General features: G+C 33.2%; 6 protein-coding genes and 2 long non-coding RNA genes across 17 annotated transcripts; 3 read left to right on the plus strand and 5 right to left on the minus strand.

Annotated features, from left to right (window-relative positions):
• Positions 1–11443: 11443 nt before the first annotated feature.
• LOC143064444 (uncharacterized) lies at positions 11444–22631 on the plus strand. Its single transcript, XM_076237271.1, has 3 exons — positions 11444–12049; positions 13408–13614; positions 20439–22631. The coding sequence occupies exons 1-3, from the start codon at positions 11449–11451 to the stop codon at positions 21668–21670; spliced, it is 2040 nt and encodes a 679-aa protein (XP_076093386.1). The 5' UTR covers positions 11444–11448; the 3' UTR covers positions 21671–22631.
• A 33529-nt stretch (positions 22632–56160) lies between these two features.
• On the plus strand, positions 56161–116919 carry LOC143064446 (protein white-like). Of its 2 annotated transcripts, none has more exons than XM_076237274.1 (19): positions 56161–56231; positions 61794–62158; positions 62942–62990; positions 65470–65656; positions 66704–66775; positions 67954–68052; positions 69072–69238; positions 70694–70765; positions 71455–71557; positions 74675–74776; positions 94984–95003; positions 95504–95609; positions 99852–99989; positions 102440–102590; positions 106031–106108; positions 108058–108163; positions 112979–113079; positions 114107–114207; positions 115042–116919. In XM_076237274.1, exons 2-19 carry the CDS (start codon positions 61846–61848, stop codon positions 115144–115146), a joined length of 2070 nt encoding a protein of 689 aa, XP_076093389.1. In that variant the 5' UTR covers positions 56161–56231; positions 61794–61845; the 3' UTR covers positions 115147–116919. The 2 variants fall into 2 exon arrangements, with proteins under 2 accessions (XP_076093389.1, XP_076093388.1); XM_076237273.1 differs by lacking the exon at positions 56161–56231 and adding an exon at positions 58957–59061.
• LOC143064447 (neuropeptide FF receptor 2-like) lies at positions 82441–83882 on the minus strand. The gene has a single exon (XM_076237275.1). The coding sequence runs from the start codon at positions 83672–83674 to the stop codon at positions 82559–82561; it is 1116 nt and encodes a 371-aa protein (XP_076093390.1). The 5' UTR covers positions 83675–83882; the 3' UTR covers positions 82441–82558.
• An 11330-nt stretch (positions 116920–128249) lies between the features above and the next one.
• Positions 128250–130852, minus strand: LOC143064450 (uncharacterized). Of its 3 annotated transcripts, none has more exons than XR_012975251.1 (2): positions 130737–130852; positions 128250–129457 (listed from the first exon to the last, which is right to left on the minus strand). It is a non-coding gene; the product is annotated as an uncharacterized LOC143064450 (long non-coding RNA). The 3 variants fall into 3 exon arrangements; XR_012975253.1 differs by lacking the exon at positions 130737–130852 and adding an exon at positions 130397–130472; XR_012975252.1 differs by lacking the exon at positions 130737–130852 and adding an exon at positions 129658–129803.
• A 5414-nt stretch (positions 130853–136266) lies between these two features.
• On the minus strand, positions 136267–150313 carry LOC143064452 (uracil-DNA glycosylase-like). Of its 3 annotated transcripts, none has more exons than XM_076237279.1 (6): positions 149808–150313; positions 146972–147269; positions 145978–146171; positions 145331–145378; positions 142743–142924; positions 136267–141311 (listed from the first exon to the last, which is right to left on the minus strand). In XM_076237279.1, exons 1-6 carry the CDS (start codon positions 149826–149828, stop codon positions 141032–141034), a joined length of 1023 nt encoding a protein of 340 aa, XP_076093394.1. In that variant the 5' UTR covers positions 149829–150313; the 3' UTR covers positions 136267–141031. The 3 variants fall into 3 exon arrangements, with proteins under 3 accessions (XP_076093394.1, XP_076093395.1, XP_076093396.1); XM_076237280.1 differs by having other exon boundaries at positions 149791–149872; XM_076237281.1 differs by lacking the exon at positions 149808–150313 and adding an exon at positions 149141–149246.
• Positions 149434–188567, plus strand: LOC143064451 (uncharacterized). The gene is made up of 8 exons (XM_076237278.1): positions 149434–149545; positions 168527–168707; positions 169529–169688; positions 170167–170289; positions 171271–171432; positions 172504–172674; positions 185116–185376; positions 185761–188567. Exons 2-8 carry the CDS (start codon positions 168528–168530, stop codon positions 186000–186002), a joined length of 1299 nt encoding a protein of 432 aa, XP_076093393.1. The 5' UTR covers positions 149434–149545; position 168527; the 3' UTR covers positions 186003–188567.
• Positions 176695–181710, minus strand: LOC143064453 (uncharacterized). Of its 2 annotated transcripts, none has more exons than XR_012975254.1 (5): positions 181014–181710; positions 180203–180271; positions 178817–179440; positions 178006–178074; positions 176695–177243 (listed from the first exon to the last, which is right to left on the minus strand). It is a non-coding gene; the product is annotated as an uncharacterized LOC143064453 (long non-coding RNA). The 2 variants fall into 2 exon arrangements; XR_012975255.1 differs by lacking the exon at positions 181014–181710 and adding an exon at positions 180785–180971.
• Positions 188568–197723: 9156 nt separating the features above from the next.
• Positions 197724–211606, minus strand: LOC143064454 (cyclic AMP-responsive element-binding protein 1-like). Of its 4 annotated transcripts, none has more exons than XM_076237282.1 (7): positions 211453–211606; positions 208583–208771; positions 208033–208115; positions 203797–203930; positions 202786–202956; positions 202078–202219; positions 197724–201435 (listed from the first exon to the last, which is right to left on the minus strand). In XM_076237282.1, exons 2-7 carry the CDS (start codon positions 208757–208759, stop codon positions 201291–201293), a joined length of 852 nt encoding a protein of 283 aa, XP_076093397.1. In that variant the 5' UTR covers positions 208760–208771; positions 211453–211606; the 3' UTR covers positions 197724–201290. The 4 variants fall into 4 exon arrangements, with proteins under 4 accessions (XP_076093397.1, XP_076093399.1, XP_076093398.1 ...); XM_076237284.1 differs by having other exon boundaries at positions 211464–211592; XM_076237283.1 differs by lacking the exon at positions 211453–211606 and adding an exon at positions 211192–211446.
• Positions 211607–219817: the final 8211 nt, after the last annotated feature.

The following is a 219817-nucleotide window of genomic DNA, read 5'->3' on the forward strand; positions in this document are numbered from 1 at the left end:
GTAATACCCCTCTCTAGGAGTGAACATTTATTGTATTCACCTTGTCTTTCAATCCTATTAGTTTAACAATTTTTTTTGTCTCACCTTTCTGAGGTTCAACTGAACAGAATGGCTTTATATTGGGTCAGCAGCTTGACATTGATAAGTTATAATGTTTGAGCACTTTTAAACACAACAGGCTTAAAGACCATGTGAGCTTTTTTCATATCTTGGCTTTCATTGTCTTAAAAAAAAAATCTTCTCATCATAGACTACTGGGCCACATGTTACTAAACTTTTATAAAATGTTCTTTAGAGTACCTAAGGGTATCCAGGGATTTTATTCATCAACAAACATATTGTACTGTCACACCACTGTCTCAGGTTAGGAAAAGTGTTTATACCCACCACATTCTATATGTAAAATTGAAAATGGAAATGGGAAATGTGTCAAAGCAACAACAACCCAACCATAGAGCAGACAACAGCCGAAGGCCACCAATGGGTCTTCAATGTAGCGAAAAACTCCCGCACCCAGAGACGTCCTTCAGCTGGCCCCTAAACAAATATGTATACTAGTTCAGTGATAATGGACGTCATACTAAACCCCGAAACTATACACAAGAAACAAAAATTAAAAATAGTGCCTGTCCAAAGTCCGAAGCCTGTAGTTCAGTAGTTGTTGTTGGTTCATGTCTGTTATACTTGTTTTTCCTAAATAGTTTTGTTATAAATAAGACTCAGTTGAATTGTTTGCTTTTGTACAGAATGGGTATTGTCATTGTTGAAGGCCATACAGATGCATATGCTTACATCCACTTCATTTGAACTTTGGTGGATAGTTGTCTCACTTGCAATCATACCAAATCTCCTTATTTTTATATGGCTGATGTTACTAAAAATAAAATATGGGTAAAATGCAGTTTTGGGCTACTAAAAATAAAACATGGGTAAAATGCAGTTTTGGGCTTCTATCTCAAAACTAAAGCAGTTATACAGCAAATATGACACAGAGTAGAAATGTCCAAAATGTCAATCTCAATCAAAATGTTCAGAAAAAATATGGAAACCCCGTTCTGGAGTTATTTCACTTAAAATGTCACTTGTTAGTAGACTTCTAATTTCTAATATACAAACAGTTATCTAAATGGTACACTTTGTAAGTTATTTAACAAACAACAACGGGATAGTTTTACTGGTAAGCTTGGCAAGCCATTCACCAAGCAACAACAGCATTATTTAACCAGTAAGCTATTCAACAGACAACAACAAAGTTATCTTACTTTTGAACTTGGTAAGCTAGACAACAGACAACAACATTGTTATATAGGGACGACATCAAAAGATCAATGTAGGATAAATAACTAAAATCAAATAGTTGGGTGGGGTTAAAATCGCTGTAAGTTTTGTTTATTCGAATTTTTTTTTTACATATAACCATATTGGTCAATCAATTTTTCCAAAATTAAGTTAAGAGGGGGTGGGGTCAGTTAAATAAAAACTGAATTAAGTTTTTTATCCTACATTGAACTTTTGATGTCGTCCCTTAAATTTTTAACTCTTTAAGACATTCTACAGACAACAAACAACATGATTATCTAACTTGTTAACTCGATAAGCTATTCAACAGGAAAAAAACGCTTATCTAACTGATCAACACGGTAAGCAGCTATTCAACAGACATCGACAGAATTATCTAACTGGTGAAATCGATAAACTAGCCAACGGGCAATACCATGCAGGGCTATTTAACTGGTAAACTCGATAGGCTATTCAACAGAAAATAACAAGGTTTCTTACTGGTAACCTTTGGAAGTAATCTAACAGACAACTACATGCTAATCATGTTAAACTTGTAAGCTCGGTCGGTGATCTATTCAACAGACAACAACATGGTTTTCCAACTGGTAAACTCTGTAATCAATTCAACAGAAAACAGCAGGATTGTTTTAATACTGGACATGTACAGTTATATTAAATTAGTAAGTTATTCAACAGACAAAAAGTGTTATTTAACTGGTAAACTCGGTAAGTTATTCATCAGACAACAGCTTAGTAACTTATTCTTGTACTCTGTAATATATTCAACAGACAGGTTATCTAACTTGTTAACCCGATAAGCTTTTCAGCAGGGAAAAAAACGGTTATCTAACCACTGGTAAGCTATTCAACAGGGAAAAAATAGGTTATCTAACTGATAAGCTATTCAACAGACAAAACAGGATTATCTAACTGGTAAACTCGGTAATCCATCCAACGGGCAACATCACGGCTATTTAACAGGTAAACTCGGTAATCCATCCAACGGGCAACATCACGGCTATTTAACAGGTAAACTCGGTAATCCATCCAACGGGCAACATCACGGCTATTTAACAGGTAAACTCGGTAATCCATCCAACGGGCAACATCACGGCTATTTCACAGGTAAACTCGGTAATCCATCCAATGGGCAACATCACGGCTATTTCACAGGTAAACTCGGTAATCCATCCAACGGGCAACATCACGGCTATTTAACAGGTAAACTCGGTAATCCATCCAACGGGCAACATCACGGCTATTTAACAGGTAAACTCGGTAATCCATCCAACGGGCAACATCACGGCTATTTAACAGGTAAACTCGGTAATCCATCCAACGGGCAACATCACGGCTATTTAACAGGTAAACTCAATAGGCTACCCAACCGACAATTACAGGGTATCGAACTGGTAAACATTGCAAGTAACCCGTTATTGAGACAACTACATGATTATATAAATGTTAAACTCGGTAAGCTATTCATCACCAAAAAAAAGTGCTATTTTATTATTTATCTGGTGAACTCAAAAAACTATTCAACAGACAATGACGGAGTTATTCCATATTGATAAAATTTTAGTGGGGAATGGGATTTTGAATAAATATGCATATTCACCTGCGGAAAAAGTATATTCACTGCGCAAAACGTCGCGTGCTTTTACGTGCATAATTTTGCTAAAAAAACGTTTGATGTACAATTGGTTTTGGTAAATAATTGCCATCACATACATTACTCTCGGAATAGGTGATAAAACAATTACTGTCTTTTGTTTCGGTAAATACGTGGTTTAAGTGACTTTTGAAAAACTACATATTTACCTCATCAAAAGACAGTAATTGTATAAGGGGACTTTCTAAACTATTTCTTTAGTATAGAAAGTCCCTGTTGTATAATATCACCGGTAAACCTGGCAAGCTATTCAACAGACAACAACAGAGTCATCTTATTGTTAAACTCGGTAAGCTACTAGTAATCAACAGACAGCAACATGGTTGTCTAACTGGTAAACTGTGGAAACTGTTTAATAGATAAAAACAACTGGTAAACTGAAGTAAGTTGTTCAACGGCCAATACCAGGGCTACTTATAACAGGTAACAACAACATGGTTACGCTAACTGGTATAATCGGTAAGTTATTCAACAGACAACAACAACATGGTCATGCTAACTGGTATAATCGGTAAGCTATTCAACAGACAACAACAACATGGTTATGCTGACTGGTAAACCCGGTAGGCTATTTAACAGGTAACAACAACATGGTTATGCTAACTGGTATATCGGTAAACTATTCACAGACAACAACAGCATGGTTATGCTAGCTGGTAAACTCGGTAAGCTATTCACAGACAACAACAATATGGTTATGCTAACTGGTAAACTCGGTAAGCTATTCAACAGGCAACAACAACATGGTTATGCTAACTGGTATAATCGGTAAACTATTCACAGACAACAACAGCATGGTTATGCTAGCTGGTAAACTCGGTAAGCTATTCACAGACAACAACAATATGGTTATGCTAACTGGTAAACTCGGTAAGCTATTCAACAGACAACAACAACATGGTTATGATAACTGGTAAACTCGGTAAGCTATTCAACAGACAACAACAACATGGTTATGCTAACTGGTAAAATCGGTAAGCTATTCAACAGACAACAACAACATGGTTATGATAACTGGTATAATCGGTAAACTATTCACAGACAACAACAGCATGGTTATGCTAGCTGGTAAACTCGGTAAGCTATTCACAGACAACAACAATATAATTATGCTAACTGGTAAACTCGGTAAGCTATTCAACAGACAACAACATGGTTATTCTAACTTGTATAATCGGTAAGCTATTCAACAGACAACAACATCATGGTTATGCTAACTGGTAAACTCGGTAAGCTCTTCAACAGACAACAACAACATGGTTATGCTAACTGGTAAACTCGGTAAGCTATTCAACCGACAACAACAACATGGTTATGCTAACTGGTAAAATCGGTAAGCTATTCAACAGACAACAACAACATGGTTATGATAACTGGTATAATCGGTAAACTATTCACAGACAACAACAGCATGGTTATGCTAGCTGGTAAACTCGGTAAGCTATTCACAGACAACAACAATATAATTATGCTAACTGGTAAACTCGGTAAGCTATTCAACAGACAACAACATGGTTATTCTAACTTGTATAATCGGTAAGCTATTCAACAGACAACAACATCATGGTTATGCTAACTGGTAAACTCGGTAAGCTCTTCAACAGACAACAACAACATGGTTATGCTAACTGGTAAACTCGGTAAGCTATTCAACCGACAACAACAACATGGTTATGCTAACTGGTAAAATCGGTAAGCTATTCAACAGACAACAACAACATGGTTATGATAACTGGTATAATCGGTAAGCTATTCAACAGATAACAACAACATGGTTATGCTTACTGGTAAACTCGGTAAGCTATTCAACAGACAACAACATGGTTATTCTAACTTGTATAATCGGTAAGCTATTCAACAGACAACAACATCATGGTTATGCTAACTGGTAAACTCGGTAAGCTATTCAACAGATAACAACAACATAATTATGCTAACTGGTAAACTCGGTAAGCTATTCAACAGACAACAACAACATGGTTATGCTAACTGGTATAATCGGTAAGCTATTCAACCGGAAACAACAGCATGGTTATTGTAACTGGTATAATCGGTAAGCTATTCAACAGACAACAACAACATGGTTATGCTAGCTGGTAAACCCGCGGTAAGTCATTCAACAGATAACAACAACATGGTTATGCTAACTGGTATAATCGGTAAGCTATTCAACAGACAACAAAAATATGGTTATGCTAACTGGTATAATCGGTAAGCTATTCAACAGACAACAACAACATGGTTATGCTAACTTATATAATCGGTAAGATATTCAACAGACAACAACATCATGGTTATGCGAACTGGTAAACTCGGTAAGCTATTCAACAGACAACAACAACATGGTTATGCTAACTGGTATTACCTGTAAGCTATTCAACAGATAACAACAACATGGTTATGCTAACTGGTAAACTCGGTAAGCTATTCAACAGACAACAACAACATGGTGATGCTAACTGGTAAAATCGGTAAGCTATTCAACAGACAACAACAACATGGTTATGATAACTGGTATAATCGGTAAGCTATTCAACAGATAACAACATGGTTATGCTTACTGGTAAACTCGGTAAGCTATTCAACAGACAACAACATGGTTATTCTAACTTGTATAATCGGTAATCTATTCAACAGACAACACCATCATGGTTATGCTAACTGGTAAACTCGGTAAGCTATTCAACAGATAACAACAACATAATTATGCTAACTGGTAAACTCGGTAAGCTATTCAACAGTCAGCAACAACAACATGGTTATGCTAACTAGTATAATCGGTAAGCTATTCAACCGGAAACAACAGCATGGTTATGCTAACTGGTATAATCGGTAAGCTATTCAACAGACAACAAAAATATGGTTATGCTAACTGGTAAACTCGGTAAGCTATTCAACAGACAACAACATGGTTATGCTAACTTGTATAATCGGTAAGCTATTCACAACAGACAACAACATCATAGTTATGCTAACTGGTAAACTCGGTAAGCTATTCAACAGATAACGACAACATAATTATGCTAACTGGTAAACTCGGTAAGCTATTCAACAGTCAGACAACAACAACATGGTTATGCTAACTAGTATAATCGGTAAGCTATTCAACCGGAAACAACAGCATGGTTATGCTAACTGGTATAATCGGTAAGCTATTCAACAGACAACAAAAATATGGTTATGCTAACTCGTAAACTCGGTAAGCTATTCAACAGACAACAACAACATAGTTATGCTAACTGGTATAATCGGTAAGGTATTCAACCGGAAACAAGAGCATGGTTATGCTAACTGGTATAATCGGTAAGCTATTCAACAGACAACAACAACATGGTTATGCTAGATGGTAAAACCCGCGGTAAGTCATTCAACAGATAACAACAACATGGTTATGCTAACTGGTATAATCGGTAAGCTATTCAACAGACAACAACAACATGGTTATGATAACTGGTATAATCGGTAAGCTATTCAACAGATAACAACATGGTTATGCTTACTGGTAAACTCGGTAAGCTATTCAACAGACAACAACATGGTTATTCTAACTTGTATAATCGGTAATCTATTCAACAGACAACAACATCATGGTTATGCTAACTGGTAAACTCGGTAAGCTATTCAACAGATAACAACAACATAATTATGCTAACTGGTAAACTCGGTAAGCTATTCAACAGTCAGACAACAACAACATGGTTATGCTAACTGGTATAATCGGTAAGCTATTCACAACAGACAACAACATCATAGTTATGCTAACTGGTAAACTCGGTAAGCTATTCAACAGATAACAACAACATAATTATGCTAACTGGTAAACTCGGTAAGCTATTCAACAGTCAGACAACAACAACATGGTTATGCTAACTAGTATAATCGGTAAGCTATTCAACCGGAAACAACAGCATGGTTATGCTAACTGGTATAATCGGTAAGCTATTCAACAGACAACAAAAATATGGTTATGCTAACTCGTAAACTCGGTAAGCTATTCAACAGACAACAACAACATAGTTATGCTAACTGGTATAATCGGTAAGGTATTCAACCGGAAACTAGAGCATGGTTATGCTAACTGGTATAATCGGTAAGCTATTCAACAGACAACAACAACATGGTTATGCTAGCTGGTAAAACCCGCGGTAAGTCATTCAACAGATAACAACAACATGGTTATGCTAACTGGTATAATCGGTAAGCTATTCAACAGACAACAACAACATGGTTATGCTAACTGGTAAACCCGGTTTAGCTATTCAACAGACAATAACAGTGTTATCTAACTGGTAAACTCTAAGCTTTTCAACAGAACAACAGGGTTGTCTTACTTTTTAGATAACTCTGTATATTCAGTTCTTCAGCTAGTAGTAGATATAGGATATACGAAACCTTCCGAAATGAAGAAAATAGTCAATGATATCTTATTTGTCCCGTGTCTTCAATAAAAGATTTTTTTATATATAAGTCACAATCTGTCAATCTCTTTGACTGAATTGTCATCTTATGAATGAATGAATCTTACAAATGACTATAGTTACTTATAAAAAGTTACAGTCCCGTGTTCACTGTAAAATAGCAAAATTTATAAATCATTGTCATAATAAATGCACAAAAAAGCAACATGGTCTAGGCAATGTCATTAAGTTAATTTATATGCAGATTTTTTTTAATTTGTTTTCAAGATCAGTTATAGGTGTCAGACCACCAAATCACTACCTCCCGCCAATTTAGAATGTATTTAAAAGTAGCCCTACTCTGACACAAAATAAGTGATTTTGATTTCATTGTTTACTAATAAGGTTCGTCACAACAAATGGACAAAAATGGTTGTATGAACACTTCAAAAACTAGTCTGTATAGAGACTAACATGCGCAGTTTGAAAGTTTTAAGGTATGACATCCACTAGCTATATAAAAGTTGAATGCATTTTGTGTTTCAGAAAGATAAAACATTTTTTTGAATTTTGAAGGGTATTTTTTTCTATTCCTTTAGAAGGTGTAAAAAGAAACAAAGTAGTGTAAGTCTTTGAGATGCTCCCTCTGAAGTAGCAACTTTCCCACTGTAGTGATTGTCCTTGTTTTGCAATGACAATAGGACAATAGATATCTACACAACTATAGGTGAGTTAAAAATGAAAATGAGTGGACAGAATCAAAATATAGGTAAATGCTCAATCTACATATGAGATATGAGATATGTAGTATAACGTAATCAGAGATCAATATTTTGATTAGATTGGGTAAATGCTTATTTTTACACCAACAGCTGGAATCACTTACATTTTTTTAATTTTTCATCAACACGTATTACCATATTTTTTGGGTGAGATGTATATGTTTCAGCAGACAGTCGGTATTCCAGTGGGTACCAATTGCGTATCACTGCTGGCCGATTTGATATTGTGCTGGGATTGTGCATAATTATAGTATTAATGAATGGGTGTTTTTATAATGGCCCTGTTATATGTCCAAGGTCTGTAATAATGGTCGAGGAAGTCTGTAATGGCCCGAGGCAACGCCGAGGGCTATAACAGACATCCGAGGCCATTATTACTGACCGAGGACATATAACAGGGCCATTATAAAAACACCCATTTTTTAATACATTTATTAACCAACTGAACAAAAGTGTATGTGTTGCTGCTTAATTGATGTACTGTCTTACTCTTTTAATGACAGTTTAGTTTGAACAAAATAATTTGTACTTCACCATTATACAGCTTAAATATACCAAATATCCAAGATATTAAGTCTGGCGTACTAAATTATAATCCTGGTACTTTTGATAACTATTGAAAGAGATATGTGTTAAAAAACAGGATGAACAGTGATCCCTTTATATGGTTCTTTAATGTTGGTTGCTGGTTACTAAATTGAATAAAATACAAAAAGGTATCATACTCTTTACAACTTAGTTTTATTAACTCTATTAAAAACCCTAACAGGGCTTAATACAGACAAACTGGGCATTAATACAGGGCCATTACAGAAAAAACAGGGCCATTACAGAAAAACAGGGCCATTACAGAAAAAACAGGGCCATTACAGAAAAACAGGGCCATTACAGAAAAACAGGGCCATTACAGAAAAAAACAGGGCCATTACAGAAAAACAGGGCCATTACAGAAAATATGTAATTTTTAATAAACGTCACTTTTGGCAATAATGCACTTAGTTGGTTAATAATTATGTAGAATCTTCTTAAAGATAACGAAAAAGCATCTATCTTTTCTTTAATTCAACTTTTAGCTATATTGAATTTGTCACCTTATAACTGCCAACACTTTCAATGAGTGCTGGCTTATATCCCATATGTCCCAGTGAACTTGATATTGCAGATGCTACCGAAATAAGAAGATCTGCTTCGTATCCTTTTCGTCAATATATTCACAGATGGACTACTTCAAACTAGAATTTTGCTATTTCAAACCCTGTCATTAGAAAGGAAATACGAAAAATAAATAAAAGTGCAATGATTAAAAAATGTATTTTCTTACAAACCAGTAAACGGATATTATCATTATTATGTGTAAGTTTAAATTACCCAAGGATTTGTATAGTTAGATACAAATCCTTGGTTTACCTATATACGCTTTCGGTTTCAGGGGAGACCAAAGGGGAGATAACTTGGTCAATATAAAGCGGGAAATCCGAACACAGAGGTCTGGATGTAAGGTAATTATGAATTTAAATGGCATTCAGTGGTGATAAATAAAGAAATCAATGTGTGTATATTTTGCATTGTATTTGACTACTTCAAGTATATATATATATATATAAAAGTCACAACTATTGCCATATTTTAATCATTAAAGTACTTTATTTGATTGATAAAAACTGAAATTATATGTAATTATAATTTATTGTAAGGGAGCTACCATTTGATTTTTATGGGGGGGGGGGGGGGGGGGGGGCAGGATGAGCAACTTGGTAAAAAAAAAAGGCAGGATGACAATTTGTGTAAAAAAAGTCAGGATAAACTAGTAAAAAAAAAGGCAGGACCAAATAGAGTAAAAAAAAAAAAGGCAGGACAGGGATTACAACTAAAAAAAAAAGCAGGACAAAATTTTTCATCCTAGCCCCCCCCCATAAAAATCAAATGGTAGCTCCCTAAGTACGTTACTTGTACAATGTATTTTAAAGTTTAAGATGGTATTACTAAATATGTTTATAAAAAATACTTGTATTTAACAAAATATTTTCATTTACAAATACAAAATGTCATTGGCGGATCCAAGGGGGGGGGGGGGGGTTTCCGGGGTTGGAACCCCCCCCTTTTTTTTGGACGATCAATGCATTTGAATGAGAGCATATAGTTGGAACCCCCCCCCCCCCCCTTTACTCTGGGTTGGAAACCCTCCTTTTTAAAATGGTTGGATCCGCCCCTGAATGTGCATGCTTTATGCTGGTGTACAATTTTGAATCTTTTTTTGAAACATTTTTCTTTAAAAATTAAGTACTATTGTATTATATCTCTCTCACAATTTATGAAATAGGTCTCACGGCATTGGCCGATCCAGGGGGGTCCAGGGGTTGGAACCTACCTTTTTTTGGATGATCAATGCATTTGAATGGGAGCATATAGTTGGAACCCCCCCTTTTACTGTGGGTTGTGGCTGGATCCGCCCCTGTACGGGCACTTGTCTCAGAAAAAAATTCAGACAAGTTCCTGTGAAATAGGTCCTAAAATATATTACAAATTATACAGTACTCGGATATTATAAGGTCATTTTAACATATAGTGTCCAAAATTGGAAAGGTTGGAACCCCCCTTTATTTTGAACAATCAATACATTTGAATGGGGACATGTAGTTGGAAACCCACCCCCCCCCCCCCTTGTCCTGGGTTAAGACCCCCCCCCCCTTTTTAAAATGTCTGGATCCACCCCTACCAATGCAATAAAAACATTTATAAGCAGAATTTTGTTTCCATTTGGAACTTATATTATGAAGGAACTTCTATTCTGTGACACAATACTATATATATATTCAATAAACAAATTTAAGAATAACTAATATAGAAATTCAAAAATTGTTAATACATAAAATTAACCCTTAAACCAGTAGAGAAAATAACAAAATACTCATAATATGAATTAAATAAAAAGAGGCACGGTTAGGCGGCATAAAAAATGTTCTCAAGACTATTAAAAAATTATTGATCAACACTTCAACTCAAATTTAGAAAATAATATAATAATAAGAACTAAGTGTTTTATTACTGTGTAAAAACAAAAAAAAGTAAAAAGGTATGTAATTTAACCGGTAAACAAAAGTGAGTAGAATTCAACTGATAATCCAATAAGAAAAGTTATGACAAAATCAGGATGACGAAAAGAATGTAGCATTTAAATAAATTAATTTGTTAAGAACAGAAAATCTAGTAATTAATCATTTTTAATAAAATAAAAAATTTCCAAATTGAGCCAATTAAATATAAGGGAAATTCAATTCAGTTAACATAACTTTTTTTTTTATGATGGTCGTAAAGCATGGAGAAAAGAGAGCAAAGTGAACTTGAGAAACAGCTTTCTGATGTCTGTAGAAGGATCTTGTGCTGGCAGTTCAGAAAAAAGCTGCGTTCAAAATTGAACTATGAGATAATTCCACAGGCTTTACATCAGTACAAATACCATAGTGAATGCTTATACAAATTTCTAAGCTCAAGGATTTGGGAATGCACTTACAGAGTACAAGATGTAGATATAGGCATTGGCACAGGTCATACCCAATCACAGTCCAGAAAAGCAGCACTAGAGGAGGCCTATCACAAACTAGTGAAATCTTACTGTAAAGTTGTATTGTCTGATAGTGGTATTCTGTGTTTGAAAACATCTGATACCCCATTTCCTGACATCTTAAATCCTCTCAATGCAATGGCAGAATTTATGACTGCAGAAGATTGTCACGAAGACAACAGAGATAATATAAAGAAAACCAGAAAATATCCACCAGAGACAGACCTTTCAAACTTTATCATAGTCAAGTTCATTGGAGCCAACAAAGAAGAAATAATACCCATGTATGTCCTGAAATATAGTGCTTACTTCAGTGGCATGCTGTATAATATGGATTTTCACTTTGACAATGGAGGTATATTTTGCAGAGATTTGATTAATTAAGCACCAACCTAGGATTAATGTATATAGCTTTTAATACTAGTCCAGTCAATGTAGCATAAACTTGACACTAAACTTAAAGTAATTGCAACAGAAGGTTTTTTAAGTTTTAATCTTTAGCATTATACCCCAAATATACATTGTACACAGAAAAAAGTCTATCTAACTTGAGGAAGACTAAAAAATCCTGATTTTAAAATTCCTATGGAGATTTGCATTGAAAATGGGAGATAACTCTGCAAAATAGGCAGAAATATCAATAAAAAATTATACAAAATTATAACTTTACTACTTCTATTCAACAGAATGTATTGATTCTTGATATTATAGCCATCTTTATAGTATAATTAAAAACTCTAAAGGTGTTTTCATATCTTTTATCAAGCTGCAACCTAGATTACGTTATTCATAAGTTGACCATTTATTACATTTTTCAACATGTCAAGGTAAAGAATCTCAAATTTAATAAAAATAATTAAGCATATATTCTTCTTTTTTGTGGTTTAAAGTTTCTTTAAAAAAGGTAGATGCTGAACAAAGATAATATACAGATATAAACAATACTGAAATTTATACAATTTTTTTCAGAATGGTCTCAAAGCCACAAATTTGCAATTTCTATAATGAAAAATGTGCCAAAAAAAATAAAATACCCATACCACTTTGGCTTTGTATATTTCATGAGCAGAAGGTTATATAATATAGTCAAATACAAACTTATTTCCCCATCAAAGTATTATATTTTACATGAATTTTAAGAAATCAACCAAAAGGAAAAAAACAAATTTCTCCCCTTTCCAATGTTAATTTTCATAGGAAATTAAAAATGCTGATATTGAGTTTTCCTCAAGTTAGATTTTATGGGACTTATTCTGTGTATATTTGGGGCTGAATGCTGTAGATTAGAACCAAATTATTTTCTGTTGCAATTAGTTTGAGGTTAAAACTTAGTTTGACTGGATTATAATATTGATTTTAATGCCACAGCCATAAATGTTATATTAAAATTATATATGTCCATCCTTGTGTTTTTATACAATGATAATGTAATTTAATGTTTTTATATGGTTCATTGTAGTCTCTGTTGAATTCATTCTCCATTTGCATTTAAAAAGCTTGACATAAATATTATGAATATGATCTTTGAGACCATATGTTGACCTGCAAACGTCTTTTTTTTTTTATTTTTCAAATGTTTGATGCTGAACTCTTGAAAGGATTGTTTTACAAAAATATTTTCAAACCATATTCTATTTTACAGAGTTCACTTGCACTGCAGCTATAGAAGGTAAAAAAATAGCCAATATTTTCAAACCATATTTTATTTTACAGAGTTCACTTGCACTGTAGCTATAGAAGGTAAAAAAATAGCCATAGCAACAACTGACAAAAAGATAACTGTGAGAAACCTGGCTGCAGAGATGACATTAGAGTATCTAGCAGACAAATGTTGGACTTTGTACATCAACAGAGAAGTCAAAGATCTTGGAGGTGTGAAAATGACCAAAGACATGGTACTCTGGGAAATAAGAAAATTAAGTATGTAATCTTCTTATAAAAACTCAGCCTTTAGTTTAGGATGTCAGATGCTCATTACGTCTTCATAAGACTCGATCAGTTAATAGTGCTTCAAATATTAACAATCTTACAAAACTACGAAGTGGTACATTGAAACTTAATGTTGAAGTTGGTCGCTTCTCTGATATACCAAGAGAAATGCGTCTTTGTGTATGTTGTAACATGCAATGTGTTGAGAATGAATTCCATTTTGTATTGGTATGTCCAGCATATAGGGCAATTAGAATATTGTTTTTGCCACGCTATTATTGTTCATGGCCTACTATTTTTAAACTATCTTGTTTGTTGAAAGCTAATTCTAGATCTCTAACAATTAAGCTCTGTAACTATTTGAAGAGTGCATGGAAAGCTAGATCTGATATTATTGGTTAGCTACAACATGTATGTTATTGTTGTATTGTTCTCCGTTACCAGTCTTTTGTCACATTATGTATATATTATGTATTGCCATAGCATGTTCTATATGCTTTTGCAAATAAAATATTCATTCATTCAATCACAATGAAGTTCCAAATCATGTACCAAGTTGAAGAGCATTTAAAAAAGACAATTATTTTTTTTTGTCCAAAAAATTAACTATGTGTCTAGACATGGGGTTCAATGCAGGAAAAACCCTGTAAAAAATTAGGAAAGGTATGTTCCCACTAGATACAGAGTCACACATCAAAATTTTATTTTAGTTCAATTTTCCTCATGTTATTGTCACCCTTCAATGATATTGTCATATAGTAATTGTAACCCTTCAATGATATTGTCATATAGTAATTGTCACTCTTCAATGATATTGTCATATAGTAAAGATTTGGTACAATTTATCTTCAAAGATTTTGGACAATTATCCTTCAATGATTTGGAACAATTAATATTTCAATGGTTTTGTACTATAATCAGTCAATGATTTCGTACTCTTGTCCTTCAATGATATGGTGCTATTACAATATAATAGTTAAGTGGTATTTTCCCCTTCAATGGTTCAGTTCTATCATATCTTTAAAAAAAATGAAGGTATATTTTGCTTGAATTATTACTAAAATATTTAATAACCACCCCAATTAAAATAGATAAAAATGTTCTGGTGATAAAATATTAAGATGAATATTATAAGTAAATAAAGGAAATTAATTGACACCATCCTGCTCTTCCATCACCTTGAGAACTGCTGTAACTTACATGTTAGATGTTTATTCAAAATAATTTGATGATCCTCAATATATCATCTGAATTCATCTTTTATATACTTGCCAAAATTAGAAATGCTTTATATTCCCTTTTTAGCTCACCTGGCCCGAAGGGCCAAGTGAGCTTTTCTCGTCCGTCGTCGTCGTCGTTAACAATTTACATTTTGAACTTCTTCTAGAGAACCACTGAATGGAATGGAACCAAACATGGCATGAATGTTCCTTATGAGGTGCTGACCAAGTGTTGTTACTTTGTAGCCGATCCATCATCCAAGATGGCCGCCAGCGGGGGACTTAGTTTAACATAGGACGCTATGGGAAATGCATACAAATGACTTCTTTTAGAGAACCATTGAATGGAATGAAACCAAATATGGCATGAATGTTCCTTATGAGGTGCTGACCAAGTGTTGTTACTTTGTTGCCGATCCATCATCCAAGATGGCCGCCAGCCGGGGACTTAGTTTAACATAGGACCCTATGGGAAATGCATACAAATGACTTCTTTTAGAGAACCACTGAATGGAATAAAACCAAACATAGCATGAATTATCCTTATGGGGTGCTGACCAAGTGTTGTTACTTTGTAGCCGATCCATCATCCAAGATGGCCGCCAGCGGGGGACTTAGTTTAACATAGGACCCTATGGGAAATGCATACAAATGACTTCTTCTAGAGAACCACTAAATGGAATGAAACCAAACATAGCATGAATGTTCCTTATGGAGTGCTGACCAAGTGTTGTTACTTTGTAGCCGATCCATTATCCAAGATGGCCACCAGCGGGGACTTAGTTTAACATAGGACCCTATTGGAAATGCATACAAATGACTTCTTCTAGTGAACCACTGAATGGAATGAAACCAAACATGGCATGAATGTTCCTTATGTGGTGCTGACCAAGTGTTGTTACTTTGTAGCCGATCCATCATCAAAGATGGCCGCCAGCAGGGGACTTAGTTTAACATGGGACCCTATGGGAAATGCATACAAATGACTTCTTTTAGAGAACCACTGAATGGAATAAAACCAAACATAGCATGAATGTTCCTTATGGGGTGCTGACCAAATGTTGTTACTTTGTAGCCGATCCATCATCCAAGATGGCCGCCAGCGGGGGACTTAGTTTAACATAGGACCCTATGGGAAATGCATACAAATGACTTCTTTTAGAGAACCACTGAATGGAATGAAACCAAACATGGCATGAATGTTCCTTATGAGGTGTTGACCAAGTGTTGTTACTTTGTTGCTGATCCATCACCCAAGATGGCCGCCAGCCGGGGACTTAGTTTAACATAGGACCCTATGGGAAATGCATACAAATGACTTCTTTTAGAGAACCACTGAATGGAATAAAACCAAACATAGCATGAATGTTCCTTATGGGATGCTGACCAAGTGTTGTTACTTTGTAGCCGATCCATCATCCAAGATGGCCGCCAGCGGGGGACTTAGTTTAACATAGGACGCTATGGGAAATGCATACAAATGACTTCTTCTAGAGAACCACTAAATGGAATGAAACCAAACATAGCATGAATGTTCCTTATGGAGTGCTGACCAAGTGTTGTTACTTTGTAGCCGATCCATCATCCAAGATGGCCGCCAGCAGGGGACTTAGTTTAACATAGGACCCTATGGGAAATGCATACAAATGACTTCTTTTAGAGAACCACTGAATGGAATGAAATCAAACATGGCATGAATGTTCCTAATGTGGTGCTGACCAAGTGTTGTTACTTTGTAGCCGATCCATTATCCAAGATTGCCGCCAGCGGGGGACTTAGTTTAACATAGGACCCTATGGGAAATGCATACAAATGACTTCTTTTAGAGAACCACTGAATGGAATAAAACCAAACATGGCATGAATGTTCCTTATGAGGTGCTGACCAAGTGTTGTTACTTTGTAGCCGATCCATCATCCAAGATGGCCGCCAGCAGGGGACTTAGTTTAACATAGGACCCTATGGGAAATGCATACAAATGACTTCTTTTAGAGAACCACTGAATGGAATAAAACCAAACATGGCATGAATGTTCCTTATGAGGTGCTGACCATGTGTTGTTACTTTGTAGCCGATCCATCATCCAAGATGGCCGCCAGCGGGGGACTTAGTTTAACATAGGACGCTATGGGAAATGCATACAAATGACTTCTTTTAGAGAACCATTGAATGGAATGAAACCAAATATGGCATGAATGTTCCTTATGAGGTGCTGACCAAGTGTTGTTACTTTGTTGCCGATCCATCATCCAAGATGGCCGCCAGCCGGGGACTTAGTTTAACATAGGACCCTATGGGAAATGCATACAAATGACTTCTTTTAGAGAACCACTGAATGGAATAAAACCAAACATAGCATGAATTATCCTTATGGGGTGCTGACCAAGTGTTGTTACTTTGTAGCCGATCCATCATCCAAGATGGCCGCCAGCGGGGGACTTAGTTTAACATAGGACCCTATGGGAAATGCATACAAATGACTTCTTCTAGAGAACCACTAAATGGAATGAAACCAAACATAGCATGAATGTTCCTTATGGAGTGCTGACCAAGTGTTGTTACTTTGTAGCCGATCCATTATCCAAGATGGCCACCAGCGGGGACTTAGTTTAACATAGGACCCTATTGGAAATGCATACAAATGACTTCTTCTAGTGAACCACTGAATGGAATGAAACCAAACATGGCATGAATGTTCCTTATGTGGTGCTGACCAAGTGTTGTTACTTTGTAGCCGATCCATCATCAAAGATGGCCGCCAGCAGGGGACTTAGTTTAACATGGGACCCTATGGGAAATGCATACAAATGACTTCTTTTAGAGAACCACTGAATGGAATAAAACCAAACATAGCATGAATGTTCCTTATGGGGTGCTGACCAAATGTTGTTACTTTGTAGCCGATCCATCATCCAAGATGGCCGCCAGCGGGGGACTTAGTTTAACATAGGACCCTATGGGAAATGCATACAAATGACTTCTTTTAGAGAACCACTGAATGGAATGAAACCAAACATGGCATGAATGTTCCTTATGAGGTGTTGACCAAGTGTTGTTACTTTGTTGCTGATCCATCACCCAAGATGGCCGCCAGCCGGGGACTTAGTTTAACATAGGACCCTATGGGAAATGCATACAAATGACTTCTTTTAGAGAACCACTGAATGGAATAAAACCAAACATAGCATGAATGTTCCTTATGGGATGCTGACCAAGTGTTGTTACTTTGTAGCCGATCCATCATCCAAGATGGCCGCCAGCGGGGGACTTAGTTTAACATAGGACGCTATGGGAAATGCATACAAATGACTTCTTCTAGAGAACCACTAAATGGAATGAAACCAAACATAGCATGAATGTTCCTTATGGAGTGCTGACCAAGTGTTGTTACTTTGTAGCCGATCCATCATCCAAGATGGCCGCCAGCAGGGGACTTAGTTTAACATAGGACCCTATGGGAAATGCATACAAATGACTTCTTTTAGAGAACCACTGAATGGAATGAAATCAAACATGGCATGAATGTTCCTAATGTGGTGCTGACCAAGTGTTGTTACTTTGTAGCCGATCCATTATCCAAGATTGCCGCCAGCGGGGGACTTAGTTTAACATAGGACCCTATGGGAAATGCATACAAATGACTTCTTTTAGAGAACCACTGAATGGAATAAAACCAAACATGGCATGAATGTTCCTTATGAGGTGCTGACCAAGTGTTGTTACTTTGTAGCCGATCCATCATCCAAGATGGCCGCCAGCAGGGGACTTAGTTTAACATAGGACCCTATGGGAAATGCATACAAATGACTTCTTTTAGAGAACCACTGAATGGAATAAAACCAAACATGGCATGAATGTTCCTTATGAGGTGCTGACCATGTGTTGTTACTTTGTAGCCGATCCATCATCCAAGATGGCCGCCAGTGGGGGACTTTTGAATGAAATTAAACATGTTCCTTTCCTTATAAATGAGGTTGTGTTGTCACTTTTAGCCAAATTTTATATTTTTTTATATGATTTCAAAAACCCAAGTAGAATCAGGTGAGCGATACAGGCTCTTGAGAGCCTCTAGTTTTTTTCCAGTGAGCTTTTTGCTTAATATGGATTATATCCAAATTTGTCTGCATCATATTCAGAGTTTCTAATATTTGATCAGGTTGTTGGTAGGGGTCAAACTACAGTGTTGGCTCATATTTCTAGAACTATATAGAAGTCAGTGGAAAATTTACATTGTAAAAATGGTCAGCACAACAAGTTCTATCTACCATGAAAATTTTGTAGATGCCCACCTATTTTGGAGTTATTGCCCCTGAAATGTAGATTTTATAAACTTTTTTGGAAAATTCCTTTCCATTGTTTCAAAAACAACAAGAGCTAGTTTAAAAGCGTTAATTTCAACAGTTATCAACATGACAAATTGTATTCACCTTGAAAATTGTAGAAAAATTTATTCTCCTGATTTGGGTTATACAATTTATTTTCTGAAGTTTTTGGCTTTTATTGTGAAAATTGCAAAAAGGACCAGGATGACAAAATTGTCCACCTGTTTTTGAATTATTGCTCCTGAAAATCCATTTTTGGCTGTAACCATAGAAAGAATATGATCTAGCCTGACAAGATCTATCTACTCTGACATGTTCACAACCTTTTTTTGTGTTATTGCCTCATAAATGTTAATTTTGTTTCCTTCTGTTTTTTGCACTTTTGGCTGTTATCTAACTCTAGGCCCTGGGCAGTTTTCTGCTGTTTAGATGGGTTTTTGTCTCTTTGGCACATTCCCTATTTCCATTCTCAATTCTAATAAGGGGTTAATTAAACATCTAAATTAAAAAAAATATCAGCAACAGAGCAATTGTGTAACTATAGAATGTGCATATAAAAATATGAATTAGCTAATTGGCGATACTTTTTGGGTGAAGATTGCATTTCGCAATCAAAACCCTATGTTACTGACTTGATATCTAAATCTTCCAAGTTATCACTAACTTTTTGATACACAAAATATAGTGTATCGATCATTATAACATTCTACACATCCTATCCATCCTATCCATGAACATTTACAGTAATCTATCGAATGTAAATATATGCTCAGAAATTCAAGTCGCAAAACCATGTTACACCTGTCAATAAAATTACATAACTTTTGCAAGGTGCAGGAATCATATAATTATCTGTTTTAAAAATATAAATGATGTCATTGTAAAAGTCATCTTTAAAAATTGGAGTTATCTCCCATTGTTCAGAATTGTGATTGAATCAACTACAACCAATGCTTTATTGACAATGCAATATTGAATTTTACTTCCCACTGATAAACCAACGCAATCATCAACATTCAGGGCTTACATGCACTTTGATTTTACAAAGTGAGTGATGCAGGCTCATGAGTATCACTTGTTCTCATTTCTATTAAAACCATGATATTTACATTTGCCGTAAATATTTTGTATATTATTTTTGACTAGAAAATATACATTTAGTCAAACACGAACGAAAATCATATAAAGCAGGACAAAAAACATCTTTCTTATATTTCTGTCAGATATGCCAGATACTAAAAGATTCAGCCATAAAATATACTTATTTTTTCAGGTCCAAAAGAAACCCAGCCTGAGACAGGAAAGGAAATTTTGAAATATATAAAACGAGATGGATTTACTCTTCAGCCAAATGGGGAAAACAAGAAACTTGAGAAAGCTATTAATCAGGCATTGAATGAACACATGTTTGGAGATGAAATTTACTTGGTATTTGAATCAAAATTTTCTGACCTTGAGAAAGAAAAAATCAGACAAATAGCACAAAATCACCATGTCACTGTCGATGATCAAGTTATAAATAATCAAGTGTTTGTTGTCATAGAGAAGATGACAGATGACAACTATGTTTCATGCAAAAGGCTCGATCTAGGGAATTCTGGGAAATATTTTATTAAACCTCCAAGAACCGAAAAGTTGTCCACATCAACCCTTCCTCAAGTTCAAACATCAATGGTTTTCCCAAAACAACCAGCCATTCCTAAATGTAGTACATTTTTCACTTTGGATGACCATTGTGACAAAGAAAGTAAAATTGAACGTGATTTAAGTGAAAATTGTTTAAAAAGACCAATCCCTATCACTGATGACATAAACCAAATATGTACCAAAACAATGAGACCACCAGAAAGCACAAATGTCTCTGGTGGTACTTTTGTGTCTTTCAATAGCAATCTGATATCACAAAACACTCTAAATCAATCGATAGCTGCTTGCACCACCAAACCAGAATTGTTATCATTCTGTTCCACCAAATCAGAATTTTCTCCAAATCTGGCTTATCCTACCAAGTCTCAAATTTCACCAATTGCTGCCTGTCCTATAAAATCAGAATTTCCTCCTTGTGTTTATGTTCCTGTTCCATTCCAATATCTACAGTTCCCAATCCACCAACAGGCAACTCACTGCCATCAACATGGGGAAAGAATTGGAAATCAATGTTATCATCACCAACAGAATACACAGTGTACACATCATCAACATGAAACACAATCTTCAAATAAAATAGAAGAAGCAACAGGGCATTTTAATAACCAGTTTGGATTTTTGAATCAACAAGAAAAAACTCCATACATAAACTTTGAGGAGAGAATTCTGCATATGAATGATCAACTTGAAACAAGATATTCAAATTCTCAGAGGGAAGCACCTATAAACCTAGACAAACCAACTGCTACACATTCATCAGATGACCAACATGAAGCACCTTTGTACCATTCTCAGGGGAAAGTAGATCAAGATCAGTATTCATTACCATTATACAGTTATCTTAAGTTAATGTCTTGACAATGCATACAGTTCAAGATTACTATTTTAACACCATTATTGATTTAGCTTAGAACACTAGTTTACAAGATCACTCACCATAAAACTTTAGCTTGGATGGATATCTTGACATAAGTGTACAGTTCAAGATCACCATTCCGCACTATAAAACACTAAGATTTGATTGATTTCCAGAAATTCATATACAGTTCAAGATTACTATTCAGCACTTTTCCTGGAATTAGTGTACAGTTCAAGGTCACTATTCAACACCATAAAACACTTAGCTGAGTCAAATTTTATGTTAAACTTTTTGTCTTTATTTTATACATCTCCTTGTATTAAGCTACCCAGTTTAGCTTTATTGATGATGATTATACAACATGTGAAATTATACATTTATAGCTTGATTTAATAATAATATTGTTGTTAAGTTTCTTCTTGTTTGTTATCAGCAATACTTTTATTTATTGTACATATAAAGATTTATGTATTCATCTTTTTAAAAGAGAACTGTTATAATTTTATTCAAATGATTGTTTTGATGAGCTAAGAATACTCATGTTTAGCCTCATTTTATAGTCTTTATTATAAAATGCAATCACCTTACTCATCCCTTAGTTTGTGTTTGTCAAACAAATGTTTTTATCCACTTTTCTCAGAATTGTAAAGTATGATCAGGTTTTGTATCTGTCAGAAAGATATTTCCTGTTTGCCGATACTATGCATTTTTTAATTCTATTAAATGAACTTAAAAATATTGTGTCAGACTTATTCCGAATTATGTTTAACAAAATGACTTGAAATTTGAACTTTAGCCTTACAGTGATAAATTTTCAGATCTGTCGAGCACCTACTTCATGTTTTCTTTTACTTTAAATTAGGAGTGGGGTTATGCTCAGCACGACAACACATACAATCTTGAAAGTTTTGATTAAACATGTATATATCAGGCATTATATTTTATTAAACATGTATTATAGCTTTGTTTTATTTAATATGATTATGAAAAACAGCAAACTAACATGATCACCAAGACTACAAATACTAAACAAAGGGGGGAATGCAAGTATTGTCTATCATGTTATAACAATATAACAGATAGAAAAGATCTGATGGGTCATAGCTGTGCAGCATTTCAAGATCTACATACTGTCTGTTTTGACCAAATCTGCCAAACTATTTCTAATATAGGAATAATTGCCCTTAATTGATGGTTTATTTCATTTTTTTCCCATTTTTAGCTCACCTGGCCCGAAGTCGTTAACAATTTACATTTTGAACTTCTTCTAGAGAACCACTGAATGGAATGGAACCAAACATGGCATGAATGTTCCTTATGAGGTGCTGACCAAGAGTTGTTACTTTGTAGCCGATCCATCATCCAAGATGGCCGCCAGCGGGGGACTTAGTTTAACATAGGACCCTATGGGAAATGCATACAAATGACTTCTTTTAGAGAACCACTGAATGGAATGAAACCAAACATGGCATGAATGTTCCTTATGAGGTGCTGACCAAGTGTTGTTACTTTGTTGCCGATCCATCATCCAAGATGGCCGCCAGCCGGGGACTTAGTTTAACATAGGACCCTATGGGAAATGCATACAAATGACTTCTTTTAGAGAACCACTGAATGGAATAAAACGAAACATAGCATGAATTATCCTTATGGGGTGCTGAATAAGTGTTGTTACTTTGTAGCCGATCCATCATCCAAGATGGCCGCCAGCGGGGGACTTAGTTTAACATAGGACCCTATGGGAAATGCATACAAATGACTTCTTCTAGAGAACCACTAAATGGAATGAAACCAAACATTGCATGAATGTTCCTTATGGAGTTCTGACCAATTGTTGTTACTTTGTAGCCGATCCATTATCCAAGATGGCCGCCAGCGGGGACTTAGTTTAACATAGGACCCTATTAGAAATGCATACAAATGACTTCTTTTAGAGAACCACTGAATGGAATGATATCAAACATGGCATGAATGTTCCTAATGTGGTGCTGACCAAGTGTTGTTACTTTGTAGCCGATCCATCATCCAAGATGGCCACCAGCCGGGGACTTAGTTTAACATAGGACCCTATGGGAAATGCATACAAATGACTTCTTCTAGAGAACCACTAAATGGAATTAAACCAAACATAGCATGAATGTTCCTTATGGAGTGCTGACCAAGTGTTGTTACTTTGTAGCTGATCCATTATCCAAGATGGCCGCCAGCGGGGGACTTAGTTTAACATAGGACCCTATTGGAAATGCATACAAATCACTTCTTCTAGTGAACCACTGAATGGAATGAAACCAAACATGGCATGAATGTTCCTTATGTGGTGCTGACCAAGTGTTGTTACTTTGTAGCCAATCCATCATCCAAGATGGCCGCCAGCATGGGACTTAGTTTAATATAGGACCCTATGGGAAATGCATACAAATGACTTCTTTTAGAGAACCACTGAATGGAATGAAATCAAACATGGCATGAATGTTCCTAATGTGGTGCTGACCAAGTGTTGTTACTTTGTAGCCGATCCATTATCCAAGATTGCCGCCAGCGGGGGACTTAGTTTAACATAGGACCCTATGGGAAATGCATACAAATGACTTCTTTTAGAGAACCACTGAATGGAATAAAACCAAACATTGCATGAATGTTCCTTATGAGGTGCTGACCAAGTGTTGTTACTTTGTAGCCGATCCATCATCCAAGATGGCCGCCAGCAGGGGACTTAGTTTAACATAGGACCCTATGGGAAATGCATACAAATGACTTCTTATAGAGAACCACTGAATGGAATAAAACCAAACATGGCATGAATGTTCCTTATGAGGTGCTGACCAAGTGTTGTTACTTTGTAGCCGATCCGTCATCCAAGATGGCCGCCAGTGGGGGACTTTTGAATGAAATTAAACATGTTCCTTTCCTTATAAATGAGGTTGTGTTGTCACTTTTAGCCAAATTTTATATTTTTTTATATGATTTCAAAAACCCAAGTAGAATCAGGTGAGCGATACAGGCTCTTGAGAGCCTCTAGTTTCTATTATCTTGAAAACTATATTAGAAAAAGAGAACCTGGTAATAGCAAAATTATTAAGTGGACAAATCTAACTTGTCATCATGGCCAAAATCCTTCAAATGATGTTTCTGATTTTTGCACTTATATTTGTAGACTGAGACTGTGAATTGCAAAAATAATCAACAGGAAAAAATGTACTAATTAGTTAACATGGCTGAAATCATTAGTTGAACCTTGCACATTTTTGTTTTTTTAGAAACTATAATTAATAGATAAAGAGTAACTCTAAAATAGCCTAAAAGACCATCAGAAATAGTTTTTTAAATGAGATACATGGCGACTGAAATCTTCAAAAGCAATGAATCTACAATCAATGTCTGGTCAATAGCCTCAACTAGAAACTTAAACAATAACGCGTCCAAACATGTGTCGCTGTAGTCTTCAACCAGTGACAGAAACAATACCACAATTAAATTTCTGGTCATTGTAGTCTTCAACTAGAAATAAAGAAACAAAAACACATCAAATCATGTCTGATTGTTTTAGTCTTCATCTAGAAATAATGAAACAAAAACACATCAAATCATGTCTGGTCGCTGTAGTCTTCATATAGAAATAATGAAACAAAAACACATCAAATCATGTCTAGTCGTAGTCTTCAACTAGAAATAATGAAACAAAAACACATCAAATCATGTCTGGTCGCTGTAGTCTTCAAATAGAAATAATGAAACAAAAACACATCAAATCATGTCTAGTCGTAGTCAACTAGAAATAATGAAACAAAAACACATCAAATTATGTCTGGTCGCTGTAGTCTTCAAATAGAAATAATGAAACAAAAACACATCAAATCATGTCTAGTCGTAGTCTTCAACTAGAAATAATGAAACAAAAACACATCAAATCATGTCTGGTTGCTGTAGTTTTCAAATAGAAATAATGAAACAAAAACACATCAAATCATGTCTGGTCGCTGTAGTTTTCAACTAGAAACAATGAAACAAAAACACATCAAATCATGTCTGGTCGCTGTAGTCTTCATCTGGAAATAATGAAACAAAAACACATCAAATCATGTCTGGTCGCTGTAGTCTTCAAATAGAAATAATGAAACAAAAACACATCAAATCATGTCTGGTCACTGTAGTCTTCAAATAGAAATAATGAAACAAAAACACATCAAATCATGTCTGGTCGCTGTAGTTTTCAACTAGAAACAATGAAACAAAAACACATCAAATCATGTCTGGTCGTTGTAGTCTTCATCTAGAAATAATGAAACAAAAACAAATCAAATCATGTCTGGTCGCTGTAGTCTTCATCTAGAAATAATGAAACAAAAACTAATCAAATCAAGTCTGGTCGCTGTAGTCTTCAACTAGAAATAATGAAACAAAAACAAATCAAATCATGTCTGGTCGTTGTAGTCTTCATCTAGAAATAATGAAACAAAAACAAATCAAATCATGTCTGGTCGCTGTAGTCTTCATCTAGAAATAATGAAACAAAAACACATCAAATCAAGTCTGGTCGCTGTAGTCTTCATCTAGAAATAATGAAACAAAAACACATCAAATCATGTCTGGTCGTTGTAGTCTTCATCTAGAAATAATGAAACAAAAACACATCAAATCATATCTGGTCTCTGTAGTCTTCATCTAGAAATAATGAACCAAAACACATCAAATCATGTCTGGTCGCTGTAGTCTTCATCTAGAAATAATGAAACAAAAAAAATCAAATCATGTCTGGTCGCTGTAGTTTTCAACTAGAAACAATGAAACAAAAACACATCAAATCATGTCTGGTCGCGGTAGTCTTCATGAAACCAAAACACATCAAATTATGTCTAGTTGTTGTAGACTTCAACTAGAAATAATGAAACAAAAACACATCAAATCATGTCTGATTGTTTTAGTCTTCAACTAGAAATAATGAAACGAAAACACATCAAATCATGCCTGGTCGTTGTAGTCTTCAACTAGAATTAAAGAAACAAAAACACATCAAATCATGTATGGTCGCTGTAGTCTTCAACTAGAAATAATGAAACAAAAACACATCAAATCATGTCTAGTCGCTGTAGTCTTCATCAAGAAATAATGAAACGAAAACACATCAAATCAAGTCTGGTCGCTGTAGTTTTCAACTAGTAACAATGAAACGAAAACACATCAAATCATGTCTGGTCGCTGTAGTCTTCATCTGGAAATAATGAAACAAAAACACATCAAATCATGTCTAGTCGTAGTCTTCAACTAGAAATAATGAAACAAAAACACATCAAATCATATCTGGTCGCTGTAGTCTTCATCTAGAAATAATGAAACAAAAACACATCAAATCATGTCTGGTCGCTGTAGTCTTCAACTAGAAATAACGAAACAAAAGCACATCAAATTATGTCTGGTCGCTGTAGTCTTCATGAAACTAAAACACATCAAATAATGTCTAGTTGTTGTAGTCTTCAACTAGAAATAATGAAACAAAAACACATCAAATCATGTCTGATTGTTTTAGTCTTCAACTAGAAATAATGAAACGAAAACACATCAAATCATGCCTGGTCGTTGTAGTCTTCAACTAGAATTAAAGAAACAAAAACACATCAAATCATGTCTGGTCGCTGTAGTCTTCAACTAGAAATAATGAAACAAAAACACATCAAATCATGTCTGGTCGCTGTAGTCTTCAAATAGAAATAATGAAACAAAAACACATCAAATCATGTCTAGTCGTAGTCTTCAACTAGAAATAATGAAACAAAAACACATCAAATCATGTCTGGTCGCTGTAGTCTTCATCTAGAAATAATGAAACATAAACACATGAAATCATGTTTAGTCGTAGTCTTCAACTAGAAATAATGAAACAAAAACACATCAAATCATGCCTGGTCGCTGTAGTCTTCAACTAGAAATAATGAAACAAAAACACATCAAATCATGTCTAGTCGCTGTAGTTTTCAACTAGAAATAATGAAACTAAAACACATCAAATCATGTCTGGTCGGTGTAGTCTTCAGCTAGAAATAATGAAACATAAACACATGAAATCATGTCTAGTCGTAGTCTTCAACTAGAAATAATGAAACAAAAACACATCAAATCATGCCTGGTCGCTGTAGTCTTCAACTAGAACTATTGAAACAAAAACACATCGAATCATGTCTAGTCGTTGTAGTCTTCAACTAGAAATAATGAAACAAAAACACATCAAATCATGTCTGGTCGCTGTAGTCTTCATCTAGAAATAATGAAACATAAACACATGAAATCATGTCTAGTCGTTGTAGTCTTCAACTAGAAATAATTAAACAAAAACACATCAAATCATGTCTGGTCGCTGTAGTCTTCATCTAGAAATAATGAAACAAAAACATATCAAATCATGCCTGGTCGCTGTAGTCTTCAACTAGAACTATTGAAACAAAAACACATCGAATCATGTCTAGTCGTTGTAGTCTTCAACTAGAAATAATGAAACAAAAACATATCAAATCATGTCTAGTCGTTGTAGTCTTCAACTAGAAATAAAGAAACAAAAACACATCAAATCATGTCTGGTCGTTGTAGTCTTCAACTAGAAATAAAGAAACAAATACACAACCAAACATGTCTAACCTCTCAAATATTGAACTAAAAACCGAAGCAAACACACAACCAAACATGTCTGGTTTTTGTAGTTATCAGCAAGACAAACACAAAAAACAATCAAACATGTCTTGTCGGTGTAGTCTTCAAGTAGAAACAAACAAAAACACATTCAAACATGTCTGATTGGTGTAGTCTTCAACAACAACCCAACTAAGCAGGTTTTGTTGCTGAAATCCTAAACGAGAAACATGCATGATTGCAGAAGTCTAAAAACTAGAAACAGAAATAAAAACGACCGAACATGTCTGGTTGCTGTAGTCTTAAAAAACAACACAATTTAACGGGTTTGTTAGCTGAAATCCTCAACTAGAAGGAAAATACAACCAAACATGTGTTGTTGCTATAATCTTCAAATAGACACAGAAGAAAAAACACAACCAAACGTGTATGGTCTTCAAGTAGACTCAGACACACAAAAACACAACAAAACATATCTGGTCGTTGTAGTCTTCAAGTAGACGCAGAAACAAAAACACAACCAAACATGTGTTGTTGTAGTCTTTCAGTAGACAAAGAAACAAAAACACAACTAAACATGTGTTGTCGTTTGTAGTCTTCAAGAAGACAAAGGAACAAAAAACAACCAAACGTATGTGGTCGTGGAATTCTTCCAGTAGACGCATAAAAAACCAACAACTAAACATGTGTGGTCGTTGTAGTCTTCCAGTAGACACAGAAAAAAAAACCAACAACCAAACATGTGTTGTCGTTGTAGTCTTCCAGTAGACGCAAAAAACAAAACCACAACCAAACATGTGTTGTCGTTGTAGTCTTCCAGTAGACACAGAAACAAAACCACAACAAAACATGTGTTGTTGTGGTCTTCCGGTAGACAAAGAAACAAAAACACAACCAAACATGTGTGGTCGTTGAAGTCTTCCAGTAGATGCAGAAAAAAAACACAACCTAACATGTGTTGTCGTTGTAGTCTTCCAGTAGACGCAGAAAGAAAACACAACCAAACATGGGTTGTCGTTGTAGTCTTCCAGTAGACGCAGAGAAAAAAAACAACAACCAAACATGTGTTTTCGTTGTAGTCTTCCAGTAGACGCAGAAAAAACCCACACCAAACATGTGTTGTCGTTGTAGTCTTCCAGTAGACGCAGAAAGAAAAACACCAAACATGTGTTGTCGTTGTAGTCTTCCAATAGACGCAGAAAAAAATCACAACCAAACATGTCTGGTCGTTGTAGTCTTCAAGTAGAAATAGTAACAAAAACAACCAAAAATTTAGTCTTAGATGCATGATTTGTGTCGAGGATGCAACATAGGGATAGTGATCCGGCGTTATCTTACTTCTTAATAGCTTTGTTTTTTAGAAAGTGCACTGAGACCCCCTGGGTGCTTCATACTTTGTATATAGATGCCTTATGTTATGAAGTTTCCGTCTGTCATATGTCCATCGTCCTTGACCTCATTTTCATGGTTCAGTGACTACTTGAAAAGTTCAGATTTTTTTGTAATGTTAATTTCTTTCTTATTATGAGTAATAGGATAACTATATTTGGTATGTGCTTAACTTGCAAGGTTCTCATGTCTGTCTTACAGTTTTCATTTGACCTCAATTCATGGATCAGTGAACAAGGTAAAGTTTTCATGTTCAAGTCCATATACCAGGTACTATAAGCAATATGTTTCCTATATTTGGTGTATGGAATGGTTGTAAGGTGTACATGTTCAACTTAAAGGTGTCATCTAACCTTGACCTCATTTCAGTGTTTAAGTTAATTTTTTGTGTTTAAGTGATCTTTTTTCTAATACTTTATTTGATGTATGGAAATATTTTGTCATGTACATGTCAGTCACATAGGTTTTCTTTGACCGTGACCTCATTTTCACGGTTCATTACTCAGTGTTAAGTTTTTGTGTTTTGGTCTGTTTTTCTTAACTTTAGGCAAAAAGGTCAACTATATTTGTTGTATTGAAGGATTGTAAGCCTTACGTGATAAGGGTTTTCTGGCAGTTATCATCTGACCTTGACCTCATTTTCATCATTTAATGGTTCATTGGTTAATGTTAAAAGTTTTCATAGTTAAGTTTATTTCTCAGATACTATAAACAATAGATCAAATATAATTAATGCATATATTGATTGTAAGGTGTACATGTCTGTATGGCATCGTTCATTTTACCAGGACCACTTTTTCGTGGTGCATTGGTCAATGTTTTCAGATTTCTTGGTTAAATCTGATTCTTAGAAGATATAAAGCAATAGGTCAACTTATTTGGGGTATTGAATGATTTCAAGATGTACATATATTTCTCTCTTGGTTTATCTCACTTTGACCTCATGTTCTTAGATCATGTTAAGTCTATGTGATATAGGACTATCAACATAAAATCAATTAATGGTTAGTGAAGAATGCAAGATATTTCAGCGTGTGTACTCATGTTTTTATTAGTTGTTATTGGCTTTAAACTAGCTGTCAGTAATTGTGAGTACTCTCATATCTGTTTGTTGTTGTGATGTACAAGTACTCGGCCACATCCACTCTGTATTTTTGTTTGATGTATTTCTATTCGTATGCATTTTTAGTTCGAGATTACTCTGACGTTCAACTGTTGTTTTGACAGAAAAGCTGGGGCCGTGGAACTTGTCTGGCAAAACAGCCGTTGGACGTCAGAGTAATCTCAGACTAATGCATCTCATGCGTCAAGCCTTTTTCGGCTGATTCTTATCATGAGTTCGTTCTTATGTTGTACTATAACACCACTGACCCAGGTAAGGGGAGGGTCGGGATCCCGCTAACATGTTGAACACCGCCACGTTCTGTATGTATGTGCCCGTTCCAAGTAAGGATTCTGTAATTTATGCAGTTGTTGTCGTTTGTTGATGTGTTACATAATTGTTTTCGGTCATTTTATGTACATTAATTAGGCCGTTAGTTTTCTCGTTTGAATTGTTTGCATTTGTTATTTCTGGCCTTTTATAGCTGACCGTCTATGCGGTAAAGGCTTTGCTTATTGTTGAAGGCCGTACAATGACCTATAGATGTTAATTTCTGAGTCATTTGTTCCCTTGTGAAGAGTTATTTCATTGGCAATCATAGCACATCTTTTTCTTTTATAATTGATTACTGTAGTTTTCAACTAGAAACAGAAACAAACAAACATGCCTGATTGCTGTAGTCTGCAACAACAACAACAGCACACCTAAGCTGGTTTGGTTGTTGAAGTCCTCGACTAGAAACAAAAACCGTAAAACAATGATAAGACTACCAACATTAATCAATACACAACATAGAAAAACTAAAGACCGACCAACAAGAACACATCCAAAAACTGGAGTGATATCAGGTACTCTGGAAGGGAAAGTAGATCCTGCTCCACGAGGGACACCCGTCGTGTTGCTTATGTAAGTACAAACCTGGTAGGGCATATGCGAGTGTAGGGTTGTGGTTACGACAACTGGAACATTTTGTTGTCATCTGTGAACCTGATATGCATAACAGTCAACCTATACTCGTGATGTCGTCTGACAATTTTTTCGAATGATTTCAACTTCACCACTTGAAACTACTGGTTCAATCGCTTCGTTGTATGTATTAATCAACCCTCTATCATGGAAATCATGATAGGAAAAACGATCTATGGAATATCGATATAGATATCATATCAACTGGCAGGTATGTACTCCATAGAAATGGAAAGTTCACAATTGGGAAGCTGTAATCATTTCTTTTTCTCAATTAAAACTTATATCTTGAAAAATACTGTCCAAAAAGTATTGTATGCTTTTATGTGATTATGAAGTAGATGGTTAAACTACTTAATTTTATTCAAATTAGCCAATTCAAAATTCGACATTTATTTTTAGATACATTTTAAATACCAACATTGAGTACGTTAAATCAGAGACATATAATGTATTATATGCCTCCGGTTAAATGATGTATCTTCTCAGCTTCATTTTCTTATATTTTACAATTGTTTCAACATAAACATCAATAGGCGGACTTTCCCCCAAAATTGCTTATATGTATTGTTATCTAATTATATTTGTGTATTGATGAAAATGAGATATCTACACGGTGTAGAATGGTAACGACTTATCTGGTTTTTGTCGGCGTTTACGCACTAATCGGGTTCGGCAACGGACTTATCGCGTTTTGTTTCTAGACAGTGTGACACAAAATGAGCCATATAGACAAAAAGAAGTCGTTAGTGTTTATGTTTATATGATCACGGAAGGCAAACTTTGATTAAATGTTACCTTTTTTCGGAACATTTACATATTTCTCAGATACATGAACCATAATTTTAATAAAAAGAGTTGATCACATTTTTCGATCAAACTGACTTTTGAGTAACGGGCGAACCACAGAATAAACATGTTAAATGTGAATTGAAAAATAAATTATACGAGTTTCTTATATACTATGTTCCTAATTTTGTCATTTTTTTTTTTTAAAGGGAGATGGATTTATGTAAGTTTTTCTTGTTTCCGAATCCCTGTATTTATATTGTATAATTATATTTCATGCACTTTTTGAATAAAATATTGTTTAAACTAAACTAAAGCTTTTTTCAAAATTGCTTGGCAGCGGACTAATCGGATTTCCCTAAAATGACGTGTTTTTTGGCATCGAACTGTTGAGGTTTATTGAGCACAGGACTTAAAAAATAATGTTTTCGTATTTTTTGTTTGTTTGGGAAATGAAAAAAATTAATTAAAAACCCCATTTGACATCGTGTGCTAGAATATACAAGTCTAGAATTTCTCACAGACAAGTGTGTTTTTTTCCAATCTTCATTCTTGATTTTTACATTATGATAGAAAATAAAGGGACACTGAGTAAAATACGGTATGGGGCAATATTACAAGCAATGCCTAACAAAACACAAATGGTTAAGGAATAAGGCTTTTATTTCTGCTCCATCCAAGATTAACATGTGCAGGTCTATTGTCGGATGTTTCGAAAAGACTCGCATCTTCCGGCGTAATAGAAATATTCATAATGATGCATGTATGAGTGAAGCTTTATGATCCTTTATGTGTCCGTCCTGAAAAACAATTGTTGATGGAGCCGGTGAATAACTATGACAACCGAAATTATGAATCCATTTAGTCTTAGATGCATGATTTTTTTAATTCGTTGAAAGTGGCTTTGAACAAGTTGTCAGTTAACTGTGAGTACTCGCAGATCTATTCCCAGTGTCATTTTGTTGTTGGGATGTACAAGTACCCAGCCACGTCCACTTGTATTTTTGTTCATCTGGTGAGTTAAACCTTTTAAACTGATTTATATAGTTCGTTCTTATGTTGTACTGTTATACCATTGTCCCAGGTTGATCTTTGACGGGCTATACAAGTTATGTAACATGATTTTTGCTGCAGTGTATAATTATAACAGTTATATCTATTGACTTCTTGATGTTTCACCCAGTTGTTAATCTTATCTGATTAACATTACTTATATATGTGCTGGACTCGCGGTTATATACTAGTATATTATGTAATCATTAATCACGGAGCAAGCAAGTAGATAAATAGGTAAGTAGATACTTTATTTAAAGATGGTTGTACATTTATAGCAGCAATAAACCAATAATTCAAAAATTTATAATATACGTTTCTCGTTTCTCGTTTTTGTCTCGCCTTGACTGTGACGGCGGTGTCAAAAAGCGAGACATAGGTATTTTGATTTATAAAACTTGAAAGGGCTAATATATTTTCACTGTTTTACGATCAATCACTATATAGATGTTCCAGACCATATAAGTATTTGGACCGTACGCGTACGGTCCGGACCGTATACGTATACTCGTACGGTCCGACCATACGCGTACGGTCGGACCGTATGAGTATACGCGTATGGTCCAGAACGAGCTGACCATACATGCTATTGGTTATTGGTTATTGGATCACATGGGTTAAATTTAAACAAACATTTATCACAATCTTTATTCTTATTTTTACAAATTGTTATTATTACAATTAGATGGATAGAATGAACAAACGAACAATTGAAGTTAAATATTTGTTTAATTGTATATCTGAATCCTATTTTGGCACTCTCGCCCAAGGTGACACTTGCTACCACAAGTAACGTAATACATTTACATGTTTGCAGTTCATGCATACTCCTTATTTTTTTTGTAAAGTTGCTAAATATTCTAAAACAATTGTCCTCCCACATTATGTTTACTTCCGAAATCTTCAATTTCAGTGATCATAATTCAATTAATGATCATTAATGTATTACTGATCGACATGCTAAATACAAGAGATAAACAGATTTAATTAGCCGGTGAATTTTTTAAATTGTTAGAATATAAAGTGTTTATCTCAATTATAATTCAATTTGTATCTAATAAACTTGACCTACTTCTTAATATTAGTCAGACCGTATGAGTATTTTGAAAAAGTACGCATACGGTCCAGACCGTACGCATACGGTCCAAATACTCATACGGTCTGGAACATATATAAAAGTCCTTGATTGCCACAATGAATAAAAAAATGAGATTTTATGGGAAAACCCATGGGCATGGTATCTTCCGCGCTTCATACAATGTACACTGAAAATGTGCTTCGGCCAACGTGTGTGCTCCCCAATGAATTTATAAATGAGGGTCGTGTGAATGGGGTTACAGAATAGAGAATAACGGGTAAAAAAGTAAAAAATCAAGAAAAATGAAAGAAGAGCAAACAAAAATAAGGATATAGAGAATAATAGAGTGCTAAAATATAAACAGGGGTACTTTATAGGCACTGGCTACGGTTACATGGAAATGTAACAATAATAAAAATATTATTGTTACATTGGGGTCTAAATGCCGGAATGCATGGTTGGATAAGGAACCGATTAATTACGAATGTAACAATAATTATTGAGGCTACGGTTACATTGCGTTATTGTTACATGAAAAACAGCAATGTTCAATGGGACTAGTAACATGTACTAAATAATAAAAGTTGAAGACATTATTTTTTATTTGCAATAAATACAAGTATAACATACAATTTTTTGATTTTTTTATAGTACGTCCTACGTGGATCCTGAAATCGGACTCGGACATCTCTTAAACTGAGTTTTACTATGCGTAGTGTTGTGCGTTTGTTTTTTCTACATTGACTAGAGGTATAGGGGAGGGTTGAGATCTCATGAACATGTTTAACCCCGCCGCAATTTTGCGCCTATCTCAAGTCAGGAGCCTTTGCATGGCCTTTGTTAGTCTTGTATGATTTTTTAATGTTAGTTTCTTGTGTATAATTCGGAGTTTAGTATGACGTCCATTATCACTGAACTAGTATACATATTTGTTTTGGGGCCAGCTGAAGGACGCCTCCGGGTGCGGGAGTTTCTCGCTACATTGAAGACCCATTGGTGACCTTCGGCTGTTGTCTGCTCTATGTTTGGGTTGTTGTCGCTTTGACACATTCCCCATTTCCATTCTCAATTTTATACATGTATACAGACGGAAGTTCACAGTTAGCAAACTTTGCTTTTGATGTATCAATTCAGTTTAGTAAGTGCGTTTGAATAGCTGTATGGAATTTGTGTCTTGATATTGTTTCAGTTTCGTTTCAAACGCATCCCATGCAAGTTTTAAATTTTTCACCCAAACAAAATTGGTAATAGGAATCTCTTCATCCATTGTTCAAAGTATAATGACAGTAATACGAGTAGGTGTGCAGTTAAATACTTAAAAGTGACCAGTTTTCTCTGTCCGAGTTTTCAACAACAAACCATTGAACTATATTTTTCACCTTTGGCACTACTAATTTGGAGTAGTAAAAACTGTATCTTTAAGAACATCAAAACCATTCATACCTAAAACTATTTAAACACCATTTGTTGAATAATACTATTTATTACTTATTATTATAACACGTATTATTTAGACGACATGAATGAATTAAGCAACACAACTATATAGAAGATTTAAGTTTAATAAATCTAGCGTACATTACTGTTTTTCATGTAACAATAACGCAATGTAACCGTAGCCTCAATAATTATTGTTACATTCGTAAGTAATCGGTTCCTTACCCAACTTTGCATTCCGGCAATTAGTCTCCAATGTAACAATAATATTTTAATTATTGTTACATTTCCATGTAACCGTAGCCAGTGCAGGGCCGTAACTACCTATGAGGCAGGAGAGGCAGTTGCCTCCCCTAAATTTTCTACACCAAGATTTATTTTTAAGTAATAAATTGAAATGTTGACACTATCATATGTACACGAAGAACTTGAATTTATATTATTAACAACACAAGTTTACAGTTTTAACAGTGTTATCATGATACGTGATATATTAGTCCGAGATTACTCTGACGTCCAACGGCTGTTTTGCCAGACAAGCTGGGGCCGTAGCTTGTCTGGCAAAACAGCCGTTGGATGTCAGAGTAATCTCGGACTAGTGATATATCTGTAATTTTCCGGATTTTTGATCGAAAGTGAACCGTTTATGTTTTTCTCTTTTGGTTTTTTTTTTTCGTGGGTAAGCGGAAGAAGGGATCCCGTAGACCGCCCTACGTCACGATTCATGAATTATGCATATTCTATTTATAGGCTATTTATAAACGATTCTGAAAATACTTATTCTAAAAATAGAATATTCTCAACATGTACAACTATTAAAAAAAAAACAATTCAAAATCATTAACTTTTATGAAACACGGTGAATTTGCTTTATTTATATCACATGAAAAAAAAGGAAAATGTACCGCATTACAGTAGCATATCATGCATATATCATTGTGCAAATATATATACAGATTCCTTTTTAAAATACACATGATACATTTCATATAGATATGATCAACAGTAGTATTTGTGCCTTAATTATGTTGTAAAGACCTGCAAATGTCACATGCACGTGGTCCCATGGCTTTGGATATACTATGGAGTTACTAATATTTTTATTATCCGTTTAAAAGAGTATTTTTATGTAGGCAAAATGAAAAAAAATGTAGCTTACACGTGTTAAACATGTTACACGTACTAAGGCTTTACAGGAGTGTGAGAGGGTGTTTAAACTGTCTGCGTTTAAAGAAACGAATCTGTAATCTGACCCCCTGTTGTCTGACCATTCTTCTATAGCTGGACGTTCTATAGGAACCATTGTTACTTGTTTACAATAAAGCTACTGTTAGCATGGTTAGGGCGTTCTACAGGATCCCCTGGTCGTTCTACATGATCCCCTGTAGTCTGAACCTCATATATCTACTACAGAACGTTCTATAGGATCCCTTATATTGTTTGTTTATCATGTATACACTAAAGGACGTTCTCATGGTTCTACAGGATCCCTTGTTGTCTGAATATTATATATCTACTATAGTATAGAACGTTCTCTATAGGAACAAGTTTTTTGTCAGGATTCTTCTGAAAAAGCTCATACCAAATTTATGAAATATATTTTTGGTGTAAACAGAAAGTCAAGTAATATAGCTGTAATGTCAGAGATTGGTAGATATCCTATGTATTTTACTATAATTTTATCAATGTTAAAATATTGTCATAGACTGGAACGTTTGAAAGAAGGATTATTATTTGATGCATTTATATGTTGTAAACATACAGTTACATAGTTCTTATGTAAATACATGGTATTCTATAGTATAGATTATATTCAGAAAGAGATTGAATTACCAAATTTTGACCAATCAATTGTTTTTTATGTCAGTATGTTAAAAATAAACTATGTAAAAGTTCTGTCATATTTTGGAATAAACTGAAGCATCAAACCATTAACTCCGAAAAAGGGAAAAAATTGTTTTAAGAAAGAAAAATATTTAGAATTACAGGACTTCAAAAAAAAGACAGTCAATTTGTAAATTAAGAATAAGCGCTCATTTTAAAATTGAGACAAACAGATATTCAAAAAAACATATAGAAAGATCTGAGCGTCTTTGTTCTAATTGCTCATTCGGTAAAGTTGAAGATGAGCTTCATGTTTTATTAGAATGCCCTCTTTATGATATTCAAAGGGACGATTTTTTCCAAGACATTTCTAACAATTGTTATTATTTTATAAATTTAAATAAATCTTCTAAATTTTTATGGCTCTTGACCCAAGAAAATGTTACTCTATGGAAAAACTGGGCTGTTATATTGGTGACTGTTTTGAATTAAGGAGATCAGGTATGAACACTGACACTAAGTCAAGTAAACAATTTGAGAATAAATACATATATAATGTAATTTTATTATTCTTTTATTCACAATATATATGTGGTTTTTGGCTTGATTCTGACCAATGCTTATATTCCAAATATATATGTATATGCCTCTATAATTGTTGTTGTTACCAATTATGTAAATCAATTGCATCTGATTTTATACCCTTTATGGGCCCTGTAATTTTGGGAAAAAAATATATATAGGATCCCATATTGTTTGTTTATAATGTATATACTAAAGGGCGTGTTCTCCAGATCCCCTGTTGTCTGAAAATTATATATATAAACTATAGAACGTTCTATAGGATACACTATTGTTTGTTTTTGATGTATCTACCAATCTAAGAGAACGTTCTATAGAATCCCCTGTTGTTTGTTGTTCAGGTTTATGGTATAGGGCGTTCTACAGTATCCCCATGGCGTTCTGCAGGATCCCCTGTTTTCTCAACATTATTTATCTACTATAAGACGTTCTATAGGATCCCCTGTTGTTTGTTTTTCAAGTGTATACTATAGGGCTTTCTACAGGATCCCTTAGGCGGTCTACATGATCCCCTGTTTTCTCAACATTATATATCGACTATATGACGTTCTATAGGGCCCCCTGTTGTTTGTTGTTCATGTTTATACTATAGGGCGTTCTACAGTAACCCCTGTTGTTTGTTTATCATGTGTATACTAGAGGACTCTCTACTGGATCCCTTGGTCAGTCTGTGGGATCCCCTGTTTTCTCAACATTATATATAAACTATAGAACGTTCTATAGGATACCCTATTGTTTGTTTTTGATGTATCTACCAATCTAAGAGAACGTTCTATAGAGTCCCCTGTTGTTTGTTTATCATGTGTATACTAGAGGACTCTCTACTGGATCCCTTGGTCGGTCTGTGGGATCCCCTGTTTTCTCAACATTATATATAAACTATAGAACGTTCTATAGGATACCCTATTGTTTGTTTTTGATGTATCTACTAGGCTAAGAGAACGTTCTACCGGATCCCCTGTTGTTTGTTTTTCAAGTGTATACTATAGGGCGTTCTACAGGATCCCATAGGCGGTCTACAGGATCCCTTGTTTCTCAACATTATATATCTACTATATGACGTTCTATATGATCCCCTGTTGTTTGTTGTTCAGGTTTATAGTATAGGGCGTTCTACAGTATCCCCTGGGCAGTCTGCAGGATCCCCTGTTTTCTCAACATTATTTATCTACTATAAGACGTTCTATAGGATCCCCTGTTGTTTATTTTTCAAGTCTATACTATAGGGCGTTCTACATGATCCCCTGGACGGTCTACAGGGTGCCCTGTTGCTTATGAAAATTATGCATTTAAGATAGGACCTTCTAAAGGTTCCCCTGTTGGTTTTTTTTTCAAGTATATACTATAGGGCGTTCTACAGAATACCTGAGCGATCGATCAACAGGATACCCTGTTTATAAAAATTATGCATTTAAGATAATACTTTCAATAGGTTCCCCTGTTGTTTGTTTATCATGTATATACTATAAGGCTTTCTATAGGATCCCTTGGTTGGTCTAAAGGATCTTCTCTTTTCTCGACATTATTTATCTACTATAAGACGTTCTATAGGGTCCCCTGTTGTTTGTTTTTCAAGTGTATACTATAGGGCGTTTTACAGGATCCCCTAGGCGGTCTACAAGATACCCTGTTTTCTCAACATTATTTATCTACTATAAGACGTTCTATAGTATCCCCTGTTGTTTATTTTTCAATTATGCATTTAAGATAGCACCTTCTAAAGGTTCCCCTGTTGTTTATTTTTCAAGTATATACTATAGGGCGTTCTACAGAATACCTGAGCGATCGATCTACAGGATACCCTGTTTATAAAAATTATGCATTTAAGATGATACTTTCAATAGGTTCCCCTGTTGTTTGTTTATCATGTATATACTATAAGGCTTTCTATAGGATCCCTTGGTTGGTCTAAAGGATCTTCTCTTTTCTCGACATTATTTATCTACTATAAGACGTTCTATAGGGTCCCCTGTTGTTTGTTGTTCATGTTTATACTATAGGGCGTTCTACAGGATCCCCTAGGCGGTCTACAGGATCCCCTGTTTTCTCAACACAATATATCTACTATAGGACGTTCTATAGGGTCCCCTGTTGTTTGTTGTTCATGTTTATACTATAGGGCGTTCTACAGTATCCCCTGGGCGGTCTACAGGATCCCCTGTTTTCTCAACATTATATATCCACTATAAGACGTTCTATAGGATCCCCTGTTGTTTGTTGTTCATTCACTGGACGGTCTACACGATCCCCTGTTGTCTGGACATTATATATATACTAAAGGACGTTCTATAAGACCCCCTATTGATTGTTTTGAATGTTTATACTATAGGTCGTTCTACAGGATCCCCAGGGCGGTCTACAGGATCCTCTTTTGTTAAAAATTATGCATCTGAGAAAGGAAATTCTATAAGTCCCCCTGTAGTTTGTTTTTCATGTATATACTATAAGGCTTTTATGATCCCTTGGGCGGTCTTCAGGATCTCCTGTTTTCTCAACATTATATATCTACTATATGACGTTCTATAGGGCCCCCTGTTGTTTGTTGTTTGTTGTTCATGTTTATACTATAGGGCGTTCTACAGGATCCCCTAGGCGGTCTACAGGATCCCCTGTTTTCTCAACACAATATATCTACTATAGGACGTTCTATAGGGTCCCCTGTTGTTTGTTGTTCATGTTTATACTATAGGGCGTTCTACAGTATCCCCTGGGCGGTCTACAGGATCCCCTGTTTTCTCAACATTATATATCCACTATAAGACGTTCTATAGGATCCCCTGTTGTTTGTTGTTCATTCACTGGTCGGTCTACACGATCCCCTGTTGTCTGGACATTATATATATACTAAAGGACGTTCTATAAGACCCCCTATTGATTGTTTTGAATGTTTATACTATAGGTCGTTCTACAGGATCCCCAGGGCGGTCTACAGGATCCTCTTTTGTTAAAAATTATGCATCTGAGAAAGGAAATTCTATAAGTCCCCCTGTAGTTTGTTTTTCATGTATATACTATAAGGCTTTTATGATCCCTTGGGCGGTCTTCAGGATTTCCTGTTTTCTCAACATTATATATCTACTATATGACGTTCTATAGGGCCCCCTGTTGTTTGTTGTTTGTTGTTCATGTTTATACTATAGGTTGTTCTGCAGGATTCCCTGGACGGTCTGCAGGATCCCTAGTTTTCTCAACATTATTTATTTACTATAAGACGTTCTACAGGATCCCCTGTTGTTTGTTTTTCAAGTGTATACTATAGGGCGTTCTACAGGATCCCTTAGGCGGTCTACAGGATCCCCTGTTTTCTCAACATAATATATCTACTATAGGACGTTCTATAGGGTCCCCTGTTGTTTGTTGTTCATGTTTATACTATAGGGCGTTCTACAGTATCCCCTGGGCGGTCTGCAGGATCCCCAGTTTTCTCAACATTATTCATTTACTATAAGACGTTCTACAGGATCCCCTGTTGTTTGTTTTTCAAGTGTATACTATAGGGCGTTCTACATGATCCCTTAGGCGGTCTACAGGATCCCCTGTTTTCCCAACATAATATATCTACTATAGGACGTTCTATAGGGTCCCCTGTTGTTTGTTGTTCATGTTTATACTATAGGGCGTTCTACAGTATCCCCTGGGCGGTCTGCAGGATCCCCAGTTTTCTCAACATTATTCATTTACTATTAGACGTTCTACAGGATCTCCTGTTGTTTGTTTTTTTAAGTGTATACTATAGGGCGTTCTACAGGATCCCCTAGGCGGTCTACAGGATCCCCTGTTTTCTCAACATAATATATCTACTATAGGACGTTCTATAGGGTCCCCTGTTGTTTGTTGTTCATGTTTATACTTTAGGGCGTTCTACAGTATCCCCCGGGCGGTCTACAGGATCCCCTGTTTTTCAACATTATATATCCACTATAAGATGTTCTATAGGATCCCCTGTTGTTTGTTGTTCATTCACTGGGCGGTCTATACGATCCCCTGTTGTCTGGACATTATATATATACTAAAGGACGTTCTATAAGACCCCCTATTGATTGTTTTGAATGTTTATACTATAGGTCGTTCTACAGGATCCCCAGGGCGGTCTAGAGGATCCTCTTTTGTTAAAAATTATGCATCTGAGAAAGAAAATTCTATAAGTCCCCCTGTAGTTTGTTTTTCATGTATATACTATAAGGCTTTTATGATCCCTTGGGCGGTCTTTAGGATCTCCTGTTTTCTCAACGTTATTTATCTAAAAAAAGGACGTTCTATAGGGTCCCCTGTTGGTGTTGTTCGTGTTTATTTTATAGGTCGTTCTACAGTATCCTCTTTTGTCTGAACATTATATATCTACTATAGAACGTTTTATAGGATCCCATATATTGTTTGTTTATTATGTATAAACTAAAGGGCGTTCTACAGGATCCCCTGTTGTTTGAACATTATATACTTGCTATAGAACGTTCTATATGATCCCCTATTGTTTGTTTATCGTGTATATACTAAGGGTCGTTCTACAGGATCCCCTGGGCGGTCTACAGGATCCCCTGTTGTTTGAATATTATATATCTACTATGGGACGTTCTATAGGTTAGACTGTTTGTTTTTTATGTATATATTAGAGGGAGTTATATATATGCGCCCATAGGCGGTCGATATGATCCCCTGTGGTTTAATAGTTTTGTATCTATATAGGGCGTTCTATAGGATCCCCGGGCGGTCCAAATGCTCCCATTGTTTGGTTATCATGTATTCACTAGATTTATCTACTAGAGAACGTTCTATGGGATCCCTTGTTGGGTCTATAGGATCACCTGTTGTGTTATAATCGTGTATCTGCTATAGGACGTTCTATAGTATCCCCTGGGCGGTCTATAGGACCCCGTATTGTTTAATAATCGCATATTTGCAATAGGGAATTCTTTGGGATTCCCGGGTCGGTCCATAGGATCCTCTGTTGTTTGTTCAACATGTTTCTTCTAGAGGGTGTTCCATAAAATCCCAGGGTCGGTCTATAGGAGCCCTGTAGTTTTTTGATAATGTATCTATTTGAGGGCGTTATATATATATGCTCCCATAGGCGTTCTTTATGATCCCTTGTTGTTTAATAATTGTGCATCTGCTATAGGGCGTTCTAAAGGATCGCCAGGGCGGTCTATAGGATCCCCTGTTGTTTGTTCATAATATATCTATAACAGGTTGTTCTATACGATCCCCTGGGCTGTCTATACGATACCCTGTTGGTTGTTCATCATGTATCTATAACAGGTTGTTCTATACGATCCCCTGGGCGGTCTATAAGATCCCCTTTTGTTTAATAATCCCGCATATTCTATAGTGCGTTCTATAGGATCCCCGGGTCTGTCTATAGGATCCCCTATTGTTTATACCTTGGCGGTCTATATGATCCCCTTTTGTTTAATAATCGCGCATATTCTATAGTGCGTTCTATAGGATCCCTGTGTCTGTCTATAGGATCCCCTATTGTTTAATAACCTTGCATCTGCTATAGGGCGTTCTATGTTATCCCTTTCAAAGGTCGAGGTTGCATATTGTTATTGGTTGTTTTTTTTCTTTTTCTTTTCTTTTTCCCCATAATTTTATTGTCCTGACAAATTCTTGGAAAAGGATAGACACATTCATCTTTATGGAATTATGGCATAATGTAAACCATTATATAAAGTTGTGCTTTTTAATAAGGGGATGGTCCAAGATGGTCTCGATTACTATAAATGTGCTGAGCCCGACTCAGCTAGTATAACCATGGGACTGTATCGCAATCTCGGCAAATTATAAAGAATAACAACTTGTGTTTGAAGATTGTAGATTATAATTCCACCGGAAATGACACAGGAGTTTTTACAGAGCGTGTATTGTTTGGTAAACTGAAAGAAATAAAAATACAATATTTTACAATATGTACGAAAGAAATATATGAATGTTCAATGCAATAATAATATCAAGTCAAAAACGAAAGTAGAATTCTCAGGTCAATTCATAGAAATAAACAATTACAGTTCGTATTTGTTGAATAAACGTGGAATTCAAGTTAACGGAATTAACGGTATATATATTTAACAGTTTATAATCGATTTGAAACGTACTTGACGGTGATTTGTCACAATATCCACAGGAGCAGATTTGTCGTGGCATCTATTGCAATAGACAGGTGAGGAAGAGAAAGTAAACGGTAGTGAAAATACGGATAAGTCCAGATTATTTCCGGAAAATATGAATGTCTGAAAATTCAATCCAATAGACTTTATAGTAAATACAGTTGCGTATGTGATCCAGAATACTCCCCGTCTGAAATCTACCTGATATCACTATTCCAGAAAGTTTAATTCCAAATGTGAATGTCACTATATTAATCCAAAATATATACATATAATTACACGGGTTTGTTCTCTATGAGAAGAATCATGTCCACGATAGGGCGTGTGTAGGTTGTGGCTTTTCCATTAACGATTACTCGCACTTCTGCTTTTCGGACATGTTCGTCTGAACTTTTAAAAGAGTTCACTATAATTCCAACGGGCCATTGGGTACGGCAAATGTTTTTGTCCTTTAGAAGAATGACGTCTCCTTCGATGAGATCACGGCGATCTTCGGTCCATTTTCGTCGTTGTTGTAGTAACGGCAGGTACTCCTTCCTCCAACGGGACCCGAAAACACTGGCTAGAGCCTGTACTCGTCTCCATTCGGCAAGACAGAGATCTCGTTTGTCGAATTCCCCAAGATGGTCTGAAGTGAAAATGTAGTCGGTTTTCTGCGTCAATAACATAGCCGGAGTTAATATTAACGGATTCTCTGGATCTGTTGATACCGGTACCAGAGGTCTAGAGTTCACTATTGCTGAAACTTCTGCCATTAGTGTGTTGAGCACGTCATGTGTTAGGCTTCTTCCGGCTGCGTTAAGAAGCATAGAATCAAGAATTCTCCTAGTGATACCAATCATTCTTTCCCAGGCTCCACCCATGTGGGACAAATGCGGCGGATTGAAGATCCAAGTTGTACCAGAATTATACAGAAAGTTATTGAAGGGTCCATCTTCAACGTTGATTGAGTCGATCTTTAAATCGTCGATTGCGCCGATAAAGTTCGTTCCACGGTCAGATCGGAAAATCTTAACTTGGCCTCTTATAGCGGTGAATCTCCTGACAGCGTTTATGAAGGCTGAAGAACTCATTTCCTCGATTAATTCGATGTGAATAGCTCTTGTCACTAAGCATGTGAATAAAATTGCCCAACGCTTTGAGTTGGCGTATCCACCACGTGTTTTACGTGAAACAATTGTCCAGGGTCCAAAAGTGTCTATTCCAACGTTAGTAAACGGAGGTGAAGGTTCAAGACGGTCCTCTGGCAAATCAGACATGATTTGATACTCGGTTTTTCCTCTGAGTTTGCGGCATGTCACACATTTGTGAATAATAGATGAGATTAAGCGTTTTGCTCCTACGATCCAAAATCCTGCTGATCGAATCGCTCCATCTGTGAAATGGCGACCTTGATGTTTTATCTTGTTGTGGTAGTGTCGAACTAATAATGTCGCTATATGATGGCGTCCAGGGACGATCAATGGTTTCTTTTCACGGAGGTTTAAGTCAGATTTGGCGATACGGCCTCCTACTCGTAATAGTCCTCGTTCGTCCAAAAACGGATTAAGGTTAGCTATCGGACTCCGCTTATGAATCTGTTCCTGACGTTTAATGCAATCTATTTCATCTCCGTAAACTTCATATTGAGCAGATATTAAGATGAAATTTTCGGCATTCGAAAAGCCTTCCAGAGAAGTCACTGGTGATGTCTGTTTTGACCCGTGTAAACGGGAGAAACGTTCCAAAAAGGCTATCGCTCGCACAAGTGATGTCCAGTTGGAGAATCTGTTGAATCTATCAGTTCCGATACCTTTTTGCTCAAGTGTGGCAAATGTTTTTGCAACATTAACAGTTGCACGTATTTCTCCATCTTCCTCTGGGTCTATTAGCTGATATATGTCCTCAGAATTCTTTTGTTCTGAGAAAAGAAATTGTCTTGGTCCTAATAACCATTCGCTGCCATGAATTTCGTGAGCAGGTACGGACCTTGTTCCCGAGTCTGCGGGATTACGGTTAGTTGGTACATAATTCCATTGACTTGGAGAGCTAAATTTTCTTATTTTCTCTACTCTATTGGCGACATAGATAAAGAACCTTCTTGTCTCGTTACTGATGTAGCCTAGGACTACTTTACTGTCTGTGTAGAATTTTACGGTGTCTATATGTAAATCTAAATTATCCATGATGGTCTGTGTTATCTCGACTGCTAATACTGCAGCAGATAGTTCAAGGCGTGGAATAGTATGACCACTTGTTGGTGCAACTTTAGCTTTCCCAAGAATGAAACCTATGTTTGGTTCACCACTACTGTCGGTCGTGCGTAGATATGCAACAGCTGCTATGGCTTTTTCTGAGACCAAGACTACGTTGCAGGGGTTTGCTGTCGCATTCTAAGTCTAGATCTTTAAGATTTGAAGCCAAATCACTGACATGAAATGCAGACATAACTTCCGCACAATTAGAGGCAAACTTGTGAAGGCGTAAGTTTCCATATTTTGCTAATGCTTGCTGTGTGTCCTTCATGAGCTTAACAGCTTCCTCTTTAGTAGGACATGACGTTAGACCGTCGTCGACATAGAAGTCTCTTGTAACAAAGCTAGTCACGTGACTGCCAAACTCTTGTTCTGATGCTTGAGCTGCTTTTCTGAGTCCAAGCGTAGCAACGGCAGGTGACGGACTATTTCCGAAAACATGAACTCTCATGCGGTACTCGACAAGGTTCTTCTGTAGGTCATTGTCTTTATGCCATAAAAATCTCAGATAATTTCGGTGGTCTTTTCTGACAACAAAGCAGTGAAACATATGTTGAACGTCTGCAGTAACTGCGACCATTTCTTTCCTGAAACGCAGCAATACTCCCAAGAGATCATTGGTCAAGTCTGGACCTGTAAGCAGGACGCTGTTAAGTGAAACTCCGTTACATTTGGCGGAAGAATCAAACACACCTCTTATCTGATCGGGTTTCTTCGGATGATAAACACCAAACAATGGCAAATACCAGCACTCCTCATGTTCGTGCAATGGTGGAGCGAGCTCTGCATGATTATTATCTAAGATTTTACTCATAAATGTAAGAAAATGTTCCCGCTTCACTGAGTTTCTATTCAGACTGGCGTCTAACATGTTAGCACGGTGAAGAGCCTGTGGTCTGTTGCTAGGCAATGGCTGTCTTGGCACTCGGAACGGTAACGGTGCTACCCAACTTCCTTTCGAGTCTCTGACAAATTCGTTGTCCATCTGTTTCATGAACATTTTGTCCTCATATGACTGTCCAGGCTTATCATAGTCCCTTGTTTTTTCAAAGAGTGGCGATTGTAAATCTTTCGTTACAGGGTCTGTGTAGTTTTCCCGGATGTCAAACTTGCTTGTGCATGGTTGAAAAGTTGAAGGTTGTCCTGTAGGTAAAATGTTGGTTATTTTAACATTTAACTCAAGAGGCACATGTTGCTTGTTAATGCAAGTTTCTCCTATCACTACCCAACCAAGTTTCAATTGTTGTGCGTATGGAGTTCTGGATGGTCCTATGGGCTGGTCAAGAACATGGTGTGCCTCTATAAGGTCTCTGCCTATTAAGAGAAGTATTTGGCAATTTTCCTCTATTGGTGGAATGCTGCCCCTAAGTTCTTTCAAATGAGGGTGATGCATTGTTACTTCAGGAGTAGGTATTTCGTCCCTATTATTTGGGATATGATCACATTCAATCAGTACAGGAAGGTCAAATTTGTCATTACCATTGATTGATTCCATGACGAAACCTCTTCCTCTTTTCCCGGAAGTGACTACTTTGCCGGAGCATGTTGATAAAGTATAGTTCTCCGGTTTATCTTTGACGTCGAAAAGATTAAAGAATTCGGGCGATGCTAGTGACCGGTTGCTTTGGTCATCAATGATGGCGTACATGCGAATAACTTTGTCCTGGTTATCTTTGTGATAAACATTCACAGGAAGTATTTTAGCACAAGATTTCCCGCTATATGCATCTTTGCAGATCTCAGTACAGGTAGAGTTAACTGAGGTTGCCTTAGTTTCAGCCGATTCTATAGGCTCCCCGCCGTAGGCTTGCTTAGGCGGGCTAGATTGAGAACTTGCAGGTTGCTGTGGTCTAGTGATGTGAAGTGCGGTAGTGTGTTGTTTACTTCCACATTCTTTACAACTTATGCGTGCATTGCATTCCCGGCTCCTGTGTGTGGTAGAATCACAACACTTGTAACATACATTGTTTTCTTTTAAAAGACCTTTGCGCTCCTCTATTGACTTGGCTCGGAACGCTCGACATTCATTTAAGGAATGCTTTGTATTGTGCAGAATACAAAGACCTTGTTTGCTGGCATCTCCAGATTGCTGCTCAACTGCTGTTTTATGAGCACCAACTTTAGTCTTAGGGTAAGACGTAGACCTTGGCGCAGCACCTTTTGTATTTGGTGTGACTCTTGACCCAAAGATGAACCCAGGATCGTTCTTTGTTTTGCTTATTTCCCTGATGAAGGCAGAGAATTCTGTGAAAGGTGGAAAAGCAACTTCATATTTAGACTTGTATCTTGTAGCCCTCGTTGTCCACTTTTCTTGGAGTCCGTACGGTAATTTTTCAACAATTGGATTTATCCCGGACGAAGAGTCAAAGTATGCTAGCAAACATCCCAGCTTGGGATTTTCCTTGTGATATTCTATTTCTGATAGAATGTCAGACAGTTCGTAGAGACGTGCGTTGTCCTTATTCGTCAATGTAGGGAATTTGGCAAGTTTACTCATGAGAGAGGCTTCCAACATTTCTGGAGCACCATACCGCTCGTCAAGCCTCTTCCATAATCTCTGTATACCTATGGAAGGATTGTTGGCGTTCGACGCTCTTATGCTAATGGCGTGTTTAGCAGACTCTGGACCGAGCCACTTGATCAGTAAATCGATCTGTTCTGAGTCAGAGACTTGTAACTCATCAGTCACGTTCTTGAAGCTTGCTTTCCAAGTATGAAAGGATTCTGCCCGATCGTTAAAGCTTGTTAATCGGGAGAAAAGCAGGTCCTTGCGTAAGAGGAATCTAGTTATCTCTGATGTAAGGTTGATTTGTTGCTGGTGTGCAACAGGGATCTCTTCTATTACGTCTTGTTTTGTGCGTAAGACAGGGATCGCTTCTTTAACACCCTGTTTTTGGTGTTCGGTAGGGCTCTCATCTGAAAGACCTAGTTTTTGTATGCCGGTTACTAATCCCAGATCTGGGATAAAGGTAACTTCCGGTGACTTATTATCGGAAGGCAAGACGGCAGATGTCTGTGACAGCAAGTTCGATGCCACGGGTGGCACGAACGCTGGTGCCTCGTGACTCAGTTCGATCTCAACAGGAATTTGCTTTTTCTTTTGAGGTCCTGTTACTTCCTTAACAACAGTTGATACAGGAAGTTTATTGACGAAATCTTGCACACGCTGGAGCGGGTCTTCCTTTTCGTCAGGGAGATCGCTATACGCTTGGCTATCATCGTATTCCAGGATACGAGCCTCGGCCTCTGCGGCTGCAGCTTCTCTCTGTGCTTCAAGAAGGTTAAATTTGGCTTTAAGCTCGGCCTTTTCCCGGCTTACTCGTGCAGCTTCTTGTTGCATTTGAGCCTTCCTGCGCATAGCCTCTTGTTCTAATTGCGTTTTTCTGTGAGCGGCCTCCTGTTCTAGCTGAACTGTTCTCTGTGCGGCCTCATGTTTACGTTGAGCGACTTCTTGCTCCATTTCTGCCTTTTTACGACTGGCTTCCTGTTCCATTTCAGCTTTTTTGCGTGCTGCTTCCTGTTCCATTTCATTTTGTCTGAACAGGGCTTGTTCTTCTAACATTGCTTCCTGTTGTAGGATAAGGGCATGTTTTTCGACAAATGCTATCTTAGACTTTGCAGCCTCTGCCTTGGCTCGCTTTCTCCGTGCCAGGCTTGACATGTCTGACACGTTAGAGCTACCGCTGTGCGACGTCTTCTTACCCCTTGAGGTCTTTGTTTTAGTGGATTTGGCCTTTGTTAGAGCGAGGCGATGCTCGTGTAGTTTTTCCATAACTAGCTCCACTTTGGACAGACGTAAATCCAAAGAGAGTTTACATGCATCAATTTCTTTTTGACTCTCCAATGTTCGGGTCCTTTTCAGAAAGTCTAGGTATTCATCTGTAAGCCTACGATAATTATTACAGGCTTTAACAAGTTTGTCCTGGACTGTTAGGAGTTGCTGGAGATCGTTAGGAGGCGTTGTTACTTCCAATAACTGGGATTCAATGTCTGCCCAGAGAGCCTCTAGTTCCTGACAGAACTTGTCACGTTTTTCAGTGAAAGCTCCTTGTCCTTTTTCCGTGAGGTCACGTACTCGCCTAGCCTCGGGAGTTTCATCTGACTGTGATGTATTAGACGGATTTTCTAATAGTTCAGGGACATCTCCTTCTTGGGGCTGAATCTCTTCTTGTTGTTCCACATGACTGGGATCCATGTTGACTCAACGTTGTTAGGTTGCTGTCCAGTATACACAAGATATGTAGTCCACTGTCAGTGTGAAGGTATGTACGTTGCTACGTTGTCGTTCCTTGTCTGGATATGTAAAGACAGGTTGTCGTCAATTTACTGTGCTGAGCCCGACTCAGCTAGTATAACCATGGGACTGTATCGCAATCTCGGCAAATTATAAAGAATAACAACTTGTGTTTGAAGATTGTAGATTATAATTCCACCGGAAATGACACAGGAGTTTTTACAGAGCGTGTATTGTTTGGTAAACTGAAAGAAATAAAAATACAATATTTTACAATATGTACGAAAGAAATATATGAATGTTCAATGCAATAATAATATCAAGTCAAAAACGAAAGTAGAATTCTCAGGTCAATTCATAGAAATAAACAATTACAGTTCGTATTTGTTGAATAAACGTGGAATTCAAGTTAACGGAATTAACGGTATATATATTTAACAGTTTATAATCGATTTGAAACGTACTTGACGGTGATTTGTCACAATATCCACAGGAGCAGATTTGTCGTGGCATCTATTGCAATAGACAGGTGAGGAAGAGAAAGTAAACGGTAGTGAAAATACGGATAAGTCCAGATTATTTCCGGAAAATATGAATGTCTGAAAATTCAATCCAATAGACTTTATAGTAAATACAGTTGCGTATGTGATCCAGAATAATAAACACTGGTCAACAGTATTTTTTTTAATGTTTTTTGTATATATTTCTAGTATTCCTGAGCATAGAACCATGATATTCAATATACAAAGTAGGTGTCAACAATTTGTATGATCCTCAGAACTACATATACCTAGCAGTAGGTAGTTGTGTTTTTTTAGTATAAATTTTATTTCAAAATTGCTGACGGTAACCTAGCAATGGCAAGGTCGTCTGGCAACTTGACAACAGTATGACATCCGCCTTTGCTCGCAATGGCAATTCTATTTGTTTGCGTATTCTTATGGATTTGTACAGACAGGAGAAAAGAAATTGACCCGTCTTTTAATATCCCTTTCCGATATATTGATGATGTACTGTCTATTAATGATAATAGATTCAATGAGTATATATGGCAAGCCGTTTTACTATTTATGCTAACTTCAAGATAGCTCATATAATATATCAGATATTTCAAATGATATATAAAATATCTCTCCCATATATAATATACAAGATATCTCATATAATATATAATATATAAGATATTTTATATAATTTACTCTTTACAAGATATCTTATCAACTTTAAAAGATAGCTTTTATACTTTATAAGATATCTTATTAATTCAATAAGATATATTATACACTTAAGAAGATATATTATAAACGAAATGAAAAAAAAAAGAAACGAACAATAACAATATAATATGCCCCCTTTGAAAGGGACAACAAAGTACGTCCTATAGCAGATGCACGACTATTAAACAAGAGGGGATCCTAAGACCGACCCGGGGATCCTATAAACCGCCCAGGGTATCGTATAGAACACCCTGATATAGATACATGAACAACGAACAGGGGATCCTATAGACCGCCCTGGGGATCCTATAAAACGCCCTATAGCAGATACATGAATATTGCACAACAGGTGATCCTATAGACCCAACAGGGGATCCCATAGAACGCTCCCTATTAGATACATGATTACTTAACAACGGGATCCTATAGAACACCCTATAGCAGATACACAATTATAAATTAAACCACAGGGAATCCTATAGACCGCCCAGGGGATCCTGTAGAACGCCCTTCAATAGATACATTATGAACAAACAACAGGGCTCCTATAGACCAACCTAGAGATTCTATGGACCGACCCGGGGATCTTAAGGAACGCCCTATAGCAGATGCACGATTATCAAACAATACCAACCAACAGGGGAACATATAAACGGCCCAGAGGATCTTACAGAACGTCGTATACTAGAAACATAATGAACAAACAGCAGGTTATTCTAAAGACCGCCCCGGAGATCCTATAGAACGCCCTTCAGCATGCAAATACACGACTATTACACAACAGGGGATCCTATAAAACGCCCTCTAGTATATACGTAAAGTAGATACATGTTTAAAAAAACAGGGGAACCTATAGAAGGTTCTATCCTAGATGCATACAAATCAAACAGGGGATCCTGAAGAATATATAATGCTCAGACAACAGGAGATCATGTAGATGGGCCTATAGTATAAACATGAAAAACAATCAACAGGGGATCCTATAGAACGTCCTATGATTGATATATAATGTTGAGAAAACAGGGCATTCTGCAGACCGCCCAAGGGATCATAAACGCCCTATTATATATACATAATAAACAAAGAACAGGGGAGCCTATAGAATTTCCTATCTCAGATGCATATTTTTTTTAACAAAAGGGGATTCTGTAGACCGCCCTATAGTAAAAATATGAAAAACAAAGACCAGTGGAACCTATCTCAGATGCATATTTTTTTAACAAAAGGGGATTCTGTAGACCGCCCAGGGAATCCTGTAGAACGCCCGATAGTATAAACATAAAAAAAAACAATCAACAGGGCCTCCTGTAGACCGCCCCAGGGGATCCGGTAGAACGCCCTTTAGTATATAAATAACAAACAATCAATATAGGGGATCCTATAGAACGTCCTATAGTAGATATATAATGTAGAGACAAAAGGGGATCCTGTAGACCGCCCAGGGGATCCTATTGAACGCCCTTTAGTAAATACATGATAAACAATCAAAAGGGGATCATGTAGAACGTTCCATAGTAAATATATAATGTTCAGACAAAAGGGGATCCTGTAGACTGCCTAGGGGATCCTATTGAACGCCCTTTAGTATATAAATGATTAACAAACAACATAGGATCCTATAGAACGTCTTATAGTTGATATATTATGTTGAGAAAACAGGGGATCCTGTAGACCGCCCAGGGGATCCAGTAGAACGCCCTTTAGTATATAAATAATAAACAAACAATATAGGGATCCTATAGAACGTCCTATAGTACATATATAATGTAAAGACAACAGGGTATCCTTTAGACCGCCCAAGGGATCCTTTAGAATGCCCTTTAGTGTATACTTGATTAACAAACAATAGGGGATCCTATAGAACGTCTTATAGTAGATATATTATGTTGAGAAAACAGGGAATCCTGTAGACCGCCCAGGGGATCCTGTAGAACGCCCTATAGTATATAAATGAAAAACAAACAACGGGGGATACTTTAGAACGTTTTATAGCAGATATAGATTTTTAAACAAATGGGCATCCTGTAGACCGCCCAGTGGATCCTGTAGAAAGCCCTATAATATAAACATAAAAAAACAATCAACAGGGCATCCTGTAGACCGCCCAGGGGGTCCAGTAGAACGCCCTTTAGTATATTAATAATAAACAAACAATATAGGGATCCTATAGAACGTCCTATAGTAGATATATAATGTAAAGACAACAGGGGATCCTGTAGACCGCCCATGGTATCCTGTAGAACGCCCTTTAGTATAAACATGATAAACAAACAACTGGGGATCCTGTAGAATGTTCTATAGTAAATATATAATGTTCAGACAAAAGGGGATCCTGTAGACTGCCTAGGGGATCCTATTGAACGCCCTTTAGTATATAAATGATTAACAAACAACATGGGATCCTATAGAACGTCTCATAGCAGAAAAATAATGTTGAGAAAACAGGTGATCCTTTAGAACGCCGTATAGTATAAACATGAAAAAACAATCAACAGGGGGTCTTATAGAACGCCATTTAGTACATATATAATGTAAAGACAACAGGGTATCCTTTAGACCGCCCAAGGGATCCTTTAGAACGCCCTTTAGTATATACTTGATTAACAAACAATAGGGGATCCTATAGAACGTCTTATAGTAGATATATTATGTTGAGAAAACAGGAAATCCTGTAGACCGCCCAGGGGATCCTGTAGAACGCCCTATAGTATATAAATGAAAAACAAACAACGGGGGATACTTTAGAACGTCTTATAGTAGATATAGATTTTTAAACAAATGGGCATCCTGTAGACCGCCCAGTGGATCCTGTAGAAAGCCCTATAATATAAACATAAAAAAACAATCAACAGGGCATTCTGTAGACCACCCAGGGGATCCAGTAGAACGCCCTTTAGTATATTAATAATAAACAAACAATAAAGGGATCCTATAGAACGTCCTATAGTAGATATATAATGTTAAGACAACAGGGGATCCTGTAGAACGCCCTATAGTATAAACATGAAAAACCATCAATAGGGGGTCTTATAGAACGACCTTTAGTAGATATTTAATGTTCAGACAACAAGGGATCCTGAAGACCGCCCAGGGGATCCCGTAGAACGCCCTTTAGTATATACTTGATTAACAAACAATAGGGGATCCTATAGAACGTCTTATAGTAGATATATTATGTTGAGAAAACAGGGGATCCCGTAGACCGACCAGGGGATCGTGTAGAACGCCCTATAGTATATACTTGAAAAACAAACAACGGGGGATACTTTAGAACGTCTTGTAGTAGATACATAATGTTGAGAAAGCAGGGGATCACACAGACCGGCCAAGGGATCTCGTAAGAATTCCTCTATTAGATACTTCAAAAACAAACAATAGAGTATCCTATAGAACGTTCTATACTTTATATCTAATGTAAAGACAACAGGGGATCCTGTAGACCGCCCATGGTATCCTGTAGAACGCCCTTTAGTATATTAATAATAAACAAACAATAAAGGGATCCTATAGAACGTCCTATAGTAGATATATAATGTTAAGACAACAGGGGATCCTGTAGACCGCCCAGGGGATCCTGTAGAACGCCCTATAGTATAAACATGAAAAACCATCAATAGGGGGTCTTATAGAACGACCTTTAGTAGATATATAATGTTCAGACAACAAGGGATCCTGAAGACCGCCCAGGGGATCCCGTAGAACGCCCTTTAGTATATACTTGATTAACAAACAATAGGGGATCCTATAGAACGTCTTATAGTAGATATATTATGTTGAGAAAACAGGGGATCCCGTAGACCGACCAGGGGATCGTGTAGAACGCCCTATAGTATATACTTGAAAAACAAACAACGGGGGATACTTTAGAACGTCTTGTAGTAGATACATAATGTTGAGAAAGCAGGGGATCACACAGACCGGCCAAGGGATCTCGTAAGAATTCCTCTATTAGATACTTCAAAAACAAACAATAGAGTATCCTATAGAACGTTCTATACTTTATATATAATGTTCAGACAACAGGGGATCCTGTAGAACGTCCTTTGCTATATACATGATAAACAAACAATATAGGAGATCCTATAGAACGTTCTATAACTATAAATATAAGGTTCAGACAACAGGGGATCATGTACACCGACCAGAAGATCCCGTAGAACGCCCTAATAGAACATGTAGCTTCATTATAAACAAATAACAGGGGAAACGAAGACCAGCACCCCCTTCCCCACCGCCACTATCACCCCCCCCCCTCACACCCTGTAAAGGTAATGTCTCGTTTCTAAGAACGTGTTAGCTACATGTTTTTTTTTTTATCAATTTGCCTACATCAAAGTACTCTATTAAGCAGATAATAAAAATATTATTAACTCCATAGTATATTCAAAGCCATGGGATCACGTGCATGGGACATTTGCAAGTCTTTACAACATAATTAAGGCACCAATACTGTGTGTCATATATACTAGTATGTGAAATATCATATATATCTCAAAAAGGAATATGTATTTGCTTAATGAGGGCACAATGATATATGCTACTGTAATGCGGAACATTTTCCTATTTAAGTTCACGTTGAACGTGAAATAATTTCTGTCATGAACGTTGCACGAAAAATAAAGACTTTAAGGTGAACCTTTTGTGACTGAGTCACTGTCCTCTTGTATATATGAAGTCTTTGTTTTACTTAATATTCCCTATTTAGTGTGTACACATTTATGATATAAATAATTTACAGCTTTTAGAAAAGTATATATAAAGATATCCTGAACTTTAAAAATGCAAATAAAGGAACAACATCATTGGTCTTACCGCCTTATCATTTCTTATCACGGAAACAAAATTATATCAATTTCGTTCTTGTCCATGTTGACGATCCCTGTCTAGTGTTTTTTTTTTTTTTTTGAAAAATACTGAGCACGCAAAATAAGCATTTGAATCACGAAGCACGTATAAAATTTACATAAGCAGAACATATTGAACACCTCGCTGTTTTGCACGACTGAACGTTAAATAAAAAAGTAAAAACACGTTGAACGTGAAATAAAAAAAAAACCAATCACGTACCACGAAAATAACCCTCTACCACTCTCCATGAAAGTTAATGATTTTGCATCGTTTTTTTAAGATAGTTTTACATGTTAAGAAAATTCTATTTTTAGCATTAGTATTTTCCGAATCGTTTAAAAATAGCCTATAAATAGAATATGCATAATTCATGAATCGTGACGTAGGGCGGTCTACGGGATCCCTTCTTCCGCTTACCTTTTTCGTGTGGCCGTCCGTCTGTTGGTATTCAGTATTAATACGAGAACACGTATGAAACTTTGCTTTCGTCAATTTTGAATAAAACTTAACTATTCACATTTATTTAGGGGCTCAATTAAGCAGAGGAAGTTCCCTTTCTATTTTGAATCTTTTAAGAGATCGGAAATTCGTTACCGGCTGAATCAGCTGTTGGGTCATTTCAGTTTTAACGTCTCCCGATCGTTCGGGAAAATTATGGTCCATGCCTTAGTAGTTAAACACTCCCATTCGTTGTAGCAGGGACTTTCTATACTAAGTATATACTGGTATAGAAAGTCCCTGGTTGTGGTTGTCTGTTTAGCTTTCAACAATATTGAAATTATCTTGTGTTCTATGATCTTGCTTTATATGTTTTTTTACCAGTTTGATTTCTAACAAAAATATCTTTAAATACAGATAATAATTGTTTGCATAAAAATTGCTTCCAGGATCCAGCAATACTGATGTTTCTTTAAGTAAGGAAATTGAAGGAAAACAGGTCACTTTTAGCCATATTGAGAAAAAATCCGCGGTCATATTGTATCTAATGTTAATAATTATAGATCAAAGTACGGCCTTCAAGACGTAGCCTTGGCTCACCCGATCAGCAATCTCAGATTGTCTAGTTTTGCATAAAAATTGCTTCCAGGTTCAAGCAATACTGATGTTTCTTAAAGTAAGGAAATCGAAGCCATTTCAGTACTGAAAGAAAAAAATCGGCGGGGGACTCTGCCCCCAACCCTCCTCTCTTGGTGGCCTCAATCGGCGGCCCCCAAACCCCTGCCTCTCCTGAATTCGAACCCTAGTTACGGCCCTGCAGTGCCTACTTTATATGTCACGGTTATAAAGGATAAATGCAAAAGTTAAAGACCAGAATAAACACTAGGAATTGGATAAACATATGACTCATTACAGAAACTGTGAAAAACGGTCCTAAATACAGTTTAGCCATTATTTTAAAGATTTTTTTTTTATATCAAACACTATAAGCAAGGAATTGTGTATTTAATCTGGGAACAGTATATCTCTATATGTTCCTGATTTAATATACAATTCCTTGACCAGAACATCTTTTTCACCAAATTAGGGAGCAGAATATTTTTTAAAAGAAAAAAACACAACCCTTCCTCTTTTGAAGTTAAATGGTCGTTCCCTAATCACATTTTTTTTTTGCCAATATAATGACATAATAAAAAATACAGCACTAGATTATCTAAAAACCAAATTATCATTTTTAATATTTGGTCTGGTAATCACTATAAAACCGTCCAAGTAATCACATAATCAGAAACTCCATGAGTAGCCCGAGGCTCATAAAATAGAATCATTCCCCGTTCAGGCGAAACCATTTGCATTTTCGGCGGGAGATATACTCAACAGAACACGTGATATCAGTACAAAGGTTGACCCTAAACTAAAGTTCACTGATCCAGTATAAAAACATATTATTTACAACAAGTAAAAGACTGTAAAAAAGGTAATGTTTGTAATATTTGATAAGTTCCATGATTGAATATAGACAGGAATATTATAAATCCATCGCAAATTGTGAAAGAAAATGCACAAATAACAAAACAACAACTCACAAACAGTATAAATGAGGGTTTGGATGGGGTTAAATGATTAAAGAATAATGCCCTTAAAAAATGAAGATTAGAGAATAACGGGCCAAAAAAATGAAGATTAGAGAAAAAAGGGGTTAATTTTTTGAAGATTAGAGAAAAAAGGGGTTATTTTTTTTAAAGATTAGAGAAAAGAGGCGTGAATATTAAATGTTTACAGAATAACAGAACCCCCCATCCAGACCCTCATAAATTAAATTGTTGACACACGCATGAGTGCATGTTGTTAACATATTATATAACACGTGAAAGTTGCTTGAGCTTAATAAAAAAATGAAGTAGTCATATTTGTAAATATTTGACCAGTTTAAAATAATAGCTAAATTAAAAACTGTTTAAAAACATCTCTCTGTTTTTCTTCAGCCACTGAATCCCAATATAGGTATACTCAGGACACAGGCACTTGTTTCTATCCATTGGAAGACCCATACCCCGCCCACTATCAACTATATTTAGGAGAAGGTACCCAACTACTTTTTTCACTCTCGTAAATATACGTTGATAGTGGGTCTTCCAATGGATAGAAACAAGTGCCTGTGACTCAGGAACATGTTAGACCATTCAGATATCGCAGATCTAATTTATTCGTTCATAGTGTGTTAATTGATATTTTGATTGCCAATTGATATTTTATCGTGTGTGTTTTTTTATGTTGTGATGTTATGCTATTGTTTCAGAAAAAAGGGAGAAGGTTTGGTACCATTAAAATGTTTAATCCCGCTGCAAATGTTTGCACCTGTCCTAAGTCAGGAATCTGATGTACAGTAGTTGTCGTTTGTTTATGTAATTTATACATGTTTCTTGTTTCTCGTTTTTTTATATAGATTAGACCGTTGGTTTTCCCGTTTGAATAGTTTTACACCATTTGTACACTAGTAATTTTGGGGCCCTTTATAGCTTGTTGTTCGGTGTGAGCCAAGTCTCCGAGTTGAAGGCCGTACATTGCCTTTTTTTTTTACCTTTAATGGTTTACTTTTATAAATTGATATATTGATATTTGGATGGAGAGTTTTCTCATTGGCACTCACACCACATCTTCCTATATCTAGATATACTGTTCCCAGGTATACTGAAATGAATTATTTGGGACTTGTGTAATAGTTTTTGTCTGTGACTGTTTAATAAACAATTATAGCCTTTTTATGAAATCCATACAAGGATATATTCAATAATTGACCTGAAAGAAGTATATTGACTGAGGACGAAGTCCATGGTCCATATACTTCTTTAGATAGACATATATATCCTGTATTAACCTCATACAAAGGCTATAATTGTTATATTATTAATTTTCGACAAGATTTGTTTCAAAGTTGGTGCATTATATTCTCTTTTTTCAATCATTTGATTTTATTGGAATATTATACAGTTATAGGTATCATATTGTCTTTGACAATAACAACATATTAGTTGTTATTTCAAATATTTATATAGGTAAGTTTTTTGTGTATATCTTTAATATGTATTAGAAGAGTTTTTTTCCAAATGGTAGCTAGATCATTAAAATACACTTTTTGAAAACTTTTAACAATATCGTGAAATTTATTAGATGACATCACAAAGTATATCAATTTTGAGACATTTTACAAATAACCGTGCAATATCACTTTTGCAATCAGCCGTCCTCTATCTACCTTCAAAAATAAAGTTTAACATGTGAATATCCCTGAACGAATGAAATAAGTTAATTTTAAATATACAAATCAATAATAATATTGCGTATAAAGTATTTGCTTGAATAGACCCTCAAAGGGTGGGACACTTCAATACTTAATTGATAAAAGATATAGCTGGGGTTCATTATCCCATCCTTTTCATATAATTTAGATTAAAAATGTATACCTTTTCAGATCTTGTCTAGAAAATGTGACCCATTCAAAGGGCACACATCCTATCACCTTGTAATATATATAAAAGGAAGTGTCCCCCCTCAATAATAGATCAGCTTTATAGGAAATTTTCATTTATAATCTAAATATATTTGGGCGGGAGAGCTTTACTTTTTTCGAGAATTAAAGATTGGAATCCAATTCTACAATAGTTCAGATGGGAGAAATAATTTTTTTTTTACAAAAATTGAGCAATTCATTATATATATATATATCTCAATTTGGCAAAGATGCAAAATGATAATTTATTTGATTCAAATACACTGTCACAGTTTCTAATTATTCAACAGTTCCATATATTACAATGATTAAGATACTGACTACTGAGTCTATATCTGTTTGTCAAGGTTTTGTTTTAAAACTTCATTTCAAATCTTAAATTTTCAGTCTTATAACCCTAAAGAAATCTAATGTAATGACTAGAAAAACAATTCACTTTAAAAGGTGGAGTCAACTCAAATAAAAAATCAGGTATTAAAGCAAGAATGTCTAATGATCAGCCAAAGGGGAGTAACTACTCTCCTTTGACAGTGACCAAAAATGTTGATAAAATGTGTTAGGGTAGGCTTAAATAGTACTTATTGTAGGGAGACAGAGAACAGAACAGGATTTTTTTGCCTTATTAATCACAATAACATTTATATTGTATTGAATAGATATATGCACATTTAATGACATTATTTGTTATTGCTTTTCAGATCATAGAATGCATTGACTGATTGCCCTTGAATACAAAAGCAAAACTTTAGGATGGAGTCTGAGAAAACTCCACTACTGTCTGCTGATAGCAACTCTCATACGTATGTAAATATTGATCAAAACAGTCGATCTGTAAAAGAAACAATCTATGTAGACAATGATTTATACCAACCGTATGATGGATCTCAACCACCCAAAAATATGCGGGAAACTTACCTTCAGAAGCCAAGGACCAGCGTTGTTGACCCTGTTGACCCAATAACACTTTCTTGGAAGGATGTCAATGTGTACTCTATACCTGAAGACAAGAAATGTTGTCGTGGAAGTAATCCTGCAGCTATACCAAAGCGTATTCTTAGGAATGGTAGGTAGTTCTCAAGAGAGAAATTTTAATAGGCATACCCAAACTTATTTTTAGGAACAGTAGATACTTATAGAGTAAACGCTACAGATGTACAGCAATTATGACATAATGTTTTGAACAGAAGGTATTTAACAGAAAAAAAATCAAGACAAACAATAGATACCAAAGTACATTTTAAAGAAATTGTGGATATATATTATATATGTTTATGCACCAAAAACACACAATACTTTCTTAGGAATGGTGAGTACGACAAATGGAATACATTACCCTACATCAATACTCAAACATTTTCCTGAATTTTCTGGAAACATGGAATACATTATATTAAATCAATACTGGAAAAGATTCCTGCGAATGACAAGACTTTTTTAGTATTAAACATGGAATACATAAATCCAACATCAATATTCAAAATCTTTCCTGAAAATAGTGGATATAACACAAAGAATGAATATTAACCCTACATCAATGCTTGACCACTTTCTTAGGAATGGTGGTCGGTCATTTCATTTGAATACTGTAAATTCTGAAAGGTTTGCATGCAATTATTATTGTGATTGTTGAGCAATGGACAAAAAAGTGGATTGATTATTACCATTTTATGAAATACTGCATATATTTTTAATAATACTATACATGTATCAAAATTTAAATCAGGATTTTTTGTGAAAACTATCTGTTCTCAATACATGTATTCACAATGATAAAACCATAGCAGAAATTTCTGAATAAACAAGTATCACAAATTACTATTTAAATTTGTTGATGTTTCTCTTTAAGTAAATGGAATTTTGAAACCAGGAACATTAATGGCTTGTATGGGTGCAAGGTAAGAATTATATATTTATTCTTTTAAAAAGCCAAACTTCAAGTTTGAAATACCTGGAGAACATATTGGTCAATTAATTACGGCTGTTAAAAGCATGAGCAGCACATAAAGATATATTGTAATTTTTAAAAGAAATTGTGTAGATGAAATTAAAAAGTAGTTTAAAAAAGAAAATAAGATAGGACTCAAAAAAGATTTAACATTTTTTGCTGCCACAGAAAAAGATTTATTGAGTTGATTTTCCACTAATGATTACACCCCTTTCACTCAAAGTGGTCTTCTGATCTTTACCTTTAAGGGACACTAGCTGTCAAATTCATGTTTATATTCTCATTTGATTTATAACATACTAAAACATATATTCCATTTGCAATAAGTCTGATAACAGTTAACACTGCAGGTACTCAATTATCAATATCAGAATTTCGTGTGTATTCTAGCCTAGACACTATCAACTTAACTTTCGAGATGACCACCAGAGACCTCTGAGTTTCATATAATCCGATATAAACATAAATATAAACAAAAAACGACCTCATGAAGTTGGAGTTTTCTAGGTCTGTTTGATTTCGAGTGATTGAATATAATGTTATTTATTGTTTTTACCTGTATACAAATGATTATTTTGTGGATCGAATCAGTCAATGAAATGGTACACCTTTGTTTCACTTTCAATGTTGTCATTCTTTTCCTTTTACTGGATGACCATGATTTATACATGTGTAATGGTGTGATCAATCTTAAGCTATTGGGTAAAATTGAAGGTCACATGAATACGGATTCAATGAGGTCGAATTATTCACTTGTAAGTGAATAATTCATCAGCAATGTTTCTTTGCCTATTTTGACAAAATTGAACCAAATTGGTTGCTAAATTCTTTTATTATTTCATCATTTCACTTATATTTTAAAACATGATTACTGATTGAACCAAACAAACTCATATTCTTTTTTCATATCTCGTAGCTAGTGCCTCTTTAAACTAAATGTATAAGATCTTGCCTACCACAAAATTTTAAAGACCAATATAGTAATGAGTCCATCTTGTTAATCAAACTAAAATTATTACTTGAGTATAATTGATGATCTATTGGTACTGTAAATGGGAAATTTTCGCGCCGTCTTTATTTCGCGATTTTATAACACAATCTTAATTCGCATTGTTTTAAATTCACAATTTTCCCGTGACCTATATAAATATGTTCATAAATCATTGGGATCGTATAATCATGATAATGGTATGATGTCGTCGTCGTCCGAAGATACATTGGTTTCCGGATAATAACTTTAGTTTAAGTGAATAGATCTTCATGAAATTTTTTCAGAAGGTTCAATACCACAAAAGGAAGGTTGGGATTAATTTTGGGGATGATGGTCCCAACCAATTAGGAATTAGGGGCCCAAAAGGGGCCCAAAACAAGCATTTTTCTAGTTTCAGGATAATAACTTGTGTAGAAGTATTTCAATTGCTCTGAAATCATACCGCAATGTTAAAAACCACAAGTAGAAGGTTTGGATTCATTTTAGGGGTTATGGGGCCAAAGTTTAGGAATTAAGCCCAAAAAGGGGTCAAAACAAGCATTTTTCTACTTTCAAGACAATCACTTATGTGTAATTGTATGGATCTCTCTAAAATTGTACCACAATGTACCATCTAACAGAGGGGAGGCTGGGATTAAGTTTTGGGTTAATTGCCCAAAATATGTAGGAATTAGGGGCCAAAAAAGGGCCAAAAAGAAGCATGTTTCTATTTTCCAAACAATCACGACAATAACTTGTGTTTAAGTGTATGAATCTTTCTAAAATTGTACTACAAGGTTCAATACTGCAATGGAAAGCATTGGATTGAGTTTAAGGGTTATTGCTCCAAGGGGGTTTCAAAAAGTTGGGGGGGAGGGATTTTTTGTTTACAATTTTTTGAAGGGCTTCCTTTTTTTTCAAAATTTTTCAAATTTCGAATTTTGAAAAGTTTCAAGAAGAAATCTTCAATTGCACAGTTGCGCAATAAATTTGTTAGATCTTTGACCACATTAATTTTGTGACAAAAACCTATATTATGTCAAAAATTTGATCACAATCCAAATTCAGACAGAATCAAGCTTGAATATTGTGACCAAATTTGCCCCAACTGTTCAGGGTTCAACCACTGGGGTCGTATAAAGCTGCGCCCTGCAGAGCACCTGGTTATCATTGCTTATCGTTTAGAGGCACACTTATGATTTAATGTATAAATCTATCGTCTGCAAAATCGGTGTTATGCAGTGGTTCACTACATATACTATCAGATACGTATAATTATGTTTCATGTATGGTCTATTAATTATCTTATAAGTAGAGTTTCCTTTAAATTTTCACGGTCGTTTTACTTTTCGCGTTTCACTTCTTATCACTAAGATAGCGAAAATAAAACTGCCGCGAAAATTTCCTTGTTTACAGTATTGGACACACATACACATGAAATATACTTGATGTTTTTCAGTGGTGCTGGAAAGTCAACACTTATGAACATCTTAACATTCAGAAATTGTGGGAAACTTGTTGTTCAAGGGGATGTGAGGGTCAACGGGATAGAAATTGGACGTAGTATCAGGAATGTCTCTGCATATGTCCAACAAGATGATCTATTTATAGGTGCCTTAACAGTCAGGGAACACTTACAATTCAGGGTTTGTAGTTAAAACAAGAAACAATGTTTTTAAAATCTTCTCATGCATACTCTGGACTGGTAAAACCACTGATTTTTGTGAGCAACCTATTAACACAATCTAATGTCGCATGACTTGACAAATATGAAAATAAAACAAATGTAAAATTAAGAAAAATGGGCTAGACAATGCATAGGTAGTGAAAAAGTATCTGCATAATTAAGATGGTTGCTAGTGATTACAGATGGATACTATAAATTCAGTAATAATTGCAGGCATTTATTATTGCCATTTTTAAGAATTGACAAAAATGTGAGATTAATTATTGCCATGTCAGGAAGTTCTTATAGGTATACTCATCCAGTAGCATTATTCATATATAAAACACACCTCACAATAATTATACCCCCGCTTTAAAAAGGGGGGTATACTGTTTTACCTCTGTCTGTCCTTCCGTCAGTCAGTCCGTCCATCCCATGAATATTTTTCGTCTCATTTTTCTCAGGAACTACAATATAAGGATTTCTGAAATTTGGTTTCAGGGTTTATCTAAGTCAGCTATACCGTGTGATGCGTTTTCAGATTGATCACTTGACAACTTCCTGTTTACCAAACACTTGTATGATTTTACACATGATAGCCAAGTTGAAAATTTTCGTCACATTTTTCTCAGGAACTACAATACAAGGATTTCTGAAATTTGGTTTCAGGATTTATATAAGTCAGCTATACCGTGTGATGCGTTTTCAGATTCATCACTCGACAACTTCCTGTTTACCGAACACTTGCATATTTTTACACTATTAATATTATCCACTTGCAGCGGGGGTATCATCAGTGAGCAGTAGCTCGCAGTTTCACTTGTTTTTGAAGTTTTATTAAGTTGAAGCTTTATAATGAAATGTTTCAAGATCATCATTTTTTACTTCAATGACATTAGTTAATCAATAATTTTTTTTCTAAGGACAGATCTGATATTTTACAGTCAATACATTTTCAGCTATACAGATTTAGGGAATTGTAATAATTTTACTTCTTTTGGTATTGACCTTTTCAATTTATTTTTAGGCCATTTTAAGGATGAATAAAAGTATAAGAAAAAGTAAAAGATTGGAAAGAGTGGAGGAGGTTATACATGAGGTAAAGGATACAAGACAGAAAATTGTATATATTTAACTCTCACCATGCCATACTGAATCACTTTACCAAGATTTATAAAATTTTATTCTTTTTCAGTGGAGTTGCCTGTTTTGCCACGTTAATGAAATCATATTATTCCCTGACCCAGTTATTTGTTTCTGTTATTGAAATAAATGTTTCAATTTTTAAATCTCAATTGAATATGATATTTTCCCAAGAGTCTTAAATGATGAAGAAAATTAAATGAATTTGGATATAGATCCCTTATGTTTACCTCATTGTCATAATTCAGTAACTGCTTAAAAACCTGTAGAGTTCCTTTGTTATGTGAATTTTTCACTTATAATGAGTAATGAGATTGTTGTATTTGGTATATGAAATATGCCAGGTCTACATTTGTACCAAGTTGTATGCTGTTCTTAAAGTTCAGTTTTATGTTAAAAGATTACAAAAGAACCCAATTGATAAAATATACCTAACTGAATAAACAACAAGTAAGCCTCCATGTGGAATTCAAATGCTCTAAAAAGGTCAGTGAATTATAGCTGTGCTTACAGTTATTGTTTAAACAAACTTGTTTCGACATCCACTTTTACAAAGAATATTTTCAAAAAAAGAAAAAGTGTTTAATGTATCAAGGAATTTTACTTCATTTCTTTAGAAATATTATGTTAACCAGTGACAAAAGTAGTGGCAACAAACGTAGCAATCAACCAAATCAGAGTAGCCCGGGTAATTAACTTTGAATTTCAGTCTGTGGATTAAGATGTTTAAACATTGATGACTTTGTCAAGCCTTCATGAAATGTTTTGAATGCTTCTTCATGGTCAAGCAAATTTTTTTTTACTCCCATATTTACTTGCTAAATGTACTTAATTTTTGGCTATCATAAACCTTACACTTTTATATTGAAAACAGGTATTGCAGGTAAGATTCTTTTTTCTCACTGAAATTAAAAAAAAAGAAAAATTTCAAAGGGTTTCATGGACCTTTTCCATCTAGCCTACAATCCCTGCTTTTTTTTTTTTTTTTAAATTTAATTACTTTTTGAGGGGTTGGTGAGTTGGAGGAGTAATATATCAGAATTAACATTACAAGCAGAGATAAATATAAACAGCAGAAGAGTATTTTAAAAGTTTTACATTACAATAGTATGAAATGTATGTTATTTATTGCAGCTTGGTCTGTCAAAGTGTGCTAATACATTGATCGGTACACCAGGACGGATAAAAGGTATATCAGGCGGGGAAATGAAAAGACTCTCTTTCGCTTCAGAGGTAAAAACATTTATATTCTAAAAAGTATGTTGTAGATTTGAATGTTTGATAGTTTGTAATTTGATGATGTTTGATAGTTTGTAATTTGATGATGTTTATGTACAGAAAATATGATAAGACATACACATGAACTAACAATGTGGTGTTAATTAAAATAAGAATTTTGTATTCTGTATTGTATATAAAGATATTATACTGATGCACATGAGACAATGATGTGAAAATAAGAAGTGGTATGATTGCCAATGAGACAACTTTCCACCAAAGTTCAAATAAAATGAATGTAAGCAATTATAGGCAAAGGTACAACCTTTAACAATGAAAAAAGCGGACAGCTATCAAGACTGTGACATGAAAAATATGAAACAATTCAGTTGAGAAAACTAACATATCTGGTTCAAAAGGTCATACTATATTTTGTACTACAATGTATATATCAGCCATCTTCAGAGGTCTACAATATGTTTGATCTGTAAGTAATTAAAAAAGGATTGTGTTTATCTCCCTTTGAATTTTTTAGAACAGTGATATGTTTGATCAGTAATTAATCAAAAATAACGTGATTATCTCCCTTGTCATGTTTTAGAAGAATGATCTAGATCAGTAAGTAATTAAAAAAATAATGTGATTATATCCCTTGTTATGTTGTAGAACTATGATCTGTTAGATCAGTAAGTTATTAAAAAAGAATGAGATTATCTCCCTTGTCATGTTTTAGAATAATGATATGTTTGATCAATAATTAATTAAAAAAGAATATGATTATCTCCCTTGTCATATTTTAATTTATTGATATGTTGACAGTTTCTCTAATTTTTTTCATGTGGAACACTCAAAACACAAAGGTCTGAAACCCCTTAGTAGAAAGAAAAAAAGGGGTTTAAAAACAGAACCGCCAAAGTATTTAAGATTAACTTTCTGTCTTTTCCAAAGAAGTTTCAAATATGCAATTTTATTGAAATGAATAATTATGGCAAATGTTATTATGAAAACTAATTAAAAGAGTATTTATATTTCAGATACTAACAAACCCACCATTATTATTTTGTGATGAGCCTACCTCAGGATTAGATTCCTATATGGCTATGAATATTGTAGATATGTTAAAAAACCTGGCAGCCAAAGGCCATACAATATTGTGTACCATACATCAGCCATCTTCTGAGGTCTATGATATGTTTGATCAGTAAGTAAATAAAAAAAGAATGTAATTATCTCCCTTGTAATGTGAAAAAAACAATTGATTGATTAGTTTAGCATTCAAAACCTATGCCTTGTTAAACATAGTTATATTTTATTCTACCATTACAGGGGAAAACAATTTTAGCTTAAAACTGTTGATATCACAAGAGAAAATTATTTTTACTACTCTGCAAATGGGATTGTTGTATGATGCCAGTAGGTCAAGATGTTAAAAATCTCTTGTCAAATGTGGTACAATTCCAAACAGCAAAATAGTATAGTGGAAACAAATTGATTACTCAGTCATGGTCTATTGACAATGAAGCTTTGCATAGTTTACATGATAAAGTTTGTGATTATATCAGCTTTAGCTGAACCACTTATGTTAAGTCAATGATATTTGGTAAATAGATGTATTTGCATTTGCAAGTCTCGTTTCCAAAGAAATAATATGGCCCTATCCCCAATTTTATAGCCAACTATATGGTACCTGTTTTTTCTCATTGTTGAAGGCTGTATGGTGCCTACAATTACTTACATCTATATATAGCTACTTCATTTCAACTTTGATGCATAGTCATCTCACTGGCAATCATACCGCATCCCTATATTTTAATATCAAAATACACAAACCCTTAAATATTATTTTTGGGATGATGAGTGTGCTCTATTATATATCTTAGCATGCACATTTAAAAGTCAAATAGATATTAAGATTTTGTATAATTTTCACCACTTTATTGAATTTACTGTCAATTCATGACTGTATAACTGATGAAAAGGGTATATTTTTAACGAAAACAAGAATTGGTTTTATTACAGTTCCTATATTTAACATTTAATTATCAGAATACAAGAAAGTTTAAAAAATAATTGATTTTAGGGCTGATTTGGACCAAATTGTATATTTTCTTTTGTTTCTAGCATTTAGTTACTAATATATTTATAAAAAAATGTGTCCGAAGTACATGGATGCCCATCCGCACTATCATTTTCTATGTTCAATGGAACGTGAAAATGTGGAAAAATCTCTAATTTGGCATTAAAATCAGAAAGATCATATCATAGGGAACATGTGTTCTAAGTTTGAATTAGATTGGACTTCAACTTCATCAAAAACTACCTCGACCAAAAACTTTAACCTGAAGCGAGACAGACGGAGGGAAAAACGAACGAACGGAAGAACGTAAGAACGAACTGACGAACAGACGGACGCACAGACCAGAAAACATAATGCCCATAAATGGGGAATAAAAAAAAGCAACATGCAATAAGATATAGGCATTGGTCAACCCATGACTAACTTGGACAAATTCAGAATGGTTTTCTCAATATTTTATTTTTGTGTTCAATGTTTCAAAACTGATGAAGACTCTATTTTACTTTACAATGTAATTATTTAAAAAATTATGTGAGTTATAAATTAGAAGTTTATAAGTTGTCTTCCTTTGGCTTACAGGTTATTATTGCTAGCAGAGGGAAGAACAGCTTATATGGGACCTGCCAAGGAAGGCTTAGATTTCTTCAAAGAGTAAGTAGGAAATAATAGAGAAAGTAAAAACTAGGTTTTATATTTTGAGATTGTTGATACAATACACATTTATGCCAATTGATGCAAAAGTTGTATCATGTTGAATTTCAAAATTAGAAATTTTTCAAGGTGTAGATAAACCCTTTCCTCCATTGATTTTTTTGTTTTGCATACTTGATTCGCATAGGATTTTTCAATAAAATCCTGAAAATATGCTTTAAAGTATTAATGCATTGCGAAAAACAAATATTTCATCAAATAAATTTAAGTCAGATATTCCTATGATATTCCTTTTCATATTGGATACAAATTTTATTAAGTCTACTGCAGACACTTTGTAGTCAAAGCTTTTCAACAGATGTACTACACAGGCGTCAAAAGGCGTCATTATGGAGTAAAGGGGGTGGCGTCAAAAGGGGTCACTATGGAGGAAAGGGTTAACATGGGCCCTACAATACATTTAAATGTTTCAGTGTGATGAAGTAAAAAAGTAAGTAGTTCTAGAAAAAAAAATAGAAGGAAAATCTCATGATTAATTGTGTTTGTATTTTTAAAGTATTTAAATTCATTCTCTTTTTATTCAAGACTTGAATTAACTACCTAGAAAAGCTTTTTATAAGAACACATTTTACAAGTAGTTGATAACGAAAGTTGGTTAAACATGTTATAAATGATAATTTCCATTGCAGGCAGGGTTACCCCTGTCCAGTGAACTACAATCCTGCCGACTACTTCATTATGACAATGGCCATATTACCTGATCAACTAGATAGTTGTAGGAAGAGAGTAGAGGTAAGGTATTCAAAAAACAACTTTTCAGCCAATACCAAATATTTTCCATTGACTTAACATGCTTAAGGAGGCTTGAGGGTACACAAATTTTGGCAATTTAACTTTTTCAGCAAAAATTAAACATTTTTTATTTTCATTACAAACTTTATTTATTAAACTATTAGTTGTTACTTTATGATATGGTACAAAAATCAACCAAAAAAATCAATAAGTTTTGACCCCAGATGAAAAAGCTCCAAATTATCTCCCTTTGGTACAAAAATGCAATGTTTTTGCGTTAAAATTAGACAGTCATTGGTCAAATTAAATATACCTTATTTACATTGACAGATATGTTTACATAATAATTTTTGTCGAGCCTGCAACTTTTGTTGCAGAAAGCTCGACATAGGGATAGTGATCCGTCGGCGGCGGCGTTAGCTAACTTTTTAAAAGCTTTATATTTTAGAGGGTGGAAGACCTGGATGCTTCATACTTTGTATATAGATGCCTCATGTTACGAAGTTTCCGTCAGTCACATGTCAAATGTCCTTGACCTCATTTTCATGGTTCAGAGACCACTTGAAAAAAAAGTTCAGATTTTTTGTAATGTTGAATTCTCTCTTATTATAAGTAATAGGATAATTATATTTGGTATGTGCGTACCTTGCAAGGTCCTCATGCCCATCAGACAGTTTTCACTTGACCTCGACCTCATTTCATGGATCAGTGAACAAGGTTAAGTTTTGGTGGTCAAGTCCATATCTCAGATACTATAAGCAATAGGTCTAGTATATTCGGTGTATGGAAGGACTGTAAGGTGTACATGTCCAACTGGCAGGTGTCATCTGACCTTGACCTCATTTTCATGGTTCAGTGATTATAGTTAAAGTTTTTGTGTTTTGGTCTGTTTTTCTCATACTTTATGCAATAGATCTACTATATGTGTTGTATGGAATGATTGTAAGATGTACATGTCTAGCGGGCAGATGTCATCTGACCTTGACCTCATTTTCATGGTTGAGTGGTCAAAGTTAAGTTTTTGAGTTTTGGTCTTTTTATCTAATACTATATGCCATAGGTCAACTATATTTGGTGTATGGAAATATTTTATGATCTATATGTCAGTCCCGCAGGTTTTATTTGACCTCGACCTCATTTTCACGGTTCATTGCTCAGTGTTAAGTTTTTGTGTTTTGGTCTATTTTTCTTAAACTATAAGTAATAGGTCAACTATATTTGTTGTATGGAAGCATTGTTAGCTGTACATGTCTGCCTGGCATGGTTCATCTGACCTTGACCTCATTTTCATGGTTCATTGGTCTTTGTTTAGTTATCTTGGTTAATGCTAAGTTTATGTGACAGTTTTTAATAAAGCTTTATACTTAGGACTATCAACATAATATCAATAATTAGTAAAGAAGGCGAGACATTTCAGCGTGTGCACTCTTGTTAATATTATAGTCAGTGTCAAAACATAACCCATCCTTGTTTGCTTGGTTAATTAACATAGTCAAAATCATGGTTTTGTTATATTTCATGGTATTATTTCAATAACACCATAACAAGGGTTAACCTTTCATTACATTGTAAACATCATCGCCATTGTGATGTCACAAAAATGTTTTGAATATTGTGTCATCACCGGTCAAACTTAACTTAATAAGCATCATTGACATCATTTGTCATTTTAATATTGTCTTTCCTATACCTTGTTTACATCCTAGTTATAGGGATGTTTACCTTCAACACAGTGTCAACATCAATATAACCTTTATATTATGCTGGAGTGAAATATTCAGGCTAGTAATGCATTTGATAGGTTAACTCGACAGAGAAAATAATCCCTTTTACCCTGTGAAAAAAATTGAAGGTCAGAATTGTAATTAATTTGAGATCAGGACACTCCAGTATAGTATAAGGGTTATTCTGGCTTCACAGGAGATCATACCCCCTGTCAGAGCTCTTTATTCTCTTCTTCAGGTGGCTCAGTAAATATCAAATACTAACAGAAATATGAACCCATATCGCTAGCAAAGATTCAGTATAACATATACTATGATAATAGATTGACAAAGGATATGAAGTATTCATTCATGACACATTATCAGTACATACACAGCAAAAAAAAACACAAACAATTAAGCAAAGGAACAGTGCTTTTATTGCTGTTTTTCATCTTAAAGTGTCACAGTGAGTTTCACACTCTGGACATAGAGATGTATGGAGGACAATTGTAATGTAGTACCCTAGTTTAATTCTATTCAGCTGTTTTAAGAAGTTGCCTACTAATTTACAATTATAGCCTTTGTATGAGGTCGATACAAGGATATATTGACCTGAAATAAGTATATTGACTGAGGATGAAGTCAGAGGTTGAGCTACTTCTTTGGGTCAATATGTCCTGTATTGACCTCAAACATAGGCTATAATTGTTATATTATTAATTTCCAACCTTATTTGTATCAAAATCGTCATTTCATTTTGTTGGAATTTTATAGATATCGTATTGTCTCCTAGACAATAACAACATATTAGTTGTTATTTCATTTACTTTTTTTGTTATTTTTTTTTTACATCCTATGTTTTTGAAGATTTTTTTATCTTCAAATAATCGATCATAGATATTTTTTATAAAACTTTCAACAATATCATGAAATTCATAACATGACATCACAAAGTATATTGGTTTTTAGATATTCTAAAAATAACCGTGCAATATACTTTTTGCTGTGCAATATGTTTTTTGCTATCCGTGATTTTCTCTCTACCTTTGAAAATATAGTTTAACATGTGACTATTCCTGAATGAATCAAATTTGTTAAAATATACGAATTAATAATATCATAGAGTATAACATGGACTGATCTAAGAAAGTGTCCCTTTATGTTGCTTTTGCTTACTTGACAGGCAACACAACAATGTAAGCAAGGTTATAGCAAAATAACTAGTACTGAAAAAAAAAAATGAACCATATTGCCAAAATAGCAATGCTACTGTATGTAAAATAGATATAGAAAAGTATACATATTAATGCTGACACCATGTTGAAGACCATACATCATTATGACCAGGGTGTAAAACTCACTGTGATTTGGAGATGAAAAACAGATATCAGTAGTCATCTTTATATTGCAGAAAATTTGTGATGCATTTTCCAAAAGTAAACATGCAGTTGAGTTAACCAAGGAAACAGATATCGTTTGCAATGGTACCAATCCTGTAACCACGACAAACTTGGTAAGTTAATCATTATCGTGATATAGCCATTCTGAGCTGATGTGGCATCAAGAAACAAAATAGTCTTAAAAAACAACTGGCTTGGTAACAAATTTATCCTTTGAAAATTTATACCCTTTGAAAAAAGACTTGATTTTATTCTAAGTGAGTATAATTGGTGTAAATATGGATTTCTATAAGTGACCTTATAAACTGCTTTTGTTGGACAGATAAAAAAAAAGCATCACTTTTTGTCGAGCCTGCAACTTTTGTTGCAGAAAGCTCGACATAGGGATAGTGATCCGGCGGCGGCGGCGGCGGCGGCGGTGTTAGCTCACTTCTTAAAAGCTTTATATTTTAGAAGGTGGAAGACCTGGATGCTTCATACTTTGTATATAGATGCTTCATGTTACGAAGTTTCCGTCAGTCACATGTCCAATAACCTTGACCTCATTTTCATGGTTCAGTGACTACTTGAAAAAAAAGTTCAAATTTTTTGTAATGTTGAATTCTCTCTTATTATAAGTAATAGGATAACTATATTTGATATGTGCGTACCTTGCAAGGTCCTCATGTCTGTCAGACAGTTTTCACTTGACCTCGACCTCATTTCATGGATCAGTGAACAAGGTTAAGTTTTGGTGGTCAAGTCCATATCTCAGATACTATAAGCAATAGGGCTAGTATATTCAGTGTATGGAAGGACTGTAAGGTGTACATGTCCAACTGGCAGGTGTCATCTGACCTTGACCTCATTTTCATGGTTCAGTGGTTATAGTTAAATTTTTGTGTTTTGGTGTGTTTTTCTCATACTATATGCAATAGGTCTACTATATTTGTTGTATGGAATGATTGTATGGTGTACATGTCTAGCGGGCAGATGTCATGTGACCTTGACCTCATTTTCATGGTTCAGTGGTCAAAGTTAAGTTTGTGAGTTTTGGTCTTTTTACCTAATACTATATGCCAAAGGTCAACTATATTTGGTGTATGGAAATATTTTATGATCTTTATGTCAGTCGCGAAGGTTTTATTTGACCGTGACCTCATTTTCACAGTTCATTGCACAGTGTTCAGTTTTTGTGTTTTGGTCTATTTTTCTTAAACTATAAGTAATGGGTCAACTATATATGTTGTATAGAAGCATTGCTAGCTGTACATGTCTGCCAGGCATGGTTCATCTGACTTTGACCTCATTTTCAAGGTTCATTGGTCTTTGTTGAGTTATCTTGGTTTATGTTAAGTTTATGTGACAGTTGTAATAAAGCTTAGCTTTATACTCAGGACTATCAACATAATATCAATGATTAGTATAGAAGGCGAGACATTTCAGCGTGTGCACTCTTGTTTTTTTTATCAGCAACTTATTTTAGACTGAAGACAACTTAAAGTGTGACATATAATATAAACACATGTTAAAACTATCACATTAGAAGGATGCAGTATTGTTTATACATCGGATGTATTGTACAACCTTTTCCTGAAGTAATAAGTTCATACTGGTTCATGTTATCATCCTTTAAGGAAGCTATACTTCCCTGTACAGATTTGGCTATCCTTAAGGTCCTTTGTTAATTTAGTTATCTCTTCAAATACCCTATATTTTATGTTTTTTCAGGTGCAGTTACATTGGTTCCGTTAATGTAATTATTTATTATATGATATTTATAAGCCATTATTACGGCAGTACAAATGTATTTTAAAACTGTCAGAAATTGCATTATTATATGCCATGATTATGATTTATCAATTATCATAGTCATATTGGCAAATGCCACAGGCAAATGGAAAGTGCAAATTGTTTGGGTTTTTTCCCAAATTTTCACAATAATATCTATCAAAATGAAAAATGTATACAATTCACCAGTTAGGCATAATTTAGGCAGTAAATCACCTTTTATTGGTTCTTTGAAAATTGGTAATTTTTCTAATCTAAAGAATGGAAATGGGGAATGTTTCAAAAAGACAACAACCCAACCAAAGAGCAGACAACAGACAAAGGCTTCCATGAATTTTTTTATTGCAGGACTTTCAAATTTGAAACAAATAATATATAAAAAAAACTTGTTAAAAGGATTAAATTGTATATTAAATATAATTTACTACGGTAAACTATTGTTGTCCTTTCTGTATTCAGAAACAATTTGTATTAACCACACTCTAAAATTATATCCCTACTCTGGGGATATTGCATATACCCTGTCTGTCTGTCTGTTTCTCCAAGATATATTTCCATTACATGTTTCTCATGTTTTGGTGAACAAATAGACTCCATACTTGGCCATCAGCTTAGGAGTGATGAGTTTTGATGTGTGAGTTTTTTTTTAGAATCTGTAAGACACCTAGTTCATGTTTCCCAAAACTTTTTTCAAATGTTAAGACTTAAGTACCCTTAAAAGTTTCCATTTTCTATAGTTCATCTCAATTAAGGATAATAAGCTTAACATATAAGTTTTCATCCTACTGTCCTTTTGACTCTAGTGAATAGTTTTTTTTGGCCATCATAACACATCTCCTTATTTTTAAAAATTCCTTTTGTTGAAAACAATATGTTTAAGGTGGCTCGGGCGTATTCGAAGTTTCTATCAGAAGTGCCGTATTTTTGGATATTTTATTCTTTAAAGAAAATGAATCAAATTGGTCGAAAAAAAATAGGGGGTCACGGACCATTCAAGCCCAAAATTTTACTTTTAAACAGGTATGTAAAAGGGACCATTTTTCAATGAAATGATAGGGGAAATAGAGGTGTTGACATATTTTTTTCGGAATATCAAAAAAACGTTCTATGACAATTGTTCAAAATCTGTAATATGAAAAGCTGGAATACAGCTTCAAAGAATGAGCCAATAAAAAACATAGGTCACCGATAAGGAAAAAAAAATGTTTTGCCTTACAACCCAAATTTTGGCGGGAAAATGGTAAAAATGGGTGAAATGTCATTTTGACCCTTTAAAAAATACCGATAATAACGAAAATATTCTATTAGTCACATAACTACAATGATTTAATATTTCTAATCAATCAAAATATGAAAAAAAATTACGACAAATACTTCTGTAATTCATGCGTGAAATTATGCGCAGTCGAATAGTCCCGAGCCACCTTAAGTTGACCTCTAGAGAGTTTTTAGTGTTATTTGGATGCAGTCTCACTAAGCATATATATCCAATATTTTCTTCTGAAAAGTCATTACTATGGATTCATTTATTTTCATTGGTACCAATTTTCTTGGATTAAGGAAAACTTGCATGTTTGTTAATATTTAATTTGGCAAAGTCTACATACGTTCCTTTAGACAATTCATTACATTGTATTTGTTGAACATTTAAATTTGTGGTTCCCCTGTCCCCATGAAATCCACTAAAATTGATATCCAAGGAATATTAATGAATCCACAGTTCATGATGAAGTAACTTCTAAACTTTATCTCCTGTCAGGTGTGGTTCAATATACATTGGTTTCAAAAAGAATGAAATCTTGAAGTCACAAAAAACATTGAATAGATTAAAACTGCCTTTGACACAGCTTCCACAGTTTAATTTATTAACGTTTAAAAAGGTTATAATGTCTTTCTGCCATGAATATCTTTAACTTCAAAAACAAGGTTGTCAGCTATCCAAACTTTATGAAGTTGAGCCATTATTGCTAAGTTTATATAGCTTCAGCACTTGCTTGGAAGTTGAAATAACACAAGGTTTCATCATCAACTGGTTTTCATAATACCATTCATCAAAATAGTAAGATGCAAAACTTTGAAATTTCTTGTTTAGAAAAGAGGGTAAAATAAATTTCTTGTTTGGAAAAGAGAGTAAAATAAATCCTGTCTTCATCTTCAAATTATACAAACAATATTTAAAGATTAAGATGGACACTGATGTCAACCTTGACCATATATATGGCATCATGCTTAAACTGTTGTTTAATAAAAATAGAAAACAAAAATAATTTTTACACTCTATTTACTAGTTAAATTGAGTTTCTTGACTGTTACAAGTAAATATATTTATTAGACATCTTTTGAATTTGGGATCAAACATGGCATAAAGGAAAGGATTGACAATGTTATTTACAATATAAAACCTATTTAGAAATTTCAAGAAAGGAAACAAAGTTAAATTACTAGTAGACTTAAACCAAAATTTTCTATCTGCTGATTCAATAATCATGAGAGTTAGACGTGGTGTATATGTTACAATACATATAACAGATATTGCAATGAAGATAAAGGTGTACTTGTGTTTCCTATTGAATTTCTCCTTTTTGCGTTTTATCCTTTTGGATGCTGTTTGTGCTGTGTTATTAGATGAGTTTGATGGCTTATTTTCATGTATTTCAACACTTAATTGAGAATCTATAGAGGCAACTGAGTCCCGACTATGTTCTTCATTTTCTATGTTTGATGCCTTTAAACTGTTCAAATTCCTACTCGTCTGTTTAAAATGATGAAAAAGTTTTAAACCTACTTTGGTATAGCAAATGGTCATCAATGTAGCAATGGTTATGACAACTAAAGCTTCAAACACTGTATACCCTATAGCAATGTTAAATTTCATCCCATCGATATAGTCACCACTGATTCTTTCACAAGTTTGAAACGTATTGTTGCCTCTGGTAAATGTTGTCACACCTGATGTGAAAATAAGTGGACTCGAAATGACAAAAGAAGTAACGTACAAGCAAATCACAATAGTTATTTTCTTTTCCATTAGATTTGTATGATTGTATGGTCTACAAATTTTAGTATAACGGTGATAAGCAATGAACACCAAGATCATTGCAGCTCCGCTTGTAATGGCAGTCATTAAATACCATATCATTTTACATCCTAAATCATTGTTAAAATCCACAATGTGATTTGACATTAAAATACCACAAAATCCTCCAATTGTACAAGCCAAAATATCAGCAATTGCAAGGCACGGTACGAAAAAGCGGCTGTCTGTTGACTCTCTCATCTTATAAAGATAGACATGTATAACTGTACTATTACCAATTATTCCTATCAGTATATAAAGTCCAAGGATGACAATATGGGGAATAAGAGCAGATGATAATTTCTTGTTTATATCATCTGCCGATGGATAAATCATAATCCAATCTGATGAATTTGTGTCCATTTTGAACAAAGTTAAATTGTTAAAGGAATTGTTTATTGCCTTAGTTTTGTCCTGCTCAATGATTGAACTCAAAGTGTACATACTTTCAGTCTTACTAAATGTGATATATGATGGTTGATAGTCCAATTATGAGTGAATCTGTTTTGTCCAATTATGAGATAATCAACCTAGTCCAATTATGAAAGAATTTATTTAGTCCATGTTAGAGATTAACTAACTAGTCCATGTTAGAGATTAACTAACTAGTCCAATTATGAGAGAATCTATTTAGTCCAATTATGAGAGAATCTATTTAGTCCAATTATGAAGAAATCTAATTAGTCCAATTATGAGAGAATTTATTCAGAATTCACTGATTCACAGTTATTTCAAATTTTATGTCTAATGTTCTCCATTATTGATAGTTTTCACAAAATGTCAACCACTTAATGATCGTTGATAATTAATTATACAGCATCTTTAATGTGAAACAATTAACACTTGACACCAATATAACTTTTGATTTTATGAGTGACGCATATACAATAATTGTTTCCTTCCTATTTTATTCAACTTATAATAATCTTAGGCGACAAATATGTAATTCTTAAATCATCACTTGCCGTCCAGCGTCCGGCGTCGTGCGTCGTCCGTCGTCGTTAACTTTTACAAAAATCTCCTCTGAAACTGCTGGGCCAAATTTAACCAAACATTGCCAAAATCATTATTAGGGTATCTAGTTTAAAAATTGTGTCCAGTGACCCGCGCCATGGCTAGAAATAGAACATAGGGGTAAAATGCAGTTTTTGGCTTATATCTCTGAAACCAAAGCATTTAGAGCAAATCTGACATGAGGTAAAATTATTCATCAGGTCAAGATCTATCTGCCCTGAAATTATTCAGATGAATCGGACAACCCGTTGTTGGGTTACTGCCCTCAGTTGACCCCTTAAGGAGTTATTGCCCTTTATAGTCAATTTTTGTCAATTTTTCGTAACTTTTTGTTATCTTGTACAAAAATCTTCTTCTCTGAAACTACTGAGACAAATTTAACCAAACTGATCCACAATCATCATTAGGGTATGTAGTTTGAAAAATGTGTCCGATGACCCTGCCTGCGAACCAATATGGCTAAAAATAGTACATAGGGTAAAATGCAGTTTTTGGCTAAAATCTCAGAAACCAAAGCATTTAAAGCAAATCTGACGAGATTGATTTGTTCGTTAGGTCAAAGTCTATCTGCCCTGAAAATTTCAAACTAATCAGGCATCCCGTTGTTGGGTTGCTGCCCCAGAATTGGTAATTTTCAGAAAATTTTGCAGCTTTTGGTTATTATCTTGAATATTATTATAGATACAGATAAACTGTAAACAGCAATAATGTACAGCAAAGTAAGACCTACAAATAAGTCAACTTGATCAAAATGGTCAGTTGACTCTTTAAGGAGTTATTGCCCTTTATAGTCAATTTTAAACATTTTTCGTAAATTTTGTAATTTTTGTAAAAAAAATTTCGTTTATGACATGCCCATAGACCAAGGTGAGCGACCCGGGCTGTTTAGAGCCTCTAGTTATAACTATTTGTTAATTTAAAGTTTGTAATTGTTTTATGAAAGGTATGAGGCAATAGATCTGATTACTAGCATATTTAGTTTTATTTACTGTTTAAATTTTGGACTCTTTTTTGGTGCTTCTGTAGCATATCACTTGTAATAATCTTTGTTAATACAATGACTTTTATGTATCATTATATTAGAAAAATGATGATGTATATACTTAAAACAAGCAAATGTTTTACAACCCTGACAATCGGATGTAAACACTTTATATACATAGCCCTAGAATGCAGGTTGTAAGATCCCAACCGTCACCTCTGCTGTATTCTGTCACCTGGGGTTTGTTAGTTATTTGAAAGGTTTTCTTCAAGCATGAATTTTATGTGCTGGTCAATTGATTATCACAAATTTGTGCCATATCAGTGGGCAATAGATTTCAAAAATGACTTACAAGAGTGTTCCAATATTTAGGAAAGAGCATTAAAATCTCAATAAAGTCATAATGAAAAGAATTATTTCATTTAATTTTCGTGGATTGCTGTAAACTTGCATATATATGCGTGGATATTTGACTTCGTGGTTTTGCCAATCTCTGTATACAAAGCCTATTGAAATATGTTATTCTTTGAACATTTGAATTCATGGTTCACCTTTACCCACGAAACCCACGAAACTTTGTATCCAATGAATTATAATGAATCCACAATATAAATAAATATGTTTAAGTTAAACTAAAGGTTGAGGGTGAACACAGATGTGGCCACTTTCATTTAGACAAAAACAATCTGAAAAAGTCTGACATATTATGGCATAATTGATAGATTTTTCATATTTAAGCTTGAATATGAGCGTCTGAAATGACTAAATCAGTTCAAATATTTCACATAAACTATTTGAATCGACTGAAGTAGACACTTAAGTGTTTTAAAAGTGTTCAAAATCTTTCTTCAGATGGACCTGAAATTTGAGGCCAAAAAAAGACCTACTCCTTTGGAAATTTCAGATCAGTATTGAAAAAGATAAAATAAAATAAATTATTTGTAAAAGTTTTTATTGTAAAAATGTTTGCTTAAGTACCATGGAATTATATTTTCATGTCTGATAAAAGTAACAATATGACAATAGTTCTTAGGATTTCTGAAGTGCTTTTGATCATTTGCACTGTAGAATCTGTAAGAGTTGTGCTTTAAATTTTTTGTCAAACATTGCATAAAGAAATGGATTAGCTATGTTATTAATAATATGGAACCTGTTTAAGAGCTTCAGAAATCTAAGTAAAGATTTGTTCTTATAGAAACTTAACCAGAAATTTTCTTTAATAGATTCTAAAATCATCAACAGTAACCTGGGAGAGTATGTAACAATACAGACACCAGATATAGCTATGAATATATATGTGTAATGGTGTTCCTGGTTAAACTTTTCTCTTTTGTGTCTAAAACTTTTGTATGCCCCTTTCTTTCTCATGGATTTTGATTGGCCTGGTTTGATAGTGCTGACCTCAGAACTTGATTCTGTTTCTTGCGTGTTGCCATTACTTCCCTCCTTCCTTTTCTTGCCCATTGTCTTCAAATGTTTAGCAAGCCTCAATCCGACTTTTAAATACAGTGTTGTTAAAATTGATGCAACACTCAACACTATAAAAGCTTCCAATCCTGTAAAGGCTAATGCTATATTGATACTCCAGTCTTCCCTCAAGTCCTGCCTGATTCTCTCACAAATATGTAAAGTTATTGTTTCGTTTCCCTGCTCTAATGTCAGATGACTTAATCCAGAGGTATAAAGCAACGGACTTGATACAAAAGTAGATGAAACATAAAGGCATATTACAATTGTAAGTTTTCTATCCATTAGAGTAGAGGGTTTAAAAGGTTGGCATATTTTCTTGTAGCGCTGAAAAGCTATAAAGACGAGAATTAAAGCGGCACCACTGGCACTCCATGTCATTGAGTACCACATTATTTTACATGTGACTTCATGTGTGAAATTAGTATGATAAAAAAACATGACGATGGCGGCAGTGCTACAAACTGTACATGCCAACATGTCCCCAACTGCCAAACATGGAATGAAAAAGTGGTTATCTGTAGTTTTCTCCATTTTACGTAGATAAATATATATCACTAAACTGTTCCCAACTATTCCAATGAGAATATATATTGCCAGGAAAGCAATGTTTGGAATGAAAATATGAATAAAATGTTTGTTTATATCACTAACAGATGAATTAGCAAATTTGATGTTTTCTAATATGTTAGCCATTGCCATTATCTTCTATAGATAATTCTAACAGGTAATATATTAAATCCAAGTCTCTAATAAACTTCACTGAATTTCAAAATTAAAATGTTGACGATTTCATATATACAATGTAGTTATTTCCTGTATTATGTTGAATGAAAATGAATTATGGAACCAATTTCGTTTTTTTTACAATTAAGATGTTTGATAGTTTCCTTATGAAAGAAGTTAAAACACCTACGAAACTTTTTAGTCTAACCTTTAATGTTTTCAGTTAAGTATTATTTCCTCATTCTTTTTTTTAATTTAAAGGTTAACAATGAACTATTGTTTTTCAGAAAACGTACACTTTTAGTATATATTTAGATGTAGGAATCCAATACAGCAGACTTTTAAGTTGAATACAATATGTATACTTAAGATAGCAGTAGTTATTATGTAATTTTCCATCAAAATATATAGTTTGTAATAGAAAGATTTGTAACATTTTAAAATTATAAAAGATTAGAATAGAGATAATTATTTTATATATTTAGAATTTTATTGTGAATAAAAAATGTATATAAATTAAGTAATTTTATTTTTATTTTCATGTGATATATATGTTAAAAAAAAGTAGGTTTTGTAATGAAATAAAACAGGTTATCTTTATAAAATTATCAAGGAATATGGGTCATGAAAATGAAACAACATATTAGGAAATTAACAGTAAACACAAGACTATAAAAGTTATTATAACATTGTAGTGAAAGCATTAATCTTTCTTGAGGAAGTCAATAAAGCATAAAGAGTTCCTCCCACCAGAAAAATATTGTCATATCTGTGTATAGGGGAAATTGAATCTAGCTTGGATTTTTATGTCCCATTATGTTTTTATACGACCGCAAAATTTGAAAATTTTTTCGTCGTATATTGCTATCACGTTGGCGTCGTCGTCTGCGTCGTCGTCGTCGTCCGAATACTTTTAGTTTTCGCACTCTAACTTTAGTAAAAGTGAATGGAAATCTATGAAATTTTAACACAAGGTTTATGACCACAAAAGGAAGGTTGGTATTGATTTTGGGAGTTTTGGTCCCAACATTTTAGGAATTAGGGGCCAAAAAGGGCCCAAATAAGCATTTTCTTGGTTTTCGCACTATAACTTTAGTTTAAGTAAATAGAAATCTATGAAATTTTGACACAAGGTTTATGACCACAAAAGAACGGTTGGGATTGATTTTGGGAGTTTTGGTTTCAACAGTTTAGGAATTAGGGGCCAAAAAAGGGCCTAAATAAGCATTATTCTTGGTTTTCGCACAATAACTTTAGTTTAAGTAAATAGAAATCAATGAAATTTAAACACAATGTTAATGACTACAAAAGGAAGGTTGGTATTGATTTTGGGAGTTTAGGTCCCAACAGTTTAGGAATTAGGGGCCAAAAAGGGACCCAAATAAGCATTTTTCTTGGTTTTCGCACCATAACGTTAGTATAAGTAAATAGAAATCTATGAAATTTAAACACAAGGTTTATGACCATAAAAGGAAGGTTGGTATTGATTTTGGGAGTTTTGGTCCCAACAGAATAAGGGACCCAAAGGGTCCAAAATTAAACTTTGTTTGATTTCATCAAAATTGAATAATTGGGGTTCTTTGATATGCCGAATCTAACTGTCATGACTGTGTATGTAGATTCTTAACTTTTGGTCCCGTTTTCAAATTGGTCTACATTAAGGTCCAAAGGGTCCAAAATTAAACTTAGTTTGATTTTGACAAAAAATGAATCAGTTAGGTTCTTTGATATTGCTGAATCTAAAAATGTACTTAGATTCTTGATTATTGGCCCAGTTTTCAAGTTGGTCCAAATCGGGGTCCAAAATTAAACTTTGTTTGATTTCATCAAAAATTGAATAAATGGGGTTCTTTGATATACCAAATCTAACTGTGTATGTAGATTCTTCATTTTTGGTCCTGTTTTCAAATTGGTCTACACTAAAGTCCAAAGGGTCCAAAATTAAACTTAGTCTGATTTTAACAAAAATTGAAATCTTGGGGTTCTTTGATATGCTGAATCCAAAAATGTACTTAGATTTTTTATTATGGGCCCAGTTTTCAAGTTGGTCCAAATCAGGATCTAAAATTATTATATTAAGTATTGTGCAATAGCAAGTCTTTTCAATTGCACAGTATTGCTCAATGGCAAGAAATATCTAATTGCACAATATTGTGAAATAGCAAATTTTTTTTTAATTAGAGTTATCTTTCTTTGTCCAGAATAGTAAGCAAGAAATATCTAATTGCAAAATATTGTGCAATAGCAAGATTTTTTTTTAATTGGAGTTATCTTTCTTTGTCCAGAATCAACTTAAATCTTTGTTATATACAATATACAATGTATATTCACTTTTTACTACCAACTGATAAATTAAAATAATCTTTACCATTCAGTGATAACAAGCAGTTTTTTTACATCTTAATATTTTATGATGTATTTAAATGAGTAGTTATTGTTGCAAACTCAATTAGAAATTTTAATTGAGATTAGTTTTGGAATAAGGGAAAGGGGGATGTGATTAAAAAAATTGGGTTCAATTTTTATACGACCGCAAAAATTTTAATTTTTTGGTTGTATATTGCTATCACATTGGCGTCGTCGTCGTGGTCGTCCGAATACTTTTAGTTTTCGCACTCTAACTTTAGTAAAAGTGAATGGAAATCTATGAAATTTTAACACAAGGTTTATGACCACAAAAGGAAGGTTGGGATTGATTTTGGGAGTTTTGGTCCCAACATTTTAGGAATTAAGGGCCAAAAAGGGCCCAAATAAGCATTTTCTTGGTTTTCCCACTATAACTTTAGTTTAAGTGAATAGAAATCTATGAAATTTTGACACAAGGTTTATGACCACAAAAGGAAGGTTGGGATTGATTTTGGGAGTTTTGGTCCCAACATTTTAGGAATTAAGGGCCAAAAAAGGGCCCAAATAAGCATTATTCTTGGTTTTCGCACAATAACTTAAATATAAGTAAATAGAAATCAATGAAATTTTAACACAAGGTTTATGACCACAAACGGAAGGTTGGGATTGATTTTTGGAGTTGAGGTCACAACAGTTTATGAATTAGGGGCCAAAAAGGGGCCCAAATAAGCATTATTTTTGGTTTTTGCACCATAACTTTAGTATAAGTAAATAGAAATCTATGAAATTTAAACACAAGGTTTATGACCGTAAAAGGAAGGTTGGGTTTGATTTTGGGGTTTTGGTCCTAACAGTTTAGGAATAAGGGGCCCAAAGGGTCCAAAATTGAACTTTGTGTGATTTCATCAAAAATTGAATAATTGGGGTTCTTTGATATGCCGAATCTAACTATGTATGTAGATTCTTAATTTTTGGTCCCATTTTCAAATTGGTCTACATTAAGGTCCAAAGGGTCCAAAATTAAACTTAGTTTGATTTGAACAAAAATTGAATTCTTGGGCTTATTTGATATGCTTTATCTAAATATGTACTTTGATTTTTGATTATGGGCCCAGTTTTCAAGTTGGTCCAAATCAGGATTCCATATCAAGTATTGTGCAATAGCAAGAAATTTTCAATTGCACAGTATTGCACAATAGCAAGAAATATCTAATTGCACAATATTGTGCAATAGCAATTAATTTTCAATTGAAGTTATCTTTCTTTGTATAGAATAGTAGTTGATAATATATGTTGGAAATTTGCCAGACATGGCTATGATGTCATTTTCTATTTTTATTTGCCAAAAACTTTATGTAAATAACTTCATTGGAAATTTGCCAATATAAAATGTTGCTGATGAAGCTTTTTTTCCTTATCTTATCTAAAATGTTTTTAGATAATGTATGTTGGACATTTGCCAGACATGACTATGATGTCATTTTCTATTTTTATTTGCCAATAACTTTATGTAAATAACTTCATTGGAAATTTGCCAATATAAAATGTTGCTGATGAAGTTTTTTTTATTGTTTTATACAATAAACAATGTATATTCACTTTTACTACCAACCAATCTTTACCATTCAGTGATAACAAGCACTTTATTTTACATTTTAATATTTTATGATGTATATTTAAAAGAGTAGTTATTGTTGCAAACTCCATTAGAAATTTGAATTGATATCAGTTTTGGAAAAAGGGAAACAGGGATGTGAAAAAAAGGGGGGGGGGGGTTAAATTTTTCTCATTTCAGATTTCATAAATAAAAAGAAAATTTCTTCAAACATTTTTTTGAGAGGATTAATATTCAACAGCATAGTGAATTGCTCAAAGGCAAAAAAAAACTTTTAAGTTCATTAGACCACATTCATTCTGTGTCAGAAACCTATGCTGTGTCAACTATTTAATTTTAGATTTAAAAAGTTTGAAGAAGAAAACTTTAATTGATTTGTAAAATCTTGACATTTGTTTTGTGTAAAAAAAAACCATGTAATGTCAAAAATTTGATCACAATCCAAATTCAGAGCTGTATCACGCTTGAATATTTTGTCCATACTTGCCCCAACTGTTCAGGGTTCGACCTCTGCGGTCGTATAAAGCTGCACCCTGCGGAGCACCTGGTTGGGTATGTGCGTCAGTTCATCTGTCTGTGTCCTGCTTCAGGTTAACGTTTTTGGTCAAGGTAGTTTTTGATGAAGTTGAAGTCTAATCAACTAATCAACTTGAATCTTAGTACACGTACATGTTCCTTATGATAAGATCTTTCTAATTTTCATGCCAAATTAGAGTTTTAACCAAAATTTCATGGTCCACTGAACAAAGAAAATGATAGTGTACTATGGACGCATTCTTGTTAAAAACTCCTTTAACAGCTATAATAAAGTAGTGAAAAGAAACATATATTTAAAAAAAAAGATAGGATTGGAATGATTTCTAATGAGACAACTATCTACCAGAGACCACTGATTGACAAATGTTAGTCCAGTCAATCTAGCCCAAAAAATCAACCAACCTCAAACAAATTGCAACAAAAGGTTTCTTGATATAGTTCGATCTATTGACATATCCTATTGAACATATAAAAAATCGACAGAAATCTATCGGCTAATTTTCGGGATTTTTTGGGTCAAAATATAGGTTTTTGCACAAAAATCACTGAAAACTGGAAAATTTCTTATATTTTATTATTATGACAAAACGATAAGAAATGAGTTTAAAAATAAGATAACAGTTATGAGAACTTCCTATAATAGTGGCAAAATTGCAGAAAAAAAGTTTTGAAAAAGAGTAATTTTGGGTTAAAAACTGCATTTTTGTGACAAAAATCGGCAAAAACTGATTGTTTTCTATTAATGATAGTAAATATATAAATAAATCGGTTTTTCACTTTATTTTAGACAGTATATAAAATATTATTATAAATAATACCGCATGTTTTTTAATAATATACGAATTGTGGGGTGAAATAGCTACGTTTTAGTGAAAAATCGAGGAAAACTGAAATTTAAGATAATCACTTTATCAAAATGTACCATAATAACTAATTCATTTATCTTGACTAAATAAATAACTAATTCGAACGTTATGGAAAAACTATAAAGAGCTTATGTCAAAGAAACAATTTTACATCTTCATATTAAGAAAAAAAGGATTTCTTTAGGTAGTTGCCTTCTTGAAATCTAGAAAATATGACTGACAATAATATTTAATATTTGTTTCAACTTGAGTCAAACATAAGTTCATCAGCTGCTAAATCTATAATGTCACCATGCATTGAATTCATACAGCTCTGACCACGACATTCGCCACACGAAATGTTACATTCTAAACCATGTTTTCTACATGTGCAGCGACGAGTATCACAATTAGTCTTGCAGTTGCAACGTATTTATAATTGAAAGGAGCGGGTTGCTTTTTTGTCTTGATAGGCATAAGTCTTCCATTTACAAGTAACCAACCAAAGTCACAAGGATCTATCTCTTCTCCTTCGATCCATGTCTGAACTTGTAAATAAGTCCTTAAGCTATGATATGTAGCAGTCTCGGTAGTTGGCGGAAGAGTGTGTATTTGGATCACTTCTTTGCAAGTTAGAACTCTGTTTGCAAATTTTTTGTACCTGAGAACGTCAAGTCCTTTGATCGGAGCACCTCTGTACAAAAACGTAATTATTTTTTCCCCGGCATTTATAATGTCTTCAACAAGAGACCCTTTTAGAAATATCTCAGCAAGATCTTTCAATATTTGACTGTCGATAAATTTCTTTAATGTAGCTACCTTTCCTACACCATACAGCTTTGTTGTCGTGTCACAACCGCTTATTGCGTGAATGATCGGAAGGACTTTACACATGTCTTGTCCAAGAACGCCTTTCGTTTTATTTATGTCCCATATTTTTGACTTTGTCTTCTTATCATGAATTGGTTTAAAGATCAGATTCATAGATCCAAAATTGTTATAGTACAATAGAAGTACCAACAGGTCAGTATCTTCACCAAGGAGTATTGTTGGGTGCGAAATGGCAGATTCTACTGCAGTTTTAGCGATCAGAACGTCTAGCTGCATCTGCTGAAGCATGCTTTGTTTCAATTCCGTTTGAATGCATATGTCTGGTCAACATTTCAATAAAGTTCTGTTTATTTTCATTATTAGCCAAAAATAATTCCTTTTTTGACCTAAAAGGCGTTGTCTCCGTAAATGTTACTTTTGTACCAAATATTCCTTTGGTTCGCTTAAGATGCATTGCATCTTTCGTATCAGGATCGGACACGTATCCATCAAATACTACAACAATCGAGCCATAACACTTTATGGAATCAATATACCTTTTACAAATTTCTCCAAATGTCAACCCACTTTTCCACGGTATTTTATGCATAAGTGATCCGCCATCAACAACATAACTGTAGACAGTATCTGTATATTCTGTACTGCAGTCTCCAAGATTCCAAATCGCATCCGCTAGAGTTGACTTTGATGCTGGCCTCATAAATCCGGATGAATCAAACATAGAACTTGGTTGACTAGACAGTTCATAAGCAAATATTTCAGATTTGTCTTCATATATACTGTCTGCAGCTACGATAAATCTTTGAAATAAAAGTTGTGGGTCGATTGATGCCATTTCAGGTTCCGAATGTACGCAAATAGGTTTGTCTTGAAGTGTGATAACCTGGTATTTTCTTTTGAAAGTAAACTCTGATACGCATTTACCTTCCATTGATTTTAATATACTGAGTCCAATATCTTTAGCTCTATCTTCATTCACATCTGATGTTGCTGATACACCCGTCTCTATGTTTCTCATACCCTCTTCCTCAACAAATGGGTTTCTCTCTTGAAGAAAGGAAGCAAATATCATCGTATCTTTAGTATCCCGTTTTTGGCGACTAATGCCATCTTCTTTATGTTGATCTGAGGAACAGAATTTTGTTCCGGTAAATGACATCATTGCATTATTTACCTCAGCACAATCAGACATAGATAAAATCCAGAGTGCTCTCTGGCTTTCACTCATACCTAGTCCTCTTGTAAGCCCTCCTGATGTCTTAATGCTTTGCATTAAAGCTTGCTCAATAGCCAAATCAGACGAAATACCTGCCCAATATTGATCTGTTCGTCTGATTACATGGTATCCTCTTTCAAATAGACCTGCTACTTTTGCATTTTTTTCCTTTAGACATTCCATTTGGTTTAGATAAATCCATGCAGACTATTTGCATACAGATTGTGGCCAGAAGCTGTAAAGTATGGTAGCATAGCCTTCAGGGATTCCAAATGTAAGTGCCAATTGCCAGTCCTCTCTGCCTTTATAAAATCTCGGAGGATGCATATCATGTCCATATACTGAAACCAAAGCTTTGCTGTTCTATGCTTCGTTCGCGACTGTTGAAATTCATCTATTTTATCTCTTATAATGTTTAATGCGTTACTTTGATTAATGTCTGTCAGAGTCACATCTCCTTTCAAAAATAAATGTAATAGATCAGTGGCATTCGAAAATTCTTCCGTATAGCATGTATCGTGAATTTGAAGTATCATAAGTTTGAGTACAGTCTTCATCTTCATTTTCCTCTGAGCTTACGTCTATTTTCGGAACTGGAATCCCATAAATATCTGAGAGTATCAATGCAGTGAGAGCAGTGTCTAATAAGAAGTGGCCCCTTACAGCCCTAGCAATTGCCTTTCCACTCAACATATGTGATACCGCGGTGGATGCATATACAGTTTCAAAGATATTCATCAATCCTGATCCAGACATAAGGTATCCAATGCTCCCGACAAAACTCATCTCTGCATGGAATCCTCCAAGTTTCAGTACAACAGATTTAAGTGAGCTGGTTGTAGGTTCGTTTTGAAGTATCGTCATTGCCTTCCAGTATAAAGGCTGATCAAAAGTTAATATAGGAGTGCATTTGTTTTTCTTAGCCTCTTTACAGACAAAATGGAGTGTTGTATATAGATGCAGGACTCGTCCCTAGGATTAAGATCGATCATAGGAAGAAATGTAATATTTGACTGTCTGGGATAACATCCACTAGTTTTATGCATTATAGCTGACCAACTTGCACTTAACTTTAGAGGCCAACAAATTTTGGATAATAGATCAAGCTTCCAAGTCTCATTTCCCATCTCTCTTTTCTTGAGTACTTCATATCTTAATTGCCTGAACGAGTTGGATTGTTCTTTGCAGAATTTAATGTTTATTTTTGCTAATGCAGTTATTTCTTTTATGCTTGGGTTCGTACGAGGTACAGCTCTTGCTGTCTTGATGCCAGGAGTGGAGGCTGATATAATACCCATCCCATGAAAAGTTCCAAACCCATGTAAAGATCGTATGTTGTGGTCTACATTATCTGCTATGAACTGTACAAATGATTGACTGTCATTTTCATTTTCTGTGCTTCTTGACGCAGCAGCGTTCATCTCAAATTTCTGTACCTCACTGTAGGATGAACAAAACCCAAGATTGTACAGTGTGTCGACAAGGAAACGGGAACCAAAGTGATGGTGCATTTGAATACCTAAGCCAATCTGCAATGGTGCTATTACACTTCGTGGCCTTGTTGCCTGTATGATTGCATGTCCAATTGCTGAAATTTTGGTGATACAATCTGCTTCGCTAAATAATGAGTTCAAAAATATTCTTAGTGAACGAGGGACATAGTCAGCATTTGAGGTCTCTGACTTCATTTCTTCTGCAGACGGATAATAAATGTCTTTAGATGTTATTAGCTTTATGTCTTCTTTTATAAGTTGTGCTGCAGTTGATATGATAGATTTTTTTCTTCTTCCTTATTTTCTTTTCCTCTACGATTATAAAAAGTATGCAATATCGATGAAATTTTGTCTCGAAACGTCAGAATACTTGGTTTTCCTTCTTCTTCTGTAAACATTACTGATTTACCAAAATAATCCAAGATTTTTTTCTTCATGTGGACAATTGAATACGTATTCTCTATGCCACATATTTTTTCCATCTCATGTACTACATCGGCGATAGATATTTGCTCCCGATTCATTTCTATTTTCAACATAATTTCCTGGAAACCATTTTCTGCAGTATCATTCTTTGGTCTACCTGCATAGGATGTTTTTCTTTTTTTCAAATTGTCCTCCGGTGTTGTAGCTATAGTTTGTGGCATTTGCTTCCCAGTTCTAAAGTTAGAATTGCATTGAGCATGATAAACTGCATCTGCCGCATGCAAATCAGAATGAGCCATCTGTATTCTATTGAAAACTTCTTCTCCCCATTTGTCATTTCTCTCTCTACATGCAGTTTCAACCGATGACTGAAAATCTAAAGTTCTGACACAAACAACGTCATATCCTCTTTTTCTTTTGTAATTCTTTGCTGTTTGCCCACAGAACAAGCAGTTATCTTTAAATTTGAAAAGTGGTTTGCTGGACCTTAAATCTCTTTCTCAACATGGAGCAAAACCCTTACCATATGGAAGGCATTGGGATAAAAAAAATGTGTAACAAATTTGTAACTATTTGTAATATGAATATTTTCTTGGTAATCCTACTGTATATTGGGTCTTGTATGCATTCAACACAAGTGACAACACTTGAATTGCTCAAGACTTTCTGGAGTATTCTATTCCAACAAAAATACTTAACTAACACTTAGATTTTTTGTATTCAATTGGTAAGATAGAGGAAAATTCAGAGTTAATATTTTAGAGAATTTTTTTTACAGATAATTGAAATTCAATGTTATGTGGATTCACAATTTTTTTGTAAGTACCAATTTTCGTGGATGAAGGAAAACTTACATGTTCGTGGATATTTAATTTCCTGGTTTTGCTGAAGTCTGCATATTAAGTCTTAAGAAAATATGTCATTCTTTGAACTTTTTATTTCTTATTTTGTGGTTCAATTGTACCCACGAAAGCCACAAAAATTTGTATCCAAAGAATAGTAAAGTCAGTGAAATATAAGTAAACATCTTGATGAGAGATAGTTGAAAAAGTATGTAATTTTTTTCGCTGTTATAAGAACGATATGTATGCAATTTAATATTTAAGTAGATATAATTCATGAAGCTTTTAACTATGTAATTAATTAAAGCTGCATGCTTTGATCTATATGAAAACTTTAGCTCATGAGAGCATTGATTTCATATCCAAGTCAGCCTAAATCCGTATTTGATTGAAAGCTAGAAGAAGAAAAAAGATTAGATGCAATTACTGCATTTTAATGATTTTTATGAAGATTTGTGGTGTTAACTTTTTGTTTATGTCCCACATATTTCAGCTAAGACTTTATTGTTAGGCATGATATAAACATGTATATGAAGGATTTGGATAGTTTCAGGATTTTAATTTTCTTTAAATTTTCCACAAATGACAGGATGTTGAACTTTATTAATTTTGTTGAAATTCTGTTGGGTACATGATTTGTTTGGCTTACTCCTCCTACAGGTTTCAGTCTAGAACTCTTGTATTATACAGGATATTTGATAATATATTTAGAATGTGTAAATGTACTGGATTTGTTTTAACTTTTAATTTTCCATAAATGGCAGGATATTGATTGTAGTTATTTTTATTCCCCTTTAAAAAACAATTTAACAATTTTCTTCTAACAAATAGAGAGAGTATAGGGTCACAGAGGCCTTAATTAGGCCTGTAAAAATCAAAATCTGAAAAATTTTATGTAAATTTTATCTTTTTTAATCTGTTGAATGAACCCCTTTTCTATATCTTGTTCATTTGAAAAATGTTACTTTATCTTCAATCAAAAACATCTCATCAAAGTTGTTTGTTGATTGACTATCTCGGATTTCTCTTACAGTATTTCAGGATACAACCAGGGCAGTTTTACGTGTTGTTTTTCATGTACATGTATTGCAGCTATTTGTCCATATTGACAATTTATTATTTTCTATTTTGTAGGTTGTTGACAGAGAATCAAGGTAAGATTATATTTCATAAAGTTCTTGAAATACATAAAAGAATAAATTATAAAAAGAATTAAATAGCTAAAATAAGCACAACAGACCATTATCACCAAACACAAGCAATACAAGCATACATGTGTTCTTCTGTTGTATTGTTATAGAGGCTAGGGGAGTGTTGGTGCCTTCATACTTATGTTGTATTGTTATGCAGCTGTCAGAGGCTAGGGAAGTGTTGGTGCCTTCATACTGGTTTAACCAACTATAAAAAGCTAATGGAATCATTTTAAGGTGTGCATGTCATCTGCATGGTTCATTGATCAATGTAAAGATTTTATAATTCAATCACTCATTCAAGAAAAACTAGTTTTGAACTTTGATTATTTTGTTTCTATTGACTATAAAACTGTGATTGTATATAGGATAGGTGCAGATCTGTCTTTACAAATAATGGCTTTTTTTATGAATTTATACTTTTTCAGCAAGATAAATTAAGACTAGCTTTTCTGGTTTTTTAGCTATGGGGCAAATTGGTTCCAACAGTTTGGAAGCCTAACATGGAGAGCCTGGGCACAAAACGTCAGAGATCCATTGATTCTGAAAGTCAAAATCTTTCAAACAATTGTAAGCAGGTGCTATCTTTAGAATAAGATTGCTTTATTATAGTAATTGATTTATTTTACCTCACTGTATGGAAAGATATTGTGGTTTATCTGATCTTATGTTTGTTTCCAACTAAATTTAGTTAGATATTAAAATAAAAATATGGCTCAGTCTATATATATATATATATTTATTGTCGAAATCCGGATCTGGTGTACTGTAAAAATATTGACACCGTATGTTTGTGGCATTACATCGTGGCCACAAGTTAAAAAATGTTTTTCTGTTTAGTATTAAATTTATATTAAGATCCATTTTGTTACATCTTGTGATCAATTTTATTTGGCAATCGCCAATGGCAGTCAGCAGGGTTAAAGAACATCAGTTGTTCGACCTGTTAGTCAAATGTGTTTTGTTTAAATATACTTTTTCACTTTTTTGGTCTTTTGGAAAATGTTGTTTGTGCTGTTTTTAGACCCTTCTACAACGAAATTTGTTTTACATGCACACGTATAAAAATTGCGGTTTTTTTTCAATTTAGACTCGTTTATATATATATAATTTATAAAGCTAACTAAAATTGCTGCATTGTAATTTAAATGAGTGGTACTGGATTTATCTGCAATATGTACATTATAGTTTTAAGATCATGGAAAGGATACTATATTCTAAAATATAAGTCAATGATGCCAATGCAGCAGTGTCACACTTTTACGTCCATTTGGAAAGGATACTATATTCTAAAATATAAGTCAATGATGCCAATGCAGCAGTGTCACACTTTTACGTCCATTTGCATCAATTTTTGTCGAGCCTGCAACTTTTGTTGCAGAAAGCTCGACATAGGGATAGTGATCCGGCGGCAGCGGTGTTAGCTCACTTTTTAAAAGCTATATATTTTAGAAGGTGGATGACCTGGATGCTTCATATTTTGTATATAGATGCCTCATGTTACGAAGTTTCCGTCAGTCACATGTCCATTGTCCTTGACCTCATTTTCATGGTTCAGTGACCACTTGAAAAAAAGTTCAGATTTTTTGTAATGTTAAATTCTCTCTTACTGTAAGTAATAGGATAACTATATTTAGTATGTGCGTACCTTGCAAGGTCCTCATGGCCGTCAGACAGTTTTCACTTGACCTCGACCTCATTTCATGGATCAGTGAACAAGGTTAAGTTTTGGTGGTCAAGTCCATATCTCAGATAAAATTGAGAATGGAAATGGGGAATGTGTCAAAGAGACAACAACCCGACCAAATAAAAAACAACAGCAGAAGGTCACCAACAGGTCTTCAATGTAGCGAGAAATTCCCGCACCCGGAGGCGTCCTTCAGCTGGCCCCTAAACAAATATATATACTAGTTCAGTGATAATGAACGCCATACTAATTTCCAAATTAAACACCTCGAGGTGAACCAACGCCTGTGTGAATCATTTCGATAGAGTCCCTGAAGTGGATACCTTGGTATGCAGGGTTGTCAAATTATGCAAATGAATGCAACATTAAAATAATACTCCAAATTGACAACAACACTTCAATTGGTCTGCAATTTTATTTGCTATGGTCTACATGTTTCGCCTGCAAGGCAGGCTTCATCAGGACAATTTTTATACAGAAATTGAGCCCCTGAAGTACTCAAAGTGGTGCATTGAATTTGACGTCGTCATGGTGAGAGAAACAATGAAAAGTGAAAGTAGCAATACAGAGTTATAAATAGATAAGATAAATATAGAAAATTAAAGTTTGTATACAATGTAACTTGAGTTCGTTTTACTATTATATGATACATTAAATTGTTCTAAAGGCTTGGCATCTAATAGGACGAACTTCCCATGGTTCCTACCACTTCGCAAGGCTTCTCTTCCAACCTGGCCATAGTTGGAGGTTACTACTTCCCGGCGCGTCGGCAACAATAGGAAGATTATGATCGCCGCTGTGGATAATAAAATTTGTCAAAAACTGTTCCTTTGTTAATTATTTATTTGGTGACTCTATATAATTTTTGGATCGTCTGCAGTAGTTGGTCTGTATAATGGCATAGTTGTGAATTCCTAGTTTATTTAGGACCGGCGCCCGTGGTACGTATCTTCTGCAATCATTTATATCTGTTATCATTTATAGATGTATAGGTGGTATCGGACATCTTGGTCATCTTGATTCAGTTGTTATTTCGTCGTAAGTATGGAATATTCCTTGGTCCATGTATATGCTGGTGGCCTGTAGATCGGAGCGTGTAGCAAGGCGGTTCCTTTCGGATGCAGGGGTTCACGCATAAATAATATTAAATTAAACACCTCGAGGTGAACCAACGCCTGTGTGAATCATTTCGATAGAGTCCCTGAAGTGGATACCTTGGTATGCAGGGTTGTCAAATTATGCAAATGAATGCAACATTAAAATAATACTCCAAATTGACAACAACACTTCAATTGGTCTGCAATTTTATTTGCTATGGTCTACATGTTTCGCCTGCAAGGCAGGCCTCATCAGGACAATTTTTATACAGAAATTGAGCCCCTGAAGTACTCAAAGTGGTGCATTGAATTTTTTGACAAATTTTATTATCCACAGCGGCGATCATAATCTTCCTATTGTTGCCGACGCGCCGGGAAGTAGTAACCTCCAACTATGGCCAGGTTGGAAGAGAAGCCTTGCGAAGTGGTAGGAACCATGGGAAGTTCGTCCTATTAGATGCCAAGCCTTTAGAACAATTTAATGTATCATATAATAGTAAAACGAACTCAAGTTACATTGTATACAAACTTTAATTTTCTATATTTATCTTATCTATTTATAACTCTGTATTGCTACTTTCACTTTTCATTGTTTCTCTCACCATGACGACGTCAAACTCAATGCACCACTTTGAGTACTTCAGGGGCTCAATTTCTGTATAAAAATTGTCCTGATGAAGCCTGCCTGCAGGCGAAACATGTAGACCATAGCAAATAAAATTGCAGACCAATTGAAGTGTTGTTGTCAATTTGGAGTATTAGTATAATTTCCAAATTGTACACAAGAAACTAAAATTAAAATAATACAAGACTAACAAAGGCCAGAGGCTCCTGACTTGGGACAGGCGCAAAAATGCGGCGGGGTTAAACATGTTTGTGAGATCTCAACCCTCCCCCTATACCTCTAACCAATGTAGAAATACTATAGCAATAGGTCTAGTATATTCGGTGTATGGAAGGACTGTAAGGTGTACATGTCCAACTGGCAGGTGTCATCTGACCTTGACCTCATTTTCATGGTTCAGTGGTTATAGTTAAGTTTTTGTGTTTTGGTCTGTTTTTCTCATAATTTATGCAATAGGTTTACTGTATTTGTTATATGGAATGATTGTAAGGTGTACATGTCTAGCGGGCAGATGTCATCTGACCTTGACCTCATTTTCATGGTTCAGTGGTTATAGTTAAGTTTTTGTGTTTTGGTCTGTTTTTCTCATACTTTATGCAATAGGTTTACTATATTTGTTGTATGGAATGATTGTAAGGTGTACATGTCTAGCGGGTAGATGTCATCTGACCTTGACCTCATTTTCATGGTTCAGTGGTTAAAGTTAAGTTTTTGAGTTTTGGTCTTCTTATCTAATACCATATGTCATAGGTCAACTATATTTGGTGTATGGAAATATTTTATGATCTATATGTCAGTCGTGCAGGTTTTATTTGACCTTGACCTGGTTTTCACGGTTCATTGCTCAGTGTTAAGTTTTTGTGTTTTGGTCTATTTTCTTAAACTATAAGCAATAGGTCAACTATATTTGTTGTATGGAAGCATTGTTAGCTGTACATGTCTGCCTGGCATATGGTTCAACTGACCTTGACCTCATTTTCATGGTTCATGTTAAGTTTATGTGACAGTCTTAATAAAGCTTAATATTTAGGAGTATCAACATAATATCAATGATTAGTAAAGAAGGTGAGACATTTCAGTGTGTGCACTCTTGTTAAACTTAATATATACAACCAACCAACCATTTTTTAACATAAAAAAGTTTTGCTGACTTTATTAAGTTTTGTTATTTAAAAAAAAGCCCCCCAAAAACACAACATATTGTTCAGACAAAATGCTGATATAAAGAATAACATAATTGCATTTTATTTGTTATACAGACTTCATCATCTGGAAAAAAATCAACTCTATCTCATTTTACTGCTGTAATATTCTTGCTGATGATGTCATAATCAAAAATTAAAATGCAATTAGTCTGTTAATCTGTCTGTATATGGAATGAGTGATGTTTTTTTATTTTACAGTTTATAGGAGTTGTACTTGGTCTGATATATCTCCATGACAACAACAATTATGATCAGAAACAGGTACTCAACGTCAATGGAGTGCTTTTCTTATTGCTGACCAACATGAGTTTCTCAAACATGTTTGCTATCTTGAATGTAAGTTTAAATATTTTTACAGATAATAGCCAGTCTTGTTGGTTTAATCTTCTTAGATACAGACAACGATTATAACCAAGAACGCCTGATCAACATAAGTGGTGTTATCTTTTTACTTCTCGTGGAAATCACAGCAAATACCTTGTTTGGTGTCCTTCTTGTGAGTTTTAAGTCTCTTCAAACCATTGCAAATACCTAGCTTGGTTATTTTCCTGTGAGTCCAGTAATGTAGCTAGTTTTCTTATAGATGTAGGGAAGTAAAAATCAAATCACCATTCCTTTTCATCATTGTTTTGTTCGACCTTTTTTTCATTATAAATATGCTCCCCTAAAAAATAAAATACATTTTGGAAGAATATATACTAGGCTTTATTTGAAACAAATTCTTTCTTGGTGGAATCTTGTTGACCATGCTAAATTATAATGGAACTAAATTTAAAGTTAAACCTTTGAGAGTGGAAATTTTGGAGTCAGTAGGTAAAAATTCAAGGTCACTGTTACTCAAATAGACGCCAATAAAATATTTGAGTGCCCTCGCTAAAATTAAATGAAACATAACAATGGAAGATAGGGGGGGTTGATCCTATTGGTCAATTCTTCAATATAGACTAATCCAAGTCTTCCATATACACTGATCAAATCTGCCATATACACTGATCAAGTATTCCATACATGCTGATACAACAGGGGCGGATCCAACCATTTTAAAAAGGGGGGTTCCCAACCCAGGATAAAGGGGGGTTCCAACTATATGTCCCCATTCAAATGCATTGATCGGCAAAAAAAAAGGGGGGTTCCAACCCCCGGAACCCCCCCTCTGGATCCGCCACTGTACAAGTCTGTATATATTCACTGATTCGTATCTTCTTATATATTCACTGATCCAAATCTTCCATATGCACGTATCAAGTCTTCTATATACAGTAATCAAGTCTTCTATATACACTGAAAAAGTTTTCCATATACACCGATTTAGTCTTTCATATACACTGATCAAGTCTTCTATATACACTGATCTATTCTTCTGTATACACTGATTAAGTCTTCCATATACACTGATTTAGTCATCCATATACACTGATTAGGTCTTCCATATACACTGACTTAGTCATCCATATACACTGCTTTAGTCTTCCATATACACTGCTAAAATTAAATGAAACATAACAATGGAAGATATAGGGGGGTCCTATTGATCAATTCTTCTCTATACACTGATCAAGTCTTCCATATATACTGTTACAGTCTTCCATATACACTAATTTAGTCTTCCATATACACTAATCAAGTCTACCAAATTTAGTCCTCCATTTACATCTAGTCTTCAATATATACTGATTAAGTTATGCACTGATAAAAAAAAAACCAAATGACATGTATACTGATTTAAAATTAGTGTTTACTCAACCTCTTTTGTCTTTGACACATTTAGTAAATGGTCACATATTTCAAAATGGTTAAATATATATATGAAATAAGGAGACATGATTCCCAATGAGACAGCTATCCATAGAAAAAGGACATTAAAGTTGTGAACAAATATAATATTAATTTATATTTGCTGTTATTGACTCTATATATTTATTCGATCATATGGTTTTTATGTACATAAGCTGTAATTGCCAGTGTTGTTGGCCTAAAATAAAATATTATTTGTATTCCCAATCGCTACCGACCCTGCAAAAACGGTCCGACTAATAAAATTTTATTATCAAAACTAAGTCAATATTATTTTAATCAGTTTCAATTTTCAGACTTGCCAGATCGACCAATATTGTTCCAGCTTTTTGGAAAAAATAAAATTATTTCCATATCTCCTCACACCTGGCTTGGCAGGGTCAGGATTGGGGAAACAAACAATATATTAATTTAGGCCTTATATGTGTTGCATATATAAAGGGTTAAACACCTGTTCAGTTTTCTCCAACAATCATCTGTACTGCAAGTACACTTACTGTGCTTATGGAAGGAAAATACTCACTGGATTTTTCCTTATTTGGCATTGCATTATATTAGTACCAGTCCAATAAATCTGATTCACTCAAAATGGGATTCATGTGTTGAAATACTAGGCATTAAAATATTTTCATATCTTATTTAAGGTGTATATATACAGATGTAGAAATTCCTATTTAATTTTTCAAAATACTTTTACCAGTTCAATTATGCCATATCAGTTCTAATGAATACATTTAAGCTCATGCAAGGGAGATAACTCCAATATTTCTTTAAAAATCTATTGGAAAATTCATGACATTTATCTAACCTTGTATTAAATGCAGTTAATAAAAGATGTTACTCATTTCTTTCATCTGCGCTGATATTGGACCCTTATCCTTTGATAGGGAATGTTTGCAATGTACAATTGCATGGTTATCACAAGTTATTTCTTATTCACTGTATAATTATAACTTTAAAGTAAACTTTATGAATATAATTGTACATTGCAGACATTCCCTACAGAATTACCTATTTTCTTACGAGAACATGGCAGTGGTTTATACAGAGTAGATACATATTACTTGAGTAAATCTATTACAGAACTACCATCATTGATCATCCTTCCTACATTGTTTGTATCTATACTCTACTGGATGGCAGGTTGGTATTTTTAAACCAATGCTTCTGCAAATGTTGTTTTGTAAACCAAATTTTGACATATTTATATTTTTAGTCATATGTATGATTTTACAGAACTAAACATTTTCTATCAAAACACTGTAAGTAAATATTAGGTTGAGATAGTCGATGTGACTTACAGAGCCAAATTTTTAAAGAAGGGATTTAAAAACTATCAAAAAAAAACCACAAATATAATTGATATTAAAATAATGAACCTCATTTTAAATCAGTTTATACAAAGCCACCTATTTTTAGTATATTTTTAGTATGTGATCATTGTAATGTGTTTGCATTAACCATAATATTTTAATTGTTCATTTCATTTACTAAGTTTAGTTTTGCATTGAGATTTATTTTCCTTAAAATTTGAATACAGTCATCCTAATTTTAGCTCACCTGGCCCAAAGGGCCAAGTGAGCTTTTCTCATCACTTGGCGTCTGTCGTCCGTCGTCGTCGTTAACTTTTACAAAAATATTCTCCCCCCCCCCAACTAACCAAGATGGCCGCCATGGCTAAAAATAGAACATAGGGGTAAAATGTAGATTTTGGCTTATAACTCTGAAACCAAAGCATTTAGAGTAAATCTGACAGGGGTAAAATTGTTTATCAAGTGAATATCTATCTGCTCTGAAATTTTCAGATGAATCGGACAACCGGTTGTTGGATTGCTGCCCCTGAATTGCTAATTTTAAGGAAATTTTGCTGATTTTGGTTATTATCTTGAATATTATTATAGATAGAGATAAACTGTAAACAGCAATAATGTTCAGCTAAGTTAGATCTACAAATAAGTCAACATGACCAAAATGGTCAGTTGACCCCTTAAGGAGTAATTGCCCTTTACAGTAAATTTTTAACCATTTTTCTAAAATTTTAGTAATCTTTTACAAAAATCTTCTTCTCTGAAGTTACTTGGCCAAATTTAACCAAACTTGGCCACAATCATCATTAGGGTATGTAGTTTAAAAAATGTGTGCGGTGACCCTGCCAACCAACTAAGATGGCCGCTATGGCTAAAAATAGAACATAGGGGTAAAATGTAGATTTTGGCTTATAACTCTGAAACCAAAGAATTTAGAGCAAATCTGACGAGAGGATAAGTTAATTGCTTATGAAGACAATATCTATCTTCCTGAAATTTTCCGATGAATCAGTCAATTGGTTGTTGGCTTGCTGCCCCTGAATTGATAATTTTAAGGAAATTTTGCATTTTTTTGGTTATTATCTTGAATACTATTATAGATAGAGATAAACTGTAAACAGCAATAGTGTTCAGCAAAGTAAGATCTACAAATAAGTCAGCCATTACCAAAATGATCAGTTGACCCCTTAAGGAGTTATTGCCCTTTATAGTCAATTTTTAACAATATGTATAAGTTTTGTAAGTTTTGGTAATTTTTAACCGGATTTTTGTGACAAAAATGTCGGTTATTAATTTGGGGATGTACGGCGGGCGGGCGGGCGGCAATCAAATGTTGTCTGTGCATTAACTCATGAACCATTCAACCAAAGCTTTTAAAATTTTAATATGTTGTTACTGACAACTAAATGAAGGTCACGTTCAATAATGGCGATTTTGACTTTTACCGTTCAGGAGTTATGGTTCTTGAAAGATTGAAAAATGGAGTTTCCAGTCATGTCCGTGCATTTACGCATGAACTGTTCTTCCAAAGCTTCCCAAATTTTAATATGTTGTTACTGATGACAAAATGGAGGTCAAGTTCAATTATGACGATTTTGACTTTTACCGTTCAGGAGTTATGGTTCTTGAAAGATTGAAAAATGGTGTTTCCAGTCGTGTCCGTGCATTTTCTCATGAACCATTCAACCAAAGCTTTTGAAATTTTTATATGTTGTTACTGATGACAAAATAGAGGTCAAGTTCAATTATGACGATTTTGTCTTTTACCGTTCAGGAGTTATGGTTCTTGAAAGATTGAAAAATGGTGTTTCCAGTCGTGTCCGTGCATTTTCTCATGAACCATTCAACCAAAGCTTTTGAAATTTTTATATGTTGTTACTGATGACAAAATAGAGGTCAAATTCAATAATGACGATTTTGACTTTTACCGTTCAGGAGTTATGGTTCTTGAAAGATCGTAAAATGGTGTTTCCATTCACGTTGTTACATTTACTCATAAACCATTCAATTTAAGCTTTTCAAATTTTAATATGTTGATACTGATGACAAAATGGACGTCAAACTTGATATTGACGATTTTCACTTTCATCATTCATCAGTAATGGTTCTTGTGATATTGCCAGGACACAAATAAATGTTATTAAATCCGGTTTGCTGTCGTTGTGACAGCCTCTTGTTACAAAATATTTTAAATATTGGGATAGATTCATAGGTTTATTATAGATAGAGATAGTTGTAAGCAGCAAGAATGTTCAGTAAAGTTAGTTGAAGATCTACAAACACATCACCATCACCAAAAAACAATTTTGTCATGAATCCATCCGTGTCCTTTGTTTATGATATGCACATAGACCAAGGTGAGCGACACAGGCTCTTTAGAGCCTCTAGTTAGCTCACCTGGCCCAAAGGGCCATGTGAGCTTTTCTCATCACTTGGCGTCCGTCGTCTGTAAACTTTTACAAAAATCTTCTCCTCTGAAACTACTGGGCCAAATTAAACAAAACTTGGTCACAATCATCATTGGGGTATATAATTTAAAAAATGTGTCCGATGACCTGGCCAATCAACCAAGATGGCCGCCATGGCTAAAAATAGAACATAGGGGTAAAATGTACATTTTTGGCTTATATCTCTGAAACCAAAGCATTTAGAGCAAATCTAACAATAGTAAAATTGTGTAATAGGTCAAGATTTATCTGCCCTGAAATTTTCAGACAAATCTGACAAACCGTTGTTGGATTGCTGCCCCTGAAGTAGTAATTTTAAGGAAATTTTGCAGTTTTTGGTTATTATCTTCAACATGTTCAATATCATCTTAGATAGAGATAAACTGTTAACAGCAATTATGTATAGCAAAGTAAGATCTACAAATAAGTTAACTTTACCAAAATGGTCAATTGACCCCTTAAGGAGTTATTTCCCTGTATAGTAAATTTTAAACAATTTTCGTAAATTATGTAATTTTTTGTAAACTTTTACAAAATGTCACTTTTGAAACTTATGAGCCAAGTTTATTATAAAAAGAGAACATTGTAAACAGAATGTTCAGTAAAGTGAGATTGACAAACATGATCATCATCACTAAAACACAATTTTATCATGAATTCTATTCTGGTCCATAATTTGTGTCCTTTGTTTAATATGCTGCTTGCACATATACCAAGGTGAGCGACACAGGCTCTTTAGAGCCTCTAGTTTAGAGTATCAAATTGACTTCTATAACATTAAAATACAGCCTTGACAAGATAATAAAAAAGAATTATTTGTCCATTTCAGGTTTATATTATAATGTTGAATCTTTCCTGATTTGTTGTGGCATTTCTATACTTGTGGCTAATACAGCAGCATCATTTGGTATGTAAATAGATATGAAAGTCAGAGGTTATATATCAGGATTTACTTTCTTATAAGCAATTCTAAGTAAATTACATAGAGAATACCTGAATAGGCTATCCTGTTATTGGCCTAAATAAATATATGTTCACCTCAATAAAATTTTAAAAGTAAACATGCATGCCTTAAAAAATCCTGGATCTGATTCTTTTCATTCATCAGAATGCCTGGTAAGATCGTACAGAGATAATAAACAAAAACCTGTCCATCTAACTGTTTATCCCATTCAAAAACCAACTAAAGGTACAAGTAAAACTCATTGTCTTTTTACTAGAATGAATTTTAAGCTTCTCATACCATAATTGGTGTTTTAATTACATCAATATACAGAATAGTTTATCAATAGATATTCTCCTTCATGAAGGAGATAAAAAAAAAAGCATGATCTGTTTTAAACAAAAACTTGTATTATTAAAAAAATTGTTCATAGAATCATTGAAAATTGACCTAGCTCACATTGAATATACTGCGGATTCATTATTATTTGTGGGATACCTATTTTCGTTGATTTCGTTGGCACAAGTAAACCTCTTAATAAAATGTTCAACTAATTACAAATTTCCCATAGGCTTGTATGCAGACTTCGGCAAAACCACAAAATTACATATCCACGAACATGTAAAATTTCCTTAACCGACGAAAAAATTGGTACCCATCAAAATAAATGAATCCACAGTATTTGAATACATTTTTAACCGGATTTTTGTGACAAAAATGTCGGTTATTGATTTGGGGATGTACGGCGGGCGGGCGGTCGGGCGGGCGGTCGGTCGGGCGGGCGGGAATCAAATGTTGTCCGTGCATTAACTCATGAACCGTTCAACCAAAGCTTTTAAAATTTTAATATGTTGTTACTGACAACTAAATGAAGGTCAAGTTCAATAATGGCGTTTTTGACTTTTACCGTTCAGGAGTTATGGTTCTTGAAAGATTGAAAAATGGAGTTTACAGTCGTGTCCGTGCATTTACGCATGAACTGTTCTACCTAAGCTTCCCAAATTTTAATATGTTGTTACTGATGACAAAATGGAGGTCAAATTCAATAATGGCGATTTTGACTTTTACCGTTCAGGAGTTATGGTTCTTGAAAGATTGAAAAATGGAGTTTCCAGTCGTGTCCGGGCATTTACGCATGAACTGTTCTACCTAAGCTTCCCAAATTTTAATATGTTGTTACTGATGACAAAATGGAGGTCAAGTTCAATAATGACGATTTTGACTTTTACCGTTCAGGAGTTATGGTTCTTGAAAGATTGAAAAATGGTGTTTCCAGTTGTGTCCGTGCATTTTCTCATGAACCATTCAACCAAAGCTTTTGAAATTTTTATATGTTGTTACTGATGGCAAATTAAAAGTCAAGTTCAATTATGACGATTTTGACTTTTACTGTTCAGGAGTTATGGTTCTTGAAAGATTGTGAAATGGCGTTTCCATTCACGTTGTTGCATTTACTCATGAACCATTCAATCTAAGCTTTTCAAATTTTAAGATGTTGATACTGATGACAAAATGGAGGTCAAATTTGATATTGACGATTTTCACTTTCACTATTCATCAGTAATGGTTCTTGTGATATTGCCAGGACACAAATAAATATTAATAAATCCGGTTTGCTGTCGTTGTGACAGCCTCTTGTTATAGATAAATTATAATTACCATAAGCCTAATCCAACATCACCAGACATCTTTATCAGTTTCAGCCTTGGTTAAGTCACATTTATGTTCCCTTCTTGTGCTAAATTTTGAAAATCAAATTGTTAATGTTAGGTTTTGTATCAGTTTCTTATTTTGTTTGTGTATTTGTAGCTCAGTGTCTCTCTATATATATTTGGTGTACTTGTAGCTAGTATCTCTCTATATATATGTTGTTTGTGTACTTGTAGCTAGTTGTTATTTATATATATTTGTAGGAATGATAATATCAACACTGTCTAGTTCAGCCACCATGGCTTTAGCAGTAGCACCTCCATTATTGATACCATTGATGTTGTTTGGGGGATTTTTTGTACAAAATGAGTAAGTCAGAGTATTCCTTTACTATTGCATAAGTCTATATTGATTTGAAACCAAGTTGCTTGACTTTTATCGTTGGGTAATTTGTCTTGGAAATTCTTGCAACAAAATTTATTTGACTCTTTTCCAAAAAAGGGTAGTATATATAATCCTTTGTATATATGTCTGACAACAACCCATTTCTGTTTTCTAAGCTACTACAAGTCATAGCTTGTTAATATGATGCACCAAGCTTCATATTGTTATTTGATATCATTTGGCATGTTTTCAGTTCCTTCAAAGCTCTACATGCTGTTGCCTGAACATTGCATTTTTATACGACCGCAAAAATCCAAATAAAAAATGGTCGTATAATGCCATCACGTTGTCGTCGTTGTTTTTCCGGGTATCAACAACTTTATTATCAGTAAATAGAAATCAACAAAAATTTAACACAAGGTTTATTACCATTAAAGGAAGGGTTGGGATTGATTTTGGGGTTTGTGGTCCCAACTGTTTAAGAATTAGAAAGGGGCCCAAATAAGCATTTTTGTAGTTTCCAGAAAATAACTTGTGTTAAAGTGTATCAATCTCTCTGAAACTATACCACAAGTTTCCATACTACAAAGGGATGGTCAGAATTGACTTTGGGGGTTATGGCTCAAACCATTTCTGAAATAGGGGCAAAAAAAAGGTAAAGACAAGTTTTTTTCTGGTTATAAGACAATTGAGACAATTTAAAAGCAGTGTAAGGGAGGCAATCCAAATCAATTTAAAAAAATAATGTTTTATTACCTCCCTTACACTGCTTGTAAATTATGTATTAAGAAATGAGGTGGTTAACTGTCAATTTATTTAAGCAGTTACTATTAACACATTTTAATTTAAGCCATGACTATGTATGTATTTTTATATTTATGGCCCCGCAACGAAGTTGTCGGTGCCACATAGTTTTACCCTTGTCCGAAATTCTGTAATTTCGAAATTCCGTAATTCCTTCATTCCGTCATTCCGCAACAAACCATTATACTGAGTTTATTTCTAAATGCCTAGATATTGGGCTGATTTTTGGTATGTGAGTTATTCTTGATGAGTTACAGATCAAGTTTAAGGTCCACTCCACTAATTTTTACCAAAATTAAGGGCTTTGAACTTTGATAAATTGTTGAAAAGCACAGTTATACAGACTTTTTTCTAAACGCTTTCAGATATTGTGATGATTTTTGGCATGTGAGTTAACCAAGATGAGTTACAGATCAAGTTTAAGTTTTGTTTTGCCCAGCTAATTTTTGCCAAAATTACGGGCTATGGACTTTGATAAATTGTTGAATATCACAGTTATACAGACGTTTTTTTCTAAACACTTTCTGATATTGGGCTTATTTTTGGATGTGAGTTCCCCATGATGAGTTACAGATCAAGTTTAATTTTCGTTTTGTTTCACTAATTTTTGCCAAAATTAAGGGTTTACAACTTTGAAAATTGTTGAAAATCACAGTTATACAGACTTTTTTTCTATACGCCTCCAGGTATTGAGCTGATTTTTGTCGAGCCTGCAACTTTTGTTGCAGAAAGCTCGATATAGGGATAGTGATCCGGCGGCGGCGGCGGCGGCTACGGCGGCGGCGTTGGCTAACTTCTTAAAAGCTTTATATTTTAGAAGGTGGAAGACCTGGATGCTTCATACTTTGTATATAGATGCCTCATGTTACGAAGTTTCTGTCAGTCACATGTCCAATGTCCTTGACCTCATTTTCATGGTTCAGTGACCACTTGAAAAAAAAGTTCATATTTTTTGTAATGTTGAATTCTCTCTTATTATAAGTAATAGGATAACTATATTTGATATGTGCGTATCTTGCAAGGTTCTCATGTCTGTCAGACAGTTTTCACTTGACCTCGACCTCATTTCATGGATCAGTGAACAAGGTTAAGTTTTGGTGGTCAAGTCCATATCTCAGATACTATAAGCAATAGGGCTAGTATATTCAGTGTATGGAAGGACTGTAAGGTGTACATGTCCAACTGGCAGGTGTCATCTGACCTTGACCTCATTTTCATGGTTCAGTGGTTATAGTTAAATTTTCGTGTTTTGGTCTGTTTTTCTCATACTATATGCAATAGGTCTACTATATTTGTTGTATGGAACGATTGTAAGGTGTACATGTCTAGCGGGCAGATGTCATGTGACCTTGACCTCATTTTCATGGTTCAGTGGTCAAAGTTAAATTTTTGTGTTTTGGTCTGTTTTTCTCATACTATATGCAATAGGTCTACTATATTTGTTGTATGGAACGATTGTAAGGTGTACATGTCTAGCGGGCAGATGTCATGTGACCTTGACCTCATTTTCATGGTTCAGTGGTCAAAGTTAAATTTTTGTGTTTTGGTCTGTTTTTCTCATACTATATGCAATAGGTCTACTATATTTGTTGTATGGAACGATTGTAAGGTGTACATGTCTAGCGGGCAGATGTCATGTGACCTTGACCTCATTTTCATGGTTCAGTGGTCAAGTTTCTATCTAATACTATATGCCATAGGTCAACTATATTTGGTGTATGGAAATATTTTATGATCTTTATGTCAGTCGCACAGGTTTTATTTGATCGTGACCTCATTTTCACGGTTCATTGCACAGTGTTAAGTTTTTGTGTTTTGGTCTATTTTTCTTAAACTATATAAGTAATAAGTCAACTATATATGTTGTATAGAAGCATTGTTAGCTGTACATGTCTGCCTGGCATGGTTCATCTGACCTTGACCTCATTTTCAGGGTTCATTGGTCTATGTTTAGTTATCTTGGTTAATGTTAAGTTTATGTGACAGTTGTTATAAAGCTTAGCTTTATACTAAGGACTATCAACATAATATCAGTGATTAGTATAGAAGGCGAGACATTTCAGCATGTGCACTCTTGTTGATATTTTAGACTACCATCATGTTTGTGTCCACATGTGATATTGAAATTGCAGACAGGGCCATTTGTGTCGCTTTGACACATCTAGTTTTTTTTTTTTTTTTTTTTGGGGGGGGGGGGGGGGGGGTTGAGGTGTTATTATTCAACAGCATAGTGTATTGCACAAAAGAAAAGAAAAACAAGGGTAATTTTTTTTTAGTTTTTTTTTTTTTTTGGGGGGGGGGGGGGGGGTCAATTCTCAACATCATAGTGTATTGCACAAAAGTAAAAAATTAAACATAATTTCAAATCATATAACCAATTTGAAGTTCTTTGACTACAGTAATTCTGTGTCAGAAACCTATTATGTGTCAAAAATTTAATTACAATCCAAATTTCCAAATTCAGACCTGTATCAAGTGTGAATATTGTGTTCATTTTATATCAATATAAAGGTTTAAAAGCAAATGCAATGTTATTTCCATCATTATTAATATTTCCGAGGGGCATAAGTTGTTGAAGATATTTGATCATAACTTACTTTAGAAATTGCCAAACACATTGCTGATATAACCTATGGAATCAGTCTCATAAAATTCAGACAAGAATTGAACACATGAGAGGTTGGACATCTGCAGTCGTATCCAGCTGAGCTCAGCAAAGCAATTTATGTAAAAACATTATGGACTTATAGAAATTTAAAATTTTGGCTGACAGTGTAAAATATTTGTTTCAAGATTATATTTCATATGGTAGAAGACTTGGAACCTAGGGTTCATAATTTTATTATTTACTCTTTATAGGAAATCTGTATTTTGTATATTATTAGAATCATTTTAAAAAAAGCATGTTGGACAGGGATCACCCGATCTTTATCTGATTCAACATTTAATGTTTTTGAGATAAGGTCAGTTTACTGGTCAATATTAACATTTATGACCCTTTTTTTTGGAGGCCTGTGTATTACAAAATTATCAGTGTGCAATAATATCAAAACAGCAGAGATACTGAACAAGGGACATTCATTTGCACATGTATCTGTATCAAGGGGGTACAGCCATAACATTTATTTTTTTCATTGCAATCAATGGAACAAGAAACTTTGTGGCACTTCAAACCTAGTTTTGTTACAAAATAATCTAGATTGAAATTATTCACAGAGATTTTTGTTCAATCATTTTAAACATGTATTACACACTTGTTTGCCCTTTAAATGCTACCATTTATTGTTTACATTAATTTTTCAATTATAAGACTCCAAAGGGAAAAACTGGGTTTTTATTTTATAAAATTTCTATATATTTAGAAATAAAAAGGAACATTAGACTTAAATTTTTATGTTATAAAAAAGCAGTAAAATTATGATACCAAAATGAGTGAATTTAGAAGTTAAATGCAACATTGACTTTCTAATAATTTACATTTTTGTCAAGCCTTAAACTTTTGTAGAAAAAGCGATACATAGTGATCCTACATTCCGTCAGCTTTGTTGTCAGCGGTGTCCACAAATATTCACTCTGTGGTTAAGTTTTTGAAATTTTAATAACTTTCTTAAACTATCCTGGATTTCTACCAAACTTGGACAGAGGCTTGTTTATGATCAAAAGCTAGTATCTAGAAGAAAATTTTGTAAAAATATATTTCTTGTTTTTCCGTATGTTACTTTATTATGTACATAGTTTTCTTCCAGTTCACATTACATACAATCTGCAGTTAAAGTTCCTAAAACATTTATTAGCTTCATAAAGTAGGTGAGACACTGGGTTCTTCAGAACCCATACACATTTTATTCAACAAAAGACAAAAACTTAAAGTGACTGTATTTGTACTTTTTAGTGTGTGCATTTATTTCAAGAATTAGGTATTTCTAATAGATTCATGTGTATTTAATTTGGCTTCTGGTTTCAGAAAAAATATGTTTGTTTTTACCTTATTTTCAGTACCATTCCAGACTGGTTACTTTGGTTGAAGTATTTGTCCTGGTTCCAGTACAGCAATGAAGTTTTAAACATAAACCAGTGGAGCGATATAGATCATATAGGTATAATATTTTGATGTATCCTGAATGAAATAGTTTAATTATGTGTATGTATAAAGATATCTTTATTGTCCGTATTGTGTTCCAAAAGAATGTTGAAAAAGACTTTTGGGAGTACCTTTCTGGGTTTATACACAGGCTGTGGTAGTGTTGTGATGTAATAAATATTTATCTAGGTTTTATTGCAAGCGAAGACAGGCATTATAGCCACTACTTGTGGTGACAAGTTAGTGATATCACCAGTGACATTGCACCACTGTTACACCTGGACTCAGCATTTCCAAGAAAGATTCTAGCTGTAAAATGAAAAAAAAGGCTAAGGTGTATGAGAGACACTTATGTTTGCAGCCTTGCTCAGATCACAGAGTTTTTGCTGATCTATAGTTTCAAGACTATTAAAAACTTTTTCACATTGTAAGGTAAATTAAGATACAGTGGATTCATTATTATTCATTGTATACCAATTTTCGTGGGATTCGTTGATACTGGTGAACCACAAATTCAAATGTTCAATGAACTACAAATTTTCCAAAGGCTTTGTATGGAAAGATTGGGAAAACCATGAAATTAAATATCCACGAAAATGCAAGTTTTTCTCAATCTACGAAAATTGATACCCACGAAAATAATTGAGACCACAGTAGTGAAATATAAAAAACAGGAAATCAGTCTATACCTTATAATCAGATCTCTGTGTAGTGATTGTTGACATCATAATCTGTCTGTATTCAAGTTAATAAATTAATTATCAGGAGTATTGTTTAAAAAAAATCTACATGAAAGACAACATAATTTGAGACCTACAATATAACAAATGTATAGTATGATGGGGTCTGTTGTCAGTCTAACATTTGGAAGAAGATATAATGCACATTGATACTAATTCAAGGAAGGATTATTTTGTAATTTCCTAATTGGACCTGTTGTTATTTCATACACAATACCTCTTATTTCATCTAAGGTGAATATTCCAGTGATTTTTTTTAATGAATGAACCACATTATACTGAAGGGTGAGTTTTTATTTGCAGATTGTAAAAATGTGACTGTGGCGCTGAACTCAACAGTAGGCACTCCTTCAAGGTGCTTTACTACAGGGAGTCAAGTTTTAGAGTCTCTTAGTTTTGATGAGGTTTGTATACCTTGTTACAGTGAATCTTAGATGCAACTATAAAATATCATTCATCAATTTAATATTCAATTTAATATTTTCAACTGAACCTTGAAACAGAAATCTTAATGAATAAACCTGAAAATTGTTGAACTGAGTTTACCTAATTAGATATACTCAACCTCATGTATAAAAGTTGTCCTATGTACTCTTTGGCATATATCCATGTAAGTGGGGTAAAAAATGTTTCCTGAAGCCAAACCCTCTCCCTAACCTAGGCCTAGAACAGTGGTGTAAAAGTAAGACATAAGAACAAATTATAAAAAATCAGTTGAAAAGGGCTGAACTCATCAGATGGAAATAAAGCACAAAATAAAAACCCCCAAAAATATAGACACAAATCATAAGACTTTAAGAGTACTTGCAGTTACTGAAAGCTAGTTCAAGGCCTATAACAACTTATAAAGAATCATGTTTCTAAGCCTAAACTGTCAATCAGTACACATCTAACCTCCAATTGATTTAGTGTACAGACATCATTGTCAGTCAGAGAAAACATGACCTTGTGTAATGCCAAACTTTCGGTTAAATCGACAGATTGTAGAACAGTGAGTGTACATGTGTGTATAACAATGATAAGCTTTGAATGGTTTTACACAAGTAATTTTTGGGGCCCTTTATAGCTTCCGGTTTGGTGTGAGCCAAAGCTCCCTGTTGAAGGCCGTACCTTGACCAATAATGGTTTACTTTTATAAATTGTTATTTGGATGGAGAGTTGTCTGATTGGCACTCATACCACATCTTCCTATGTCTAATTATAAGAATAAAAACCTAAGTAATATTTTGTCTCCACAGGACAACTGGTATTTAGACTTTGGACTGATTTCAGCATTGTTTGTTGGATTTAGGATTGTTTCCTTCATCATTCTTGTTATACGAGCCAAAAGATCTAGTGCTTAAGTATTAAAACAATTCCTGTTTGAGATGGTTGTGTGCCTGAGTGTTAGAAATAACATATGCGATTGGAGAAAATTTCCTGAAATTCCTGAATTTATATACTTAGATAGTACATTTTCCATGAGGAGCAAATTCACAGATTTTGTAATTCATTAGTACCATCAATACTAATACTCAACAAGAGGCATGTACTTCATTGACTTGATTAATGTCCGAGACTAGAGATTGAAAAATCTTGTTTTGTATTGTTTGTTCTGTAACTGTAATGATTGTTTGCACAATCTCTTAAAGAAATTAAATGTACTATAAAGCTATGATGTAAAGAATTTAACCGATTTACAGATTAATGTGTTACTATGATAAAACTTTTTGTAAGTGATATAAATACTCATATTAAATTTGATTTCTACAATTTACCTCCAAATGAATAGGTCAGTTTTAATGAGATGAAACCATTAGATGGTTTCCTGTTTATTATTTTACATCATATTTTAACATTTTATTGTGTTGATATGAAGTTATAGATATTTTAGAAATCAAATCTATTTTATTTGTCGACTGTCAGCTTTTGTATGTGATATTTATATGGCTCTGACACATATTTAATTTTATGAAAATCAATAGTTTATAATCTTGTAATTTTCTGTACTATTTTATTAATTGAAGAAAATTGTGCAATATTTTTGTCCATATTATATTAATGGATTTTATTTTTTCTTTGTAATACTCAAGTAAAAGTGAATATTTTAAATATAAATAAAATTTGGGGATGTGATTATTTTAGAAGTTTCATAATTTTAATTCAAATACTGAAATTATTTTCAGTCTTGTCTATGCTATACCAGCATGTTAATTTATGGTTGTCTTTTATTTTGCAGCAGCTTTTATACAATAATGTAAGAAATCATTTTTTGAAAGTTTAGTATTTATTCAAAGTTACAAGCAGAGGTCAGGTTGTTATATGCATTGTTGAATTATCTCCCTTTATACAAGGAGAATATCAGCTGAATGTTAGTTATAATTAGACAAATTACTGTGTAAAGTACAAAGTCAGCCAGATAACTCAGACTAAATGAAACACAGATTAATACTTTATTATACCATGTAAAAAATCATTTTAACACTTTACTGTTAGAATATAAAATAAGTTTAATACACAAATATAACATGTAAATCAGTTATATTTGTAAGTTAGTATTCCTCATGCATCTTTATAATGATAATATAAATTTTCTGTGTATTAAAGTACACAACTTTCTGTAAAATTGTAAAATTAATTGGATTTAGGGGTTTATATCATCATAACTCAACCTGATTGTATTCAAATATGTCTCATCCATCTCTTTAAAGTATAATCATGATAAATATGTTAATCTTATGAAATGTTATGGAAGGAAGTAGGGGAAAAAAAGACGAGGCCTATCATGTAATTAATGACTTCTTGATGTCTGGCATCAAACTTCTGTTTATTTATGTAAAACAATACATTTTATCATCTGATGTACTCTTAATTACTCTTCAAAGTAATGTCAGCATTTAAATTCTTCATTGATTTTTAATTTACATTTATATGTATCATTTTGTAAATATTGACCAATGACTTTTAGTATGATATTGTTGATGTCAACTTTGACCCAAGAAAATTGTTTTATGGATCATTATTTTTATAAGAATGTATATTTATCTGTGATATTATTAAGTCTTATTCCAGTTTAACATACTCATTTTGGTTTTTGATATTGTAGAAATATTTTATGATTAAAAATTATAATTTTATTGTTTTTCTTTGATATAAGAACAATGTTATGAATGTTGAGCTGTTCAAATATTTAATTTTACACCACCTTGCAAAAGGACAAGTGAGAAGCATTATTTAGCTTTCTTTCTTTGCAAGTCTTTCTATCCATCTATTTAAAAGCTGACCTTCAGAAAGTACTGAGCAAATGGAACAAAACTCAGTCACCTTGATCTTGGTTTGTGAAAATAAATGCAAACATATGCATAGAAACGCAAGCAAATAAACAAGCCTATTGAAATGAAGGTACAAATGTAGTAACTCTCATAAGAAAGTGAATTGAACTATGTGATCTTGAGACACTTAACCCATCCTTCCTTTAGTGAGGCCAAAGAATAAATCCTTAGCTTGCTCAAATCAAAATTGGTGATTACTTTTTCTCCACCAGGCATACCACAATATGATTACATATTCTAACTGCTGAGGAATCAAATATATGTGTATGAGTTAGGGGAAAGGTCACTTCACTGCTTAACTGAGGGTAGTAAAACCCTTTCCCGTCAGGAGACAAACAGTAATGTTGGGCTACCGTTAAATCAAATTGATTTAAATTTTATAGTGATTTGTCAAAATATCCTTGTTATGATTCATCAGAGGTCTCAAATAATTATCGTTACCGTTATGTTGTCGGAAAAAATTTAACATGATTCGTCAAAGTCATTCAATTTTTTATCCTCTAAAAGAAGTGCATATTTTATCGTCATGCACCAAAAATTACTGTTAATGTCATTTGGCGATAATTTTTACCATTATTTGTCATGAATGTACCCCATTACTACCCTCTTAACTGTGAGTTATCATTGTCATGGTGTATCTAGAATAAAGCAGTATATTTAACCCCGCCACATTATTTATGTATGTGCCTGTCCCAAGTCAGGAGCCTGTAATTCAGTGGTTGTCGTTTGTTTATGTGTTACATATTTGTTTTTCGTTCATTTTTTATATAAATAAGGCTGTTAGTTTTCTCGTTTTAATTGTTTTACATTGTCTTATCCGGGCCTTTTATAGCTGACTATGCGGTATGGGCTTTGCTCATTGTTGAAGGCCATACAGTGACCTATAGTTGTTAATGTCTGTGTAATTTTGGTCTCTTGTGGACAGTTGTATTATTGGCAATCATACCACATCTTCTTTTTTATATACTCATATCTCATTTACATGTTATTATACTAAATACACTTGAACATTTGCCTCTTGAAGTAAAGCCGCCATTGATCGATCAGTCATCCCAATAACATACAGATATAATAAATACCTTACAAAATTGTTGTTTGATGTTAATAAACGAAAAAATGAGCAACATCCAAAAAAAATACAAACTTTGAAATGCATGAGTAGAGTAACATACTTCTATCAAGCCCACTGTGGATTCATTAATTTTCATGGGTACGATTTTTCGTGGATTGAAGAAACTTTGTATTTTCATGGATATATAATTTCGTGGTTTGCATACATGCAAACAAAATTTGTACTTTTTTATCATTTACATTCATGTTTCATCTGTAACCAGGAAATCAACGAAAATTGGCATCCCACGAATTATAATGAATCATCTGTATTCACAACAAAAGTAATAAGTCACAAGGAGGATGAAAGAAAGGCAGCAACATATGTTACAGAAAGCAATGACCTGGAAAAAGTTTAACGTGTTGTTTATTGTTGTACATGTACAAACTTTTATCAGTCACCAATACGGTATGCTGAGCAGTCCTCACATTAAAAGCAATTATTTAATTTGATGTTTGCAGACATTTCAAAGTGATATGGTTAAAAGAACGATTAGAAATGGTATTAAGATTGTCTGTAAACATAATAATAATCAGTTTTATTTTTTCTCTGCATAATTCAGGTACTTTATTTGCTTCGATGTAGAGATTATATCTTTATTTAGAATAAAACTATATTGATTGTTAGGGAAGCACCCTGACTATCAAGGGTTAACTCTATTTCAAAGCAGGTTAATTTGACTATAATAGAACAGAATCATAAAACTATGGATTGAATATAAACGTTCCTGTACTATATCACTGTTATATTAGTTTGTTTTATTCTACGTTGATTCCCTCTCCATTATATTTCTTCCAACTTTTTGACAGTTGTCGGAGTATGATATTGCACACTATAAGGCAAATATTAATTGTCGAATTATCCGTTTAGTTTTAAAGCCACTAAAAGAACCATCACAGCACACACTGTAGAAATGTGGTGTATTTGTGAGGCAGCGTTATGACTTTGGTTGGGGTATTCTACTGTTTCTCCCGGCATGATAGGTTCATCTAACAAGGACATCTGACAACTTGGTATCCGTTTTTCATATGTTCCGTCACCACATGTAGGAACTTCGTCTGTCTTACAGAAAAGGTTTTTGTCAATAGATAAAACTTCTTTACTGGCTAACTGTGAAGGTGAGTTCAATGAGCAAGTGTTATTCACTAGTTCAAAATCTTTTGCACTTCGTCCAGCTTCAAAAATCCATGTTGTATTACAGGAACAGTCAATTGCATTTTGATGTAACTTAATTTTCTTTACAGATTGATTTTGAAGTATGTCTTTAAGTCCGCACATTGATGACGGAAATGTACATCTGATAATGTCAAACTGGTCGATAGCATCAAACTTTTGGAAGAGTTTTGGTTTCATATTTAATACTTGCACTGATCTGAGCTGCACCAGTCTCATATTTGACCAGTCATGGAATACAAAGTTCTCCATATTAGCAGCAATGAAATCTTCCATCACAAACTTGTCCACGTGTTTGATATCATTGAAAGCGTATTCATGCAATTTTTGGACAGTCACTTTTCTCATGACTATTTCCTTTACATGTGAAAGGTGGGAAAATCCATTTGTGACAATTTGACCAATTCTCACATTTGAAAGTTCTAGTTTTGTCAGATTACTCAAGTCTGATACTGAACATGTGTGAATAAATGTAAAATTGGAATTAATAAAACTTATCGTTTTCAAATTTTTGAACGTTTGTAAAGTATTTTTCCCGAAGTTGTTGAACGATGAAACATCAAAAACAATATCTTTCATATCGTCTGGCAAACCTATGGGAAATCTATCTAATCCTTTACAAATCACTTTTTTGTCTTGGGTGCATGTGCACATAAATGGACACTCATCTGGATTTTGACTTCCAACTGTTGCTATGGTGATGAGGAAAAGGAGGAGTTTCATTCTGAAAAAGCACATGAAATAAAGAGTCTTTTGTATGTATTTAAAGACCTCTTATCTTAGCATGTTAAAAATATATACTCTCTCTCTCTCTCTCTCTCTCTCTCTCTCTCTCTCATGTTTAGATAATGTAGCCCTCCCATTGAATATCTAAATATTGCGATCTTCTCTTTTTCTTCTCTAATGAGAATAGTATAAGCATATTCAAAAACCGTAGGAATATTTTGTATCATATATATGATGCTACATACTTTAAGTAAAGTTGATTTCATTTTGTCAAGCTTTCATTAATGAAATGCGGCTCCGGGCGACACGAAAAGTGAACTGTACTTCAATCAGTTACAATTTACTCCTTCAAAATGACATTAAGTACCGATGCATAATTGAACACGAAATAATTTAGTTAGAAAGTCATATCTCCACGAGTTGTCTACAATTTCTAACTTTTGTGCATTATTTGTTCTGTATTTTTGTCACTGAAAGGAATTGTAGTACTTTTATATAAATCCAGTCAAGTCCATTATTCAATATACAAAACTGTATAATAGGTGCTAGAATGTGTGTATGATTGTAAATAGCAGAGGTTTATATTTTTCAATATTGATCTTAAAAGTTATTATATATTATCAAGCAAATATAGCTACCGTATCTTTTTGACATATACAATTCACATGGATATTTTTTAAACACAGAATTTATTTTCTGTAGTTAGATTGCTTGCTACATTGTACAAAATGCGGTTTTTTTGTTCCACTCTTTTTAACGGATTAAATATTTAAAAAAAACTTACCTGTTATTTTTGGCTTCTTCAGAAGAAGTCAGGAAATGAGATGCATTTGAAAAAAAGATCGCATTATATTAAAATTAGATTGTGAATTACAACAATTATCCAACAAGCAATTTCCTGTGACACACAAAGTAATGACAGGAAATACTAAGTACAGGGTGATAGGTCGACGGTCGCAAAAAAATAAGAATTATTATCAAATATTTCACATTGTTCGGAATAGTGTATTAAAACAAATTTAGAATTATATGAATTTTTAAGTAGGTTAATTTCAATGCTTAAAGTTAACATATTTTTTGTTATATTGAATTAGAAAACATTAGTCGTAGTTATTACTGCCAGTCAGGGAAAGGGGAATGTATAATACAGTTGACTGGAAAGAAAACATTTTTCCAGTTTCGATATTTGCTTTGAATTCGTAAGGTGATTTTCAAGACTGTTCACAAAGAATATAAGCAGACATGCAGAAGCGATTTGAACATGCCAATACAATTAATGAATTTTAATAGGATCGAGAAAATGTATAAAAAAGAAAAGCACATTAGAGGGGGGTTGGGGGAATCCTCGTTTAAGGGTTATCACTGCTACAATAAATGCCAGTCTTGTCTTTTTTGTAGATTATTCCTTGCTTTTTTATTTAAAGTTTCTATCTATCTCTTATGATTTTTATGATATCAGTTAAACGCAAAAAAAGGTAAAAATCGTCATTTGAGGGCAACAATTTCAATGAGGACATTTTCCTCCATACTGTCTTGCTTGTTGATCTTGTCTTGCTGATGATTTGCATGTTTAAGTTCCTATCTATTTAGTTAATTTTTTAAGATGAAATGCCTACACGCAAAATAAAGTGATAAAAATCGTCTTCAAAGGGCAATATCGCAAATAAGAAGTCGCCTGATAGTTCTAACCTATATAGACAATTGGTAGTTGTCTACATTTTGAACATGTGTGCTTCTGTCAAGAAAGATTTCGAAATGAATACCATGATCTTTAAAAGCTGGAAATAGCCAACATAGAAATTAATATTCTGCAACACGAAATGCAGGAAATAACTTTGTACCTTGTAAAATTTAAAACAATTCGCAAGACCGGGGAAAAAATTAAAACAAATAAGCACAAAGAAGATATTTAGTCCACATTGATCAACTTCCCCGACACGAATATAAATTATCCGCCCTTTTACTGACACCCTAGGTGGATGAATTGTAAATTAGCCTATTTGTTGTGGAATTATGGTACATAAGAATGCATGCCCTTACATGTAAGGTACATACCTATTTACTGTTCAGTTTTGGAGTTTGCGTTCGTTAAATAAATTTCATTACTTTTCACTGAGAATATGAACATTTTCCCTAAGTTTGCGGTTTGAGGCAATCTTTACACAACTGGGTCGATGCCACTGCTGGTGGACGTTTCGTCCCCGAGGGTATCACCTGCCGAGTAGTCAGCACTTTGATGTTGACATGAATATCAATTATATGTATTTTTTTTTGTTTGCAAAAGTATGAATTATTTTAAAAACTAAGGATTGTCTCATTCCAGACATAGATAATCTGAACCATATTTGGCACAACTTTTGGGAATTTTGGGTCCTCAATGCTCTTCAACTTTATACTTTTTTACTTTTTAACTATTTTGATCTGAGACTTACGAGTATTATGAAGACGCGCGTCCGACGTATCAAATTGTAAGCCTGGTACCTTTGATAACTATTTAAAAACGTTTATAATTTTATGAACTGTTTAGAAATATGCAATACTGTTGTAAGTACCGTAAAGTATATTATACTGGAATTTAAGTCAAGGGAAAGATGCAATGACCCTTTTTTAAATGGCCCTGGTGTGTGATAAATTTAAGGGATATTAGTCATAATCCTTTCGTTCATATGCAAATGCATTACTGCAGAAATTTTGTCCAAATTGTTGCCCTTTCCATAAATCTTACGCTGTCCATGTTGAAACCATATGAATCTTTATCGATAACTTAAAATTAAGACAATCACAACAGGCGAGATTAAGACAAGGTTTAGCTGACATTTGAAAGCTATTTTGCCCACTTTCTTAGTCAAGATTTTAAAAAGAAACTTTATAGTTCATGTTTTTTTAAGAATTGAATGCTTCTTTACAATTTTTTTTTCAAAGCGTTTACTGTGTACACATTTTGCATGAATCATACAAAAACATGTGCACATTTTCAACGCTTTATAACTCTGTAAAGGTACGTAAGCATTTATTCTATTATAACACTTTTTGCTTTTCGTCTGTTTTCCAAACATTTATGCAATGTTATCATGATATGCACTTGCAGCGACCATTGATGTTGAATTTCATTGGGATATGAATTATGACTTAGGAATGGATTCTGTGAAAAGCTCATTCAAGATTATGCTTAAATGTATGTCAATATGCGGAATCAAAATAAAGTTTTCTTACTTATATTTGTCCAGCAATAGAAATTACGGAATCTAATTAAAGTCGAATTTAACCAATGATTAGGACTTTATATCAAAAGTGGTATCTTACACTTATCATTTTGTACAAACTCTTTGTATGCATCCTTAATTGGTAATCTGACAGTTAAAAAAAGAAATGAATCAAATATATAGTGTAAGTGTTCAAGTACTATTATGCAAGCACTTGTAGAAGAACAATATTAAAGGAAATGATGTTGATTTATATTCAAGCACATCTTGGGTAATCTGCTCCTATAGTTCGTTTTTGTGTGTGTTACATTTATCGTAACGGTTGTGTTTCTGTTGTGTCGTTCTTCTCTTATATTTGATGCGTTTCCCTCAGTTTTTAGTTTCGAAAAGCGGTATGCGACTGTTGCCTTCATCCTCCATCACTTCTGTATTCAATCAATTGTGCATGAGTAAAATAAACACACAGAAGTCGGTTAGTGGTGTTAACGGTCAGGAGATGGGCAACGGAGGACACATATTCGCTACAATCTCCACCAAATCACACAGATAAATGCATACAATTAAATATACATGTAATTCTGACTTCTAAAGGAAAAACGTTCGTGCTAAATATGGGTATGACATATTAATGTACACATTTGTATAGCATAGATAAGGAAAAACACTCCAAGCACAAATAAATGTATACACACTGCCTGAGCATAATCGTCATCATAAAAATTCCCCAAAATCCAACCCATTAATATAATTATCATACTAAACCGTGTTACAGCTAGAGCATTTAATTGATATAAGAAGATGTAGTATGAGTGCCAATGATTGATATAGTGCTTGATAGTACCTGCTATACAAGTCATTGATTTATATAGAACTTGCTATACAAATCATTGATTTATATAGAACTTGCTATACAAGTCATTGATTTATATAGTACTTGCTATACAAGTTATGGATTTATATATGCAGAAGCTAATGCTCTTATATTGGCATGGTTTTAAATCTTTGAACTACTGCTTTGTTCAATTGAAATATCATGTGTATTTATTGTTATGTGCAATTCTGTTTTACCTGTGCAAATTTAGCGTAACAATTTAAATTTTTCAAACAGTTATGTTGCATTTAAAATCAAGCAATATTACAGTTTATCTTTTTAGTCACTTTTTACTTTTAGCTAAATGAAATGAAAGAAAAAAAAAAACGATTCTCCATATACTTAATTATATTTTTCCAAAGTCGAAATGCATATCATGTGTCCCGGCTTTGAGTGTAATCAAACGTGGAAACAGAATAAGCTTTTAAGCACTGACTGGCTAAGTCTCTTGGATAATTGCAGCCATTATCTGATTAAATCACTGTACACCAATAAATATGTATACTTCATATGCATATTATTAGAAATTCCACCGCCAGGAAACAATCTTGTCAGTTTGAGACACTTATATGATAAAATGGAAACTTATATAAGAGGGCTAGAATCTTTAGGCCAATCACAAGATTCTTATGGAACATTATTTGTACCAACTATTTTGAGTAAGCTACCGGGAGAAATTAAAAAAAAACACCTTGCCCGTGAACATGGAACAGGAAGCTGGTATGAAAATCACAATCACCAAAGAACACTCTCAGCATTTAAAATCATAAAGAAAAAAAATCATTAATCAGAAGCAATATGTAGCACCCAATAACAACCATGGCTTTGTCGTTGTTTATTTTGGACAAATGAAACAAAATAGGGATCCTTTATGGAGGGTCCCCAAACCATCACAACTGCTGTTGGCACAATATTTGATATCGTCCGTTATCATGCAAAGAAGTATTTTTTCATTTATTAATAATTTTGGTATATACAAAAATTGCTGGTAATGTAATATTGTACAAGATATGTTTTTACGTTTAATGATACTTTTGGTTTACACAAAATATAAACAAGAGGCTCTTAAAAAACTCTCTCTGAAACTTGATGAACAAATTGTGTTAAATTGTGTATAAAAGGGCCATAACTCCTTAAGGGGTTAATTGATACTTATGGTAATTAATTTTTTTTTGTAGATATTACTTTTCTAAACATTATTGCTGTTTACAGTTTTTATCTATTTATAATAAAATTCAAGATAATTACAAAAAAAAAAAAACTGCTAAATTTCCTTAAAACTACCAATTTAGTGGCAGCAACCCAACAATGGGTTGTTTGATTCGTCTGAAAATTTCAGGGCTGATAAATCTTGACCAATTGAAAATTTTTACCACGTGCCAGATTTGCTCCAAAAGCTTTAGTTTTTGAAATATACGCCAAAAACTGCATTTGACCCCTATGTTCTATTGTTAGCCATGACGGCCATGTTTGTTGATGGATCAAAACTTCGGATTCAATTCATAAAAGAGGGACAAAAGATACCAGAGGGACAGTCAAACTCATAAATCGAAAATAAACTGACAACGCCATGGCTAATAATGAAAAGGACAAACAGATCCTGCTCCACATGTGGCACCCGTCGTGTTGCTTATGTGATAACAAATCCGGTAAATAGTCTAATTCGGTAGGTTTCATTCATGAAAGGGAAGGGGATTGTAGTGACGACGTAAGGAACATATCCGATATCATTTGTGAAACGGTTATTCCATAACGGTCAACCAACTCGTAATGGCGTCCGTAAAATTTACGAAGAGATGATTCAACTTCATAAACTAGATACCCTAAGGAACATTTAGTTAAAGTTTGAAGTTATTTGGCCCTGCAGTTTCAGAGGAAAAGTTTTTTTTATATAGTTTACGACGACAGACGACGGACAACGACGGACGCCATGTGATAGCATAAGCTCACATGGTTGTGGGGATGGGAGCGAGGGGGTGCCTTCGGGCCCTGGTGAGGTAAAAATGAGGGTAATTAATAATGGGAAAACATTAGATTTCAATGACTAATGATATAGTAGCTGTTTGAAAATAGGATGGTTTTATGGAGTTTGTGATTTATTTTTTTCTTTTGATTTCTACAAATAGTCTGAACCAAACATGCTGTCAGTATGATACTATGATAAACAAGTCAGTTAAGGTGTCCTTTTCTATTGTTAATTTTCATTTCCTTCGTGATCCTGAGGCTTCCTCTCGTGGATTGTGCACTCTCATCTGATTCTTTGTGCACTCTCATCTGATTCTTTGTGCACTCTCATCTGATTCTTTGTGTTGGTATTTGCAGCCACATCAAAGATTTCTATGAGCATAATATTTCATAACTAAACATAAATATAAAACTCATGAGTTGGTCAAAAGTTTTACGAAATGTTATCATAAACGGGAATTTTATAAAATTTCACAACCCGCCTTTTATGATATCTTTTCTAGTCATTCACAATATTTCTTTCTTCTGAAGACTTAGTCTTTACTTTTCTATGTTGTGTCTTCTGTACTATTGTTTGTCTTTTTATTTTTGGCCATGATGTTGTCCGTTTATTTTCGATCTTTGAGTTTGACTCTCCCTCTGGTGTCTTTCGCCCCTCTTTTATTGGTAGGTATAACTGTACTGTTGTTGTTAAATAGCTGGGTATAGACATTTAAAATTTTACGGACGCCTTCACGAGTTGGTTGACCGTTATGGAATAATCGTTTCACAAATGACATCGGATATGTTCCTAACGTCGTAACAACAATCCCCTTCCCTTTCATGAATGTGACCTACCGAATTAGACTATTTACCGGATTTGTTATCACATAAGCAACACGACGGGTGCCACGTGTGGAGTAGGATCTGCTTACCCTTCCGGAGCACCTGAGATCAACCCTGGTTTTGGTGGGGTTCGTGTTGCTTATTCTTTTGTTTTCTATGTTGTGTCATGTGTACTATTGTTTATCTGTTTGTCTTTTTCATTTATACAGTTTTCTACAGTTTTTTTCTGGGAATGTGACAAGACTATATGGCGTATCATAAGGATGAAAGGTATATTTTGTTGTAAATGCTATATTAAATCTGCAAATGCTATATTAAATCTGCAAATGCTATATTAAATACTGCAAATGCTTCATATTGAGTGCAAATGCTGTAATAAATAGTGCAAATGCTGTAATAAATAGTGCAAATGCTGTAATTATTATAGCAAAGGGTGTTTTAACTTTATTTGTAATTAAATGCGGTTCCTTCAACCAAAATACGTAATAAATCTCAAGACCGTTTTTTTTTAAATTTCATTTAATGAAAGTTTGTTGCCTATAATTAAGATAATAACTAACAGTTTTTCGGGATTTTTTGCTTACACTTTTAAAGCATGGGTCCCTTTTCATAAGTCTCCCAACTATTTCCTTGATTTAACAAGGTATTCTTTTATATTTTAGTTACGTTTATACGCTATGCTAGGCACCTGGGTGAAGATTTCACTACATTGTTTGTCTTTTGCAGATTGCTCCAATGTTTTCTTATAACTTTACTAAGGTTGTTTTGTCATTGGATTATATTTAGTAATGAGACTCATAGATGCGTATGATGAGTATTTTGCTGTTGAAGGCCATACTATGACTGATATGAAAAACAACAATAAGCATTATTCTACTATGCTTTTGATGTTTTCATGTACATGTAGTTGTGTTGTGTCATGATTTGATGCAACAAGTATCCTTTCTTTTCAATTATGATAATACTGTATGAAATCTTCTATCCAGAATAGCAACCAATACTAGAGTTTTAGACAGCGAATATTCAAGTTAAGGACTTTAAGACATACTGCATCCTCTTTTTTTTTTTTATTGAAATGCACCATGTGCAATTATTCAATTGTTCATTACAACTTGGTTTTTTTTCAATCATAACAGAACGGGTATTTGTGGTACTTGTAGTTGGTCTGTACAGATATGTATTTATTCTCTCTCTTCTGAATTCCTGAACTATCTGTGATCAAAAGAATATAACTTTTGAATTGGTTTTATAGAATAGTTAATCGTGTTAATGTTTATTAAAGCAAATAATAGACTGTTTAAAAACAAAATCATATAACCTGTACAGTTTTGGATATTCAATTTAACGTTTCTATACCATATCAGATGTAAATTAATTGTTTTATTCCATTTCTTCTGACTTTTTCAAAGTTTAGTTGTCGGAGTATGATATTGTACACTGTTAGTTAAATATTGTTTATTGGATTATCCTTTTAGCTTTGACGCTACTGAAAGAACCGCAACAATACACAAAGTATACATGTGTACGTGTCTGTGTGTGCCAGCGTTGTGGCTTTCATTGGGAAATTCTTGACAACTTGGTGTCCTTGTTTTATATGTTCCGTCACCACATGTAGGAACTTCGTCTGTCTTACAGAAAAGGTTTTTGTTAATAGATAAAACTTCTCTCGTTGCTAACTGTGAAGGTGAGTTCAATGAGCAAGTGTTATTCACTAGTCTAAAATCTTTTGCACTTCGACCGACTTCAAAAATCCATTTCGTATTACACGAACAGTCAATTGCATTTTCATGTAATTTTATTTTCTTTACAGATGGATTTCGCAAGATGTCTTTAAGTCCACACATTGGTGACGGAAATGTACATTCGGTTATTTCAAACTGATCGATTGCATCAAAATTCTTGAAGGGTATTGATTTCATGTACAGTACTTGGAATTTGTTTAGCTGCACTAGTCTCATATTTGACCAGTCGTGGAATACAAAGTTCTCCATATTACCAGCAGTGAAAATTTCCATCACAAACTTGTCCACGTGTTTTATATTATTGAATGCGTATTTATGCAACCTTTGGACTAGCACTTTTCTCATTACTATTTCCTTTATTTGTGAAAGGTGAGAAAATCCGTGTGTTTCAATTTGATCAATCCTCACATTTGAAAGTTCTAGTTTTGTTAGATTACTCAAGTCTGATATTGAACATGGGTTTATAGATGTAAAATTCGAATTAATAAAACTTATGGTTTTCAAATTTTTGAACGTTTGAAAACTATTTTTCCCGAAATTGTTGAACGACGAAACATCAAAAACAATATCTTTCATACCGTCTGGCAAACCTGTTGGAAATCTATCTAGTCCTTTACAAACCACTGTCTTGTCTTGGAAGCATGTGCAGTTAATTGGACACCCATCTGTATTCTTAATTCCAACTGTAACTGTTTCTATGGTGGCGAGAAAAAGGAGGAGTTTCATTCTGAAATGGTAAAATAAATAAAATTATATATTCTCTTATGTTTGCATGAATATTGTACCCACCTCTCTCCGTCCTGAAGTAAAAATTGCATATTAGTGGAAAGTAGAAGGGGGTGGCCCTTTCCGTCGGGAAAAAATATCATTTTTGGCATGCACTGGTAATCGAAAGAGGTAGCATGTTTATCATATAATTATATATACCAATAAGAACCCATATATCTTCCCAAACTGATGTCAACACATTTAAATACTGTGTCCGTCTATCGTTCCGTTTCCTAGTGTCAAAATATATCAATTATAATATCAACATCTCCGACTCTCTCAATATGATGTCCATATGTTTTGAAGTACTGTATCAATTATTCTTCCTTGTATGCTTTCAATACAATTAAAATACTAAGTCCATATCTCTTCCTTCTCTGATATATGTTTGTATCATTAATGTGCAAAACGTTTGCTACAAGTTTCACTTAAAGTTAATGACCATAAATAAAGGCAACAGTAGTATATCGCTGTTCAAAAGTCATAAATCATTTGAGAGAAAACAAATCCGAGTTACAAACTAAAACCGAGGGAAACACATCAGCTATAAGAGGTGAAAAACGAAACAACAGAAACACTATAGTTCAACACAAATTAACGCCAATGCAACATGCATAGAAACTAACTGGAAGATAACAACTGCCATATTCCTGATATGTTACAGAACATTTTCATAAAAAATGGTGGGTTGAACCTGGTTTTATAGCTAGCCAAACCTCGCGTATAATGGCAATGTTAAAAGTACCGCTAAAATGACAACGTTACACGACAGGAATACAGTACAAATAAATAACATGCACCATTTCTGTAAATTCAGTGTGCCCAGCATTGAAAAAAGAAATGTGATTTCTGACGACACTAAAAGTGAGATGTACAATGATGTATATCGATTACTTACAATTTATTCCTGCAAATTGTCATTCAGATGCATGATGAGACATGATATAGTTGATGAAATGTCTTCTTTGAATACTTATTATACTAGAACTCATAATGACATGATCAAGTTCAAGGGTTGTCTCTCATTTCAACTTTTGTATATTTGTTTATATATCTTCGACACTGAGGTATTTCCAATTATATGGAATTTAACACAGTAATATAGAGGATATCATGTCTTAATAGTAAACACAGATTTTTCTTTTTAAGTAGTAAGATAAAATTGCTACATTTACAAATTTGATTTAACAAGTATGCATTTTTTTCTGGTTTTGAAATGGTATATGAATAAAACTTACTTGTATTTAGACTTGTTCAATAAAAAATCAGGAAATGATATGTATTTGAAATAAGATCACACAATATTCATTTGGTATTGTGATTTACAACAATTATCAAACAAGCAATTTCCTGTAATACAAAAAGTTATGACAGGAAATACTAAGGGCTGTGTTATTGGTCGACGGTCCAAAAAATATTAGAATTATTACTAAATATTTCACATTGATAGTATTAAAATAGATTTAGAATTATATGCATGTTTAAGTAGGTTAATTTTAGAGCATAGTTTGCTTAAAGTTGACCAATAGTTTTTTTTTTATTGAATTAGAAAACACCTGTCACTATTATTAATGCTAGACATGGAAAAAAGTAAAATAATAAAAAAATATTGAACTCCGAGGGAAATTCTTAACGGAAAGTCCTACTCAAATGGAAAGGGGAGTGTATATCAAAAGTAAAATATTTCTGAACTTTTTCCGTTTCGGAGTTAGTAGGGCGACTTTAGTGAATATTCACAAAGAATATGAACAGAAATGCAGAAGAGCAATTTGAACATGCCAATACAATTATATGAACTTTCCTTGATAAAGAAACGACACAAAAAAATCTTGAACTGGGGAAACATACAAAACGTTATGATCTTGTGACACACTATATACTGACCATTCATTACAAATAGACACATCAATTCATATAAACTAGACCCTTGGATTAAAAAAAACAAAATTGACTATTTTCTTATCAATGTCATTTTTCTTATGCAGATATTGAGTACAATGATAAGAGGTTTTAAAAGGTTACAAATGATACTAAAATTTACTTGTTAACTTATATTTGGCGTAATTTAAAATACAATTACTTAAGATCAGTTATATGTAAAAAGTAAAATCACAAAAATACTGAAATTAGAGGAAAATCTAATCGGAAAGTCCATAATTACATGGCAAAATCAAATAACAAAACACATAAAAACGAATGGACAAGAACTGTCATATTCCTGAATTGGTACAGGCATTTTCAAATGTAGAAAATGGTGGATTAAACCTGGTTTTGTAGCGCTAACCCTTTCATTTTGATGACAGTCTCATCACATTCCGTTATATTTACAATGATGCGTGAACTAAACAAACATAATAAATAAAATAGTCAAAATATGGGTACAGCAGTCATCACCGTGTAACAATTTTAAAAGGAACAATTTAACAGAACACAAAAACATCTATCTACAAACACATCCATTGATTCGCGTGTCTGACGTTAGAAAATTTTATACGTCACATATATTTGTCGTTCAATGTATATACAAACAACTTTAATATTTCACATAGGCAATAGCACAGGTGACACGAATAGTCAACGATTTTCATAAAACTTAGCCTGACCACACGGCAGATGTGAACAACCTGGCTTCCATAAATATTTTAACAACTTTGACCTTGTGTCAGACATATCTTTTTATTTTAGAATTTAAAATACCAATACAATATTTTTTTCTATTAGAATGCATTCATAGGCACTGCATTTGAATTCTGAACTTTTTATGTGTGACTAGATTTTTTGCATAAAAGCAAGTAAAAACTTCTTTCCGGCTTGAATAAAAACAAACACAATTCTATAAAGACCATATGAAAATTAATTTCTGACTCGATACTTTCATTACTCAGAAAGTGTTATCTTTTAACAGATGAGGACTTTTCATTCGAAATTTTAAAATGCCCTTCAATGAATAATGGCAGAATTTTACTTGTGACTGTTATGTCATGCAAAGGATTTTATAAAAACTCATTTAAAAATAAATGTATATCCTTAATTGGTACTGAAACATAGATGATTTAAACATTTACATATATAGTGTGAGTGTTTAAGTACTATTATAAAGCAAGTACTTGTAAAAGAAAATATAAAGGAAATGAGGTTGATTTACATTATTTTCAAATTAACTTAAGCAATTTATTTCATTCTTTGAAGTCAATAAAAACATTTTATCAACCACAGAAACTGTCATTTCATTCCTGATGTGTCAGAGAAAATAGTGGGTTTAACACAATTTTATCCCTTGCTTAACTCCAATTTTGCATAAACAATATAGAAGCTATATAGACCTGTGCTGTTGATGGTACGGGGATGAGCCATGTGGACACTTGTTTGCCACCCATCGCCATCAACACATATAGCATGCATCCAAACATTATTTTGATTCTCTAAGGGTAAAAGGCTCGTCTTAAATATACATAAGACATTACAATGTACACATATGTATATCATAGATGTAGATAAAATATCAGTTGACACACTACGAAAGTTGACATTGATTACCCATTGGTTTCCTTTTGTCTGTTTTCCGCTCGCGTTAATTTGGTTTGTTGTCTATTTGACACATTACCCGTTTCAACTCTCAATTGTATCCATCTCTATAGTATGCACATTTTTGTTTTACTTTCAACGACCATTCAATAACTGATTTTAAAATAGGTTGTGTAGCCTTTAAATACGCTCTTAAGTGTGTTAAAGTGACAATTCAACAAACGATGAAATGTGGCAGGTTCAGCAGATATATAGGCTCTAATGAATGGATCCTTTACTGTTTATTTATTTATTGTATCCCTGTCGTGTAATGTTGTCATTTTAATGTTATAATTAACACTGCCATTAAAGCGGGAGGTTTGGCATGCCACAAAACACGGTTCAACCCTCCATTTTTTCATAAAATGTCCTGTACTAAGTCAGGAAAATGGTCATTTTTACATTAAAGTTAGTTTCTGTGTGTGTTACATTTCAGTGTTGTGTCTCTGTTGTGTCGTAGTTCTCTTATATTTGATACGTTTCCCTCAGTTTTAGTTTGTAACCCAGATTTGTTTTTTCTCTATCGATTTAAGAATGTTTAGCAGCGGTATACTACTGTTGCCTTTATTTACTGTCACTATGCATGTAACTCAATAATCACAAACTATGGATTTTTTATAGAGGATCTCAAAAAGATATATAGCATAAATACCGAACTCCCGATGAAACTTTAAAACAGAAAGTCAATCATCAAATGGCAAAATCAAAAAGCTCATACACATCAAAAGAAATGATACTGCTTCCACAATGGGTACATATTTTATAACATGGATGTTCGGTCTCTTTATTTGTCAATAAAAGTAGTCATTTTAAAATACAATATTTGATATTCCTGTTTTTTTTTCGGAATTGTCATTACGAATGTTTGTTTTTCCTTTATAAATAACTCTTTGGTAGGACTAAAAATAGTTTGGGGCCGTTATATTGTACATACGTATTTTTACCTTTCATGATGTTTTTGTTTACATTAAATGTGTAGGTACTTATATGTAAACATTGGATTTTAAAATGATATAACAATCATGTTTGAAAAAAATATAAATTTTTATGGGCTTTTTCACAACTTTCCTTTGGTTCATTTTTTTTTTATTTATACAAATATTCTGCACCAAACAAGCTTTCAGTAAATGTATTTGTTCCAAACAAGCTTCTGATTTCCTAGCTTCCAGTGTGAATATGATGGCTAAGATGTATTTCAAAACAGCACCACTTGAGTATAAAAAAAACCTATAAGATCAGCTACGCTCATTTGAATTTTCTCCTTCAACAAGTACCTTTTCTCTTCTTTGTAAAATATAAAATACAACAAAATATCTTAAATTTATCTGTGATCCATTAAAATGAGCTCAATGTAAAATAAACCCTACCAAACAAATATGTACATATTATAATAATTCATAACTCCAATTTTTAAAGTTGAATTATTGTATTGCATATAACATGGTCGAAACTAACTTAACTAAAAAAGTACTAGTTAACTATGTCACAGATTTTGGTAAAATAATGCATCCAACTTTGGCTTGTTGAACTTTATCTGAAATTCAAACAAAAAATAAATGTATCTCTTTTATTTTCGTAAATACTTCTGATTGAATTCTTTCAACAAAGGCGAACATTTGTATAAAAGGCACATACAATTGCTGAAAAAAAGCTTTCTCATAACTATTTTAAAGTAATAAAATCTTTAATTGAAATCCATAGATTTTTCTTTAAAAATTATGTTGTGTTTGAATTACTTTTTCGTTTTAATGATGAACTCATATGGTCACTGCCAGGGTCAATTATAGATCAAAGACTTTCACTCAGACCGATACATTGGGCTGTCTTAAACTTTTAGTGAGGAGAGAGTGTTGGCTCTATGCTGAAGACTTTATTGTTACTTATGAAATTAAATAAGAAATAGAAGTGGTTTTACTTTGATTTTTATGATTTCATGTTTCTGAAGTGATTTTGATGATTTCATGTTTGTGAAGTGATTTTGATGATTTCGTGTTTGTGAAGTGATTTTGTGACATAAATTGATACAACATATCCATTGTTTAATTATGACAATGATGTATAAAATCTTCTTTGCAGTATAGTCAATAATATTAAAAGTTTTAAACAGCATGACTTCAAATTTGAAAGTTTAGGACTTTGAGAATGCTTTTAGTATAAGTATTGTTAAATAATGTTTTGTTTGTTCTTGTACTCTTATTTATTATGATGTTATTGCGAACCCCATGCTACTTTTCCACAGATTCACCTGATAGCTACCTGTCCATTTAAACTTTTGGCAGTTTTTTAATGTTAAACCTGTTTTTTCTATCTATTTAACAGATACATTTTTTTACTCAGGTAAATCAATCAATGATTGATAGATTTCTCCTAGAAGAAATTTAAAGGTCTGAGTGAATAAACTACACATAGAATAATAGCTATTGTATTTGTTCAATGGAACAAAAGAACTGCCAAAAGTTTAAATGGACAGGTAACTATCAGGTGAATCTAAGGAAAAGTATCATTTGGTTCGCAATAATTGGGATTTAGTATGAGTTGTTATTCCACTGATCAAGATTGAAGGGATGATAGAGATCTATAGAAACTAGTTTCACTCTTTAACTTATGTATGTGTCTGTCCCAGGTCATGAATCATATAATTGCATGTCTTTGGTCATATACAAATGTCATTTTTTTCTGTTGTTATTTGTAGAAATTAAGTATTGACGGTAGATCTGTGATGGTATCTATTCATCAAAACTCTTTTTACAATCTGGATGAATTAAATATAAAGATAAGATGTGGTATGAAAGTCAATAGTACAGTTATCAAAGGACAAGGATGTAAACAACTACAGCTTCAACAAGCCTAACACTTTGTAAAGACACCTGTCTATCTATCACTTTGAATCAAAGGGAAATAACTCAATCACATAATCAAAAGGTCTAAAACTTGACAACTAGAAAAGTTGTGAAAATGAACTTGACCTTCATTTAGTCACAGGAAACAACATACTAATATCTAATTTTTTTAAAATTTCGTCAAAGCATTTTCATGTTTATGTACGGACACTGTTACCCAAATCAATAACTAATTTTGACTTCGAAAATTAGGTTGAAAAGAGAAGATTTGGTATGATTTCCAATGAGACAACTATCCACCAACTACAGGTTCAGTTCAAGATGTGGTTTGTTAATCATGTCATGAGTCAATAATGCATTGGTGTATAGGTATATCCTTTATTCATTTATTTATACCATTAACAAGGTGCTCCGCAGGGCACAGCTTTATACGACCCCAGTGGTTGAATGCTGAACAGTTGGGGCAAATTTGGTCACAAAATTCAAGCTTGATACTGTTTGAATTTGGATTGTGATCAAATTTTTGACATAATATAGGACTTTGTCACAAAATTAATGTGGTCAAAGATCTAACAAATTTATTGCACAACTGTGCAATTGAAGATTTCTTCTTGAAACTTTTCAAAATTCAAAATTTGAAAAATTAAGAAAAAAAAAGGAATCTTAAAAAAATGGTAAACAATTTTTTTGAAACCCCCCTTGGAGCATTAACCCTCAAACTCAATCCCATGCTTTCCTTTGTAGTACAATTTCAGAGAGATCTATACACTTAAACACAAGTTATTGTCAAGATTGTTTGGAAACTAGAAACATGCTTCTTTTTGGCCCTTTTTTGACCCCTAATTCCTACATATTTTGGACAATTAACCCAAAACTTAATCCCAGCCTCCCCTTTGTTATATGGTACATTGCGGTACAATTTCAGAGACATCCACACAATTACACACAAGATATTGTCTGGAAACTACAAAAATGATTGTTTTGGCCACTTTTTGGTTCTTAATTTCTAAACTTTGGCCCCAAAGCTCCTGAAATGAATCCAAACCTTCTACTTGTGATTTTAAACATTGCGGTATAATTTCAAAGCAATTGAAATACTTGTACACAAGTTATTATCCTGAAACTAAAAAATTGCTTGTTATGCGCCCTTTTTAGGCTTCTAATTCCTAAACGTTTGAGATCATCATCCCCAAAATCAATCCCAACCTTCTTTTTGTGGTATTGAACCTTCTGCAAAAATTTCATAAAGATCTATTCCCTTAAACTAAAGTTATTATCAGGAAACCAATGTGTCTTCCGACAACGACGACATCATACCATTATACGATCCCCAAAAAATTTAGGGGTCATATAAAAATCAATAAAATAAACAATCTAAATATAACATCACTTAAACGTCTATCACAAAAAAAATAACATAGTAAACATTTCAAAAATATGATTGCATTAAAATGTGTAAAATTATTAATATTATCGATAACATGAAACAAATCTCTTAAAGTAATATGAAACCTCAAATTTGAAAAAAAGTTGAACATGTATTATATACATCAATGGCTAAGTTTTACTCTTTAAGAAGTGAATGTGATCATTTTTTTCAAAGAAAATACTTTATATGATAAAAATCATCATAAATGTACAGTTATTTAATAATTGGCTTCCCAGACACTAATCACCAATGATTTTCCATATGCAGTGACTTATCTTACCGACCTAGTGTTTTAACTTCGACCCCACAGTGTGCAAGTGCAAGGGGAAAATCGTAATGAAATAATGTAAACACACATGCTTTTGAAAGTAAATAGAAAAAAAAAGATTCTCAAACAAATCATTTAACAACTGTTAAGGGCAAACGATACAGTTACAACGGAGGTAATGACGTTGCTAACGTAAATTGTTATTTTCACGACGTCAAACTATGACTTACCGGGAAAAGATTCAGTTTTCGACTGATTTTTTTCATTCGAACTTATTTAACTTCAAAACGAGTTCATGGACCCCTCCTTTTTAAAATGCCATTTGATTTGTTTACTCGAGAATATTAAGTGTGCCAATTTTCATGAAAATGTAAATAGTGCCATTTTTTTAAATTTGATAAATAAACAGCAAAAAATTATGTTTTTTTCTACATTCATGACCATTTGATAAATATGAGTTATTTCTGAATAAATTTTTAGGATACTTATAAAATACAAAAATTACAAATTATTTAACAGAAAACAATTTGTGTTTATCTTTTTAAACAAAAAGTTTTGTCTTTCTTTTGAAAGTGAAAATTCGACCACAAGTCCAAATTTTGAGCAAATATACCAATTTCGACCTCATTTTACTAAAAAAAATAGCACAAGAAGGTATAATTTTTTTTCCATATTTGATTTAATCAGGTTAAAATAGTCTATATGGTAATTTTTATCAAAATGTAAATACAGGATCAAAACTGTATTGTATGCCCTTAAGGAACAGTTTAATTAATAAATGGAAACACAAGGAAAATATATAAACAAACTCTTTCAATTCACCTAACAATCATGCTTTCCATGTTCACTGTTTTTATTTTTCATCAATGTCAAGATCTGGTTAACTTAAGGAATTAACTCCAAATTAATAAGCTTGCAATCAACAACCACAGAATGAAATATTATTTGTCAATTAAACATTATAGATGTTTAATAAATATTTTAAAAAACGTGCACGCAGGACTAAGTTTGCATTGAATGTATTGCTTCAATAATTTTGACAAACTCAAAATTTCTAGAAACTTGTTTCATATGACTTTAAAAGAGATATAAAGAAATTATGAAACAGTGTATAAGACGATTAAGAAAAAATAAAACATTCTTCTAGCAAAATTTGTAACAAGAGGCTGTCACAACGACAGCAAACCGGATTTATTAATATTTATTTGTGTCCTGGCAATATCACAAGAACCATTACTGATGAATGGTGAAAGTGAAAATCGTCAATATCAAATTTGACCTCCATTTTGTCATCAGTATCAACATCTTAAAATTTGAAAAGCTTAGATTGAATGGTTCATGAGTAAATGCAACAACATGAATGGAAACGCCATTTCACAATCTTTCAAGAACCACAACTCCTGAACGGTAAAAGTCAAAATCATCATTATTGAACTTGACCTCTAATTTGCCATCAGTAACAACATATAAAAATTTCAAAAGCTTTGGTTGAATGGTTCATGAGAAAATGCATGAACACGACTGGAAACACCATTTTTCAATCTTTCAAGAACCATAACTCCTGAACGGTAAAAGTCAAAATCGTCATTATTGAACTTGACTTCTATTTTGTCATCAGTAACAACATATTAAAATTTGGGAAGCTTTGGTAAAACAGTTCATGCGTAAATGCATGGACACGACTGGAAACACCATTTTTCAATCTTTCAAGAACCATAACTCCTGAACGGTAAAAGTCAAAATCGTCATTATTGAACTTGACCTCTATTTTGTCATCAGTAACAACATATTAAAATTTGGGAAGCTTAGGTAGAACAGTTCATGCGTAAATGCACGGACACGACTGGAAACTCCATTTTTCAATCTTTCAAGAACCATAACTCCTGAATGGTAAAAGTCAAAATCGCCATTATTGAACTTGACCTCCATTTTGTCATCAGTAACAACATATTAAAATTTGGGAAGCTTAGGTAGAACAGTTCATGCGTAAATGCACGAAAACGACTGGAAACTCCATTTTTCAATCTTTCAAGAACCATTACTCCTGAACGGTAAAAGTCAAAATCGCCATTATTGAACTTGACCTTCATTTAGTTGTCAGTAACAACATATTAAAATTTTAAAAGCTTTGTTTGAACGGTTCATGAGTTAATGCACGGACAACATTTGATTGCCGCCCGCCCGCCCGACCGACCGACCGCCCGCCCGACCGCCCGCCCGCCCGCCCGCCCGCCCGACCGCCCGCCCGCCATACATCCCCAAATCAATAACCGACATTTTTGTCACAAAAATCCAGTTAAAAATGAAAAGACATAAATTTATCACAAATTGGGAAAAACAATGATCATTCTAATAACAATAAATTTGTATACATGAAGTATTATATTGAAAACTGCTATATAAACTGTGTATATAAATCTTTAATTTATAAACCAGTATCAGACACAATGTTTTACCTATCATTCTGATTTCATACAGTTAGGAAAAGAAGACTTGTATAAAAATATTTCTCTGTTGTAGATAACCAGAAGCTTAATTAGACTTAATGATTACAAGTTATCTCCCTTGAAAGAAAACACTTTCTAGATGAAAATAATTTTCAATTCTAAACATTAGTGCAGAACCAAAAATAGTAAAGTTAATGCAACCAAAGGCCAAAAACTTCAAATAATATTTGCTATAAAATCATTTAAAAGGAAAAATTACACTTTTTTGGGCAATTTAGTAAAACAAATTATTTTAAAAATCCATTTAGTAGTTTTGGAGAAATTTATCTTCAAAGACTGTTGATTTGGAGTCAGAAAATTCTGACTGTATTTCCCCCTTAGAACCCCTATAAAGTCAATATAAATACAAACATTCCACTGGGAACACCCCAGGAGTGTTCTGATCCCATTACTTTATCAATAGAACCACACACAAAACAAATCTTATCAAATAAGCATGATAATCAGGGTTTTCTATTTTTCATATTAAATATATTTTTCAGATAAAATCTTTAACTTATTATGATTTTAAATCATTCAGAATGAATAACATCCATACTTTTGCAAGTTCATTTAAAGATCACATTTTCTAGTTTGTTACCAAATAATACAAATGGTCTTAATACGGATAATCAAAATATTCTAAATTATATTAAAGAACAATCTAAAAACAAGTCAATAATTAATTGAAAAAATACCTATAAGCTTAACAGAAAAAACAATGTAGTATAATGGTGATTGTAAATGTAATAGTTTGTCATGAACTACTAACTTAACTTAACAGAACTCTAAGGTTAAATTATGTCAATCTTATATTAAACCATCACATTACATAAATACATGAACTATAATTATATGTATTGATATGGGAAAAATATTCTCTGAAATCTATTAAACAAATTTCAAAATTCTAAAATAAAATATCCCTCAAATTAATATTATAAATTTACAGTGTCCAATTTATTTCTTCTTTATTCCATTTCTTCAGTTGTGCATTTACATTAGAAAAACATTTACATCCCAGCCATTTACTGAATGAGAGTGGTGAAGGATGAGCTGTTTTAATAACAGAATGTCTTGAAGAATCAATCAGTTTCTCCTTCTTATGAGCAAAGTTACCCCAGAGAACAAACACAACACCTGAACATTTACTGCTGATAATTCTGATGACATCATCTGTAAAGGTTTGCCAACCATACTTGGCATGGGAATTTGGTTTGTGAGCTCTGAAAATAAAGGAAAAAGTTTCATAGCAAAGCATAACACAGTTCAGAGTATATCCTAAAAAATCTGAAATTACACAACTTCTCCATGGTATCAAACACCAGAAGTTTCAACAACAAATGGCAAGAACGTGGATCAGAGACAAACACAATCCTACAACATTTCCTCTTTTAAATTTTCTTCCCTGTAGCTCATCATTATGACTTTCAATTTAACTTGCACTGACCCTAAAAGATGGTATATTAAAAAAAAAACACTAATAAAATGCTTCGCTGAGCGCAGCCTGATATGATCGCAGAGGTTGACCCCTGAACAGTTGGGGCAAATTTTGACACAATATTCAAGCTTGATACTGTCTGAATTTGGATTGTGATCAAATTTTTGACATAATATAGGTTTCTGACTCAAATTAAATTTGGTCGAGGATCTTACAAAACTATTGCCCAATACTGTTGAAACTTTTCAAAAATTTTGAATAAAAATATGAACCCCTCAAATTAAAAAAAAAAACCCTTCCCCCCCAACTTTTTGAAACCCCCCTAGGAGCAATAACCCCAAAACTCAATCCCAGCCTTTCCCTTGTAGTATGGAACCTTGTAGTACAATTTCAGAGAGATCCATACACTTAAACACAAGGTATTGTCTGTAAACTAGAAAAATGCATGTGGTACAATTTCAGAGCAATTGAAATACCTATACATAAGTTATTATCCTGAAACTAGAAAAATGCTTGTTTTGGGCCCCTTTTTCCTAGGGACCATTACCCCCAAAATCAATCCCAACCTTCCTTTTAGGGTATTGAACCTTCTTAAAAACTTTCATAGAGATCAATACACTTAAACTAAAGTAATTGTCCGGAAACCAATGTGTCTTTGGACATAGACAACGACGCAGACAACGACATCATACCATTATACGATCCTAAAATTTATTTTGCGGTTGTATAAAAATTACTTTTTTTCAATTAGCTGATATTTTTGTTTAACCGATATCTGATCAGTTGGAGCCTACTGTTTTACATGATCTGTTCAGATTCTGCTTACTCAAAAGTGTGGGATTTAATGATAAACTATTCTCTCTCAACTCATGTCTTCAAACATCTTGTGTACACCTCTGACTCAAATCATCCTTCTGAGACCTCTCAGAATATGCATTTGTTAGCTACAGCCCACTTATGTTGACACATTTCATTGGTTTTAACTTTTACCAACTCTCCTGTGATGGAAGGATTAAACAACAATACCCCTCCCATAGGCAGATCCAAGGGGAGGGGGCCCTTTGGTGAGGAAAATTTGATTGATTATATAGTGAATCACTGAAGCATGACGGGAGCCCCCCCCCCATTGGTCAGTCAGCGGGCTCCCTTTATAAAAAGTTCTGGATTCGCCACTGCCTACCTCTGCCCATATCACATTTTCATTGGCTTTACTTACTCTACTGTGAGGGTAGCATTAATCAATAAAACCCCTCTCTCTGCCCACTTCTCTAGACATCCTGTTGCGGGTTCTACATTAAAGTTCTTTATATTTTGATCGTTCACCAACTCTTTGTAAATGTTCTTCAGTGAAGGTGGAAGACGCATACCATCTGGTACAGAGAAAGACATACCCATAGCCTAAAATATAAATAAGTAAAAGATATTAGTTCATGAGATGGAACATAAAAAGACAAAAGCAGTAGTCATGTACTCAAAGTAACTGATAAACATCTACATGCACAAATTCAGTCAAAACCACCACATTTACACTAGTAATATAATAAATAGAAAGATTAAACTCTGTATGGTGAACCAACACCTGTGTGAATCATTTCGATAGAGTCCCTGAAGTGGATACCTTGGTATGCAGGGTTGTCAAATTATGCAAATAAATGCAACATTTAGAAATTCCTCAAAATTGACAACACTTAAAAATTGCAGACCAGTTGAAGTGTTTTTGTCAATTTTTAGTATACATTAAATAGAAAGGTACACTATATTTAACAAAATATGATTACTGTACATTAAGAATTTTCAGTGCTGTTTTTAAGACTAATTGCAAAAAAATGGGGAACATGATAAGTGTCATAATTTTCGCTAGCCAAGAGTTATGATCCAACCCCCTCCTCCTCACCCTTGGTGAATAAATATGATAATTGTGTATACAGTGTAGTGCCACCTAATGACAGATAGAAGTTATTCCTACACTGACTTCATGACAATTATCTATTTTCCTTTTTCTACACAACACTTGACCATCTTAAAAGTGTTTTTGATTGGATTCAGCTAGTTACAACTATGACTAAAGGAAATCATTACCTTATGGATTCAATGATTCAATATTTTATTAAAGTCTCACTACTTGCAATACATAAATATATGGATATTATGGATCACAAATTTTGACTTAATCAGACAAGGAACAGATTGTATCAACACCTATGGCTATCAAAGATAAGGTGTCAATGAGAAAAAAATTTCATTTAAATTTGATAGCATTATGCATATGCAGCATTTCCTGAAATTGCAATAATTAAATTTATCTTCAATTTTGGTAATTTGTAAAAAACAATTGCACCAAATACCTTTAAATATTAATGGATATTTATATGAAATCTATCAGGGACTCAATGAAGGGTTGTTGGTTTTAGCCAAACAAGATCTATGTTCTCTGTTTGGTTTGAACTTTTTCAAAGTAGAGAAGGGTATCAAGAGGCAAAAGAAAGCTAAAACAAATATCAAAACTGGCATAATCTTCTGTGCTTTTTTTGGGCCATGGCTGTATGTACAAGAGCAGAATAACTTTTAACAATGTAGCACAACTCTTGTTTCACAATGACAAATAACTGTTGTGCAAGATGAAGATAAAATAATTTATTTATGCCACTGTCTTATTAATATTTTTTTTTAGTAACAATGGAGAAACCAGCTCTGTTAGCAAATTTTAGGTACTTTTTTACCAGTACCATTAATTTTGTGCATGTGTATACAAAAAAAAATTCTTGTGATGGGAGATAACTCTGATAATTCTGTTTTACAAGTTTTACAATAGAATACAAAAAGTCATTGTTAATTTGTCTTTTAAGTACTGTGGATTCATTTTCATTCCAATTTTCGTGGATTTCATGGTAATTTGGTAACCATAATTTTCGATATAAATTTTCTATAAAAATGTATGTAGACTTTTGCAAAACCATAAAATCAAAGATCCACGAAAATGCAAGTTTTCCTCAATCCACGAAAATTGATACCCACACAAATAAATGAACCCACAATGAGTAGCAAGAAATAGATACACTGACTTCATGTCCATTAATATTTTTTTATTCAGCTTATAACAGTGGCCATGGTATATGACTTTCTACAAAATTGTCATTGTAGGGAACATATTGTTGGAGGCAATATGGTCACCTATAGTTGCTTACATTGAGGTAATGAGGACTCTACAAGTTAGTTTTCTCACATTTAATGAAAATGCTTTTTATAAAAATTTCCAAGAACCTTTATCTTTGAGGACTTAAATTCATCATGTATCCTTTAAAATATGATTGATAAAAAGTGTACGTAAAACTTTTAAGTTTTATACTAGAAGCAATAAAAACTTTGGAAAATTCACTGATTGTTCTCTTATCTTGGCAAATACCACATTTTTGTGACCCATCAAATTAAGACTATTTACCAGGTTTGTAATGACATGAGCAAAATGCCAGATGCCACATGAGGAGCAGGATCCGCTTACCCTTCTGGGGCACCTGAGATCACCCTCAGTTTTTGTGGGGTTCATGTCGCTTAATCTTTCTTTTCAATGTTGTGTCTTGTGTACAATTATTTGCCTGTTTGTCTTTTTCTTTTTTGGTATTGACGTTGTCAGTTCATTTTCGATCTATGAGTTTGAATGTTCCTCTGGAATGTTGCGCCCCTCTTCTATATTTAACAAAAAAAATTAACATGTAATTATTTTTAAATTAAAAAAAAGGAATTTCATGTTAAAAATAACATGATACACATTTAGAGCTTCACAGACTAAATATCCAATATACACACCTGTCCATCATCATGGTAAGGATCTTGTCCTAAAATCACAACTTTCACCTGCAAATATTAAATACCTCTTATTAATTGATTCAAAGGTCTACATTTAGTAGACTTTTGCTTTTGCTACTGGATTTCTACATCACTGAATTGTACATCACAACTTTATTCATGTACATGTATATATATGTTAAGGAAATTGTTAACATCTTTGAAATTTTAGGGGTTTTGTATGATCACTAAAGAAGCAAGTAAATTATATTCATTAGCTGATTAACATAATAACTGAAATACAAAATGTAATAAGAAGCTTTTAACAGATTCACTGGGTTAATTGAGAGGGAGTAGACAAAGATAAGAGATGTACAATGTATAACCAATATCAATGTTTATTCATAGATAATTATATAACATAATTTATTACTCAGATTTTAAATTATTCCAAGTCAGTTTGACCATTTGCTCACCTCTTCTAATAGCTGTACTTATAGATATTATACCTTACATATATGATCAACAATTCTATAGGGTAAAAAACTTTCACATGACATGGAATAATTCAGTTAACTTTCATTTTAACACAAGAAAGGAGGAATAACCTTAAGAAATTTACACCAGTGAAAATAACCCTCTATACAGTAATATATAATGACTGATACCTGGTCAAGTGGTGTCTTGTTGAAAGCATTAAATATCAAATCTTTGGGTGGGAAAACTTGTACACCTTTTTTATAGTCTTTCTGTAAGAGAACTTCTAAATCTTTAAAATAATCCTTCTGAAATTCATCTTTCAATGCTGATGCCCACCCAGCATCTTTGATATAGGAAACGAAGTTCAAGACAGAATTTTTAGCTGAAAATAAATGATAATACATTAATGAGTTAAACTGAATATATAATATGAAGTTATTGGTTTTCATCATGCTATAACATACAATCTGGTTTTTTTTGTCATTAAAAAACATAAACTTGCTACTTTTTGGGGGGTCAGTTGTTTACTTTTACAAAAATTAAAAACATTCCTGTATTTCTGATTATGTCTTTATATAAAAATTATTCTTTTCATACATGTCATATGAATTAAAGATGTCAGGTATCGGTCATTACGAAACTATAACTGAATAATACTTAAACCCATCTATAGGTCTATATGCAGTCATCAACATGATCAACAAAAGAAAGTTGTCATCTGTCATTCAATCAATCAACCAGTAAACATTGAACAGAGTTAGTGTAAAGACACCTTAAACAGTCTAAGAAAAGCAAAACATAAGAACATTGCATACACAGACTCTAGGACCATATGTTTTCAAAATTATTTAGCAATACATTTTTAGATATCTCTTAATTTTCATAAAATTAATTTTTGTTAAAATTGATGACTTTCAAATTAAACTTATTGGAAGGATTGATGAGTTGATAGTTTTTGCACTTAACCACAGGTCCATCAGCCCAGGTTTGTAAAACTGTTACAAAAATACTCTCAACAGACCAATAGAATCTAATTAATATTTTCATAAAGTTTAGCTTCATGTCTGTAGATTCTAAAATTTATTGTGAAAACCATTTAGATTGCATCTAAATTTATAGGCTCTTTAACACAATATCAAAATTAAAATTAGGATGTGAATATATGTAAATATGTGAGCAAACCTGTAGTACAACTTTTAGCTGAGGAGTTTGTATTTGTAACATTATTTTCAGTTGTCTTTCTGTCCTTTGCTTTGGACTTTGCCTTTATTTGTATTGGTTTGGATTTTCCCTTCAATACTTTGGGTATAAATTTTGCCTTAATTCCTTTTGATTTGGATTGTGCGTTCTTTTTATTTTGTTTTGGCTTTTGGCTGATTGATTTCTTCTTCTGAGCAGTTGTTGTTCTGTTAACCTTCGCCTTTTTAGTTAGTGATGAATCTTCAGAGGTTGAAGCAGCTTTTCTTTTAGGTGGCATTTTCTATCAATATAAAAGATAATTTGTATTTGTACATGCTATATTACTGATGTAATATAATCTATTTCATTTGTAAACAGAAGTGCATTTACTGATAATGTTATTACTCATGTGTAAAGCATTACTCCAAGAGGAGATGTTTTACCAATTATGTAATTACTGCTGTGGCAAAAAATTACTAGAAGACCGTTCACAACTTGTTATCTCTCCTGCCATCAGTCCAGTCTGCATGGTTAGCCACTAGCCCGATGACCCAAACTAGTAAAATTTCATTCGGACTAGTAAGTTTTTGCAAAACTTTGTTTGGCCCAATAAGAAAAATGTCAGAATATTGGTCTTTGGACTAGTAGTTGTCGCGAGTACTCAAGTATCATGAACGAGTATCTGAGTATCAAATTTCAGATATTTTGACATCCCTATTAAAAAATGGACTTAGTTTTTCTTTCAGTTAACACTACATGTACATACAGTCTCAAAACATTTATTAGATTCATAAACTATCCTGGATTTTTACCAAACTTGGACAGAAGCTTCTTACAATTATATGACACTCATAGTATCGAGATATTTTTATTATTTTTTTCCCTCATTTTTCATTTTTGTTCAGCCTGCTAGATATTAACAGCAAAAGTAGGCGAAACACTGGGTTCCGCAGAACCCTTACAAATTTTTATATGTTAAGGAGTTAAGTATGACATCCACCTTCACTGAACTACTACACATTTTGTTTAGAAGCCAGCTGAAACCTGCTTCTATGTACATGTACAGCATTTTCTGGCTATATTGAAGAACCATTGGTAGTCGTCAGCTGTTTTGTTTTTTTTATATCTTTAGTAGGGTTGTTTTCTCCTTAACACATTCCCCATTTAAATGAATGGGTGAAAACTCAGTTTATTTTTTTAAAGAGGTAAGGGTCTAATGTCAGAAATACGTGACAAACATGAAAAGAAACACATTTAAATTCAAGAAATTAGTTATTTTCTAACGGTAATTTTTGGTGTATGACAATAAAATGTACTTTCTTTAAGACGATAAAAACATCAACTGATTCTGATGCATGAAGTTTTTTTTTTCGAAATATGACGGTAATGATAATTATTTGAGACCTCTGACGAATCATCATTAGGATATTTGTGGTCGAATCACGATACAATTTTAACCAATTTGACCCCTATGATAGCCAAAAATAACTGTTTGACACCTGACGCTAGAGGGCATTACTACCCTCTTAGGGGATTTGTTTTTATTAACTTTAATATTGATTGATTGTTGGTTGCTTAAAGTCCAGTGGCATATAATGCATGAAAAATATCAAATAATATGGGGACTTCGTCCCCAATAACAGTAAAAAAATCAATCAAAAAAAAATCGGGGAAAATTTTCACGAAATTTTCATTGTACTAATGAACTCAAAATAGTTCAAATTTTTTGATGTCATGTTTTGAATTCCCACATCTGCGCAGAAATCTACAATGTACTTCCTTTTTCCGGTCTCGCTTGTATGAAACTTTGAGTAAAAAATATATTTATTAGTCTAGTATAAAATAGGAAGGAACGCAATACCAATTTCATTTTTACATGTAATAGTTCCTTGATATGAAAAAACGTTACCTGATGATAGCGTTTCTATAACGTCACAACTAAAATTCCTAACAACAGAACCCAAATCGGAAACGTTACGGTATTTCCGTTTCTTTTTTTAACAAATATTTAAGTTACAAAAAAAAATAATTCATACTGACTTCGTTCCCATCTGAGACTACTATAACACATAGTATTATAGTGTTATAGTAGTCTCAGTCCCCATTTACAGGTAATGCCTGCCTCATATTAATGATCAAATAAAGTTAAGTCTGACTAAGAGGTTAACATACAGTATTTAAAGAGACAGGTAAAATATGTTAGTTATCTATTAAATATGTCAAGCTCGTCCTCTTTCACATTATATGTATATGGTTGTTTCATACATGTAAACATGAATAAATCGAAAGCGGAAGTGCCGAACAGCACAGTAAACAATACACATCCGCATTAAATATAAATCGCCTATTTACTCTTTCTTTAGTGAGAGATTCGTTTCAAAATAAATAACATTTGCTTTGAGTATATTTTTTTTTATATCAGTTGCATTGGAATGACTTTGAAAGCAGTGTTAAAATTTTAGAAGCGTAGTAATTTTTGAGAAAAGAGTGAACTTCCGACATTTTTGTTTACTTCCTGTGAAATTAGATAGCGCCAAATTTCATTAATTCTCTAATTGAAAGCTGTTAGGGTGCGACGTAAGTATCAGTTGTGGTAAAGGAATGCATTTCACTACGTTAAGTAATGCTTAAATGGCCTTGTTAAAAATTAAAGGTAAAGTCGTGGCAGTGCCGGTCATTCGAGTGACTCATCGATCAGTCTGGACTTTTTTATTTAGTTTTTATTTTAAACCGGGCTTTGTTTTCGTTCGAGTTCAGGGGCTCATATCATTCATGTTGTGGACTGTAAAATGTGCTAGTCGTTTGCACACTTAAACACATACACTATTAAACCTCATACATCAATCACATGTGTCGTCATATTTTTTTCTCTGGTAGCAAAAAATAAGACGTTAGCAGCCGGACAGCAAATCCCTGATTTGTCCGTTAAAAACCCGGATTTATTATTCGAGAATCAAGTGGAGATAATTTAAGAGAACGTCGTCAACAGATGTCGCTGCGTAGAAAAATAATTCCCCGCGGAAGACGACCCGGCAGGAAATCGTGAATTTGTTAAATTATAAGAAACTAAACGTATCACGAGCGGTATGCATGATATGATAATTTTAACAAGTATTTAAAAGATATGAGAAGTCAAATAATTTCATCGTTGAATCAGAAATTCAAGTCATTTATTTTCAGCCTTCGGAACCGCCATTTTTCAACATCGACTGTCATTGACAAATATTCAACTCTGGACGAATTGACACAAACCCGTTTTACTTAGGAAAAATAAATATGATAAGTTTATATTGATAAACTGGAGCATGGAGAACAGAACTGGGGTAGTCACATGACGTTACCCTTCGTTGTTTACACACGAGCACACAGCCGGGAAGCCAGTGACGCAGGAGAGTTCCTCTAGACGTTTTTGATCACGTGATTTAGACGTAAACAAAATGACGTTTTTGATCTGCAAAATCGGGAATGAATTTTCCGTTTTTGCTCTTTATGTGTCGATGCTATGTTGGTATTCAAGCATCATAATGTTTACTTGGAACATTGTTTATCTCCGTTTTAAGCGATTCCGCTCAGAATTCACAATGTGACGTAAAAATGATGTCCTGACAAAAGTTGAATCAGTATTTTCCGGCGTTGACACCCTAGAAAATAGTAATTTATTCCCTTAAATCGTGATATGCTGGTCGTATTTCATTTATTTTCAGTAGAAAAATTATTACAGATTGTGTTTATGTTAATAAAAGAAGGATATTTGTTCAGGGATGAAAATGTGTCAGTTATCAATGCCAGTCCTAAAGTCAGAATTTGACTCGAAGCGGTAGGAATCCCGGTCTTCGTAACACCTCTGGATTTTACCTAATACTCACGAGAAAAATACGTTTCCCTGATGATGCCCGAAATGAAAGAATATTATTCCTGTTTCTTAAATTTCTTTCAATATAATAATCTTCTATGGTGTTTTGTTACATATTTGGCACTGAACAGTTACTCAAAATTTAATTGGGACAACTGTTGATATTTATTTTTCCTTTTTAAGCAAGACATTAATAGGACACAACCAATTTTAAAAATTATAAGAATATTATAATTTTTATTAATTCCATATTTTTAGTACAGGTACACAAATGTTTTGTTTATTGTTTGTTCTTTTATCAAATTCACTATCAGTTTCAACTATACCCAGGCTAAGAATTTGTACACATGCATATTGATTTTCCCACTCTCTGATATTCAAGTTCTGTGTTTTTGTGTTGTCATGTTGTATATATTACTTTTGTGTGTGTGTGGTGGGAGGGGGGCTGTGAAATTAATCTGTCATTTGAATATTGTTTTTCTTCTATGCTTGAATGTACAGCAATATTTGGTTAGTAAATAGAATTTTTTTTATGAAGATCTAGGAAATATCTTCTCAGGAACAACCTTTTTATTTAGGTTCTTTTTAATGTAAAAAATTTCCAACAGTTCACATTCTTTTCTGTGTCTCAGCCAAAATCAACCATTAAGTAGTCTTAAGAGCAAAGAATAGTAGGCAGTACCTTTAGAGCTACCATGTAAACAATTACTCATAAATCATGTCAGATTTTACAAACAACATTGACGTTAATTATCTTGAATGTCATATAATATACTAGTCAACCAATAAAAACAGAAGCCAGTGAGTCTCTTGAAATTAAGTTTTGTACTGTCAAGTTATAGGCATCAATTGAATAATGTCTTGTATTATGATAAGATTTGCAAGAATTTGGTCTGTTATAGCTCATCATATGGTATGGGTTTTGCTTATTGTTGAAGGCAGTTCAGTGACCTTCCTTTTTTACCTTCTCATCCTTTGGTCTCTGGTGGATTTTTTTTCAATGGCAATCATACCACATTCACCTATATCTATAATAATGATTGAAATGGTAAAAAGTTCTTCTTATGGTGGACCAAATATTTTTTTCTTCACAATTCCTTTAATTTCACCAAAAAAGACTTAATTACCAGAAATGTTTCTTTTATGGAACAAAAGTATTTCTAGGATACACAAACTATGGTTTATGATTAAAATATATCAAATACAGCAATAGTTCACATCCATTAATGAGCAGATTACAATTGATTTTTCCAATCTTAAGATATAGAAGCAGAAAAAAGCAGCCAATACATTTTTAAACCAATTTCAAAGTCTTAATATCTACCAGGTTGCTGAGATTAACTTCAATTGTCATATAAAGTTGGCGTGTACTCATTTTCTAACAACTGCTGGATATTTCTTAAAGATGCATGTATGTATTGATGCATACACAAAAAGAAAACAAGAATGAGAATATATGATGAACAATTTATTGAACTACAAGAAAATTGTAAATTGAAACACATGGTACTATACACATCTTATACAACTTGCCACATTTCAGAAGATCACCTAAAAAGAGCCAAATATCTGTTGGACCAAATAAGAGGTTTATTATTTTTCAAATAAAACACAAAAAAGTTATGTTTGTCCTGTTTTAGTAAAATCTTTTTGAAAAAAAACATGAAGATCTGCCAGATCTGGTCACAAATACATGTACATGATGTATGAAAAGAAGATTATTACATCAATAAATAATGAACTGGTAACATTCACAAAAAAAGACTGAATGACCAGCATTCCCAGTAGGTACTAAAGGTGCAATACCAACTTTCCCAAGACGGCACAAAATGACCAGCATTCACAAATAGAGGTACTAAAGGTGCAATACCAACTTTCCCAAGACGATACAGAATGACCAGCATTCACAAATAAGACAACACAAAATATTACCTGTATCATTAAAACATGAAATAAGATACCAAAGAATGACGTGTAATAAGCACATTTTTCTAGGTAAACACATGTTTGTGTTAACTATACTAAACATTCAATCTTTAAAAACTTCTCTCCTTTGAACTTTTCAAAGAATATCTTGTAATGTATTAAATTAAAAAAAAAATTAGCACATTTAAACCTCTTCAGATTTTTATTAATTTAATTTTGTCTCTCATCAGAGGAAAATTATGATTTTCCAAGAATTTAAAATTTATTTTTTAAAAGTGGCAAATTACATAAACATATAGAGAAAAATACTATGCAAGATATCATATATCTTATTTTTGATTAAAATGTTCATTCACTATCCATGGAAAGTCCTTCAAAGACAGCAAACCAATATCTCTATATTCCAATTCACTTACCTAAAATAAAAAAGAAAAAAGAACATTTTATAACTTTTTGCAAGGCAAGTATCAATATGCCCCTCTTATTATCATGTCATGCAGACAAATATAATAAACGGCTTAGCTTTCATAACTTTTTCATTTTAAATCCAACAACACCATCAGTTTTTTTCTTCAGATTAGCTTGATAAAAGTTACAAGTTGTAAAATAGTAACTGATATACATATTTATAAACATACAATGATATTCAATTACAAGAAATTACAATTCAATCCTTATCAATAAAAAAATAATATATATTTACAAGGCCTTATTCTTTTAACAAGTAAGAAAACTTTCAGCTCTTTAGTCCATTCAAATCATATAAAAAGTAAATGTGTACTTCTAATCAATATTGTTAAAAGTTGCTAGTCAAATTATTTGTGAAATTGCATTAATCTCTGTACTGATTAACAAGATTAAGTCCACATTCAAATATATTTGAATGTTATATGTTGCTATTAATAGGCAATTGTATAATTAACATTGATGATATACTTTGCCGTGAAATTAAGCGATAACATATTTTGCTGTATTTTCAAACTCATGTATCTGTCCTTTCCATTTTTATATAATATACATACCTTTATTATCTGTACATCCAACATAAAATTTTCCCAATCAGTATTTTACAGATCTGAAACTTGTACAAAGCATAAAGCAAATTAGTGAAGATAATTGTTCTTGCTCATTTATGGTACAAACATAATACAGGAAAATATCTCTAAGTATCATGTAATAGATGATGCTATCTGAAAAAAAGACATGAAAACATGTACATTATAAATCTAGAATTATACATAAACATTTGCTAATCTTCTTTGATGTCTAGTTAAAATAAACACCAAGAACAGCCATTCAGCAGTCCTAAAGAAATATAGTGATTATAATTAATGCAGTTATTTCCAATAGCTCAAATTTTAAGAGTTATCTCTCTTTGATAAAGATTTCAATAAATCAAGCCCCTAAATACCTGATATGCACAAAAAGATGAGGTTCAAAAGTAGAATTAACAATAACAAATTTGAACAGGGGAACTTGCAAATTAAGTGATAGGAATTTGAAAACAAAACAATTGTTAAACAAGACCAAAATGACTAATGAATATTAATAAAATAAAAAAATATCAGTGAATATTATCAATTTTACATGAAAGTTATATACAAAAATGTATAAAAAACATAACTCTTCAATCCTAAACATTTATACACCACAAAGTTATCATATTATTTCATACAAATGCAGTTTATATAACTGAATCAAATAATACTGACAATCAAGATTTCAAGACGTGCAAATTGTTTATCAAATTTTGGTTCAAGGCTTCTCCATTGAAACATTCTTTCAAAATAGAAGTGTTATTTTCAGTTAAAGCAGAGGTTGGGTATAGATTATTATGACAGAAAGCCAACAATGCAAATTTCCAGAACATCAAAAACTAAATATGCCAAACATTAAAAGAATACCTATTACAATATTTCAAGCTTGATTCCACTTTTCATCTGAAAGCACTGTGTCTGTGATAAACTGAACCAATTTGCCATTAAAAACATTCATGAAAGTATTTTTGTCTGAAAAGGAATAAAAATTAAATCTCTTCAGTACTGAAGAGCCAATAATCATCTGTTTGATCAAGTTGCTCTACTAATCCATCTAATTCAGGTTGTTCAACTTCAACTGGATCTTCAAACTCGTCTGTGTCATCTGAAATGACATCATCAAGGTCAATAGACATATCAAGTACTTGATCTCCATTATCTGGAACATTAAAACAGTTTACACATTTACAACCTGGACCACAAAAACCATCACAGTTTTCATTTTGTGCCTTTCTACATTTACACCTATTTGTTTTGCATCCAGTCTTACATCCACACCCTTTAGTATACCATTCTACAGTTTTCTCGACTTTCTGAAAATTTAAAACAGTGTCCCAAACAATTTCTAATCTATTATCAGTGATTTGCCATCCACATTTTGACAAATCAGATAGTGCATGGGTATTGCTGGTGCTCTGACTCCAATAATCAAACACCCAGCAACACCGCATCCAGTGTAGTTTGAGGGCTTCATGGTTTGGCATCATTTCCACTTCAGTGACCACTCTTTCCCACAGCTTTTCTCTGATAGCTGAAATAAAAGATATATGTTTTTCATGTAAGTCCCCCTCTGAAATAGAATCAAATAATGATTTAGGGGTAGAATAAGGCTGAAATGCAGCACGATGTTTACTAAAATAAACAGAACATATCAACCTGTAAAATGAATAAAGGCCATTATGACCATGAACATCTGAAAAGCTTCCATTTCCTACAATGAAAGAGGCATGCTTTCTAAATACATCAAAAAATGTCTTCTTACCACAACCTCTGAAATATGACACAAAATCACATCCACTATAGATAAAAAGTAACTGCATACATATCAAAACACTGTCAATTCCCTGCAAAAGCGAATCATTTAAAGTAATACACTTTACAAGTTTGTCCATGGAAAGAAATGAATTGTTGTATGGTGAATCTCTCAACTGCACATATACAGTTTTATTTAAATCAGATACAAGTGGCAAACCTATAAAAAATACATCAGTATCAGGGCTGTAGATTACGACTTGATCTGCTGTTGTTACTGATGCATGTAACCATACTCTAGTGTCTGCCTCTTCATGATTGCCAGATGCCAAGTCATAATCTACCACCTGACCCTTTAATATGGAAATTGCTCTGTCTTTTCTGTCATCGTCAAATCCTCCAGCTGTAACAAAACAACATTGGTTAGTAGAGAAATAAGTCAATGAAAGAGATAAAAAATATTCAGACAAAAAGTTAACCAAAAGTCGCTTTTGATGCCGAACTGCAATAAAATTTCTCCAGTTTGATAGCAATGGGGTGTCAGAGGAAATACATGTGCGTACCACTGGTTCCTGTACAACTGTATTCCTTCGAGTTCTTTCAATGTCTTTTGGGCTCACACCATTCCTATTTGGATCATCAAACAGTAAATGAACCTCATTTGCTGTATATTGATTAAAATACTTTATAATCCATCTATTAAAAAGAAAATCACCATAATCACCAAAGGTCTGGTGTGAGGCAAGTGGACTGGTATTAATTATAAACATACCATCAATAATGACAGTAGTTTTACTTGATACTGGAGCCTTAGGAACCTGTAATAAAAAAGCATCAGAATAAATATTTTTAAAGACATTAGCTGCAGTGGCTTTTTGACCCTTTTCTGGAATTCCTTCTGCATCGCACAAAGCACGAGGTAACTGTAAAAACTGGTCTAAATCTTTGACTGCATTACCACTATGCTTTGAAAAAGCAATTTTTTTCCTTAAACAAGAAATCACTGTATTTTGATCTTTGATTTCTTTCTTTTGCTTGTGAATAGTTATTTTAATAGGGGCAAAAGTTTTTAAATTTCTTCTTTTTCTAGACGGAGGCTTTCCTGCTGTTTCATAAGTCCTAAATAAAAAGCATTTCAAATAGTTAGCCATGTCTTCCTCACCATACTTTCTGTAATTTATCAAACTGTCAGTTTGTTCATGATCAGTTTCAGTTCTAGTAAAAATATGGTGTAAATGTTCATTACAGTTTATGTCAAACAGAGATGATGTTTCTAAATTGGACATGTATTCACAAACTGTTTTTTCTGCATTTTTAACATAAGACATTGTACCTTCTCTCTGATATAAACCTTCTTCTCTTTCAAGTTGTAATTCTGATTTAAGGTTGTGCAATGTCTTTGCTCTGTGAGGTAAATAAAAAGTGAGGTTAGCTAAAGAAGACTGGCTGAAAGAGTTAAGAGCATTTTTTGACTTTAAATTAATCTCCATTTCATGTGCTTCATCTAATGCTACAGAGTACAAATGTTTACCTGAAATTGAAACTGAGAAGCAGCCAGCTGTAAAATGTTGAATAACAGGTTCTGGAAAGGTGTGGAGATCAGCAAGATGATATGGTATTAGTCTCTGATAATTTTGCCTATCAAAAGCATGAAATAGACAAGTAATTTTTTTCAGCGAAACATTGCGCAAGTGCCAGTTTCTACTACGTATGGAGAAAAACAAACCAAGATAAGCCATAAAATCCAAATGTACAAAATTGTCCCAAAAGGCAAAGGTTTGGTTGACTGAGGAGTTCTCATGACGCCAAGTTTTATATTCTTCTAATAAATCATCTGTAAAAAAAGTAAAAATCTCCTTTTTTTTCTCACATACCTTCTCCCAAACATCAGTTTTACAAACCTCATCTTCTTCTTCATCTAATGACATATCTGAAATAATATTTAGTATTAAATCTGAAATTTGAATATCATAAGGTGATTCACATGATTTGTATTCAAAAAAGGATTTCACCTGATGTCTCATAACTGCTTCCCAAGCTTGTATAAAAAACCTATGAGTTACAGCAAACTTGCTACACTCAGTTAAAACTTTTAACGTAGCTCCATGATGATGTTTAGTAGCAAGTTGCCTTAATCCTGCATCAAAATAAATCTTTACAAATATGGGAAGGACATTTTTTAAAATATGCCAATCCCCAGGGTAGGCAAGTACCCAATCCATTTGTTCCCCATATTCAGATTTCAGTTTGATCAAATGATCATAACTCTTTCCATCACCTACAACAATAACATAATTTGTTAACTGACCAACTTGAAATTTATCATATAAAATATTCAAAACCTTTAATACTGTATCTTTGCTATCTGCTGTTTCGTCCAATATGGCCACTGATGAAAAATCTGATTTTTCAGTGGATTCAACTGGAATAGAGAAAAAGGTTTTAATACCTGGTAAAACAATATTTTCTTTTTTGAAAAAGTTTTTTGTAAACCCATACTTTGTAACACTTCTATAAAATTCATCCCATTCTGAAATCTCTGCCGCTGTTTCTTTTAAATCTGATGGTGACATGTCAGAAAACTTATTCTGCTTTTTTACTTGTGGTAATCCAAATTTGTCTTCTGGATTAACAAGTTTCTGAATAATTCCTTTTTCCAGTTTACGGTCTCTGGAATTGGGAACTTCAGATATGTCATGTTCGATGCTGGTCTGATTAACATGATTAAGATTAGAAATCAGATTGGAGTCATCAAACATATTAATTTTTTGACTGGGCTTTGGAATCACAGTCTGTATTGTGGTTCCATGAAAGCCACTTCTATCTTTTCCAGCACATACTACAGAGTAAGCCTGGTTTTTATCAAGATTGTCAAATGAGGCTACAATAAAACTATCTGAAAAAATATACCTCTGTTTTTTTTCTAACTCTCTGCACCTGTTAGTGATGTACCTTCTAAGAGAGTCCTTAGATATACCAGCCCCTAATCTAGCATTAATAGAAAGAAATGTACTTGATGAATTAGAAAACTTATCAGCTATGTCTGTACATAATAAATGCAAAGGTTGCACACACTGAGAATTCTGTAAATGAAAAATACAACTCAAAATGTACAAACGTGGCATCATTCTGAAAATATTAAAAAGAGGTTCAGAATAATGCAAATTCCAATTAAACTGTGACTTCTTCAGTACTTTCTCTTCATTATCTGTAGAACAAATTCTAAAAATAAAATTCCATAATATAGGGGGGATTTTCAAGATTTCATCTTTACAATTAAAATTGTCTATGTCAGGAAGTCCGTCCATCTTGATTTTATCTGAAACATATATTTTAACATAATTTTTTAAGATTTTTACAGCATCTTCTAGACTTTGCTCTTGTTTGTTTTTTCTATTTTCCTCTGATACAGTAGAAGCCAATTTTTCTGCTTGGATAATGCTTTCTTTTTTTAATCTTTTATTATCTTCAATGCATTTACAATTTTCAACAACAAGTGCGTGTAAACATCCAAATATATCAGTACCATTCCGGTAAATCATTCTCCCTAAATTTTTCTTTTTTGGCACATAATATGATAGGGCTCTGCCAAGGCACGACTTCAACATGGTAAATAACCACTGTGGACGATGAAAAACCTTCTGCTCAACACATAAGCCTAATTTGTTTGCATTTTTATGTAAAATACATTTGTACTGTTCAAATAAATTTGGTAAAAGCAAGGCTTTTTCTTCTACAAAGGAATTTATTACAGATTCTAGGACAGACCTGAAAGAAAATAAATCTATATTTTCTGTTGTAACCTTTTCAGTGTCTATAATTGTAAAATTTTCCAAACAACTGAATAAGTATTCAGTCGTTTTGGACAACTGGTCCTCTGCAGCATCTGATCTAGAAAAGGAATTAAAATTATTGTAACAATAAGGACAACAAATTAAATTTTCCAGATGCATATCAAAGTTAAAGTAACGAGTAAATAGCTCCCGTTTATCCTCACTGACAGTTTTAAATGAACCAGTGTTCTTTCCAGAAAATTTGTCACATACTATACATTGTACAACAGTTAGGTTAATACATTTGTTCAATTTATTATAATGGGAATGACAAAGATGAGAAAAAAAGGTATCACTGGTACTGTATTCTGGAAACTCTGTTTGGATAGAAACTGAAAAAGCTTTCTCAAAAACTGGAACATTGATTTCAGTATAATGGTGAATATCTGAACTAGAACACCCTTCAGCATCTGCAAAATTGGATAAAAAACACTTATCAGTCTCAGTACATATTTTTTTAAATGGGGAAACCTCTGGTTCAGTGTGGGAATCATTCTGTATTCTGGAAAAAGCTTTTTTCAACTTACCCTCACATTTTCTGCATATGCAGTCTAAATCAGAAAGTTTATAACTTGAAGAAACAAAATGAGTAAAATCTGGCAAGTCACTCGCTTTCTGAATTAAATGAATATATCTATTTGATATATGATCATTATTACAATAGGCACATGGTCCTGGTCTTCTCTCTGGGTGCAGTTTACTACAACTGCTACGTCCAGACATGGTTATGGGTAAATGAAGATAGTCATAAAAACATAAATGCAACACAAAAAAACAGATGAACAAATAAAAAGTATTCCTAACTGTAAATAGGATCATTTGTCAGCAGAACCTGTGCCACTCTAGTAATATAGAAAGTCAAAAATACATCAGATAATCTGTACATCGTGCTTTCATGTGTTTAAAAGGAGCAAATCACTGAATTGAAAAAATATGAGTGAGGTGCTGGTCTGAAATACTGAAAATTCAAATTAACTTTTTAACAAGTTCGTCCCCTCAGCCTCGGGTTTGTGGGGTAACCTCGCTAATAAATGGGTATGGGAATGTTTTTTGTTGTCTTAAAACATCTAAAAATAATAATATATTATATATTTATCTTTAAGTGAACTGTATCTGTAAGGAAATCTATAAAACGGTGTTATAAATGGTTCAAAACGGGTGCAATAATGGAAAATATCTGTAATCTTGAAACTGCTTTCTGAAGGTGAAATTGCGGAAGCTGGGGATGAATGCTGGGTAGTTTTGAGGTTTCCCTGATGCATTTATATATAATTCATTTATTTTTAGCATCTACCATTTGATTGGTTTAGGGGGATGCAAGTGTGCCAGTTAAATTTAGGTTGGGTTTTTACCCGCCATAAATTTAGACACAGAAGTCAAAGGAAAATTGACTCGAGAAAACGACTTGAATTTCAATATTTTCCAAAACAAATAACATTTCAGCTGTGCAGTCAGGTTTCTGTGACATTTATCTTTAAAAAAACACGTACAAACAGGCACGATGACAAGGTAGTAACGTGTTATCGTCGTATTACCGACTGTTGCCGCTAGCGAGAGATTTGTTTTGTTTTCGATACAGCGCCACCTATAAGAAAATTCCCGATTATCTCCACTTAGCCCGCGAATTTTGACATCCAATGATCTGATTGATCGATTCGATCCGTGGCTTCCCGGCTGACAATTCCAGTACACATCACAAATTGGTAAGGCCCTGCGGGGACTCCCTTCTCTTTTTGATGAAACTGCTCTGCTCTTGACTAAAACAGCTCCGAAATATGAGAGACTTGCCACTAATGAAAAGACAGTCAACATGTCATTTGAAATGAACAAAATCTGTTATTTTTTGTGTAATTTATTTCCCTTTTTCATGCCCCAGTACACAAAAATACTAAAAATGAACAAAATTTGTTTTACTTTCATATAAATCGCACAAATGTTATGAATTCAGCGCATTAAACATGTAATAAAATGTACACAAACCTCCCAATAACATCCTTTAGCAGTGCATTATTTATTGGGAAGTCCAGGTGTAAATTATTGTGACACTTGTCAGGTTTTGTCCTGAATCAGTGAAAGAATGACATGTCCAGTGTAAACATTCTGAGATCAGATATATCATAGATAAATAACAGAGGAAAACAGTTTGAAGAGAGTCAGATCCTTATTTTGTAGCTTTCAGATGTAATTTCAAATGAATGAAGATGATATCACTTCATAATATAATATTGCTTGTGCTTGTTCCCTATTCATCTTCCAGGTTCTAGCAGTCATTCAATAATTGTTCCATAGATAATTGTTCAATCTGCATCCAGTTTACCTATTAGTAAATTAATCTCTATTAATGAATACTTAGTCTAGTTCATTCTTTTTTTACAATTGTTAAGCTGCATGCACCTGCATTTGATGATTGAGGATTTATGTATCAGGTCAACATGGTATTTTTTTTTAATTCTTCATTATTACACATATTTCAGTCTATATATATATATGTTACCAGAAATGGTTATATATCATATGTCTCGTATGGTATATATTATTTGAGAACATTATGTCAATATATATTATACTATATATTATATGAATTATATAAAAAGGTTATATTCATTATATAATTATTTTTCACACTCCATGGCTCAAGCTGTTGAATGTTGTGATTGTTTTTTTTTCAATTTGAGTACATGCATTACTATCCCACTGAATTACATATAATTCGCGAGAAAGCTATTTTCAGTTTTACTTTATTCTAGAAAAATATAAAATTTACTTTATCTTAAATGTTAAACAGACATGACTCAAGAGGACTGTATGGGTATCCATATTCTATGCTTAGATTTATATATATCTCCTAAGCCAAATGATTTAAAAAAAACAGAAAGTTTAAACTACTACATTTCAGAATTTATATTTTACAATATAACCCCTTTTCTAAAATGAGACAGCACACAACAAAACACATGACAGTGTCACTATCAGGCCAAATCTAAATATATAGTTAGAATGAAAAACCACTGCAGAGAACAAAGTTCAATATAAAATGCAATATTTTTATGACATCTATTTTTTCAGGAATAGATTTTACTTTTTTAATCAGTCTCTCAATACAAAATGAAATAAAGCCCTGATTTTGTTTTTATTATTTATTATTTTTTCTAAATTTTTATTACTTTGTAATATTTCTACTTACAAACACATAGAAATTACATTTTTGGTAAAGCCTTCTTATAGAGTACTTTGATTAATTCAATTTTAATCAAAATTGTCAAGGGTATATATGATATCCTATCGCCAGTAACTAGAAATTGTTACATTTAATAATTACTTGCATAGATAAACATATTTAGAATGGAAATAAACATTTAATAAGTTCACAGATATAACTGACATTGGGTCTTAACTTAACAGAAATTCTCTAAAAACATTATTCTAGAATAGAATATATAACAGCAAAATTGTACATTTTATACCCATAATCTTTATAAAATATATTTTTATGTAGATCTACTAAGAAACAATATGTTTCTGCATCACTGAATGCTGAATCAAAATGAAGAATTTATGTGTATTCAAGAATAATAATTTATGATTCTTGTGCCATGAAATAATTATTTCCATCAAAGTATATATATATATGACAAAATAGAGGTATACACCTGCAATCAGGGAATATTCTGCAACATTCCCCCCTTTAATGATGGAATTTTAACACCAAAGCTTTGGGCAAGTATTTTTTTTCTAACAATTTACTGGTCCAAAACCCCTCACTTTATGTAAAAAAATAACCATATAGAAAACTTTTTTTTATATTTCTTCTGAAGCTGTAGTAATATATTTTTTAAACTGAATATGTAATAATATTTGCAATTTCCCCGATTTCTAGATGATTAGGGAGCTACCATTTGATTTTTATGGGGGGGGGGGGGGGGCTAGGATGAAATTTGAAAAAAATAGGCAGGACAGGAGTTTTGAGTAAAAAAAAAAGGCAGGATGAGACATTTGCAAAAAAAAAAAGTCAGGACGACAATTTAGGTAAAAAAAAAGTCAGGATAAACTAAAAAAAAAAGGCAGGACCGAACAGAGTGAAAAATAAAAAGGCAGGACAGAGATTACACCTAAAAAAAATGCAGGACAAAATTTTTCATCCTAGCCCCCCCCCCCCATAAAAATCAAATGGTAGCTCCCTTATCAGATATTTTTATGCAAATATGTAATTAAATAGTGATTTACCAAAGCAGACATACATTCTATTATACTTTCTCTCACTGTTTGGGTTTTGATACCTGACAGGTGCCCTCATTCCAATGATTAATTGTAATATCCAAGGTATTTTTCATATTTACACATTTTCCTTCGCACACTGATAAATTATTGGATATTTTACCCCAGAATGAACTCTTTCACTTACTAAAATTGAGCGAAATGGTTATTTTCTCTCGTTTCTGATCAGCCGTCCCTTCAACGACTTTTCATTCGAGTTATCTCCCTTTGGCCGGTCGCTAGTTTTGGGCCTGTTGAATTGACACAATGCCGTTTTACCTGGCGAGTTTTTGTATCAATAGGCATTTCATTTTCATAATATCAGGAGGTATCATCCCTATAAAGGAAAATACGTTACCATTCCGTGTGTCATTTCAATTTACATTTATTTACCGAGAAGTGTCACGGCCGCGGCACGTTTTTTCATCTTTCCCAATCAAATAATCAAGGAAATTCTATTTTTTCATTCTTAAATGAATAACGTAGTTAAAGTTTGAAACCTGCCGTATTTAATGATGTATTTGGTTAAGCATGCTAAATACACAAAATAGCTTTACGCCGTCGATTTCGTGGCGTCATTGCCGTTGCTAAAAAAGGCCATTTTTTGAACGGAAAATCACGTGACCAGAATAATAAAATCGACGCCATTATGAGATTTGCTGTCCGGCTGTAGGGCCCTACGTTTCGGCGTTGGTCTGTTAGGCAATGTACTTGTAATAACAGTGTTTTCAACCATATATTGATATTATATTAATATAGGGTTTGTATTTTATATTTTTTTGATAAATTTTATATCTTTTTAAAAAATACTTCTACATGTTGTATAAACTATGTTTTATTATTTTTATAAATTGAAAATGCAACCCTTCTGTAGCAGAGGGGGCATTGAGTGTGACACAATTGAAACTGTTTTATTATAGTGATTATCTCATCTCAGTATCTCATTGATAAAATTAATGAACGGGCAGGTTATGTTGATGCTTTAAAAAATAGATCAGATCGATCATCATTATGTAAATTAAGAGTCAGTGCTCATAACCTTGCCATGGAAAGAGGAAGATATTTAAAAATGCCCAGAGATCAAAGAATTTGTGAAATCTGTAAAAGTGGCGAAATTGAAAATGAACAGCACATGTTGCTACACTGTAGCGGTTACTCCAGTATTAGAGAGTCTTTTGTATTAAAAATGTTTAATATTACAGGAAAAAGTGTAACCACATTGTGTGATAAAAATATAATAAATCTTATACTTAATAATACATCTTATAAGGCACTAAAATTATCTTCCTCTTTCGTAACAAATTGTTTTAATGCAAGAAGTAATCTATTGTAATAGATTTTCATTATACCTTTAATCGTTTATTTACATATATATATATATAATTGTTTGTATTTTACTACCATGTATAGCAAATTGTTTATCCATTCGGTCATTACCATTTATTGTAAATGGGTTTGTGCCAATAAAATATTGTCTATTGTCTATTGTCTATTAAATCGATAGTTCAATTGACACAAAAGTAAACAGGATAGAATTGCATGGGATGGAATTAATTTCTACTTTCAAACTTCACATTCACATCCTTCAAATTTTATTCACAGTAATCCACATTAAAATATTTGTTTTCAATTATAGAATGAAAGGCCATATGTACATGTATGACAGGGCTTTCCAAAGTAGCTGGTAGACGGCAGATTTCCGCTGTTTGCAGTGGCTTCAAGTGCCGGCAACTTCACTAACAAAAATATAAATTCTAAAAGAGAAAAAAAAAATCTGAGTTACTGGTAACCAGACAGACCCTAATTTTTTTAATGGATCTTTAAAAAAATTAAAAAATGGTATCAAGGTAACCCGGCAGACCCTAATTTTTTTATTGGATCTTAAAAAAAATTTAAAAAAAATGGTATCAACTGACCCTGTTTTTGACACAGGCTTCTGTTAATTGACATAATAATTTATCTAACTTGCTTCTACTGGCCAGGGAAAAAAATTAACGGTCGCCATGTCGCCAATGGCGACCAGAAATTGACCTGGGCGATCTTTTTACTCAGTTGTGGTAGCCCAGGTGGCGAATTGAAAACAAGTTCTTGACTGACTGAAATCCGCCATTTACCGTGACTCCAAGTACTGGCTACCTCACGGGCAAAAATTTAAATTCAAAAAGAAAAATCTTTAAAATGTATTGCTTCAAAGTTGGAATGTATCATATGCTTGCAATGATAACAAGAGAAGTGTTCCAATGGTCATTAACAATATGAAACAATCACGGTTTTGGCTTCAAGAAAGCAAAGAAAGTCGGGGAAGATGACAATAGCATGTCACGAAGTAATATCAGTCAAATAAAAGAAAGTATGATATCTATAATGCTGTTAAGAATCTGGAAAACAGTACCTTTTGTAGTTACATTTTTAAAGCCCACGTGGTGTACAGAGAATGAAGGTCAAAAACGAAAGTAGAGTATTGTCGACCACAATAAATAACATTTATAGTTAAAAATGATTTATGTTCCTTACTAACTGGACAGTTTACCAAACAAAAGAAAATCAGAGAAGATATCAAGTTCATGACAACGCTTTTGGAATACGTGAAATAGTCGAGAAAAAAGGGGGGTCATTTGTTTACAAATGTACGTAAATACACAAAATGAATCGACCAAGATATTTAAAAAATTAGATTATTATAGAAATATTTCATCTATCATCTACATGTATTCCAGAGAATTATTTAGTTGTCTTTAAAAGATATGTAAAAAAATCTTGTACACAGGGCATGAAGATTCCCATTTTGCAAATGGTTTTTTTTTTAATGAAATTTGATGAAGTCAACAACAAAGATAAGAAAAAAAAACTTTTTCCCAGGCATCTAAATCACCTCCAGGTATGCTCAGAATGCAGGATTTTGAGTCTAAAATTTCAAAATTTTCTTGGGGGGGGGGCATGCCCCCAAACCCCCCTAAGAAGTTCAGCCTGCTTCGCGGGCTTCACCGAAAATTTTGTGGGCTACTGACTTTTTGTCTGCGCCAACTGATTTTCAAGTCTAGTAGCCCATGTGGCTACTGGCCTTCATAAGTTAATTTGGACCCCTGCAGACTGGCAAAGAAAGCCACACTTTATTAATGTCAAAAGGTATTCCAATTAAAAGATATTTGCACAGCAGGTGCTTCAAAAACATTGCAAATGGCTGACTTTTCCGGTATTTGAAACTAATTACAGATCAGGACTTGGAAAAAACATGATAATTTTCCGGATCTCGTTTACAATGTAAAAAAAAAATAAAAAAATCCGACCTACCGGCCCTATTTTTCAAAATGATGTTACCACTCGGAAACACAGATTTTTTTTAAGGCCTAAACAAGGATGAAAAGTCAGTGTTTTCCTTGGGCTAAATATAGTTCACATGAATTCAGGTCACTGATTGGTTGTCTATTGAAAGTCAGAATGCATCATTTCTTTTCAAAGATAACAAGAGAGACATTCCGGTGGTCATTGAAGGATAAAAATAGAGACGTTCCGATGGTCATTAACTCTTTGGTTTTGGCTTTTAGATCAGATAGGATGACAATCTTATGTTATGGAATACTGTAAATTCAGAAATTATTGCGTGCATTTATTATTGCGATTTTGTCATTTCAGACTAAAATGCGATTTTAATTATTACGATTTTGAGAAAAATCCTGTTTAATTCATATAAAACATTTCAAAGTGCGAGTTTAAATTATTGCGTTTACAACTCAGTCGCATATTTCGCAATAATAAAAACCTCGCAATAATTTCTGAATTTACAGTAATATCAGTCAAATAAAAGAAAGTGTAGTGATCATGTCGTTCAGAATCTGGAAAACTGTATCTTTTGAAGTTCATTTTTCAAAGCCCACGTGGTGTTCAGAGAATCAAGGTCAAAATCAAAAGTAGAATTTTGCTGACTCGACCACAAATAAATAACATTTCTCAATGATTTATGTATCCAACTTATTGAACAGTTTACAAAAAAAGAGAAAATCAGAAGATATATCAGTTTTCTGTCAATGCTTGAGAATTAATTGTATGGTTTAAATACGGGTAACAGTCTTTGGAGAAAAAAGGGGGGTCATTTGTTTACAAATGCATGCATTTATGCAAAATAAATCGATCAAGATCTCTAACAAAAAAGATTATTATATAAATAAAACTCCTTTAACATGTTTAAAGCAAATGAATTTCAAGCATAAGGTAAAGAAAAAAACCAAACTATTTACTTAAAAAAAAAAAGAAACTTCTTTGAGATTTTTTTCTCTCTTTAATTTCATACATAAAATATGTTCATTTGAAAGATGAAATTAGGTTCAAAGAGATTGCGAGAATGCAGGATTTTGCTCTATTTATGCCAGAGCTTCTGGGGGCCTCAAGCGGCCCCTAGAACCCCTGCCATAAGGCACCAAGCTTACAGCTTGGTGGGCATCTTACTTCGCCGAACGCATGTAACTAGGGGTTCTCACTAAGGATTTTTGAAGGCGAGTCCAAAGACTGGTCATTTTTGTCCATGGTGAGTCCAATAGTAAGAAGAAATTTTTTTCAATATAATATAGTTTTAGTCTCCCAGACCTTATAAAGCAATGAAATGACATTAAATTCAGGTTACTTATAAACTTTTGCTATCAAATGATGATGTGTGTGTTCAGTTTATAACAAATATTTCAATCTTGATGCATCTTTGGACTCACCAGTTTTGAAATTGGTGAGTCCAGACAGATTTTCATGAGTCCAGGACTCATGGACTGGCCTTAGTGACAACCCTGATGGCATGTTACAGCTACCTATAATTTTAATTTAGCCTTCTCCTCAAATTTCAAGGGAAAGCCCTGGTATGATATCAAAAAAAGGCTTTGTGACCAAATTAAATGTGATATTGATTTTATAATTATAGAATGACAGGCCGTGTAATAATTGTGACAGGAGCTAACACTGGTATTGGTTATGCTGCAGCACAGAACCTATGTGAGGGTGGTAATGATGTCATACTAGCCTGTAGGAATGAAGAGAAAGGGAAAGCCGCTGTAGAACAAATACTCAAGAAGCATCCTAATGCCTTGGCAACATTTATGCAGGTTAGTTCATGACATTCATGTGTTATAGGACTTTCTGGAAACTCACTTCTCAGAGTGAATCTAATTTTAAAAATACATCAAATCACAATACAAATATTTGCCTTTTTTGTTAGTATACTGGTATACATACTGGTTCTCTGCAGTGCCAAGCAAAAGTGATATTGAGAAAGAAAACAATTTACAATCATTTCCATCTCTAGCCCAACAAGTATGTTGGAAGACAATAATTTTATATTTATATAAACCAAGGATTAAAGCCCACTACCAGTTTGAGTGTGTCATATTCCAAAGTCTGACAGTTTACTATGACCTTTGACTGCAATGATAGAAACACCTTGCCTGATTGGTAGCCATATACATTTTGTACCATATAACTTAGGTTGAACAAACTTAGAATACAGAAGTATTAACTTGACCTTGACATTAAACTTTAATTTCTAAATTTACAGTATACAAACATCAGACTTAGCTTCAGTTTAATTCTTTCAGATTGACCATTCAGTAACCATGGTCCATTCTAACACTGAGGCAATGATTATATAAAATGTAAAGCTGAAACCCAAAATTTCAAAATTTCCTCAATTCAGAATTTCACAGAAGCAACTAATATGAATGTACAGAGGTAATTAGTCCAGCTATGTGGACAGCTCTAACTGTGGAGTTTAACTGACTTTCTGAAAAGGGCTACACAATGTACATTTATTTAAAAAAAAAATGAATTATGAACTTCAGTTAGATACAAATTCTAGTACATGTAATGAGATTGGATTATAAAGTTAAACCAAGGTAAAGCTGCATTATAAATGTTGTTTTCTTTCCAGCTGGACTTGGCCGACATGGCATCTATTAGGAAGTTTGTAGAGGATTTTCATGAAACTGGGAAGAAATTAAATGTTCTAATCAACAATGCTGGAGTCTACATGCTTCAGAAACAATGGACTAAAGATAACTTTGAGATGACTGTTGGTACAAATCATCTGGGTAAGTGACACCTCATTTCAAGATTAGATTTTCCACCTCCCATTGATGAATCTTTAATATTTAACTTTCTTAATATTTAACTTTCTTATCTACCTAGCCTGGTTCAGCTTTGTTGGTTATCATAGTCATTTGATTGTATATTTCTGCATTGCTGAAAGACAACTTAATGCCATAATATAAAGATATTAACATTTGGACACTCAAGTGATACAAACTATGTAAAAAAAATATCACTTGAATGGCAATCTATTGCACAATTGGTACAAGGCCAATTTGGATTTAAGCTTAGAAGGGCATGCTAAGGCATTATATTAAGTGCTTTTTAATTGGGCTTAACAATGGAGATTTTGAGGATTAGCATTTAGCTTTTTGTGAGTGGGTTTCAATACCTATTTGTCATATGCATGCTGCAGTGAATTCAAAGAACAACACGTGTAAAGTATAACCTTATGTTGACTTTAGAAGTTATTTTTTACAGGGCCATTTTTACTGACCCATCTGTTGCTTGATGATCTAAAGAAGACAGCCAGTGAAGCAGGAGAAGCTAGGATAATCAATGTCACTTCTTCTCTCCATGACAGAGCATTAAAAATCAGGAAAGGTAAGTTACAGTCGGTGCCAGTTCATTTGATTATTGATATTTGAGCATCAAAGATCAGATTTTAAAAAAATAAGAAGGTCAGTAATTATATAAAATGCTAGTCAATTCCAGACATTATTATACTGTATACATGCTTCTGTCTGTCTGGCATTTTATTTATTCATTGAATAATAATTAAAAAAAATTGTTGCACTAATTCAAGGATACAGGGGCAAGGACTTTATATTATCATATGTCGTTGTCCTGACAAGCAGACAAGTAGAACCATTATTTTAGTTGTTTTGTGACTATGAATTATAATACAACTTATGTGCTTGCAGTTCGGATGATAAAATGCCACCATAAACCAGATATACAAATTTCATGACAGTTTCACACTCAAAAACATTTGAACAATGGTCCAAAAACTATATGATATTGATTGAAAAAACTCTGAACCAGCTATCTTTTTTGGGGTCTGAAAAAATGTGTCAAAAAGGGCAACTTTTGTGTATTGGATGATTGTTAGGCGTTATGTAAGTATCACAGGTTTCATCTGACCTTGACCTCATTTTCATGGTGCATCTGTCAAAGTTAAGTTTTTATGGTTAACATATTTTTTAAATAAGTTAAGTTTTATTGGTTAACATATTTTTTAAATAATATTAAAGTTAGTCTACTGTATTTGGTGTATGAAATGATTATAAGACACACATGTCACTCAGTCTGGCAGATTTCGTCTGACTGAACTTATTTTCCAGTTAAAAGTCATTTCTTATAAGATACTATCAGCAAAAGGTCAACAATATTTGGAGCCTGGAATGATTGTAATGTGTACATTTATATGACCTTGACCTTATTGTTATGGTTCATTGGTTAATGGTAAGTTTTGGTAGATCAACTTTTTTTGTTCTATGGAGTGATTGCATGGTGTACATGTCTGTCTGTCTGGCTTCATTTATAATCATCTGACCTTGATAATAAATTGATGTCATATTTCAGCACCTGAAATGTTGTCAACAGAAGACTTTTTCCTTGACAAGGAAGGGGCTTATACTCCTGAGCAAAGCTACAGAAATTCCAAACTTTGTAATGTGTTGATGACACAAAGTTTGTCTAAACAACTTGATGGCACAGGGGTTACTTGTAACTGTGTTTGTCCAGGTAAGAACACTTTTAAAACATATCAGCACACAATGTTAAATTTCAAATCAATTTTACTTTAAAGGGGCACTAGCTGTCAAATTCATGGTCACCGGTTTGACTCAAAATCTCATATTTTATTTATTACAATGTAAAACATTTATCCAAACTATCAAAAGTGTGAAATAAACAGTTTACAATGCATAGGGTCAATTATATGTAGTTTCGTTTCGTGTGTATTTTAGACTCCATCTAATTAAATATCGAGTTGACCTCAGATGACCTAATAAGCAATGTAAACATAAATATACTAATGATTAGATATAAATAGATTAAGCCAACACATGCAGTTGGATTTTTACAGGTCTGTTTAATTTTATTTTATAGATTAAAAATATATAGTTCTAGTCGTTTTTACATGAAATAATACATGTAATAAAGATTTTTAATGGATCGAATCAGTCATCAAATGATTTACCTTTTTTCGCTTTCAATGTTGACATTCCTCTCCTTTAAATAAACAGTACACGTACAAAGCATGCATTGTCCATCTCTAGTTAAGGGGTTGAATTGAAGTTCACATGAATACAGATTTAATGAGGTCGACTTATTCACTTGCAAGTGAATAATTCATTATCAATATTATTTAGCTTAATTTGACAAAATTGAACCATTTTGGCTGCTAAAAGCAAATTATTATTTCACTATTTCACTTCTATTATTGATTGAACAAAAACAAATTACACTTTAGATTTTTATACATCTCGTAGCCAGTGCCTCTTTAATAAAAAAAAATGTACTTGGTCTATCCAAAAATGTTAAAATTGGTAAGATACACAGATTTTATTCAGCAACAAAAAAATCAATGAATATAATGAATAAATAAAAAAAAAATGCATGTATGAAGAGTAAAAAAAAAGTGGGGTCAGGTAATTCAAAAATGTTAATATAGCATTCTGTTTTAGTAACTTGATATTTCATATAGTTTATGCTACATTGGAGTAACAAATATAAAACTTGCATTGAACTTAATAAAACTAACAGGTGTTGAAAAAAAAAAGACGCAAAGCAATTGTTTTTCTCATTTTCTAGGAATGGTGAAGGACACAGAACTCATGAGACAAGCTGGGGCTGTTAAAAGGTTCTTCCTGAAGTATTTTGCTAACACTTTAATGAAGTTAAGAATAAGATCTATTCCAGCTCATTCTTTGGAGGAAGGTGGCAGATGTTTGGTAGATTTGTCTATCAACGAAGAACAAAAAGGTAAGTTAAGTAAGGGCTACCCAAACTTATAGATATTTCAAATTTATCTGTTGTGTTTAATAAGAACATGGATTGTGAAATCAAGATTTATCCCAAAAGTGGTCAGAGACCACAATTATTTCGTAGTGCATTTCTTTTAGAACATAAATGAAAATTAAAAAATCCCACCTGCTCTTTCTCAATGAAATTTTTACAGTGTGTTGTACTAATTTGGGACAAATTATATCAAAGTTATAGAAAACTTCATCGACTCTTAACTCAAAATATGGACAATTTTATGTTCAGGGCGTCTTGAAATCTTTTGACAGCTTCCGAAGTGCTAATTTTTAGCTCACCTGACCTGAAAGGTCAAGTGAGCTTTTCTCAACACTTGGCGTCCGTCGTCCGTAAACTTTTATAAAAATCTTCTCCTCTGAAACTACTGGGCCAAATTTAATCAAACTTGGCCACAATCATCCTTGGGGTATCTAGTTTAAAAAATGTGTCCAATGACCTGGCCATCAAACCTAGATGGCCGCCATGGCTAAAAATAGAACACAGGGGTAAAATGCAGTTTTTGGCTTATAACTCAAAAACCAAAGCATTTACATCAAATCTGACATGGGGTAAAATTGATTATCAGGTCAAGATCTATCTGCAACAACAAAAGAAAGAGAGTTTTTAACGACCTCAGCTGGCTATACAACCCTTGCACAATCAACTGAATTTTGCAGAAATCATTAATAGGATAGATTGCCCTTATATGATAATTTTTTATTAGCTTTTTGTTTTTTTTGGCAAAGGGGGGGGGGGGTTGCGCAACAACAAAACTACTTCACAACTTTCTCATTACTTTGCATTTCTTGTTAGATAAATTTTACAAAAATTCTCCCCTGAAACAACTGTCGAATTTAAACAAACTTGGTTCAAATCACCACTAGGATATCCAGGGACCACTGTGTATGATGACCCTGCCTGCCCACATGGCTGAAATAAAACATAGGTTTCAAATGCACTTTTTAGTATTATATCTCTGAAACTAAACGACGGTACAACAGTTGCTTTTATCATGCAACAATTGTAAATAAAAATATCAGGTGAGCGACACAGGGTCCTTGGACCCTCTAGTTATAGATAGAGATAAACTGTAAACAGCAATAATGTTCAGCAAAGTAAGATTTACAAATAAGTCAACATGACCAAAATGGTCAGTTGATCCCTTTAGGAGTTATTGACCTTTATAGTCAATTTTTAACCATTTTTCGTAAATCTTAGTAATCTTTTACAAAAATCTTCTCTGAAACTACTGGGCCAAATTAATCCAAACTTGGCCACAATCATCTTTGTGATATCTAGTTTAAAAAATGTGTGGCGTGACCCGGCCAACCAACCAAGATGGCCGCCATGGCTAAAAATAGAACATAGGGGTAAAATGCAGTTTTTGGCTTATAACTCAAAAACCAAAGCATTTAGAGCAAATCTGACATGTGGTAAAAGTGTTTATCAGGTCAAGATCTATCTGTCCTGAAATTTTCAGATGAATCGGACAACCTGTTGTTGGGTTGCTGCCCCTGAATTGGTAATTTAAGGAAATTTTGCTGTTTTTGGTTATTATCTTGAATGTTATTATAGATAGATATAAACTGTAAACAGCAATAATGTTCAGCAAAGTAAGATTTACAAATGAGTCAGCACGACCAAAATGGTCAGTTGACCCCTGAAGGAGTTATTGCCCTTTATAGTAAATTTTTAACCATTTTTTTGTAAATCTTAGTAATCTTTTACAAAAATCTTCTTCTCTGAAACTACTGGGCCAAATTAAACTAAACTTGGCCACAATCATCATTGGGGTAACTTGTATAAAAAATGTGTGGCGTGACCTGGCCAATCAATCAAAATGGCTGCCATAGCTAATAATAGAACATAGGGGTAAAATGCAGTTTTTGGCTTATAACTCAAAAACCGAAGCATTAAGAGAAAATCTGACAGGGTTTAATTGTTTATCAGGTCAAGATCTATCTGCCCTGATGTTTTCACATGGATCGGACAACCCGTTGTTAGGTTACTGTCCTGAATTGGTAATTTTAAGGAAATTTTGCCGTTTTTTAGCTCACCTGACCTGAAAGGTCAAGTGAGCTTTTCTCATCACTTGGCGTCCGTCGTCCGTCGTCTGTCGTCCGTCGTCCGTCGTCCGTAAACTTTTACAAAAATCTTCTCCTCTGAAACTACTGGGCCAAATTCTACCAAACTTGGCCACAATCATCCTAGGGGTATCTAGTTTAAAAAATGTGTGGCGTGACCCGTCAAACCAACCAAGATGGCCGCCATGGCTAAAAATAGAACATAGGGGTAAAATGCAGTTTTTGGCTAATAACTCAAAAACCAAAGCATTTAGAGCAAATCTGACACAGGGTAAAATGGTTGATCAGGTCAAGATCTATCTGCCTTGAAATTTTCAGACGAATAGGACAACCTGTTGTTGGGTTGCTGCCTGTGAAATGGTTATTTTAAGGAAATTTTGCAGTTTTTGGTTATTATCTTGAATACTATTATAGATAGAGATAAACTGTAAACAGCAATAATGTTCAGCAAAGTAAGACCTACAAATAAGTCACCATGACCAAAATTGTCAGTTGACCCCTTAAGGAGTTATTGCCCTTTATAGTCAATTTTTAACAACTTTTCGTCATTTTTTGTAACTTTTCTAAAAATCTTCTTCTCCAAAACTACTTTGCCAAATTTAACCAAACTTGGCCACAATTATCATTGTGGTTTATAGTTTAAAAAATGTGTCCGATGACCCAGCCTGCCAAACAAAATGGCCGACATGGCTAAAATTAGAACATAGTGGTAAAATGCAGTTTTTGCTTTATATCTTTGAAACTAAGACATTTAGGGCAAATCTTTCAAGATTTAAATGTCCATCAGAATAAGATATATCCCCTCACAAATTTTGAGTTGAATCGGACAACCTGTTGTTGGGTTGCTGCCCTAAAATTGGTGATTTTAAGGAAATTTTGCAGTTTTTGGTTATTATCTTGAATACTATTATAGATAGAGATAAACTGTAAACAGCAATAATGTTCAGCAAAGTAAGATCTACAAATAAGTCAGCATGATCAAAATTGTTAGAGGACCCCTTAAGGAGTTATTGCCCTTTATAGTCAATATTGAACAACTTTTCGTCATTTTTGTAACTTGTATAAAAATCTTTTCTAAAACGACTTGGCCAAATTTAACCAAACTTGGCCACAATCATAATACTAGGGTATCTATTTAAAAAAAAAGTGTCTAATGACCCCGCCTACCAACGAAGATGGCCGACATCAGTAAACACATTAACAGGTGAGCGACACAGGCTCTTGAGAGCCTCTAGTTGTTATTATCTTGAATATTATTATAGATAGAGATAAACTGTATACAGCAATAACGTTCAGCAAAATAAGATTTACAAATAAGTTACATGACCAAAATAGTCAATTGACCCCTTAAGGAGTTATTGCCCTTTATAGTTAATTTTTAACATTTTTCATAAATTTTTGTAAATTTTTAGAAAATATTTTCCACTGTAATTACTGGGCCAAGTTCATTATAGATAGAGATAATTGTAGCAACAAGAATGTTCAGTAAAGTAAGATCTACAAACACATCACTATCACCAAAACACAATTATGTCATGAATTTATCATTGTCCATTGTTTAATATGCACAAGACCAAGGTGAGCGACACAGGCTCTTTAGAGCCTCTAGTTCGTAAATCTTAGTAAGCTTTTACAAAAATCTTCTCCTCTGAAACTACTGTGCCAAATTTAACCAAACTTGGCAGCAATCATCTTTGGAGTATCTAGTTAAAAAATTGTGTTAGGTGAACCGGCCATCCAACCGAGATGGCTGCCACGGCTAAAAATAGAACATAGGGGTAAAATGCAGTTTTTGGCTTATAACTCAAAAACCAAAGCATTTAGAGCAAATCTGACGGGGTTTAATTGTTTATCAGGTCAAGATCTATCTGCCCTGAAATTTTCAGATGGATCGGACAACTGGGTATACATTTACAATTAATTCTCCATAGGCGGTAATGGTAACGTTTTCCTCCGTTGCTCAGTCCATATCGTTTACTTGAACATGTATGATGGCTCATATCGAAGCTGATACATTTATACATGTCTGGTTAAATTTTCGGGGTGGCAAGTGAGATTACTTTTTTCGCAAATTGATGGACCCCGGAAGATGGTGAAAAATGTCACTCTCCTCATGAAATAATCCCAAAATTCTGATCATAAAATTCAATAAAAAAATTGTCCTTTCTAATAATTTATTTCAGGTCAAATCTACATCTTTCTTTTCTCATCACACCAGCTCTATAAAACAGTTCTTATTGTTCATTTATGTCCATTTTTAAAATCACAGCATCAACAATTGTATGGCGGACTAATATTTTTTTTAATTACGTCATCTGAGTTCCTCATCTCAAGGTCTATTAGGGATCCTGACCCATATTGAAATTCATACTTCTGATTTTTCCAAATATTTTTATGTGATCTTCATCGGTATAACATTCTGAATAAATCTGTGTATTTTTGTCCATTTCTGAAAAAAAATAAAGTTGTTTTAGCACTATACGGCAATGACACTTTCGTCGCTATATTCATTTATTTTGAATACAATGTGTTTGTATAATTATTTTTTTCCAGAATACCTTCACTAGTCAAAACAAGGACAAAACTTCTGATTATAACCTTTAATTACAATACACAGACCCTGTTAAAGCATTCTATAAAATTTTCTTGTGCCTTAAAGTGCATTTTGACAGAGAAATTATGCAAAAATGAAGATTTTATAAAAAAACCAACACCAAAATAATTATTCTTACTAGTGGAAATCTGGTATTTAAAACTGTGGAAAGCACTCTTAACTACTTGGAAAGTCATCCTTATCATATAATTAGAGTGCAATATAGTGCAAATTTTCAAAACTTGTCCTTTCACATAATTCTATTTGAGAAAAAATGTTTTTAACATGTATTTCAGTGAAAACCTTTTATTAGTGAGAAATCCACATGAGGTTTTAAAGGAAACATTGTGACATCACATGTATTATGGCGTCATTAAATAACGACAGATCAAAATAGAGCTAAATATAGTTTGCAGTGTTACGTGAGAAACAGTTGCCGCAAGATTTAACTCGAAATATTGAGTCGAAACGATCTGTAACTAAGCCTTTTCATTTAATACCAAGACCATAGCAACAGTTTTCATATTTGCATATTTTTAACATACCGACTGTAATTTCAATTGCATAAATACCATAAATAAACAATTTAGAGCTTACCTAATAAAGCAAAATGCTTACCAGTTATTCAGGACTTTTTAAAACCTCTAGTTTGCCATCTCAGGTTAAAAAGTAATGATATGTCTGGAACTGAAATAAGACAAAAAAATTACTCAGGCTGTGTTATCATTTGATTTAAATACAGAAGTACTATTGAGAGAGAAAAATCTAATTCTTGAAAGTTTAATCACAAAGAAAGACAAATGCTTCTCCCTTGTGGCTTAGTCACCTTCATTTAAACCTTTTATTTTAGAAGCAATGGGTAGTAGCTAACTAGCTTAATAGTTGAATAGGTGCAGAAATATTGTTTTCAAAAAGGTTTGACCCTCCCCCTTTTTCACTGAGAAATGACAATATCTATTGTTTTGCTCAAGTGCATTAAAAATATTAGTTCATGATTTTCTTAAAACATGTACATGTTTTTTCTGTTTTTTTGCATATGATATCTACTGACCAGGGGTCAAATCATTGGATAAAAGCACATGCGATGATGTATCTCACTTTACTCGTATGAAGTGTGTTATCTCCCTTGATTATCAGGTATTCCTGTAGACCGAAGTGATAATTACATAACAAAGACTATATTGTGTCATGTTTACTTACAATTTAATAATATTTAAAAGTTGTTTCTTGCCTTTTTCAATATAGTAAACAAATTCCTTTCGGATCTCTCGGAAGTAAACAAAGTTATGATTGTGCCTAAAAAAAGTGTTCAGCCCCGTGCCAGTAATGCATTTCAAAGCAAAGTTTCATTGAGTTTTTGCTGATCTTTATCAATAATATTTATCTTAAACCATTTATAATAACTAGGTATAAATAAAAAACTACTAACCATCATTTTCGGTGGTGTACAAGGTGAAATCATCCATAAATCAGCCTGAAAACTTCTGGAATTAAGCTTCTAAATTGGGTATACATTTACAATTAATTCTCCATAGGCGGTAATGGTAACGTTTTCCTCCGTTGCTCAGTCCATATCGTTTACTTGAACATGTATGATGGCTCATATCGAAGCTGATACATTTATACATGTCTGGTTAAATTTTCGGGGTGGCAAGTGAGATTACTTTTTTCGCAAATTGATGGACCCCGGAAGATGGTGAAAAATGTCACTCTCCTCATGAAATAATCCCAAAATTCTGATCATAAAATTCAATAAAAAAATTGTCCTTTCTAATAATTTATTTCAGGTCAAATCTACATCTTTCTTTTCTCATCACACCAGCTCTATAAAACAGTTCTTATTGTTCATTTATGTCCATTTTTAAAATCACAGCATCAACAATTGTATGGCGGACTAATATTTTTTTTAATTACGTCATCTGAGTTCCTCATCTCAAGGTCTATTAGGGATCCTGACCCATATTGAAATTCATACTTCTGATTTTTCCAAATATTTTTATGTGATCTTCATCGGTATAACATTCTGAATAAATCTGTGTATTTTTGTCCATTTCTGAAAAAAAATAAAGTTGTTTTAGCACTATACGGCAATGACACTTTCGTCGCTATATTCATTTATTTTGAATACAATGTGTTTGTATAATTATTTTTTTCCAGAATACCTTCACTAGTCAAAACAAGGACAAAACTTCTGATTATAACCTTTAATTACAATACACAGACCCTGTTAAAGCATTCTATAAAATTTTCTTGTGCCTTAAAGTGCATTTTGACAGAGAAATTATGCAAAAATGAAGATTTTATAAAAAAACCAACACCAAAATAATTATTCTTACTAGTGGAAATCTGGTATTTAAAACTGTGGAAAGCACTCTTAACTACTTGGAAAGTCATCCTTATCATATAATTAGAGTGCAATATAGTGCAAATTTTCAAAACTTGTCCTTTCACATAATTCTATTTGAGAAAAAATGTTTTTAACATGTATTTCAGTGAAAACCTTTTATTAGTGAGAAATCCACATGAGGTTTTAAAGGAAACATTGTGACATCACATGTATTATGGCGTCATTAAATAACGACAGATCAAAATAGAGCTAAATATAGTTTGCAGTGTTACGTGAGAAACAGTTGCCGCAAGATTTAACTCGAAATATTGAGTCGAAACGATCTGTAACTAAGCCTTTTCATTTAATACCAAGACCATAGCAACAGTTTTCATATTTGCATATTTTTAACATACCGACTGTAATTTCAATTGCATAAATACCATAAATAAACAATTTAGAGCTTACCTAATAAAGCAAAATGCTTACCAGTTATTCAGGACTTTTTAAAACCTCTAGTTTGCCATCTCAGGTTAAAAAGTAATGATATGTCTGGAACTGAAATAAGACAAAAAAATTACTCAGGCTGTGTTATCATTTGATTTAAATACAGAAGTACTATTGAGAGAGAAAAATCTAATTCTTGAAAGTTTAATCACAAAGAAAGACAAATGCTTCTCCCTTGTGGCTTAGTCACCTTCATTTAAACCTTTTATTTTAGAAGCAATGGGTAGTAGCTAACTAGCTTAATAGTTGAATAGGTGCAGAAATATTGTTTTCAAAAAGGTTTGACCCTCCCCCTTTTTCACTGAGAAATGACAATATCTATTGTTTTGCTCAAGTGCATTAAAAATATTAGTTCATGATTTTCTTAAAACATGTACATGTTTTTTCTGTTTTTTTGCATATGATATCTACTGACCAGGGGTCAAATCATTGGATAAAAGCACATGCGATGATGTATCTCACTTTACTCGTATGAAGTGTGTTATCTCCCTTGATTATCAGGTATTCCTGTAGACCGAAGTGATAATTACATAACAAAGACTATATTGTGTCATGTTTACTTACAATTTAATAATATTTAAAAGTTGTTTCTTGCCTTTTTCAATATAGTAAACAAATTCCTTTCGGATCTCTCGGAAGTAAACAAAGTTATGATTGTGCCTAAAAAAAGTGTTCAGCCCCGTGCCAGTAATGCATTTTAAAGCAAAGTTTCATTGAGTTTTTGCTGATCTTTATCAATAATATTTATCTTAAACCATTTATAATAACTAGGTATAAATAAAAAACTACTAACCATCATTTTCGGTGGTGTACAAGGTGAAATCATCCATAAATCAGCCTGAAAACTTCTGGAATTAAGCTTCTAAATTGGGTATACATTTACAATTAATTCTCCATAGGCGGTAATGGTAACGTTTTCCTCCGTTGCTCAGTCCATATCGTTTACTTGAACATGTATGATGGCTCATATCGAAGCTGATACATTTATACATGTCTGGTTAAATTTTCGGGGTGGCAAGTGAGATTACTTTTTTCGCAAATTGATGGACCCCGGAAGATGGTGAAAAATGTCACTCTCCTCATGAAATAATCCCAAAATTCTGATCATAAAATTCAATAAAAAAATTGTCCTTTCTAATAATTTATTTCAGGTCAAATCTACATCTTTCTTTTCTCATCACACCAGCTCTATAAAACAGTTCTTATTGTTCATTTATGTCCATTTTTAAAATCACAGCATCAACAATTGTATGGCGGACTAATATTTTTTTTAATTACGTCATCTGAGTTCCTCATCTCAAGGTCTATTAGGGATCCTGACCCATATTGAAATTCATACTTCTGATTTTTCCAAATATTTTTATGTGATCTTCATCGGTATAACATTCTGAATAAATCTGTGTATTTTTGTCCATTTCTGAAAAAAAATAAAGTTGTTTTAGCACTATACGGCAATGACACTTTCGTCGCTATATTCATTTATTTTGAATACAATGTGTTTGTATAATTATTTTTTTCCAACCAAGATGGCCGACATCAGTAAATACAGTAACAGGTGAGCGACACAGGCTCTTGAGAGCCTCTAGTTAACCTTTTTCAGCTGGACCAAATCACTACTTTCCTTTAAAATTCTGGACCCAAATTTTTTTCTATACAAATTTTATTTATTATACTAGTAGTTATTACTTTATGATATGGTACAAAAATCACCCCAAAAAATGGATTTAGTTTGGCCCCAGATGGTTTTAATATGTTTATATCATTGAAAAAAACTCCAAATTATCTCCCTTTGTTGCAAAAAATGCCATATTTTAGCATTAAAATTGAAATATCTTTTTAACTCAGTGGTGACCTATATTTTTATACGACCGCAAAATTTGAAAAATTTTTCGTCGTATATTGCTATCACGTTGGCGTTGGCGTCGGCGTCGTCGTCGTCGTCGTCGTCCGAATACTTTTAGTTTTCGCACTCTAACTTTAGTAAAAGTGAATGGAAATCTATGAAATTTTAACACAAGGTTTATGACCACAAAAGGAAGGTTGGTATTGATTTTGGGAGTTTTGGTCCCAACATTTTAGGAATTAGGGGCCAAAAAGGGCCCAAATAAGCATTTTCTTGGTTTTCGCACTATAACTTTAGTTTAAGTTAATAGAAATCTATGAAATTTTGACACAAGGTTTATGACCACAAAAGAACGGTTGGGATTGATTTTGGGAGTTTTGGTTTCAACAGTTTAGGAATTAGGGGCCAAAAAAGGGCCCAAATAAGCATTATTCTTGGTTTTCACACAATAACTTTAGTTTAAGTAAATAGAAATCAATGAAATTTAAACACAATGTTAATGACTACAAAAGGAAGGTTGGTATTGATTTTGGGAGTTTAGGTCCCAACAGTTTAGGAATTAGGGGCCAAAAAGGGACCCAAATAAGCATTTTTCTTGGTTTTCGCACCATAACGTTAGTATAAGTAAATAGAAATCTATGAAATTTAAACACAAGGTTTATGACCATAAAAGGAAGGTTGGTATTGATTTTGGGAGTTTTGGTCCCTACAGAATAAGGGGCCCAAAGGGTCCAAAATTAAACTTTGTTTGATTTCATCAAAATTGAATAATTGGGGTTCTTTGATATGCCGAATCTAACTGTCATGACTGTGTATGTAGATTCTTAATTTTTGGTCCCGTTTTCAAATTGGTCTACATTAAGGTCCAAAGGGTCCAAAATTAAACTTAGTTTGATTTTGACAAAAAAATGAATCAGTTAGGTTCTTTGATATGCTGAATCAAAAAATGTACTTAGATTCTTGATTATTGGCCCAGTTTTCAGATTGGTCCAAATCGGGGTCCAAAATTAAACTTTGTTTGATTTCATCAAAAATTGAATAAATGGGGTTCTTTGATATACCAAATCTAACTGTGTATGTAGATTCTTCATTTTTGGTCCTGTTTTCAAATTGGTCTACACTAAAGTCCAAAGGGTCCAAAATTAAACTTAGTCTGATTTTAACAAAAATTGAAATCTTGGGGTTCTTTGATATGCTGAATCCAAAAATGTACTTAGATTTTTTATTATGGGCCCAGTTTTCAAGTTGGTCCAAATCAGGATCTAAAATTATTATATTAAGTATTGTGCAATAGCAAGTCTTTTCAATTGCACAGTATTGCACAATGGCAAGAAATATCTAATTGCACAATATTGTGAAATAGCAAAGTTTTTTTTAATTAGAGTTATCTTTCTTTGTCCAGAATAGTAAGCAAGAAATATCTAATTGCAAATTATTGTGCAATAGCAAGATTTTTTTTTAATTGGAGTTATCTTTCTTTGTCCAGAATCAACTTAAATCTTTGTTATATACAATATACAATGTATATTCACTTTTTACTACCAACTGATAAATTAAAATAATCTTTACCATTCAGTGATAACAAGCAGTTTTTTTTACATCTTATTTCCTTATCTTATCTAAAATGTTTTTAGATAATGTATGTTGGACATTTGCCAGACATGACTATGATGTCATTTTCTATTTTTATTTGCCAATAACTTTATGTAAATAACTTCATTGGAAATTTGCCAATATAAAATGTTGCTGATGAAGTTTTTTTTATTGTTTTATACAATAAACAATGTATATTCACTTTTACTACCAACCAATCTTTACCATTCAGTGATAACAAGCACTTTATTTTACATTTTAATATTTTATGATGTATTTAAAAGAGTAGTTATTGTTGCAAACTCCATTAGAAATTTGAATTGATATCAGTTTTGGAAAAAGGGAAACGGGGATGTGAAAAAGGGGGGGGGGTTAAATTTTTCTCATTTCAGATTTCATAAATAAAAAGAAAATTTCTTCAAACATTTTTTTGAGAGGATTAATATTCAACAGCATAGTGAATTGCTAAAAGGCAAAAACAAACTTTTAAGTTCATTAGACCACATTCATTCTGTGTCAGAAACCTATGCTGTGTCAACTATTTAATTTTAGATTTAAAAAGTTTGAAGAAGAAATCTTTAATTGTAAAATTTGTAAAATCTTGACATTTGTTTTGTGTAAAAAAAAAACATGTAATGTCAAAAATTTGATCACAATCCAAATTCAGAGCTGTATCACGCTAGAATGTTTTGTCCATACTTGCCCCAACTGTTCAGGGTTCGACCTCTGCGGTCGTATAAAGCTGCGCCCTGCGGAGCACCTGGTTTATTATTGTTATCATATGAGCTGTACATTTACTAAATAATTGTATAATTTAAGCAGTTTCTGTAATTTAGTTCTTTTTATTTCGATATTACCTCTTTCTCCTATTAGTTCAACAGAAAAAAAGGATATTACAGAAATGTATGCTTCTTTCTGAGGCAGATTGTGAGCTTGAATGAACGGTGACCCCATATATGATTAAGTTCATTTATAAAAAAATATAGCGAAATCTTATATTAGAAAAAAAGTTTGATGTATACCCACAAGCCCCCTTCACTAGCACAGATTCTTCGTTCTAACTATTGTGCATCTGAAAGATTAATTTATTTGTTTTTTTTTTGGGGGGGGGGGGGGGGGGGGGGGGAGGCTGTTCACATAAATAAATTTCTACCTTTTTTTGTCTGTGTAATAATAAGCAACACATAGATAACACCTGTAGTCTTGCAATGATATGGTTAAACTACAGAGTTAATGTGTCACTTTGTCAATATGAAAATTCTTTGAAGAGCTTGACAGAATTCATGAAACAAAAACAGATTATTTTTTACAGAATTTAAAATTGTGCTCCAGCTTTTTGGATTTTGGATAATTATCCTGTACCGTACCGTACCATGGCCTTTCAACTTCAGCCATTTCTGGTTCTTTCATTTCTACTTAAGAATTGACCTTTAATAAAAAGTTATTTTTCATTGTACAGGTGTGACTGGGAAGTTTTTCAGTAACTTTGAAGAGAAGAAGTCTTCAGATGACTCTTTGGATGAGGAGCTACAGAAGAATGTATATGAGTTAAGTGCTCGTTACTGTCACCTCGAAGGTTATGAACCCTTGGATGCCCCTGCTCCACCACCCCAAGAAGAGAAACCTAAAAGTAAGAGGAAGTCCAAGAAAGCCAAAGCAGTTGATGAGACAGAGATTGAGGATAAAGGTGGAGAAAAGAAAGACGGAGAAGAGAAAAAAGGTTAGTTCTAGTATCAATTCCCTTGTATATATGTTAAATGTCCAAGTCTAGTCTAGTACCAATTTATTTACTCTACCTTTTTGTGGGAAATCAACATACATAAAGAGCAGTATTACACTGGTAACTTGTTGGCAGGGTACAGGAATAACATTTTTTCATATTTATATGAAGTGACAGTTGTATTATTCAGCTGAGTTTAACTATTACTGACTGAATAGGACATGTATGGAAACTTGTAAAAACTTCCATGACAACCTCTTTTTTGTTGATACTTTATTTGAATACGTGTTTTGAATATTTTCAAATTAGGCAAAACTTATTTAGGCTGTCTGATTATATTAAATAGTTAATTAGAATCAACAATCAATCCATGTTTACTTATAGATGCGTTAAACACATCAGATGGTATACAGTTTGCTGATGCAGATACTTCTAAACTAGAAGAAGGAAAGAAAGATTTAGAAGAGAAAACTGGAGAAAAGGTTGAAACGACAGAAGATGAACCAAAAGTTGATGAAAAAGGAGATGCTGACAAACCCAAAGAATTGGAGCCAGAAGATAAAGAAATAAAGAAAACAGATGATGCTGTTGTCATAGAGACCCAGGCAGAGGTTACTGCACAGTAAGACAGTTGTTGCCATAGCTACGGTTGCCAGTGCTAGGGCAGTGTTACTATGTTGTTACTGACATATACAATGCAATTTATGTTATTTGCCACTGCTGTGACTTTGTAATATTATCAGTTGAGTAATATGTAGTCATTTTAAATTGTCATTTAATTATGCTGTTTACTTTTACTATGTCTTAGGTTTCCATATTAAAGAACAATAGATGGTTGCTAACCTTTCATAAGTTATACAAGGGGTGCAATTAATAGTTTTTAAGAGAAAAGGGAGGAGGTGTAAAAATATAAGACAACAACAGTTTACCACCTTAATCCTTACAGTTGATGGCAGTTTAGGTAAAACAGGTGCATTCAAATGCCTTCTCCCGAATTATAGCAAAGAACAATTCATACCCAGTTTCTTGTTATCATTATTCTATAAAGACATACCTTAAAAGATACAAAAAAAAGAGCCAGTAAATGTTGCTTTTGGAAAGTTGTATTTTGTGTTGCTTAATATATTATGCGCCATTGTTTATATTTTAAATTTTAACCTTAATATTAAACACACAAGATTTGTAAGGTGATTTTTAGTTCACTGTCAAAGGCCTTTTAAAAAAATGTATTTCGAAAAAAGGAAAAGACATTGGGTCAAAATAGATGGTTGACATCTTTAGAATTAATGTAATGTGTTATGTTTTTTATCAAATATGGTCAAAACACAATACCCATCTAATGATCGAACTAAAAATCAAATGATGAGTTGATACAAACCTGAATTTAGATATGAAAGTGCCTGGAAGCTAAGAAAAACAAATTTTATTTTTTTACATTATTATAGAATGAAATATTACTGATGAAAAGGAGTATGTATCTCAATTTTTTATATGGTATTTAATTTATACAAATTTATTTTCTAATGAAATGATGTTTTATTAAGTTATGTATTATTTTAATGTGGCATTATGTTTTATGTATATGCATATTTTTTTGTTTTTATTCCCTTTACTTAACACATTCATGAACAGGGTATATTTAATTATTCATCCTTTACCTCTATATAACATCACCCCTTTATCAAGATTCATTTTAATAAATAATCCAAATCTAAAATTGAGAATGGACTAGTCTGATTTTTTCTTGCTGCAGAATAGCACAGCACATTGCTATGGAGAATAGAAAGTATAAAATATTTTTTTGCTTTTAAGATGCAAAGGTTCAGCGTCAAGTTTAATAAACAATTTGTTGGAAGAAACTATATAGAATGGACTATAAGTACTATTCATAGGTATTCATCACTTTTACAATGCAGCCCCGTCCATTCCAAAACCAAAAAGAATGTTTTACATTTAAGTTATACCAATTATTCATATAAACTACAAGCATTTATTATACCAATTATTCATATAAACTTCAAGCATCTTATTAAAAATTGCTTATTTATTGGTATTATCATTTTTATCATCTTTTATAAACCTTACATTTCATACATTTCATATAAGCAATCAAATTATTTTATTGTTGTATACTATATTTTTTTATATAACAAAGTGTTCAATTTATTTTAATTCACGCATAATTTTATTTAAGGTGCTAAATACAACTATTTTACTGTATCTTAAACATGTTTTGTTTATTATAAACTGTATTATGATGTTTTTCCATATTTAAGTTATATACATAAAAAGACCTGTTTCATTGTATTATTCAATTCTATAAATTGCTTGCCCATTATGATTCAAATTATATCAAATTTAGTTGCAATATATGCTTATGTGTTCACTATGTTTAATTTGTATTCTAGTCAAGGATAGTGAAAGAATTAAAACAAGAGTCAATTTTATTTACCAACATTTAATAACAATTATCTACCAGAACTCAAGTTATAAATGATAGAAATTAGATTTACAGTAATAATTGATCTAGTAATAAAATCATATTTGCTTTTTACAGTGCATTATGGAGAGATTTAAACATTGCTTTTTACAATGCATTATGGAGAGTTTTAAACATCAATATTCTGATGTATTTTTTGTTTTTGTTTTTTGTACTGCAATAAATTTTGTAATAATATATGCCAGTATTTTGTATGCCATGCTAGCATTTAAGTTTTGTAAAGGGCTTTTATTTATTGTATTATGTACAACTTGATGCCATATAATGGATATGCTTTTGTAATATTGTAGTCTGTATTTGGAAGCAAACATGACATTGTAGGAGAAAAGAAAATTGTTAGGTGTATTATAAAGACACTGTTTGCTTGATAACAATCAGGAATTTTAAATTCTAAATAGAACAAAAAGAAAGAGAAATATCAAATTGTTGAGATTTGGACTTTCATACATTTCTCTCTTGTGTTCTGATTTGTATGTCTGACTGCAACAAACAGTGATTAGTTCTACATAATGGGATGTTGATATTAGTACTGCATAAAATGTTTCTAGGTATGTTTTGACTGACAGGGGTTGTTAATCATGCATTAAGAAGATTGTAGAAAGTGCTCACATTGATAGATGATAATATGTAGGACATGGTAAAGGGTTGTATCAGTGTTCTTTGTAAAGTGACAATAAAATGTTTTAAACCTTGTAAGACTTAATATAATTACCTGCCATATATCCAGTGGCGGATCCAGAGGGGGGCGTAGAGGAGGTACGCCCCGCCCCCTCTTTGCTCTGATTTTTTTTTTAGCTCACCTGGCCCAAAGGGCCAAGTGAGCTTTTCTCATCACTTGGCGTCCGGCGTCGTCGTCCTGCGTTAACTTTTACAAAAATCTTCTCCTCTGAAACTACTGGGCCAAATTTAACCATACTTGGCCATAATCATCATTGGGGTATCTAGTTTAAAAAATGTGTCTGGTGACCCGGCCAACCAACCAAGATGGCCTACATGGCTAAAAATAGAACATAGGGGTAAAATGCAGATTTTGGCTTATAACTCAAAAACCAAAGCATTTAGAGCAAATCTGACATGGGTCAAATTGTTCATCAGGTCAAGATCTATCTGCCCTGAAATTTTCAGATGAATCGGACATTCCGTTGTTGGGTTGCTGCCCCTGAAATTGTAATTTTAAGGAAATTTTGCTGTTTTTATACGACCGCAAAATTTGAAAAAATTTTCGTCGTATATTGCTATCACGTTGGCGTCGTCGTCGTCCGAATACTTTTAGTTTTCGCACTCTAACTTTAGTAAAAGTGAATAGAAATCTATGAAATTTTAACACAAGGTTTATGACCACAAAAGGAAGGTTGGGATTGATTTTGGGAGTTTTGGTCCCAACATTTTAGGAATTAGGGGCCAAAAAGGGCCCAAATAAGCATTTTCTTGGTTTTCGCACTATAACTTTAGTTTAAGTTAATAGAAATCTATGAAATTTTGACACAAGGTTTATGACCACAAAAGAACGGTTGGGATTGATTTTGGGAGTTTTGGTTCCAACAGTTTAGGAATTAGGGGCCAAAAAAGGGCCCAAATAAGCATTTTTCTTGGTTTTCGCACAATAACTTTAGTTTCAGTAAATAGAAATCAATGAAATTTAAACACAATGTTTATGACCACAAAAGGAAGGTTGGCATTGATTTTGGGAGTTTAGGTCCCAACAGTTTAGGAATTAGGGGCCAAAAAGGGACCCAAATAAGCATTTTTCTTGGTTTTCGCACCATAACTTTAGTATAAGTAAATAGAAATCTATGAAATTTAAATACAAGGTTAATGACCATAAAAGGAAGGTTGGTATTGATTTTGGGAGATTTGGTCCCAACAGTTTAGGAATAAAGGGCCCAAAGGGTCCAAAATTAAACTTTGTTTGATTTCATCAAAACTTGAATAATTTGGGTTCTTTGATATGCCGAATCTAACTGTGTATGTAGATTCTTAATTTTTGGTCCCGTTTTCAAATTGGTCTACATTAAGGTCCAAAGGGTCCAAAATTAAACTAAGTTTGATTTTAACAAAAATTGAATCCTTGGGGTTCTTTGATATGCTGAATCTAAAAATGTACTTAGATTTTTGATTATTGGCCCAGTTTTCAAGTTGGTCCAAATCGGGGTCCAAAATTAAACTTTGTTTGATTTCATCAAAAATTGAATAATTGGGGTTCTTTGATATGCCAAATCTAACTGTGTATGCAGATTCTTAATTTTTGGTCCCGTTTTAAAATTGGTCTACATTAAAGTCCAAAGGGTCCAAAATTAAACTAAGTTTGATTTTAACAAAAATGAATTCTTGGGCCTCTTTGATATGCTGAATCTAAACATGTACTTAGATTTTGATTATGGGCCCAGTTTTCAAGTTGGTCCAAATCAGGATCCAAAATTATTATATTGAGTATTGTGCAATAGCAAGAAATTTTCAATTGCACAGTATTCAGCAATAGCAAGAAATCTTCAATTGCACAGTATTGTGCAATAGCAAGAAATATCTAATTGCACAATATTGTGCAATAGCAAGAAATTTTCAATTGGAGTTATCTTTCTTTGTCCAGAATAGTAGTTGAATCAACTTAAATCATTGTTTTATACAATATACAATGTATATTCACTTTTACTACCAACTGATAGATTAAAACAATCTTTACCATTCAGTAATAACAAGCACTTTTTTTACATTTTAATATTTAATGATGTATTTAAATCAGTAGTTATTGTTGCAAACTTCATTAGAAATTTGAATTGAGATCAGTTTTGAAATAAGGGAAAGGAGGATGTGAAAAAAAAATTGGGGGGTCATTTTTTTTCATTTCAGATTTCATAAATAAAAAGAAAATTTCTTCAAACATTTTTTTGAGAGGATTAATATTCAACAGCATAGTGAATTGCTCAAAGGCAAAAATTTGTTTTTAAGTTCATTAGACCACATTCATTCTGTGTCAGAAACCTATGCTGTGTCAATTATTTAATCACAATCCAAATTTAGAGCTGAATCCAGCTTGAATGTTGTGTCCATACTTGCCCCAACCGTTCAGGGTTCAACCTCTGCGGTCGTATAAAGCTGCGCCCTGCGGAGCATCTGGTTTGGTTATTATCTTGAATATTATTATAGATAGAGATAAACTGTAAACAGCAATAATGTTCAGCAAAGTAAAAATTAAAAATAAGTCAGTATGACCAAAATAGTCAAATGACCCTCTAAGGAGTTATTGCCCTTCATAGTCAATTTTTAACAATTTTCTTAAAATTTGAAGATTTTCAATAACATTTTCCACAGAAAGTACTGTTATAGATTGAGATAATTGTAAGCAGCAAGAATGTTTAGTAAAGTAAGATCTACAAACACATCACCATCACCAAAACACAATTTTGTCATGAATCCATCTGTGTCCATTGTTTAATATTCACATAGACCAAGGTGAGCGACACAGGCTCTTTAGAGCCTCTAGTTTTTTTTTGTAAAATGATTAATCAGACCAGATTTCGTGAACTTTACAATTTCCCGTGTACTCTAGTATTTAATTTTTATGCGACAATTCTTTACTTATAAAGATACTTTTCGCGGTTATTTACTGATTGTTGATTCATGTGATTCGCTATAGTGGAGTTGACCAGTGCATCGAAAAAAAGTCGCTCAGTCATTTTGAAATTCATATCTTTACAATAACACATTGCTTAGGCTGAGGATGACAATCATGGCACCTTCAAAGCGAAATAGGATTGAGCAAGAACGTATTGACTTCCTATTTCACTATTCCACCAAGCAGAAAGAAATTCTCTATAGACTATCATGAAAAAAGTTCCATGGCATTATTATTTACCTACGAAAACATGTTTAACCCTAAATGCCCCAGCCTATTTTAAAATAACATAGCTGAACAAAGATCTACAATCAGTATAAGCTCAAGATATATTTTAAGTCTGAGGTACGAACCATTTGATTTGAAGAGACAGTCTGAGATATTTGAGAGAAAAAATGACTCTGAATTTTGCCTTAAACAAAAATTTTGGCCGTAACTGGATTGAAAAACAATAATCTTGTCCACTGTTCTTGCTAAATAATATTAGAAACGAAAAATTTCCAACAGAATTATTTAGCATTAAATTAACATGGAGGAATAAAAACGGGCACTTTTTTTTGTGGCAGGGGTTTGCATGTGTGACCGGAATGTCTGTTTCACCGAACTGATATACCGTATTCAATACTTTTTTCAAGAACAGACTGCAACCTGCCTGCTTGGTGTGGCTTTTATGTCTCAATTTGTCGACTGTCTTTATTAACTATGTTGTCATTTCAGACGCATTCGTAGCTTTTGGTTGATTTGGAAACCCTCAATTCTCTTAAATTTGGATAAAAATTGCTTGTTTGTCTTTTTAAACTCGTGTGGGTCGTATTGTAAGTTTTATTGAATAGCCCGGCGTATATTTTGTTTACAACAAAAAATCTGTGAGGTTATGATAACTAAACTTACAACAAAACGGCGAGAATTTTCAATGTCTATTTTTTACTGACAAGTCCCACGTCTTTATCAGTACATAGCTTTGGATCCATACTATCATTTTATGATAGACAATTAATAGAGAGAATACAGCATCAAATGTCCAACCCTTACAACTACAAAATATACATGTCCCACGCCAGGAACCATTAAAAAAGTGCATTTTACACATATTTTATGTTTTTATCCCCAATAAAGGTCCCAAACATTTTTCGCCTCGCTCAGCTCGTCAAACTTTAAAAACTTTGCCCCCCTTTCCAAAAACCATGGATCTGCCCCTGATATCCCCACAGTAGAAACTGTAGAATGAGACAGTTTGATCTGAAGGTAGATTTTGTTTTCTATGCAATATCTTTAAAGCAATAACACCACTTTTCCATACTTAGTTTGATATAAAATGCCTCATCATTTGATGGCGATTTTGAGATACTAGTTCAAACCTCACATTAGCCAGGAACAAGAGTTTCAAGGAGTATTAAAGTTTAATAAGACCTCTATTTCAAAAAAAGATTAATAGACTAATTATTGCTATAATAATGACTAGATCAGAAATAGTTTTTTTGAACATACATAGGTATTTAATTTCTTTTTATGATTTCACAAATAACACACAATTTGATATATTATTCCAGGAGAGAGAATGCCTATTCTCTTGAAACAAAGAGTGCATGTGAATGTAAATAATAATCTTTTCACCTAATGCTTGGAATACTACATTACTTGTCTGGAAAATTTAGCTTGTGAAACAGAGGCGGATTTATAGGGGGGGCCAGGGGGCCCGGACCCCCCCTTTTTGGGAAAAAAATTGGTTGCTTATATAGGGAATCATTGAAGCGTGACTGGAGCGGGCCCCCTCTTAGGTCAGTCAGTGGGCCCCCACTTATGAAAATTTCTGGATCCGCCACTGTGAACGGTTGCGTTCTATGTTTTATAGACCTAAATATGGTTTGGATTCCAAATGATTTGTCAAATTTCACCAAAATCACTACTTTTGGTCCATTTCGGTTGTAAATTTGAACGCTTTATAAGAAACAAAATATTCTAAATCCCTTTCTTACGTTTCTTTTAATCATCTTAAAACATTTATTATCTTCAATCAATGGATTTTATATTCGAGCCAAATATGACACCTTACCAAACTTATTCCTTACAGCAAGAATAATTGTTTAACATACTAGTAGTCTTAGTTTGTTATTTAATAGGTCAGTTAATGAGATGCCACTAGTGGTATGTTAATGATATTTGATATGCAGTTGTTCAAAAATGTGTAAGCATTGGAATATCTCATTTCCATGAAGATTATTTGGCCCCCAGCCCGTAAGTCATGGTCTATTGAGTTTGAATCTTAAGTCTGTTATTTGTAGGTCAATTATAATTGATATACAGTCGTATAAGCATCAGTACATCTCTTTTCCATGGAGAAGATTTGGTCTTTACCCCTTAGTCATGATTGACCTTGAAACTTTTGATTGGTTTGTATTTATTAATTTGTGATTAGGTCAGTTTAAAATGAACCAACGATGTTTTGGCATTTGCAAGTTTCCATGGAGATCATATAACCCCACCCCCTCATTGTGGTTATGACTTATGAAAAGTCAATAGTATTTGAGATGCAGTTGTATAAGCATTGGCACATTTCATTTCCCTGGAAATTGTTTAGCCATGATTCATTGGCTAATAATTTGAATAAGTTACATGTTAAAAATACTGCTATTCTCGTAAATTTCAACATTTGCTTTATCAAATTTAATTGCACTTTTTTAAACAATAAAATCGGCAAAGGGTCTGCAAATAGGTTCCAATACATGTATATTTACGTGGGAAGTATATTATGTATATCATATTATTATGTATATCTCTGACTCTGTGCTAAGTATAGATATATCAGAATTTTATCTCAGTGTTGTTTACAAAGTAAAAGAAGCATGTCATATTAGAATTTTTTTTTTTAAATGTCAAATATCCAAAAAACACAATTAGATCCAGCATAATATTGAACCTCAAGAATTAAATTTTTTTATGATATCAAACAAAGTTTAATGACCCATTGGACAACAACGAAGGCCAATTTGATAACAGACCGCAAAATCAAAAATCTAAATACAGTTAGATTCTGCAATCACATTCAATTTTGTTGAAATCAAACAAAGTTTAATTTTTGAACCAACTGGCTAAAAACATTAAAAATTCTTACTACATGTTTAGATTCAGCATACCAAAGAACCCCTTGAATTCAATTTTTGCAAAAAAAAAAATCAAACAAAGTTTAATTTAGGAACCATTAGACCTTAATATGGACCAATTCAAAATAGGGCCCCCAAGTACAAATTCTTCAAGCAAGATTTATTTATTTTTAAAAACAGTTTGATTTAGAAGAAATACCAACATAGCTAGATAATACAATTAATTATCTACTAACACAAGTCAATTCTATATTAATATTCTTGTAATTTTTATAAAATACATCAAATAACATAATTACAAACCTTATCTTTATTTTTTATACGACCGCAAAAATTTTAATTTTTCGTCGTATATTGCTATCACGTTGGCGTCGTCGTCGTCCGAATACTTTTAGTTTTTGCACTCTAACTTTAGGAAAAGTGAATAGAAATCTATGAAATTTTAACACAAGGTTTATGACCACAAAAGGAAGGTTGGGATTGATTTTGGGAGTTTTGGTCCCAACATATTAGGAATTAGGGGCCAAAAAGGGCCCAAATAAGCATTTTCTTGGTTTTCGCACTATAACTTTAGTTTAAGAAAATAGAAATCTATGAAATTTTGACACAAGGTTTATGACCACAAAAGGAAGGTTGGGATTGATTTTGGGAGTTTTGGTTCCAACAGTTTAGGAATTAGGGGCCCAAAAAGGGCCCAAATAAGCATTATTCTTGGTTTTCGTACAATAACTTTAGTATAAGTAAATAGAAATCAATGAAATTTAAACACAAGGTTTATGAACACAAAAGGAAGGTTGGGATTGATTTTGGGAGTTTTGGTTCCAACAATTTAGGAATTAGGGGCCAAAAAGGGGCCCAAATAAGCATTATTCTTGGTTTTCGCACCATAACTTTAGTATAAGTAAATAGAAATCTATGAAATTTAAACACAAGGTTTATGACCATAAAAGGAAGGTTGGGTTTGATTTTGGGAGGTTTGGTCCCAACAGTTTAGGAATAAGGGGCCCAAAGGGTCCAAAATTGAACTTTGTTTGATTTCATCAAAAATTGAATAATTGGGGTTCTTTGATATGCCGAATCTAACTGTGTATGTAGATTCTTAATTTTTGGTCCCATTTTCAAATTGGTCTACATTAAGGTCCAAAGGGTCCAAAATTAAACTTAGTTTGATTTTAACAAAAAATCAATCCTTGGGGTTCTTTGATATACTGAATCTAAAAATGTACTTAGATTTTTGATTACCGTATTGGCCCAGTTTTCAAGTTGGTCCAAATCGGGGTCCAAAATTAAACTTTGTTTGATTTCATCAAAAATTGAATAATTGGGGTTCTTTGATATGCCAAATCTAACTGTGTATGTAGATTCTTAATTTTTGGTCCCGTTTTCAAATTGGTCTACATTAAAGTCCAAAGGGTCCAAAATTAAACTAAGTTTGATTTTAACAAAAATTGAATTCTTGGGCTTCTTTGATATGCTGAATCTAAACATATACTTAGATTTTTGATTATGGGCCCAGTTTTCAAGTTGGTTCAAATCAGGATCCAAAATTATTATATTAAGTATTGTGCAATAGCAAGAAATTTTCAATTGCACAGTATTCAGCAATAGCAAGAAATCTTCAATTGCACAGTATTGTGCAATAGCAAGCAATTTTCAATTGCACAGTATTGTGCAATAGCAAGAAATATCTAATTGCACAATATTGTGCAATAGCAAGAAATTTTCAATTGGAGTTATCTTTCTTTGTCCAGAATAGTAGTTGAATCAACTTAAATCATTGTTTTATACAATATACAATGTATATTCACTTTTACTACCAACTGATAAATTAAAACAATCTTTACCATTCAGTGATAACAAGCACTTTATTTTACATTTTAATATTTTATGATGTATTTAAATCAGTAGTTATTGTTGCAAACTCAATTAGGAATTTGAATTGAGATCAGTTTTGGAAAAAGGGAAAGGGGGATGTGAAAAAAAAAATGGGGGGGGGGGGGGGTTAAATTTTTCTCATTTCAGATTTCATAAATAAAAAGAAAATTTCTTCAAACATTTTTTTGAGAGGATTAATATTCAACAGCATAGTGAATTGCTCAAAGGCAAAAAAAATATTTTAAGTTCATTAGACCACATTCATTCTGTGTCAGAAACCTATGCTGTGTCAACTATTTAATCACAATCCAAATTTAGAGCTGAATCCAGCTTAAATGTTGTGTCCATACTTGCCCCAACTGTTCAGGGTTCAACCTCTGCGGTCGTATATAGCTGCGCCCTGCGGAGCATCTGGTTAGAATTATTTGTCTGGTGTCACTTTTGTGGCATTGATACAGTCATGTGACAGACAGTTCTTGGTTGTGTTGTGCTGTCCTAGGTTGTTGATGTCTTCTTTTTTTTTCGGTTGTTAGCATGTTGACATGTACTATTATTTCTCTGTCCTAAATTTGCTTGCATTTATTTGTACTGTATTCATTTTAGTGTTCTATTTAACTTTGTCATAAATGATAAAAGCGTGAGGTGTGTCTAGCCAGAGAACCAGGTTCAACCCACTATTTTTCCTAAAATGTCCTGTACCAAGTCAGGAAAATGGCAGTTGTTATCTTAAAGTTCGTTTCTGTGTGTGTTGCCCTGTGGTTTGTTTTTTTTTCTCTTATAGTTGTGTTTCCCTCTGTTTTAGTTTGTAACCAGGATTTTTTTCTCTCAATCCATTTATGACTTTATGTATACTACTGTTGCCTGTTTGGATCAGTAAAATTTCAGTTTAGAGTGAAGAAACGAAAATGGGGTGAACAGAAGATCAGGGATAACACTTACTGCTCCCATTGCCTATGGCAGAGGCATATCCAAGACCAAAATATCAATCAGATCATATCAATTGGATTTAGTGTCCAGAAGTTATCAGGTCAAGAGAAAAACATAAGATTGTGCAATGCCAAAATATAAGTATTAACAGAATGCAGGACTATAAATAATCATTTGAGTAGAGCAATAATATGTGTCATAAATTTTAACCAATTGTGAAGTCAATTCTTAAATTGCAAGGTGGTGAAGTTAATACATTCTGTATTTATCAAGCAGGAAGTCTAGCTTCTATGTACATGTATCTAAATAAAACAAAATACAAAAATACACATCACATTTAATTTTTTATTTAATATAAAATAATATAGCAATACATTATTCATATACGAATATCCTTTTGAGAAATGTCCATGTTATTTCTCCATATCATTCACCATCTACACTATTATCACAGTTCTGTCAATAATGGGCCAAATCTTTGTCAACCAAAAGTTCCAATCAAACTCATAAAAGTACTTGACAACACTTAAAACATCTACACATAAATCAAAGGATAAAACAAATATTTCATTTATAAAAAAGAGCAAAATGTTACAAGTATATTAAAAGATAACATAAAAAACTGCAGCTGTCCAGTGAAGAAGATAATTGTAAGTAAAGATTTTATATTTATATATTTATCCTGGGAGGAAAGCAATAATTCAACAAAAAACCGCCTTTGGGGTGCTTGTCAATTGATTGATCTAAGATATTTGTGCAATCTATTAAGTTTACAAATCTGTAAAAGAGTCAACAAACAAGATAATGCTAGTTCATTTAATGACTTCACCTCTAACATCGAAACAGTTTACCTTTTATTTGTAATTCCTTTTTTAAATCTTGATGTATGTTGTAGATCAAGTTCACATCTTTGAAAAACAATAAAATAGAATAAAACATCCCTTAAGACCTTTAAGAGTTTATGAGATAAATGAGGTTCTAAATTAATAGAGATTTTCAAAGAGTGCTACTATTTTAAGCACCCAAATTAATTTTTTTTATCTCTGATAATTATGCATTGGTGAAAAAATGAAAAATTGTATGTCAGCAGTTGTATTTCATTTCAAAACTTGTTTACACTATTCTATAACAATAACATGTCAAAAGAAGTAAATTTTGCTTTTGGAACATTTATACAAATGTTTGATTGTTGTCATTCACACAAAACAACATAGTGATAATTGACAGCACTAAGGTCCTATTTAAAACTTTCTCCAACTAATGCCAAATATTAATGGTCTATAAAATGAGTTGTTATGGTTGTGAATATCTGTTGTAATTTACAGCACAACTAATTAGGCCGTCTTCACATTGACCTAAACTTGATGTGTTAGTGTAACTCACACGTAAACTAAACGCAATTACGTTCCCATTGATAAAACTCAATGCTTAGAAGTAGTTTAAATCATGTTTTGTCTTTGTCTACATGCAGTCGTTACTCAATGTAGGTTAAGTGTGCACAAAACTAGGCATTTAGAACATGAATTTTACCATGTATATTTGTCTAAACTTGATATATTTATTTGTTATATAAAAAAATTAAGTAGCTTTATTAACCCTTATCAAGACTCAAAGCATCATCCTTGCCGAACACATAATTCATTTGAAAAGGTCTTCCTGAATCAACTGGACGTACACAGAAATATTTGGTCTTTACTTAAACGATTCACTCATAAATGCATCTAGTCTAGTATCTCAGATCCGTCAAATACACTTAGAAATAATAAAAAAAAAAAATATTACCCCCTTCCTTTGCCAAATACTCCTTGGAGATGAAATACCATTTGAAACAAACAGAAAAGTAGTGATCCTTAACATCTCAATTCTTTTTCTTCTTCTGTAAGCACGCTGCTGCAGCCTACGTTTTTTAATGCATAATGGAGACATCTTTAGTATCTTTAAACTACTGAAAATCATCAAAATGGCTTTCATAAAGAAGCAACCACTTAACTTCAAAAGGGGGGTGGTGTTATCGGTTTTTTTTCTGAGTCAAAATTTTTTCGCGCAAACAGTTTCATTAACTTTTTTTTCGATGCGAGCAATTAAATAATTTTCTTCAATATTTAACACTACACCGTATTTTTTTATTTCATCTGTATGACCAGAATACTTTGCATCGAATTGGGGATCAGAATATTTTTCAACCCCCCCCCCCCCCCCCCCCCCCCCCCACCTTTTGAAGTCAAATAGTCATTCCCTAACTGCTAGAAAAGTTGTCCGAAAAAAATTGCTTTCGGTTCTAAGTAATGAACATTTAAATGAGATATAGTTTACAAGTGTGAACAAATTTAATGTGAAACCTATGTACATTATGGTAAACTAATTGTAAACATGTTTACTGTACATGGCGTTTGGTGTGAACAAGGTCTAAGAAGTATAAACATATCTTGGCTATTTTTCTTTCTGTATGAAAACTGCATTCAGCTTAAATAACATTTACAGAGATCTTATAAATTTCTATACCAATAAAATACATTCATTCACAATTATCATATAAAAAAAATTCATAGATCTTCAGAGGGATTCTAGGAGTTTGAATCCCAATTTTCTTGGTAAAATTATGTTAAAATTGATGAAAATAGGTTTGAAATTTTGGATCTGTGCTTAAATAGTCATCTTGGTTTTTTTGTGAAATTTTTTTAAAAATCCAAAATATAAAAATTCTGTCCTCATAACACAAGGGTTTTGGCAAGAATTATATCAAAAACTACAAGCTCTAAGGACCACTGCCCTGTATTATCTTAGTTCAAAAGAAAATATGCATATAGACGTTTGAAGAAGAATACTAATGGGACATACAATGATACTGCTCACAATATATAATATGAATATAAATTTAGGAACCTTGTTAGACATCTCATAATAATCAGTCATATAAAATTAATAAAAACTATTTGGGCTTATAGCTTCAGTTGACAATTTTATTCAAAAGACGATAATGTAATGGAAACTAAGACAACAATAATGACTTTATGGAAATTGCTTACCATACTTACAATTTAATTTAGCAAAAAATGTGCAAGTAACATGGATGTGAAAATTATGAAAAAAATTGTCCCTTTTTGGCTATCTTTGACTGTACAATCTCCTTAAATATTCCTATTATTTCAAAGATCTTTCCTTTAAAATTTGGCAGCTAATTTTTTTTTATTTTTAACACTAAACTTTTAAGGCTAAAATATATAGAACCTTACTCTCATTAATGCTGTGGTGGACTTCAGTTATGCTGTGAAATGTGACACATGTGTAGATGCAAGACCTATAAAGTGATTCCTATATGATGTTTCTATAGCTTGCGCTGGGCAACACAAATAAAGATTGTAAACATTTAGTTGACAAAGACACCCAGTGTTAACCTTTATTACAGATTGTTTAAAATCTCTATCATTGTCTATAATTGAACAGATATTTCACGAAAATAGTTGACAAATAGCTGCCTGAGCTAAGACTATAACCAAGCTTAAAAGTAAGTACTTAAGTATCACTGGAAAACATAAATTAGGTAGTTAGCACAAAATAACTGCTACCAACATAACCAAGTACCTGCATTTCAATAAATGAGCTCTGAACAATCTATAATAAAGTCAGTCAGTTTCCAGTGATAACTTTCTATCTAGTACATCTTATTTCGGTCTTTAAATGTAAAACAATGTTGCAATACTACACAAAACTGATGACAATAAAAGTTCAGCATATGTCAAAGTTACTGCTGATATACTGAGTCCAAGCAACAACTGTATCATGTGACTTGAATCACACAAGTTTCGCACCAAACACGATAAGTCCATATTAACTCTCCAAGCTTTAAAGCCTTCTGAAGAGTGCTGACAAATTCTGACAATTGAATTGATTGAACACTTCAGCCTTCTTTCTCACAGTAAAGTTCTTTCAGTGCCTTCAATTCTTCAATTAATGTTTTATTTTGATTTTCTAACACTGCCACTCTGTTCTCTAAACACTTGACATATTCTTTTTTCTTAAGTCGACATTCTCTTGCTGCTTCCCTGAAATGAAGTATTGTATATATATATGTAATTATCTAAACCATATAACACAATTTTGTAATCTTTTTACTACATTAGACAGCATATATTGTATTGTATTCATGTAATTACTTTTCTGTTTATGAAGAAATAACATTAAAAATGTGGTGCAGGCTGAATAACCAACCCATGTTAATCAACTAAGAGAAATTCAACCATCAAGTATGAAAGTTTACAGAATACAGCTATTGTATGCATGGTTGCATGGTTTGTTGCTATTGTTACTTTTAGATGCAATGGAATGTGTCCCTGTGATTGTGGTGTATGTTCTAATGTTTTTAATGTTCAGGTGTTTGCTCATGCTGCCTCAAAACCTTGAAACAAAAGTTGTATCATTGGAAAATACACCACATCTACTTTATTCTTATATTGTTCCCACTAAAAATAGCTATAGATAGTTCTTTAACAAATTTATCAATAAAGCTGCCACGATAGCCTTCTTATTTAAGTCTACTATAGATAATGTATGTATCACTTTCCTTCAAACACGAGTTCATTATAGACAATAGGTCTTTCTGAAGAAATACTAATAAGTCAAATTTGACAGAAAAGTGTGGTCTACTTGAAATTTCATAAAAAGAATGTTAAAAACGACCTAACTACCTGTTTTTTAATAGTCTTAATTCCCTTTTCCTAGAGGCCTCCTCGGACAATGATGATGATCCTGTTAGAGGACTTCCTGTTGTTGCCATAACAACACCTTGAGGTAGACCACCAGAGGCTATCTGGTATGCTTGTACAGTACCTATATATTGTAAAAACATCATTATTTTTTAAAATCATGACTGTTAAACTTGCAATATAAATTTCTTATACTTAAGCATTCCCCAATGTGTTTATTTTTATCTTTATTTAGGAATCAAGAACAGTAACTGACTACTTCTGTAGAATGATGTTAACTTGAACTTTGTAACATTTATTACATTTAGAAAATGAGATCTTAGTGAAATCAGTTCATATTATAATCTTTAAATAGAAGATGAATGTGTCCGAGGACACAAATGCCCAATCTTGGCAGTTTTCCAAGTAAAAAAGGGCATAACTCTAGAACAATATGTTACTCACTGCCTAAAATTTTAACTCTGCCTGCTAGTTTTGGTTCTTAGCATAGAAGTATGAGGTTCATAAAATTTGGGTGAGTGCAGAAACAACAATAGGAGACAATAGTCAAGGGTAACACTTTTAAATGCCTCATAACAATATTGGCTATGTGAGTCAATATAAGGATTATATATATAAATTTGTTGCAGCCTTTTCCAAATGTGTATGATTTGTAAGTGTTGATACATAAGTTTGATACTAATATATTACCTGGAATATAAAATTGTCCATCAGGCCCTTGTGCATACTGTACGATGGTAGCTCCCTGTGTTGTTGATGATGTTGTAGGACTAGCATTAGACATCGTAAATGTTTGTAACCCTGGTGATACTGATGTCTGTCCCTCAGGATTTGAGGTTATCTGAATCCCTCCTGCAGTAACTTAAATAAATAATACTATGTTCTAGATTATCACAGATACCACATACAAATCTTAAATTGTAAGCTTACTTTAAAAATAGAATATCTCTGAAATTTATAAATCTCAATAAAGGAGATGCAGTGTACTTCATAAAATTAAGCACTTTGTTTAATAATAAACTACCAAAAAGAGGAATCGAGGTTTCCAACAAATGAACACATTACAAAAGTTGAAAAAGAAATAATTTAGATAAAAGAGTTCTAATGTCCCCTTCTTTGCAAAAATTATTTCTTTCCCAGTCACAAGACAACATAAAAGTTCTTTAAAACAATTTATAAATATCTTAAGAAATTAAGGCTTCAGAGCAAATGCAATGCAATTTCCTTTATTATAATTTTTTCCCAGGGGCATAACTCATAACAAATGTTTGATCAGCACTGATTTTCGAAAGCATCAGAAACATTGCTGATATAAACCTATGATATAGGTTCCAAAACATTCTTGCAAAAATTGAACACATGAGATTGCTGATAGCACAATTTTCAATATACCAGGGGACATGACTATTTTAAAAATAATTGATAAGCCATGATGAACTCGTCCAGGACATTGCTGAATTAAACATACAATATAAATTTCATTAATATCTGGCAAGAACTGTACACACGGGATGGTAAACTAGACTGTATTTCTATATCCCCTACAATCTTTTGCGGGGACAAAAAGACAACAGCTGCATTTATTCTACAATAAACAAAAACAACCTGTCAGATGCTTTTCTGTGATTCTCCTGATATACCATGGAACATAAATAAACCAATTTTTATGCTTTGCCCAAATAAAACCTTGAATGTGTTTACCTTGCTGATACAAGTGACTATTTGTAGTAAGATTTGTAGCTCCGTCTTGACTATCTCCATCCTGACTTTGGCTACTGTTTGATTCTTCTTCAATCTTAGGTTGCACTGGTGATGATAATTCATTTAAAATTTTCCTAAAAACAAGTAAGAAGACAAAATTAGCATCTCCAGACCATATTCACTTTATCTGACTGTCTTTTGTTTCTTTAAAAAGATAATATGAAGTGTCAGTAAAGATAGTACACTATCAAATAGTTACAATAGTAAAACAAGAATGTGTCCCCAGTACATGGATGCCCCATCCACACTATCATTTTCTATGTTCAGTGGAGTATAAAAATGGAGTAAAATCATTAATTTGGCATTAAAATTAGACAGATCATAGAGAACATCTGTACTAAGTTTCAAGTTGATTGGACTAGAACTTCATCAAAACCTACCTCGACCAAAAACTTTAACCTGAGATGGACAGACGAACGAACAGACCAGAAAACATAATGCCCATAAATGGGATATAATAAAATACACCCAAACACATTTAATTTCTACACTTGTGGTCAGACTGAGAGTCAAATTAAAGACTTAAATTTGGTATTTTTTTTTTGTTTCTCAGCTAAGCACCTAACATTCAGGAGTAAGAACGGGTCTGCATTGAATTAGAGTAAGAATAATGATTTAAAGTGTCAGCTACAGGATTTGTTTTTCTGTAGAAATTAGTGGTGGTATTGATGGCCCCTATACCCAGCCCACTAATGTCCCATTCCAATTTAGGCCAGGATTTTTTAATTTGTTGGTTTCTAGAATAAAAATAAAATTGACTTTTCATGCTTTTTTATTCCTGCCGACCCTAACAAAAGCATTATCCCTGGAAAATAATTAAAATATTCATTTTTTTTTTTTATGAAATGAAATGCATTATTCACTAACAGAATTGATAACACTTTCAGTTGTGAAAAAATAAAACTTCAAATTTAAGTTTCTAAAAATAGACAAATCAATTGTAACTGACCTTGAAATGTTGTTTGCTAAAATAATTTTGCGAAACGAAACCTGTGTTTAAAACCAAATACACAATAAGTTCGTTTCCCTTATTTGTCATCTGTCCGTAACATGCATCATAGAAATAGACTTGTCTAAATGTTGAGGTGGAAGTTCAAAACATCAAGTTAAAGTATTGAATATTTACAAATCATTTGAAATTTTCTTGTTTCATAGATAATAAAAAAATATCATTCATTTGGATAAACTAGAGGCTCTGAAGAGCCTGTGTCGCTCACCTTGGTCTATGTGCATATTAAACAATGGACACAGATAAATTCATGACATAATTGTGTTTTGGTGATGTGTTTGTAGATCTTACTTTACTGAACATTCTTGTTGCTACAATTATCTCTATCTATAATGAACTTGGCCCAGTAATTACAGTGGAAAATATTTTCTAAAAATTTATGAAAAATGCTAAAAATTAACTATAAAGGGCAATAACTCCTTAAGGGGTCAATTGACTATTTTGGTCATGAAAACTTATTTGTAGATCTTGTTTTCCTGAACATTATTGCTGTTTACAGTTTATCTCTATCTATAATAATATTCAAGATAATAACAAACTAGAGGCTCTAAAGAGCCTGTGTCGCTCACCTTGGTCTATGTGAATATTAAACAAAGGAAGCAGATGGATTCATGACAAAATTGTGTTTTGGTGATGGTGATGTGTTTGTACCTCTTACTTTACTGAACATTCTTGCTGCTTACAGTTATCTCCATCTATAATGAACTTGGCCCAGTAGTTTCAGTGGAAAATGTTAGTAAAAATTTACAAATTTTATAAAAATTGTTAAAATTGACTACGGTATAAAGGACAATAACTCCTTAGGGGGTCAATTGACCATTTCAGTCATGTTGACTGATTTGTAAATCTTACGATGCTGTACATTATTGCTGTTTACAGTTTATCTTTATCTATAATAATATTCAAGATAATAACCAAAAACAGCAAAAATTCCCTAAAATTACCAATTCAGGGGCAGCAACCCAACAACAGGTTGTCGAATTCATCTGAAAATTTGAGGGCAGAAAGATCTTGACCTGATAAACAATAATACCCTGTGTCAGATTTGCTCTAAATGCTTTGGTTTTTGAGTTATAAGCCAAAAACTGCATTTTACCCCTATGTTCTCTTTTTAGCCATGGCGGCCATCTTGGTTGGTTGGCCAGGTCACGCCACACATTTTTTAAACTAAATACCCCAATGATGATTGTGGCCAAGTTTGGTTTAATTTGGCCCAGTAGTTTCAGAGGAGAAGATTTTTGTAAAAGTTAACGACGACGGACGTCAAGTGATGGGAAAAGTCAGCACTTCGGTGTTGACATGAATATCAATTATGTGGTCATTTTTATAAATTTCCTGTTTACAAAACTTGAATTTATTGGAAAACTAAGGATTTTCTTATCCCAGGAATAGATTACCTTAGCCGTATTTGGCACAACTTTTTGGAATTTTGGACCCTCAACGCTCTTCAACTTCCTACTTATTTGGCTTTATAAATATTTTGATATGAGCGTCACTGATGAGTCTTATGTAGACGAAACGCGCGTCTGGCGTACTAAATTATAATCCTGGTACCTTTGATAACTATTTACACCACTGGGTCGATGCCACTGCTAGTGGACGTTTCGTCCCCGAGGGTATCACCAGCCCAGTAGTCAGCACTTCAGTGTTGACATGAATATCAATTATGTGGTCATTTCTATAGATTTCCTGTTTACAAAACTTGAATTTATTGGAAAACTAAGGATTTTCTTATCCCAGGAATAGATTACCTTAGCCTTATTTGGCACTACTTTTTGGAATTTTAGACCCTCAATGCTCTTCAACTTCCTACTTATTTGGCTTTATAAATATTTTGATATGAGCGTCACTGATGAGTCTTATGTAGACGAAACGCGCGTCTGGCGTACTAAATTATAATCCTGGTATCTTTGATAACTATTTACACCACTGGGTCGATGCCACTGCTGGTGGACGTTTCGTCCCCTAGGGTATCACCAGCCCAGTAGTCAGCACTTCAGTGTTGACATGAATATCAATTATGTGGTCATTTTTATAAATTTCCTGTTTACAAAACTTGAATTTATTGGAAAACTAAGGATTTTCTTATCCCAGGAATAGATTATCTTAGCCGTATTTGGCACAACTTTTTGGAATTTTAGACCCTCAATGCTCTTCAACTTCCTACTTATTTGGCTTTATAAATATTTTGATATTAGCGTCACTGATGAGTCTTATGTAGACGAAACATGCGTCTGGCGTACTAAATTATAATCCTGGTACCTTTGATAACTATTGGCCCTTCATGCCAGGTGAGCTAAAAAAACGGGCATGCAAGATAACAGATTAACCCGATATTCTCGTTTTTCCAGTGGACGAGTCTATTACGTTTTTGACACGTGTGTTGAAACCTATATTCGTACAACGTTTTTACATTTTATTCTTCATCAGTTTTCGTGCTTGAAGATCATTATTCACGGAATCGATTAAGAACTATCTTGTTTGTGAAATGACGATTTAATTTCGTTTTTGTCCGTGCACCCCCTTTTAATGGGAAATTATTAGACAATGTCATGCGATGTTTATGACAGCTGAGCAATAATATTTCATCGAACTAAAAATATATTTGGTAAAGGCAAACTGTAGTAGGAGAACGGAAACAACAGATTTAGAAGTCAAGAAATGTAAAACAGCCCACTATTTCTAACTTTGATGGGTGTTTTGTGGTATTAAGCATTGCGTGTAAGTTTTATCAGTGTGTAGTAGTATTATGCATTGCGTGTAAGTTTTATCAGTGTGTAGTGGTAATAAGCATTGTGTATAAATTTCAAAACATTTGGTTGAGACAGACTCATGTAAGAGAAACAAATGAAAATTTCAGCGATTTCAGTAAAAGTGATGCCACCTAACTTCCAAATTGATTTGCGTTTCATAGTTATAAGCATTGTGTATTTGTATATTAATGTTTGAGGCAAACAAAAACCAAACCAGTTTTAAGGACATAGTTGACAGACAAATAAGGGTTACACTAAATGCCCCCTCCCCTACAGCATGTGCATAAAATAACGGACACACACCATTAAATGGACACAATATGAATTTTGAGGTTAAACATGTATAAAAGTAATGTCTAATGACAACAGCTCACATAGAATTACAATGCTACACAGAGCTAAAAATACATTTACCTATATGATGGTCTCCTTGACAAAATTTCTCGTCTTTTCTTTCCTTCAGGGTCTTCTGTCAATTCATCATCTACTGGAGCTACCTAATCAAATATTTCATAACAAATTATATCAGGATAGTAACAGAAACAATAAAATAATTTACATGAAAATCAATAATGTATACAAAAATACATATGTATTTACTTGCATGTTTACAAATGTTAATATTATTTACCAACCAAGTGTTTTTCCTACACATTTTTTCAAGGATAGTATATAAAAATGAAGATGTGGTATGATTGCCAATGAGACAACTATCCACAAAAGACCAAAATGACACAGACATTAACAACTATAGTAGTCTCCAAATGTTAAATTTAAGTGCTTATCCATGGCCTATCATATTAAGTACATACAAGTATATCGAAAAGAAGCACACCAACAATCATGACAATAGCACTGTTTACTTACTTATTTTGTTATTCTTTCTTTATTGTTTTACCATGTACATTAGTACATTCATTTTAAAAATATCTTTCCCTTTCTAGCCTGTTGGATTAAAACTTACCCTTACGACCTGTATAGTCTGTACATTAGGTCCAGCTGTTTGAATGACTGAGGGTTGATTTGGGTGTATAACGGACTGTACTTGGACAGGTGTATTCATGGACATCTGTACAACAGATAAACCTTGGGAAGTATCCAGGTCTCCATGAGCATGATGCGATGGATGTACCTCTGTCATCTCTTACGGACTCTGAAAAATATAATAATGAAACTAGGATAAATCAGAGTGCCTGCCCGTATGTGATAGAATAGTGCCACAAGAGAAATATTCTATCACATACTCCAAATATATATAGAATGAATAGAAAAAAGACCATCTTTTTCAGTTTCGAATGAAGTGTTTGTATTTGTAACAGTATTAACACATACATATATTTGACCAGCTGCCAACACATAACATACATTACACAAACATAAGTATAAACGTGTATTTTAATGAAAAGAATCTAGCATTTGACAAAATATACAATATATACGGTGGTAATTACATTGTATGCACCCAACTATAAAACTGGTACATGCATCCATATGGTGGAAATTTAAATTACATTGTATGCACCGAACTATAAAACTGTCATCTGTTGTAGTTACACACAACTTTAATCATGTTAATGAATCACACATTACCTAGTCTGGGATCAAAAACAATTTGTGCTGAAACCAGTGAAGGTTGCAATGGACATGGCAAATCACCTGACCAACTTTTAGAGTGCTGTTTTTATACTGCAATAGCTTGACAAACATGTATGAAAATTATATGAGCTATCATTAATAATATCAATTAACCAGATAATGATTAACAGCTCAAGAAATTGGAATAAGAGAACAGTTTTTTCAATTTCATTGTTTAATAAATAAATTTGGTGTATTTACTGTCTTCTGATTGGTTAAAAGAATTAGCTTTATTTTCAATGTTATCAATTTTTATGGCGACACGCCCACTCTAATGTTGTGTATTCATACGCAAACATCTGTGTACGTTGTTATTCGTATTAATATACATCAGTTTGATTTCATCTTTGAGCCTTATTTTTGATAGAAATTTATTTATAATGAATGGCAATAATTTATTTTGAATTTATTGAACCATAAAATTAATTTTTGTCTCTTCACATTTAACATTTAATATTCAATGTGAAGAGTCAAAAATTAATTTTATGGTTCAATAAATTCAAAATAAATAACAGCCATTCATTAAATATAATCACCAATGCATATAATTTATCTGTTTGAGTAATAACTAGTCTAAAATATATTGTTTGGTTCTTTTTAACTTTTTCATAAATATAATTATTCTACAAGAAATGTCAAATTAATGTACACACAAGATTACTAAACAATATTATTTTCTGTATAATTTCTATGGAAGAGGCACAATATTGTTGTACGTCACAATTTCAGTAAAAATCTATGTACATTATTTAAGTTGAACTCATCCAGGACCTTACTCAAATAAAATTTCTATGAAATCCTACAAGAAATGTACCAGAGGCAGATTTTAGGGGGGGGGGGCAGGAGCCCCCCCCCCCCCTTTTATGGGAAAATTTTGGTTGGCAATACAGGGAATCACTGAAACATGACGGGAGGAGGTCCCTTCTTAGGCAGTCAGTGGACCCAAATAGACTGTAGTATTTATATTATTTAATTGCAAGTGTTTACCAGTATACAGTAAAAAAAAAATTATGAATAAATAAAATTGAGAAGCATGACAAATTGCCCCACTAATGAAAAGATGTAAAATCTGATACACAATCAAGGGGAATAAATTCTACGAGGATTTTGATGACAACTTCCAACATGACGACTTAATTTAAGATATGCATTGAACCCAATATATGATCTTAACATTATTTGTCTGCCAATTATACTGGACATTTAAATTTTAAAAAGGTTGCCACAATGGAAAATTTTTAAAGGGATTGTTGTATGACAGTTTTAAATCCAGTGTAGCATATTACCAAATAGAAATAATGTCTAAAGACCTTATAGCTAAATCAGAATCTGAAACACTTGAACTAAAGGTATGGATGGCATACATGTACATGTACCTCCTGTTTTGTTGCATCAAAACATCTCTTTTGACTGGAATGTTTGCATTGACCAGTAATGGATGGACAAATAATAGTGGTGAGAAGTATTTGCACTTCGAAGTAATTTGGGGTACTTATGGGACCAACAGAATAGCTTATTGTTGGCCAGTGATGTTCCCGTAAAATTCTACAATTTATCACAAGAGAAAATGATGCCATAAAAAGAAAAGAGTATTTTGGAGTCAATTGCAATGGCTCAATGTCACTGATTTTCCAATTGTCAATAAGACCTTTGCAAATAACAGACAGTAATGTGTCATGGCTGGTGATAGTGGTGTGCATGTTTGAGGTCAGATTGGACAATTTTTGCAAGACAACAAATTATGATTTTATTTTATATTAAATTTGACAAATATAAGTTGTATAATAATAATCATATAGTGTTTACGCATTATAAACAATAAACTATACTGTTTACTCTTTATTTTGAACTGAAATATAACTGGGTAATGCATTTTAGATTTGATGTCGAGTAAATATGCTGAGTTGCTTCTCTGACATTTTGCTTAGTGAAACTGACCCATATTCTCTCTGCATTCTCCTGTTCTATTTTTACTTGTTGAAAAGTCCGATTTCCAGAGTGGGACAAGGTACATCAACAATCTGCTTCTTCCGGTTAATCTTCTGAGTCAGCTGTTGTTGCTCTCACAAAGTTCTTTTTGTGATATAAATCACATTCAAAAATTTGATTTGATCGTTTTGAAAATAATGATCCCCTCCGAAGATAAGCGTATTCTCTGTTATCAACTTGTTTGTTTTGTTTCGTCAGTGGAGTACTTACTTGTTACGTACTTTTCGTCACCAATTTTGCAGTAATCGGAGTGGATAAATTTGCAGAATACGTAGTCGCCACGTCAAAATCTGGCTGCAGCGTCACAATCAGGAACAACAAAACTGCTGAATAATATATTCATCCGCGTGGATTTCCTAGTGCACGATACCTGATTGGTCCACTTATCTCACATGACGTCATACTGTCCAAATATAGACCGTACTACTTTTTTGTATCTTGCGGGTATAAAATTTGATTAAATTCAAACTGAATTTGATTAATTACTTTTTAAAGATTTTTTTCTTTCAAATTTAATTATTAACAATCTGTTAGTTAATACATAAATGTCAATTTCAACGTTTCATGTGTTTTTATTATTGCGGCGCAGTTAGCTGGTTTGGTATTAAGTAATTCGCCAGGAAAGATTCAAAGTACTGTCACCCGAAATACACGGGTGTCCCACGGGGAGTCCTATATTATGTAATTTGATATGTATTCTGTGATTTATTTGATTTTCATTTTTTGTTAAAATCTTTATGATTCCTAAGGGGGCAAAAAATTTGTTGATGAATTGATATTATCTTATCCAACGGCTACAAATCTTTGCGGTCTTATCTCATGATAATTACTCTAATTACTAGATATCATAATTAATTAATTGCCATCGGTTTGACGGAATTTTGGCCGAAATTTTTTCTCTCACCGAAGATTCAAACTCAAATCAAATCAAATCATTTTATTATGTTGTTCAGTATATTATGTTGTCAAATCCGAATATTGGATTGTTACCAAGACATTACATATATACATATGTACAATATTGAATTTAAACAACATTCATATTCTTTAAGACTATATTTAGATGTTTTGGAGGAGGTGATACTTTTGCAAATTTGAAAGTACAATTATAAAAATTCATAATGCAATTGTTATAAAAATATATCATAACAAATACTATAAGAAAAATATACTTTTTACACGGAGACTGAGGACATAATCTTTTTTTTTCCAACGGTAATTTACGGTGTCTACCCTGTTCAATATTTAGATAACTATTACTTATTCTTATAAAACTTGATATCAAGTATCGATCTAAATCTATAAATAAAAAAATCTAATTTGTATTCTTTTTTTTTTTTTAATTTTCTGTATGTTCTCAGTTTGTTTCCATTAGGGTTATTTTGATCGTTAAAAAGACTGTCTTTCCAGAAATCTGTATCCCTTTCAGTTCCCAAGGAACTTACTTTAAATAAACTAACCTATTAAGTGCCCATATTTCACTGCAATGTTAAGTAGTATAGGATTTAAACAACTTTCAAACAGTTTTCGTCGAAGTTTAGATATGTTCCCTATGGCCATGTTATTACAGGGGACCTCAATATCGTCCAGGACAGAGAGGTTAAAAACTTTTTGAAAAAAGACTAAAATATCGTCCTCCATCTAAAATAGATTGGAAAGAGTGTCGTCAAGTCACCAAAGATGCTCTTTCCTCGTTTTGTAAAAAATGGTGTAAACGGGAAAAATCTGATAAAAAATCTCTTGATTCTTATTTAAATAATTGTATGAATGTGGTAGATAAGAGAATATCACATTTTGAAAATAATTTAGAAGTAAATAATAGAGTACATAACACACCTATTTCCAGGATAAGAAATAAACTTCAAATACTTTCAAAGCGGTTTGTGTTTGTACCGGCCGACAAAGCAGCCAACAATGTGGTGGTGGTATGCCGTAAATACTACACGGACGTTCTTAAGAATGAAATTTTAAATTCATCTACATTCAAGTCCATCCGCTCCACAGAGAGTCATATATAGTAAACAAGCATATCACAACCACATCAAAGCTTAAGGCTTCTTCTGAACATTTGAAGGTCCCTACTATGTATTGGCTACCTAAACTTCACAAAAAAACCATTTAAATATCGTTTCATCTCGGCCTCTAGTAAGTGTTCTACAACTAATCTGTCAGTGCTCTTAACTAGTTCATTAACTAATATTAAAGAGCTTATCATAAGCTATTGTAATAAAATATATGAACATAGTGGTATAAACCATTTTTGGAGCAGTGTAAAAAATTCTTTGGATGTTTTAGATAAATTACGTGCATTTGATGGTCCTTTTGATTCTGTTAATAGTTTTGATTTTTCTACTCTTTACACTACACTTCCACATTATCTTATTAAACAAAAGTTTTCCTATTCAATTAAATGGTCGTTTGGTAAAGCTGAATGTAGATATATTTGCTGCAACTCATTTAAAGCCTTCTTCTCTAATGAGAAAGGTAAATATGCTAGACATACTTACTGGAGATGTGATGAGTTGATTGAAGGTGTTAATTTTCTCCTCGATAATATTTATGTACATTTCGGCAACAAAGTTTATTGATAGGTTGTAGGTATCCCCAAGGGTACTTATTGTGCCCCTAAAATAGCAGACTTGTTTTTGTACTGTTACGAATCGCAGTTCATGACTAAACTCAGTAAAGACCCTTCGAAATTGCATTTAATTACACTTACCGTTATCTTGATGATATTTTTTCGTTAAATAATCAAGAATTTTCTCAATATACTGCGGAAATTTACCCCAAGGAACTTACTTTAAATAAATCAAATTTATTCGGTAATAACTGTCCTTTCCTGGATTTAGATATTTCGGTTTTAAACGGGAAACACCACACTAAAATTTACGACAAAAGAGACGATTTTTCGTTCCCTATTGTTAATTTTCCATTTTTAGACGGTGATGTTCCTTTGGCACCATCTTACGGTGTTTATATTTCACAACTTGTTCGCTATGCCCGTGTCTGTTGTGACGTTTTTGATTTTAATGAACGCAACCAATGTATTACTGGTAAGTTATTAAACCAGGGATATCGTTACCATAAATTACTTAAAACCTTTACTAAATTTTTCCATAGATATAAAGATTTGGTTTTGAAGTTTGGTTGTACCTGTAGAAAACTTATTTTAAACGGGATAGCACATCCTCATTTTTACGGAAATGTTGTTAATCGTGTCCAGAAATTTAGAAATGATCCATGTAAACTTGTCGCGCCTTTAAATAAACTTATTCTAAAAGGTTACCTATTCAACACTGTAATAAGATCATTGAATATTGTTTTTATTGGTATAAATATTGATTTTGTTATCAGTAAATTAAAAGCTAACGATTACTAGTATGTTATATGCATATACATATTCATGGATCTACAATCTGTCGATACTTGAACTTGGCATTGCACAAGGTCATGTTTTTCTCTGACTGTTTATGACGTCTTTACACTAAATCCATTGGATGTTGGATGTGTACGGATTGGTAGTTTAGTCTTAGTTGCATGATTTTTTTATTAGTTGTTAGTGGCTTTGAACTAGCTGTCAGATAACTGCGAGTACTCTCAGATCTGTTCATAGCGTCTTTTTGTGTCGGGATGTATAAGTACCGGGCCACGTCCACTTGTATTTTTGTCCATCTGATGAGTTTCAACTGATTTTTATAGTTCGTTCTTATGTTGTACTGTTATATCACTGTCCCAGGTTAGGGGGAGGGTTGGGATCCCGCTAACATGTTTAACCCCGCCACATTATTTATGTATGTGCCTGTTCCAAGTCAGGAGCCCGTAATTCAGTGGTTGTCGTTTGTTTATGTGTTACATATTTGTTTTTCGTTCACTTTTTTTTACATAAATAAGGCCGTTAGTTTTCTCGTTTGAATTGTTTTACATTGTCTTGTCGGGGCCTTTTATAGCTGACTATGCGGTATGGGCTTTGCTCATTGTTGAAGGCCGTACGGTGAGCTATAGTTGTTAATGTCTGTGTCATTTTGGTCTTTTGTGGATAGTTGTCTCATTGGCAATCACACCACATCTTCTTTTTGATATTAAATGGACAAATATTAAGTTTATCTGAGAATAAGAGCTTTCTATTGCAAAACATTGCCTTTGAAGCTTTTTTGCACAGATGATTAACAGCATAAGTGGAAATTTCTGAGGGCTTATGATAAAATACCCAAATACTCATGCTATTTAATAATTGTATATTACATTCTTTATTTTCAGAAGGTTGTGCAGTTAACAAAACGACTTATATCCGCTCCATGTCCTTTTCAATAATCTACACAACTTAACCATACTTGCACAATTTAAAAAAGATAATAAGAATAAGAATAATTTATTTGTCAATCACGACGCCCATGAAGAGCAAAATAATTAATACAAATTATGATGTATATACACATTTATTAACATTGATTTTATTAGCTCAACTGACATGAAAAGTCAAGTGAGTTTTTACCATCACTTGGCGTCCGTCGTCGTCATCGTCGTCGTTAACTTTTACAAAAATCTTCTCCTCTGAAACTACTGGACCAAATTTAACCAAACTTTGCCACAATCATTATGGTAAGATCTACCCGCCCTTAAACTTTTAGACGAATCCAACGAACCCGATAACCAGTTGTTAGTTGCTGCCACTGAATTGGTCATTTTAAGGAGATTTTGTAGTTTTTGGTTATTATCTTGAATATTATTATAGATAGAGATAAACTGTATGGAACAAAAATGTTCAGCAAAGTAAGATCTACAAATAAGTCAACATGACCAAAATTGTCAGTCGACCCCTTAAGAAGTTATTGCCCTTTATAGTAAGTTTTTAACAATTTTTCGTAAATTTTTGTAATCTTACAAAAATCTTCTTCTCTGAAACTTCTGTAGCTTCCTATTATTGGGTATACGGGGATGTGCCAAAAATATGGGTCATAATTTTGCGAGATTTTATCATAAAAATGACCCTCCTTTTTAATTACATCCTATGTTAAAATACATTTACGTTTGATAACTGTATATTGATTTGGGGTATGATCACCTAACGATGTCAATTCATATATAAAAACTTAAGGGCAGCTGGTATATTTAAGAATTATAAGTGATGATGAGTTAGTGCTTATATAAGCATGGGTCATATTTTAGATATTGTATATAAGTATAGGTCATTCTTTCTTAAATATTCATATAACTATAGGTACTGAATTTCAGTGAATGTTATCTTAAAATGGGTACGTTCTTTGAGGCAAAAATGGCACATCCCTACAAAAAAATATCGAATTTACCCCCCCCCCCCCTTTTTTTTTCCCTCGTGGGTTGCTGCCCCTGAGTTAATAATTTTACAGTAAATTTGCATGTTTTTTGTTATTAGGTAAATAATGCATGACATGCAATCAAAATTTAGTGCATTGCATGATCATAACATTCTATACATCATATATACAAGAACTTTTCCAGACATTTATATTTTTGCAGTTTCTTAAATACTGGCTATATTTGTATAAAGACCCTTTTTTGAATTTTTCGAAATTAGCATACAAGTCAATCGAAGATGTTGATTGTACCTTTCCACGTACCTTCAATAAACACATTTTTCAGTTTCTTAAATTCATTCGTTTAGACCATGTTTGGAATAATAAAAGAACTATGTCAGAAGGAAAACTCATATCTGCAGTGAAAAAGATATTGCAAGAAAGATATGGAAATTATTTTTTCATGTTTGTCAAGTGAAAAGCAAAACAAACTACGCACATATAACAAGTTAAAAAAGGAATATAAACCTGAGACTTATACAAAGTCAAAGGAAACTTCGCAAAAAAATGAAAATTTTATATTATGTTTATTTGATATAAATAATCATATATTCACTAAAATTACTGTTCAATTCTTCTAGATAAGTGATTAAAATAAAAATTAAAATCCCACTATCACTTCTCGACTTATCGCCATTTTGACGGCATCTCCGATACAAATTGTCACGTGATGAGTATATTTGAATAAAATATCTGAATACCACAAAGCAAAAAAACAAGCATGGCATATTGTATATTCAGTATCAAAATGACTTGTCAAGCGTACGGATGTTCAACTCGAAGTTCACATGGCATAAGCTTACACACTTTCCAAGATCCTGCAAAAAGAAAGAGTTGTACCAGACGTGAATGATTAACCTTAACATAACACCAACCAACTCACAACAAGTTCAAGAAAGTGTGTGCAGACCATTTTGAAGCATCTTGTTTCGATGGAAATTTGATAGTAATTATGATTTTTTTTCTCATGAATGTTTTTATTGCTATTTCGTTCCAAGCCTGGTTGAAAGGAAATTGTCAGATTAATAAAGTTCAGTATTTCTGCATTCATGCATTAGTAACAGATTTTGTTGTTTACAAGTAGAAGTTTAGTACACGGATAAAAAGTCACAGATAAAAAAATTGTTGAATATATACAGGAAAAACATCTTCAAATATTATATTATTTATTACATTTATTACATTTTAAGTTTATGAACTTGTTTACAAGCCTTAAAAATAAAAAGATATTTGATTTCAATCATGCAAAGGATATATATTTCTAGGGACAATGAAGCCATTTAAGGTACCTATAGCCACTTTGGCATTTTGATTTTATAACAATTATTTGATGTCATTGATATTTATTTAATAAATTTTGTTTAAAACTTGCTTTGAAAATAATATTTCAAGAACAAACCAAAAAAGAATTAATTAATTTACGTTTTCTCGTTTAAAGAAAATAAACTCGAAACTGAATTATGACGTTTTGTTCTGTGTCTTTCTATCGTAAATTCACAAGTTCAATGAAGTATATATTTTTTAGGTGCAAAAAAACTTGTGCATACAAAAAAAATTACGTAAAACATTTAAGAAATAATTCATGGGGGCTTGAATATATCGTTATTTTACCACGGGTTGGCCCTTTATGACAAATATTTTACCCTGAGCGATATTCAAGCCCCCCCATGAATTATTTCGATTCTGATAAGACAAATATAGCAATTGTTTTGGTTCAAAGCGCACTAGATGGAGGCAAATATTTGCCGTTCCCATAAATTAACCCACTTTAAGATTGGCGGTAAAGAACGGAGCAAACAGATTTAGTGACATGCTCAAACTATTTACAATAATATATTTAGATAGATTTGGATGAATTTTAATGATAATTTACTTATATATCTTCTATGTATATAAAAAAGGGCTTATACCACATTTTAGTATTGTTTGTTTACGTTTCATTCTGGTGATGATTTTCGGTATCAGAAGCGTGTATTTTCCCGAAAAATGCTTAAACTATTACGTTATCATTCTATGACGTCGTGTACTCCATCCATAAACAATCATATGACTCGGGAGTACAATCAGAACAGCCCAACCAATATATTCATATTTTACCACGGGTGTGTACTCAAAGCGTTTGAAGGACGTCATGTTAGAATTAAAGGTACATTTGTTTAATATAATAATGGTTTAAAAATAAGACTTTATTTATTTACAGTAGTATAATGACAAGTGTAACAGATGCTGTTTACACCCCCCCCCCCTCTTCCCCCTCCTTTTCCATATTGTGCCATATAAAAGGTTGAAGAGGCGATAGGTAGATGGGAGCATATGTCTTCCCCGATTCGTGTGGAAACTTAATAGATCTTACCGCCCCCTTGTTATGCTTTATAGCTGTCTACTAGGTCAACGCAGTTGCGTAGTCCTACAAGTTAAGGCTAAGCAGTTTCGGGATATAAAATGTCGACAGCTAGGCTAGCGAAGTTTGTAATGATTTATGGTCAATCGTAGTAGGAGTATTTTTTCTTTCTAAATTTATGATAACAAGATAATAGATAGGAATACATCTAGTGGGGCGGACACTAATTTGGAAGTTGTAAAAGCATAAATATTTTCTTAATGTCATTATGAGATTAAAAGGTATCTGCAGCGGCTTTAGACTTTTCGAAATGCTTGCCAAAAAAAATAATCTTTTATATGTAATAGATTTTATTCATTATTGCCAGAGGTCATGTAATAGTGTCACATTCAGGTATTCTAGTGACTTCCTGCGGGCTAATAAACTGGTGACATTACGCAATTCAGGTACATACATCGCTTCCCAGCTGTTTGACCCAGGTGTGCACAGGTAAAAGTGCCATCGAAAATGCTGTCAGGTGTATTATACATCCTGTTAACAATGTATGTCCCTAACCTGATTGAAATACACAAAGCCGTCCAAACATGAAATTAAGAGTTTAAAATTTATATCTACAGGCTGATGAATTCTGACATGTGCAAAGACAGAAATAATAAGACCGTAAATTATTAATTTTGACTTCTGTTTCAAAATTCATGTGAAGAAGATTATCTGGTACTGTACCATGTAAAATGATTTTTTTTTTAAATTTCAATTTTACTTTTCGGGGGCGGATCCAGCCATATTAAAAAAGGGGGGCTCCAACTATATGTCCCACTTCAAATGCATTGATCGGCAAAAAAAAAACGGGGGTTCCAACACCCGGAACCACTCCCCCTGGATCCGCCAATGCTTTTGTACA

Source organism: Mytilus galloprovincialis, chromosome 2, assembly GCF_965363235.1.
Source record: "Mytilus galloprovincialis chromosome 2, xbMytGall1.hap1.1, whole genome shotgun sequence".
Taxonomy (NCBI): domain Eukaryota; kingdom Metazoa; phylum Mollusca; class Bivalvia; order Mytilida; family Mytilidae; genus Mytilus; species Mytilus galloprovincialis.

Bases quoted from the DNA above. Each gene is read 5' to 3' on its own strand.
- LOC143064454 (XM_076237282.1), bottom strand. From the start codon at position 208,759: ATGACAGAGGTACATCCATCGCATCATGCTCATGGAGACCTGGATACT. The intron at 203,931-208,032 runs GTAAATGTATTT...ACTTGTTTTTAG, and splicing joins TCAAGGAGACCATCATATAG to GAAAATTTTAAATGAATTAT. The intron at 202,957-203,796 runs GTAAACACATTC...TATTTATTTAAG, and splicing joins TAGTCACTTGTATCAGCAAG to TTACTGCAGGAGGGATTCAG.
- LOC143064452 (XM_076237279.1), bottom strand. From the start codon at position 149,828: ATGACGACACATGTGATTGAT. The intron at 147,270-149,807 runs GTATGAGGTTTA...TTATATTGATAG, and splicing joins TGACGACACATGTGATTGAT to AAAATGCCACCTAAAAGAAA. The intron at 145,379-145,977 runs GTATCAGTCATT...TAATATTTGCAG, and splicing joins ACAAGACACCACTTGACCAG to GTGAAAGTTGTGATTTTAGG.
- LOC143064447 (XM_076237275.1), bottom strand. From the start codon at position 83,674: ATGGCAATGGCTAACATATTAGAAAACATCAAATTTGCTAATTCATCT.
- LOC143064446 (XM_076237274.1), top strand. From the start codon at position 61,846: ATGGAGTCTGAGAAAACTCCACTACTGTCTGCTGATAGCAACTCTCAT. The intron at 106,109-108,057 runs GTATGTAAATAG...ATATATTTGTAG, and splicing joins TAATACAGCAGCATCATTTG to GAATGATAATATCAACACTG. The intron at 114,208-115,041 runs GTTTGTATACCT...TTGTCTCCACAG, and splicing joins AGTCTCTTAGTTTTGATGAG to GACAACTGGTATTTAGACTT.
- LOC143064444 (XM_076237271.1), top strand. From the start codon at position 11,449: ATGGAGAAAAGAGAGCAAAGTGAACTTGAGAAACAGCTTTCTGATGTC. The intron at 12,050-13,407 runs GTATATTTTGCA...TTTATTTTACAG, and splicing joins TTTTCACTTTGACAATGGAG to AGTTCACTTGCACTGTAGCT. The intron at 13,615-20,438 runs GTATGTAATCTT...TTATTTTTTCAG, and splicing joins CTGGGAAATAAGAAAATTAA to GTCCAAAAGAAACCCAGCCT.
- LOC143064451 (XM_076237278.1), top strand. From the start codon at position 168,528: ATGACAGGCCGTGTAATAATTGTGACAGGAGCTAACACTGGTATTGGT. The intron at 168,708-169,528 runs GTTAGTTCATGA...TTTTCTTTCCAG, and splicing joins CCTTGGCAACATTTATGCAG to CTGGACTTGGCCGACATGGC. The intron at 185,377-185,760 runs GTTAGTTCTAGT...GTTTACTTATAG, and splicing joins AGACGGAGAAGAGAAAAAAG to ATGCGTTAAACACATCAGAT.